General features: G+C 40.9%; 2 protein-coding genes across 11 annotated transcripts in view; one reads left to right on the top strand and one right to left on the bottom strand.

The window, feature by feature from the left end:
* Window positions 1-16,548, top strand: part of rapgef2b (Rap guanine nucleotide exchange factor 2b) — a 147,651-nt gene extending 131,103 nt beyond the window's left edge. For 6 of the 10 annotated variants that reach the window (XR_013964771.1, XR_013964773.1, XR_013964776.1 and 3 more), the window contains 12 exons: window positions 123-524; window positions 1,039-1,250; window positions 1,633-1,756; window positions 2,538-2,561; window positions 4,921-5,144; window positions 5,762-5,929; window positions 8,189-8,326; window positions 9,838-10,042; window positions 10,199-10,391; window positions 10,519-10,882; window positions 11,439-11,992; window positions 13,783-16,548. Coding sequence is in view for 1 of the 10 variants with exons in the window: in XM_080774447.1 (XP_080630573.1) it covers window positions 123-524; window positions 1,039-1,250; window positions 1,633-1,756; window positions 2,538-2,561; window positions 4,921-5,144; window positions 5,762-5,929; window positions 8,189-8,326; window positions 9,838-10,042; window positions 10,199-10,391; window positions 10,519-10,882; window positions 11,439-11,822; window positions 13,783-13,808 (2,464 nt within the window). In the remaining 9 variants the exon portion in view is untranslated. The remainder of the gene's footprint in view (window positions 1-122; window positions 525-1,038; window positions 1,251-1,632; window positions 1,757-2,537; window positions 2,562-4,920; window positions 5,145-5,761; window positions 5,930-8,188; window positions 8,327-9,837; window positions 10,043-10,198; window positions 10,392-10,518; window positions 10,883-11,438; window positions 11,993-13,782) is intronic. The other 4 variants (XR_013964772.1, XR_013964775.1, XM_080774447.1 and 1 more) reach the window with 3 other exon arrangements.
* An 83,379-nt stretch (window positions 16,549-99,927) lies between these two features.
* On the bottom strand, window positions 99,928-233,225 carry fstl5 (follistatin-like 5). The gene is made up of 15 exons (XM_080773268.1): window positions 233,100-233,225; window positions 221,714-221,744; window positions 193,834-194,085; window positions 169,511-169,710; window positions 164,425-164,545; window positions 150,268-150,434; window positions 144,171-144,291; window positions 137,685-137,846; window positions 136,945-137,079; window positions 128,474-128,500; window positions 127,844-127,962; window positions 122,759-122,908; window positions 118,066-118,173; window positions 116,652-116,776; window positions 99,928-103,151 (listed from the first exon to the last, which is right to left on the bottom strand). The coding sequence occupies exons 1-15, from the start codon at window positions 233,139-233,141 to the stop codon at window positions 102,440-102,442; spliced, it is 2,472 nt and encodes an 823-aa protein (XP_080629394.1). The 5' UTR covers window positions 233,142-233,225; the 3' UTR covers window positions 99,928-102,439.
* Between the last annotated feature and the right edge of the window lie 55,133 nt (window positions 233,226-288,358).

Here is a 288,358-nt window from a genome sequence, read left to right as displayed (position 1 = left end):
GACTAATGACTGGTCTAACCAATGACTAGTCTAAACCAAAAACTGTTTAAACTAAGTACTGCACCCCAAAATTTTTACTTTTTCTTCCACCACCCGTCCCTCCTCCTCCTCCTCGCCAACAGATACTACCTGAAGAGCAACATGGAGACGGAGACGCTGTGTTCGGACGAGGACGCCCAGGACCTCCTCCGCGAGGGCCAGATCGCCCTGCTCCAGCTCAGCACGGTGGAGGTGTCCACGCAGCTGTCCATGCGCGCCTTCGAGCTCTTCTGCGCCATCGAGCCCACGGAGTACATCGACGACCTGTTCAAGCTGCGCGGCGGCGCCTCCAAGGCGCCGGGCCAGTCCACGGCCAGCCTGAAGCGCTTCGAGGAGGCCATCAACCGCGAGACCTTCTGGGTGGCCACGGAGGTGGTGCGCGAGCCCAACCAGCTGCGCCGCATGAAGAACATCAAGCACTTCATCAAGATCGCCCTGCACTGCCGCGAGTGCAAGAACTTCAACTCCATGTTCGCCATCATCAGGTGAGAGACCGCTGGTGGAAAGTAGCAGTTAGTGCAGTACTTAAGTACTGCACTAAAGTATAATTTCGAGGTATTTGTATTTCCAATACTTTTACTTCTACTCGTATAGTTTCTTTGATTATTATTACAAAACATACATTAAAACACTTCAGCCCTGTACATTTCAGCCCATTTGAAAAGAGCCAATCTACAAGCTCGACAATGCGGCGTGATGCGACACATTGTGTGCTTGTAGATCAGTGCTATTTTCTAAATATTGTTATACGTTTGTTATACATTTGAACACTTGAAATGGGACATTCTGCATCATGTAGTACTGTCTACTTTTGGTACTATAAGAACATTTGGATGCCAGTGCTTTTGTACTTTTACTCAAGTACATTTTGAATTCCGGACTTACTTTCTACATGGCAGTGTTGATGCTTTTACTTAAGTAAAACATGTGAGTACTCTCTTCCACCACTGAGCAGAACTATCAACATATCATCATGAACGTGTTCCCTCCCTCCTCCAGCGGCCTGAATCTGGCTCCGGTCTCCAGGCTGAGGGGAACCTGGGAGAAGCTGCCCAGCAAGTATGAGAAGCTGTTCGGAGACCTCCAGGACCTGTTCGACCCGTCCAGGAACATGGCCAAGTACCGCAACGTCCTCAACAACCAGAACCTTCAGCCTCCCATCATCCCCCTGTTCCCCGTCATCAAGAAGGACCTTACCTTCCTACACGAAGGTATGTATGGGGGCACGATACATTTTTGGCGTTTAGCAGACGCTCTTAATTCAGAGCGATTTACAGTAAGCAAGAACAACACATGAGAGCCTAACATCCGTCCAACAGTAGAATATCTGTACAATGAAACTATGAGTGTACACTATGTTTACATAAAATGCTATCAAAATTACATAATTTTTGCCTTTGCATTCGCCTGCAAGGTCGTCGAGGCTTGCACACGTGCTACGGCAAGTGCTACTGGGGGTTTTCTGGGGTTCAGGTGTCTAAAAAACTGATCATTTTGGCGTTTCACCAACGTCAGGATTGAGATGATCTGCTGGCGGATCCATAACATTAATCTTCTCCCCATCACGTATATTTTCTCTCCCTCTCGCCTCAGGTAACGACTCTAAAGTGGACGGCCTGGTGAACTTTGAGAAGTTGAGGATGATCGCCAAAGAGATCCGCCATGTTGGCCGCATGGCGTCTGTCAACATGGACCCGGCACTCATGTTCCGGACCAGGTACGTAGGACTGGAACCACAGAGAAACCGGGTCTGGACTGATGCTGCGTTCACACAGCTAGGCGGATGCAAAGATGCAGTCTACCACTGATTTGATAATGGAAGCCAGCGACATGAAGATGCAAAGATGCATCTGACGTTTGTAGCTGCTGCAAACGCTACAAAGCTACAAATGGAAGCAGATGCAACGCTACAACTGTAGCTGCAATGACTCACGTCCGTGTGAGCAACAGATTTTACAAAGCGACAAAATGTGCTGTCATCTTTGCCATCTATTGCATCTGCCCGTGTGACCTCAGCATTTACGTTCACTGTTCCTTCCTCCGGCTCTGACCACCGGCTGGTCCACTGACTAACCGGACACTGCCTGCAGGGGTTTTCGCTCATGTAGACTTTTGGAAGGGAATTTCCAATGAGCCCTCTTTTCAACTGGTCCCCCAAATGTTTCCCCGTATCACTGCACAGACACCTTGTCGGCCTCATTTGAGCACTTAGAACGCTCCCCTGTCGGTGTCCTTTTGATGTTGTAATCATGTGAAGGGTCTGTCCTCTTGTCTGTCTCTCTCGCGGTGGGTGTCCTCTGGTGAAGAAAATATGCTTTGTCTGTCCTGTGGTGATTTCTTATGGTGATCTTTTTGTGATCTGTGGTGATCTTTCCTGTCCTAAGCTTATGTCTCCTTTCTCTCTTTGTTTTTTTTATCTCTATTCATCCACCCTTTGCTGCCCTCCCTCCCCCCCACCCACACGCTTCTCTGTTCATGGCAACCCCTCCCCCCTGTAGGAAGAAGAAATGGAGAAGTTTAGGGTAAGTTTGGTGACCCTATATGAACTTTTTTTGCCTTGCATAACACGCACCATATTAACCCTTTAACGGTTGCTCTCTCTTGCCTGAGTGTTCTTTTATTTCTTCCTCTCTGATTCCGTGTGTTCATTAACACATTGAGTACGCCAACGTGCATCAAAATAAAGGCCGCTATAGTGCCAGAGTAGTCTGATCGCTTTTACTCTGAAAGCCATGAACCGGAAATACTTTCTTAAAAAAATTGACTTGACAAAGTGAGCTCATAATCCCCGATCATCTTAATATATTTATATAAACTCCAAAAAGCGTTCATATTTTGCGGGAGAGACGGATGAGGAGCAGAAATGCAGCGCCAGCATATCGATCCATTCATCACCACGGAGAGCGCCCTGGATGAGGAGATACGAGTCATTCTTTCCGCCGCGCTAACATGGGAGTCAATGACAAGCTAATATTTGCACAGAGCGTTAGCATACGGCAAGCGAAAAGCGAAATGCCAAAAAAAAAAGAAGGAATAATTCTGAATATTATTATCTCGCCCCGCGTCGTTTGGACGTCGCTAGGACGTCCACAGACGTCTAAGGTATTACTCGTTTCTGATCCTTATGACGTTTCCAGACGTGTTTTGTACAGAATGTGTTAACAGCTTTGAGTTGACCTCTAACCCCGCCTGCCTACACAAACCTACTGGGAAACTCACATCACTGTTGCTGATATCAGCTGACCCATTCACTTAAAAGTCTTTTATTTTAATATTAGAATCATTTTTATTTTGATAGTTTGGAATTGTAGACAAAATCTTATCTAACGACAACAAAATATTATTTCGTTTAGGGTCTGAGAGGCAAAATGTCATCAAATGGCTCAAAGTTAAAAATGTATAATGGGCCTTCAAATAAAATGGGTTGAAAAACACTGGCCTACTCGATGTAGAGTAGACCTGTTCAGTAGAGAGCAGAATGAGATGACATAGAATCACCATTACTACGTACACCACTGCTCCTGGTGGTGAAACTCCTCACCGTGGAGGAAAAATAAATGTCAACGTAACATGATAACGTTCCTCATATCTGAGTATGTTCGGATACTCGGAAATAGTTTTTAGTTAGGTTAGTTTTGTCCTTCAGTTACCAAACGTGAATAATACGCACATTCTAAACAGGCAATACTACAGTAAGTGTTAGCGATATGTGTTAGCAAATGTGGTCATTTGATGGCATATTTGACTTTACTAAGAAGCATGCTGTTTTGAGTTCCTTTCTTGGTCTTTTTTTTTAAGGTTTTATGACATTCATTTTCATTTATTATTTTTCTTTTTTCTTTTGGGTTTTATGCTTTAATTACACCCTCACAACCTGAACTTTGAACAGTCATTTTCTGTGGGCTGGGGTTTTCTCTGTGTTCTGAAGCCTGTTGAATGTTAAAAGTTCTGTTATTTTGGGTGCAATTGACCTCAGAAAACCTAAAAAGAATAAGGAAAAATTACAAAAACATTATTTTGTTATGTCACAATCCCTTTAAGTTTGTTTCTGGACGCCAATCCTCCACACTAGCAAAGGGCTTCGATGTGGACTCATTCTGATAACAAATTGACTGTTATCAATTATCTTCATACTTTACATTCATGTCGGTCGCCTGGGGTTGTGCTTTGTCGTGTGGTTGGTCCTCAAACTTTTTACATTTCAACAAAATAATGGAAGCAAAAGGTCTATTTCGGACACTCTAAAGATTTGGTTCCCAACTATCAATCAATCAATCAATCAATCAATCAATCAATCCCCCATGAGGTCACTTTGAGCATCACTTCTCTAACACAGGGTTTTGAACACCCTAAATGTGGCCGGGAAAAAAGTGTCTGTTTAGTCACTAGCAACTCCTCCTGCAGTGTCTCCTTCATTAAGATTTCAAGCCACGTGCAAACAATCCTCTTTCTACTACTACAAAACCAACCCTGAGTCAGACCCCAGAAATGTCAACTATAGGACCATGTGACCGTGTGTACCCCCTCCCACTCCCACCCCACTCCTGTCCCTCCTTCCACTGCCTGGAATGGAATGTGTGGAATGTTGTGGAGTGGGAGAGGAATGCCTAAAGCTGCTCTCTCTCTCTCTCTCTCTCTCTCTGCATGACTTGAGTTCAAACAAACCTCCCTCTCTCTACTTACTACAACAAGGCAGCGGTAATACAGTGCCACGCCTATGTGTACGCCAAAATGTGTGCACGCGCTGCCTCGCGCACACACACACACACACACACACACACACACACACACACACACACACACACACACACACACACACACCTGAAACAACAGTCTAATGGCATCTCTCGCTCTCCCCCTTCCTTGCGTGTGTGAGCGCAGGTCTCTCAGCCAGGGCAGTGCCAACGCAGCGGTGCTGGACGTGACTCAGACGGGAGGCCACAAGAAGCGCGTCCGGCGGAGTTCCTTCCTCAACGCCAAGAAGCTGTACGAGGACGCCCAGATGGCGCGCAAGGTCAAGCAGTACCTGTCCAACCTGAGCCTGGAGACCAACGAGGAGAGCCTGCAGACGCTGTCCATTCAGTGCGAACCCTCCATCAGCACATGTGAGCACACGATAAAGTGCCCTTTTACGGCAAAACAAACTTTGGTTCTAGAACCGGTTCCATTCTGGATTCTTAGAACCGTGGGTGCTTTCATGGAACCGGCCATGGCAGCCATTTTTTGGTTCCAGTTCTGAACCAACTTTTAGGGTCCTGAAATAATTCATTTTCAGTGGAAACACTTTGGACTGGTTCCAATATTAGGCTGGAAAAAACGAACGTAACCGGTTCAACCCTGGTGGAAACGGGGCCTAGGAGTTAATGCATTTAATCATTATATAACGTTTTTTATCAATTTATAGTAATTGTTAATCAGGATGTCCGCACGCACGCATGCCGCGCGCGCACACACACACACACACACACACACACACACACACACACACACACACACACACACACACACACACACACACACAGTACAGTATATGCATGAATGCTAATAATGTTGGTGTGAACTAGCAGGTATACTTTGACTTGCAAGAATGCTAATTCTTTTCGGCGGGTGCAACCAGAATGTCTGATCTTATCATCTCTTCTTACCTCTCACTTATCCACTCACAGCTAACGGCTTCTCATATCTCTGTTATCTTCTCTCTTCTTCTTCTTATCCCACTCAGTGCCCAAGAACGCCGGAGGCAAGAGGCCCGACACGTCTCCGGTGGTGTCCAGAGCGGCCAGCCAGCACAAGGGCCAGATCGCCAAGGCCAATCAGGCCCTGCAGGTCCCGGCCGTGGCCCTCTACCCCTCCAGGAAGAAGGTCCCTGTTAAAGACCTGCCACCCTTCGGTAAGGGGTTTCGACATACATGTCAGATCTACAAGCTCATAGCGCGCCACCGAGGTGCACACTATGAGCTTGTAGGTCTGCTATTTTTGAAAAATCGTTAAAATGTGGCGCAAATCATTGAATATATATTTCAGAGCGAACATTTCTAACTAAAATATTTGCTTCTGGGAGGTCCCTGGAAATACATATTTTGAGATGGGGGTCTGTGGCCCAATAGAGATAATTCTGGGGGTCCTTGACATGAAAAAGGTCGAGCACCACTGACATAGAAACATGGGTTTTTCAGAATTTCTTTAGGATTTAGAAGCATTTTTCTTCTATCAGACCTCAGTCCAAAATGGGTTTCTCCATTGTCTACCTGGTGGTTGTAAATGTAAATGTATCTTTTGTTCAAGGCAGTTCATTCATATGTTCTCCTAAAGACCAAGCCAATGGTAGTGGTGACAGGAAATGGAACCACAGCATTTGATACCTACTGATCGATGAGTTTCTATTTTCACTTCCTGTACAAACAAAGCCAATAGAAAGCAGCGCTGGATTCCGATAATGGACAGTCTTGTAATATATGGAGGGAAACGAAAAGAAGCCTTTTTTAATATTTTAACTCATTCCTTTGCTCTAGTCTCTCCACATAAATGTTGTCTCATCACACACGCACACAGTTAAGAACAGTTAAGAAAAATCTTAACTAGGTACAGACTCAGTGAGCACAGTCTCGCGATCGAGAAAGGCCGTCATAGGCAGACCTGTATCCCGAGAGAAGACAGACTATGCACCCACTGCACACTAAACGAAGTGGAAACCGAGCTACACTTCCTAACCATCTGTCCATTGTACCAAGACATCAGAGACACATACTTCCCACAGATTACAACCACACACGGAGATTTTGAAAACATGACCAATGACAAAAAACTCCCATATCTGCTGGGCGAAGTACAACAATGTGCAAACACAGCAGCAAGATTTGTGAGTTGCTGTGATAGGAGAAGGATATCAAATGGAACACAACCACCCTAAAGACTAATCATTGTGTATATTCCTGCACTATACCTGCATCGAGTTATCTTGGTACACAGAAGTTGATCTATTGAAGATTCTGACCTTCAAAGTACATAATTTTTGTTTTGATTGTATTGCTGTATTGTTGTTTTGTTCTTTCTGCTTTGGCAATGTAAACGTATGTTTTCTCATGCCAATAAAGCCCTTTGAATTGAAATTGAATTGACACTCCCTGCCCCTGCTTCTCTGGAGCTCTGTCTCCACCTGCAGGCTGTCTAGCCAAACTGCATCCACTCCTAGCGCCATAGGAAAAACACAGACAATGGTGTGGCCTTGCAACTCAGTATCCCACAGAAGAATTAGGCCTCGCCTCAATGCTAACATCTTGAACCACAGCATCCATAATTTGGGCCAAACATTAGCCAAAAGAAATTGCAGATCTACAAGCTCCAGCATCCATTATTTTTGAGCCAAACATTAGCCAAAATATAGCATACTTTCAAGCTCACAACGCATGCATTGTGAACTTGTAGATTGGCAAAAAAGTACAGAGCCAACTCAGCAGTGGTGTAAAGTAACTAAGTACTGTACTTAAGTACAGTTTTGAGGTATTTGTAACTTTTACTACTTGAGTATTTCCAATTTCCAATACCTTTACTTACTCCACTACATCTCAGATCCAAATATTGTACTTTTATTCCACTACATGTATTTGAAACTTTAGTTACTATTTTTGTCCGACGTACTCATGGAACATTCTGCACAATGAGCACTTTTACTTTTGGTACTTTATTTTCATGCCAATTTTGATTACTTCCATTCAAGTAAATGTTGAATTCCGGTCATTTACTTGTAACAGGGCATTTCTACATTGCAGTATTGATACGTTTACTACTGTACTGATTACTGCAATTACTTAAGTAAGAAATGTTAGTGTAGTTTTTCCACCACTGCAACTCAGGTCCATACTTTATCTATTGAATTGAAAAATCGTAAAAATGTGGCACAAATCTTCGAATATATATTCTTTCAGAGCAAACGTTTTTAACTAAAATCTTTGCTTCTGGGGGGTCCCTGGAACAACATATTTTCAGATGGGGGTCGGCGGCCAATTACTTATCATTTTTGGAGTCCTTGGCATGAAATAGTTTGAGAACCACTGACATAGAAAGAAATGTTCAGATTTAGAAGACATCTTGTAGAATCGTCCTCGAGGGTTTTAGTGGTTAACACTAACAGGACTGTTGTATTCTGCAGGCACCAGCTCTCCACAGTCTCTGAAGAAGATCCTGTCCTTGTCGGAGGAGGGGAACGAGAGACACCGGCGACAGCCAGAGGACACGGTGTCCAACGCCTCCTCGCCCCCCACCTCCCCCCAGAGCTCCCCCAAGAAGGGTACGTTGATCCTCTCCTCTCCTCTCCTCTCCTCTCCTCTCCTCTCCTCTCCTCTCCTCTCCTCTCCTCTCGTTCTTCAGGCGGTGTGCTGGTGTCACCATCTGGTGGTTGCTGAGATGCACTGCACTGTAGTTTGACCCTCATTCAGACTAAGGAAATGCTTTTATTTATCAGCGTACCGTTGCTGTTGGGTGACAAGATCCCTCTCTCTACTCAAATCTTCACCACGTATCTTTGGTCCGACGTACTAACAGTCCGACATGCAATAGTCTGACACCCTAACCGCACACGGAAGCCACGGGAGAGTCTCTCTTAACCAGTCACGCATGTCGGACCACTGGTATGTCGGCAGCTTGTCTTGTGACGTCTGTGCCTTGCTCACAGGACTGTGGACTCTGTCAGGTCTCAGAGTGAAGAACGTGGCCGTCACTCATACAACCACAGCAGCCTCAGGTAAACGCTAGTCCACCAGGCTGTGTAGACTGAGGTAAACGCTAGTCCACCAGGCTGTGTAGACTGAGGTAAACGCTAGTCCACCAGGCTGTGTAGACTGAGATAAACGCTAGTCCACCAGGCTGTGTAGAGCAGTGGTTTTCAACCTTTTTAAGGCCCATTACCTATTCAGGATTTTAGCCACGGACCACCATTTGATGAGGTTTAGCCTCTCTGAATCAGAACTAAAGAATATTGTGTCTTCGTTGGATTAGATTTTGTCCACAATTATCCCTTCACTAAGTCCCTCCCCAACCCATCCTTGTCCAATAGGCACGTTAGCAGCGAAGAAAGCTTAGCAACCATCGCTCAACTATTTTTGGGATGGGATTTAGTGAAGGGCTAATTACATGCTGTATTGATGTGGTACCATAAGAGAAACAACAGGCCCCGGACCACTGGTGGTCCCCGGATCACTGGTTGAAAACCACTGGTGTAGAGTATAGACCAACCCTGCTGCTAGCTTGGACCGCTACTGTTTTTCATCCTATGCCACTAACCAGCTGGTAGAATTTAAATCTAGCAGTAGTACTGGGTTCCAGGACCAGTTGAGAACATTACACTCACTGGTCCAGTTGCATAGCCTAGCAGCCGCGCCACGCTCTGTAATCATTTGGTGTTTTATCTACAAATGACCAAGTGATGGCAACTAATTTAACAGAGATCCCGTTCGATACTTCTCAGCTCTACCGATCTATCCCTCGTCTAAATGGTGCATTTATATAGCCTTTATCCAAGGCACTTTACAGAGACATTACATTCACCCATTCACACACCGATGCCGGTGGAAACCATGCAAGGCACCAACCTGCACATTGAGAGCAATTAGGGGTTCAGAGTCTTGCTCAAGGACACTTCAACACCAACTCTGGGGGAGCCCGGGTTCGAACTGGGAACCTTGCGGTTCCCATCCAGTCACTCTACCCCTGAGCCACTGCTGCGTGTACATCCGTACCTTTTCAAAATGCACCTTTCCTTCTCGACTGGATTTAAACGAATGGTTTCTCCTCTCTCTGCAGGCTACACCAGGATGGGCGACATCTACTCGGACTCGGGTCACAGTGAGATCTCGTCGCGCTCCAGCCTGGTCAGCAACTCCTCCTTTGACATGGCCCAGGACGAGAGGAGGCTCCGCCACTCGGGGGGGGTCGGGGACCCCCACATGGGCGGGGGCCCTCGACTGGAGAGACGGGCCACCACGGACCCTGACCAGTATAGCCTGGGGTAAGAACGAGCTCCTTGTCTCGTCTCGTGTGTTTTATTTTGCTGCACAGATTGGTATTCATCATCATTATATTATTTTAACCCATTTAAACCTGTGTAATTTTAGAGTTTTGTGTTGGCTGCAACATGTAAACTGTGTCTCCCCCTCCCCCCCAGCTCCTACTCCTCCATGCAGGACTGCCGGGCGGTGTACGCGGGGGGCTGCCCCACCGTGCTCTCCTCCCCCAGCAGCGAGGAGCTGACGCAGGACGGGGGCGACCGCGTCTCGCTGGACGCCGCCGACAGCGGCCGCGGCTCCTGGACGTCCTGCTCCTCGGGCTCGCACGACAACATCCAGACCATGCAGCAGGTGAGACCCCCCCCACACACACACACACACACACACCCGTAACGGTCTGAATTGGAGTTGTGTGTGCTTCCTTGATTTAAAGACCCGACACACCCCCGTAACGGTCTGTTCATGCTGCTGACCTCAGCAACATTTTCCATTCTCCATCCAGGGACGCAGCTGGGAGACGCTAGCCTTCGGCGGCGGAGGAGGAGGAGGAGGCTTGCCTCCCCCGGGGGGCCCCGGGGACGGGACCCTGCTGATGGGGGGCCCGGCCGCGGGGCTCTGGGCCGCCGCCCAGGCCCGGGGGAGCTGGGCGTCGGCCGGCTCGGCGTCCTCGGCGGCGTACTGGGGCGAAGACTCCGAGGGAGACACCGGGACCATCAAGAGGAGAGGAGGCAAGGACGTCAGCGCCGACCCGGAGACCAGCAGCATCACCTCCACCGGCTCGGCAGAGGAGAAGCAGCCCCGACCGTCCCCCTCCCCCATCACCGCCGGGGGCAAAGGACTCTGTGAGTCGCCACTACAAGCTTTAACCCATTCTGACCTGGGAACGATTCTATAAATGTCTTCTACATCCTGACAGTTTTCTGAAAAAGCTATGTTTCTATGGCGGTCGCTCTTCAATTTTTCTAAAATAGCAGACCTATAAGCTGGTAGAGCTTCTAGATCTGCTATTTTTCAATAGCTAAAGCATAACATAATGCTAACACCAAAAGGGGTTAAGTGGACGATTGATTGTCATGCAAATTATTGCATTATATGAAACGTTTTGAGCACCAGTGTACTGTAGAGAACAGTACAACTTCTTGCAGGTGTAAACTGAGACACAAACATGTTTTTTTTATAATTTTTTTGTGGCTTCCGCCTTTATTTTATACCTTTTCTATGGAGGGATAGACAGTAGGCTGACAGGAACTGGGGAGAGAGATGGGGGAAGACATGCAGTAAAGGCCGTCGGGATCGGGAGTCGAACCCGCGGCACACTGCCAGACTGGACCACTGAGCCACGGCCCTGACTAAAATGGATTTTTGATGCCAATGTCATCTCTCTCTCTCTCTCCGTAGCGAGGAAAGAGGGGCGTTACCGCGAGCCCCCGCCGACCCCGCCCGGCTACACGGCTCTGACCATCTCCGACCTGGCCGAGGGGGGCCAGCAGCAGCAGCACACGGGGCCCCCGACCGCCCCCACCTCCACGCCGGCGCCGGCCGTCGGGGCCGGGGGCCACCACTCGGGTCGGCGGCCCCCCGACTACACCACGGCCCTCCAGCGGTCCCGCATGGTCACCCAGTCCCCGGACTCCCACCTGCACCACCACCAGGCCCAGCAGGGGGGCTCCTCCAAACACAGGCGCGGCGCGGGGGGCGGGGGAGGAGGCCCCCACCGCACGCGCTCGCCGGCGGATGACGACCCGGAAGGCTCGGCCGTGGCGACGGATGAGGAAGAGGAGGGTGAGTCCGCCTTGTCCCCCAAACTAGTCGCTGCTGTGAGGAGACCAAAGCCAGGGGCACCCCAGACCCGCCCCGCGCAGCCCTGAGAGTGTCTGTGTGTTGTAACAAACGGGGTGGGGGTGGGTGGGGGGGGCTCCTTCCTCCTCTACACCCACCCCGCCCACAGGCAGGTAAAAAAAACTGATTTATCAGGTGGTTTGCCCCCCCTCCCCCCTTTCTCCCCCCTCTTCTCCGCTCTGCTCCCCAACAACCTGCATGTCCTGATGAGGAGCACCAAGGTTGACCAACCGTTCACTCCTTCACCGCTCTGACGTCATCACCTGGGCTCCGCTCCGACGTACAGCTTTATCTTAAATCATAATTAATAATACATTGTTATTATTATTATTATTATTTGTAAATTTGAGATTCGGAACGGAGCCCTTTTTCTTTACACCTCCTTGACTCACAACATGTCATCATGCATGAGTCATCCTGACTTGGGCCAGACCATCACCACTACTGCCGCTCTCTCTCTGTCTGTCTCTCTCTCTCTCTCTCTCTCTCTCTCTTCCCCCCCCATCGGTCAGTCAATGCTTGATTTCATATGTCTCCATTCCTGCAGGAGCTAATATCTTGACACGTCACCTTTACTCTGACTCTGGCCTGTGGCCCTTCTTCCTGTCACAGCGGCACTGGTCACACACAGTTTTCCCAGGAATGCACAGAATGATGTGAATGTGTGTAGATTATGTACTGTTTACAGTAGGCTCAATGCACAGCAGCCATTTTGTGAATAACTCTTCCTACTTCTGGGCCCTTTCCATACTTCCTTCACAGGTGTTACTGATGATACTAATGAAGGCTGTTCCATTCTGGTCAGACAGAGTCAGGGTGCTGCTACTGTGCATGTTGACTCACTGGAAACACTCTCAAAGTGTCCTTGAGTGTGTTCCAAACTGTCCCGTACGGGTGTGTAACGGAACCATCCATTTGTAAACTCTCATGGGGGGGTCCTTGAAATTAAAAGGTTTGAGAACCACTGTACACTAAATGGAACAGAGCCTTCATTAGTGTCACATCGGTAACACCTGTGAAGGAAGGGGCCCGGAAGTACGAAGAGTTATTCCCTAAATGGTGCATAGAGCTTATTGTCAGTGGAATGTTTTCTTATTGACGATTCCTTAACCACTTGAACTCCGATAATGCCCCCTGTTCTGGTGTGAACGTTTGTCAGAAATAGACAATGTTCACATGGTGAGCTTGTAGATGTGCTATTTCAGATTTGCCATATAAGGAAACAAGACCATACCCGAGTACAACTGTAACTCGAGTCTGTTTCACGAATAAATAGTTTAAGTGGTTAAAGTATCTACCTTTTCACTGTTTGTTTAATAAACACAATTGAATTTGGATCAGAGTTATGTACGGGGACCGATTTTGACAACCCCCACCCGCCCGTCAATCAGTAGACCGACCCGTCACCTGTGATTATATCAAAATACAAACCAGACCCATCATTGTCTGCCCCGTTACCCGTGATTACATGCAGTAAATAGCTTACAATAAATAGCTTTTAACAATACTAGCGATACATTCAAAGGTCAGGTTCATTCAGAAATCTACACGTCAAGTGAAGAAGCTTTCCATATATAGCCACGTGCGAGAACACACAGGCACGCAGTACGCACGTGTCGTTTACATTGTCAGATGATTTTAATTTGAAGGTTGTACAGGATGTTTATTAATGTGATGTGTTTGCGGTGGAAACAGTGCTGATTTTCACAATAAAATGTTACGCCCCCGTGAACTGTGAACTTATAAAAGTATATCTTTCACACGTTTTTACCCGTCAAAAGCAGGTACCCGTCTGATATCCGTGGGTACCCATCTGATACCCGGCCCGTTACAGGACTCTGATTTGGTCGCGTCTGTATGAGCATAAAGAGGTATTGACTGTTCTGTCTCTCTCTGTTCACAGAGGATGAACAGGTTTCTGCGGTGTGACAACCCAGCTGAACGTCCTCCGGTAGGAACTCCAAAGGTCCTCCCTCATTGGAGGAGGAGGGAGGAGGGGCGGGACATAAAGAGGCTGACCGACGGACGGACGGACGGATGGATCGACAAATAGAGACTCATCATCTATGACGTTAACGTGCCTGCCTCCTCCAACTTCTCTCCTGATTGGTGGATTGATCGAATCCTCCTCCGTTCATCTCTCTCCCTGCCTTAAAGCGCCATGGGGGTTGAATGACCCTGCATGCAAAAAACAAAACAAACAAAAGATAAAAACATACTGTGAAGAAAAAAAGGAGATGGATTGATGGTAAGGAGGAGCGAAGGACGATGACAAAATGCCTGGCACTTTGGACAAATGAACTGAAATATTAAACGGTTTCAGCCAGTGACCTGCCGTGTGACAAACATACACACAGAACTGCGTCGGTATTGCTGATAGCCAACGGGGCAACACACTCGAAACAGGCGAGATCCCCACCCCGGACCCCCCAAAGAACACCCCAAAATCAGTCTGTGACACAACATGACGTGTTGATCTTTGTCTGCACTTTTTCCATTTTTTTTAATTTTATTTCTACGAGACAAGAACAAACGGACTGTTTTCGAAAAGAAAAAGACAATGGACAGAGAGAAAGAAAACTGAGAAAGAGGGAGACAAAGGTCAACTTTGACTATTCATTTTCAACTTCCCACTAGAAGTTTTTTTTTTTGTGATGTTGTGGTTGCTGGGAGGGGTTGTTTTGTTTCCTTTAATGATTGCACTCTGGGAGGGAGAGGTGAAAAGAGAAACGTACTTTAAAACAGACACTGTTGAGTGTTTTCTGACTTTGTAAAGCAGTATTATCTCCAGTTTTGACATGTGAAACATTCTCCTGTAGCACACACACACACACACACACACACACACACACACACACACACACACACACACACACACACACACGATGTCCTAACACATAAGCAAACTTTGTTTCTATAAATGGCACTTTTCAGCACAATCTTCTGTCTCCAGATCTTTGTGGTTCCATTTGGTCTGAGAGATCAACCTGAAAAAGCAGTTTTTATCATATCTCACATGTATGTCTTCTGACACAGGGGTTTGTCCACTTTCTAACTCTTCTCGCCAGAGTCTGTCGACAAATCAGACGTCAGCAATGGCTTCCCGTTGTGTTGTTTATTTCAGTTTTTACACAAGAGAAGAAGCACAGAAGTGACTGATCGTCAGTCATCCTGCACTGCAGGAGAAGCCTCCAGTCTTTACATTTCATCTCGTATTGTCTTTCTCGCGTGACATCTACGAAAACAAACTGCAGTGTCTCCCGCCACACCAACGGGCTGAGATATGTATACCACTTGTTTCCTAAATGACTTGACAGTCATGAATTCCAAGGACTTTTATCGAAGCAAGTCACAGAATCTAGCTGCACCTGATGACTCTGGTATCTCGGACCACCGATTTTTGAGATTAAGATGAGAAGAGAAGATTAAAATGTGTCAGATGCATCCTCTGTGTTACTAATGAGGCTGAATAATACACAGCGTGGTTTTCATTCAACCGAAGAAAAGCTTTGGTTTTATGGTCCTAGGTTGATTTTTTCTTTTTAATATTTGCTCCGGTGGGGAAGTTGATATATAATAATAAAAAATAAATAAATAAAAAGACTTGACTTTTTCAAGGCTGCCAATCCATCAAATTGTGGAAAACTATCACTTTTTGGTTAATTGTTTGTTCTTTTTCGTTTAGCTTTTCTCTGAGCGGAGCTGATCACATTGATCAGCGGGTCACAAACTACAGACTGATGAAATCAAAGAGGAGTGCAGTGTTTTTTTCCCCACTGTGTTCTGTCTGTAACACTTTTTTTCTTTTCTTGTTTTGTTCATTTTATGTTTTTTTGTAACGGCTGCAGATAGTTTGTCGATAACGACATTTGTAGTAACCGGTGAATCATGCATCGTTCACTTTTTCTTTAGTTTTTGCCCCAAAATGTCTTCAGAGAATCATGTGCATATTAATTAAAGTGCGGGCGGGGCCGCCGCCGAAAAAAAAAAAAAAAAAAAGTTGCACAAACTGTCCAAGCATAATGGTGTGTGTAGTGGGTAGTTCTCCTGCTGCGTATGGTGTGTGTAGTGGGTAGTTCATCCTGCTGCGTATGGTGTGTGTAGTGGGTAGTTCATCCTGCTGCGTATGGTGTGTGTAGTGGGTAGTTCATCCTGCTGCGTATGGTGTGTGTAGTGGGTAGTTCATCCTGCTGCGTATGGTGTGTGTAGTGGGTAGTTCTTCCTGCTGCGTATGGTGTGATGTTGGTAGCTGGTGACGACCACCTTCTTATTTTCTCCCCTCATTCTCTCGTTACGACTTTGACCTGTATGTCTTTTAAAAAGACAATTGGTGGAGTGCGTACCGCTCGTTCTGTTTTGTATTTTTAATACAATAATTGTAAATATTGGTTATATTTTTGTTCAAAATGTACTGTTTAATGCCTCAACACCCAGTTTGTATAAGCTGGGGCATCAATAAATTCTGCATAAAGAATCCACGCCTAGGTTTAAATGCTATTTCTTTTTGTCTTTTGTTGTTGTTTTCTTTCTTTCCAGACTTCATCCTTTCAGAGATCTGTGTTGTCCTACTCAGACACCATTCAGTGTTTGCACAAGTTATGGAAGCAACTTGAAATGTGTAACTCATAACTTTTTCTATCTGACAACCCTGTCAGAATTAATAAAACAAAATGTCTATAAGTCCCCACTTGCTTTTATTTACTTGATGAACTGTACATATTGGAGTATGAATTAAAGTGATGTCTTATGGAAGTGTAGGTTTATACATCGCCAATCCGACATTGGTGACGAGGGCTTTGTCAGAGTTACCCGTCGTGTCCCTTTTGTGCCCATAATGGAGATCCATGTCGGGATCCGATGGAAATTCCGACGGAGCATTAGTCCGACATGCGGGAACATCGGTCGGACTAGAGCTTGAACATGCGCTGCTCCCGTGCTTGCGGTTAGGGTTTGTAATAATAATAGTGTCGGAACTAAAGCCTGTTCCCTCTCTGTCTACCTGTGTCCCTGTTATGTCCATATATGGAGATCCATGATGTCATTACTATATGCCCACACCCTGTATGTGGGCATATTGATTGAATTGGCAGCCGCCAATTCAACAAGAGGATATTGCGGGCACCGCACTCCCTCGAGTCCTCGCCGATGCACGTGTGAAGTCGGTCGGCTCCTCATGCACATGACCATCAATGTATACTGTATGTATCTATGCCTATTATATATGGCAATATCGGGTTTGTCTATGGTTATGTCTGAGTCATAGTGACATGCCTATTATATTATGGGCATACCGGGTGTGTTTATGGTTGAGTCAGAGTGACCTAGCTGTGGTTCTGCTTAAGGAACTTGGTCTTGCCTATAGTACTATAGGGCATGCATGGGGTTTGATTAAGGTTATGTCTGAGTCAGTGACCTATAGCTGTAATACAGTCTATGGAGTTTGGAGTATTTAAGTTCTGAGTCAGTGACGTGGACCTTGTTAACAGATTGTTTTCGAGGGGTGATCAGCCAATCACAAGCCAATGTTTGAGACCAGCTTTCCCCGCAGGCACACTGTCGCGCACGTCCCCTGCTGAGCGCAGCTTAAAAAACGGGTTTTTAGACAGCTGGTGGATGGAAAAGAAGCTCCACCTCCACCTCCACGCGCTCTCCTCCGCGTCCGCCGGGCGCGGAGGTGGAGCTTCTTTTCCATCCACCAGCTGTCTTAAAAACCCGTTTTTTAAGCTGCTCGCAGCAGGGGACGTGCGCGTCCACGCGCGACAGTGTGCCTGCGGGGTTTGTGTGACTGTGAACACAAACATTGGCTTGTGATTGGCTGATCACCCCATAGCGATGATTTGATTGGCTGAGCAAAGTACGTATTGAAGACAAAAGTGAGGGCAGAAAAGAGAAGACGGAAAAGTGAGACGGAAATTGTGATTGGCCAGATGATAGATGATGATAAGAGCGCCCCTCACTTCACACGGGTGTGATTTTTAAATATGATCTACACACAGTTCAACATTACCCTGACATGAGCTTGGGTAAGACCACGTTTTTAGAGGTCTTACCTTATTATGGGCAAACTATTACATTCCATGAGTTATTTCGCTCCGTTGTGTTGTTTATTAGCAATTTAAGAAATAAAAAATAGGGTCCATTGACTTCCATTGTAGCGGGGAAACAGCTCTCAAAGTCACTCTTTTAGCACATAAACGAACGCAACAATTTGATTCTGACAGTTTATGACCTCAGGAAAAAATCATGCGGTTTTATTTTTAATAAAACATTTAAACTTTGTCTTGTTTTGTTTTGACTCATTTGTGTAGAAAGAAGATCCGGTAGGTATGCCTACGCCGACCGAATCACTGCTGTTCGCGTCTGATCTGATTGGACCAAAACTATGTACACCACTAACCACTTCCTTATTGGAAACGACGGGGTCGGGGCATAGGGGGTCGTGGATGTAAACAAATGGATTTGATCTCGTCCGCTAGACGCTAGTCACTAAAAACATACGCAATGGACGTGTTTGAGGGAGACACTTTGGAATTAGTGTGTAAAGTGTCTGTGTCTGTGATTGCTCATAATTATGCAAGGGTGCATCTTAAACAGCGTGGAGACTTCTGTTTACAAACGAAACCTCGAAAGACGGCCCGCGAGAGTTGGGAACGCCGTAGTACTGCTGCAGTCTATCTCCGACTAGTAAACTTTATAAATCTATCTTAAAGACGAAAATAAAACCGCATGCGTTTTCCTGATGTCATGATATACTGTCAGAAACTCAGCTTTTGTTGCGTTGGTTTATGTGCTAAAAGAGTGACTTTAAGAGCTGTTTCCCGTTACAATGGAAGTCAATGAGCGACTATTTCTATTTCTTAAATTGCTAATAAACAACACCACGGAGCGAAATAACTCATGGAATGGAATAGTTTGCCCATAATAAGGTAAGAAAACAACCCAAACCTCTCAAAAAGTGGTCTTACCCGCTCTCACCAAAAGTGTAAATGTATTCAATCCTCCGTCTACCTTACAGTACAGTTTAGAATTTGTGTTATTTAGTTTAGCAAAATAATAAATGTGGCTAATCAAGGGGCTTATGAGGAACTGTACCACTAGGTGGTGCCAGTAGACTGTTGTGAGCACGACGCAGCTATTGTTCCCGTTATTTCCTGGCTCCTTGTTTTCTACAATAATGCAGGCAGGCCGGCACACTACTATACTGTCAGTCTGTCTGTCCGGCTCACCTGAATATGAAAGACAATCAAGCTACATGTTGTTTATGTAGGGAGCGTGACAATGTACACATGGAAAAAGATAGGTCCGTACTCTTACAGACTGTACGTCTGATACCACTTGACAAAAGGAAAGATTGTATTTGTTTTACATCTCATACACCAGATCTACAAGCTCACAATTGATTGATTTTGCAACCCATATTTTCACCTAGTGTCAATTATCTAATGTAATCCTGGGCGCTACACTTCCTCTGCCAACCTGGGGAGGGCAGTGGACTGACCTCATGCTTTCTTCTATGCATGAGGAGTTTTCCCAGCCGGACATAGCACGTGGAAGGAACACGTTATTCTGACCAGTTCCTTTCCCCTCCATCAGGCTGGCCAGGGGGAGGTAGTTTAGAGACCAGGATTACTGCATGTTTTTTGTGAGCGTACCAACCCTTGGGGACACGGGGAGAACATGCAAACTCCACACAGAAAGGCCGTTTCGCCAACCCCGCCTCGCGTATGGGCACTGATGACACGGAGGAGAGAACACGCCCACAGTGTCCCCAGCGGGAATCGATTCGAACCCATGACCTTGGCCGGTAGCGGCGATTCGATGTTATGTGATGCGATCTGATATATAAATATTAATTCAATTATGTATGTATGTTTACATCAATTTGCATTTTTCACTTTCAATCAATCTGTAGGACTGCAGGGCTGCAGCCTACAGGCTATCAGAAATGACGGAGTTTGGACAGATGGAAAAAACACACACGTTGAAACAAGGTAGGTAAACATACCAAGAAGGAATGGACAGTGATGTCACTGTTGTGCAACACGGAAGTACCGGTAGTATGGACTTGAAGGCGAGGAGGGGATCTTCAGCGGATTCCGTCGTTCTTCCAGGTTCTTGGAAACGCCCCCAGCCACTGCGTTTAGTTTAACTGAGGTTAGGTTTAGGTATAGTTTACTGAGGTTAGGTTTAGGTATAGTTTTAATGAGGTGTGCTCGCACTTGAAGAACTTGAAGCCATAGACATGCGATGCGAGCATGGTTCCTTCCTCGGGTTGAGTACAGAGTGACGTAGAGGGTGCGCTGTGACTGGCCAGTTGCTCTGGTTGACAGCCTACACCTAAACCTAACCCTAACCTTAACCTCAGTAAAACTATACCTAAACCTAACCCTAACCCTAACCCTAACCTTAACCTCAGTAAGACTATACCTAAACCTAACCTTAACCTTAACCTCAGTAAAACTATACCTAAACCTAACCCTAACCTTAACCTCAGTAAAACTATACCTAAACCTAACCCTAACCTTTACCTTAACCTCAGTAAAACTATTACTGATTAGGTGCTAGTATACAGAACGACTAACGTTCCAACCTATGATGAAGCAGTAATATGTACATAGCCTACATGTCCTGTTTCCTCAAAAAAAGAGAGAAAAACAGCAGATGTCTCTTTGCAACCAATTGTCAAGTATTTCCAGTGTTGGGGAGTATTAAGCTACATGTAGCTGAGCTACGTAGCTTAGCTACATTTTGCTGTAGCTTGTAGTATTTTAGCTACATTCATATTTGTGTACCTCGTCAAGTAGCTCAGCTACTTTTTGGGTCATTTTTTGTAGCTTAGCTACTCAAGTTACAAGCTACAATTTTGGGTCTCCCAGAGGGGAGGAGGGGTCTCCCAGAGGGGAGCAGGGGTCTCCCAGAGGGGAGGAGGGGTCTCCCAGAAAGGAGCAGGGTGGGAGGAGGGGTCTCCCAGAGGGGAGCAGGGTGGGAGGGGTCTCCCAGAGGGGAGCAGGGTGGGAGGGGTCTCCTAGATGGGAGCAGGGGTCTCCCAGAGGGGAGGAGGGGTCTCCCAGAGGCGAGCAGGGTGGGAGGGGTCTCCCAGAGGGGAGCAGGGGGAGGAGGGGTCTCCCAGAGGGGAGCAGGGTGGGAGGAGTCTCCCAGAGGGGAGCAGGGGTCTCCCAGAGGGGAGCAGGGGTCTCCCAGAGGGGAGGAGGGGTCTCCCGCATGTACATTCTCAATTTAACGCTGAAAAATAAAAAGTAGCTGAGCTACTTTTCCTATGTAGCTGTAGCTTTACAAGCTACATTTCTCCAGGGGTAGCTATGTAGCTTGATCAAGCTACTGCCATGGTGAGCTACTTGTAGCTTTACAAGCTACGCTTTCAAAGTAACTTCCCCAACACTGAGTATTTCATGAGTCATGACTGAAAGGTTTCTTTTGGGGCTTTTGCTGTATGTAGCAGCATAGCAAGGTCAAGTAGTCTCCCACAAATCCTGACTGTATGTATTCAAACTTTAGCCCAATTTAAATCTGATTATATCTGCAAAATGTTACCATGGTATTTAACCCATTCTGAACGGGAACCCGTTTTGGTGTTGGCATCATGTTATGCTTTAGCTATTGAAAAATAGCAGATCTACAAGCTCATAGCGCGCCACCGAGTGGCGCGCTACGAGCTTGTAGGTCTGCTATTTTTTGAAAAATCGAAGAACGACTGACATTTTTAGAATCTGATCTCAGGCCAGAATGGGTTCATCAGACCAGTGTGTGTCCAGTGGAAACCTCGTATGAATCTGATCTCAGGTCAGAATGGGTTAATGCTCATTGCACCTCCATATCTATACAGTGAGATAAGCACTCACTAATTGGCTGTTTCTGCTTGCATGGATAAATGCCGCAGACCGCCTGCTACCTCCGGCTCCAGCGATAATAATGAGCTAATAAAGATAAGGGTGTTGGGAACATTGCAGATTGGGGGACCAGTCATATCTTATGCGGCCACGCGTTGTACGAGGCTCTGTTTTGAAGTAATCACAGAGATGCTAATCGGTTGTTTCTGCGGTTTTCTGAAAATGGACCAATGGCTTTTTGGACCATTTTTCAGGACCTCGGGCTGTGTAGCACCATGTGCAGAGATGTTAACTGCTGAGATAACACCCATTATTGTTATTCCTTTTCATTCTGAATATAATCAATTCAAATATAGGCTAGTTGAACCCATCCTGGACGGGAACTGCTTTTGGTGTTTTAAGCATTATGTCATACTATTGAAAAATAGCAGATCTACAAGTTCAAAGCGCAGCACCAATTGCCGCACTACGAGCTTGTAGATCTGCTATTTTTGAAAAATCGTGAAATGTATATTCTTTTTAACGTTTAACGTTTTTAACTCAAATCTTTGCTTCTGGAGGGAGCCCTGGAACAACATATTTTGAGATGGGGGTCTGCTGCGGCCAAATACATATTATCTTGTTTGAGAAGTACTAACATATAGAAACATAGATTTTTCAGAAAACTGTCATGATTGTGTATTGTATGTGGCATGCGCCTGCCCTGGACCACTAGGCCAGCGGGTGCCCTCCATCATACATTCTTCTGTGGGTTACAGACTTCTGCTGGATATAGATTTTTAAGGTTTTGACTTTCTGCTTTATTAGAAGGGACAGTTACAGAGTGGGGTGTTGCCTTTCCACGTGGGTTCCAATCTGGGTTTGAACTTGTGATGACTTTAGTATGTCTGTGCCTGTCTATATAGAGCGTCACAGTCCCACCCCCTTTCATGTCGACGCCAGGCCCAGGAAATTATTCCCAATGCATTTTTACCATAGACATTTCAAAAGGTATTTATTTAAAGACGGTTACACCGCGGACAAACTCATGACAACAAACACAATATTTTGGACCAACACCAAACAAATAATTACAAAGAAGAAAAACAACAAAAGAAGTGTTGTAACCTGCCGTTTTTTTCTTCTTTCTAATTATTTGTTTGTTGCAGGTGCATCAGATCGGTGAACCAATATGATTCACCACCTGTTTTCGACCAGCACCCGCTAATCATACAGGCTATGCAGTTTCCATCCTCCACACCATTTAATCTAGATTTTTCCTAAGTTATATACAGTGCTGCTTAAGTTGTAAAACACATGAATGCAATAAACCTAATTTCATATTCAATCATAATTATCTGTTTTTAATATGTTGTTTTGTGTACCTCAGCGAGTCTTTTACCTTAATGCATTCGTGAGGTGTAATTAAAGATTGATCGGTTGATTCAATGCATGACAGGTGATGCAGATGATTTATTATGAAATGATTACTCGTGGTGTAGGAATCAGTGGAGATAAACAGTGCTGCGTGTGAATTTGTGATATGCCGTGTACTTTTCACGACACGGCTCTGAAACCTTAGCCGACTATTAGAGGGTCTCTCTGTGTGTCCGGAGACACAGAGACAACTCCCGTTACAAGCTGTAGAGTTTAAGAATGCTAGGAATGTAAACAAAGACGCACCACCGGAAGTGGAGCAAGCGCTAAAGGAGAGTGAATGGCCGACATCCGGCCTCTACAAGTGGAACCGGGCGGTTCTCAGATTGGCAAACTGCTGGACTGGTGATGAGTGACAATTAAATGCCCTGTATGTGTACATTGTAGGCTCATGTAGAATCTCACATTTCTGTTCAAAAATAGCAAAAAGTAGTAGATTTACAAGCTCAAAACGCGCCGACATGCGTCGCATATCGAGCTTGTAGATCTGATACTTTTAATGCTTTCGCGTGACGCTGTAGTATGATTTAGGCGTTAATTTACGAAAGAAACACAAAGTTAAAATATGGTTTCTGCCCATCTTGTTTTTTGTATCTTGAATTCTTCGAACAATTTATTAGTCTTGTAAAATCACATCAGCGTCTGCTGTGGCCTGTGCATATTAAACGCCAGTTCTCATGATTTGCACATTCTCTATATACATTCCATTTGTGAAAACGAGCCACAATGTATCTTCCATAGCAATTTAAGTCCTTTAGAGCTTCTCTTGCTCTTTGAATCCATCGCCACATTTCACTGCAGATCAGTAGGATTGGCATTCGTTCCCATTCTGTCTTTCAGCTCTTCTTTCCAGGCTGCTTATTTCTACAGAGGTAATTACCATTCAGAGCTCTTTCAATCACGAACCAAGCCAGATTTAACTCCCAAATTCCCATACGTTGTAGGCAATAAAGACCATCCATTGATTTAGTGGCAACATTTTCTCCCTTTTTTTAGTTTTTGGCTCCGTTCCAACAGCCCTGGTGTTGGCTTCTACACCTGATTGATTGGAGATGATATTGATAATAGATGGACACTGAAAGAGGATAGCTCCATGGGGAAGTGGGTTCATTGCAGATAGTGTTACCGTAATGGGAAACTCTATACTGTTTAAGATAGTCATTACTTGGATGCCATTTTGTGACTTATTAATAAAGGAACAAACTTATTGAACTTAATAACAAACACTTTACTAACAATCATTTAGACCACTAAAAGAGCTGATTCTCTCTCTGCAGAAAACACAGTTCTAAGAATAAGCAATCACTTTCAATCAAGGCTGGTACATATTTCTCTTTCTAATATACACTTTCTCATTTCTCTTCTCTTTACTATCAAAAGGCAATGAGACTCTTTTATCAATCAATGCTAACTAATTTGATGGCGTTATTACGGATCTGCACTGAGCTGTTCTAACTGTAGGGAACAATGGAATCTCCTTTTCTCATCTCCTCTCTCCAGCTCCACTCTTCCAAACATTATTCAATACTACAAGGGTGCCCCAGTGGAGTGCAGATCTCTGCCAGGTGGCCCCACAGACACAATGATGGAAGGAGGGAGGGATCCCTCCTTCCATCATTGTGTCTGTGGGGTGCCATATTGTGCACGCACGCACATGTATTAAAAAGCATTGGATGGAAAGGCTATGATAAAGGATGCTGATCACCGATGCCAGACTGGGAACACAAATCAAGTCGATTCCAATAAATTGCAAAGTGTAGTTACACTGGACTGGTCATGGCTCCTAGCACGCCAGGTCCTGAGGAAAATGTGGAATGTGGTTCCAATAATATTTAATTTAAAACAACCATCATTGTTCTGCCCCCACAGTGTAGTGGTCATGTTTAGTTCAATAATGTGAAACAGCACCACCCTGTGGTATCCCAGGATTTCTTATTTTCGCCATTGCCTAACCTTAATGCCTTGTGCATGCAATTAGATACAACATATTACAACTGTGCTGCCTGCAGTCAGCTCCAGTGTACTGCTGTTTTGTCTATCTCTTGGGCTAAAAGCAATGATCTGTGAGTATATTTTCTGATAGCAGGTTATTATACGACATTTTATGCTGTTTGCATGTACAAATGTGTTTTACAAGCAACTAAAGTGATTGTGATGTGTCAGCTTAGCTCTGTTTGTCACATGCTTTCTGTATTGTAACAGTGATTTGGAAATGTCTGCATTAGTTTCACAAATTGACCAGTAAACTACTTCATGAAGACAATAACGCCTTCACTGTGGAGTTTGTTTGGAAATGTTTAGCTGGTGGGCTAGCTGGCATCCTCAGCTAGTGAGGCCAATCGTTGTTGCTGTCTCTGGCCCTGACTCCCATCCTGAAGAATTTACAGTATACTAATATAGAGAATGCTCACCAGTCGTATGTATAAACAAGCACCAGGCTATACCGTATATATATATATATCATGCATCTAATGGAAAGTGGGCGATGGAGTCGTATAGGAATGAAATTAATTAAGGTATCAATTTCATCTTCTGATCTTTGAAAGCTGAGCTGGTAAACATAATATTTTACACAACGTTTGAGAAAAGAAAGTTGAAGAAAATATGTGCCTCATAATTTAATTGCTTTTGCCAAGAGTTTGATGAAGCAGCTTTGTTATTTATCCTTGGTATCAAATATTACGTACTGAGTGGACAGAGAAATGAATGAATAAAGAACGTTGTGATTGTTATGGTTAGCATCAGTGGTGGAAAGTAACTACACATTTACTAAGTAGCTTAGTACAATTTTGAGGTATTTGTACTTTACTTGATTATTTCCAATTTCCAATACTTCATCTCAGAGGCAAATATTGTACTTTTACACTTATTACAAAACACATAACCACTGGATGATTTCCCTCTCCCGTCTCCCGATCTGTTTGGGAATAATCCTCCTCTGAGGCATTTCTCCAAATCGCTCTTTGCCTTCCTCGTAGATGATGTGTCCCATGATGTTCAGTTTGGAGGTTACGCTGCCTCTTAGCGTACTTTGGAGGGTGGTGCATAGATTCTCATCGAAGCTGCTCCAGGATTCTTTGTCATTGGCTTTTGGCCACTTGACTTTGGCTTTCCGGATTGGCTTCTCTGGTGCTCCTCTTGTGGGTTCGCTGCTTGGTGTTTCGTTGTGCTGTGGGCTGTGCTGTTGTTGCTGCACCTCCTGCTGGGAAGGCTGGTCCTCCTCTCTCTCACCAGTTGCAATGGTTGGATCAGTAGCTCTGTGGTGCTCAACCTGGCTATGATTCCTCCTTGTCTGATCTGCTTCTACAGTGTAAGCTTGCATCTGGTTGCGGCCGCCACTGCATTTTGCCTTCCCCTGATGAATTAGCAGGCCCCGGTAGGTTGTTTCCTTGGCCCAGTGGGCCCACCCACAGCCACATTCTCTGAGGATTTTCGTATCATTCGTCATTGTCATGTCGGTCGTTTCCGTGTTATACGCCCTGCTTGGTCCATCCCGCCTCTCGGTGGACCGCCAGGCTGTTTTTTCCCTTATGTTGCTTGTAGTTGAGTTAGGGAGTCCATGAATGGACACAGACATGTGGAAAGGGTAACTAGCCCCTCCACCCTTGGTGCAGTCTTTCCTGCTTTCCACTGGCAGAGCCTGACCAGAGCCTTTTGTGGTGGTTCTGGAGAACCGTGGGTCCGACAGACTCGATACACTCCCTGTGGGGGTGTGGAACGCGTGTGTGGAATTTGGGTCAAACGGTTCTCGAGTTACATGCATTACAACCGTTCACGCACGCACGCACGCACGTATGCACGCACGCACGTACGCACGCAGAGACGTGGTGTTTATAGTAGGATGGGACATTCTGCACAATGAGTACTTTTACTTTTGGTACATACATTTTTCAGGGGTTGTTACCCCTGCAAATGACCCTGCCGTAACTGTAACTTCCTCCATTGGAGGAGGGTGCGCTAAACTAAGCGCACACACACACACACACACACACACACACACACACACACACACACACACACACACACACACACACACACACACAAAAGAGTTTATGGAAAGACCTTGTTGTGAAACTGAGAGAGGCCAACACATCACTGCAGTCTCTCTCTCTCTCTCTGGCCTTCATTGTTGTTGCATCAGTTCCATTGGGTGCTCCAAGGTGCAGACAAACAATTCTTTAAAAAAAGTAATATGTTTCTCATCTGTAAGTTTGTTGCTGTTTGTTGCTGCAGAGTTTCGCTGCAAGTTTAAATGAGATCCAATGGTGCATCTCAGGCAAGTCAAATAAAAAAGCAGCAGTTGTGTGTGGATTGTGGAAGAGCGGTTTATGCATCTGGTTTGTAGGGTAGTGCATCTGTCAGTAGCCTGGATGAGTCTGGACAAGCACGGATCGATAACAAACAATAACATTTTTGAAGTTGTACTCGTGATAAAGATAAGACTGAATGTCATCGATATGTCAAATTCAGGCAATATGAAACATTTAATATGCAGTGGTTAGTTGTGTTTTTTGTTTGTCTCGTGGTGATGAGATTTGATCCAGTATGTCTTGTAAAGCCTGGTGTAATTACTGTGTTATCTGTTTTAATCAGTTTCACTGTTATCTGTGACGTCTGTAATCCTTGTGTATCGGCTAAAGGAGACATAGAAGGGCTGTAAACACACACAACTAAAAGCAATTAACCTGAATGTGTGGAGTGTTAGAGCTTATTGTTACATTCCAACAGCAAGGTATTTATTATTATCCATCATTACCGTTTTCAAACCTTGAATCTAAGTGGCCTGCTGTCTGTCTCTCTCTGTCTGTCTCCACTGTAAAGCAATGCTGATTACCAGACTTATTTCCCCTGTAGCGATAAAATATTTAACACGCAGTTTTATGGAAGGAAATTAAACTCCACCCTGTAAATCTTTTTGTGCTAATTTGATATGTGATCCTTTGACATGGTGGTGTGTATAGGCAGCACACATTTTGTTCATGTGAAGATTAAATATCTCTTTAATATATACTGAGTGTTTCACTTTGCATGAGCCATGACCCACTCCCCGCCACGCACACTCACACAATTCTAATACATTCACATACTACACACACACACACGCAGGCGTACAACACACAAACCCATTCCCCAGCGTGCTTCGCTATGCTTCTGTCCGCACGCAGATAAAAAAAAACAATTATAGTAAAGTATGAGGCCATTAGGCGGAAAACAATCGATGTGGTAGCATGACCAGATGCTATTGTCACCCCGACCCTGCACTGACACTGTACTGTATAGTTTCCTACATGCAGATATTGCTTTTATATCTGAGCTGATTGCTACCTATAGTTCTCTCCTCCCTCCATCTCAAATGGAACAATGTGCATTTATAGCAGGTTATTATAGCAGCGATTTCGCCCGCTAAAGGCCTCATAAAACTCTGAAAGCAGCAAAGTGCCAGGTATGAGTTATTGGTCTCCTACCAGGATACACCAGGTACACATTGTCATCAGTGGGGAGGTGGAAGTTTAAAGGTGAACTTCTCCCGAGGTAAACTGGAAGCTCTCTCTGAGGTTTGTCAATCCATTAAAACCGGTAAAGCATACGTGTCACTTTAGATTTTTTTCCCCCTTTTTTCTAAAGACTTGTTTTTGGGCTTTATGCCTTTATTGATAGGACAGTAGAGTAGACAGGAAATAAGGAGAAAGATGGGGAGTGACACGCATCAAATGTTGTCGGGATCGGGATTCGAACCCGCAACACGCTGTCAGGCTGGCATTGCAGCCACGCCGGTGGCTCGGGACAGATTTTAACCATTATTTTATTTTATTACAGCTCCAGCCTCCACCAGAGAGCTCCAGACTTCCCTCTCCAGAGCAACATTGGTGACTTCCTCCTGGGGGGATCCCGAGACGTTCCAAGGTAAGGTGAGTCGATGTGTTTCCTCCAACTGCGCCTTGGTCTGCCCTGAGGTCTCCTCCCAGTGGGACGTGATCCTTGGTCTGCCCTGAGGTCTCCTCCCAGTGGGACGTACCTCGAGGACCTCCCTAGGGAGACGCCCGATAGGCATCCTAACCAGATGCCCGAACCACCTATAAGCTGGCTCCTTTCCAGGTGAAGAAGCACTCCACTCTATAAAAACCCAAGCGTTTAGGTTATAAACTGTTTTAAACACATTATTTGTAACACATTTTAAACGTGTCACAGTGTTTAGATTATAAACAGAAGAACATGTTTAATCACCTGTAACACTTTTTAAACACATAAACGTGTTTACTTTTTACAATCAAAGTCAGTCATATAACATATGACTGACTGACTGACTTAGAATTTGAACACTAGGTGTTCTCGTGAGGTGTTTGAGTGAACTCGTGTTCTACTGTATTTTATGACCATTAATAAACATTTGGCATTTTATTATTACACACATGGTGTTTAGGTTTAAACGCATCACATGTTCCAGGGATTTACAGTGTACTCTAAGTCTCTCTCGCGTAACTGAACTTCTCACCCTATCACTAAGGGAGATGCCAGCCACCCGTCAAAGAAAAATAATTTAGGCCAATTGTATTCGTGATCTGTATTGTAGATCTGTATGTTATGTTATTTCTTTTTCAACACAAATATTTGCTTCTGGCCTTCTGGCGTTTTCTGTAACTAAATATTTTGAGATGGGGGGGGGGGGGTTCTGTGGCCAATTACGTATCATTTTTGGGGGTCCTTGACATGGAGAGGTTTGAGAACCACTGACATAGAACATTTCCGAAAACTGTTTTAGAATCGGGCCCCAGGTCTTAATGGGTCCATGCAGTCGTGACCTTCCTGTGTGTGTGTGTGTGTGTGTGTGTGTGTGTGTGTGTGTGTTAGATTTATGTCTTACTCACAGAACCTGGAGGACAGTCTTATATTTGTTGCGGGAGGGGAAGTTGACAAATAAACTGCAACTCTCTGCCCTCTGCACAAGGCCGCGCTGCCTGCCGTTTATTGATAGGGCTCCTAAAATTGCAGCGTTCCACCAACTGTGTCTACAGGAGGTAATCCATTCATGAAGGCTGCAACACGGACGGAATGAGATCAGTTGAGGAATGAGGATTCTGCACGAGTACTAGGAATATTTATAAGCTGGCTGTGTGTGTGTGTGTGTGTGCTCCGAGACGACATATTGAGAATGCACATCGTAAACGGAGTGCCTAAGGTCGTAGATGATAGAGTCCTTGGACCTTCAGGCATACAATTCATGTTAATAGAGCGGTGGTTTTCAACCCTTTTCATATCGAGGTCCATTTATTCTGCATTTGAGCCGTACGTGACGTCGGACCACCATTTCTGGAGATTTAGCCTCAATGTTTTGTCGTCAATTGGATAACATTTTGTCCACAATTCCATGCTGTATTGATGTTGTACCCAGCGGGGCAGTCAGACAGATATTTCGTGAAGCCACTAAGGAAATCGGGACTTCCTGAAAGTTCATATAATGGCCTGTTGTGGCGCTGTCATTGGGCCCAAAAAAAACCCATAGCTCCATAGAGGCCCATGTATTTGGGCCCAACTTCACCTAGACTGTATTACCTTAATAAACATGGTCATGAATACTTTCTCTTCCAGTCTCTAGTTTAGTGTCTTTAAAGTGTCTTTAAAGTCTCATTTCTCATGTCATAATATTCTTTTTGGAAAATGATGGTCCCATTTATTAAAATAATGACCATAAAGTTGCGTATGTTCTGAGGGGCGTGGCTACCGTTACAGTCTATGAACGGGAGCCACCCCCCGTTCAGTCAAAATAAAAACCAACGAAGAGTAAGGGGGGAAGTCCCGCCTCGTTGTCTGGGCCACCTTTTCAGACTCCATCATGGCCCATAGCACTTACCCTACCCCCTTAGATAGCATTTCTGTAGACTTAGATAGCATTTGATACAGACTTATAGCATGTTATGTAGACAGCACTAGAATTGCATTGTATATAGTCATAGCACGCCATAGTACATATGTATAGCATAGTAGTATATATATATGTATAGTTTATATGTATAGTTTCATTATATAGATATTCCACTGTTACTTTCTTAGCTTACGCATGTTTCATGATAAATGCTTTTATGTGATGTATTCCCATGCTTTTGTTCTTGCTTAATGTAAATCGCTCTGGATTATGCCTAAATTGTAAATTGTAAATTGTAGCCAATGGCCAGCTGGGCCCAAACGGAGCCAGCCAATGGCCAGCTGGGCCCAAACGGATCTAGAAATATGGCGATTTACAGTGGGGGTGTGTGTGCATCAATTGGATGTTTTTCCCCCAACTGCCTAGCTTCTAATACTGTGCTTCCATTAAGTAAGCTTTGATTGTATTCGTTCGTTAGTTATTCTACTCAATCTGACGATTGATGCACACTGCAAAAGATTGCATGCATAAAAACACTGCACATAAATGACTTGTGCATAAACATGGCGTCAATAGCACAATAAAATGTACTTGATTGACGATGCTAGTAAACACAGTCACCAGCGGACGATAGATTGACGTTACTGTCGAACACAATAGCTTTAATAGTCCCACGGAAAGTCCTCAAATGGCTCAGAACTCAGGATTACTCACTTGCCTTGCCATTTCGTGAAGATTGAAGTGTTCCACTCCGTGTTTTGGTTCATTTGCACTTTGTGCGGACATTAAATCTCAGTCAAGCATATGTGAATTCCACAGAAATATGGACTTCCTACATTTTAATCTTACAGCTATTCTTTTTAAACCATGATGAAGGAATGAGAAATGACTGCCTTGAGAGCCTTCGCCTATCTTTCTTCCATGCAGTCGCCACCTTGCCTTAATGATCAAGACTTGTCAGAAGCCATAACAATAAGCTATTGTAATCGTAATGCCATTCATTAAAATATGAGGGCAAGAAACGGCACAGGAAAATGGGCATTTGACAGATTTAATGAGACTGGCTAGCGAACAATGAGCTGGTACCCCACCATGGCAGGACCATTCACACTCACTCAATTTAATGAGGAATTAAATCCAACTGACAGACAAAATGTGTCTGGCTGAAGAAGTTTGTCACTCCCATCCCGCCTTCATGCACCGATAAAATACTGTAAACGTAGTTTTTGGAGTGACTGAATACGAGCACGGTATATGCATTGTTACGAGTGCGTTTAAATTAGTTTATCGTTATTGTCTTTCCGTCAGGGTATAAACTTATCTTCTGTGGGAGGATGTGGGTTGATGTGGGCCTGGGAGGAGGTGGGAGAATCATTATTATAGAAGTGGCTTCCCTTTCATCGATGTTAATTAGGTGTCATACATCATCTCACATGAGTCATCCTAGGAAATCTTTTTTTGTTACTTTAATAAAAGGGATTTTAAATATTAACTTCAAACCTAACCTCCATAGCAACCTCCAGTTTGATTTTTAATAACTTCACAAGTTCCGTTTTCATTAAAAAGTCAGTTGGTATGTCGCCAGTAATAAGTCATTTGCTTGTTACTTTTATTAAGAACAATATCCTCAGAGTCCCTGAGACTCCATAGCTGCAGACTCCCTCTCTTTGAGAGACTCTTTACCTGAGAGTCTGGGAGAGAGTGTCTTTGTAGGAGAGAGAGAGAGAGAGAGAGAGAGAGAGAGAGAGAGAGAGAGAGATTTGCTTGCAGGGAGGTAGCTGAGATGGATCGCTATGGTAATTAGAGATGACATTCTCCTCAGTCGGCTTTGAGCATCAACGATCTTCCTCTCCCCCACGCTGCTCATTCCCAGGGGAGGAGGTTAAGAGTCACCTGTGAGATCTGCACACTTTGTTCTACCTCTTCCTCCATGAAGAGGATGCTTTCTGACAGCTGCAACAACTGTGCTGTGGTGTGGCCACCCTGGCTGTCACCAGCGGTATGAGAGAAAGAGAGAGAGTGATGGTCAGAGAGAGAGTAGAGGAGGGTCAGGATGAGAGTGTCGGTGCCTGCCAGACCTCAGGCGGTCTCTCCTTTTGGTCTCGTAAGACTTGAATGAAGAGCTGCTGGTGGTCTAAAGCGGTTGGAGAAGTGGACCCGTGACCAGATGAGATGACCGCTAGTTTGAATTCTCACACAAGAAGTGAGAATCTCGGCGGAGAAAGTGAAGGAGGGCTATAGTACAGCTGTCTTCTTCCGTCAGTGATATGACCAAATGGATTTCTCTTCCCCCCAATTTAAAAAAAAATGCTCCGACGAAAGACTTATTCTGTCACTGGACACGATGCACATCTCAAACATCTGTCCAAAGCGGAAATGGTGGGGAAAAAAGTCTCAAATGTACTGCAATGTAGAAATACTCAGAGGACCCCCTGTTGAAGACCCCAACGTGCGCTGTACGTGCTACAGTATGGGCATGCATAAAGGCTGTTATTTTGTTATGGTTCACGTTTCATTTCAGAACAATGGTACACGCAACTATAATGTTTGTAGATCTGTGTGTAATTGCTATCTAAACACATTAAGTTATTTTGAATGCATGTTTAAACATTTTCCCATGCGTACCTTAAGCAAGCAGAGGCATATGGGGAGGGAACATTAAGTGGAATTAAGAATAACTCTGGTAGAATTCCCTCTAATGAAAGCAAAGCTCATGTAATTGTTGCTGTTAGTTACTGCATTAAGCAAGATTGATCTGTTTCATTGATTTGTGTGTGTGTGTGTGTGTGTGTGTGTGTGTGTGTGTGTGTGTGTGTGTGTGTGTGTGTGTGTGTGTGTGTGTGTGTGTGTGTGTGTGTGGGGGGGGGGGGGGGTTACTAAAGAGTCTGCAATTACATGGGCCTACATTCACTGAATAATTTAAACTCTTCCCCTTTTGTGTAAGAAAGAAAACTCCCAAAGCTCTAAGAGTTATGTAGGGAAGAGTCTAAAAATAATGACATATTCTGTATTAACTAATACCTGTCCTATACTCAACATAGAGTGACTTGGAGTATTATTATTTTTGCCTCATTTATTTGGTTTACTTGGAGGATAATTAAGGCTCAAAGTTTTATGTCCCACCTTCATTAACTTGAGACTTTGTGACCTAGTACTGGTACTTAATGTTGTCCCACTTTATTGGGATTTAAAAAGTTATTTTAGTAAAGATATGCAACAACCATGGGACTCACTAATCCGGTTTTAATGATATCTCCATTGAAAATAATCAAATTAGTGCTTCATGTGCCACATAAATGATTAATCTCCTTCTGAAGTTTTAGCCTTTTTGGAGGAACTGTTATTAAAACACGGAGTGAAAAGTTAGGAAATAATCAACCAAAAAAGTACCATCTGTGAATTATTGTATGAGAGAATTCCCAACGCAACTCTGCAAATGTGGAGCGTGACTCGGAGCATAGTCTGAGAGGAATGATGTATCAGACACTATTCAGAGACCACCACACATTGCCCTAATTAAATGATACAATGGTGGTAAATATGTTTTGGAGCCGCGATCCCTTTTTATCAAGCTTACAAAGCCATTAGATCTATTCATCTTCTCTTTCCAGAGGGGAAAGAAATAACATCCACATTCCAGGATATCATATTTTGCCTTTTCAAGCCACGGAATAAAAAAAAAACTCATCAACTACCGTATATAGCAGCATCTCTATATTATTTGCCACTTTATTCCCCCTGGTAGGAAAACAGCGTTTGTGGTTTATTTCGTGGATACTGAGGATGCAAATGTTTTTAATCTCACTTCATTTCTTTTTTCCCCCTAGTGTGTGTGTGTGTGTGTGTGTGTGTGTGTGTCTGTCTCTCTCTCTCTCTCTCTCTCTCTCTCTCTCTCTCTCTCTCTCTACCCTTTAACAGTATTGTTAAACATCTGCATTGCTTAATGTAGCCTAGTGGCAAATATGCCTGTAGTTCTACGCAAACTCCACCAGGTGGCACTGTCCCTTTTAGAGTGCCATGTTCTTGGGGTCAAGTGTCTTGAATGAAAAGAAGCAACGCATGTGGAGATTCTTTGAACAGATCTTGATGATGATAAACAAGAGTTAATTGGAAGCTGTGAACTAGTAGTTATTTCAACTTGGTTGATTTCTCTCTCCCCTTTGTAGGCTACTTGGAATGGGGTGAAGCTTATTAGGGGACCAGTGTTTGCTCAGTGTGTGAATTGACCATTCCTCATACACTGTGAACGATGGAGCCACTACCGTATTTTGTTTTGATTTATCTTATTTATGCTATATTGCATGCCATATTTGCCAAACTGTGGCTGTGGGTTTGACTTTTACCAAAAAGAAAATACAGACCAACTTCCTGGGAAATAAATAATGTCCTGTCCTGTGCCACTCCCTATTTGCCAGGTTACATTAACTTACAAGAAGTCAACACTTTGAGTCGACTCTTTAGAGAATGCAGAAGAATTGTTATTTTGATCGTTTGCCTGTTTATCTCCTATGGTACCACATCAAGACAGCATGGAGTTGTGGACAACATTTTACGTTAACAACAACAATAACTAAATGTTTTAAGTTTTGGCTCTGCAAGGCTAAATCTCATCAAATGGTGGTCCGTCTGTCATGGCTCAAATGCTGAATACATAATTAACTAGAACTGCACTCTGTCGAGTGCATTACTTGCTTGTTGCACACTAGTAGGCCATAAATCAAATGGCATAAATGGCCTACTAGTGTGCAAGCAGAGCGAGCAAGTACTTTTGACCGCTACAAACTGTCAGTAATGACTACTTGTGCCTGATATGGCAGTGGTGCCTTTAATCCTCCCAACACTAAAACATATCGTCATTACGTCACCATCGAAAACCAATTACACTCTGGCATTGGGTCCTTTAATCCACATATTTTTTACGTCAACATTGAGAGCTAGTTATACATATACACACGTAATCTGGCACCACTGCCGTATCAGGCACAATTTGCTGGGACGGTGCATACACATCAAAAGTGGCGGGACGGCTGGGACGGTGCATACGAGCTTGCGCAAGTAATGATTGAGCCTTGATATGAAAAGGGTTGAAAACCCCTACTGTGGGCTGGGGTATGGAGCTCAGCTCCCTGCTCTCTGTCTCCATGCTGTCACTCTGTAACCCTAACCAAAAGGTTTTCATTTCATCCATGTCTTAACCCTCCATTTTCATTTCTTCCCTCTAGGAATATGTTCTGCTTCCTGTGAACCTTTCATCGCACTGCTTTCCTCTCTTCCATGGCCGAATTAAGTGGAGACACATCCAGCAGAGCTTCCAGGGGTAAGTCACAGTTTCAATCATGGAATCAGATCCCCCATCTGTGAAAGCTTTGTGTATTGTTTTTAAAATAGTAACAGAAAAGCGCTGGGAACTTCTCCTTTGGTCCACCCATTGTTGGAGTAGTATGGGATTATTCTTTTGTACCGTCTATCACGAACACCTGTCTGTAACACCAGGAATGTGGGTGGGGAAACACACCTATACCTTCTATGATGTCCATCACAGCATCATGGAGTTATCCAAAGACCCACACACCTCAGACATCAGCAAAATTATGAAAATCACATAAACATGATTATTTGGGTGAAAATCACATACCGGTATGTGAGTTTTCCAAAGACATTTTCAATATATTCTCTAGCATTATTTACAATTTAAGGCTCTCTTTGACCCATCGCTTGACAATCTGCACACAGTTACATACGTGTGTAAGTTTTCCATATTCCAAAAAGTTTCAATACATTCATCTGGGGTCCGTCACACGGATTTTTCAATATTTCAACATATTTCCATTTGTTTTATGTCGTGAAGCATAACATTATGGTTATCAATGGATGTGCGCACTGCCACAGTACACCCTGGGGGGGCTCCATACCAGAGTTGGATATGTTCATTACTGTCAAAAAAAGAGGAAGTGCTTCTGGTTTGATAAACTGGTTTGATAACACCATTCTGTCAAATGCAAATACAGAGCTGTGGCAGCAGTTGGCCAGAAGGCATCCCACCACGTGTTGTGAGTTTCTCTATGCGTTGGCTCGTTGCCGTGGTATCATAATGACCACATGTAAGCATGACAAATGAGTCGTACAGAACAATCACTCTGCAGAATAAGAGGCACCCGGCGGTGACAGACATCTGCGTTCTGTCACTTGCATTTCCTTTGTGACGTCGTAAAGAATGGTCTAAGAGGCTGGTGGTGACAGTTGTATTGAATGTGCGTGCAGGTGAACACCTGGCAGATGTCTTCTAAGCAGTGGTTCTCAAAGTGGGGTCTGGCGACCACCAGGGCCCAGTGGGTGGTGGTACCGGGGGGGGGGGGGGGGGGGGGGGGGGGCGGTCCTGAGCATAATTAGTTAATCTAGAATCGCAATCGTTTTAAACACTTTAACCATGTTTTATAACAGATAAACAAGCTCATAGTGCTCAACCGTTGAGATCTGTGAACATTTTGTGCAAACCTTTTATTTATATATATATATATATATATATATATATATATATATAGATATTGACGTCACACTTAGGTGCTCTATTGATAGATTTAGGTACAGTAGGTTACTAGGTTGACAGGAAACGGAAAGAGAGATGTGGGGTGACACGCAGAAAAGGTCGTCAGGATCGGGACTCAAACCCGCGACACGCTGTCAGGCAGGATTAGCAGCCTATGTACAGTACAGTAGGTGCCCAGACAGCTATGCTAGCCGCTAAGAACATTAAATGTGACCAGATTCGACTGAGTGGCTGCCATTGTGCAGCCTACAGCTTTTCACCGAGGAGAAAAACTGAATAATTATTCTTTTAATCCAAAATGAGTTAATAGCACAGGCAGACTCTTCACATACTAGAACATGTCTGAAAGAAATACTAGAGCTGAAATCGACATGGAAATACATTCTTAAACATGTAGCTAGGTGTAATAGTCCACAGAAGTGAACCTTTCAAGCCTGTTTTCTCAACTCGCTGACTCGCTGACATTACTATAAGCCATATCTCCAAAACTGGTGGGTCAAACTGAGCAACAAGTCAATGTGAAGCTATGATTCCCTGCTTCCATATGACATGAAAAAAACAACAATTCAAAATAATCCAATGGCAGTGCCTCAGTCAAATTTAGTCACATTTTGTGCAAAGCTTTGATGTATTTTTTTAAGTGAACATTTTTAACTAAAACCTTTGCTGGAGGTCCCTGCCACCAAAATAAATTTCAGACAGATCCGCGACCAAATATCTATCATTTTGCGGATCCTCAAGAGCTTGCCAGCCAAATGATACCAATGATAACAGGAAAACACCTCAAAATGAGGGGGGAAAATCAATAGGGCATAGAATCATAACCATAATACCTTTGCTTCTGTGAACAAAATAAAATGAATACCACTAAATAAAGGGTATTTATTAATTGTAGTATAACCAGTAAGACAGACACCCTCGACCAGCTCGCCCGCACTGCTGGGCGAGCACTGGCGCTTTGGCATGGGGTCAGCATAATATGGAATTAATTCTGTACTGGCCATATATGGAGCGTGTCTTGAGTGTACAGGGTTTGATGAGGTCAGATCAACATATGGAATGTCAGAACAGCTCCGTATGGAGATCTAAGGGTCAGATGTAGAGTTGCTGGCCGGCTCCATATGCAGATCTAGGTGATGATCCAGTCTTCTCCATGTATGGTTATCCAGGGTTAGATGGGGTCAGTGATCTTCATATAAGGAGATGGCCATATATATGGTGGTGTGATGTGTCACGAGGCGTGATGTCACAAGGTGTGACCATATATGGAGGCATGATGTCATGAGGCGTGATCATATTTTGGAGGCGTGATGTCACACTGATGTCACGCGGCGTGACCATATATGGAGGTGTGATGTCACGAGGCGTGACCATATATGGTGACGGAGGGACGGACAGGAGATTCAGGTTTTCATAGTAAATGCGACCTACTGTCGCAATTAAATAATTAATTAATCAATAATTGATATATAAATATTTTTGTAAATCTCTAATGAATTGGAGATTTTTCAGTGGAACCAGAAACCCATTGCTATGCTATGCCCTACTCAGAGGTGACTTGATACTAAACCAGTGGTTCCCAAACCTTTCCATGTCAAGGACCCCTAAATTCACACCAATTAGCCCGTGGACCCCCATTTGAAAAGATATGCCAGGGACCCTCATAAGAGAAGATTCTTACGGCTCTAGCAGTGATTCTCAAGGACCTAGTCCATTAGTCTACGGGCCCCCATTTCATGGCATTTCTATCTCCGGGACCCTCAATTTATATTGTAAAATCAATGTTAATTTAACTTGTACAAACACTCTCAGAGTTACAGACCCATAAGGGTCCATTTGTTTCCAACCTATATCATGTAGCTGGGGGACCCCCTGGAACTCCCCCAAGGACCCGTGGGAGTCCATGGACCCCACTTTGGGAAGTTCCACTGTTCTAAACGTTCTCTGTCCTCTTTGTAACCTTGAGCGGACCGGTGTTTCCGTTACCATATGGCTCTCTCGTCTCCTCTCATTTACATGGCGTCTCTGGGAGTAGAAACCCACACTGCAATATTGCGTTCCAACACTAAATGGATTTCCAAGTGCCTTTGTGCACATTACCGGGTCTTGATGTGTTTTATACAGACAACAATATTGCTTCTGCGGAGTTGGGTTGTGCAGCAGCGTCGTTATTTATAGTCTGCTCTGTCAGTCTATGCCTGGGTAATGAAGTCAGCCCGTGCTTGAGTAATTTATTGACCCGTTTGTCACATAATTAAATGCCTAATTAAACCCCCACACTATTGTCTTGTTTTGGGGGCGAGCTACAGTTTTAAACCTGCATCAAGTGACACCTAACTTCTACCCTACTATAGAGGGTTTTGACTCATTTATCTTTGGCATCTTGCTAAAAACTTAATTTAGTTTAATTTGCCCCATAACTCATCTTCGTCTGCATGGGGTGATAACCCCATGCATAACAATTATGCAGCCTTATCATCAATAACACAGGACGAGAGTATAAAGATTTGTCACATATGGTAGAAGGGCAAGGCTGCTTTCTTTTTCTACATACAATTTATAAAGAAGCTTCAAACAGGTTCTCAATGGGAATTGTTGGTCATTAATTCCAGAGGTATCTCATTAGCTTTAATGAATGTGTTCATTGTGTTGATGGGTGAATGTTTTGCTCAGGTTGAGGTCAGTTAAGTATGTTTTTTGGAGAGTTGACTTTTGTTAGAGGGTTCTTCTGTGCTTGATGTAACTGGCCTGGATTTGTGTGTTAAAACCTTCTTTTTTCCTTGGTTAGAGGGTTCTTCTGTGCTTGATTTGACTGTGGACTGGATTTTTGTGTTAAAACCTTCTTTTTTCCTTGGTTAGAGGGTTCTTCTGTGATTGATTTGACTGTGGACTGGATTTTTGTGTTAAAACCTTCTTTTTTCCTTGGTTAGAGGGTTCTTCTGTGCTTGATTTGACTGTGGACTGGATTTGTGTGTTAAAACTTGCTAATTGAAAAGGCAGAGTGTGGGCAGTAAAGAAACAGTTCGTCCAGATTTGGTAAACTACTGTGTTGTTTATCGCTCATTAGATTAGCTGTTTACACAAACTCACCCAGAGGCATGTAGAGCTGTTCACTTCAATGGACCTTTTTCAGATCATGGAGCCTCAATAGTTAGTTCCCCCAAGTTACCTTCAAACACTATAGCAGTGCAGTACTACTTTAATGAATTAATACTGCACTTTATAGACACCTCACACACATGTATATTGCCCTGTATTGCCCACAGTAGATCTGCTTTTTGCAAAATAATTGTGAAAGCTTGTGAAATGACATTCTTCGGCATAATGAGTACTTTATGCTTTTGGTACTCTATGTACATTTTGATGCCAATAGTTTTGTACTTTTACTCAAGTACACTTTTGAATTCCGGACTTTTACTTGTAATGGAGTATTTATACATTGCAGTATTGATACTTTTACTTAACTAAAACATTTGAGTACTTTTTCCACCACTGGCATTCACCTATTGGTCATACATTCTATGCTTATATGCAATTAAAATATTGCTTGCAGCTTTCTCTGACAAGAATCGAATACCTCTTATTAACTATTGTGACAAAAGCCTTTTAAGTAATGCAGTCACACAGTCGTTGTTTTGCCAGCTGTCCTTTCTGCATTTGGCAGTTGCATTGTGTTGATTTTAGCCTGGATTATGTGTTTGAATCGTTTGTATTTGGCTAACATTATAGTTTACTCTTCATTTGTAGAATTGTTATTTCTGTCCATTGTGATTGCAGTCGCAGCCGGATGACAAAAAAAAAGAGTTCCTGTGTATATTGAATTTACTTCATAGTACAGGCCTTTGGTGTTCTCAACTCAACTCAATTCAATTCAATTCAATTCAAAGGGCTTTATTGGCATGGGAAAACATACGTTTACATTGCCAAAACAGAAAGAACAATACAACAATACAGCAATACAATCAAAACAAAAATTATGTACTTTGAAGGTCAGAATCTTCAATAGATCAACTTCTGTGTACCAAGATCACTCGATGCAGGTATAGTGCAGGAATATACACAATGTTTAGTCTTTAGGGTGGTTGTTTTCCATTTGATATCCTTCTCCTATCACAGCAACTCACAAATCTTGCTGCTGTGTTTGCACATTGTTGTACTTCGCCCAGCAGATATGGGAGTTTTTTGTCATTGGTCATGTTTTCAAAATCTCATGATGAGGGCAGAGGGATGTTATTATTGAATGCTCGGTTTCAATGGAGCGAGAAGCTAGCTAGCCTAGTTAGTAACCACTAAATGCAAGTGCGATTGAGTGATGTGTAAGTGTGATTTGAAATACATGTTACACCATTTTTAACTAAAGGGCGAACTGAAAAACATATTTTTCATATCAGGGTTGTCTTTAACGGATTTACCAACTTGAATGTTTTTTTGTTTTTTTTTTGGAAAGCCTAAAGCGCCAAAAAAGTATTTAATGTCTTTTGGGGATTTTTATTGGTTCAGTTTGAGATCGCTGTTCACCACGTTAATTAATAAAACATACTGTAGGCTCACTAGGCTGCTGCTGCTCACAGGTTACATATGGAAATATGAATACAGGTTTCTGTTCTCTGCAGAGGTGGACACTAAGTAAGTATTAACTGAGTAAATGTACTTGAGTACTGTACTTAAGTACATATTCTGAGGATCTGTACTTGACTTGAGTATTAGAGTACATTTTCCAAGACAAATATTTTACTCTTTTAAATTCCTAGGAATGTATCCGATGCGTCAGACTTCACGCACGTCTTTCCGTTTTGGACGACCACCAATCGCAACTGTGTGACCGGCTTTTATTTAGTCTGTCAGTAAGGAGGCCTGGAGGATTCCACAGGCAGAGGATAGACACTGCCGACACGCGCACACGAACGCACTTTCTCTTTTGTTTCAAGTATTTCACAGCTGTCATCTGCTAAATGTCATGTAAACCATTATGACAAAAGTCACGCTGTCATGCAGACAGATGTGCAGCAGCCAAAGAGACAAAGCAGCATAATGACATGTCGGATTGTTGAGTAGGCAGTGTGGGAGTCCTTCTGTTTATTACAGTGGCTTCACTTCTGATGTCTGTTCTGTGGTCTGTTTTAATAATTCTGCATTAGTGGAGTAGTTGAGTAGAGCTGGAGTAAGACTAGTGGTAAATATTATTTTAGGAGAAACAGCATTCCATGCTGGATAGCCCTTATTTGATTGATTGATTGATCCCCCCCCCCCCCGCGCGCGTGCGCGCGCGCGCACACACACCACCACCTCTGTGTTTTGAAATGGGCTGGGACTACCGTTTTACACCACCACCACCTCTGTGTTTTTAAATGGGAGGGACTACCGTTTTACACCACCACCACCTCTGTGTTTTTAAATGGGAGGGACTACCGTTTTTGGTGAGCCTGGGAGTCGATGGTCGCTGATGGGGCGCTTGTTTTACAGGTTAGGTTTCTGGTTTCAGAACTTCAATGTTTTGTACCATACTATTGTATTTGTACAGAATGTTTGCTTTCGCCATCTTTGTTGAAGTTAGGTTTATGCATATAGTTTTTGTGATGGTTAGACTTAGGCATAGTTTTTGTGATGTTATATTATAACCCTGCCCTACTAGTAGGACTCCCACGCCCGGCAAAAAAGAGAGTCCCGTTTTTAAACGCATTCCTCTCTGCTGTTCCAGAGTTTCCTTCCTGCTGCAGAGTGCAGACAAGCAATTAGTGGACAAAGGTACAGACAATTTCAGAGGCTGCACAGTAGCATCACTTCAAAGAGACAGGTCTTCAATCCTTAAAGGGCCCATGCTGCCAACTGGCATTACTAACCCATCCAATTCAATTCAAAGGAGCTATATTATTGGCATGAGAAAACACGTTTACATTGCCAAAGCAAGTGTCAAAATATAAAAACTGTTGAAAATGGGGAAAGTACTGTATATACAGCGAATTTACGATGCAATTGGCAATTGCATCCGTACAAAATGGAACAGGTCCATTTGGTTAATCTGAGTTAAACGCATGCAACATACGATCTCCAGTTAACCCCCCTGGGTAAACTCGCAAATTATGGCGATTATGGCGATTCGCAGACGATCACAGCGATTCGCAGACGATCACGGCGATTCACGAGGATTATGGCGATTTGCGAATTGAGACTATTCTAGCTTTATTTTGTGCTTATATTATCCTGCTGTTGACTGGGGTAATATATATAAATATATCTTAAATCATAACGGTCTGTTGACTTGACAGTGACACTGCAACCTTCAAACCAAAGAGCATCTTGGGTTATTTCCAAAGTTATTTCCTGCAGCCTCTGCAGAGAGATTGATTTACAAATCTATCACACAAATAAAAGGCTCTATAGTTTTCTCCCAGAAACATTTGACTCCAGTGAGTGAGTGAGGGAGGTAATGTTCTAAACCAGCCAGGCCAGATGATTATAAATTCACACAGCTGAATGGTGTTAGTGACCCATGTTAGATATGTTTTATATGCTGCTGCTGCTTAACAACTGTGTTTTACAATGCACAAAGTGCTTGCTGAAATGTGTATAAATTGAATGGAGCGTAGAGAATTAGTACACAGATCAATAGGAATAGATTGTATGGAGAGTCGTTGTTCACAGCCTCCTGTGTTATATTAGGTTAACTTCACCATAAAGATTACAACCTGAAGCTTTAACTGCTGGGACTGATGAACACTCAGATAATGACCATTCAACCTGGGCTCACACTTCAGGAGTTTTAAGATCCTGAACGATTTTGAAATTGGTTTTCATCACACACATAATGGATACACATGCAAATTCAATTACCTCTAAAAGTTTTCAGGTCGAGACCCAAAAGACATCATGGTGAAAATAGCAGATGTGCAATCGCACAGCGCGTCACTTCACGCCGCGTTGCGGGCTTGTAGATCGGTGTTACAGCCAGCCGTATTTTATTATTTATTTATTTCCATTATGTGAAGGTGTTTTGACTGTGAAGAGGGTGGCTGGCAACAGGCAGTGTTGCAGATTGACAGGTCCAGCCTCTGGACGACACATGATCACATGAACCCACTACCTGAAAAATCATGTTTTTTGTGTGGTTGTGTGGATTTTCTTTGTTTTCAGGCAGCTTACACATAAAACCCCTGGTGGTGGCCCCACATCTGGGGCCCAGTGATATGCCTGCATAATAGCCTAAACCTATACTAATAATTATAATATGCAAGTATGCATATACTACATATTGTGTTTTAAGTAAGAATCAAAAACATAATGATAATATTAAACTAACCACACAAAAAAACAAGATTTTCAACTGGATCTTAAAGATTGGATCTTGGAACACTTCAAACTGCAGGATAGTCTCAGCAGATAATCGGTTGGAACCCCAAATGTCCCCGATTCTCTTCTAGTGTGTTGGGCTGTGCAGTTGTGTAATGTTACATGACGTTGATGTTGCGCTGTCGTCGTGTGGTGTTTTGTTATTGCGTTGTGTTGTATAGTATAGTTTTGTAGTTATGCTGTGACTTGTAGTATCATGAACATGCACGTGTACACGCACACATGCACGCACACGTGTGCATGCACAGTGCGCACACACATTCTGTGTGTCTACTGGTTAATATAATCCAAAATCATAATTGTGGAGTGAACATCAGAGAAGGATCCTAGGGTGACAGTAATCAGAGTAAATTGCTGTGTTGTTAGCATTAGCATGGATGCCCTCCTCAGGCTTGATTGGATCATAAACATGCCAAGAAACACAACTCTATCTTTACTGTAATGATTCTCTCTCTCTCTCTCTCTCTCTCTCTCTCTCTCTCTCTCTCTCTCTCTCTGTGTGTGTGTGCACACAAGCGTGTGTGTGTGTGTGTGTGTTTCCATTATTCTTCTCACATCCTCTTCATAACTTGTCATAAAAACACTCACCAATCCGATGAGTGCGGCTGTTTGGACTTTGTCATCAATGTGCTCGGCAGAAAACACTGGAGCGCAAAATTACAGCTCCCCACGACCTGACACAGAGAGCTGTCGGCATTCTGATGAGAACCATTTTGTAGCAGTGGATGATAATGTCGTTTCCCTGACAATGTATGACTCATTTCAACCAGACACACGGTCTGAATTCTTAAACTAGTCCACCACAGTCATGACTCATTAAGTCAACTCATAGTCAGCATCATTAACATAGGTCAGTCAGATAACTCACCAATAGATTGGACAGATATTATTATAGAATGAGAATATAAGTGTGCATATAATAATTTATCTTGGCGTTCGGCTCTGCTACATTTTTCTCCCTGCTCGGCACAATTATACAACCATCATTAACCATTAAGAGCAGGGAGATGGATACAATACAATAACAAGGCGTGGATTGGGCACACAAAGGTGACAAATCAATACTTTATTTCACTGCTAACCAGTGAGCCAGAAGTGTGTGTGTGTGTGTGTGTGTGTGTGTGTGTGTGTGTGTGTGTGTGTGTGTGTGTGTGTGTGTGTGTGTGTGTGTGTGTGTGTGTGTGTGTGTGTGTGTGTGTGTGTGTGTGTGTGTGTGTGTGTGTGTGTGTGTGTGTGTGTGAGAGAGAGAGATCTGTGCATGATCTGTGCAGTCATCTGAGAAGGTTCCTAATGAAATGATCCCACTGTTTCCTGTGACCTCTAGGTTCATCATCTCTCGACAATCTCATCTTCAGTCAGAATCACTTGCTGTTAATAGACAGAGACATGACAGAACAGTCTCCTACCAAATTACACAGCTGAAGAGAAAGATGAAAATGGATTTCACGCCTGAGTTCTCGGCTGGATTGAAAATTATAATTTACATGGCTACCTCTTAAATTCCTAAAGCTTCAATTTAAAATATTCTACTTATTCTGCAAATGCCAGGCTCTAAACGAAATACAATACCCTGCTTACTCATTACAATGCAGGCAGACGCTTCTCATAATGCTGTGTACAACATGAAACATTCAATACTCCCCCTGCAGTACAGTATATCGTACAGTAATACAGAATTTTTACAGAATTCAAAGGCAAGTGGTCAAAATTCATGGCAAATTATCAGTATACATAAAATATGATTACTATTCATAGTATATCATATTACAGTATCTACACACAGTATATAGATTCAAGAATATCACTGAATGCAAGATGACCAATTTGCCAGGTTAGTAATTCATGAAACATGAGCGGAATGTACAAGCTTATTCATTATTTTTCAATAATTTACGCTCATCATTGCGCATTACCACACTAATATTACATACTCGGGTACATGAATGTGAAATTGAACGTGCAAGTTGCAACATGTACGTAGCTCAGAGAGCCTTTCTCTTCTCTCTCGTTCTCATTTTAGAGACTCTTTAAACCATTCACATTCATGTGCTGTCTTCAGGCATTACTCTCCCATGAATAGATAAGAGGTGAAGTAGACCGATCAGGGTCCTGCTGAAAGAAGGTACCTTTTTTTCCCCTCTCACGGTGGCACAGTCGGTAGCACTGTCGCCACACAGCTAGAAGGTCTTGGGTTTTTATTCGCATGTGTCCTCTCCTCCGTGTCATCAACGGCCATTGATTCCCTAGGTGGGGTTGCCAAAAGGACCTTTCTTTGTGGAGTAATAATCCTGGACTCTATACTAAAAAACGATGGGTTATAGCCCATGTTTTTTGAAATTTTGAAAAAAAAAGTTTACCTCGTTTCTCATCATTTTGGACCATGGGCTATAGCCTATATCGTACGGCATACTATAGCGCGCCGTTTTTCATAATTTTTGACGTTTTGACAAAAATGAAAAAATAAAAAAACGATGGGTTATAGCCCATGTTTTTTGAAATTTTGAAAAAAAAAGTTTACCTCGTTTCTCATCATTTTGGACCATGGGCTATAGCCTATATCGTACGGCATACTATAGCGCGCCGTTTTTCATAATTTTTGACGTTTTGACAAAAATGAAAAAATATAAAAACGATGGGTTATAGCCCATGTTTTTTGAAATTTTGAAAAAAAAAGTTTACCTCGTTTCTCATCATTTTGGACCATGGGCTATAGCCTATATCGTACGGCATACTATAGCGTGCCGTTTTTCATCATTTTTGATGATTTGACAAAAATGAAAAAATGAAAAAAACGATGGGTTATAGCCCATGTTTTTTGAAATTTTGAAAAAAAAAGTTTACCTCGTTTCTCATCATTTTGGACCATGGGCTATAGCCTATATCGTACGGCATACTATAGCGTGCCGTTTTTCATCATTTTTGATGATTTGACAAAAATGAAAAAAACGATGGGTTATAGCCCATGTTTTTTGAAATTTTGAAAAAAAAAGTTTACCTCGTTTCTCATCATTTTGGACCATGGGCTATAGCCTATATCGTACGGCATACTATAGCACGCCGTTTTTCATAATTTTTGACGTTTTGACAAAAATGAAAAAATAAAAAAAACGATGGGTTATAGCCCATGTTTTTTGAAATTTTGAAAAAAAAAGTTTACCTCGTTTCTCATCATTTTGGACCATGGGCTATAGCCTATATCGTACGGCATACTATAGCGTGCCGTTTTTCATCATTTTTGATGATTTGACAAAAATGAAAAAAACGATGGGTTATAGCCCATGTTTTTTGAAATTTTGAAAAAAAAAGTTTACCTCGTTTCTCATCATTTTGGACCATGGGCTATAGCCTATATCGTACGGCATACTATAGCGCACCGTTTTTCATAATTTTTGACGTTTTGACAAAAATGAAAAAATAAAAAAAACGATGGGTTATAGCCCATGTTTTTTGAAATTTTGAAAAAAAAAGTTTACCTCGTTTCTCATCATTTTGGACCATGGGCTATAGCCTATATCGTACGGCATACTATAGCGTGCCGTTTTTCATCATTTTTGATGATTTGACAAAAATGAAAAAATGAAAAAAACGATGGGTTATAGCCCATGTTTTTTGAAATTTTGAAAAAAAAAGTTTACCTCGTTTCTCATCATTTTGGACCATGGGCTATAGCCTATATCGTACGGCATAATATAGCGCGCCGTTTTTCATAATTTTTGACGTTTTGACAAAAATGAAAAAATAAAAAAAACGATGGGTTATAGCCCATGTTTTTTGAAATTTTGAAAAAAAAAAGTTTACCTCGTTTCTCATAATTTTGGACCATGGGCTATAGCCTATATCGTACTGCATACTATAGCGCGCCGTTTTTCATAATTTTTGACGTTTTGACAAAAATGAAAAAATAAAAAAAACGATGGGTTATAGCCCATGTTTTTTGAAATTTTGAAAAAAAAAGTTTACCTCGTTTCTCATCATTTTGGACCATGGGCTATAGCCTATATCGTACGGCATACTATAGCGTGCCGTTTTTCATCATTTTTGATGATTTGACAAAAATGAAAAAATGAAAAAAACGATGGGTTATAGCCCATGTTTTTTGAAATTAAAAAAAAAAAAAGTTTACCTCGTTTCTCATCATTTTGGACCATGGGCTATAGCCTATATCGTACGGCATAATATAGCGCGCCGTTTTTCATAATTTTTGACGTTTTGACAAAAATGAAAAAATAAAAAAAACGATGGGTTATAGCCCATGTTTTTTGAAATTTTGAAAAAAAAAGTTTACCTCGTTTCTCATAATTTTGGACCATGGGCTATATCCTATATCGTACGGCATACTATAGCGCGCCGTTTTTCATAATTTTTGACGTTTTGACAAAAATTAAAAAATTAAAAAAACGATGGGTTATAGCCCATGTTTTTTGAAATTTTGAAAAAAAAAGTTTACCTCGTTTCTCATCATTTTGGACCATGGGCTATAGCCTATATCGTACGGCATACTATAGCGTGCCGTTTTTCATAATTTTTGACGTTTTGACAAAAATGAAAAAAGAAAAAAAAACGATGGGTTATAGCCCATGTTTTTTGAAATTTTGAAAAAAAAAGTTTACCTCGTTTCTCATCATTTTGGACCATGGGCTATAGCCTATATCGTACGGCATACTATAGCGTGCCGTTTTTCATCATTTTTGATGATTTGACAAAAATTAAAAAAATTAAAAAAACGATGGGTTATAGCCCATGTTTTTTGAAATTTTGAAAAAAAAAGTTTACCTCGTTTCTCATCATTTTGGACCATGGGCTATAGCCTATATCGTACGGCATAATATAGCGCGCCGTTTTTCATAATTTTTGACGTTTTGACAAAAATGAAAAAATAAAAAAAACGATGGGTTATAGCCCATGTTTTTTGAATTTTGGAAAAAAAAGTTTACCTCGTTTCTCATAATTTTGGACCATGGGCTATAGCCTATATCGTACGGCATACTATAGCGCGCCGTTTTTCATAATTTTTGACGTTTTGACAAAAATGAAAAAATAAAAAAAACGATGGGTTATAGCCCATGTTTTTTGAAATTTTGAAAAAAAAAGTTTACCTCGTTTCTCATCATTTTGGACCATGGGCTATAGCCTATATCGTACGGCATACTATAGCGTGCCGTTTTTCATCATTTTTGATGATTTGACAAAAATGAAAAAATGAAAAAAACGATGGGTTATAGCCCATGTTTTTTGAAATTTTGAAAAAAAAAGTTTACCTCGTTTCTCATAATTTTGGACCATGGGCTATAGCCTATATCGTACGGCATACTATAGCGCGCCGTTTTTCATAATTTTTGACGTTTTGACAAAAATGAAAAAATAAAAAAAACGATGGGTTATAGCCCATGTTTTTTGAAATTTTGAAAAATAAAGTTTACCTCGTTTCTCATCATTTTGGACCATGGGCTATAGCCTATATCATACGGCATACTATAGCGTGCCGTTTTTCATCATTTTTGATGATTTGACAAAAATGAAAAAATGAAAAAAACGATGGGTTATAGCCCATGTTTTTTGAAATTTTGAAAAAAAAAGTTTACCTCGTTTCTCATCATTTTGGACCATGGGCTATAGCCTATATCGTACGGCATACTATAGCGTGCCGTTTTTCATCATTTTTGATGATTTGACAAAAATGAAAAAATGAAAAAAACGATGGGTTAAAGCCCATGTTTTTTGAAATTTTGAAAAAAAAAGTTTACCTCGTTTCTCATCATTTTGGACCATGGGCTATAGCCTATATCGTACGGCATACTATAGCGCGCCGTTTTTCATCATTTTTGAAGATTTGACAAAAATGACGAAATGACAAAAACGATGGGTTATAGCCCATGTTTTTTGAAATTTTGAAAAAAAAAGTTAGCCTCGTTTCTCATCATTTTGGACCGTGGGCTATAGCCCATATCGTACGGCATACTATAGCGCACCGTTTTTCATCCTTTTTGAGGATTTAAAAAAAATGACGAAATGACAAAAACGATGGGTTATAGCCCATGTTTTTTGAAATTTTGAAAAAAAAAGTTAGCCTCGTTTCTCATCATTTTGGACCGTGGGCTATAGCCCATATCGTACGGCATACTATAGCGCACCGTTTTTCATCCTTTTTGAGGATTTTAAAAAAATGACGAAATGACAAAAACGATGGGTTATAGCCCATGTTTTTTGAAATTTTGAAAAAAAAAGTTAGCCTCGTTTCTCATCATTTTGGACCGTGGGCTATAGCCCATATCGTACGGCATACTATAGCGCACAGTTTTTCATCCTTTTTGAGGATTTAAAAAAAATGACGAAATGACAAAAACGATGGGTTATAGCCCATGTTTTTTGAAATTTTGAAAAAAAAAGTTAGCCTCGTTTCTCATCATTTTGGACCGTGGGCTATAGCCCATATCGTACGGCATACTATAGCGCACCGTTTTTCATCCTTTTTGAGGATTTAAAAAAAAATGACGAAATGACAAAAACGATGGGTTATAGCCCATGTTTTTTGAAATTTTGAAAAAAAAAGTTAGCCTCGTTTCTCATCATTTTGGACCGTGGGCTATAGCCCATATCGTACGGCATACTATAGCGCACCGTTTTTCATCCTTTTTGAGGATTTTAAAAAAATGACGAAATGACAAAAACGATGGGTTATAGCCCATGTTTAAAAAAAAAAAAAAAAAAAAAGTTTACCTCGTTTCTCATCATTTTGGACCATGGGCTATAGCCTATATCGTACGGCATACTATAGCGCACCGTTTTTCATCCTTTTTGAGGATTTTAAAAAAATGACGAAATGACAAAAACGATGGGTTATAGCCCATGTTTTTTGAAATTTTGAAAAAAAAAGTTAGCCTCGTTTCTCATCATTTTGGACCGTGGGCTATAGCCCATATCGTACGGCATACTATAGCGCACCGTTTTTCATCCTTTTTGAGGATTTTAAAAAAATGACGAAATGACAAAAACGATGGGTTATATCCCATGTTTTTTGAAATTTTGAAAAAAAAAGTTAGCCTCGTTTCTCATCATTTTGGACCGTGGGCTATAGCCCATATCGTACGGCATACTATAGCGCACCGTTTTTCATCCTTTTTGAGGATTTAAAAAAAATGACGAAATGACAAAAACGATGGGTTATAGCCCATGTTTTTTGAAATTTTGAAAAAAAAAGTTAGCCTCGTTTCTCATCATTTTGGACCGTGGGCTATAGCCCATATCGTACGGCATACTATAGCGCACCGTTTTTCATCCTTTTTGAGGATTTAAAAAAAAATGACGAAATGACAAAAACGATGGGTTATAGCCCATGTTTTTTGAAATTTTGAAAAAAAAAGTTAGCCTCGTTTCTCATCATTTTGGACCGTGGGCTATAGCCCATATCGTACGGCATACTATAGCGCACCGTTTTTCATCCTTTTTGAGGATTTTAAAAAAATGACGAAATGACAAAAACGATGGGTTATAGCCCATGTTTAAAAAAAAAAAAAAAAAAAAAAAGTTAGCCTCGTTTCTCATCATTTTGGACCGTGGGCTATAGCCCATATCGTACGGCATACTATAGCGCACCGTTTTTCATCCTTTTTGAGGATTTAAAAAAAATGACGAAATGACAAAAACGATGGGTTATAGCCCATGTTTTTTGAAATTTTGAAAAAAAAAGTTAGCCTCGTTTCTCATGATTTTGGACCGTGGGCTATAGCCCATATCGTACGGCATACTATAGCGCACCGTTTTTCATCCTTTTTGAGGATTTAAAAAAAATGACGAAATGACAAAAACGATGGGTTTTGCACTGCATGCTCTGCAGTGATAGATTGGATGAAGATGCAAAGAGAAAAATGCTCATGTTGGGTTTAAACCTCAGTGTCTTGCTCAAGGACACTTCGACACCAACTCTGGGGAAGCCCGGGTTTGAGCTGGTTTGAGTTGTCATGTGACACATTTTTTAACCTATAACTTTCGGTTTATAAATCCTTGTCTTTATGTTTATGCCACAAAGGCATGTGAGATTCATGGTGCAGAGTTCTGTCTCCATGCCCCCAATTACCCAGGTCTAAGTAGTCACTGATTAGCCCCTCCCCTATAAAGCCTGGTGGCCATGCTGGGCTTTCCTGTTTGGTCTTTCTTTGTTTGCACTGACTGAGCAAAGTAGGAAACTGCTTGACTGCTTGTAATTGTTTTAGCCTAATGTTTCGCAGGCATCCCTTCTCTACACATCAGTGTTGATGACCAAATGTGCAGAAAGGTTGCCTTTGTGATCTGTACCTTCATATTGTGGTTCTAACAGAGTTCTACTTATAGGCTTGTCTACTCTTGCCATTGTGGAACACATCAACAGTGTGGTTACCTTAGCACTTTTAATGGATTCCCAAGATGGAATACCATCAAGTTGAATTCACTGAGCTGTTCTTACTCTGCCATGGTCACATGTATACAATTTCCATAGTGCTGTTCTTACCCCAAATTGTTGTTTGTTTTTGTATTTAATTGTTTGGTGTTTGTTGCAATAAATACATGAAATGGAATTTGTTGGATTCAATTTAAAAAACGTATCCTTGAGTCACTAGCTCAAAACAGAATGCAGTTCACAAGTATGGAGCTCAGCCTATAATTGATTTGATTGACATGCTGCATGCCATGAGTGTATAAAGTGGTATTTCTTTTTAAATGAAATAAGCTACTCTAAGATGAGCTGTGGTCATAACAGCACTGTTTGAGTTGAAAACTTTAAAGATGTTTAACAGTCTAAAGTGAGAACATATAAAAAATATATACTAATCACAAAACACTTTAGGTTTTGATAAACAGGCTATAGTGCATTTGTTCTCACTTTAAAGTAGTTTTTTTTCTTTTTTTTTTAAATTCAGCTTATCAAAGAAGTGCTGTGGTCACAGCACTGTTTGAGAAACTAGTTGAAAACTTTATATCCAACTTAATTGTTTAAATAATAATAAATGTATTAAACAAAACAATTATATTTCTGGTTGATTAAAAGTGCAAAGGTTTTGGTCATCTAAAACTAAGACTAAGAGATGACAATAACTGGTATGCAATGTAATTACATTATGGCAAACTAAACATCTTGTTTGCTCAAGGAAAGAGTAAATGTGGGAAACAGAGTAAAAAATTTCCCACAGATGGTTTTAAACAATAAGCTAAATCTCAGTTGAGTCGTCATGAACCCTGATCTCATATACCTTTAGAATAATCATTCTGGCAGGGGTAGAGGTGTCAGAAGTGGATTTTCATCCCTTGACCTGTCACCTCTGCCTTCAACCTTAAATACAACCTCCAAATTCTTATTAGTGTGAATTGCCTAGTGGTGCAAGAGGAAAGCATAGGTCTCACAAGCTGAAGGTGGTGGGTTTGAATCTTGCTCAGGGTAAACCTTCATTTTTGGGCTTTTTAAGGCAAAGAGTGCCGAAATCCGGCCTCCCTCCTCCCGCTCTCTTTTGACTCCGGTGGGAGGGGGAGGATCTTTTTTTGGAACCCGCATCTGGGGCGGGATTTTTTTATGAGCCTGCCTCCTGGGGGTGGAGCTTAAGAAATTTACATATTAAGCAAAGTGATTTTATTTAACTAATTGTATTGTCTTCTTCAGATTAATTTGATTGAAACATTTTATTATTTGTTTTTATTGAGATATTTGAGTTTTGTTTTTATTTGAGTTTTTTTATGACACTTTATTTGAGCTTTTTGGTTTCAGTTGATTTTTGTTTTTGTTTGACTTTTTGGTTGAGTATTAGTTTTGTTTGAGGTTTGAACCTATGACGTTAGGTTTATGAAGCCTAGTTTTTATCTATTGAGCCACACTGGCATGTAAGGTATAATCGGGAACTCATATTTAACCAGCCTTTTAGAATTTAGATGGACATTGAAAATGTTCTTCAGGAGACTTGAACACTGAATGTCCTGTTTATAAACCCACGGTTTATCACCTGCGCCACACTGGCATGTAAGGTACAATCGGGAACTCATATTTAACCATCCTTTTAGAATTTAGATGGACATTGAAAATGTTCTTTAGGGGACTTGAACCCTGAATGTCCTGTTTACAAACCCCTGGTTTATCACCTGCGCCACACTGGCATGTAAGGTACAATCGGGAACTCATATTTAACCAGCCTTTAAGAATTTAGATCATTGAAAATGTTCTTCAGGGGACTTGAACCCAGGGGACTTGAACCCTGAATGTCCTGTTTACAAACCCCCGGTTTATCATCTGCGCCACACTGGCATGTAAGGTACAATCGGGAACTTATATTTATACTAAACACTGCTCATTGAAATATTAAATGCGAGTGCAGAATAAAGTAGTTCCAACCTAAATCTCATTTGTTGTCATAATGAACCCTAATGATTAGAGATTGTATGACAAGTTTGCTTTGAAACGCATTTAGGTTAGGCATTTGTATTGTTGTGGTTGATGATTTTTGTTTATTGCTTTTGTTTTGTTATTTGACATGTTTTGTTGTTTCAGTTTTTATATTGACTCATTTTTGAGTTTTTTGTTGATTATTAGTTTTGTTTGAGTTTCTTTTAGTTTTGTTTGAGTTTTTTGTTGATTTTTAGTTTTGTTTGAGTTTCTTTTAGTTTTGTTTGAGTTTTTGGTTGATTATTAGTTTTGTTTGAGTTTTGAACCAGTAACCTTTGGATTGTAAACCTCGGATGTATCTTTTGAGCCACGATGGGCTGTAAGCTAAAATCGGGAATGTAATACTTAACCCACTTTCGAGAATTTTGATGGACAGTGAAAATGTTAGGTTTGAACCCTGTCCCTCTGGTTTCTAAGTTCCAGGTTTATCTTCTGCGCCACACTGACATGTCAGATCTATCGGCGAACGTCTTACTTAACCCACCTTTCAGAAATTAGATCAACTGAAAATGTTCTACAAGAGTACAAACTTGGAAAAAGGTCATCACTGTATTTGAACCAGGAACCTTCTGGTTGCAGGGCCAGTGTCCTAACCAGTTCACCACCATGACTCATGCAGAACTGATGCTATTGCACAGTCTACAGTGAAAGATTGGATAAAGATGCAAAGAGGAAAATGCCCGTGCTGGACTTGAACCCAGAACCTTCTGTTTGCAAGGTCTGAATTTTAACCATTGCACCACCATAGCTCATGCAGAAATGATGCTATTGCATGCTCTACAGTGAAAGATTGGATAAAGAGGCAAAGAGGAAAATGCCCATGTTTTTTGAAATTTTGAAAAAAAAAGTTAGCCTCGTTTCTCATCATTTTGGACCGTGGGCTATAGCCCATATCGTACGGCATACTATAGCGCGCCGTATTTCATCATTTTTGAGGATTTGAAAAAAATGACGAAATGACATAAAAAAAAAGTTAGCCTCGTTTCTCATCATTTTGGACCCATGGTCCAAAATGATGAGAAACGAGGCTAACTTTTTTTTTCAAAATTTCAAAAAACATGGGCTATAACCCATCGTTTTTGTCATTTCGTCATTTTTTTCAAATCCTCAAAAATGATGAAAAACGGCGCGCTATAGTATGCCGTACGATATGGGCTATAGCCCACGGTCCAAAATGATGAGAAACGAGGCTAACTTTTTTTTTCAAAATTTCAAAAAACATGGGCTATAACCCATCGTTTTTGTCATTTCATCATTTTTTTTAAAATCTTCAAAAACGATGAAAAACGGCGCGCTATAGTATGCCGTACGATATGGGCTATAGCCCATGGTCCAAAATGATAAGAAACGAGGCTAAGTTTTTTTTTCAAAATTTCAAAAAACATGGGCTATAACCTTTCGTTTTTGTCATTTCGTCATTTTTTTCAAATCTTCAAAAATGATGAAAACGGCGCGCTATAGTATGCCGTACGATATGGGCTATAGCCCATGGTCCAAAATGATGAGAAACGAGGCTAACTTTTTTTTTCAAAATTTCAAAAAACATGGGCTATAACCTTTCGTTTTTGTCATTTTGTCATTTTTTTCAAATCTTCAAAAATGATGAAAAACGGCGCGCTATAGTATGCCGTACGATATGGGCTATAGCCCACGGTCCAAAATGATGAGAAACGAGGCTAACTTTTTTTTTCAAAATTTCAAAAAACATGGGCTATAACCCATCGTTTTTATCATTTCGTCATTTTTTAAAAATCTTCAAAAACGATGAAAAACGGCGCGCTATAGTATGCCGTACGATATGGGCTATAGCCCATGGTCCAAAATGATAAGAAACGAGGCTAAGTTTTTTTTTCAAAATTTCAAAAAACATGGGCTATAACCTTTCGTTTTTGTCATTTCGTCATTTTTTTCAAATCTTCAAAAATGATGAAAACGGCGCGCTATAGTATGCCGTACGATATGGGCTATAGCCCATGGTCCAAAATGATGAGAAACGAGGCTAACTTTTTTTTTCAAAATTTCAAAAAACATGGGCTATAACCCATCGTTTTTGTCATTTCGTAATTTTTTTCAAATCTTTAAAAATGATGAAAACGGCGCGCTATAGTATGCCGTACGATATGGGCTTTAGCCCATGGTCCAAAATGATGAGAAACGAGGCTAACTTTTTTTTTCAAAATTTCAAAAAACATGGGCTATAACCCATCGTTTTTGTCATTTCGTAATTTTTTTCAAATCTTTAAAAATGATGAAAAACGGCGCGCTATAGTATGCCGTACGATATGGGCTATAGCCCATGGTCCAAAATGATGAGAAACGAGGCTAACTTTTTTTTTCAAAATTTCAAAAAACATGGGATATAACCTTTCGTTTTTGTCATTTTGTCATTTTTTTCAAATCTTCAAAAATGATGAAAAACGGCGCGCTATAGTATGCCGTACGATATGGGCTATAGCCCATGGTCCAAAATGATGAGAAACGAGGCTAACTTTTTTTTTCAAAATTTCAAAAAACATGGGCTATAACCCATCGTTTTTGTCATTTCGTCATTTTTTTAAAATCTTCAAAAACGATAAAAAACGGCGCGCTATAGTATGCCGTACGATATGGGCTATAGCCCATGGTCCAAAATGATGAGAAACGAGGCTAACTTTTTTTTTCAAAATTTCAAAAAACATGGGCTATAACCTTTCGTTTTTGTCATTTCGTCATTTTTTTCAAATCTTCAAAAATGATGAAAAACGGCGCGCTATAGTATGCCGTACGATATGGGCTATAGCCCATGGTCCAAAATGATGAGAAACGAGGCTAACTTTTTTTTTCAAAATTTCAAAAAACATGGGCTATAACCTTTCGTTTTTGTCATTTCGTAATTTTTTTCAAACCTTTAAAAATGATGAAAAACGGCGCGCTATAGAATGCCGTACGATATGGGCTATAGCCCATGGTCCAAAATGATGAGAAACGAGGCTAACTTTTTTTTTCAAAATTTCAAAAAACATGGGCTATAACCTTTCGTTTTTGTCATTTTGTCATTTTTTTCAAATCTTCAAAAATGATGAAAAACGGCGCGCTATAGTATGCCGTACGATATGGGCTATAGCCCATGGTCCAAAATGATGAGAAACGAGGCTAACTTTTTTTTTCAAAATTTCAAAAAACATGGGCTATAACCTTTCGTTTTTGTCATTTCGTCATTTTTTTCAAATCTTCAAAAATGATGAAAAACGGCGCGCTATAGTATGCCGTACGATATGGGCTATAGCCCATGGTCCAAAATGATGAGAAACGAGGCTAACGTTTTTTTTCAAAATTTCAAAAAACATGGGCTATAACCTTTCGTTTTTGTCATTTCGTCATTTTTTTCAAATCTTCAAAAATGATGAAAAACGGCGCGCTATAGTATGCCGTACGATATGGGCTATAGCCCATGGTCCAAAATGATGAGAAACGAGGCTAACTTTTTTTTTCAAAATTTCAAAAAACATGGGCTATAACCCATCGTTTTTGTCATTTCGTCATTTTTTTCAAATCTTCAAAAATGCTGAAAAACGGCGCGCTATAGTATGCCGTACGATATGGGCTATAGCCCATGGTCCAAAATGATGAGAAACGAGGCTAACCTTTTTTTTCAAAATTTCAAAAAACATGGGCTATAACCTTTCGTTTTTGTCATTTTGTAAATTTTTTCAAATCTTCAAAAATGATGAAAAACGGCGCGCTATAGTATGCCATACGATATGGGCTATAGCCCATGGTCCAAAATGATGAGAAACGAGGCTAACTTTTTTTTTCAAAATTTCAAAAAACATGGGCTATAACCTTTCGTTTTTGTCATTTCGTCATTTTTTTCAAATCTTCAAAAATGATGAAAAACGGCGCGCTATAGTATGCCGTACGATATGGGCTATAGCCCATGGTCCAAAATGATGAGAAACGAGGCTAACGTTTTTTTTCAAAATTTCAAAAAACATGGGCTATAACCTTTCGTTTTTGTCATTTCGTCATTTTTTTCAAATCTTCAAAAATGATGAAAAACGGCGCGCTATAGTATGCCGTACGATATGGGCTATAGCCCATGGTCCAAAATGATGAGAAACGAGGCTAACTTTTTTTTCAAAATTTCAAAAAACATGGGCTATAACCTTTCGTTTTTGTCATTTTGTAAATTTTTTCAAATCTTCAAAAATGATGAAAAACGGCGCGCTATAGTATGCCGTACGATATGGGCTATAGCCCATGGTCCAAAATGATGAGAAACGAGGCTAACTTTTTTTTTCAAAATTTCAAAAAACATGGGCTATAACCTTTCGTTTTTGTCATTTCGTCATTTTTTTCAAATCTTCAAAAATGATGAAAAACGGCGCGCTATAGTATGCCGTACGATATGGGCTATAGCCCACGGTCCAAAATGATGAGAAACGAGGCTAACTTTTTTTTTCAAAATTTCAAAAAACATGGGCTATAACCCATCGTTTTTATCATTTCGTCATTTTTTTAAAATCTTCAAAAACGATGAAAAACGGCGCGCTATAGTATGCCGTACGATATGGGCTATAGCCCATGGTCCAAAATGATAAGAAACGAGGCTAAGTTTTTTTTTCAAAATTTCAAAAAACATGGGCTATAACCTTTCGTTTTTGTCATTTCGTCATTTTTTTCAAATCTTCAAAAATGATGAAAACGGCGCGCTATAGTATGCCGTACGATATGGGCTATAGCCCATGGTCCAAAATGATGAGAAACGAGGCTAACTTTTTTTTTCAAAATTTCAAAAAACATGGGCTATAACCCATCGTTTTTGTCATTTCGTAATTTTTTTCAAATCTTTAAAAATGATGAAAACGGCGCGCTATAGTATGCCGTACGATATGGGCTATAGCCCATGGTCCAAAATGATGAGAAACGAGGCTAACTTTTTTTTTCAAAATTTCAAAAAACATGGGCTATAACCCATCGTTTTTGTCATTTCGTAATTTTTTTCAAATCTTTAAAAATGATGAAAAACGGCGCGCTATAGTATGCCGTACGATATGGGCTATAGCCCATGGTCCAAAATGATGAGAAACGAGGCTAACTTTTTTTTTCAAAATTTCAAAAAACATGGGCTATAACCTTTCGTTTTTGTCATTTTGTCATTTTTTTCAAATCTTCAAAAATGATGAAAAACGGCGCGCTATAGTATGCCGTACGATATGGGCTATAGCCCATGGTCCAAAATGATGAGAAACGAGGCTAACTTTTTTTTTCAAAATTTCAAAAAACATGGGCTATAACCCATCGTTTTTGTCATTTCGTCATTTTTTTAAAATCTTCAAAAACGATAAAAAACGGCGCGCTATAGTATGCCGTACGATATGGGCTATAGCCCATGGTCCAAAATGATGAGAAACGAGGCTAACTTTTTTTTTCAAAATTTCAAAAAACATGGGCTATAACCTTTCGTTTTTGTCATTTCGTCATTTTTTTCAAATCTTCAAAAATGATGAAAAACGGCGCGCTATAGTATGCCGTACGATATGGGCTATAGCCCATGGTCCAAAATGATGAGAAACGAGGCTAACCTTTTTTTTCAAAATTTCAAAAAACATGGGCTATAACCTTTCGTTTTTGTCATTTTGTAAATTTTTTCAAATCTTCAAAAATGATGAAAAACGGCGCGCTATAGTATGCCGTACGATATGGGCTATAGCCCATGGTCCAAAATGATGAGAAACGAGGCTAACTTTTTTTTTCAAAATTTCAAAAAACATGGGCTATAACCTTTCGTTTTTGTCATTTCGTCATTTTTTTCAAATCTTCAAAAATGATGAAAAACGGCGCGCTATAGTATGCCGTACGATATGGGCTATAGCCCATGGTCCAAAATGATGAGAAACGAGGCTAACGTTTTTTTTCAAAATTTCAAAAAACATGGGCTATAACCTTTCGTTTTTGTCATTTCGTCATTTTTTTCAAATCTTCAAAAATGATGAAAAACGGCGCGCTATAGTATGCCGTACGATATGGGCTATAGCCCATGGTCCAAAATGATGAGAAACGAGGCTAACCTTTTTTTTCAAAATTTCAAAAAACATGGGCTATAACCTTTCGTTTTTGTCATTTTGTAAATTTTTTCAAATCTTCAAAAATGATGAAAAACGGCGCGCTATAGTATGCCGTACGATATGGGCTATAGCCCATGGTCCAAAATGATGAGAAACGAGGCTAACTTTTTTTTTCAAAATTTCAAAAAACATGGGCTATAACCTTTCGTTTTTGTCATTTCGTCATTTTTTTCAAATCTTCAAAAATGATGAAAAACGGCGCGCTATAGTATGCCGTACGATATGGGCTATAGCCCACGGTCCAAAATGATGAGAAACGAGGCTAACTTTTTTTTTCAAAATTTCAAAAAACATGGGCTATAACCCATCGTTTTTATCATTTCGTCATTTTTTTAAAATCTTCAAAAACGATGAAAAACGGCGCGCTATAGTATGCCGTACGATATGGGCTATAGCCCATGGTCCAAAATGATAAGAAACGAGGCTAAGTTTTTTTTTCAAAATTTCAAAAAACATGGGCTATAACCTTTCGTTTTTGTCATTTCGTCATTTTTTTCAAATCTTCAAAAATGATGAAAACGGCGCGCTATAGTATGCCGTACGATATGGGCTATAGCCCATGGTCCAAAATGATGAGAAACGAGGCTAACCTTTTTTTTCAAAATTTCAAAAAACATGGGCTATAACCCATCGTTTTTGTCATTTCGTAATTTTTTTCAAATCTTTAAAAATGATGAAAACGGCGCGCTATAGTATGCCGTACGATATGGGCTATAGCCCATGGTCCAAAATGATGAGAAACGAGGCTAACTTTTTTTTTCAAAATTTCAAAAAACATGGGCTATAACCCATCGTTTTTGTCATTTCGTAATTTTTTTCAAATCTTTAAAAATGATGAAAAACGGCGCGCTATAGTATGCCGTACGATATGGGCTATAGCCCATGGTCCAAAATGATGAGAAACGAGGCTAACTTTTTTTTTCAAAATTTCAAAAAACATGGGCTATAACCTTTCGTTTTTGTCATTTTGTCATTTTTTTCAAATCTTCAAAAATGATGAAAAACGGCGCGCTATAGTATGCCGTACGATATGGGCTATAGCCCATGGTCCAAAATGATGAGAAACGAGGCTAACTTTTTTTTTCAAAATTTCAAAAAACATGGGCTATAACCCATCGTTTTTGTCATTTCGTCATTTTTTTAAAATCTTCAAAAACGATAAAAAACGGCGCGCTATAGTATGCCGTACGATATGGGCTATAGCCCATGGTCCAAAATGATGAGAAACGAGGCTAACTTTTTTTTTCAAAATTTCAAAAAACATGGGCTATAACCTTTCGTTTTTGTCATTTCGTCATTTTTTTCAAATCTTCAAAAATGATGAAAAACGGCGCGCTATAGTATGCCGTACGATATGGGCTATAGCCCATGGTCCAAAATGATGAGAAACGAGGCTAACTTTTTTTTTCAAAATTTCAAAAAACATGGGCTATAACCTTTCGTTTTTGTCATTTCGTAATTTTTTTCAAACCTTTAAAAATGATGAAAACGGCGCGCTATAGAATGCCGTACGATATGGGCTATAGCCCATGGTCCAAAATGATGAGAAACGAGGCTAACTTTTTTTTTCAAAATTTCAAAAAACATGGGCTATAACCTTTCGTTTTTGTCATTTTGTCATTTTTTTCAAATCTTCAAAAATGATGAAAAACGGCGCGCTATAGTATGCCGTACGATATGGGCTATAGCCCATGGTCCAAAATGATGAGAAACGAGGCTAACTTTTTTTTTCAAAATTTCAAAAAACATGGGCTATAACCTTTCGTTTTTGTCATTTCGTCATTTTTTTCAAATCTTCAAAAATGATGAAAAACGGCGCGCTATAGTATGCCGTACGATATGGGCTATAGCCCATGGTCCAAAATGATGAGAAACGAGGCTAACGTTTTTTTTCAAAATTTCAAAAAACATGGGCTATAACCTTTCGTTTTTGTCATTTCGTCATTTTTTTCAAATCTTCAAAAATGATGAAAAACGGCGCGCTATAGTATGCCGTACGATATGGGCTATAGCCCATGGTCCAAAATGATGAGAAACGAGGCTAACTTTTTTTTTCAAAATTTCAAAAAACATGGGCTATAACCCATCGTTTTTGTCATTTCGTCATTTTTTTCAAATCTTCAAAAATGCTGAAAAACGGCGCGCTATAGTATGCCGTACGATATGGGCTATAGCCCATGGTCCAAAATGATGAGAAACGAGGCTAACCTTTTTTTTCAAAATTTCAAAAAACATGGGCTATAACCTTTCGTTTTTGTCATTTTGTAAATTTTTTCAAATCTTCAAAAATGATGAAAAACGGCGCGCTATAGTATGCCGTACGATATGGGCTATAGCCCATGGTCCAAAATGATGAGAAACGAGGCTAACTTTTTTTTTCAAAATTTCAAAAAACATGGGCTATAACCTTTCGTTTTTGTCATTTCGTCATTTTTTTCAAATCTTCAAAAATGATGAAAAACGGCGCGCTATAGTATGCCGTACGATATGGGCTATAGCCCATGGTCCAAAATGATGAGAAACGAGGCTAACGTTTTTTTTCAAAATTTCAAAAAACATGGGCTATAACCTTTCGTTTTTGTCATTTCGTCATTTTTTTCAAATCTTCAAAAATGATGAAAAACGGCGCGCTATAGTATGCCGTACGATATGGGCTATAGCCCATGGTCCAAAATGATGAGAAACGAGGCTAACCTTTTTTTTCAAAATTTCAAAAAACATGGGCTATAACCTTTCGTTTTTGTCATTTTGTAAATTTTTTCAAATCTTCAAAAATGATGAAAAACGGCGCGCTATAGTATGCCGTACGATATGGGCTATAGCCCATGGTCCAAAATGATGAGAAACGAGGCTAACTTTTTTTTTCAAAATTTCAAAAAACATGGGCTATAACCTTTCGTTTTTGTCATTTCGTCATTTTTTTCAAATCTTCAAAAATGATGAAAAACGGCGCGCTATAGTATGCCGTACGATATGGGCTATAGCCCATGGTCCAAAATGATGAGAAACGAGGCTAACTTTTTTTTTCAAAATTTCAAAAAACATGGGATATAACCCATCGTTTTTGTCATTTCGTCATTTTTTTCAAATCTTCAAAAATTATGAAAAACGGCGCGCTATAGTATGCCGTACGATATGGGCTATAGCCCATGGTCCAAAATGATGAGAAACGAGGCTAACTTTTTTTTTCAAAATTTCAAAAAACATGGGCTATAACCCATCGTTTTTGTCATTTCGTAATTTTTTTCAAATCTTTAAAAATGATGAAAAACGGTGCGCTATAGTATGCCGTACGATATGGGCTATAGCCCATGGTCCAAAATGATGAGAAACGAGGCTAACTTTTTTTTTCAAAATTTCAAAAAACATGGGCTATAACCTTTCGTTTTTGTCATTTCGTCATTTTTTTCAAATCTTCAAAAATGATGAAAAACGGCGCGCTATAGTATGCCGTACGATATGGGCTATAGCCCATGGTCCAAAATGATGAGAAACGAGGCTAACTTTTTTTTTCAAAATTTCAAAAAACATGGGCTATAACCTTTCGTTTTTGTCATTTCGTCATTTTTTTCAAATCTTCAAAAATGATGAAAAACGGCGCGCTATAGTATGCCGTACGATATGGGCTATAGCCCATGGTCCAAAATGATGAGAAACGAGGCTAACGTTTTTTTTCAAAATTTCAAAAAACATGGGCTATAACCTTTCGTTTTTGTCATTTCGTCATTTTTTTCAAATCTTCAAAAATGATGAAAAACGGCGCGCTATAGTATGCCGTACGATATGGGCTATAGCCCATGGTCCAAAATGATGAGAAACGAGGCTAACCTTTTTTTTCAAAATTTCAAAAAACATGGGCTATAACCTTTCGTTTTTGTCATTTTGTAAATTTTTTCAAATCTTCAAAAATGATGAAAAACGGCGCGCTATAGTATGCCGTACGATATGGGCTATAGCCCATGGTCCAAAATGATGAGAAACGAGGCTAACTTTTTTTTTCAAAATTTCAAAAAACATGGGCTATAACCTTTCGTTTTTGTCATTTTGTCATTTTTTTCAAATCTTCAAAAATGATGAAAAACGGCGCGCTATAGTATGCCGTACGATATGGGCTATAGCCCATGGTCCAAAATGATGAGAAACGAGGCTAACTTTTTTTTTCAAAATTTCAAAAAACATGGGATATAACCCATCGTTTTTGTCATTTCGTCATTTTTTTCAAATCTTCAAAAATGATGAAAAACGGCGCGCTATAGTATGCCGTACGATATGGGCTATAGCCCATGGTCCAAAATGATGAGAAACGAGGCTAACTTTTTTTTTCAAAATTTCAAAAAACATGGGCTATAACCTTTCGTTTTTGTCATTTCGTCATTTTTTTCAAATCTTCAAAAATGATGAAAACGGCGCGCTATAGTATGCCGTACGATATGGGCTATAGCCCATGGTCCAAAATGATGAGAAACGAGGCTAACTTTTTTTTTCAAAATTTCAAAAAACATGGGCTATAACCTTTCGTTTTTGTCATTTTGTCATTTTTTTCAAATCTTCAAAAATGATGAAAAACGGCGCGCTATAGTATGCCGTACGATATGGGCTATAGCCCATGGTCCAAAATGATGAGAAACGAGGCTAACTTTTTTTTTCAAAATTTCAAAAAACATGGGCTATAACCCATCGTTTTTGTCATTTCGTCATTTTTTTCAAATCTTCAAAAATGATGAAAAACGGCGCGCTATAGTATGCCGTACGATATGGGCTATAGCCCATGGTCCAAAATGATGAGAAACGAGGCTAAGTTTTTTTTTCAAAATTTAAAAAAACATGGGCTATAACCTTTCGTTTTTGTCATTTTGTAAATTTTTTCAAATCTTCAAAAATGATGAAAAACGGCGCGCTATAGTATGCCGTACGATATGGGCTATAGCCCATGGTCCAAAATGATGAGAAACGAGGCTAACTTTTTTTTTCAAAATTTCAAAAAACATGGGCTATAACCTTTCGTTTTTGTCATTTTGTCATTTTTTTCAAATCTTCAAAAATGATGAAAAACGGCGCGCTATAGTATGCCGTACGATATGGGCTACAGCCCATGGTCCAAAATGATGAGAAACGAGGCTAACTTTTTTTTTCAAAATTTCAAAAAACATGGGCTATAACCCATCGTTTTTGTCATTTCGTCATTTTTTTAAAATCTTCAAAAACGATGAAAAACGGCGCGCTATAGTATGCCGTACGATATGGGCTATAGCCCATGGTCCAAAATGATGAGAAACGAGGCTAACTTTTTTTTTCAAAATTTCAAAAAACATGGGCTATAACCTTTCGTTTTTGTCATTTCGTCATTTTTTTCAAATCTTCAAAAATGATGAAAACGGCGCGCTATAGTATGCCGTACGATATGGGCTATAGCCCATGGTCCAAAATGATGAGAAACGAGGCTAACTTTTTTTTTCAAAATTTCAAAAAACATGGGCTATAACCTTTCGTTTTTGTCATTTTGTCATTTTTTTCAAATCTTCAAAAATGATGAAAAACGGCGCGCTATAGTATGCCGTACGATATGGGCTATAGCCCATGGTCCAAAATGATGAGAAACGAGGCTAACTTTTTTTTTCAAAATTTCAAAAAACATGGGCTATAACCCATCGTTTTTGTCATTTCGTCATTTTTTTCAAATCTTTAAAAATGATGAAAAACGGCGCGCTATAGTATGCCGTACGATATGGGCTATAGCCCATGGTCCAAAATGATGAGAAACGAGGCTAACTTTTTTTTTCAAAATTTCAAAAAACATGGGCTATAACCCATCGTTTTTGTCATTTCGTCATTTTTTTCAAATCTTCAAAAATGATGAAAAACGGCGCGCTATAGTATGCCGTACGATATGGGCTATAGCCCATGGTCCAAAATGATGAGAAACGAGGCTAAGTTTTTTTTTCAAAATTTAAAAAAACATGGGCTATAACCTTTCGTTTTTGTCATTTCGTCATTTTTTTCAAATCTTCAAAAATGATGAAAAACGGCGCGCTATAGTATGCCGTACGATATGGGCTATAGCCCATGGTCCAAAATGATGAGAAACGAGGCTAACTTTTTTTTTCAAAATTTCAAAAAACATGGGCTATAACCCATCGTTTTTGTCATTTCGTAATTTTTTTCAAATCTTTAAAAATGATGAAAAACGGCGCGCTATAGTATGCCGTACGATATGGGCTATAGCCCATGGTCCAAAATGATGAGAAACGAGGCTAACTTTTTTTTTCAAAATTTCAAAAAACATGGGCTATAACCCATCGTTTTTGTCATTTCGTAATTTTTTTCAAATCTTTAAAAATGATGAAAAACGGCGCGCTATAGTATGCCGTACGATATGGGCTATAGCCCATGGTCCAAAATGATGAGAAACGAGGCTAACTTTTTTTTTCAAAATTTCAAAAAACATGGGCTATAACCTTTCGTTTTTGTCATTTCGTCATTTTTTTCAAATCTTCAAAAATGATGAAAAACGGCGCGCTATAGTATGCCGTACGATATGGGCTATAGCCCATGGTCCAAAATGATGAGAAACGAGGCTAACTTTTTTTTTCAAAATTTCAAAAAACATGGGCTATAACCCATCGTTTTTGTCATTTCGTCATTTTTTTAAAATCTTCAAAAACGATGAAAAACGGCGCGCTATAGTATGCCGTACGATATGGGCTATAGCCCATGGTCCAAAATGATGAGAAACGAGGCTAACTTTTTTTTTCAAAATTTCAAAAAACATGGGCTATAACCTTTCGTTTTTGTCATTTTGTAATTTTTTTCAAATCTTCAAAAATGATGAAAAACGGCGCGCTATAGTATGCCGTACGATATGGGCTATAGCCCATGGTCCAAAATGATGAGAAACGAGGCTAACTTTTTTTTTCAAAATTTCAAAAAACATGGGCTATAACCCATCGTTTTTGTCATTTCGTAATTTTTTTCAAATCTTTAAAAATGATGAAAAACGGCGCGCTATAGTATGCCGTACGATATGGGCTATAGCCCATGGTCCAAAATGATGAGAAACGAGGCTAACTTTTTTTTTCAAAATTTCAAAAAACATGGGCTATAACCCATCGTTTTTGTCATTTCGTAATTTTTTTCAAATCTTTAAAAATGATGAAAAACGGCGCGCTATAGTATGCCGTACGATATGGGCTATAGCCCATGGTCCAAAATGATGAGAAACGAGGCTAACTTTTTTTTTCAAAATTTCAAAAAACATGGGCTATAACCTTTCGTTTTTGTCATTTCGTCATTTTTTTCAAATCTTCAAAAATGATGAAAAACGGCGCGCTATAGTATGCCGTACGATATGGGCTATAGCCCATGGTCCAAAATGATGAGAAACGAGGCTAACTTTTTTTTTCAAAATTTCAAAAAACATGGGCTATAACCCATCGTTTTTGTCATTTCGTCATTTTTTTAAAATCTTCAAAAACGATGAAAAACGGCGCGCTATAGTATGCCGTACGATATGGGCTATAGCCCATGGTCCAAAATGATGAGAAACGAGGCTAACTTTTTTTTTCAAAATTTCAAAAAACATGGGCTATAACCTTTCGTTTTTGTCATTTTGTAATTTTTTTCAAATCTTCAAAAATGATGAAAAACGGCGCGCTATAGTATGCCGTACGATATGGGCTATAGCCCATGGTCCAAAATGATGAGAAACGAGGCTAACTTTTTTTTTCAAAATTTCAAAAAACATGGGCTATAACCCATCGTTTTTGTCATTTCGTCATTTTTTTAAATCTTCAAAAATGATGAAAAACGGCGCGCTATAGTATGCCGTACGATATGGGCTATAGCCCATGGTCCAAAATGATGAGAAACGAGGCTAAGTTTTTTTTTCAAAATTTCAAAAAACATGGGCTATAACCTTTCGTTTTTGTCATTTCGTCATTTTTTTCAAATCTTCAAAAATGATGAAAAACGGCGCGCTATAGTATGCCGTACGATATGGGCTATAGCCCATGGTCCAAAATGATGAGAAACGAGGCTAACTTTTTTTTTCAAAATTTCAAAAAACATGGGCTATAACTTTTCGTTTTTGTCATTTCGTCATTTTTTTCAAATCTTCAAAAATGATGAAAAACGGCGCGCTATAGTATGCCGTACGATATGGGCTATAGCCCATGGTCCAAAATGATGAGAAACGAGGCTAACTTTTTTTTTCAAAATTTCAAAAAACATGGGCTATAACCCATCGTTTTTGTCATTTCGTCATTTTTTTCAAATCTTCAAAAATGATGAAAAACGGCGCGCTATAGTATGCCGTACGATATGGGCTATAGCCCATGGTCCAAAATGATGAGAAACGAGGCTAACTTTTTTTTTTCAAAATTTCAAAAAACATGGGCTATAACCCATCCTTTTTGTCATTTCGTAATTTTTTTCAAATCTTTAAAAATGATGAAAAACGGCGTGCCATAGTATGCCGTACGATATGGGCTATAGCCCATGGTCCAAAATGATGAGAAACGAGGCTAACTTTTTTTTTCAAAATTTCAAAAAACATGGGCTATAACCCATCCTTTTTGTCATTTCGTAATTTTTTTCAAATCTTTAAAAATGATGAAAAACGGCGCGCTATAGTATGCCGTACGATATGGGCTATAGCCCATGGTCCAAAATGATGAGAAACGAGGCTAACTTTTTTTTTCAAAATTTCAAAAAACATGGGCTATAACTTTTCGTTTTTGTCATTTCGTCATTTTTTTCAAAATCTTCAAAAATGATGAAAAACGGCGCGCTAAAGTATGCCGTACGATATGGGCTATAGCCCATGGTCCAAAATGATGAGAAACGAGGCTAACTTTTTTTTTCAAAATTTCAAAAAACATGGGCTATAACCCATCGTTTTTGTCATTTCGTCATTTTTTTCAAATCTTCAAAAATGATTAAAAACGGCGCGCTATAGTATGCCGTACGATATGGGCTATAGCCCATGGTCCAAAATGATGAGAAACGAGGCTAACTTTTTTTTTCAAAATTTCAAAAAACATGGGCTATAACCCATCCTTTTTGTAATTTCGTAATTTTTTTCAAATCTTTAAAAATGATGAAAAACGGCGCGCTATAGTATGCCGTACGATATGGGCTATAGCCCATGGTCCAAAATGATGAGAAACGAGGCTAACTTTTTTTTTCAAAATTTCAAAAAACATGGGCTATAACCTTTCGTTTTTGTCATTTCGTCATTTTTTTCAAATCTTCAAAAATGATGAAAAACGGCGCGCTATAGTATGCCGTACGATATGGGCTATAGCCCATGGTCCAAAATGATGAGAAACGAGGCTAACTTTTTTTTTCAAAATTTCAAAAAACATGGGCTATAACCTTTCGTTTTTGTCATTTTGTCATTTTTTCAAATCTTCAAAAATGATGAAAAACGGCGCGCTATAGTATGCCGTACGATATGGGCTATAGCCCATGGTCCAAAATGATGAGAAACGAGGCTAACTTTTTTTTTCAAAATTTCAAAAAACATGGGCTATAACCCATCGTTTTTGTCATTTCGTCATTTTTTTCACATCTTCAAAAATGATGAAAAACGGCGCGCTATAGTATGCCGTACGATATGGGCTATAGCCCATGGTCCAAAATGATGAGAAACGAGGCTAACTTTTTTTTTCAAAATTTCAAAAAACATGGGCTATAACCTTTCGTTTTTGTCATTTCGTCATTTTTTTCAAATCTTCAAAAATGATGAAAAACGGCGCGCTATAGAATGCCGTACGATATGGGCTATAGCCCATGGTCCAAAATGATGAGAAACGAGGCTAACTTTTTTTTTCAAAATTTCAAAAAACATGGGCTATAACCTTTCGTTTTTGTCATTTCGTCATTTTTTTCAAATCTTCAAAAATGATGAAAAACGGCGCGCTATAGTATGCCGTACGTTATGGGCTATAGCCCATGGTCCAAAATGATGAGAAACGAGGCTAACTTTTTTTTTCAAAATTTCAAAAAACATGGGCTATAACCTTTCGTTTTTGTCATTTCGTAATTTTTTTCAAATCTTTAAAAATGATGAAAAACGGCGCGCTATAGTATGCCGTACGATATGGGCTATAGCCCATGGTCCAAAATGATGAGAAACGAGGCTAACTTTTTTTTTCAAAATTTCAAAAAACATGGGCTATAACCCATCGTTTTTGTCATTTCGTAATTTTTTTCAAATCTTTAAAAATGATGAAAAACGGCGCGCTATAGTATGCCGTACGATATGGGCTATAGCCCATGGTCCAAAATGATGAGAAACGAGGCTAACTTTTTTTTTCAAAATTTCAAAAAACATGGGCTATAACCTTTCGTTTTTGTCATTTCGTCATTTTTTTCAAATCTTCAAAAATGATGAAAAACGGCGCGCTATAGTATGCCGTACGATATGGGCTATAGCCCATGGTCCAAAATGATGAGAAACGAGGCTAACTTTTTTTTTCAAAATTTCAAAAAACATGGGCTATAACCCATCGTTTTTGTCATTTCGTCATTTTTTTAAAATCTTCAAAAACGATGAAAAACGGCGCGCTATAGTATGCCGTACGATATGGGCTATAGCCCATGGTCCAAAATGATGAGAAACGAGGCTAACTTTTTTTTTCAAAATTTCAAAAAACATGGGCTATAACCTTTCGTTTTTGTCATTTTGTAATTTTTTTCAAATCTTCAAAAATGATGAAAAACGGCGCGCTATAGTATGCCGTACGATATGGGCTATAGCCCATGGTCCAAAATGATGAGAAACGAGGCTAACTTTTTTTTTCAAAATTTCAAAAAACATGGGCTATAACCCATCGTTTTTGTCATTTCGTCATTTTTTTTAAATCTTCAAAAATGATGAAAAACGGCGCGCTATAGTATGCCGTACGATATGGGCTATAGCCCATGGTCCAAAATGATGAGAAACGAGGCTAAGTTTTTTTTTCAAAATTTCAAAAAACATGGGCTATAACCTTTCGTTTTTGTCATTTCGTCATTTTTTTCAAATCTTCAAAAATGATGAAAAACGGCGCGCTATAGTATGCCGTACGATATGGGCTATAGCCCATGGTCCAAAATGATGAGAAACGAGGCTAACTTTTTTTTTCAAAATTTCAAAAAACATGGGCTATAACTTTTCGTTTTTGTCATTTCGTCATTTTTTTCAAATCTTCAAAAATGATGAAAAACGGCGCGCTATAGTATGCCGTACGATATGGGCTATAGCCCATGGTCCAAAATGATGAGAAACGAGGCTAACTTTTTTTTTCAAAATTTCAAAAAACATGGGCTATAACCCATCGTTTTTGTCATTTCGTCATTTTTTTCAAATCTTCAAAAATGATGAAAAACGGCGCGCTATAGTATGCCGTACGATATGGGCTATAGCCCATGGTCCAAAATGATGAGAAACGAGGCTAACTTTTTTTTTTCAAAATTTCAAAAAACATGGGCTATAACCCATCCTTTTTGTCATTTCGTAATTTTTTTCAAATCTTTAAAAATGATGAAAAACGGCGTGCCATAGTATGCCGTACGATATGGGCTATAGCCCATGGTCCAAAATGATGAGAAACGAGGCTAACTTTTTTTTTCAAAATTTCAAAAAACATGGGCTATAACCCATCCTTTTTGTCATTTCGTAATTTTTTTCAAATCTTTAAAAATGATGAAAAACGGCGCGCTATAGTATGCCGTACGATATGGGCTATAGCCCATGGTCCAAAATGATGAGAAACGAGGCTAACTTTTTTTTTCAAAATTTCAAAAAACATGGGCTATAACTTTTCGTTTTTGTCATTTCGTCATTTTTTTCAAAATCTTCAAAAATGATGAAAAACGGCGCGCTAAAGTATGCCGTACGATATGGGCTATAGCCCATGGTCCAAAATGATGAGAAACGAGGCTAACTTTTTTTTTCAAAATTTCAAAAAACATGGGCTATAACCCATCGTTTTTGTCATTTCGTCATTTTTTTCAAATCTTCAAAAATGATTAAAAACGGCGCGCTATAGTATGCCGTACGATATGGGCTATAGCCCATGGTCCAAAATGATGAGAAACGAGGCTAACTTTTTTTTTCAAAATTTCAAAAAACATGGGCTATAACCCATCCTTTTTGTAATTTCGTAATTTTTTTCAAATCTTTAAAAATGATGAAAAACGGCGCGCTATAGTATGCCGTACGATATGGGCTATAGCCCATGGTCCAAAATGATGAGAAACGAGGCTAACTTTTTTTTTCAAAATTTCAAAAAACATGGGCTATAACCTTTCGTTTTTGTCATTTCGTCATTTTTTTCAAATCTTCAAAAATGATGAAAAACGGCGCGCTATAGTATGCCGTACGATATGGGCTATAGCCCATGGTCCAAAATGATGAGAAACGAGGCTAACTTTTTTTTTCAAAATTTCAAAAAACATGGGCTATAACCTTTCGTTTTTGTCATTTTGTCATTTTTTCAAATCTTCAAAAATGATGAAAAACGGCGCGCTATAGTATGCCGTACGATATGGGCTATAGCCCATGGTCCAAAATGATGAGAAACGAGGCTAACTTTTTTTTTCAAAATTTCAAAAAACATGGGCTATAACCCATCGTTTTTGTCATTTCGTCATTTTTTTCACATCTTCAAAAATGATGAAAAACGGCGCGCTATAGTATGCCGTACGATATGGGCTATAGCCCATGGTCCAAAATGATGAGAAACGAGGCTAACTTTTTTTTTCAAAATTTCAAAAAACATGGGCTATAACCTTTCGTTTTTGTCATTTCGTCATTTTTTTCAAATCTTCAAAAATGATGAAAAACGGCGCGCTATAGAATGCCGTACGATATGGGCTATAGCCCATGGTCCAAAATGATGAGAAACGAGGCTAACTTTTTTTTTCAAAATTTCAAAAAACATGGGCTATAACCTTTCGTTTTTGTCATTTCGTCATTTTTTTCAAATCTTCAAAAATGATGAAAAACGGCGCGCTATAGTATGCCGTACGTTATGGGCTATAGCCCATGGTCCAAAATGATGAGAAACGAGGCTAACTTTTTTTTCAAAATTTCAAAAAACATGGGCTATAACCTTTCGTTTTTGTCATTTCGTAATTTTTTTCAAATCTTTAAAAATGATGAAAAACGGCGCGCTATAGAATGCCGTACGATATGGGCTATAGCCCATGGTCCAAAATGATGAGAAACGAGGCTAACTTTTTTTTCCAAAATTTCAAAAAACATGGGCTATAACCCATCGTTTTTGTCATTTCGTCATTTTTTTCAAATCTTCAAAAATGATGAAAAACGGCGCGCTATAGTATGCCGTACGATATGGGCTATAGCCCATGGTCCAAAATGATGAGAAACGAGGCTAACTTTTTTTTTCAAAATTTCAAAAAACATGGGCTATAACTTTTCGTTTTTGTCATTTCGTCATTTTTTTCAAATCTTTAAAAATGATGAAAAACGGCGCGCTATAGTATGCCGTACGATATGGGCTATAGCCCATGGTCCAAAATGATGAGAAACGAGGCTAACTTTTTTTTTCAAAATTTCAAAAAACATGGGCTATAACCTTTCGTTTTTGTCATTTCGTCATTTTTTTCAAATCTTCAAAAATGATGAAAAACGGCGCGCTATAGTATGCCGTACGATATGGGCTATAGCCCATGGTCCAAAATGATGAGAAACGAGGCTAACTTTTTTTTTCAAAATTTCAAAAAACATGGGCTATAACCTTTCGTTTTTGTCATTTTGTCATTTTTTCAAATCTTCAAAAATGATGAAAAACGGCGCGCTATAGTATGCCGTACGATATGGGCTATAGCCCATGGTCCAAAATGATGAGAAACGAGGCTAACTTTTTTTTTCAAAATTTCAAAAAACATGGGCTATAACCCATCGTTTTTGTCATTTCGTCATTTTTTTCACATCTTCAAAAATGATGAAAAACGGCGCGCTATAGTATGCCGTACGATATGGGCTATAGCCCATGGTCCAAAATGATGAGAAACGAGGCTAACTTTTTTTTTCAAAATTTCAAAAAACATGGGCTATAACCTTTCGTTTTTGTCATTTCGTCATTTTTTTCAAATCTTCAAAAATGATGAAAAACGGCGCGCTATAGAATGCCGTACGATATGGGCTATAGCCCATGGTCCAAAATGATGAGAAACGAGGCTAACTTTTTTTTTCAAAATTTCAAAAAACATGGGCTATAACCCATCGTTTTTGTCATTTCGTCATTTTTTTCAAATCTTCAAAAATGATGAAAAACAGCGCGCTATAGTATGCCGTACGATATGGGCTATAGCCCATGGTCCAAAATGATGAGAAACGAGGCTAACTTTTTTTTTCAAAATTTCAAAAAACATGGGCTATAACCTTTCGTTTTTGTCATTTCGTCATTTTTTTCAAATCTTCAAAAATGATGAAAAACGGCGTGCTATAGAATGCCGTACGATATGGGCTATAGCCCATGGTCCAAAATGATGAGAAACGAGGCTAACTTTTTTTTTCAAAATTTCAAAAAACATGGGCTATAACCTTTCGTTTTTGTCATTTCGTCATTTTTTTCAAATCTTCAAAAATGATGAAAAACGGCGCGCTATAGTATGCCGTACGGTATGGGCTATAGCCCATGGTCCAAAATGATGAGAAACGAGGCTAACTTTTTTTTTCAAAATTTCAAAAAACATGGGATATAACCTTTCGTTTTTGTCATTTCGTAATTTTTTTCAAATCTTTAAAAATGATGAAAAACGGCGCGCTATAGAATGCCGTACGATATGGGCTATAGCCCATGGTCCAAAATGATGAGAAACGAGGCTAACTTTTTTTTCCAAAATTTCAAAAAACATGGGCTATAACCCATCGTTTTTGTCATTTCGTCATTTTTTTCAAATCTTCAAAAATGATGAAAAACGGCGCGCTATAGTATGCCGTACGATATGGGCTATAGCCCATGGTCCAAAATGATGAGAAACGAGGCTAACTTTTTTTTTCAAAATTTCAAAAAACATGGGCTATAACTTTTCGTTTTTGTCATTTCGTCATTTTTTTCAAATCTTCAAAAATGATGAAAAACGGCGCGCTAAAGTATGCCGTACGATATGGGCTATAGCCCATGGTCCAAAATGATGAGAAACGAGGCTAACTTTTTTTTTCAAAATTTCAAAAAACATGGGCTATAACCCATCGTTTTTGTCATTTCGTCATTTTTTTCAAATCTTCAAAAATGATTAAAAACGGCGCGCTATAGTATGCCGTACGATATGGGCTATAGCCCATGGTCCAAAATGATGAGAAACGAGGCTAACTTTTTTTTTCAAAATTTCAAAAAACATGGGCTATAACCCATCCTTTTTGTCATTTCGTAATTTTTTTCAAATCTTTAAAAATGATGAAAAACGGCGCGCTATAGTATGCCGTACGATATGGGCTATAGCCCATGGTCCAAAATGATGAGAAACGAGGCTAACTTTTTTTTTCAAAATTTCAAAAAACATGGGCTATAACCCATCCTTTTTGTAATTTCGTAATTTTTTTCAAATCTTTAAAAATGATGAAAACGGCGCGCTATAGTATGCCGTACGATATGGGCTATAGCCCATGGTCCAAAATGATGAGAAACGAGGCTAACTTTTTTTTTCAAAATTTCAAAAAACATGGGCTATAACCTTTCGTTTTTGTCATTTCGTCATTTTTTTCAAATCTTCAAAAATGATGAAAAACGGCGCGCTATAGTATGCCGTACGATATGGGCTATAGCCCATGGTCCAAAATGATGAGAAACGAGGCTAACTTTTTTTTTCAAAATTTCAAAAAACATGGGCTATAACCTTTCGTTTTTGTCATTTTGTCATTTTTTCAAATCTTCAAAAATGATGAAAAACGGCGCGCTATAGTATGCCGTACGATATGGGCTATAGCCCATGGTCCAAAATGATGAGAAACGAGGCTAACTTTTTTTTTCAAAATTTCAAAAAACATGGGCTATAACCCATCGTTTTTGTCATTTCGTCATTTTTTTCAAATCTTCAAAAATGATGAAAAACGGCGCGCTATAGTATGCCGTACGATATGGGCTATAGCCCATGGTCCAAAATGATGAGAAACGAGGCTAACTTTTTTTTTCAAAATTTCAAAAAACATGGGCTATAACCTTTCGTTTTTGTCATTTCGTCATTTTTTTCAAATCTTCAAAAATGATGAAAAACGGCGCGCTATAGAATGCCGTACGATATGGGCTATAGCCCATGGTCCAAAATGATGAGAAACGAGGCTAACTTTTTTTTTCAAAATTTCAAAAAACATGGGCTATAACCTTTCGTTTTTGTCATTTCGTCATTTTTTTCAAATCTTCAAAAATGATGAAAAACGGCGCGCTATAGTATGCCGTACGGTATGGGCTATAGCCCATGGTCCAAAATGATGAGAAACGAGGCTAACTTTTTTTTTCAAAATTTCAAAAAACATGGGCTATAACCTTTCGTTTTTGTCATTTCGTAATTTTTTTCAAATCTTCAAAAATGATGAAAAACGGCGCGCTATAGTATGCCGTACGATATGGGCTATAGCCCATGGTCCAAAATGATGAGAAACGAGGCTAACTTTTTTTTTCAAAATTTCAAAAAACATGGGCTATAACTTTTCGTTTTTGTCATTTCGTCATTTTTTTCAAATCTTCAAAAATGATGAAAAACGGCGCGCTAAAGTATGCCGTACGATATGGGCTATAGCCCATGGTCCAAAATGATGAGAAACGAGGCTAACTTTTTTTTTCAAAATTTCAAAAAACATGGGCTATAACCCATCGTTTTTGTCATTTCGTCATTTTTTTCAAATCTTCAAAAATGATTAAAAACGGCGCGCTATAGTATGCCGTACGATATGGGCTATAGCCCATGGTCCAAAATGATGAGAAACGAGGCTAACTTTTTTTTTCAAAATTTCAAAAAACATGGGCTATAACCTTTCGTTTTTGTCATTTCGTCATTTTTTTCAAATCTTCAAAAATGATGAAAAACGGCGCGCTATAGTATGCCGTACGATATGGGCTATAGCCCATGGTCCAAAATGATGAGAAACGAGGCTAACTTTTTTTTTCAAAATTTCAAAAAACATGGGCTATAACCTTTCGTTTTTGTCATTTTGTCATTTTTTCAAATCTTCAAAAATGATGAAAAACGGCGCGCTATAGTATGCCGTACGATATGGGCTATAGCCCATGGTCCAAAATGATGAGAAACGAGGCTAACTTTTTTTTTCAAAATTTCAAAAAACATGGGCTATAACCCATCGTTTTTGTCATTTCGTCATTTTTTTCAAATCTTCAAAAATGATGAAAAACGGCGCGCTATAGTATGCCGTACGATATGGGCTATAGCCCATGGTCCAAAATGATGAGAAACGAGGCTAACTTTTTTTTTCAAAATTTCAAAAAACATGGGCTATAACCCATCGTTTTTGTCATTTCGTAATTTTTTTCAAATCTTTAAAAATGATGAAAAACGGCGCGCTATAGTATGCCGTACGATATGGGCTATAGCCCATGGTCCAAAATGATGAGAAACGAGGCTAACTTTTTTTTTCAAAATTTCAAAAAACATGGGCTATAACCCATCGTTTTTGTCATTATTTTCGTCATTTTTTCAAATCTTCAAAAATGATGAAAAACGGCGCGCTATAGTATGCCGTACGATATGGGCTATAGCCCATGGTCCAAAATGATGAGAAACGAGGCTAACTTTTTTTTTCAAAATTTCAAAAAAGATAACCCATCGTTTTTGTCATTTCGTAATTTTTTTCAAATCTTTAAAAATTATGAAAAACGGCGCGCTATAGTATGCCGTACGATATGGGCTATAGCCCATGGTCCAAAATGATGAGAAACGAGGCTAACTTTTTTTTTCAAAATTTCAAAAAACATGGGCTATAACCTTTCGTTTTTGTCATTTCGTCATTTTTTTCAAATCTTCAAAAATGATTAAAAACGGTGCGCTATAGTATGCCGTACGATATGGGCTATAGCCCATGGTCCAAAATGATGAGAAACGAGGCTAACTTTTTTTTTCAAAATTTCAAAAAACATGGGCTATAACCTTTCGTTTTTGTCATTTTGTCATTTTTTTCAAATCTTCAAAAATGATGAAAAACGGCGCGCTATAGTATGCCGTACGATATGGGCTATAGCCCATGGTCCAAAATGATAAGAAACGAGGCAAAGTTTTTTTTTCAAAATTTCAAAAAACATGGGCTATAACCTTTCGTTTTTGTCATTTCGTCATTTTTTTCAAATCTTCAAAAATGATGAAAAACGGCGCGCTATAGTATGCCGTACGATATGGGCTATAGCCCATGGTCCAAAATGATGAGAAACGAGGCTAACTTTTTTTTTCAAAATTAAAAAAAACATGGGCTATAACCCATCGTTTTTGTCATTTCGTAATTTTTTTCAAATCTTTAAAAATGATGAAAACGGCGCGCTATAGTATGCCGTACGATATGGGCTATAGCCCATGGTCCAAAATGATGAGAAACGAGGCTAACTTTTTTTTTCAAAATTTCAAAAAACATGGGCTATAACCCATCGTTTTTGTCATTTCGTAATTTTTTTCAAATCTTTAAAAATGATGAAAAACGGCGCGCTATAGTATGCCGTACGATATGGGCTATAGCCCATGGTCCAAAATGATGAGAAACGAGGCTAACTTTTTTTTTCAAAATTTCAAAAAACATGGGCTATAACCTTTCGTTTTTGTCATTTTGTCATTTTTTTCAAATCTTTAAAAATGATGAAAAACGGCGCGCTATAGTATGCCGTACGATATGGGCTATAGCCCATGGTCCAAAATGATGAGAAACGAGGCTAACTTTTTTTTTCAAAATTTCAAAAAACATGGGCTATAACCCATCGTTTTTGTCATTTCGTCATTTTTTTTAAATCTTCAAAAACGATGAAAAACGGCGCGCTATAGTATGCCGTACGATATGGGCTATAGCCCATGGTCCAAAATGATAAGAAACGAGGCTAAGTTTTTTTTTCAAAATTTCAAAAAACATGGGCTATAACCCATCGTTTTTGTCATTTTTTTCAAAATGATAAGAAACGAGGCTAAGTTTTTTTTTCAAAATTTCAAAAAACATGGGCTATAACCCATCGTTTTTGTCATTTTTTTCAAAATCTCAAAAAACATGGGCTATAACCTTTCGTTTTTGTCATTTCGTCATTTTTTTCAAATCTTCAAAAATGATGAAAAACGGCGCGCTATAGTATGCCGTACGATATGGGCTATAGCCCATGGTCCAAAATGATGAGAAACGAGGCTAACTTTTTTTTTCAAAATTTCAAAAAACATGGGCTATAACCCATCGTTTTTGTCATTTCGTAATTTTTTTCAAATCTTTAAAAATGATGAAAACGGCGCGCTATAGTATGCCGTACGATATGGGCTATAGCCCATGGTCCAAAATGATGAGAAACGAGGCTAACTTTTTTTTTCAAAATTTCAAAAAACATGGGCTATAACCCATCGTTTTTGTCATTTCGTAATTTTTTTCAAATCTTCAAAAATGATGAAAAACGGCGCGCTATAGTATGCCGTACGATATGGGCTATAGCCCATGGTCCAAAATGATGAGAAACGAGGCTAACTTTTTTTTTCAAAATTTCAAAAAACATGGGCTATAACCTTTCGTTTTTGTCATTTTGTCATTTTTTTCAAATCTTCAAAAATGATGAAAAACGGCGCGCTATAGTATGCCGTACGATATGGGCTATAGCCCATGGTCCAAAATGATGAGAAACGAGGCTAACTTTTTTTTTCAAAATTTCAAAAAACATGGGCTATAACCCATCGTTTTTGTCATTTCGTCATTTTTTTAAAATCTTCAAAAACGATGAAAAACGGCGCGCTATAGTATGCCGTACGATATGGGCTATAGCCCATGGTCCAAAATGATGAGAAACGAGGCTAAGTTTTTTTTTCAAAATTTCAAAAAACATGGGCTATAACCTTTCGTTTTTGTCATTTGGTCATTTTTTTAAAATCTTCAAAAATGATAAAAAACGGCGCGCTATAGTATGCCGTACGATATGGGCTATAGCCCATGGTCCAAAATGATGAGAAACGAGGCTAACTTTTTTTTTCAAAATTTCAAAAAACATGGGCTATAACCTTTCGTTTTTGTCATTTCGTCATTTTTTTCAAATCTTCAAAAATGATGAAAAACGGCGCGCTATAGTATGCCGTACGATATGGGCTATAGCCCATGGTCCAAAATGATGAGAAACGAGGCTAACTTTTTTTTTCAAAATTTCAAAAAACATGGGCTATAACCCATCGTTTTTGTCATTTCGTCATTTTTTTCAAATCTTCAAAAATGATGAAAAACGGCGCGCTATAGTATGCCGTACGATATGGGCTATAGCAGAGGCGCAACACTGACCGAACGCTAGGGGGGGATATAGAGCGGCGCCGCAACGCGGCGCCGCCGAAAAATCCGTCCCCCCCGTCCCCCCCACCACCCTAGGGGAGGGGGGGATGGGGGGGTCTAACCACCAAAACGTGGGGTTATGGTTAGGGTCGGATTACAGAGAGGTTGTTCCAGTGACTCAATGCACATACAAAACTGCTTTGGCACAGTTATTATTATTATGAATTACCTGGCTGTGATTCCTCCTCCCAAAACGTAAAAGTTTAACCACATTATCAGCAACGCCTAAAACAGGTCAAAACTCACTGACCTCATGTAAGTTAGCATATTCTATATAAAATGTACAACACCTGGGCAGTTTTCAGGAGAGGAGAGGGTTCGCATGTTTTAAATATGTAGTTGCACCATACCTGGTGTTGACAGTTGTGCTTTCATTAGTGGCTAATATAATAATATAAATCCCAAAGTGGGGTCCGGCCGTCCGCGGGCTAATACGTGTCCATTTGGGGGTCCTTGACACGAAAAGGTTTGGGAACCACTGTACTAGAGTAGAGGATAAAGTATATTCATTCATCTCCTATCGATCTAGTCAATACGCGTTACCAAAAGTTGTGCGTGACACCAAAAGTGCTGACCTATTGAATACTGTTCCTGTATTATTAGAATCATTACGCAATCACCACAGAGTGCAAAGCACATTGGGTCACTGATGGCGGTGTAACAACTTCCCGAAGGTAGATGGGCCAAACCATTTTGGGATTTAGACAGGGGTGGATCAAATATACCCTTCAAAATATATCGCGTTTATGAACGCAGGATTTCACAAGTATTACTCCTAAGATAACTTTGGAGCCAGGGGGGATAAAGGGGGGGACCCCCAAGCCAGAGGGGGACCCCCAAACTCATTTGGGGGGGACCAATGTGACGCTGGCAGGGGATTCGTCCCCTCCGTCCCCTAGCTTATTGCGCCCCTGGGCTATAGCCCATGGTCCAAAATGATGAGAAACGAGGCTAACTTTTTTTTTCAAAATTTCAAAAAACATGGGCTATAACCCATCGTTTTTGTCATTTCGTAATTTTTTTCAAATCTTCAAAAATGATGAAAAACGGCGCGCTATAGTATGCCGTACGATATGGGCTATAGCCCATGGTCCAAAATGATGAGAAACGAGGCTAACTTTTTTTTTCAAAATTTCAAAAAACATGGGCTATAACCCATCGTTTTTGTCATTTCGTAATTTTTTTCAAATCTTAAAAAATGATGAAAAACGGCGCACTATAGTATGCCGTACGATATGGGCTATAGCCCATGGTCCAAAATGATGAGAAACGAGGCTAACTTTTTTTTTCAAAATTTCAAAAAACATGGGCTATAACCTTTAGTTTTTGTCATTTCGTCATTTTTTTCAAATCTTCAAAAATGATGAAAAACGGCGCGCTATAGTATGCCGTACGATATGGGCTATAGTCCATGGTCCAAAATGATGACAAACGAGCCTAACTTTTTTTTTCAAAATTTCAAAAAACATGGGCTATAACCTTTCGTTTTTGTCATTTTGTCATTTTTTTCAAATCTTCAAAAATGATGAAAAACGGCGCGCTATAGTATGCCGTACGATATGGGCTATAGCCCATGGTCCAAAATGATGAGAAACGAGGCTAACTTTTTTTTTCAAATTTTCAAAAAACATGGGCTATAACCCATCGTTTTTGTCATTTCGTCATTTTTTTCAAATCTTCAAAAATGATGAAAAACGGCGCGCTATAGTATGCCGTACGATATGGGCTATAGCCCATGGTCCAAAATGATGAGAAACGAGGCTAACTTTTTTTTTCAAAATTTCAAAAAACATGGGCTATAACCTTTCGTTTTTGTCATTTCGTCATTTTTTTCAAATCTTCAAAAATGAAGAAAAACGGCGCGCTATAGTATGCCGTACGATATGGGCTATAGCCCATGGTCCAAAATGATGAGAAACGAGGCTAACTTTTTTTTTCAAAATTTCAAAAAACATGGGCTATAACCCATCGTTTTTGTCATTTCGTCATTTTTTTCAAATCTTCAAAAATGCTGAAAAACGGCGCGCTATAGTATGCCGTACGATATGGGCTATAGCCCATGGTCCAAAATGATGAGAAACGAGGCTAACCTTTTTTTTCAAAATTTCAAAAAACATGGGCTATAACCTTTCGTTTTTGTCATTTCGTCATTTTTTTCAAATCTTCAAAAATGATGAAAAACGGCGCGCTATAGTATGCCGTACGATATGGGCTATAGCCCATGGTCCAAAATGATGAGAAACGAGGCTAACTTTTTTTTTCAAAATTTCAAAAAACATGGGATATAACCCATCGTTTTTGTCATTTCGTCATTTTTTTCAAATCTTCAAAAATGATGAAAAACGGCGCGCTATAGTATGCCGTACGATATGGGCTATAGCCCATGGTCCAAAATGATGAGAAACGAGGCTAACTTTTTTTTTCAAAATTTCAAAAAACATGGGCTATAACCCATCGTTTTTGTCATTTCGTAATTTTTTTCAAATCTTTAAAAATGATGAAAAACGGTGCGCTATAGTATGCCGTACGATATGGGCTATAGCCCATGGTCCAAAATGATGAGAAACGAGGCTAACTTTTTTTTTCAAAATTTCAAAAAACATGGGCTATAACCTTTCGTTTTTGTCATTTCGTCATTTTTTTCAAATCTTCAAAAATGATGAAAAACGGCGCGCTATAGTATGCCGTACGATATGGGCTATAGCCCATGGTCCAAAATGATGAGAAACGAGGCTAACTTTTTTTTTCAAAATTTCAAAAAACATGGGCTATAACCTTTCGTTTTTGTCATTTCGTCATTTTTTTCAAATCTTCAAAAATGATGAAAAACGGCGCGCTATAGTATGCCGTACGATATGGGCTATAGCCCATGGTCCAAAATGATGAGAAACGAGGCTAACGTTTTTTTTCAAAATTTCAAAAAACATGGGCTATAACCTTTCGTTTTTGTCATTTCGTCATTTTTTTCAAATCTTCAAAAATGATGAAAAACGGCGCGCTATAGTATGCCGTACGATATGGGCTATAGCCCATGGTCCAAAATGATGAGAAACGAGGCTAACTTTTTTTTTCAAAATTTCAAAAAACATGGGCTATAACCCATCGTTTTTGTCATTTCGTCATTTTTTTCAAATCTTCAAAAATGCTGAAAAACGGCGCGCTATAGTATGCCGTACGATATGGGCTATAGCCCATGGTCCAAAATGATGAGAAACGAGGCTAACCTTTTTTTTCAAAATTTCAAAAAACATGGGCTATAACCTTTCGTTTTTGTCATTTTGTAAATTTTTTCAAATCTTCAAAAATGATGAAAAACGGCGCGCTATAGTATGCCGTACGATATGGGCTATAGCCCATGGTCCAAAATGATGAGAAACGAGGCTAACTTTTTTTTTCAAAATTTCAAAAAACATGGGATATAACCCATCGTTTTTGTCATTTCGTCATTTTTTTCAAATCTTCAAAAATGATGAAAAACGGCGCGCTATAGTATGCCGTACGATATGGGCTATAGCCCATGGTCCAAAATGATGAGAAACGAGGCTAACTTTTTTTTTCAAAATTTCAAAAAACATGGGCTATAACCCATCGTTTTTGTCATTTCGTAATTTTTTTCAAATCTTTAAAAATGATGAAAAACGGTGCGCTATAGTATGCCGTACGATATGGGCTATAGCCCATGGTCCAAAATGATGAGAAACGAGGCTAACTTTTTTTTTCAAAATTTCAAAAAACATGGGCTATAACCTTTCGTTTTTGTCATTTCGTCATTTTTTTCAAATCTTCAAAAATGATGAAAAACGGCGCGCTATAGTATGCCGTACGATATGGGCTATAGCCCATGGTCCAAAATGATGAGAAACGAGGCTAACTTTTTTTTTCAAAATTTCAAAAAACATGGGCTATAACCTTTCGTTTTTGTCATTTCGTCATTTTTTTCAAATCTTCAAAAATGATGAAAAACGGCGCGCTATAGTATGCCGTACGATATGGGCTATAGCCCATGGTCCAAAATGATGAGAAACGAGGCTAACGTTTTTTTTCAAAATTTCAAAAAACTTGGGCTATAACCTTTCGTTTTTGTCATTTCGTCATTTTTTTCAAATCTTCAAAAATGATGAAAAACGGCGCGCTATAGTATGCCGTACGATATGGGCTATAGCCCATGGTCCAAAATGATGAGAAACGAGGCTAACTTTTTTTTTCAAAATTTCAAAAAACATGGGCTATAACCCATCGTTTTTGTCATTTCGTCATTTTTTTCAAATCTTCAAAAATGCTGAAAAACGGCGCGCTATAGTATGCCGTACGATATGGGCTATAGCCCATGGTCCAAAATGATGAGAAACGAGGCTAACTTTTTTTTTCAAAATTTCAAAAAACATGGGCTATAACCTTTAGTTTTTGTCATTTCGTCATTTTTTTCAAATCTTCAAAAATGATGAAAAACGGCGCGCTATAGTATGCCGTACGATATGGGCTATAGTCCATGGTCCAAAATGATGACAAACGAGCCTAACTTTTTTTTTCAAAATTTCAAAAAACATGGGCTATAACCTTTCGTTTTTGTCATTTTGTCATTTTTTTCAAATCTTCAAAAATGATGAAAAACGGCGCGCTATAGTATGCCGTACGATATGGGCTATAGCCCATGGTCCAAAATGATGAGAAACGAGGCTAACTTTTTTTTTCAAATTTTCAAAAAACATGGGCTATAACCCATCGTTTTTGTCATTTCGTCATTTTTTTCAAATCTTCAAAAATGATGAAAAACGGCGCGCTATAGTATGCCGTACGATATGGGCTATAGCCCATGGTCCAAAATGATGAGAAACGAGGCTAACTTTTTTTTTCAAAATTTCAAAAAACATGGGCTATAACCTTTCGTTTTTGTCATTTCGTCATTTTTTTCAAATCTTCAAAAATGAAGAAAAACGGCGCGCTATAGTATGCCGTACGATATGGGCTATAGCCCATGGTCCAAAATGATGAGAAACGAGGCTAACTTTTTTTTTCAAAATTTCAAAAAACATGGGCTATAACCCATCGTTTTTGTCATTTCGTCATTTTTTTCAAATCTTCAAAAATGCTGAAAAACGGCGCGCTATAGTATGCCGTACGATATGGGCTATAGCCCATGGTCCAAAATGATGAGAAACGAGGCTAACCTTTTTTTTCAAAATTTCAAAAAACATGGGCTATAACCTTTCGTTTTTGTCATTTCGTCATTTTTTTCAAATCTTCAAAAATGATGAAAAACGGCGCGCTATAGTATGCCGTACGATATGGGCTATAGCCCATGGTCCAAAATGATGAGAAACGAGGCTAACTTTTTTTTTCAAAATTTCAAAAAACATGGGATATAACCCATCGTTTTTGTCATTTCGTCATTTTTTTCAAATCTTCAAAAATGATGAAAAACGGCGCGCTATAGTATGCCGTACGATATGGGCTATAGCCCATGGTCCAAAATGATGAGAAACGAGGCTAACTTTTTTTTCCAAAATTTCAAAAAACATGGGCTATAACCCATCGTTTTTGTCATTTCGTAATTTTTTTCAAATCTTTAAAAATGATGAAAAACGGTGCGCTATAGTATGCCGTACGATATGGGCTATAGCCCATGGTCCAAAATGATGAGAAACGAGGCTAACTTTTTTTTTCAAAATTTCAAAAAACATGGGCTATAACCTTTCGTTTTTGTCATTTCGTCATTTTTTTCAAATCTTCAAAAATGATGAAAAACGGCGCGCTATAGTATGCCGTACGATATGGGCTATAGCCCATGGTCCAAAATGATGAGAAACGAGGCTAACTTTTTTTTTCAAAATTTCAAAAAACATGGGCTATAACCTTTCGTTTTTGTCATTTCGTCATTTTTTTCAAATCTTCAAAAATGATGAAAAACGGCGCGCTATAGTATGCCGTACGATATGGGCTATAGCCCATGGTCCAAAATGATGAGAAACGAGGCTAACGTTTTTTTCAAAATTTCAAAAAACATGGGCTATAACCTTTCGTTTTTGTCATTTCGTCATTTTTTTCAAATCTTCAAAAATGATGAAAAACGGCGCGCTATAGTATGCCGTACGATATGGGCTATAGCCCATGGTCCAAAATGATGAGAAACGAGGCTAACTTTTTTTTTCAAAATTTCAAAAAACATGGGCTATAACCCATCGTTTTTGTCATTTCGTCATTTTTTTCAAATCTTCAAAAATGCTGAAAAACGGCGCGCTATAGTATGCCGTACGATATGGGCTATAGCCCATGGTCCAAAATGATGAGAAACGAGGCTAACCTTTTTTTTCAAAATTTCAAAAAACATGGGCTATAACCTTTCGTTTTTGTCATTTTGTAAATTTTTTCAAATCTTCAAAAATGATGAAAAACGGCGCGCTATAGTATGCCGTACGATATGGGCTATAGCCCATGGTCCAAAATGATGAGAAACGAGGCTAACTTTTTTTTTCAAAATTTCAAAAAACATGGGCTATAACCTTTCGTTTTTGTCATTTCGTCATTTTTTTCAAATCTTCAAAAATGATGAAAAACGGCGCGCTATAGTATGCCGTACGATATGGGCTATAGCCCATGGTCCAAAATGATGAGAAACGAGGCTAACTTTTTTTTTCAAAATTTCAAAAAACATGGGATATAACCCATCGTTTTTGTCATTTCGTCATTTTTTTCAAATCTTCAAAAATGATGAAAAACGGCGCGCTATAGTATGCCGTACGATATGGGCTATAGCCCATGGTCCAAAATGATGAGAAACGAGGCTAACTTTTTTTTTCAAAATTTCAAAAAACATGGGCTATAACCCATCGTTTTTGTCATTTCGTAATTTTTTTCAAATCTTTAAAAATGATGAAAAACGGTGCGCTATAGTATGCCGTACGATATGGGCTATAGCCCATGGTCCAAAATGATGAGAAACGAGGCTAACTTTTTTTTTCAAAATTTCAAAAAACATGGGCTATAACCTTTCGTTTTTGTCATTTCGTCATTTTTTTCAAATCTTCAAAAATGATGAAAAACGGCGCGCTATAGTATGCCGTAGGATATGGGCTATAGCCCATGGTCCAAAATGATGAGAAACGAGGCTAACTTTTTTTTTCAAAATTTCAAAAAACATGGGCTATAACCTTTCGTTTTTGTCATTTCGTCATTTTTTTCAAATCTTCAAAAATGATGAAAAACGGCGCGCTATAGTATGCCGTACGATATGGGCTATAGCCCATGGTCCAAAATGATGAGAAACGAGGCTAACGTTTTTTTTCAAAATTTCAAAAAACATGGGCTATAACCTTTCGTTTTTGTCATTTCGTCATTTTTTTCAAATCTTCAAAAATGATGAAAAACGGCGCGCTATAGTATGCCGTACGATATGGGCTATAGCCCATGGTCCAAAATGATGAGAAACGAGGCTAACTTTTTTTTTCAAAATTTCAAAAAACATGGGCTATAACCCATCGTTTTTGTCATTTCGTCATTTTTTTCAAATCTTCAAAAATGCTGAAAAACGGCGCGCTATAGTATGCCGTACGATATGGGCTATAGCCCATGGTCCAAAATGATGAGAAACGAGGCTAACCTTTTTTTTCAAAATTTCAAAAAACATGGGCTATAACCTTTCGTTTTTGTCATTTTGTAAATTTTTTCAAATCTTCAAAAATGATGAAAAACGGCGCGCTATAGTATGCCGTACGATATGGGCTATAGCCCATGGTCCAAAATGATGAGAAACGAGGCTAACTTTTTTTTTCAAAATTTCAAAAAACATGGGCTATAACCTTTCGTTTTTGTCATTTCGTCATTTTTTTCAAATCTTCAAAAATGATGAAAAACGGCGCGCTATAGTATGCCGTACGATATGGGCTATAGCCCATGGTCCAAAATGATGAGAAACGAGGCTAACTTTTTTTTTCAAAATTTCAAAAAACATGGGATATAACCCATCGTTTTTGTCATTTCGTCATTTTTTTCAAATCTTCAAAAATGATGAAAAACGGCGCGCTATAGTATGCCGTACGATATGGGCTATAGCCCATGGTCCAAAATGATGAGAAACGAGGCTAACTTTTTTTTTCAAAATTTCAAAAAACATGGGCTATAACCCATCGTTTTTGTCATTTCGTAATTTTTTTCAAATCTTTAAAAATGATGAAAAACGGTGCGCTATAGTATGCCGTACGATATGGGCTATAGCCCATGGTCCAAAATGATGAGAAACGAGGCTAACTTTTTTTTTCAAAATTTCAAAAAACATGGGCTATAACCTTTCGTTTTTGTCATTTCGTCATTTTTTTCAAATCTTCAAAAATGATGAAAACGGCGCGCTATAGTATGCCGTACGATATGGGCTATAGCCCATGGTCCAAAATGATGAGAAACGAGGCTAACTTTTTTTTTCAAAATTTCAAAAAACATGGGCTATAACCTTTCGTTTTTGTCATTTTGTCATTTTTTTCAAATCTTCAAAAATGATGAAAAACGGCGCGCTATAGTATGCCGTACGATATGGGCTATAGCCCATGGTCCAAAATGATGAGAAACGAGGCTAACTTTTTTTTTCAAAATTTCAAAAAACATGGGCTATAACCCATCGTTTTTGTCATTTCGTCATTTTTTTCAAATCTTCAAAAATGCTGAAAAACGGCGCGCTATAGTATGCCGTACGATATGGGCTATAGCCCATGGTCCAAAATGATGAGAAACGAGGCTAACTTTTTTTTTCAAAATTTCAAAAAACATGGGCTATAACCCATCGTTTTTGTCATTTCGTCATTTTTTTCAAATCTTCAAAAATGATGAAAAACGGCGCGCTATAGTATGCCGTACGATATGGGATATAGCCCATGGTCCAAAATGATGAGAAACGAGGCTAACTTTTTTTTTCAAAATTTCAAAAAACATGGCCTATAACCTTTCGTTTTTGTCATTTCGTCATTTTTTTCAAATCTTCAAAAATGATGAAAAACGGCGCACTATAGTATGCCGTACGATATGGGCTATAGCCCATGGTCCAAAATGATGAGAAACGAGGCTAACTTTTTTTTTCAAAATTTCAAAAAACATGGGCTATAACCCATCGTTTTTGTCATTTCGTCATTTTTTTCAAATCTTCAAAAATGATGAAAAACGGCGCGCTATAGTATGCCGTACGATATGGGATATAGCCCATGGTCCAAAATGATGAGAAACGAGGCTAACTTTTTTTTTCAAAATTTCAAAAAACATGGCCTATAACCTTTCGTTTTTGTCATTTCGTCATTTTTTTCAAATCTTCAAAAATGATGAAAAACGGCGCGCTATAGTATGCCGTACGATATGGGCTATAGCCCATGGTCCAAAATGATGAGAAACGAGGCTAACTTTTTTTTTCAAAATTTCAAAAAACATGGGCTATAACCCATCGTTTTTGTCATTTCGTCATTTTTTTCAAATCTTCAAAAATGATGAAAAACGGCGCGCTATAGTATGCCGTACGATATGGGATATAGCCCATGGTCCAAAATGATGAGAAACGAGGCTAACTTTTTTTTCAAAATTTCAAAAAACATGGCCTATAACCTTTCGTTTTTGTCATTTCGTCATTTATATAGTATGCCGTACGATATGGGCTATAGCCCATGGTCCAAAATGATGAGAAACGAGGCTAACTTTTTTTTTCAAAATTTCAAAAAACATGGGCTATAACCCATCGTTTTTGTCATTTCGTAATTTTTTTCAAATCTTTAAAAATGATGAAAAACGGCGCGCTATAGTATGCCGTACGATATGGGCTATAGCCCATGGTCCAAAATGATGAGAAACGAGGCTAACTTTTTTTTTCAAAATTTCAAAAAACATGGGCTATAACCTTTCGTTTTTGTCATTTCGTCATTTTTTTCAAATCTTCAAAAATGATTAAAAACGGCGCGCTATAGTATGCCGTACGATATGGGCTATAGCCCATGGTCCAAAATGATGAGAAACGAGGCTAACTTTTTTTTCCAAAATTTCAAAAAACATGGGCTATAACCCATCGTTTTTGTCATTTCGTCATTTTTTTCAAATCTTTAAAAATGATTAAAAACGGCGCGCTATAGTATGCCGTACGATATGGGCTATAGCCCATGGTCCAAAATGATGAGAAACGAGGCTAACTTTTTTTTTCAAAATTTCAAAAAACATGGGCTATAACCTTTCGTTTTTGTCATTTTGTCATTTTTTTCAAATCTTCAAAAATGATGAAAAACGGCGCGCTATAGTATGCCGTACGATATGGGCTATAGCCCATGGTCCAAAATGATGAGAAACGAGGCTAACTTTTTTTTTCAAAATTTCAAAAAACATGGGCTATAACCCATCGTTTTTGTCATTTCGTCATTTTTTTCAAATCTTCAAAAATGATGAAAAACGGCGCGCTATAGTATGCCGTACGATATGGGCTATAGCCCATGGTCCAAAATGATGAGAAACGAGGCTAAGTTTTTTTTTCAAAATTTCAAAAAACATGGGCTATAACCTTTCGTTTTTGTCATTTCGTCATTTTTTTCAAATCTTCAAAAATGATGAAAAACGGCGCGCTATAGTATGCCGTACGATATGGGCTATAGCCCATGGTCCAAAATGATGAGAAACGAGGCTAACTTTTTTTTTCAAAATTTCAAAAAACATGGGCTATAACCTTTCGTTTTTGTCATTTCGTCATTTTTTTCAAATCTTCAAAGATGATGAAAAACGGCGCGCTATAGTATGCCGTACGATATGGGCTATAGCCCATGGTCCAAAATGATGAGAAACGAGGCTAACGTTTTTTTTCAAAATTTCAAAAAACATGGGCTATAACCTTTCGTTTTTGTCATTTCGTAATTTTTTTCAAATCTTCAAAAATGATGAAAAACGGCGCGCTATAGTATGCCGTACGATATGGGCTATAGCCCATGGTCCAAAATGATGAGAAACGAGGCTAACTTTTTTTTTCAAAATTTCAAAAAACATGGGCTATAACCCATCGTTTTTGTCATTTCGTCATTTTTTTAAAATCTTCAAAAATGCTGAAAAACGGCGCGCTATAGTATGCCGTACGATATGGGCTATAGCCCATGGTCCAAAATGATGAGAAACGAGGCTAACGTTTTTTTTCAAAATTTCAAAAAACATGGGCTATAACCCATCGTTTTTGTCATTTCGTCATTTTTTTCAAATCTTCAAAAATGATGAAAAACGGCGCGCTATAGTATGCCGTACGATATGGGCTATAGCCCATGGTCCAAAATGATGAGAAACGAGGCTAACTTTTTTTTCCAAAATTTCAAAAAACATGGGCTATAACCTTTCGTTTTTGTCATTTCGTCATTTTTTTCAAATCTTCAAAAATGATGAAAAACGGCGCGCTATAGTATGCCGTACGATATGGGCTATAGCCCATGGTCCAAAATGATGAGAAACGAGGCTAACCTTTTTTTTCAAAATTTCAAAAAACATGGGCTATAACCCATCGTTTTTGTCATTTCGTAATTTTTTTCAAATCTTTAAAAATGATGAAAAACGGTGCGCTATAGTATGCCGTACGATATGGGCTATAGCCCATGGTCCAAAATGATGAGAAACGAGGCTAACTTTTTTTTTCAAAATTTAAAAAAACATGGGCTATAACCTTTCGTTTTTGTCATTTCGTCATTTTTTTCAAATCTTCAAAAATGATGAAAACGGCGCGCTATAGTATGCCGTACGATATGGGCTATAGCCCATGGTCCAAAATGATGAGAAACGAGGCTAACTTTTTTTTTCAAAATTTCAAAAAACATGGGCTATAACCTTTCGTTTTTGTCATTTTGTCATTTTTTTCAAATCTTCAAAAATGATGAAAAACGGCGCGCTATAGTATGCCGTACGATATGGGCTATAGCCCATGGTCCAAAATGATGAGAAACGAGGCTAACTTTTTTTTTCAAAATTTCAAAAAACATGGGCTATAACCTTTCGTTTTTGTCATTTCGTCATTTTTTTCAAATCTTCAAAAATGATGAAAAACGGCGCGCTATAGTATGCCGTACGATATGGGCTATAGCCCATGGTCCAAAATGATGAGAAACGAGGCTAACGTTTTTTTTCAAAATTTCAAAAAACATGGGCTATAACCTTTCGTTTTTGTCATTTCGTAATTTTTTTCAAATCTTCAAAAATGATGAAAAACGGCGCGCTATAGTATGCCGTACGATATGGGCTATAGCCCATGGTCCAAAATGATGAGAAACGAGGCTAACTTTTTTTTTCAAAATTTCAAAAAACATGGGCTATAACCCATCGTTTTTGTCATTTCGTCATTTTTTTCAAATCTTCAAAAATGCTGAAAAACGGCGCGCTATAGTATGCCGTACGATATGGGCTATAGCCCATGGTCCAAAATGATGAGAAACGAGGCTAACCTTTTTTTTCAAAATTTCAAAAAACATGGGCTATAACCTTTCGTTTTTGTCATTTTGTAATTTTTTTCAAATCTTCAAAAATGATGAAAAACGGCGCGCTATAGTATGCCGTACGATATGGGCTATAGCCCATGGTCCAAAATGATGAGAAACGAGGCTAACTTTTTTTTTCAAAATTTCAAAAAACATGGGCTATAACCTTTCGTTTTTGTCATTTCGTCATTTTTTTCAAATCTTCAAAAATGATGAAAAACGGCGCGCTATAGTATGCCGTACGATATGGGCTATAGCCCATGGTCCAAAATGATGAGAAACGAGGCTAACCTTTTTTTTCAAAATTTCAAAAAACATGGGCTATAACCCATCGTTTTTGTCATTTCGTAATTTTTTTCAAATCTTTAAAAATGATGAAAAACGGTGCGCTATAGTATGCCGTACGATATGGGCTATAGCCCATGGTCCAAAATGATGAGAAACGAGGCTAACTTTTTTTTTCAAAATTTCAAAAAACATGGGCTATAACCTTTCGTTTTTGTCATTTCGTCATTTTTTTCAAATCTTCAAAAATGATGAAAACGGCGCGCTATAGTATGCCGTACGATATGGGCTATAGCCCATGGTCCAAAATGATGAGAAACGAGGCTAACTTTTTTTTTCAAAATTTCAAAAAACATGGGCTATAACCTTTCGTTTTTGTCATTTTGTCATTTTTTTCAAATCTTCAAAAATGATGAAAAACGGCGCGCTATAGTATGCCGTACGATATGGGCTATAGCCCATGGTCCAAAATGATGAGAAACGAGGCTAACTTTTTTTTTCAAAATTTCAAAAAACATGGGCTATAACCCATCGTTTTTGTCATTTCGTCATTTTTTTCAAATCTTCAAAAATGCTGAAAAACGGCGCGCTATAGTATGCCGTACGATATGGGCTATAGCCCATGGTCCAAAATGATGAGAAACGAGGCTAACTTTTTTTTTCAAAATTTCAAAAAACATGGGCTATAACCTTTCGTTTTTGTCATTTTGTCATTTTTTTCAAATCTTCAAAAATGATGAAAAACGGCGCGCTATAGTATGCCGTACGATATGGGCTATAGCCCATGGTCCAAAATGATGAGAAACGAGGCTAACTCTTTTTTTCAAAATTTCAAAAAACATGGGCTATAACCCATCGTTTTTGTCATTTCGTCATTTTTTTCAAATCTTCAAAAATGATGAAAAACGGCGCGCTATAGTATGCCGTACGATATGGGCTATAGCCCATGGTCCAAAATGATGAGAAACGAGGCTAACTTTTTTTTTCAAAATTTCAAAAAACATGGGCTATAACCTTTCGTTTTTGTCATTTTGTCATTTTTTTCAAATCTTCAAAAATGATGAAAAACGGCGCGCTATAGTATGCCGTACGATATGGGCTACAGCCCATGGTCCAAAATGATGAGAAACGAGGCTAACTTTTTTTTTCAAAATTTCAAAAAACATGGGCTATAACCCATCGTTTTTGTCATTTCGTCATTTTTTTCAAATCTTCAAAAATGATGAAAAACGGCGCGCTATAGTATGCCGTACGATATGGGATATAGCCCATGGTCCAAAATGATGAGAAACGAGGCTAACTTTTTTTTTCAAAATTTCAAAAAACATGGGCTATAACCTTTCGTTTTTGTCATTTCGTCATTTTTTTCAAATCTTCAAAAATGATGAAAAACGGCGCGCTATAGTATGCCGTACGATATGGGCTATAGCCCATGGTCCAAAATGATGAGAAACGAGGCTAACTTTTTTTTTCAAAATTTCAAAAAACATGGGCTATAACCTTTCGTTTTTGTCATTTCGTCATTTTTTTCAAATCTTCAAAAATGATGAAAAACGGCGCGCTATAGTATGCCGTACGATATGGGCTATAGCCCATGGTCCAAAATGATGAGAAACGAGGCTAACTTTTTTTTTCAAAATTTCAAAAAACATGGGCTATAACCCATCGTTTTTGTCATTTCGTCATTTTTTTCAAATCTTCAAAAATGATGAAAAACGGCGCGCTATAGTATGCCGTACGATATGGGCTATAGCCCATGGTCCAAAATGATGAGAAACGAGGCTAACTTTTTTTTTCAAAATTTCAAAAAACATGGGCTATAACCTTTCGTTTTTGTCATTTTGTCATTTTTTTCAAATCTTCAAAAATGATGAAAAACGGCGCGCTATAGTATGCCGTACGATATGGGCTACAGCCCATGGTCCAAAATGATGAGAAACGAGGCTAACTTTTTTTTTCAAAATTTCAAAAAACATGGGCTATAACCCATCGTTTTTGTCATTTCGTCATTTTTTTCAAATCTTCAAAAATGATGAAAAACGGCGCGCTATAGTATGCCGTACGATATGGGATATAGCCCATGGTCCAAAATGATGAGAAACGAGGCTAACTTTTTTTTTCAAAATTTCAAAAAACATGGCCTATAACCTTTCGTTTTTGTCATTTCGTCATTTTTTTCAAATCTTCAAAAATGATGAAAAACGGCGCGCTATAGTATGCCGTACGATATGGGCTATAGCCCATGGTCCAAAATGATGAGAAACGAGGCTAACTTTTTTTTTCAAAATTTCAAAAAACATGGGCTATAACCCATCGTTTTTGTCATTTCGTCATTTTTTTCAAATCTTCAAAAATGATGAAAAACGGCGCGCTATAGTATGCCGTACGATATGGGCTATAGCCCATGGTCCAAAATGATGAGAAACGAGGCTAACTTTTTTTTTCAAAATTTCAAAAAACATGGGCTATAACCCATCGTTTTGGTCATTTCGTAATTTTTTTCAAATCTTTAAAAATGATGAAAAACGGTGCGCTATAGTATGCCGTACGATATGGGCTATAGCCCATGGTCCAAAATGATGAGAAACGAGGCTAACTTTTTTTTTCAAAATTTCAAAAAACATGGGCTATAACCTTTCGTTTTTGTCATTTCGTCATTTTTTTCAAATCTTCAAAAATGATGAAAACGGCGCGCTATAGTATGCCGTACGATATGGGCTATAGCCCATGGTCCAAAATGATGAGAAACGAGGCTAACTTTTTTTTTCAAAATTTCAAAAAACATGGGCTATAACCTTTCGTTTTTGTCATTTTGTCATTTTTTTCAAATCTTCAAAAATGATGAAAAACGGCGCGCTATAGTATGCCGTACGATATGGGCTATATGCCGTGGGCTATAGCCCATATCGTACGGCATACTATAGCGCACCGTTTTTCAACCTTTTTGAGGATTTAAAAAAAATGACGAAATGACAAAAACGATGGGTTATAGCCCATGTTTTTTGAAATTTTGAAAAAAAAAATTAGCCTCGTTTCTCATCATTTTGGACCGTGGGCTATAGCCCATATCGTACGGCATACTATAGCGCACCGTTTTTCATCATTTTTGAGGATTTAAAAAAAATGACGAAATGACAAAAACGATGGGTTATAGCCCATGTTTTTTGAAATTTTGAAAAAAAAAAGTTAGCCTCGTTTCTCATCATTTTGGACCGTGGGCTATATCCCATATCGTACGGCATACTATAGCGCGCCGTTTTTCATAATTTTTGAGGATTTGAAAAAAATGACGAAATGACAAAAACGATGGGTTATAGCCCATGTTTTTTGAAATTTTGGAAAAAAAAGTTATCCTCGTTTCTCATCATTTTGGACCGTGGGCTATAGCCCATATCGTACGACATACTATAGCGCACCGTTTTTCATCATTTTTGAGGATTTGAAAAAAATGACGAAATTACAAAAACGATGGGTTATAGCCCATGTTTTTTGAAATTTTGAAAAAAAAAGTTAGCCTCGTTTCTCATCATTTTGGACTGTGGGCTATAGCCCATATCGTACGGCATACTATAGCGCACCGTTTTTCATCCTTTTTGAGGATTTAAAAAAAATGACGAAATGACAAAAACGATGGGTTATAGCCCATGTTTTTTGAAATTTTGAAAAAAAAAGTTAGCCTCGTTTCTCATCATTTTGGACCGTGGGCTATAGCCCATATCGTACGGCATACTATAGCGCACCGTTTTTCATCCTTTTTGAGGATTTAAAAAAAATGACGAAATGACAAAAACGATGGGTTATAGCCCATGTTTTTTGAAATTTTGAAAAAAAAAGTTAGCCTCGTTTCTCATCATTTTGGACCGTGGGCTATAGCCCATATCGTACGGCATACTATAGCGCACCGTTTTTCATCCTTTTTGAGGATTTAAAAAAAATGACGAAATGACAAAAACGATGGGTTATAGCCCATGTTTAAAAAAAAAAAAAAAAAAAAGTTAGCCTCGTTTCTCATCATTTTGGACCGTGGGCTATAGCCCATATCGTACGGCATACTATAGCGCACCGTTTTTCATCCTTTTTGAGGATTTAAAAAAAATGACGAAATGACAAAAACGATGGGTTATAGCCCATGTTTTTTGAAATTTTGGAAAAAAAAATTAGCCTCGTTTCTCATCATTTTGGACCGTGGGCTATAGCCCATATCGTACGGCATACTATAGCGCACCGTTTTTCTTTATTTTTGAGGATTTAAAAAAAATGACGAAATGACAAAAACGATGGGTTATAGCCCATGTTTTTTGAAATTTTGGAAAAAAAAAGTTAGCCTCGTTTCTCATCATTTTGGACCGTGGGCTATATCCCATATCGTACGGCATACTATAGCGCGCCGTTTTTCATAATTTTTGAGGATTTGAAAAAAATGACGAAATGACAAAAACGATGGGTTATAGCCCATGTTTTTTGAAATTTTGAAAACAAAAGTTAGCCTCGTTTCTCATCATTTTGGACTGTGGGCTATAGCCCATATCGTACGGCATACTATAGCGCACCGTTTTTCATCCTTTTTGAGGATTTTTAAAAAATGACGAAATGACAAAAACGATGGGTTATAGCCCATGTTTTTTGAAATTTTGAAAAAAAAAGTTAGCCTCGTTTCTCATCATTTTGGACCATGGGCTATAGCCTATATCGTACGGCATACTATAGCGCGCCGTTTTTCATAATTTTTGACGATGTGACAAAAATGAAAAAAACGATGGGTTATAGCCCATGTTTTTTGAAATTTTGAAAAAAAAAGTTATCCTCGTTTCTCATCATTTTGGACCATGGGCTATAGCCCAAATCGTACGGCATACTATAGCACGCCGTTTTTCATCATTTTTGACGATTTGACAAAAATGAAAAAATAAAAAAAACGATGGGTTATAGCCCATGTTTTTTGAAATTTTGAAAAAAAAGTTATCCTCGTTTCTCATCATTTTGGACCATGGGCCTGTAAATGAACAACACAAAAACTAAGGCACTGGTGTCGGACTTCTTGTTTACCGGAACGGGGTTCAACTCCCTGCAGTGCCCTACTCAATGTGTTGTATTTACCGGAAAGGATGGGAAAAAATAGCAAATTGCGGAGGATGGGAAACATTAGAAAATTGCAGATTGTTATACGATGGGTTATAGCCATTGCGGAAATTGCAAATTGCGGAAATTGCGGAAATTGCGGAAATTGAAAATTGTCGACCAAACACTATACAAAGAAGAAGCATAGATTGGCCAGACTGATGGTATAGGTTTTATTGTTAAGGTAAAACGACAGGCGTGTTTGTTCTGCTCTATACGTAAATAACACTCACATGAAGACATACAGGATGCAGTGCAGGGTGATGACATCACAATGTGCTCGGTACAAGATTAAAACAAGAAAAAAAGGATGACCGACCATGGTGTGGTTTTCCATTGCTTACAAATTAGTAGCTAATAAGTAATTTAGTAATCTCTAAGTAATTACCAGTGGTGTTAAGTAATCATATAAAAAGCAAGTAAGTACATTTACTTAAGCACAATTTGGAGGTATTTTTTACTTTAATTGAGTATTTTCAATTTCCAATACTTTGTTTTGCTCCACTAGATCTTAGATCCAAATAGTGTACCTCTACGCCACTAAATTAATTTGAAACCTTTAGTTACTAGTTACTTTATAGATTTTAATTATTACAAAACATACATTAACGACTTCAGCCCTGTATAGATTTTGGCCAATTTGCAAATAGCCGATCTACAAGCTCGCCATTTTCCAAATATTTGTATATATTTTAGTACTTTCTACTTTTGGTGCTTCTAGTACATTTTTATACCAATACCTTTGTACTTTTACTCACGTACATTTTGAATTCAGGACCTTTACTTGTAACAGAGTACAGTAGCAGACTAGTGATACTTTTACTTGTATTTTTTTTTAAATGTATATATACCTAGTTCTTTCTCCACCACTGGTAATAGCGAGTAATAGTCAGGGGAAATTAACAGAACTGTTATAGAATAACAGATAATGTTGACAGTAAATTAATTAGCACACAACACAAGAGGAAAGGGGCAAAGGTCATTGGCAGGATGAACAATAAGTGGCTCCTGACAAAACAACAGGGCAGGGAAAAAAATCAGAAGAAAACTAAAAGAAAACACACACACACACACACACACACACACACACACACACACACACACACACACACACACACACACATCTTAGATCATCAGGATGAGTCTGTATATAATAAATAACAACATCAAAAAGTCCATATTAAATTAGAGATGGATTGAAATAAAAACAATTCCTTGCGGTGTTGGTCTCAGATTGCTGTGGTGCATAGAACGTTTCGGGCTATAGGATTGAGATAAAAAGGTTTGGTGGTGTGTCTGCAAGCTATCATGTACAACACATTCTGCTCATTCTGTGAGTCGTGTATTGTTGCATTCAAGAAAGAAACAGAGTCAGCATTTCCCAGTGTTCAAAGCTCATTCTCAAAGTGTGTCACTAAGCCCACTAGTGAGATAACTCTGCATTACATATCATTGTCAAACAGAACCGACTGGTTAGAGGTGAGCAGTACATTCTAGCTGCTTGTACGTTTGGTCCAGGCATATTGGAATTTATCTAACAGAATTTTCATCACACTCAAGTTTCCCTAGCATATGTTACCAAGGGACATATACAGTATATAATGGATTTTATAAATTAAACTGACATGGGAATTGATTTGAGCATGTTGTTGGATCACAGAAATCCCTCTGACATTCAACAATCTTGGACAATAGTTATAGTTTCAGATCAAAGGTTGCAAGCGTGCACAATCTCAATCTCTCCGTCTGCACTTCAAAAGGGACATTAGGTCACAGCGAGGGCTTGGTCTAATTAGACATCAGAGGCTGCAGTGTTGACAAAACGCAAAGATGAGAGATGGATAGATTTGTGTGGAACGTCTCTCACCGCTCAAGGAGGGTTGAGGGAAGAGATCGATGTCTCACCGGGAATATAGTTCTGCTAATTCCTCAGATGGAGGGTGTTTTCCTTGAAGGCACGGGAACCAGGAGGAATGGGGAAACTTGATGAACGAAGGATAGTGGTTCTGTTTTCCTGTGTTATAGATTATAATTTTGCAGTATTTCAAAGACTCGCTGATGCAGAGTTTGCAAGAAACCGGTTTAAAATGGCAAATCGTATATCATTCAATTTGCATTATTATCAATTACAGCACATAATGACCAAAACTATTTAGTGGTAAGTAGGACTAGGTATCACTGATAAATTATACTGGTTTCTGTATTTCAGATTTGAATACATTTCTAGATAAAAGGACCATTGTTTATTTAATGTATTAAATCTAAATGGTCATCATCAAATTATGTAACTCTTATAGAAATAATTGTGAAGCCTTTTCATATATTTTGACCTCTTTAACGGACACGGATAACAATACCAACAATTATCATGGTACCTACATACAGTATATCATATGTCTGATTCCCAGTCCTAATTGAAGTACATTTTATGTCGACTAAAAGCCGAACCCTACAGGTAAAAAAAAAGAAAGCTAATTAAAAATTGTGTCCCTTCTGTTTGGAATGATGGTCCCTCGTTCAATGGAATAACAAACAATTTGGTTTATAGAATCGCTGCCATGTTGTTACAACCCCCGAAATTAAAAGCCTGCAACGAAATTCAGTGCAGCAGTACCTTTTTTTTATAAGAAAAAAGATCGTAAGGGTCTTGAGAGGCGGCTGTGACCGCGACCTAGGACTCTCCGACCCACACCACCACGTTTCCCCTGAGCACGTCGGTGATCTCACAGTTCAGCTTGTTGAGCCGACCGTCCAGGATGAAGAGGGACTCGCGGGACGGCGTCATCAGGAACTGTCCGAACAGCCCGCTGGAGGCCATGGCGCGCCTCCCGGAGCCCCACGGCCAGTCGGACGGCGGCAACGCCTCCTTGAGGCTCTTGATCATCTTGACGTTGCCGGTGCTCAGCTCCACGAAGAGCGCGTCCGTCTGGCGCGAGGAGCTGCCGAAGACGTTGTACTGGTGCAGCTGGGTGAAGGAGCGCTGGAAGGCCAGCTCGGACAGGTGCAGGTTGGTGTGGATGTCGAACGGCGCGCCGACCTCGCCGCGCGGCGACACCGTCTGGATGCGCATCACGCCGTCGCGGTCGTCCACCGTGACCAGGTAGTGTCCATCCGGGGACGTGTGCGGGGCGCCGGTGACGTCGCCGTTGCGGCCGATCACGGTGTCCGTCACGGCGTCCACTATGAGCTGGGGCTGCGTGGCGGCGGCGCCCCCTGCTGGGTCGGGTCTGCAGTTGACAAAGTAGTAGCCGCCCAGGTGGGTGTAGGCCATGGACTTGGGCACGCAGTTGTACTCTCGCAGGCTGATGTTCTTCACGTACGACGTCGTCTCCAGGTTGATTTTGTGGAGAGCGGGCTCATTGCGATGGACTACCATCCCGAATCTGTGTGAGAACGAAAGGAACAAGAATGTTAGAATTAGGGATGTCCCGCTCACGTTTTCTTCGCTCCCGATCCGATCAATTGATCTGCCGATACCGATTTTTCCCCAACTGATATTTATATTTTTACAGAACACTTACTAGAGATGTCCGGATGACGTTTTTTTGCTCCCATCCGATCATTTGAAGAAAAGAAAATGCTGTGATCGGCTCCGGTTTCCGCGATCACGTGATCGGATCGGCACAACCATAATTGAACAGTATTCATTTTCAAAGCTCTTTAGAATCCAGTGACATTAGTTTATATTTGAGGGATTTAGCTGACAGTGTACGAGGCATTGCCCTTATTGATGGATGTTTACACCAAATGTCTGCAGCGTAATACGGTGCTTTGAAGGCTAAACTGACTTCACACGTGCTGTGAGATTTTATTTGCAGAATGCAGTTTTTTTCAGAGAAAGTCTGAATGCTGCGAAGCAATTAGTTCAACAATCAATTCAACAACTATGGCTCTGGTCCCAAAGCAGTGCTATTAGCATGTAATCGATCAAGAAAACACAGCTCATTAGAAAACCCTAAAGTGTGTGGCAACTCATTCAACCCAGGAATATCTGTCATTATATATATATATATATATATATATATATATATATATCAATGTAGGTTTATCAGAAAACACATTTAGAACAGTGGTTTACAACTCTGGTTCTCAAAAATAGATGATATACAAGCTCGCAGCACGTCAGTTTGTATCGTTCTGCGACCTTGTACGTATGATTCATGATGACTATTTTTCTATTCTTACTGTAAATCACTCTGGATTAAGTCTGCTAAATGCCTAAATTGTAAATTGTCTGCTATTTCTTTTCAACATTCTGGTCCACAGCCCGCAGCCAAACATCAATTTGGGGGTCCATTGTCAAGAAAAGGTTTGAGAACAAATTTACTGTAGAAGGCCTCGGGTCTTATTGGGGCAATTAAAGTCACATTGCCTTTGAATGTTCCAGACGGGGGGTGAATATTCGAGGGGCCGGGGGGGATCCGCTATTTTAAAAGTGAATGCCTGCCGATCGACGGTGTCCATTTGGAGACCAAATTATCTTTTCTTTATGCTGATGGTCTCTTCATGTTGGCCCGTAAATGGTTGTTTTGAAAACATTGTATAGTACGGTGTAGGGAGCCATTGATCCCATCTTGGGCTGTTGGGAGAGGCTGGCTCATAGAGAGGAGAGAGAGATGTGAGACAAGCTGTGGGGGGGTAGTAGTAGTGGAAAGTAACTACAGTATGTACATTTACTTAAGTATTTGTTTGTTATTTACTCCACTACATTTATTTGAAAAAAAGATTTTCATTATTATTACAAAACATGCATTACCCACTTCAGCCCTATACTAGACATTCTGAAAATAGCCGATCTGCTGCTATTTTCCAACAATCTTTATACGTTTTGAACTTGTGTAATGGGACATTCTGCATAATGTGCATTTTGACACCAATACTTTCATACTTTAACTCAAGTAAATTTGATTACCAGACTTTTACATGTAACGGAGTAGTTACATAGTTTATGAGTACTATTTTCCAGCACTGCAGTGAGGAGTTTCCAGGAGACAGTGTCACGCTATCTTCCCTCAGATAACCTCACTGCAGTCCAATCAGCAGGAGTCCCTAGTGTATGAAAAAGGATAGTGCTTTGCAATTGCGCAAAATGTTACATTTATCATGTTTGTTGGAGCAACTGGCCAAGCTCGAGGCATCGCTGCCAGGGATCGAACCTGTGTCTCTGCAGTGTGGACTAGGGTTTTACATAAATCATTGACCGCCACAATTGACTCCAGCGCTGCCACCCTGCAGCCTTTCTCGGCCCCACCCCTTTCCCACTGTTTATATTGTGTTTAGTTTCCAAGATGGCTGCAGCACCAGGGGGGGCACCCCCCCCCCCCCTTCATTTTAAACGTCATCAGAAACGTTAGTATTGTAACCGGTGAGGTAGCGATGATTTAGAAATCGTAGTTATGTTCAAACACATCAATCTGAATCTGTTTTAAGATCACGGTCATTACAGGAGTCTATGGAGTCTATGGTCTATGTATGCTGACCATAGTGGCCAGGGCACCTATAGGCAGAGCCAAGCGTAGCCTAGCTACGGGGACGCTGCTAGACATAGCTGCATATCAGCGAGACCATTGGGAATCAATACAACATATAAAAAGACGTCAAAGGCCAATCAACTCTGCAAAAAGTGCCGTTGATGGGTGGTAAGTTAACTGAACTAGTTTAGTAGTTTCTATACTCTTGAATCATTCCTGGCCTGGATACATTTCAGTATATTCAATGAAGCGAAGCTATAGAATAAAAGGAGTTATTTGTTCCCACTGGCAGATCTCACCTAAATGAGATTTTTAAAGTAGACTGCCTGCCAGAAATAGAACACTTCTGTCAGCGTTATAACCCATATTGGCAAAGCCTTGTGTGTCTCAGCAGCATGAATGCCTATACCAAATGGCTTTTGTGCAAATGGAAGAATTTACAGAACAATATAAAATGTGTGTGTGTGTGTGTGTGTGTGTGTGTGTGTGTGTGTGTGTGTGTGTGTGTGTGTGTCGAAAGTGAAACCAATCAGCAAAGGTAAATGGTGCATTTATATAGCGCCTTTATCCAAGACACTTTACAGAGATTGTGCATTACATTCACCCACACTGACGGCGGCGGAAACCATGCAAGGCACCAACCAGCACATCAGGAGCGATTAGGGGTTCAGTGTCTTGCTCAAGGACACTTCGACACTAACTCTGGGGGAGCCCGGGTTAGAACTGGCGACCTTGCGGTTACCATCCGGCCACTCTACCCCTGAGCCACCACCGACCATTGTGTTACAACAATGGCCAATGGGTTGTGCTACAAACAGACATTTCGTACTCTATACAGACGTACACACTCAGTCACTCATTGGAGCAGTGTACACCGCTCAACAATTAATGCGTTAGAGCAGGTGTTCCCAAACTTTTTCGGACCAGGTACCCCTTTTGGGGTAGATATTTTTCCAGGTACCCCCTCATCCTCGCAACACGGATAACAATATATTTACAACCACAAGCAGTGTTTCCTGCAGGAAAAAGTTTTGGCATGGTGCTGGGCACAGGCCATATCGTACGGCATACTATGGCACGCCGTTTTTCATCATTTTTGAGGATTTGAAAAAAATGAAAAAATGAAAAAACGATGGGTTATAGCCCATGTTTTTTGAAATTTTGAAAAAAAAAGTTAGCCTCGTTTCTCATCATTTTGGACCGTGGGCTATAGCCCATATCGTACGGCATACTATGGCACGCCGTTTTTCATCATTTTTGAGGATTTGAAAAAAATGAAAAAATAAAAAAAACGATGGGTTATAGCCCATGTTTTTTGAAATTTTGAAAAAAAAAAGTTAGCCTCGTTTCTCATCATTTTGGACCGTGGGCTATAGCCCATATCGTACGGCATACTATGGCACGCCGTTTTTCATCATTTTTGAGGATTTGAAAAAAATGAAAAAATGAAAAAACGATGGGTTATAGCCCATGTTTTTTGAAATTTTGAAAAAAAAAAGTTAGCCTCGTTTCTCATCATTTTGGACCGTGGGCTATAGCCCATATCGTACGGCATACTATGGCACGCCGTTTTTCATCATTTTTGAGGATTTGAAAAAAATGAAAAAATGAAAAAAACGATGGGTTATAGCCCATGTTTTTTGAAATTTTGAAAAAAAAAGTTAGCCTCGTTTCTCATCATTTTGGACCGTGGGCTATAGCCCATATCGTACGGCATACTATGGCACGCCGTTTTTCATCATTTTTGAGGATTTGAAAAAAATGAAAAAATGAAAAAACGATGGGTTATAGCCCATGTTTTTTGAAATTTTGAAAAAAAAAAGTTAGCCTCGTTTCTCATCATTTTGGACCGTGGGCTATAGCCCATATCGTACGGCATACTATGGCACGCCGTTTTTCATCATTTTTGAGGATTTGAAAAAAATGAAAAAATGAAAAAAACGATGGGTTATAGCCCATGTTTTTTGAAATTTTGGAAAAAAAAGTTAGCCTCGTTTCTCATCATTTTGGACCGTGGGCTATAGCCCATATCGTACGGCATACTATGGCACGCCGTTTTTCATCATTTTTGAGGATTTGAAAAAAATGAAAAAATGAAAAAAACGATGGGTTATAGCCCATGTTTTTTTAAATTTTGAAAAAAAAAGTTAGCCTCGTTTCTCATCATTTTGGACCGTGGGCTATAGCCCATATCGTACGGCATACTATAGCACGCCGTTTTTCATCATTTTTGAGGATTTGAAAAAAATAAAAAAATACAAAAAATGATGGGTTATAGCCCATGTTTTTTGAAATTTTGAAAAAAAAATTAGCCTCGTTTCTCATCATTTTGGACCGTGGGCTATAGCCCATATCGTACGGCATACTATGGCACGCCGTTTTTCATCATTTTTGAGGATTTAAAAAAAATGAAAAAATGAAAAAAAACGATGGGTTATAGCCCATGTTTTTTGAAATTTTGAAAAAAAAAGTTAGCCTCGTTTCTCATCATTTTGGACCGTGGGCTATAGCCCATATCGTACGGCATACTATGGCACGCCGTTTTTCATCATTTTTGAGGATTTAAAAAAAATGAAAAAATGAAAAAACGATGGGTTATAGGCCATGTTTTTTGAAATTTTGAAAAAAAAAGTTAGCCTCGTTTCTCATCATTTTGGACCGTGGGCTATAGCCCATATCGTACGGCATACTATGGCACGCCGTTTTTCATCATTTTTGAGGATTTAAAAAAAATGAAAAAATGAAAAAAACGATGGGTTATAGCCCATGTTTTTTGAAATTTTGAAAAAAAAAGTTAGCCTCGTTTCTCATCATTTTGGACCGTGGGCTATAACCCATATCGTACGGCATACTATGGCACGCCGTTTTTCATCATTTTTGAGGATTTGAAAAAAATGAAAAAATGAAAAAAACGATGGGTTATAGCCCATGTTTTTTGAAATTTTGATAAAAAAAGTTAGCCTCGTTTCTCATCATTTTGGACCGTGGGCAATAGCCCATATCGTACGGCATACTATGGCACGCCGTTTTTCATCATTTTTGAGGATTTGAAAAAAATGAAAAAATGAAAAAAACGATGGGTTATAGCCCATGTTTTTTGAAATTTTGAAAAAAAAAGTTAGCCTCGTTTCTCATCATTTTGGACCGTGGGCTATAGCCCATATCGTACGGCATACTATGGCACGCCGTTTTTCATCATTTTTGAGGATTTGAAAAAAATGAAAAAATGAAAAAAACGATGGGTTATAGCCCATGTTTTTTGAAATTTTGAAAAAAAAAGTTAGCCTCGTTTCTCATCATTTTGGACCGTGGGCTATAGCCCATATCGTACGGCATACTATGGCACGCCGTTTTTCATCATTTTTGAGGATTTGAAAAAAATGAAAAAATAAAAAAAATGGGTTATAGCCCATGTTTTTTGAAATTTTGAAAAAAAAAGTTAGCCTCGTTTCTCATCATTTTGGACCGTGGGCTATAGCCCATATCGTACGGCATACTATGGCACGCCGTTTTTCATCATTTTTGAGGATTTGAAAAAAATGAAAAAATGAAAAAAAACGATGGGTTATAGCCCATGTTTTTTGAAATTTTGAAAAAAAAAGTTAGCCTCGTTTCTCATCATTTTGGACCGTGGGCTATAGCCCATATCGTACGGCATACTATGGCACGCCGTTTTTCATCATTTTTGAGGATTTAAAAAAAATGAAAAAATGAAAAAACGATGGGTTATAGGCCATGTTTTTTGAAATTTTGAAAAAAAAAGTTAGCCTCGTTTCTCATCATTTTGGACCGTGGGCTATAGCCCATATCGTACGGCATACTATGGCACGCCGTTTTTCATCATTTTTGAGGATTTAAAAAAAATGAAAAAATGAAAAAAACGATGGGTTATAGCCCATGTTTTTTGAAATTTTGAAAAAAAAAGTTAGCCTCGTTTCTCATCATTTTGGACCGTGGGCTATAACCCATATCGTACGGCATACTATGGCACGCCGTTTTTCATCATTTTTGAGGATTTGAAAAAAATGAAAAAATGAAAAAAACGATGGGTTATAGCCCATGTTTTTTGAAATTTTGATAAAAAAAGTTAGCCTCGTTTCTCATCATTTTGGACCGTGGGCAATAGCCCATATCGTACGGCATACTATGGCACGCCGTTTTTCATCATTTTTGAGGATTTGAAAAAAATGAAAAAATGAAAAAAACGATGGGTTATAGCCCATGTTTTTTGAAATTTTGAAAAAAAAAGTTAGCCTCGTTTCTCATCATTTTGGACCGTGGGCTATAGCCCATATCGTACGGCATACTATGGCACGCCGTTTTTCATCATTTTTGAGGATTTGAAAAAAATGAAAAAATGAAAAAAACGATGGGTTATAGCCCATGTTTTTTGAAATTTTGAAAAAAAAAGTTAGCCTCGTTTCTCATCATTTTGGACCGTGGGCTATAGCCCATATCGTACGGCATACTATGGCACGCCGTTTTTCATCATTTTTGAGGATTTGAAAAAAATGAAAAAATAAAAAAAATGGGTTATAGCCCATGTTTTTTGAAATTTTGAAAAAAAAAGTTAGCCTCGTTTCTCATCATTTTGGACCGTGGGCTATAGCCCATATCGTACGGCATACTATGGCACGCCGTTTTTCATCATTTTTGAGGATTTGAAAAAAATGAAAAAATGAAAAAAACGATGGGTTATAGCCCATGTTTTTTGAAATTTTGAAAAAAAAAGTTAGCCTCGTTTCTCATCATTTTGGACCGTGGGCTATAGCCCATATCGTACGGCATACTATGGCACGCCGTTTTTCATCATTTTTGAGGATTTAAAAAAAATGAAAAAATGAAAAAACGATGGGTTATAGGCCATGTTTTTTGAAATTTTGAAAAAAAAAGTTAGCCTCGTTTCTCATCATTTTGGACCGTGGGCTATAGCCCATATCGTACGGCATACTATGGCACGCCGTTTTTCATCATTTTTGAGGATTTAAAAAAAATGAAAAAATGAAAAAAACGATGGGTTATAGCCCATGTTTTTTGAAATTTTGAAAAAAAAAGTTAGCCTCGTTTCTCATCATTTTGGACCGTGGGCTATAACCCATATCGTACGGCATACTATGGCACGCCGTTTTTCATCATTTTTGAGGATTTGAAAAAAATGAAAAAATGAAAAAAACGATGGGTTATAGCCCATGTTTTTTGAAATTTTGATAAAAAAAGTTAGCCTCGTTTCTCATCATTTTGGACCGTGGGCAATAGCCCATATCGTACGGCATACTATGGCACGCCGTTTTTCATCATTTTTGAGGATTTGAAAAAAATGAAAAAATGAAAAAAACGATGGGTTATAGCCCATGTTTTTTGAAATTTTGAAAAAAAAAGTTAGCCTCGTTTCTCATCATTTTGGACCGTGGGCTATAGCCCATATCGTACGGCATACTATGGCACGCCGTTTTTCATCATTTTTGAGGATTTGAAAAAAATGAAAAAATGAAAAAAACGATGGGTTATAGCCCATGTTTTTTGAAATTTTGGAAAAAAAAGTTAGCCTCGTTTCTCATCATTTTGGACCGTGGGCTATAGCCCATATCGTACGGCATACTATGGCACGCCGTTTTTCATCATTTTTGAGGATTTGAAAAAAATGAAAAAATAAAAAAAATGGGTTATAGCCCATGTTTTTTGAAATTTTGAAAAAAAAAGTTAGCCTCGTTTCTCATCATTTTGGACCGTGGGCTATAGCCCATATCGTACGGCATACTATGGCACGCCGTTTTTCATCATTTTTGAGGATTTGAAAAAAATGAAAAAATGAAAAAAACGATGGGTTATAGCCCATGTTTTTTGAAATTAAAAAAAAAAAAGTTAGCCTCGTTTCTCATCATTTTGGACCGTGGGCTATAGCCCATATCGTACGGCATACTATGGCACGCCGTTTTTCATCATTTTTGAGGATTTGAAAAAAATGAAAAAATGAAAAAAACGATGGGTTATAGCCCATGTTTTTTGAAATTTTGAAAAAAAAAGTTAGCCTCGTTTCTCATCATTTTGGACCGTGGGCTATAGCCCATATCGTACGGCATACTATGGCACGCCGTTTTTCATCATTTTTGAGGATTTGAAAAAAATGAAAAAATGAAAAAAACGATGGGTTATAGCCCATGTTTTTTGAAATTTTGAAAAAAAAAGTTAGCCTCGTTTCTCATCATTTTGGACCGTGGGCTATAGCCCATATCGTACGGCATACTATGGCACGCCGTTTTTCATCATTTTTGAGGATTTGAAAAAAATGAAAAAATAAAAAAATGATGGGTTATAGCCCATGTTTTTTGAAATTTTGAAAAAAAAAGTTAGCCTCGTTTCTCATCATTTTGGACCGTGGGCTATAGCCCATATCGTACGGCATACTATGGCACGCCGTTTTTCATCATTTTTGAGGATTTGAAAAAAATGAAAAAATGAAAAAAACGATGGGTTATAGCCCATGTTTTTTGAAATTTTGGAAAAAAAAGTTAGCCTCGTTTCTCATCATTTTGGACCGTGGGCTATAGCCCATATCGTACGGCATACTATGGCACGCCGTTTTTCATCATTTTTGAGGATTTGAAAAAAATGAAAAAATGAAAAAAACGATGGGTTATAGCCCATGTTTTTTGAAATTTTGAAAAAAAAAGTTAGCCTCGTTTCTCATCATTTTGGACCGTGGGCTATAGCCCATATCGTACGGCATACTATGGCACGCCGTTTTTCATCATTTTTGAGGATTTGAAAAAAATGAAAAAATAAAAAAATGATGGGTTATAGCCCATGTTTTTTGAAATTTTGAAAAAAAAAGTTAGCCTCGTTTCTCATCATTTTGGACCGTGGGCTATAGCCCATATCGTACGGCATACTATGGCACGCCGTTTTTCATCATTTTTGAGGATTTTGAAAAAATGAAAAAATGAAAAAAACGATGGGTTATAGCCCATGTTTTTTGAAATTTTGAAAAAAAAAGGTTAACCTCGTTTCTCATCATTTTGGACCGTGGGCTATAGCCCATATCGTACGGCATACTATGGCATGCCGTTTTTCATCATTTTTGAGGATTTGAAAAAAATGAAAAAACGATGGGTTATAGCCCATGTTTTTTGAAATTTTGAAAAAAAAAGTTAGCCTCGTTTCTCATCATTTTGGACCGTGGGCTATAGCCCATATCGTACGGCATACTATGGCACGCCGTTTTTAATCATTTTTGAGGATTTGAAAAAAATGAAAAAATGAAAAAAACGATGGGTTATAGCCCATGTTTTTTTGAAATTTTGGAAAAAAAAAGTTAGCCTCGTTTCTCATCATTTTGGACCGTGGGCTATAGCCCATATCGTACGGCATACTATGGCACGCCGTTTTTCATAATTTTTGAGGATTTGAAAAAAATGAAAAAATAAAAAAAATGATGGGTTATAACCCATGTTTTTTGAAATTTTGAAAAAAAAAGTTATCCTCGTTTCTCATCATTTTGGACCGTGGGCTATAGCCCATATCGTACGGCATACTATGGCACGCCGTTTTTCATAATTTTTGAGGATTTTAAAAAAATGAAAAAATGAAAAAAAACGATGGGTTATAGCCCATGTTTTTTGAAATTTTGAAAAAAAAAGTTAGCCTCGTTTCTCCTCATTTTGGACCGTGGGCTATAGCCCATATCGTACGGCATACTATGGCACGCCGTTTTTCATCATTTTTGAGGATTTGAAAAAAATGAAAAAATGAAAAAAACGATGGGTTATAGCCCATGTTTTTTGAAATTTTGAAAAAAAAAGTTAGCCTCGTTTCTCATCATTTTGGACCGTGGGCTATAGCCCATATCGTACGGCATACTATAGCACGCCGTTTTTCATCATTTTTCATCATAAATGTAAACGTCTAAATGTAGACGTCTAAATGTGTACGTCTAAATGTAGACGTCTAAATGTAGACGTCTAAATGTGTACGTCTTCTCTTATGGGGGACCCTGGCATATCTTTTCAAATGGGGGTCCACAGGCTAAGTAGTGTCAATTTGGGGGTCCTTGACATGAAAAAGTTTGGGAACCACTGCTTTAAACACTTTAGCACTTTATGAACATGAACAAAATAGATGGGTCCCCCCTGGAACTCCCTCAGGTACCCCTGGGGGTCCCCGGACCCCACTTTGGGAACCACTGCGTTAGAGTACTAGTACTAATAGTTACTGTTAAAAATAACGCTGTTACAGTTACTTTGTAGCACGTTAGTGCCAACAGTATGGGTCTTGCATAACACTGTATAGACTAGAGCAGTGGTAACCAACCTTTTCAAGCCCAAGAGCCCATTTTATTCCCAATTGTAAGCCAAGATCTACCACTAAAACGTGTTAGAAAAAACACTTGTTTTTTTGCTATTTCTGACAGGCTCAATGCATGTGCACACATCCACACAAAGACTAAAGCTTAAATTAGAATAAATACTTATAGTAAGTTTTTTATATTATCAATGTCAAATAATATTAAGACAAATTAGAAATAATTAGTATTAGAAATATTTTGTTTCTCATTTCAATGAATATTCACATGACAAATGACATAGGCATAACATGACCATATATATTTGCACAGATATGGTGACATACTCTCAGGGTCAGCCCACCTTTAATGAGACTGCTGTGTTATCTGCAAGCGTTTTGAAATCTGGTTCATATTTAGTGATTGCCAGTCTGAGGGTGTCATTAAGATGTGAGTCAGTCATACGAGTTCTAAACTTGGATTTTATTATTTTCATTTGTGAAAAGGCCATTTCACATAAGTACGTGGAACCAAAGTAGGCATGCAGCTTCAGTGCACACGACACAATCAGGGGATACTTCTCTGCTCACAAGAGACCAAAATTCCTTCTCTTTAGCTCTGACCTGCAGGTGACAGTCACTTACTAATCCAATAATCTCCATTTAAATATCTGAAGTTAATGCAAACACATCCTGCATTTTATCGGACAGCAGTTCAATGACAGTAGGCTCAGTAAATAGGATTTGATACAAAAGCAGCTACTTGACTCATGCGTTGTACTTCAACAAGTTTTCATATTTCATATTTATCATATTTTTTGCTCTATGTGTGCGTGTGTACAGAATTCAAACTGTAGCATTGATTATTGTCACGGACAGAAGTCATTCTTTATTTCTTTCCCTTTGCATATGCCCTGGAGTGCACTCGCCTATTAGTTTGCATTGCAGACTGGTATATTCAGTATATTTGTCTCATTTTTATATTTTTGTTGTTGCTGCGCAGCAGTTGAGGAGAACGCAACTATGCATTCCTTTAAGCAACACAACTTCTGCAGCTGCATCCATACGTTTAGAATTTGCATCAATGATCAAATCCCAATAATAAAAAATATTATAACAACGAACAACGAAAACTGAAGGAGCAGCGGCGCTATCGGCTAGTAGTCCCAACTCGAAGTGTCTGCAGCCTGTCACGAGCCCCGTGAGCACGTTGTTCCGTATTTTAATGTCGGGTCGGAGAATAAATACAGTATGAATGACGGCGGGATTTATTTGACAACTCTGTCCTGCTTTCTTCACGAGAAGAGAAGAGCGCTCACAGCTGCTAATATGGTAGCAGCCGTGTGGCTGTCAGTTCTCTTTACGGCATGACGTATTGGGAACCTGGGTCTGGGAAGCTCAGAGCTGCAGCCATTGGCTCATGATACGAGCACACGACCAATGGGACAGATCATTCAGTGTTGCTAAGATACCACCCCCCCACCACACACACGCACGCACACACACACACACACACCCTTGGACGATGGGGTCTATTCTCAAACTCAGAGCCACAGCGCTCTGCTCAAAATTAATTTGCATGTGACGAGCGGCACTGACATTATTCCAATGGGTCTGACACTTCGCGATCGACTCGAAAGGTTCCCGCGAGCTACTGGTAGCTCGCGAACCCCAGGTTGGTTACCCCTGGACTAGAGTCTATACAGTGTTATGCAAGACCCAACACGCTGCATTACTATGTGGGTCTATACTATAGACCCACATAGTAATGCAGCGTGTTCTTTTTTTTAAGCAATGCTACACTATATCGTCCAATGTAAAAACTATATGTACAGACTCTACATAAAGTATAACTATCTGATACGCATCATCTTACAGAACAAAAGATATTCATCTTATGCTCATTCTTAAATTACTTTTTTCATCTTCAGGCTCACAACATGTCACATTGTGACTGACTGATTGATTGATTTAATGATTGATTGATTGATTGATTGAAGAATGTATTAACACTTTTGGAGAATTACAGTACATTTCAAGCACAACAAGACTGTTACACTTGTTTACAATAGGGTCCACCATGTTCAATTCATCATAACATGACACGTTGTGACAAACATTTTGATAGGGCTGAAATGTTTAAAACACTCACTCCTTTTGGGGACCTGGAACCCCAGGGGACCTGGAACCCCTGCCCGGACCCCACTTTCACAATAAATGTGTTACAACCAACAGCAAACTATATTTACAACAAAGCCGTTGTGATTAACCTCCCACATCGCAATAACATGAACCCATCAGCTGCATTCTCTCCCTGAAGGCTGCCATCCACTGATTAGACTTCTCTGAAAAAGCAGAGACTGGGGGAAAATAAGAAATAACTTTATTCTTATTTTTGCTGACTTGTACAATTGCTTGACTGGAAGTCAATGGTTTTAGATTAACAAATGTGAGGCTTCGACCCCCCCTTTATGCTTTGACAGAAAAAAATGAATTCTCCATCATTAACCATTTTCAGGGAATTGCAGAACGTGCATTAAAAGGGTATTTACTGTTCCGTGAGGGGAAATTAGTTTTCTGCATTTGACCCAGCAGTGTGCCGCTCAGGTTAAAGCCTGACTACCCAAATGGCAGCTATTAACCCATTCTGACCGGGAACCTGTTTTGGTGGTAGCATCATGTTATGCTTTAGCTATTGAAAAATAGCAGATCTACAAGCTCATAGCGCGCCACCGAGTGGCGTGCTACGAGCTTGTAGGTCTGCTATTTTTGAAAAATCGAAGAACGACTGACATTTTTAGAATCTGATCTCAGGTCAGAATGGGTTCATCAGACCAGTGTGTTGTCCAGTGGAAACCTCGTATGAATCTGATCTCAGGTCAGAATGGGTTAAACACAGAGAGATGTTTTTGGGTACGCGGTCAAGCGCCTATACCCCCGCGGCGTGACGTCATGTTGTAGTTTTCGGTGGTCACCTTATCACCTAAAACTGGAGTCTGAATATGCCTATAGGGGTGGCGTCTTGTCCAGGGAGTGGGACGCGTCGACACGAAGCTCGGAGAGCAGTCGAGGACGCACGCACACATGCGCACGCCCGCCTCTCCCTTTCTCATTTGAACATCCACCATTCAGTACCTGATGTGGTTGACAATGAGGCTGGACGCAGGGATGAAGAAGTCGTCGACTCGGTCAAATCGCCGGCCGACTGGCTGTGTGTGGACAGTGTGGTGGGATACGCGACCACTAGCCTGGTTGATCACCTGGTACATGCCAGAGGAAACACTGAGTCAGGGAATATCAACAGAGAGGACCAGTGGTAGAAAGAATACTCAAATGTTTAGCTGATAAGTAAAAGTATCAAGAAATACCCCAGAGTAAAAGTACAATCGTAAGTATCAGCAAAAAAAATTACTTAAAGTACCAAAGGTTCAAAGTACTCATTATGCAAAATGTCCCATTTCAAGTTTTCGAATGTATAAACAATCTTTTGAAAATAGCAGATCTACAAACTGCAGGTCAATATTTGACCAGGATTGTCTATACTTTAAGTAAAGTACTGGGGCTGAGCACCAGCTTGTCCATCACTGCATGGGACACGGGATTGAGAGTGGTTCCGAGTGTGTGAGCAGGGTTGCCTTTGATTACACCACAATGCTGAAAACGGACACTGCCGCTAGCCGTGTGTAATGTAAACCTGTGCATTCAAATGGCAAGCAGCAATTCAGCTGACCTTTTGGCAACATTATTTGATAGAACTAGAAGTGACAGGGCTGAAGATGGCTCTCAGAACATGCCAATAATTCAGCTCACAAAAAGCAGACATTCCCTCCCCCTCCCCCATTTTCATCCAATTTCATTTTAGTTTACAGGATCCGAATCCAAAAGTATTTGCAACACAACAGTCGCACATCAGTGACTGTTAATTGTCTCCATTGGGATGAAACGCAAACACACCAATGAGGAGAGAAAAATAATAACTGCTTTCAATTGTATAGTGTTCTACTTCCAATTATATTTTTTATTTCATCATTTCCAATTCCACTTCTTTATCCTGAAATGTATGCATTCTCTCTCCAGATTGGATAAAATAGGTATTTAGGTAAATAGGTTTTCTGAAAAATGATGTTTCTACATCAGTGGTGCTCAAACTTTTTCATGTAAAGCACTACCCAAAAAAATCTGTATTCGGCCAACCAACCCACAATAATTGAGAATGTTCGCTATAAGAAAGATTAAATATTCAAAGATTTCGCGATTGTTTTCCAAAAATAGCAGATCTACAAGCTTGCAACTATGAGCTTGTAGATCTGCTATTTTTCAATATCTAAAGTTTAAAATAATAGTTAAAGTGGTTAAAAGCTATAAGGTGACACAGATGCGTCCTCGGGTCTAAATGGATTAACATTAACATCAGATTAAGGTAAGAAAACAGCCGATACGGAATTCTCCTTTAACACTGGAGGTTATACCGGGCTCAGCGAATATCGACGCGACGGTGCGACATTTCAATGTAACCGGTGGCAATATGAGACGTGATTTGCTGAGTTACCTGCAGAGTAGGGAAGTTCTTCTCCATGTCTCCCCAGCTGAGGAGCCACACCTGGTCATGGGATTTATCGTAGTGAAGTTTCACAGGATACGGGTCGGTGCTGACCGTCTGGAGGAAACAGGCAGGCACAAAAAAAAAAGGTATACCCAAACTGTGAGGCGATAATCCACACACCGATGCTTTGAAGACATTATGTCAGACTGCAGATGGATAGATAATTCTTTCAACCAGGCAAGAAAGAGAGAGAAGAGAAGAGAAAAGAGAGAGAGGTGTGTGTGCGTGCGTGCGTGCGCCTGTTTAACATAAGAGAGACAATCTCTTTTTTTTATTCCACAGCAAGGTAATTGCTTTCAATGTGTTTCCATTCCTCATCACCTGGTACCTGATATTCTCCCGTCTGAACAATATTAGGTGACGTATACGAGTGACAAGGCCTTCTGACACATCGTTACATCCACCTGAATGCACTGAAAGTTAGCGGCCGTTATTGGTGAATAAGGGATCGTTTATTTTGAGCCAATTGTGTCCTTTCAGGGTGATTGTCGCCATCCAGAATACCTAAATCAGAAAGCATGATTTTCTACAATGACATGTTTGCTCGGGTACCAAATCAAATGGCAGTGGTGGAAAATGGAAAGTTTAGTAATAATCAAAATCTTTTGTGTAACTAGTAAACTGAAGTATTGGAGTAAAAGTACAATATTTGGAGCTGAGATGTAGTGGAGTAGAAGTAAAAGTACTGCAAATTGGATATACCCCAGCAAAAAGCAATAACCTCTAAATTGGACTTAGAGGTCAGACTTAATCTACAGTTGATTGTGTCGACTAATGTATTTTGGCAGACCTTGGTGGCATAAGGCGTTATAATGGCAGGATTTACACTTCGTTGCATTCAGAAAATGAGACCAGCTGTGACTCTGTCCATGGTGCTGACTTCATGTTGTAGCATTGAGACTAGCTGTGACTCTGTCCATGGTGCTGACGTCATGTTGTAGCATTGAGACTAGCTGTGACTCTGTCCATGGTGCTGACTTCATGTTGTAGCATTGAGACTAGCTGTGACTCTGTCCATGGTGCTGACTTCATGTTGTAGCATTGAGACTAGCTGTGACTCTGTCCATGGTGCTGACTTCATGGTGTAGCATTGAGACTAGCTGTGACTCTGTCCATGGTGCTGACTTCATGGTGTAGCATTGAGACTAGCTGTGACTCTGTCCATGGTGCTGACTTCATGTTGTAGCATTGAGACTAGCTGTGACTCTGTCCATGGTGCTGACTTCATGTTGTAGCATTGAGACTAGCTGTGACTCTGTCCATGGTGCTGACTTCATGTTGTAGCATTGAGACTAGCTGTGACTCTGTCCATGGTGCTGACTTCATGTTGTAGCATTGAGACTAGCTGTGACTCTGTCCATGGTGCTGAATTCATGTTGTAGCATTGAGACTAGCTGTGACTCTGTCCATGGTGCTGACTTCATGTTGTAGCATTGAGACTAGCTGTGACTCTGTCCATGGTGCTGACGTCATGTTGTAGCATTGAGACTAGCTGTGACTCTGTCCATGGTGCTGACTTCATGTTGTAGCATTGAGACTAGCTGTGACTCTGTCCATGGTGCTGAATTAATGTTGTAGCATTGAGACTAGCTGTGACTCTGTCCATGGTGCTGAATTCATGTTGTAGCATTGAGACTAGCTGTGACTCTCTCTGTCCATGGTGCTGAATTCACTCATGTACTAAGTACATGTACTCAAGTACTGTACTTACTACTTATATGTAGAATAATTGTTTGTTTGATCAAACATTGATCAATGTTTGATCAAGGTTTGCCTGTTATCTCTCCTATGTGCTACTTGGTACCAACATCAATACAGTATGAAATTGTGGTCTGATAGGCTAAATCTCATCAACTGGTATTGGTGGTCCGTGCCTCAAATGGGCCTTGATACGAAAAGGGTTGAAAACCACTGGTCTAACTAACTTGGCAGTGAAGAAGAAGTGAAGAAGGCAAATCAGCAGTAAAGCTGCCAGGCAGGTTCGTGTGACTAATTAGCAGTTGATAATAGAGCGCAATGAACCTAAACCTCCAGGTGATGGAATAACGAGCATGTGAATGACTCCGTGACAACAGCCTGCACGCTCACCAGTGGGACCTTGAGAGCTCAGCCAAGCGGTAAACATCCACGATGGTGTCAGGGACACTTCGCAGGGATCTCAGACACCCCTAGAAACAGTCTGCTGATGCATACAATCAGATGGTTTGTGTTTCTATGTTGTGCTGTGTGTGCGTGTGCGTGTGCGTGTGTGTGTGTGTGTGTGTGTGTGTGTGTGTGTGTGTGTGTGTGTGTGTGTGTGTGTGTGTGTGTGTGTGTGTGTGTGTGTGTGTGTGTGTGTGTGTGTGTGTGCGTGCGTGCATGCGTGCGTGCGAGGCAGTATAGAGACTTTAGGATTACAATGTTTTTTGTGAGGATACCTATACCCTAGGATATCGTACGGCATACTATGGCACGCCGTTTTTCATCATTTTTGAGGATTTGAAAAAAATGAAAAAAAACGATGGGTTATAGCCCATGTTTTTTGAAATTTTGAAAAAAAAAGTTAGCCTCGTTTCTCATCATTTTGGACCGTGGGCAAAAAAATGAAAAAATGAAAAAAACGATGGGTTATAGCCCATGTTTTTTGAAATTTTGAAAAAAAAAGTTAGCCTCGTTTCTCATCATTTTGGACCGTGGGCTATAGCCCATATCGTACGGCATACTATGGCACGCCGTTTTTCATCATTTTTCATCATAAATGTAGACGTCTAAATGTAGACGTCTAAATGTGTACGTCTAAATGTAGACGTCTAAATGTAGACGTCTAAATGTGTACGTCTTCTCTTATGGGGGTCCCTGGCATATCTTTTCAAATGGGGGTCCACGGGCTAAGTAGTGTCAATTTGGGGGTCCTTGACATGAAAAAGTTTGGGAACCACTGCTTTAAACACTTTAGCACTTTATGAACATGAACAAAATAGATGGGTCCCCCCTGGAACTCCCTCAGGTACCCCTGGGGGTCCCCGGGACCCCACTTTGGGAAACACTGCCCTAGGGGACACGGGGAGAACATGCAAACTTCACAAGGAAAGGCCCTTTTGCCAACCCCACCTAAGGTATGGGTGCTGATGACGTGGAGGAGAGAACACGCCCCCAGCATCCCCGGCAGGAATCGAACCCGGGACCTTCTAGCTGTGAGGCGGCAGCACAACCTCCTGCGCCACCGTGCCCCAAAAAGTAAATATGTTATACTGTGTAAGACAAGATTTGGCTCATAGCAGCATCCTGTGTCAAAACAATGATGTGATCGCTGATTGAAATTTGAGTAAAATTGATGTAAGTGAGGCTTTAAATGAGGCTTTACACAGTAATAATTAGGCCAGTGATAATGTTTTTTGGCACACTTACAGTACAGTACAGCTGGCGTTATACGGGCTAAAATTGTGGGCCTGATGAAAAGGGGCAACCCAAGAAATCTGGCTTTGACTGCATTTTGAATTGACAATATAAATGGGAATATTCTTTTGTTTGCCAGTAATATGTAAGTCATTAATCAATGGGAGACCTCCCACCTGCATGAGACACTGGGTTTTTTTATTGCCTGAATGCGCCAGTTTATTACCTTCAAACTAGAGGCCTATGTATATATTTATACACTCATTCCCATTCTGGCCTTGTAAACTTCAGTTCCCTCTGGATAATAAATTACGCTGTGTCAAACCTTTAGATGAAACCTGACTAGCCAATGTCAGGAAGTCAGACAGTGTCTCAGCCTTAGACAGACAGAATGATAGATACAGTATGAGACCATCCCACTTTCAAGACTCATTAAAGTACAACCCACAGAATCAAACAGCACAGCTAGGGCAGGACTTGGTCTGAAAGAGCCAAGCAATCGATCGCGATCAGACACATTTTCATTTTCCTACGTCCTGCTGTAACTCTAGCTCAGAAAGTGCAGAGAAATTGGTTTCTCTACAGTATCACAAGTATAATGTTTGAGGGTGTGTACATACAGTATTCAACACGCTATATCAAAAGTCGTTGCCATTTTTTGCATTTTTGCTTTAAAGATGGAGTGCCATGATTGTTGTACTTTTTCTGTTTTGTATGTGTCTATGGCGTTAACATTACTCTAATAGACCCCCAGGTTAGGTTAGAATATTGAAATATGTCTTTCCTGTGTCTTCCTGAAAGCTCAAAGCCTTTGAGTCAAAAGGCCGAATCAAAATAAACTTATTTTTGACATGTTTAATGTTGAAAATGTGTGGTATTCCCCTGCAAGAATTGAGTTTGATATTCCATCCTTAGTCGGTTGGGGCCTCACATTTCACCCAAAGACACAAAGGCATTATATTAGTATTTTTCTGCTAGGGTTTGGAACTGTTAAGTCTCTCATATTATATTATACCACTTAAGCCCTAGTCATAAAATAAGTACAACCTGTGTTGTGAGCTTGTACAGGTCAGATATTTTGAAGGGTTTTAAAAATAATGTATTTTCACCTCGGAATGCCAGGATTAACTGATCTATAATAGGCCACGTTCCTGTTTTTGAGCTACAAATATATATATACTGTAGCTCACAATGTGCCAGTACAAAGCCCTGAGGGACTCCGGTCAACCATATATGAGTTTAATAAATCGAGGCTGAACTTTACCTGGATGACCTTCTGTGACTGGATGTCAACTATGAGCAGACGGCTCAAGGTCGGCTGGGATGCATAAATGAACTTGTCCTTGACGTTCACCGCTGATGCCCAAACACACCTCTGTACCGCCTCCCCTGCTGAGCTGGGACACACCTCCTCCTGGGAAGCACGCACGCACACACACACACACACACGCACGCACACACACACGCACACGCACACGCACACACACACACACACACACACACACACACACACACACACACACACACACACACAGACACACAGACAAACAAAAACAAACAAACAAACAGGATCATTAATCAAATGACAATCATTTATCTCATAATGGTGAAATATGTCTCATTAGAAAGCAATTATCTCTCCCACTCTATTCTTCTTCTTGTTGTCATCAGATATCTTGGTCTTTCTAGCTCACGTTTTGAAAAAAAAACAAAAAACAAAAATGTTGTTGTTGAAAACCTTTTAACAAGTAAACTTCACCTGCCTTGACAACAACTCACAGAGTGTAAACCTTGGCAGACCAACACATGTGCTCTGCCAGGGTTTGCTGCAAAATCTCCATAATGGCTCCCATTTTGTCCGTGCATAATCCTCACGCAAAGCCTGCTGACAATCCCTCGCTCTTTTAGCCTCTGGTCCTGGCAGCTCTCAGCACCCAAGGGGGGGGGGGGGGGGGGGGGGAGGGCAGACATAGCCTCTGGTCCTGACATCTCTCCATCCACATCCCTCCCACTTCTTCCATCCCTCTCTTGTCTGCCCTCCTCTCCTCTGCCCTTAAAGCCGTCCGGATCAGCCCCAGACACTCGGTCCCGCTCTGTGGGACCGGAGGATTTAGGGTAGCTGTGGGTCTAGTCCAGGATGAATTGAGATGAGCTGAGAGTTGCAGCAGGTTGGATGATCTCTGCCCTCCCTGAGTCCCTCACGTTCCTCCAGACAGAGTTCCCTCCAGACCGTCTACCAGCAGCACACAGGGGGGTAGAGGGAGGGGGGGTGGCTCTTGCCAAACCCAAGTTGTTCTGACATCCAGAGGAGAGCATAAGAGGTCATAACTCTCCCCTCAGACTTTTGTGTGTGTGTGTGTGTGTGTGTGTGTGTGTGTGTGTGTGTGTGTGTGCGTGTGTGTGTGAATGTGCACTGTGTGCAGGCATACAGACTGTTTAAAGGTTCGACAGCATTCAGTATACTCAGTCTGTGACCCTGTGGAAGAGATACTGTCGAAACGTTAAATCTATTATTTATTTTGCATCGTGGCTACTATACGAGCTGTGAGGCCTCCTCTTCATTTGGGCGGTGGTCATCACCTCCTCGATACCGGTGTGCGCCCCTTCTCCAGTGTTTGATTTTTGGTCATGGTCATGGAAGTTACTCCAATACTCCATCATGTTTTTGTCACTTGATACGTTTTGAAATGTGGGCTGTGAATGGGCTTTGTAGATCAGCTATTATTGTAGATAGCCTTCGGTAGGCTTTTGTAGATCGGCGTTACAATTATACTATACCTGTATATATAATTGAAACATCACAGAACTTCACAGGTTCTGGAATGTTTCAGGTTATGGAAGGTTCTAGGTTACCCTTCATAGTGAAAAGAGTCATTAGTGTGTGACGGCCAGAACACAGCCTTCATCTAAAACAAAGGGGAGCTGTTTCTCTCCTGGAAATCCAGGTATTTAAATGCTATGAATTCTTGCCAAGAGATGACTGAGCACAAAAGACCTTTTGTAATTTTTTGATTACTATGCATGTTCCAAAACAATAGAGAAACAATAGCAGCTGTACATGTTTTACAGTTTCAGACTGGCGATCATAATGGGAATCAGATCAAATCCCAAATCAGATTATCTTTGAATATATTTTCATAAATTTAGGATTCTAATTAAATGGCGGTGGTGCAAATGCACCATAATTCATTTGTTGGGTAAAGTATTAACTAAACATGTTGCTTGAAGCATACTTTTTCCCCAAAGATGTAAAAAGAGAGAGTGCAGTGATACTTAAAAACTTAAAGTTTTCAATAATTTCAATAAACCTGATCAATCTGAACAAGTGATACCTCATTTTGTAGCAGCTCCAATCCTACTTTCATATGAAAATAAATAATAAAAAAAGCAAACCTGTTCAATGATTCAACCTTTACTGCATTTGGTCACGTGTTAAACAAATGCAACGTAAATAAACAGAGGTCATTAATTAACAGGAAATTGTTCTGTTCGGTTTATGTACAGTACGCTATACTGTATTATAGAAGCTGTGAATAAACAAGTTATGTTTTGATACTGGTTGCCAGCTGTGACGGGATATTGTCCATGCCCGTTTATGGAAAGGAAAACAACTCTTGAACCAACATCTGTATAACGACAAAGCACTGCTATATGTTGATACATGGTTGGGTTGGAAAGTGCTGAGTCAGGGTGGACATGAGGACACAGATGTCAGAGATGATTCCGTGATTCCCTCCTTGTAGAAAAGGACCTCCAACTACCTGAAAAACGACAAAGGGCTCCTACGTTGATAAATGACGGGGTTGAAAAGTGCTGAGTCAGGGACACGGATGTTCAATATATTGTATCCCTTGTGATTCTCCCTCCTTGTGGAAAAGGTCCTCCAAACACAAACACTGCAACATCGTCTTTCGTTTCCACCTTGTCTAGTCCTCAAACTATTAATCTTAAACCTGGAGAGGATGCTGCTTTTAAAATTGTCCTTGGATCAAGTTTGGAAGCTTAAGCAGAAAAAAAAGATGCTCTGAGCGTGTGGTAGCATCCATGCCTGTGTTTTTGCCGATATTGTGGCGTTATCACAGTCACACTATAACACTCTATAATGTCGTTAAGAATAATGAATTGGCCGTGGGTCATTACCATAAACGAATCAATCACAGCTCATCTGCAGTGGAGGGAACGTGAGCTCCACTTTACATCCCAGCGCCAGTGCTCTCTGGCTGTGTGTAATTGATGTCCTAATACAAACGCACCTCTCAGGGAACAGCGGTGGGGTCGTTCGTGGCGTTTTCTTCATGTGCAATGGTGGAACGCAAGCTCATTCCAATTTCCATCACTTTTACTTCTACTCCACTACATCTCAGAGGCAAATATTGTACTTTTACTCAACTACAATTATTTGAAAACTTTGGTTACTATAATTACTTTGTAGATTTTGATTAGAAATCAAATTCGATTCGATTTGTTTAGAAATTAGATACTAATTATAATTGTATAGTATTTTTTTAATTCCGGACCTTTACTTATAACAGAGTAGGCTATTTCTATATGTGCAGTATCTAGCAGTTCTTTTTTTTATATATATATATATATATATATATATTTTTTTTTATCAGACGATTTCGCAACCCATTTTTTTTATCTAATATAATCCTGGGCGCTACTCCCTCACACTTCCTCTGCCAACCTGGGTGGTTACTCCTTTCCTTACCCCTCCATCAGCGCCCTGACTGGCCATGGGGAGGTAGACCAGGATTACTGCATGTTTTTTGTGAGGGTACCTACCCTCGGGGACACAGGGAGAACATGCCCCCAGCGCCCACAGCCTCCCCAGCGGGAATCGAACCCAGGACCTTCTAGCTTGTGAGGCGACAGCACTACAGACTGTGCCACCGTGCCCCTTATATTATTGATACTTTACTCAAGTACAAAATGAGAGTACTTTCTCCACCACTGGCGTTTGCTTCATGTGGCACAGTCATCCAATCAGTGCAGCCTCCTCCTAAATGAAAGCTTCCATTGAAGAACATGTGCGTGTCAATCTAACACGCAAGTTCCCCAGAAAGCCTCATTTGAGAAATGTAGGGATCTCCACCCCCCCACCCCCGTATGAATTTTACAATCTCCTGTATGTTTCGGTTATATAAATAAATAATAGGCCAATAGTAAAGCTCTTGTGAGCATGTGTGTGTTGTTTCACACATACCGGTAACCATTTCCGATTACTTGTCTAATAAACGTAAGTGTCTATTGTCGTCTTTCAGGTGGACAGGAGGAGCCGGGATTCGAACCGCCGACCCAGGGATCGTTGTTTGTCGTCTCAAACTAAATATTCCCTGTATGAATTGAAATATATTTAAACATAGGCGGGTGCATTCATGCATGGGCATGCAATACAGTACCCTCCCATCCCCCTACCCCGGAAAACAGGGCTCCCCGAGTCCCCGCACTCCACGCTGTAAATTCAAACACTGCTGGCAAGCCTGCTGCCCTGCTTTGAATAAATGTCTCTCACTTGAAGGCTTTTCTGATGAACAGCAATCGGGTGAGGAACCCACTTCTAAAGAATCCTCCCGGATGCATAAAGACCTGCCCTGATCTGCCCTGGAAAGCAAATGCTCATACTGTATGTGTTCCCTCAGGCATTGCTCTCTTAAAGGAACACTTCACCTCATTCACAACCAGATCTTATTTTAATGATGTTTGGGAGACAAGAAACGCTTTCCTGTGTTTTTAGATATTTATATTTCAGTATTTCAAATTGTCATGCAGGACACTATAGACACTATGTAGTCCAGGAAGTAAGTGAACCCAGTGTCCATGACATCATGGACACTTTGAAATACTAAAATATCTAAAAACACACATAAAACCCCAGGAAAGTGTTTCTTGTATCCCAAACATCATTAAAATAAGATCTGGTTGCAAAAGGGGTGAAGTGTCCCTTTAAGCTAGATATATGTGTGTCAACAGATTTTGATTTGGTCCTTTATTTACCCAGGGGAAGTTGCTATATACGTAGGCACAGATGCTCATTTTCAGCAGTTCCCTGCACACTAAGACACAGACATAAACATTATTCAAACCTTGGAAGATGACCAGTACAAGTGGATCACCGCCCATCACCACCCACCAGGCAAACCAGCTAGCCTACTGTATGTTTGTACACTCTGAGAGTGTACAAATAGACCCATGAGGGTCTATTTGGTTACAAACTATCATTTAGCTGGGGACCCCCTGGAACTCCCTCAAGGACCCCTGTGGGGTCCCCGGACCCCACTTTGGGACCTTCTTCAGTAGACAACGTCGTGGCAGATATAATGGATATCTGAAATTGAATGTGTCTCACCTGTAGACCCAACAGCTTCTCGCTGGGCTTAATGTGTCTCTGGATCTCACAGGCCACCGGCTGGATGACTTTGATACCGTCCTCGTAGAAAACGTAGAACATGTTGCCGATTCCAAGACCTGGAGAGCAGAAGGCAGGTTTATTTGTAGGGCACAGCACATTTCAACAACGAGGCAAGTCAAAGTGCCACACAAAAAACATGAAGAGCAACGCAAAAGAAACACGTTATAAAAGGTCATTTGAATACAACTAAAATAGTTATTAAAAAGCTAAGAGAACAGAAAATGAGCTAAAGTAAAAAAGTATAAATGTAGAGTGCACAAGAAATTAATCAATATTAACCTCAATAGCCCAGCAGCAAACTACAAAGTCAGCTTTGATTAAAAAGAACAGAGCTGCAGATAAAGAGAAAGCATGGTTCTAATATTGACAGAGGCATTGAGGCAACCAGCGAAAACAACTGCAGTTCAAATGCTCACGCAGGGAATGACACGGCAGTTACCTTCAAAACACCAAATGATATTACCAATGATTGGAACATCAGAGCTCCGTGATCAGAGTTCAGAAAATGCAATTAACGTTGTTTAATCGATTTTGTACTATAGTGTAGCAGAGCTGGTTCACACTCACCTTCCTCTCGCCACAGAATGTTTGCCACTGTGGAGGAGAGAGAGAAAAAAAGAACAGGGTTGAAGATGAAGACAAATGCAGGATTCAACGGTGTCCCTTAATAGAAACTACCCCCCTCCGCGACACTTACACCTCGTAAGACAAAGAGGAAAGCAAAATATGTGACTGTTTTATGGACGCTGGCTCTCTGACACCCAGTGCAACAAGCAATCAATAACCAACCAATCAACAAAGCTTGGAAACCGTTTTATATCAAAACTCTGGAGAGTAGAAGAACGAGTCTGAACAAGGCAACAACAGTGGGTTATTTTTGTTTTGTTTTTAATGTTTTTTTAACAGAATGTACTACAGACCAGGAGTAGAATACGTCATGCTACGAACCGTATGTCCCATGACGTGATGAAGATATGTACCCTTAGCAGCATATGATATAACATCATATGCTGGCACAAGACATACGGAAGCAGACCGTGCAGGTATGTTTTCCGTCATGCTACAAAAAGCAAGGTACGTAGCAAATAGCTAAACCTAATAATTCAATATTGCAAACGTTCTTTCACAAAGAGGCTGAGATTTGAAGGTTTGTAGCGGTCTACAGTACTTGCACGCTCTGCTTGTGCAATAGTAGGCCATTTATGGCCTACTTGTGTGCAACAAGCAAGCAGGCACTCGGCAGAGTGCATTTCTAGTTTTATTAAAGGGCTGGAGACATGGAGACCCCTGTTACTGAACTCTATAGCAATGATTACTATCATAATATAGTGATTTAACCTTTCAACAAAACACTTTGTTTTAAACAAAACATATCACTTACCCTACCATTAAATTAAACCAAACTAGTATATCATTACAAAAAAAGAATACCTCTTCAGTGTCTCTCAGACTCTGATAGCTGATATGAAAACCAATTATTCAAATTACCTTCGGAGAGGCTGCTGCTATAATTCAGTGAACTTGAACTTTAAACCGGCATACAATGACTATCCACAGAAGCGGTGTCCTCTTAAGTTGTTATATTATGGATTACAGTGAATAAGAACCATGTCTTCCCATCCTGCCCTATATGAGCAACACGCAGCTCTCCCGTTCAGACTCCTATCATAAGTCATTAAGAAGGATTCAACCTCGCACTATAACTGATTTAGCCAACTTCCCCTAACATTCACTTAGAGGTGACCAGAGCCATCTAATAGAAGAGTTGCGATGTTGAGGGGGCGGAAACTGAGCGCTTGAGCGCTGTTTGTTCATGCAGCCTGAACTGGTGGAGTTGGAAATACATTATTTTCAACGAAGGCGGCGCAAATAAGAGCTATTTTAAGCGTGTGTGCAACATGACAACAACTGTTTTAAAGTATTGTACAGTAACAACTAAAGTCTCTTCAATGTTTGTGTTGTTTGTGTTGTACAAAACAATCTAAAATAAAGGGATTTAAGATCATTAAAGCTGGGCTGTTGCCTGAGTCCAATGCATTTCTGCCTACTGCCGGTCCAGGACTTGTCCCAGTTGGTTGTCCCCATTCTCAATAGAAGTCTATGTAGGAGACTTGGACATTGTAGGACATTGGAATGGCCCCATGCAATGAACACAGTTTGCGTAACTCTGTCTATAAGGCTCTGGAGGTGACTAATGACACGGAATTCGAAATGACAACCATTCAATAATGGTTTCAGAGTGCGCTTTCAATAGGTGACCTAAATGTGACCCTGTGGGGACTGCTCTCCAATCAGCCACGAAACACAGGAGAAAAAGGGACGGACTCCGGCAGGAAGATGAGGCTGATTGTCTGCAACACAAAAAGAGTACGGAAAAACCCAGAGCCACGGGACAGAAATTGAATTGGCTCTGCATGCAAATAACAGACGTCAAATGTTCGCTATTCAAACTGTCCTTATCCCCCTAAACCCCCTTAGCTGTGACCTTCATTCCTATTGTTCACAGCTGCTTCTGTTCTGCCTCCAGTTTTCTATTTTCAAGCCTGCAAACCAATCTCTAGTCCAAGTCACATCCGATTCTAATCTCGCCTCTCTACCGAGAAGCTCATTCCCTCAGCCTCCTCCGCCGAGTGGATGCAGATAGAAAGACAGAAAAGAGAAGAGAAAACACCACTAGACATTTCTCTTAGTCAGCCTTAATGTTCCAGGAGAAGTCGTGTCCTTACCAGTGCACTTTAGCAGACATTCCAATCTATTCTACAGTAGAGCGACGTAGTATTGCGAGATCAGACTGAATGGCAAGAACCCATATAGTCACTCAACGAACAACAGGGTAAATTGTCACATTAAAAATAAATAATACTAATACTAATAATAAAAAGTGCACTTTGTTTGAGAAGTGGCCAAAGAGCAGGACAATGACGAAAGGCAAAGATGGTGAGATGAGATGTTTGGGGACCTAGTCCTTTCCAATATTGGTGCTATTCATCACTGGCCTGAAAGAGCCAGACTGTTCGGCCCATTCCAGAGACCCATACATCAACTTCGTCATCCATATAACAAAACACAAGATGCGTGTCACTTTCTGTGGGGAGTCCACTTCCTCTCTCTGGACACTAATAAACTGCGTTTACAGGAGACTCGCCAAACATCAGGAGCCTATAGCAGCACATCTGCAGACCGACCAGGCAGTGTGGTTGCCTTCAGCAAGGTTACATAAACTCCATTTGTTTACAACCGTTGGGACAGATCGAGTGATCCAAAACGGCCTGTGGTGCTGAACATATTGGCATGGAGGAAGATTAAATATATACAGTAGCTGGACTCAGACTGGACTGTAATTGGGTGACAGCAGAGGTAATAGTGACTAAGGGCCGCTGTCAGTGTGGACGACCTGCTCTGCAGCGGTCACTCACCTGGCAGCACTGCTACAGTGTACCGTTTGTAATGGGCTTTAGTTATAGCTGCTGTGGTTCATCACCGCTGGAGGCTATTACAGTGTGTAACAGTAAAAACAGTCTTTCTTTCTTTAGTTTTATTTTCACTTTAATTTACATTTCTCCAAAGCCATTAAAACGTTAACAATTTTACCAGAATAACGGAGTCAATGGTGGGTAAACATAATTCATTCACTCATGGTTAGTTCAGCACAATTTGTAAAGCAAACTTTTCTACAAGGGAGAATTCTCAGCCAGGCTGTTCAAGTTTTCCTTTAACGTCAACACACGCAGAAATCAGAACTTCCGGGGACAAAGCAATCGTCCCACAACGAATGGGCACGTTCTGAGTGGCAGGTGCATACTAACAGTCCGGGCAGGCAATACTTTGGTCCAACGTCCTACCCCAAACCCTAACAGAGTCTTAACCGGCCACGCATGTGTCTTAACTGGCCACACATGTCAGAGCCACGGGTGAGTCTTAACCGGCCACTCATATGTGTCTTAACCGGCCACGCATGTGTCTTGATGCCTGAGGCCGAATCTGGGAACGCCTTCTAGGGCCTGACCTAAGGTTTCTGAAAACCTTCAAATTCTGATATTTTTTTAAATAGTTATGTTGCTACATGTATAGCAATATAAGACACAGAGAGCGCGCCGGCATCAAGGGTAGAACAACGTATACGTTGCACCAGGCGTCAATGGGTTAACCGGCCACGCATGTCGGAGCCACGAGTGAGTCTTAGCCGGCCACTGATGTGTCGTAACCGGCCACTCATGTGTCTTTTTTTTTCTTTTTTCGGCTTACGCCTTTTATTGGTTTTTTGAAGGGACAGACAGTAGGCTGACAGGAAACGGGGGGCTCGGCACACTGCGACTGGATTACCACAGGACTAGACATAGCAGGAACAGCCTCTGCAGACACAATGGTCCTGTGGTGTGAAGCAGATATTTATGCCAGTTTAGCAGCAGTCTGTCAGAGATGGATGGTTGCACAGGCTGCTGTCGACACCCTCTCTTTAAAAGACCTCAGCATTATCGTCGGCTCAGGTTAGGTTCAAAAACACAAAACAACAAAATGCTCGGGTGAATTTGAGAGAGAAAAAAAAACTCATTTTAGTGCTGACCTTCAAGTTGCCAGGTGGCAGATTTGTCTGAAGGAGCTCAGTAATCGTATTGCTGCTGCTCACTTCCATCCATTTCTTAATAATGTATTCAGTCCTCTGTCAACAGCCTTAGACCGTCATTCTGCCTCTTGCAGTGCGTTGAGTGTAAGAAAATAGAAAGCCCATTTGCTCTGCGAGGCATAAATGTGATACTTACAGGCATGAGCACAGTATAATTCTGTTTAATCTCCTCTGCTGAACAGATAGAGTTGTACTAATCCACAATGGGTTCCACAGCAGACATAACAGTATAAGGTTGTCTGCTGTGCCACAGTGCCAGCTCTATAAGAAACATTAAAAAAAAGAAACATTTAACATACCAATGCCGAATAGGACGGGTGCTGCTGGATCAAAACATAATACTAGACTTGAATAGAAAGATCGACACACCAAATAGCTCCCGTTCAAACATTTTCTTTTTGTATTTTCTGCTGAGAGAGACTCTCAGCAGACTCTGAGAAAGAGCCTTGTGCTCCAAACATCACAGCAGGGAAATAAATCCTTACTGTTCCGCAGTGACAGATTTGGGCCACCAGCGCTCAGTGGACATTTCCATTATGTTTGGTTTGTCCATTGTTGTGTAGAAGATAATGTGAAAAATACAATTGATGATTTCTACTTAACCCATTCTGGGCGGGAACCCCTTTTGGTGTTCTAAACCTTCTGGATGGGAACCCCTCTTGGGGTTCTTTACAGTATGTACAGTATTCAAAAATGAATAAACTTTGATGCTTTTTTTTATTAAGTTTTTCAGAAAGCTTAGGTCAGGATTTAGAGGGCTTTTTAGAATCGTCCTCAGTCCTTGTTCGTGGCGATGAACGTAGGCGGACTATGCCAAATTCTGCACACCAAATACAACTGCAGTCACAACTTCAGTACAGTCCAATCCACATTTTTTGAGATTCAGAGGCACTAATTACTTCATGCAACCTCATCCCATGACTTTGTACATTTTAACCTTCTACTCCCAAATATACAGTAATGTACTTATAGCTCTCTTTGCTGAATAGTACACATAATGCGTTTCTAGCATGTGTTTTTGTGCATGTGTTTTTACAGTATGGGCTATATGCTTGTGTTTAGCCATTGTAGGTGTGTGCCCGTGACGTGTGTGTGTGTGTGTGTGTGTGTTTCTGCATGGTTATTTGTGTTTTCGTGATCCTGACATCTGCAATGCCACAATAACAATCTCCCTGCTGACTGACAGTGATTGCCTGGGGAGAGGGTTGGCTCCTGCAAGCAGTCGATACATGTGAATAGCTTTCAGATGAAAGTTAGCACCGCGCTCTAGCTGGCTTGCCAGCTGTGTGCACATGCATGCGTGTGTGTGTGTGTGCGTGCGTGTGTGCGCGTGCGTTTTTGTGTTTGTGTACAAGCCTCACAGTCTCTGTAAACAGGGAGATGGTTAGATGGAGGTAAAAAGAATGATGGAGAGGGGGAGAGAAAGTGACATCCAGGAATATAGCAGTGCCGGTTCGGCCGTGCCTCAAGTCGCCGTGGTGCCGTTAACTGTGACAAAGGAGGCCATTGCCGGCTCTAAGCTAATTCCTTATCAGGAGAAAAACAGCAATCAAGTTCTCTGCTACACTTTTTCTCCGTTAGACAGATTTTATAATCCAGGGAGATACACAAGTGCGCTGTGCAGGAACAGGAACTCTGGTGGGATTCAATCTCACAGGACTCCCTCTTTCCCAGGTGTTTCGCCCTGATTGCGTCTAAACGCTAACATTTAACCTATTCTGGACGGGAACCCCTTTTGGTGGTTTAAGCATTATGTTATACTTTAGCTATTGAAAAATAGCAGATCTACAAGCTCATAGCGCGGCACAGAGTGCCACGCCATGCACAACATATTTTCAGATGGGGGTCGGCAGCCAATTACATATATTTATGGGGGTCCTTGACATGAAAATGAACGACTGACATAGAAACATGGGTTTTTCAGAAAACTGTCATGATTTAGAAGACATTTGTAGAATCGTCTTCAAGTCAAACTAAACCTACCCCTAATAACCCTAATCCTTACCTCACAGAAATTATGAAAAAAAAGCCTGTCCGCCTGGGCGTAACACCTGGGAAAGAGGGAGTACCTCGATTCACGGCATCTCAGGGCATGCAATTTTGAAGGTGACCATTGTAAGCTTCACTCAATATGAGACACTCCATTCAATATCCTATTTTAAAATTTTGCAAAGACCACTCGCACGCGCAAATCGTGCAATTCTTTAAAACTTACATACAGTATTCACTATTCATTTTTTACCGACAGCAGCTTCTTCTTAAAATAACAATAATAAATGATTGACTGAGGTGGTGAGCTGGTCACGCCAGTCCTGGTCTAATATAATCTACACAGTATGGCGTCATGACTGAAAAAAGTAAGTCTTGGGGTAGGGTGATCATATACTTTCCCGCTATTCTAAAGACCCCTCAGGTACATTTTTAAACTATTTCCAGTATCGGGATAATATCTTTTTTTGGTGGGTAGATCTCATTGAGCTGGTCATTTTGAAAGTAGCTCTCAAGTTAAAAAAAAAGTGTGGGCACCCCTGTGTTACATTGAGTTAGCACTAGTCTAGGTTGACTGCTCTGTCTGTAGCATCATTTGCATAATGCACGTTTGCTGCCATCCTTTGTCTTTCCTTGTTAATTCGCCTCAAATGTGATGCATTTCCAAACAGCACTCTGGCAGTTCTGAACAAAAGTCAAGCCAAATCACACTAGGGAGACAATGTAAAAACAAAGCAATCACTGTACTTTTGTCCACTTTGCCATCAATAACACTTGTCTGTGACAGATATTTTCAAGTGGAACAAACAAAGCGAGAGATGTGAGTGAGAGGTGTGTGTGTGTGTGTGTGTGTGTGTGCGTGCGTGCGTGCGTCAGTGTTTGTCGACTAAAACTAAGACAATTTTTTTTCGTGGACTACCTTTTTTCACTGACGAAAACTAAATGGAAACTAAGCTATGATGACAAAAAGTAAGACTAAATATACTGACAATTTCGTCAACAGATTTTATAAACACCTGTGTTTGTTTACGTGCTAGTAGCGCTCTTTGACTGTGTTTGTTTGCTTAGCAACCGGGTTAGCCACATTGACAACGACGTCATCTGCCTTTCTACTATTTTAATTGGCTGGTGTCAAGTGTCAACCAATCGCCGAAGACTGCCGCTTAGGCAACAGCCATCCCAGAAACTGCTGCCATGGGAAGGGCTTTCAGTCTGAATAATGAAGTGAAACTATACTACGCACATATACTTAGAAGGCCACAATCTTTTGAGTAAATTAATATGGGTCAAATATGTCTTCAGGTTTATTATTCCAGTCATATCAAAAAGGCAGAGCTGCGGCCTTATCAATGCTGCCGTTTCTTTGAACCGTACTGCCGTCACAACCAGTGGAGGTCACGTCACGTCATCAATGTGCAGACAGCTTCAGAAGCTTCAAAGAAAACCACTGACTTCTGACCTATACCAGAACGTTATTGTGTGACGCTAGACTGGCCGCATGGAATACACCACAATCTGCTGACTGTATATAGCAGGGGCACAGGGCCGTGCACGGACACGCACACAATGTGTGACTGAAATGCTGTGCGAGTGCACTTCTTTAAGCACAATTACCCACAGAGAATTAGACTCAAAGATCATTCCTCACATAAAAAACTGATCTTGACATTTCCGAAAGGCTAGATTTAACCCATTAGGACAGGCTGAATGTAGGCTATAATATACTGTAGATACTAGATAGCAACAAGAACCCAAAAATGGATTCCCGTCCTGAATGGGTTGGGAAAGGATCCATGGGAGAGCATAGAAAGAGGACACGAATCTAAACAAACACATCTAAGATGATTCCACAAATACAACAATTATAATAAATAAGAAGTAGTGTCCCCTATGGTAGGTATACCCTCACAAAAAACATGCAGTAATCTCCCACTTGGCCAGCCGGGGCGCCTGATGGACGGGAAAGGAACAGTCGTAATAACGTGTTCCTTCCACGTGCTATACGTCCGGCCGGGGAAACTCTCCCCTGTCAGGTGAAAAGAAGCAGCTTGGACTACTCATGCATAGAGGGGGGCATTAGGTCAGTCCGCTGCCCCCCTCAGGCTGGCAGAGGAAGTGTAGCGCCCAGGATTACATTAGATAATTGACACTGGGTGAAAAAATTGACCCAATGAGCTATAAGTCCCCTCACCTGTAGAATTATCAGCCTCTGCCTCAGCTAATAGATTGCCATGGCAAGCCCACACCTGACATTTGATTACTTAACCACTCGGGTGCTATGAAAACAGGTATTGCATACTAGGTATAGGTTCCCAACTTGAATGGTTCCCAAGTAGGCCGGTGGCCGACAGGCACAGGTCCAGTTTAAATAAATATGAAGAGAAAGAAGACGGAAAGACTCTGTAGAAGCATAAGATACACATACGGGTTTTGCGTGCAGAGTCCTCCACGAACAAAGACGAGATGTCTTCATCCACGCCAGCGTCGTTTTTGGCGATGCACGTGTACGCTCCAGTGTCCTCAAAGTGCACGTTGCTGATGTGAACCTCGCTTCCATTAGCTTTGAGAAAAAGCCATGTATGCACACGCATGCGAGCACGCACACGCACACACACACACACACACACACACACACACAGTCACACACACACACACACACACACACACACACTTAAGTCAAACACATTTCATGCAAAGGGAATTTCAAAGTGCTTCATATACAGAGAGGTCCTAGTGATATTTTTTTGTGTGACATATTGATCTGTTGTTTTGACCCAGGGACCACATACTGTATACTGTATAAAGGCAATACCTGATGTAGAATTCTATATCATACTGTATATGGAAAAGTTGAAGTTAGATGTCCTTGTTTTTCTTTTGCTATTTTTAAAAGTTTTTTTTAGCTGACCTCATATTGGAAGAAGGCCTATATGCACCTGCTTTATCTAATATTTGGTTTTCCTTTTTTATGTTTTACTTTGTGTATATGCAAATCATTGTTGTAAATGTACGATGATGATAGTGACGATATTGTATATGATGGTGATGATGATGGTGGTGATGGTGATGGTGATGATGATGGTGGTGGTGGTGGTGGTGGTGGTGGTGGTGGTGGTGACATCACTGATATGGTGATGGAGTGATGACTGTAGAGATTCATTCTACCTTGCAGAGTGAGCTGTTTGGACAGCTTGGTGGCGATGTCCATGCCGTTCTTCAACCACGCCAGCTGTGGATTGGGGATGCCCTCAGCGTGACATCGGAGGCTGGCAGTAACTCCTGGCTCCCTGGCCTGGCTCTCTGGATACACCCTGATGACGGGAGGAACTGAGAGAGAGAGAGAGAGAGAGAGAGGAGACAGGAGAGGTGAATAAATGTGGCTTTCCTGTGGGAATAACTGCTGAGGTGACCTTATCCAACAAGAAGTTTTCTCTTACAGAGAATGTCGCGAGCAATGAGCTTGAACATTGCCAGCAATCAGGACAGGAGTGCCTTTCAGCATACGCTGAATTGCCTTTAAATTTATGCTACCATGTTCTGTTGAAGCCAAACAGATCAGCTACATAAATAACAAAGAGACCCTCCGTTCAGAGGCTATTGATTTCACCTATAGTGGCCATTGATTTTGTGTAACCTTGGTCAGCATGGGAGATAAGAGAATCAGAGAAAACAACATGAATAGAAAGGAGCCTGTTGACTTATAGCCGTCGTCTGTTCTGCAGAATTTCCCTTGACTTTTTGTTTGTCGTTCTGGAGAATATTTTCATGCCTTTTCTGTTCCTGCAGAAAAGCGATTTGTACGACAGAATGCGTTTGTATCAACAGACATGGCCTCGGGTGTTCATGGGTCATGCAGGACAATAATATTTGGAATGCGCGTGCTCTGACTTCATAAACCTTTGTAAACAATCCTTCAAACAAACATCGGCAAAATATTTACCCAGTTCATACAGTACAACATTAAAAAAGAGAAAAACAGAGTAGCCTCGGCAACGCTCCGCTCTGGAACAATGGCCGCTTAAGATGCTAATGCGTTGACCGGCCTTGCTCCATCCTACATCTCGAACCTACTCGACCCCTATGAGCCTGCCCGTGAGCTGAGATCCTCAGGCAAGGCTCTACTTACCATAAAAACTATAGGCGACCGGGCCTTTGAAGTCTGTGCACCCTTACTGTGGAATGCCCTGCCCATAGAAATCAGAATTGCCGACTCGGTTCCCCGTTTTAAGTCACTCCTGAAGACCCATTTTTATAAAGCTGCTTTTAATCCTTTATAGTTGTGAATGTTACGTATTTTCCTATGGTATTTTCCTTCTGTTATCCAATGTTTTGCTATTATTATTGTGTTCTTTATTGTGTTCCGTTTGTTGTTAAGCACTTTGTGACCTTGTTCTTGAAAGGTGCTATATAAATAAAGCTTTATTATTATTATTATTATAGTATCTTGCTTAATAAAAGGGAATTTGTAGTGAACCCCAAGGGGAAATTACTTATCTGAATTGACCCACCAAACTTGCTCAGAGTGAGCATATAAGGGAGCAGTTGGAGGTTAAAGTGTGTGTGTGTGTGTCTTATCTTCTTGTTTTCATGCACTCCCTCTCTCCCTCGCTGGCCCAGTTTGCCGTCCTAAATTTCCTGTCTCTAAAATAGACTCCAGAGGTCGGCGGTGGTGGCAGGTCAGGAGAAAAAGATGGAGGCTCCTGTCTGTGTTTGTTTGGCAGAGGATGACTGAGACGAAGGCCTCTGCTGTGGAGAGCTGCTTTCTGTGACCCTCTGGGTTTGGAGGAATGGAGACGATGGAGAAGGGAGTCTACAGCCATCTGGTCACAGTGATGCTCTGCAGCCTGGAGGCCTGTGTCAGTCTGACTGCCAACTGTCAAGAGCCACAGAGAACTGTGGTGGCAGCCAGGTTACTGTAGCCATACTAAAGGAGTCATTGTAGTGACAGATGGCTCCCTTTGCAGTGGCAGGATAGGATGACATGTAGGCATGGAGACAACAATAGCACCTATCTCTCACACACACACGCACGCACGACGCACGCATGCACGCACGCACACGTCAGTGTGGATAACTTTCTAAGAAGTCCTTCTTGTAGCATTTCAGTTCACTGCTATGGAGCAATCAAAATAAAATCCATTCAAATGATCTACATCAACCATCCAGTTGAACAACATTACAACTATTCCTAATAGATGTATAAATATAAATATGGAAATACAGCTGTGTGTGCGTGCATGCCACGAGAGAGAGAGAGAGAGAGAGAGAGAGAGAGAGAGAGAGAGAGAGAGAGAGAGAGAGAGACAGCTATGCATTGACAAACTCAGTCTGCAGTTTTACAAAAGTAATATATCTGCTCGATAAGATGGCAGGCTGTATATATATATACTTTCTGTAAAACCTCTACTTCCTCTCCCAGCTAACATTTTATTCACATTATCAGAGTATTGGTATTATAGCTCATTAGCCAACAATCCATTGAGAAATAGTGAAACACATTCTCCTGCAGGACATTACATTACACTACTTCAAGGTCAAGGTATACATTTCCTGTCTCTTTCTGACACCATATGCACATCCTATGTGTACAGTACCTTCATGTGTATACACAAAGGACATCAACAGACTTCTAGAACAGTGGTTCTCAAACTTTTTCATTTCAAGGACCCCCGAATTGACACTTATTAGCCAGCGGCCTCCCATCAGAAAATATATATCAAGGACCCTCATATATGAGAATGCATTTGGCTACGGACCCACATTCAATGGCATTTCTATCTCTGGGGCCCTGATGTAAATCAATGTTAATTTAACTCTGAGAGTGTACAAATGGAACTCTCATGGTTTACAGACCAATAAGGGTTCATTTGGGTTCCTAAATATCATTCATCTGGGGACCTCCTGTAACTCCCTCAAGGACCCCTAGGGGTCCCCGGACCCCACTTTGGGAACCACTGTTCTAGAACATACAACTGGCGTCCCGGGGACCACATGTGGCCCCCACCTTCACTTAATGTGGCCCTCAGGTTAATATCATGATACTGATATATTATTGATTTGCAAACATGACCCGCTTTAATTACTTAATAATTCAGGATTTCAATTTCAAGCAAAAAAATATTAAAACGTTGTTTTTGGTTCATGTTTCAGTTTGTTTTAGAGAGAAGGGAGATCCCGCACAATGTCTTCACATATACAGTAGCAGCAGTTTATTAAGATGAGTTACAACATTTCGATCTCATGTGACCTTCATCAGGTATCTCTTGTTGTTATTGGTTGTTATTAGAGAAAGTAAAATATGAGTGTTAAACCTTTTCCATTTGCTGATTTCTTAAATTTTAACGATGTTGAACAAGTGGCTAAAAATGTGTTGTTTTTCTTTTACAAGATTTTACGGCGATTTCTTTATTATTATTTAACGCACGCACGCACGCACTAGTGCTAGTCCCTTCCTAACATGTGGTATAGTTTTTATTTGTTGACAAAATTAGTCAACGAACATTTTTCGTCATAGTTTTAGTCAACGAAATCAACACTGGGAAACCACAGCTACATCTACATCTATAGTCTTAAACAAATCTGTTTCCTACTTTAGCTACCGGCGTTTAGTACAGTGCTGTTAATCGTGCTTGTTCTCAGAAATAGTCTGTTTATTTTGAGAAGTAGTTAGCAATTGGTCACCGAAACAGATTAATAAATTAAATATGAAAGTGAAGTATTGGGCTCTGGTTCCAATGATTGGAGACATAACGAACGACTGTATGTTTGGGAACAATTACGTCTACTCTCTGTTCATTAATTCCACCATATCTAACAAACCCTGAGGCCGTATAGCAGGTTCATAACACATTAGAGACACTTTAACCCATTCTGACCGGGCACCCGTTTTGGTGTTTAGCATCATGTCGTGCTTTAGCTATTGAAAAATAGCAGATCTACAAGCTCATAGCGCGCCACCGAGTGGCGCGCTACGAGCTTGTAGGTCTGCTATTTTTGAAAAATCGAAGAGCGACTGACATTTTTTTTAAATCTGATCTCAGGTCAGAATGGGTTAATCAGACCAGGGTGTGTCCAGTGGAAACCTTGTATATGAATCTGATCTCAGGTCAGAATGGGTTAAGAGTCTTGAGAGATTAATGGACTCCAATAATGGGAGAGCATAAAGACGAGAGAGTTACAGCAACAAGCACTTCGAGAACTCCTTTTTAATTATGTTCACTTTAAATTGCATGCTTCTACAGTATACACAGAAGCCTGTGAGCGCACACACACACACACACACACACACACACACACACACACACACACACACACACACACACACACACACACACACACACACACACACACACACACACACGTTTCTGTCTGTATAATAATGAAGACATCTTCAACAGCTTGTTAGTTTATAATTGAGACATTTTTCTTTCTCTTTTCCTCAACTGATGTTCTCTTATGCATCTATTTGGTACACATGAGGTTGAATAAATCTACAGACTCAACTAAGAGAAAGTTGTCCGTGTTTCATTTCAATTTAATATATTTTACTGTCCATAACTCTCAGTTGTCTTTTTTTTCTTCCTCGCTTAATTGAAATAAATGCCAACTGTGGCTGAGGCTTCAGTCTAAAATAGACTTCTTTACATAAACAAAAGTCTAACCTGATCAGACAGTAATCTTATTCCAGCCATTACACTATCGGCCTCGCCCAATCCACTCCAACTCTGTTTGCATACCGTACGATGCATTAATGAGTGCTATCAGCGTTGAAGCCTGGACCTCGTACCTCCCGCGAGCATGGGATCCTCTTGGTGTTTGGACACTGGCACTTGTGCAAGGACACGCTGTGATTGGCTAGTGCACTTGTGCGAGGACACGCTGTGATTGGCCAGTATCCACTTTGAGTGGCAGTCGGGGCATACTCTCTCGCCCGAACATGCTTTACTATTCCGTCCGTATCGCATTGCAACTCGAACAGCCAAGGGAACTTTGCAACCTTCGACAGGGCAACCCGAGCGCTTTAGCGCACTCTGTGGTGTATTTTGTGGCTCAAGTTTGCTTGTGACGCCGCCCCTCCGTCGAGGTCTAAAACTGTACTTTATCCCCTAAAGGGCGTGACCATTTACTCATTTACACGAAGAGGATTACATGCTAGTGTAACTCCCAGGTATGGTAATGGTTATGATAATGTATGCACAAAACGTCAGTATATGAAACGCATGTTGCTGATGTGTTTTGTTTCCTTCTAAACACTACATAATTTAGATGAAATGTTTTCCGATTGCCATTCAGTCAGTGCTCTGACTTTGCAACGGCGTCCCGACTCCCTGCCTGAGGGGATATGGGATTGTTGCGTGAGTGGCAGATAAAAAGAGAAAAATGTCCATGCAGGCGTAGTGCCGGAGAACATTAAGCACTGGAGTTTTTTCATGAGGCACTGCATAATCAATGCAATATTGTGGAAAAATAATATGGTGATACTCAGCTGTGTCTAATTTTGTTGCACAGTCTTTCATCACATTGACAAACTGACAGCTCACAGGCATGTTGACTACTGTATAGTGTGACAGACTGTCTCCTTTGAACAAAATTTGATAGTTACCTTTATGCACCAATTGGGGCAAAATGCTTCAAAGGAATGTTGGTGTAACTAAGAGACTAAGAGAAAAACTAAGTTATCAAAGAATATCAACTATGATCCATTTCTCAACATGAGTTCTACATGACTTTCACGCCTGTGTGTGAACACTGAACAGTGATATTCAACATGTGGGCTGGGGTCCACTGGTGGGCCCTGACAAAGAATTGGAAAATCACTAAGATTTTTAGTTGTATTAGTATTATAGAAAAAAAACATGTTTTCGTTGGGATGTACACATGCTCTGAAAATGCACGCTTCCCACCCATTTTAAGTCTGACCTGATCCAGGAAAGGTTTCACACACCGACCCCTAGCTGTCAAAACCCGTTATTAAAAGAGAGAGAAAAGTGCTGCTATATTTTGACTGCATACAGTACATCACAGTACACATACACAATAGCCTGTACAAAAAGCACAATGTGGAAGACCACCAATGTGGGAAAACCATCAGGACTGATCAGTTTTATTTTACCCGACAATGCCAATGATGCTAAACCAACATGCATGAAAATATGCATACAGACTTTAGGTTTAGGTTTATTTATTTAGCACGTAGTACAAGATAGACTGTATAGCTATCTGCAAAGACCTGACTCAAAGCCAATCTAAGAAGGCGTTTCGTTGGTGCTACAGGTTAATGAAAAAGTGTAGCCATTGATATGGTTCATGAAGTTTTAACTCACGATGAGAAGAGCAGTGGTGGAGCTTTTAAATCAGGTCCATTGTTGGATAACACATGCAACATGCAAAAAAAATAATTGGAGGGTAGAAGTTTATCATGGGATCTTTAATTACAATCTACTGACTTGTTTGAAGTCTACTGTCTCTGTCCCTCTCAGTGTGCGTGTGTGTGTGTGTGTGTGTGTGTGTGTGTGCGTGTGTGTGTGTGTGTGTGTGTGTGTCTTGTGTGTGTGTGTGTGTGTGTGTGTGTGTGTGTGTGTGTGTGTGTGTGTGTGTGTGTGTGTGTGTGTGTGTGTGTGCACGCGCGCGTGCACTTGTGTGGTCACTTACCGTTCACCTGCAATGTGTGCATCTGTGAAAGTTGTTCGTATCCGTCGGCATAGCAACTATAGTTGCCCATGTGAGTGGTGGTCACCTTGGTGATATACAATGAACCATCATCTCCAAAATCCTATGAGAGAAAAACAGAGGTGGGTCGAGGGAGGGGGAGAGAGAGAGAGAGAGAGAGAGAGAAATGTCAGAATGACTTGTGTATTACAATTGTCCGTACATACAGTAAGCAGAGGTGATGGATTCACATTGAGCTGAATAATGCATAGTGCGGATGTGAATAATGAGCAAGTGAGGGAAACAGCTCAGGTAATGAAAGGACTTTGGGCATGCTCTGAAAAGAATTTAATAAAAAAGAAAAAACACAACTATAGTTTAATCTAAATAAAAAGGTGAATCGTTTATGCGCCAAAGGGGAAATATATTGCAGTGGAAACTTAATGAAAAACCGAATGCAAAGGAACAGTATGAGGTTAAAAAGGCCCAATGCTATAGCTACCAGTACAACAAAACATCAGGGCAGCAACCAACATTCCTGAACCCAAAGTGTATACAGTGTGATACAGTAAAATATACACTTAGATACAGTGTGATAGACCTTATAGATGGAGGACAGCTAAGCATTCAAATAATTATCATGTGTACTTTTTAGAGCAAAAAACATAAGAGGCAAACAAAGAAAGCTGAACAGATTTGTGACGTGAGTGAAGAGCAAATGTATAAGCTCACAATTCATTCATGTCATATTCATTAAACAAATAAACACACTAAAATGAGTGCTTAACAAAAAAGAAAAGAGAGAGAAAAAAAAAGAACACAACAACAACAAAATCATCGATAGAAGCCACAAAGCTAATGAGTCTGCAGACATATTGTTGTATTGCCAAATAGTTTGGCCGAACAATGCCTTGTTAAATAGTAAACCTATTGTTAACCTCTCTACTGAATGCACTCCACGTTAAGTGCATTAGGCTGTGTCAACAAGGACCATGTGACCTTTCACATGCAGAGAGCATGCAGCACTCAGGAAATTAAATGATTGTCCCTGCACCGTATTTTTTTTTGACATCTTCCAACATCCACAGTTCCCACAGATTCAACTGATTAACTGCAACATCCTGAGTGGTAATTTAACTGGAGAGTTATGGACCGTAAGGGTCCACCTTTGCAAGGAGTTAACAGTCTTGCAAAATGGAAGGATTTTATTTTAGAATGGATTTTTGAACATATCGTGTCTTTATTTTACAGAGTGTAACAGTTTTCTTTCTTTATCGGTTTTTGCTTTTAGTGGTGCCATCATGGTTCTTTGTTATGGAGCGTTCCTCTCGGGTGCATTGACTCTGACAGTTGCAAGAGTCAGCTGTCAAAACCATCTCTTCTAAGTGTTTAGGTCACAGGGAAGAAAATACACTGTTGCCTGAGACAGAGAAGCTCTTTGAGAGACTAAAACTGGAGGGAGCCTTTTTATTATCAAACAGCTTTTAGCAGTCAAACCATGTGTTTACTGCTCAGGCCATGGGCCTTTCTTCTCTCAGATAAACTATTGTGTGTTCAGCTAGTCTTGTGTGTGCATGTTGTTTTTCTGTGGTGGGGGTGGTAGTGGTGGCGGGGAGCAGGGGCTGGGGGTTCGATGGTGTATTCATTCCCTCAGGGCTGGGAGCATATTGTGTCACATTTTAAATGAAACATGAAGGCGGGGTAGAAATTAAACTTGCTGGGCAGAACGAACTGCTGCATACACTGTCAACGAGCATCTCAACACGTACGCAGTACGCACACACGCACATGCATGCACACGCACACAGGCAGCAGGTGGTAAGGGCATATTTAGAGATATAAAATGTGTTTAGGTACACGCACACAGGCAGCAGGTGGTAAGGGCATATTTAGAGATATAAAATGTGTTTAGGTACACGCACACAGGCAGCAGGTGGTAAGGGCAGATTTAAAGATATAAAATGTGTTTAGGTATTTAAAGATACCTGTAGAAGATAAAGACCAAATCTCATGTGTTCTAATTTAATGACATACTCGTACGTACCTACATACCTATATATTATATGTGTCTATCTGTCCACTGTACTGTATGTGGGTCTCAGTAGCTTTGCGGTGCATTTCTGGTGGTGAATGTTAACAAGACAACACAGTGAAACAACAGTCAAGTCTGCTGAGCGACAGTAAGCCTACCTGAGACGGGATCTGTAGAGAAGAAAACAGTGAAACCACACATTATACAAAGCATTGTTTAGGTCTTCCAAAATTAATTTCAAGCACGTTTTTTTTTTTGTTTTTTTTGCGGCTTACGCCTTTTATTGTTTTTTTTTTTAAGGGACAGACAGTAGGCTGACAGGAAACGGGAGAGAGATGGGGGAAGACATGCAGTAAAGGCCGTGTCGGGCTCAGGAGTCGAACCCGCGGCACACTGCGACTGGATTACCAGTCGGGTGCCCAGACGGTTACGCCACCGCCTGGGCTCAAGCACGTTTCTATCATTTTCCCAGCACATTGCTAATTCACCAAGTCGACCACCAAGCAGTGCCGGCCCTGAGCAATTTGATGCCCTACAGGATTCTTGCCGGTGGCCAAAAAGAGGATCAGTGGCTGGTGAAAGTGAAAGTGTTACTGGACTAAACCAAAAAATCAGTCAGAGGGGTGTGTTGTGATGCCCCAAACTTAGATTTGCCAAAACTTTCAAATTTGAAGGAGCTTTTTCAATTAATTATAATACAAATATATATATTTATCAGTTAAAAAAAAGAAGAAAAAAAGCATGCTTGGTGGGTGCATGCCCCCCTCACCTCATGGCGCCCTAGGTAACTGCCTGCTCTGCCTATAGGAAGGTCCGGCCCTGCCACCAAGTCACCACTGTCCAATAGTGTCCATTTAATAACTACCATTAAATGCATTCAAGCAATTCCTTTGAAAACTAGCTGTGCTTTATAACACCAACTGCATTCCGAAGAAAGTATATAATACCGCAGAGTGTACTTCTGAGGCAAGAGATAGATTTTAAGTACCAAGCTCGAACTTCTATTGCTGTACCATTGAGAGTGTTCTGAGTTCTGACAGGCTATATCACAGTGAGGTCTGACAGGCTGTGCATCACAGTGCGGTTTGGCAACGTGACTGTTCAGAAGAACTGCAGCCGGCTACAAAGAAATGGCACATTGGCACAGAATTACCATAACTTTATAGCATTTACACCGCTGTCTCACTCGCACACACATGCGCACGCACATTCACACACAGTCACACACACACACACAGTCACACAGTCACACACACACACACAGTCACACACACACACACACACACACACACACACACACACACACACACACACACACACACACACACACACACACACACACACACAAAGGGAGAGTCTGTCTGTCTGTCTTTCTGAGGCAAGAGATAGATTTTGAGTAGCAATGGTCTTGTGAACTTCTATTGCTGTATACCATTGAGAGTGTTCTGACAGGCTGTATCACAGGGTGGTTTGGCAACCTGACTGCTCAGAATAACTGCAGACGGCTACAAAGACCTGGCACATCATTGGTCCAGAATTACCATAGCTTTATAGCATTTACACTGCACACACAGTCTGTCTGTCTGTCTGTCTGTCTGTCTGTCTAAACAGCTTGACATAATGATGATGATGCAACACCCAGGTAACAGTCAAACCGCTGGGATTATGCTAAGCTGCTTTGTGAGGATTTAGACGGCAGCTCCACTCTTCTATTATATTAGACATCAGAAAAGCAGTGCAGTGGTGTACTGTATGTATTTCAGGCTGAAATGCTATAATGTATGTATTGTATTAATAATCAAAATCTACAAAGTGTCTATTAACTAAAGCTTTCAAATAAATGTATAGTGGAGTAAAATATTTGTATCCGAGATGTATAGTGGAGTAGAAGTATTAAAAGTATTACAAATACCTCAAAATTGTACTTAAGTACAATACTTAAGTAAATGTACTTACATAGTTACTTTACCACCACTGGCAGTCTCACTGGCAGTCTCACTGACAACAACTGACAACAAACACAATATTTTGGACCAAACAAATAATTACAAAGAAGAAAAACTTTCTTCTTTCTAATTATTTGTTCGGCCCAAAATATTCGGTTTGTTGTCATGATTTGTCACGACAAGAGTTGGCTTTGTCCGCGGTGTAAACGACTTTAAATAAATAGTTTTTGAAATGTCTATGAGGAAAATGCGACGCTCTATACACCTGATGACTCAACAGGGAGGGGCTGCGGTCATCAGTGATGAACCAGCCCCTCCCTGTATACACCTGCTGACAGGGATTCAACTCCAATTATGGCTCCGTGCACGTGTGTTTTTGCTGCTGTTGTCCAAGTAGATCTCAGGGTTGACCTGCAGTCACAATATCCACATGACTGCCACCAAACCGAAAGTCTAATTTAAAGCCCACAGACCCGAACATCGACAGAACAGCCAGTCCACAGTGCACGGTGTTACTTGGGAGAGGCGATGCAGGAAGATCCATTTATAGTTTTTGTTCCTAAAGATGCAACAGCATGCAATGATTTCCTTTGATGGTTGGTTATGATTATGAATTTGGTATTGCATATATTGGAAGGGCTCCTTTGGGCCAAAAACAGCCCAATGACTTGACCGCACACATCCCCACGTAAAGACTATAACTAAACAAACAACTAATGAAACAACGCATGTAAACACAGCACATACTACTGTAATCCAAACGCACACTTTTGGTGCTCATATCCCTGTGTATACAGAATAGTCCTAGACTATAAAGTCATAGACTATAAAGAGTCCTATTTTCGCCAATGCACCCCTTATCAAAATAGGGCCCTAAATGTACAGGAATACTAGTGCAGTAGACACGATGGAGAGCACAGGCCGTGTTTTTAAAGGGGGAGAGTGGTTAGACCTCAACCCTTTGTGTTTTATTGTGTCAAGATAGTGGAAAGCTATGGGTAGCACAGCTCAGAAATTGCTTTAAAAGTCAAGTATATGGTTATTATTTCCATGCCATCTATGTACTTTTGTCTACTTTCTGCTTCACATTCTTCACTTTCTATATTGCTTTGCATTAAAGACAATCAGAGCCAGTGAAAAATAATTGTCCTATTGACATCATCCACCAGTCATTATAACAATTATCTCTTAAAAAGTGTCTTGCAATTATATTCTGATTTGATGTCAATAACGAGGTGTTGAATGATAGCAGGGTAAACTACAACATGGACCGCTAAAGTATAATTTAGTGGCTTTAATGGATCTCCCTTCATCTTCTGCAACACTGTGGGCTTAATTATGCATCGCACGCTCCACTTCATCAGCAATGCCACAGTGAGGTGACCAGAGGTGACCGGAGGTGAGACACGGTTTGGAGTGTATAATCTCTCCGATGTTTTGATTTCTAGTTCCTTTGATCTGGCTGGCTCTGTCTGGGGGCATCACCACAAGCACACTCATGGACACATGTGTATGCGCACGCCACGCCACGTACGCACGCACGCACGCACCGTTGAAAAACTATGTCCTTTGGTTCAACACCTCATCTGTATTCTGTCTCCATCGGTGTGTTGTCCCCAGTTGACACGCAGACAATCTGTACTACTGTCACACAACACTACAGGCAACAAGCCCTTCTATCCGATAACAACACAGACACACAACACTACAGACTACATGGTCCTCCTCTCTGATAACAGCACAGGGTCAACAGCCTCTTGGATCCATCAATGCACCAATACAAAACAATAATGCGATTCTATTTAAAAAAAATAAAAACAGCAAATAAATCATTACATTTTTAAAGCTCTTGCAGAAAAGTGAAGTTGAATGAACCTTTGCCATTGACACGGCAAGAAGATATTCTGACCGGAAGGTTATGAAGGATATTACGGACTCTCAGAGAGCAGACACTGATTATTCTGTCCACTTTTCCCTGAAGCAGCAAGATAACTCTCTGCCACTCACAGACAGATATCTATAGGACTATGACCCAAACACACTGGCAATATCTATCCATCCATTATAGACCACAACATCAACGCATCAGACACAAAGCAAGGTAATCAAAGCGTTGCCTTACATTAATGTCTTCCAGGTCCAGGCCATTGAGGAGCTGCTGGTTGCGTTTCCAACGTATGGGAGGTCTCTGCTCTCCCTGGACGGCACAGGTCAGGACGGCACTCTGACCCACGGTCACTGTGGTGACACTAAACCTCTGGTCCTCTGGAAGGGTCAGCTTGAACACTTCTGTTGAGGAGACGAAAACCAACAGAAAATACATTAAAGACATTTAAGCTTCAGTTTTTTTTTCATTTAATATGAAAAAAAAAGAAAAAAAAAAGATCTGGTTATTTCAGAACGAAAGAAAGAGATTAACTGCTGAGAGTCCAAGAGACTTCGATGATCTCGTTCTGCATGGATTCTCCTGGCGTACTGGGAACCAAGTCAACCAAGCCTTTTATTTTAGGCTGAACAGTGGACAGCGGTTCACTGTTGTGTTTTGCTGTATATTACTCAAAACTTTTAGAGCACTTTGTAAAATAACGAGAAGCCGAGAAGGAATGAGGTGCAGTGTTGAAGTAAATAGCTCAGGTATAATTAATCAAACGATGCTCCGGCAATTCATGTTTATTGCCGGAAGGAGGATGTTTTATCCCTGCTGTCTGATAAGACTGCCTGATAATTATGCTTCTTAATATCACAATTTAACAATGGTTTCAATTCAAAAAGACGATCGAGGCTCACAATGCTCATGCTGCATTGTGACCCCCCCCCCCCCCCCCACACACACACACACACACATATTTTCACTGTTTTCTTTACAAATGACTAAATATTGATCCCGGCATGTGTGAAACATCATCTGCTGAAATACTTTTGACTTCTAGTACCCCATGCACACTCTGGGTTGGGTGTTAAAAGCTTGCTAGCACTTCTGTTGATTTCCCATTGGAAGTAACACCAAGTAGAAAGCCAGCACTGTGAAGAGAGACTGTTATCCCTGTGGGGACTTGGCTAAGGTCAAATACAGTTTAAGATTAAATAAATAAATAAATAAATACATATACTATGTATACAGGTTTATTATAGGATTAGATGAAACACGTAAATTGTAAATGCATTTATATAGTGCCTTTATCCAAGGCACTTTACATAGACTGTATATTACGTTCGCCCATTCACACACCCAGTCATACACCGATGGCAGAGGAAACCATGCCAGACACCAACCTGCACATGAGGAGAAATTGGGGGTTCAGTCTTCCTCAAAGACACTTCGACACTAACTCAAACTGGGAACCTTCTGGTTGCCAAGCGGCCACTCTACCGCTGAACCACTGATGCCCCACGTATTACGTAAGTTCCAAACTGTATGGACCAGTGTGGCAGAACACGTATTACGTAAGTTCCAAACCGTATGGACCAGTGTGGCAGAACACGTATTACGTAAGTTCCAAACCGTATGGACCAGTGTGGCAGAACACATATTATGTAAGTTCCAAACCGTATGGACCAGTGTGGCAGAACACGTATTATGTAAGTTCCAAACCGTATGGACCAGTGTGGCAGAACACACAATTCATTCAAATAAAAGCACCCAGAAAAGGATACAGTAGGCCTATCTACTGTCTACCCCTCCTGCTGAAACCATCAGTTTGTTGTTCTGTTGTTCAAGTTCATCAATGTGTTGCTTATGAAAGGACGCCATTGGAGAAAAGTGCCCTCTCCAATCTGTCATTTCACAATTTTCGACCACACAAACTTTCTGACTGACAGGAATGCAATCATGTGATCCTTAATATTAATAACATGCAGCAAAGCAAGCAACTGCTCATTTTACTTTGATAACCAGTAATTTGGGCTACAGGGCAGACTGGTTGGGTCATTTCCTAGTGTTTAATATTAGATATTCCTCTAAATCTGGGTAGAAATGTAAAAGAAAAGGTGCCTTTACAAATTCCAGCCCCTGCCCTTCAAATTCCCTCTGCAAGTCCCTGCCCCCTCCCTCCCCTCTCTCTCTCTCTCTCTCTCTCTCTCTAAAGCAATTGAATGGACTGGACTTGCTGGATCGTTAGACTACTTTTTGTTTTCGCAGGCCGCGGGGTGTGCGGGTCGTTGATTAATATATTGTTTTGCAGGGGCGGGTTGGTGCGCGCTGGCTCCCGTGGCGGGGCGGGACGGGCAGGTTATGAAAAAAAGCTGGCCCGCGCATCACTGCTATCTACAGTATTGTGGGAGGAAAAGAACATGATTGATGACCCTATCTCTGGGCAGTTGTGGGGGGACACGAACCAAAATAATGAACAATGAAAACCGCGCGCACACGCACACACACACACACACACACACACACACACACACACAGACACACCGCAAGACTGATTAGAACCCTGCTGTATCACTGTGCTCTGCAATAACATGGAGAACAATACATTATTCACTCGTGAATGATAACTGCACTTCACCTCCAAGGGGCGCAGTAGAGTAATGTGTGAACTGATCGGCACACGAGAAGAAAACTTAGGACAGTGTGAAGTGGGCGGCCCTCGTATCTACATACATCATCATACATTATACATACATGCATCACATTCCGTGCTCAACCAATCAAATCATCACAAAAGTCATTCCGGCCAATCACGTTTGGCGTCTTCACTTTTCTGCCCTCACTTTAATCTTCAATATGTACTGCTCAGCCAATCAAATCATCGCTATGGGGTGATCAGCCAATCACCAGCCAATGTTTGTGTTCACACAGACACACAAAACTGGGCATAGGAGGGTCTAGTGCCCTTCAAAAATGTAGACGAGATATTATGCATCAGAAAATGTATTTATTTTTTACCGCACCTAAAACGTTAATTATTATAGAGGACAAAACTGAGACCATAACTCAAACCTCGCAAAGGACGCATCGTATGTGTGCTACATTTTTGTCTGTGGTTGAATCTGCAGCCTGGCATCAAACTCTCCCCATATAAGGAGCGACTAATCAGTCTTCAGGTGGGACGTGTCTACACAGAGACCAGTGACCAGGGGGTCAGCTCGGTGCTAATGTACCTACATGCAACCTTGAGATGTGGGTCAGATGTTCTCATAGGATGCGCCCGCCTGGAGACTGGATTTGATGTAGTGTGACTAAAGAGATTATTGTGTTTAGCCGTACGCCAGCAGGAAAACATTCAGCCAGAATGCCCACAACAGTGTGCGTGTGTGTGTGTGTGTGTGTGTGTGTGTGTGTGTGTGTGTGTGTGTGCACATGCACATACAGCAGGTTAAAGGGGTGGACAATAACGCTTCCCATGCAGCGTGATGTTATGCAACGTTCCTGTGTGAGAGTGCTTTTTAATCTCCCTCTTGGGGTAATGAGCAGCGGTGCAAAAGGAAGCCTCAATTTGTTCTGCTCCTGGGGGCATGAAATACAAAAACCTAATGAAAACGGAGGGCCAGCAAATGGCCATAGCTCCCAGCAGCCCGGAGAATCTCCCCGGCACGAAGAAGGGCTTCAATTACCTTGCACCTCTGGCGGTCCTTTTCGTGGAAGCATGTGAGGAGAATGCATGTTAACCTTCCCATTGGATTGAATGTGTCCCCTATGATGTTGACTGTCTTTGAACTGTGAACGTGGCTAACACAGCATGGTTTCTTCTGGCATTCACAGTCACACATGTAGGAGTGAAAGACTGAAATATCTAAACCCGGAAGGAAGGTTTAATCTCTGGCTTAACAGGTTGCTCTAATGAACACGATTGAAGCTGTCAAGGGAGTGAGTCGTTATAGCTGCACGGCACCATATAGGTCGAGCCGAGGCGGGATGTCATGGGGAGATAGCATCCGTCTGAACAGGACCTGAAGGTCCAGACAGAGGGCACTTACCCGGAATGAACTGCATGGGATAAATCAAGTGTGGATATCTGACATGAGGAGAGCATGGATCATGGAGATCAGATCAGAAGATCAGATAGAGAGAGAAGGATGAAGCTGGCAGGGCACTGCATCAGGCACCCGGAAACTGGCTGCGAGAACACTGTAGGAGCCAACCCAAGGTGCAGCTATAGGAGGGGAAAGAGGCGCACCACCTACTTTCATGGGATTAAACTTTCATGGGATTAAATAGATACACGAAACATAATCATAACCAATTCCAAGGCAATTTGAAATCCCCTGGGACTGAGATCTGTTGGATCAATAAATAATGTTACATAACGTGGTATGTGTGCATGTGACTAAGGCCTGACTCACACCTTCACAACAGATTGATGTATAGCTGATGCATGAGACTTGTTTACTGATGCAAGCTCGCAATGCATTTCCAATGGGAGTCACACATGGTTTGACACAACATTTGTGTTGTATGAGGGGGAGGGGGGGCAGTCGAAACACAGCCGAAAGCCGTACAACAAAAATGTTGTGTCAAACCATGTGACTTCCATTGGAAATGCATTGGGGCGGCCATGACACTTACCTCTACAGTAGCATCCAACACTGTTGTATGCTAGATGCGAAGGGGTGAGTGAGGCCAAAGACACCGTAACAACAGTCAGACTGCACAGGGACGTTAGAGGGGCATGGGCTGAAATCCCATAAGAGGGCACTTTTGGACAAAAATAGCAGATCTACAAGCTCACAAGAGAGAGCTAGTAGATCAGCTATTTTCGGGCGCACTCTTTAGCTAGTGGAGATGCGGTGTAACGACATGGATTTCTAAACAAATTTGTTCAACACAAAATACTGTATTCAAGTTCCTGAAAGCTGCCTTCCAGTATATGGCATGGAAAGGAGTGGCATTTGCATTTCTTTTGTGGTCTGGAAAGGTCAGGGGCTGAAGCCCCCTTTGATGTCTATGTGTACGTCCCTGAGACAGCATGTGCTGTACTGTCCTTGAAGAGAAGAGCGTACATTGCACCCTGTGGAATCACAGAGATATGTGGAATAACAGAGAACACTATAGGCTCTCTGCTTCTGCGGAGCCTCGTTGAAACTTAATTAAAACTATTGCGTTTGCAACACATTTCCCTCTTTATTTTGTGGAAAGGGGAACTTGGTTATGTTGAAAATAATCTTCCTCATGCATGTATGAGTGATTGGCTCATCATTCACTTCAGTGAAATGAAGCAATTAAGAGCAAGGCTTTCATGAAGCATATTAAGGGTTGGGAGTTGAGATGAACTAGTGCAGAATGCAGATATCGTCGCTGTCTAGCAGAAACCAGCTAATTCAATTGTTCATGTTTTTTCCCCCTTTTTTCATTAATAAACACTTTTGAACCCCTTTTACGTCTGTGTGTTGGTTAAAAACACTAATTCCGGGGGAGCCCGGTGATCGAACATCCAGCCACTGTGTGTTACCCCTCCCTAGGGAGGTTTTCCAGGTATGCCCAGATAGGAAGAGGCCACGGGCTGACAAAGGATCAGTGGGATGAACATTATGTCCCTGCTGGCCTTGAAACGCCTCAGGATCCACCAGTTAGTTTAGCCACTGTGGCTGCAGGGAAAGGTCTGGGATTCTCAATTGCGACTGCTGCGTCCACAACTCGACTCCGGATAAATGAAAAAAGATGGATGGATGAACACAACGCTTTCCAAAAAGTGCAAACGAAAGCTGTGTGGCTGCAGTGTCAATGTCATGATGAGCAGTGAAGCTTCAACTCATTTTTAAGCCATCGTCGTGGGACTGTGACTCAATAAAACATCCCTCCCGGGAGGTGACATTTCCTAACAACAATGACAGTCCTACTCTAACTCAATTATTATTCCTCTAACATCCAAGGTGCTCAACATATATCTCACAGTGCATAGCGACGCAGGATGCCGTGTATCGGCCGATACGTCTTCCGACACTTATAACATTGGCGCAACCATGCAGTGGCTCACGGCTTGGTGAGACTGAGGTGGTGGAGGTGGTGGCGTTGGGTCGGGGAGACATGTTGACTGAAAAAACTCCTGCAATAATGGTCTCGCTCTAAACTGTTCAATTACAGCCTCCATTTATCTTAATGTGTTGCAGGGAATATACGCTCCCAACAGTGATCTCTATTTTCTGCGAATCTGTGTGTGTGTGTGTGTGTGTGTGTGTGTGTGTGTGTGTGTGTGTGTGTGTGTGTGTGTGTGTGTGTGTGTGTGTGTGTGTGTGTGTGTGTGTGTGTGCGCGTGCGAGTGCGTGCACGTGTTTGGGAAGGGGGGTTTGGAGGATAAGCAGAGTGATACAGAGAAGGTAGTATAGGAAGACATACAGGCCCTGACAGAGAGACAGTTAGGAAAAACAGACAGGGAGATAAAAGGCAAGTAGATGCTTGCCATGGAATGTTATTTACCTGTTAGATAGGATGTTGTTTAGACAGATGGTATATCTGGTATATCTTAGTTACACATAGCCTCGCATAGCGACTGATATTAGTCTCGCCCCTCTCAGGATTAGATTTTCTTCTGCAATGTCCCGCCCCATATTTGCATACTGCAAGCCCTGGTTAGTTATAGCCTGGTTCCAGACGAATCTGGTTGGCTCGTCACCACTTCGGTCGTGAAGTCATCCCACAATTGAGAGGTGCCAGACTTAATCTGCTTGGGGAAATATGCATTGCAAAGGCAGATGAAGGCTGGCTACGCGAGGCTATAGTATCGCTTCATTGTTTTCTTTGCGCTCTATTTACAGTAATTGGCCATTTAACTAGTCGTTTGTTGACTGAGTTGATGACATTTACACCAATCTCGCATGTTATGCATGTCAAGTCACTCTGGATAACAGTGTCTGCTAAATGCCTGAATCTGGGCTGATTATTACTATATTTCCAAACTTTTCCCTGTTTGATTTAACTGTTTTTAGATTCTGGGGTCTATTTTCGTCCATGCTACCCCTTATCCCTGTACTGTACTTACTGTACCATACTGTATGGTACGGTACCATAACTTCTTTGCCTTGCTACAGGTTCACAATGTGTCGATGTAGATCGGCTAGTTGTACTATTCAAAAAAAATCTAAATAGTAAGACAAAAAGGCAAATAAGTTTAGGGATAAGGGGTTTAGCAATTAACATGGACGAAAATAGAGCCCAGAACTCTGGAATTCCTATCTAGAAGCTCCTGAATTTCAAGCTCATGTGCTGTGTTGTGAGTTTACGTAGATTTTCATTATCGTTCATTTCATTATTATGTACAAAAAAATAAATGACATTACATGTGGCTGGATAAGGGGTTACCCCATTAAATCTGCGTCATTTTAGATTTTAGTATTGGCTATTTAAAAATAGATTAGTGCCACGCTGCGAGCTTGTACATCTGCTATTTTTGAAAACATTTCTGAAAAGTCTTGAAAGTATGCCATGCATTTTTTGGGGTGAACAAGTCCTTTAAGCGTTTCTTAGTTGAAGACCAGCAAAGAGTTGGTGCCGCTCTGCAGTTCTCCTGGCTGAGAGCAGCTGCTGGCAAGACATAAAAAACTGGTTCGAGATTATATATTAGGCACCGGCTCTGAACTGGCCCTGAAACTGCTTTGGTGGAAATGGAGTGTGAGGATTAGGAAGTGGTCTTGGCTCTGATTTGGGGGTCATGTGGTTCCAAGACCCCCTTTGGGAGGGATCAATCATCTCCGTCTACTCAGTAATTAGTGATTAACGGTGGACAAAGACCTTTACTCTCTCAGAGCTGCCAGCAGCAGAAAGTTGGTCAGAGCCACAGTAAATCACTGAGGGCTAGAAAATAGGAGTGTATACACTTGTGTGCACATGTGCGTTTGCATTGGGGTCTTTCTTCTAGCATGAAGACAAATGACACAGGGGTTAGCTTAGCCAACTACACAAACCTCTGACACTCTGTTCTCTATCATTCTCCCCCCCAACACCTCTCTATATCTTGTGTGTCACGCAGCACGCACACACAGTTCAGTATTACTGAGCTGGAAATGGTTGCACGGTCCAATGGCTTTGCGGCTGACATTTTGCAGTATAGAGATAAGAGTGTTCCAGAATGTGAGGTGCATGTTCAGCAGCTCAGCTATAGTCAGACTGATAGAGCTTCACGCTGAGAGGACAGAATAGGTGATGTAATAGCTCTACCTTCTCCTGTGATGCTCTTACAGGTCTGACGATACGTTTAAACATTCCTGTTGAAGTAGACCGACGTCTGACTCGGCTGTTAGAAGGAAACAACCATACTGTTTATCTGAAGCTCCAGGGACAGCTTCACACACTGCCGAATGCTTGTGTTCTCTTCGTCTTTGTAATGGTCCTGGAAATGTTTGTTTTTGCATACTGTGGACATTTTGACAATCCATTTGAATGTATTATAATGTTGGTATTAAATAAGACTCTAAATGGTGTAAACGAACACGTCAGGACATTACATTTTCATTTTGAGGGATCAAACAGGATGTACAGATCAAATAGACCTCAGTAACACATACAGGTAGGTGAATCCTTTAATTAACCCATTCTGACCGGGCACCCGTTTTGGTGTTGGCATCATGTTATGCTTTACCTATTGAAAAATAGCAGATCTACAAGCTCATATCGCGCCACCGAGTGGCGCGATACGAGCTTGTAGGTCTGCTATTTTTGAAAAATTCGAAGAACGACTGACATTTTTTTAATCTGATCTCAGGTCAGAATGGGTTAATCAGACCAGTGTGTGTCCCGTGGAAACCTTGTATGAATCTGATCTCAGGTCAGAATGGGTTAATTAAAGGTACCTAACCAGAAGAAATCAACAGCAATGGGAATTATCCTCCCCACAAAGTATAGCTCTATAGGCTACCCACCATCACATAAAAAGTTTTACTTCTAGCCTCACATGAATGATGAAAGTCAACGTGAGTAATGCAAATAAACTCCCTCACAGTGCCGAGACAATAATAAAATAAAACATGAGAGGTATACCTCCAGCATGGAAGCAGACAGAGCAGCTGTCGGGAGTCACCCCGAGGGACGCCTGATCCTCTGCATTAGTATGCAAGGCAGTCTGAGTTGAAACCTAATTGGGCTAATTTTTTGTCATGGCCACCTTGTGGAAAAACAACTAATGAAAAATCCCCTATCTCACTGCAATGAGTAAATAATGGAGGCACTTATGCTGCAGCGTGCAGGGGGCCGTGAATCTCTTACAATCTCTGAATCTCTTGTGTGGGCACGTGCACACACACACGCACTAGTAATACATGTTTATTGAAGCTAATTTAGTTTTTTTGTGATATCTGTTTTGTACTTAGTTGTGTGGCAGAGTCAGACACTAAAGTATAGCAAATCTACAAGCTCACAATTGGTTATATGGCACCACGTTGTGAGCTTTCAGATCACCTATTGTGTGCGACACCCATGTGCAATAACTATACGTCAGGGTTGAGGAGTTGTTATGTTTACTACGTGCGTAGGTAGTACGTGACGGTGTGACCATGCTGAAACGAATCGACTGTACCCAGGGACGTGTGGAGAGTGCTACAGACAGTACAGAGGCTGAAATTCATAAGAGGGCAATTTTGGAAGAAAATAGCCGTTCTGAAAGCTCTCAACGCACCGCGCTGCAACGCATTGAGGGCTTGTAGATCTGCTATTTTTCAGTCGCAAAAAACCTTTGTGGCTACTGGAGATGCAGCGATAACATCGATTTCTAAACAAATCCTTTCAATGCAAAATGTTGCGTTCAAGATCAAGAGAGTTCCGAAAAAAGCAATTATGGGTGACGGGGTGGAGGTAGAGCTATTACATCACCTTGACGAGGTGATGTAATAACACACACACACACACACACACACACACACCAACAGGAGCATGAAAGAGGGAGAGTGGTGGTTTATTTTCCGAGGGGCACAGGCTAAAACAAAAGGATGTTGCTGGCGATATATTGACAATTTTTGTGATACTGATATTATGCATGTTCATACCTTGATAACGATGCGATGACGATATATTGTGTAGCCTTACTGCGTAGCACTTGCCCTAGCCTCAATGACCTTGCAGGTGTATGCAAAGGTTAAAATATGTACTATATTATGTAGACATAGCATTCTATAGTCAGTATACTTATAGATTCATTGTACAGATATTCTACTTTTAGTCGGATGTTAGGTTGTTAAGCCGCAAAAAAATATCTTAAAAAAGAAAAAGAGTGTCTGCTAAATGCCTAAATTGTAAATTGTATCGAGTACATGTAGATCCATTTGAGCGTAAGTAAGCAAACTATTATAAGGATTTTGGAGCACAGTATCCTCAAACTATAACGCAGTGAGTTTACACTAATATTTTACTGTGAACAATGAACGCAGGCAGGTGGACATTATTACTTCTTTGAACAAGTCTTAAGTGAACGAGTTAGATACCCAGGACACAATCTGGGAAATGATAAAAATCTGCAACCCAGAACTTATTTGAATGAATGAAATGCTATTTAATTAGTATTAGTAATTGTAGCAAAGCATTCAAAGTGCCTTCTGTTCACAAGATATTTATGCTAATAATGTATAGTGTGGGCTCAGCACGGTGCTTGCAAATGTATGCACCCTTGACTGCAGTAGGCCTACTGTACATAGTGGCAGACTCATTAGTGCATATACATCACATAGATACAAATATGTGCCTGCTATGCTACAGTTTGTATTTGCTCAAATTTAATGAGGTCTCTGGTGAGTTTTCCATTTATTTCTATGCGGAAAGAAATAAACCTTTGTGATTAACGCACACTAAAGAGAGTTTTATGTTAAGGTCTGCATGACATAAATCATAATCTTTAGTTTTTATCTGCTTAATAAATCTTCCATAAAGTGTGTGTACGTGGTTCAGAAAACATTAAAAAGTGCATTGATTTGTGGAGCCGAGCTTGTTGAACAAAACCTTGTAATATCATAAGCCTTTCAAAGCAATTTCACCCCCTCTAATTTATCTAAATGTATCTATATATCCATGTAGAGTGCTATTTCTGTACATAAGTATAGCTATTATTCTAGAAAACAAAGGGAGGAGGTCTTTGGGGTACGTCCAGCTGGGGATAGGCCACGGGGCAGACAAAGGATCAGAAGTAGAGGTCTTCGGATGAACCCGAGATCCTTAAATACCCGGGCTCCGACCTGGCTCCGAGTCCGGGTCGGAACCTCTATAGTATATGTCTCGGGTCTCGGAGCTCCGACACTCCGACTGTGAAATGACGGTTTCACAAATACCCAAGTGGACCCGGCGATTGGCTGTCACACTCACAGCTGTCAATCACCACCATGTTTCTCCTCCGGCCAGTGGGAGGCGAGCTACCTGTGTGCCTTGCGTCATGTGACTTTACTAAGGAAGTAGCAGTGCTACTGTGTAGAGACAACAACAACAACAAGACTTTCGGGTCCTCGGGTCCACGATCTCTCGGTACTGCGTCAGAACTCATATTTGAAATGATACCGCATTCGCGGGGCCGTTCGGCTCCGGTTCCGACATCTCTCTGTACTTTTTCGGGTTCGGAACTCAGGATTCTAATAACAGCCGGGTACATTCGGTTCTTTTTCACAGCTCTATTTGGTTACAGGTCTGTGCTTCACTGAGTGCGCTTCACTGAGTGCAATGTGTCAGCCAGGCTGGTTTGCCTACCCAGGGCAGCCATAGCCAATTGGAATGGAATCTGACAAATCTCTTGACAGATATATCATGAATCATGATGACATGGCTCCAGAGATAATGTGTACGAATTTGTACACACACGTGTGTGTGTGTGTGTGTGTGTGTGTGTGTGTGTGTGTGTGTGTGTGTGTGTGTGTGTGTGTGTGCATCCGCGTGTGTGCGTGCGTGCGTGCATGCATGCATGCATGCATTACAGTACACTAGTAGAGTAGTACTGTAGTAATTAATTTACTTCAGTACTTGTAAGGGGTTACAATGAATTATAGCCGATATGTAATACCCACAATATGTCCACTTTCATAGTGTTGACATTTAATATTTGAGCGGTGAAGTCTAAGACATAGGCTATACTGTCCATAAGCAGTGTGACAGTACAGTGTGTACTGTGTGCACTCCTGTTCTGCAGTGCTTTCAGGCGATTGGGGTGCAGGGCTAAGGGGTTACGGCACATTTTTATCTGTCTACTCTACCCACAATGCACTGGGCCAAACAACGTTCACCAAACTATTCAAGGCTGCCAGCAGGCTGCCTATCTGTGGTGTGGCAGCCATCACTCATATCTGTAACATCATCTAATTAAAAGACATCAGTCCTACCAGACAGCTCTCTCACTGCTGTTTCAGGCAAATTGATTCTACCTCCCTCCTCTAAATGTATGCAAGGCAGGGGTGAATGAATAATGCATGTCCATTACAACTCTTATCTCCTGCGGTGACAAACAATGTGTCGCATACGACGCTTTGAATATTCCACTAAAGATACCAGAGAGCTCCTTATTAATAAAGTGGCACGACAGGTGTTTTGGTTTTCACAGGGATCCATTTTGCTGCTGTTCTTTGCAAATACTGACACCGTATTCCAGGAATTCCCGGATCAGTATAGGATCTACTTTGTGATAGTTTACTTTACACGAGTGATCATATTATTTGCATAGACATCTGCAGGCACCCATTTCAGATTATTATGGCCACTATAAAGTTCTTAACCTCGAAATGAAGCTGAAAGTCTTCATGGTTATTCAAGTGTCATTATTAGGAAAAGATGCTGGATTCTGTGTGGTACCCAAGCCCACAGAAGGGCTGGCCAACGTCGAAGCGCTCGGCCCTACTGGTCAGAGCTGGGACTGCAGGCGGGAAACACTGTGGAGCTGGGGTTTAACCCCATTATCCATTGAAATGAATAGCAGTCCGCCCGAGCTCTAACAGAATTATTAATTTCTAACTTTAATCGAATTTGATTTCATTACATTTCATTGTACTATACCATATTATATATTATTTATACTATACTATAGCCCACTATACCAATATCACTGATTTCTGTCACATAATATCAAATTTCGGCGGAATATATAACTTTGCTCTGTGATTGTCCAATACCAAACTTCCTTCTAAGATCAACACACCTTTACACGCAACGTCTGCGCTAGATTTGCTACAGACATGAGGATTCATGTTTGGGTACGTGCCCGTGGGCTTGTTCACTTTCACTTCATTATTTAGGCATTCTTCGTTGTTTTGAGAGTGTAAGTTACTTTCTCATTCTCGCACAGTGTGCATCCCATCACTAATGCTGTTGGAATGGATGCTATCTCAACATTTATTTAATCCCAGGTGTTGTCAGACACAGACTCCTAGAAGCTCATGTTTATTCATTCAGCAAACTGAACTTTATAGAACATACTGTACGCATACTTCAGCTGCCAACAGATGTGAGTTTGCCAGTCAATAAACCTTTGGCCAAATATCAAATAGTTTACCATACTCTTAACCTAACAACCTGTTCCTTAAAGTAGCAGGCTGTAACAATTTGAGAGTTCATAATGTTAAGGATGCGTGGGCTGCTACTGTATATGTGCTGCAGTGCACAGTAAGCAAGCTAAACTTAATTAGGCAGCATATTGGCTTTTATCATGTAGCCCAAAAGGTTCTTACAATTATGGCACACATGACAAAAAATGTTATTGTAGTGAGATGGAAGAGATGTGAAACAGAATAATGAGTACAATGCATGTTAATAAATAACTGTCATGCTGGAAGAGCTTTGAATTCACACACACACACACACACACACACACACACACACACACACACACACACACACACACACACACACACACACACACACACACACACACACACACACACACACACACACACACACACACACACACACACACACACACACACACACACAATATATATCGTAGTCACAATACCAACCTTTACGAGGCAGTATTGCCTTGTTTTTTTAATATATTATATGGTGTTCCGACAGCAGAGCTATCTATTTTGAGTTGATTCATTATGCTCACATTGTTATGGTATAGATGTGCCTGAGTGGGGGCGTATCAGCAGAGAAAGTAAAAAGCCTTATATAGTGCATGGAAATGAGGAATGCATAGCCAAAACATAGTTTTAGGTTAATTTGGTAACATTTTAATCTACTGGGTACGCATTTAGTCATCTAAAAAGTCTTTAAACCTTCCGAGGCACTGGACTGCTGAATTGAACTTAATTCTTTATCATCAATGTAGGTAAAAGTAAAGCTAATAGAAACTTCAGGTTTCTATTCCTGTGAGGACCAATTAGGCAGATCTTTGCAGCAACATGAAGGTTTCCGTTTTGTGTTTTTTTTGTTGTTGCAAGGACTCACCGAAGGCAGAGTAGAATTCCTCCTTCGTCAGATGCTCATCATCGTTCGCATCGTTGTACTTCAACAGGTCGAACAGACTGCACTCCGTCAAGTCCTTGGACAAACCCTCCTGCTTCATGACCTTCAACACAGAAGCACATTTATGGTGAAGTCAAGTCACTCTTTTGCAGACACAAATGTGTCCCTTTTTATGCGTTCATATCATAATAACAATGTATGGGAAAACCAAGGTGTCACTTCTATTTAATATTCGAGTGTACTACTTGTACACCAATGTCAGCTGCCATAGATGGCTCCATTTGGTTCCATTTGTAAACTCTCAGAGTTATGGTTTGAGAAGTTTGAGAACCACTGTACACTAAATGGAACAGAGCCTATTTTTAGTATCATCGGTAACACCTGTGAAGGGGCCCGGAAGTAGGAAGAGTTATTCTGTGTGCATAGAGCCCATTGTGGAATGTGGAGACAAAAAAAAAAGAAAACTCATGTCTCATGCGTCACACGTCTGAAATGGGATTTGTCTCAGTGCCTCACTGCTGGTACATCATCCATCAATGTCGATCATCTGTCACATGAGATGGCTGACCGCTTCAGACTGCTTTTGATTAATCCTCAGTGTCCCCTACCCTGGATCAATCAGTACAGTGCATTTCCTCTCCTTGATGACATGTCCAAATTTACAACGAACAATCATCATGAACATAAAACATAATTGTTATGTGTTGTATTTAATTTCCAATCGGTTTATTTTGAAAACGACAAAAGTGGGGGTGTGGAGATGTGACGTTTGTTCCAGAATGTTTTGGAGAATACATGAGAAACACTATGGGCTAGATCAGTGGTTCTCAACCTTTTCAGGCCGCGGCCACCCAAAAAAGGCAGCATTCAGGAGAATAGTCTCCTTAACTAATTTGTTTCAAAATCCATGTCACCGCATCTCTAGTAGATAAAGAGTGCAGGGTTGCGACCCGAAAATAGCTGATCTATAAGCTCTCAACGCGTCACAGCGTGACGCGTTGTGAGCTTGTAGAACTGCTATTTTTATTCATTTAGTTTGTCTGTTCCACGTATAATAAAAATAATAAAATGTTGTGAAGCGTTGTGAGCTTGTAGATCTGCTATTTTCACATTTCCTGTCTCTTTATTATTTATTATGTCACCTGGGGACCCTCCAGAATCATGTTGGTCACCCTCCTGAGGGTCCCAAACTCACAGGTTGAGAACCACCAAGCTATACGTATGTTTGGTTTGGGTTAGCGTATTGGATTACAGCAACATCTTCAAGGTCTGCATTTGAAGATGGGTTATTTTGTTCAGTAGTGTTTAGAATAACTGCACTCATACACTGCACATCATCTGCTATAGTGCTCCATTATGTCATGGGACTGCAGTGTCTCCTGAGAATAGTGTATGCGCAGTAGGCTTACAGAAGCCCTCAGTCAACCCAAACACAAACTGAAATAACTAGAACAGGAAGATGATGGAGCAGGATACACATCAGGACATAGAAGCGTGTTTTCGGTTAAGTCCATCCATCTGATCTGATGCTTTTTGTTTCTACTGTATGTTGATTTATTATACATACAATTCCCATTCATATGACTTTAGCACCATAGTGGCTAGGAAGTGTTTCCAGTAGAAGTAGACCTACAGTATATGCCTGCGTATACTGTAGGTCTACATTTATCATTTTAGTTATGGAAAGTTAGCCAAAATTTGTTACCAATCTGCGAAATAGATGCTTACCAATAGCTTTCTTCACAAATGTATTCACTCTCAATTTGTTCCAAGCCTTGGGAAACTTTGTGTTGGGGTACCATTAACAACCTATATGCAGGCAAATTTTTCATTTTGCTGGTTTTTCATGATTCTAAATATACATTGCAACTATTTGTTTTGCAATTTGCTGGGCTAAAAACAGCAATAGTTACTTTTTCCAAAATGTGATGACTCAGTCATCACAAAGGTAGCCGGGGTCCACCTATGCTTTCTATGGCATATAGGCAGCTCCCAGCAGGATCCGCCGGGAGAATTTAGACGCAGCTGCGCGACATGAGACTAATTAATTAGAGCGACAGATATAGAGAGGTGTGTGTGTGTGTGTGTGTGTGTGTGTGTGTGTGTGAGTGTGTGTGTGTGTGTGTGTATGTGTGTGTGTGCATTTAACAAAGGTCAGAAATCAGCAGAGAGTGATCGACGTTTGCACTACTCTATGCCGAATTGAAGTGGTCTCTGTCTTTTCTTTCTCCCTGGAAATAAAAAAACGTCTGGGTTTCCGAGGCTATCACAAAGGTGATAGTAGACACCTTTATGAACACATTTGTGAAGTAAGCAATTCATTCACAGATTTGTCACAAATTTGGCTAACGTTCCCTAACTATTAATTACAATTTCACCTTGAGGTGAGGTGCGTTACAGTATATGAGACCCTTTGGACGTTTCTCATTTGTTTTCTCCCCGTTTTCTCTCTCTCCCTCGGCTGTTTTATCATTTATATGGACAACTTAATGGAAGTAGAACTATAATCTGCCCTTCCATCTGGACTCGCTGGCCCAGTCTTACAAAGAAAGTGCTGAGGTTGTGTTTGTGCAAACCTGACTTTGAAATAACTTTGTATCAGTATCAGAATGGCAAATTGCATTTGCTCAGTCAGGTGTGCATGCGTGCGTGCGTGTTTTGTGGTTTGAGCGATAGTTTACTTTAAACGCCAAGTATTGAATCTAAACTTTATCCCCTTGATGTGATTTTCACAGGGAAATAAATTATCCAAAATCATTGGTGGCCTCCCAGAAATTCATGAGTGAGCACTCTTGGAATCACTGACTTTTGATCCCTCAACTCTCTCAGAAATGTTTCATGACACGATCTCAATCAGCACACGTAGTAGAGTTGTTGTGTGCCGCTGGTTACGGTAGAAAGCGGATATTATAGTGATTAGAAAGATGGCCATGGACAGACACACCAGCTGTTTAACCAGACAGACCCCTTTGAGCTAAATGAACTGAGACATATCGCTGATGGAAAAAAAAAGGTCTGTTAATGTATGTTTAGATTTAGAAAGTAGCTTCTGACGGTGCCAAATTATCACTCCATCTGAAAGGTAATGGACCATTAGCCAGTCAGTCACACGGAAACCATCTTTTACAATTAACAGTTGCCGTACAATGTTGAGTATTTTCTCAACATTTGTAGATTTTTGAGTGGTGCAACCACTCCTACAACCAGCAATGTCCATGCGTATCTATGTAGCCTGTGTGCTTATCTATGTATCACTGGTCATAAGCATGAGTATATGACTTATTAGTACCAGTAGGGGGAGCCAGAAACAGAGAGAGATAGTGCTGTGCTGCTGCCTGCTAATGAGAGAGAGAGAGAGAGAGAGAGAGAGAGAGGTGGGGGGGGGCGGGGGATTGCACCACTCAGTTCACACAGGTGTGATTTTTTACTAATGAAAGACTGAACGTACAGTATGGGTTTTCCACTCTGGTTGTGTTCACAGCTCAGGTACAGGCCTGGGGTCAGGTCGGGTTCAGATAGCAGATGCTATTAGCAATACAATTATGAACAAGTAAAGTATCCGCAATTTAATACAAGTACTACTTTTCATGCTTTAGTTAGAAATCATCAAATCATTCAAATATCTTATAAAGGTGCACACAGTGGAGAGCTAATCTCAGGATCGAGGTATATCAACATGCACCCCCCTCCCCCCATGCTATATACAACATTAATTCACATTAGTTCATGCCAATTCAGGTGGGCTTATTATAGTAAGTTGTAGCCATTTCTTTGTCCTAGCTGCACTTGAACCTGATTTGGTTGGATTTGCACGCCAGTTCACATTCATTCATTACATTTTCCCGGACATACGTCTCACTATAAAGTTAAATTATTTTTAGGTGAAACATTTGTACTGTGATTACTTTATGCAAGTCTGTCTGACTGGTATTAAAGTTTCAGTGTGAAACATTTAAAACAAACTCATTTGAGTCAGGGCTTTAGACAGGAGAAGAGGAATTAGGGAATATACTGTAGGCGTTTCAACTTTTAGTCATTGAAAAGAGAGTTCTCTCTCTCTCTCTCTCTCTCCTCCTCCTCCTCCTCCTCTCCCTCTCTCTCTCAAACTACAAAGGCCTTTCTAGCATTCGAATTAATTCTATACGTAAGCCATCTTCAGATTGATTTGTTATGCATAAAATGTAATGTAATGTAAAATGTCAGCCAGCAGCCACAGGCATTCTCTTATTTTATCATGCTGTCTACTGTCAGCAGCCTTGGTCAAAGTTCCCAACCTCCTATAAGCACCAGGTTACTCAGTTGACTCTCGAGACATTCAATAAGTGGCCTTTAGCCCCCATCTACCACACAGAAGAACAAGAGGCTGGGCACAGCGACAGGAAGACAGCAGATGTCAAGACGGGTACATTTAAAACACAACTACATAAATCATTATGTTTATTTGGCCCAGATGATGGATAGATACTAAAATAAAATGGCAATATCTCACAGTAGCAGTAGTAGTCTACATGAAGGATGAAAAATATTTTTTATATTTTAGACTTATATTGAATGGCTATGACTATTGAAAGATAAACTTGTTTTACTTAAAGCTTTAATTATGAGTATATATTATCATAACGATGATGATGATGATGTCTCCCACAGATGGCAACACCGGACAGTGATGATGTCACTCTCCGGGCTGATCTCAAATGTAAAATGGGTGGCCAACCAAGATCAATTGAGTTATGGACCTATCAAACGGATGAAAGCAGGCGTTGTTGCCTGGATCAACGACAGGTCTGCTCCAGGTCTGCTCAAGAGGGGCCGCAAGCAACAACAACAAAAAAGCGAAACAGAATCCAGGTATGGTGAGTCACGGGCGTGTGCACGAACGGAGCACGCGTGCGACAATTTCACGGGACGGCGCCCACGTAAATACGCTTGCATTGTTGTTGCCCCTCGACTTCTCTGCACGTACAGAAAAGAAACACAGGTTTCATTGAAAATTAACTATAAGGCGAGTTAAATCACTGCCCCATGCTATAGCTTTGGGCGAAGCCTCAAGTACACCAGTGTTCCTCACCTGTGAGAGCTCGCTGCTGTCGATGCGACCGCTGCTGTCTGCGTCGAAGCGTTTGAACATCACGTCCACCAGCTGCTTCCTGGCGGCCATGTTGTCCTTGTGGCCGCCGTAGGCATCGGCCCCCTGCAGGTACCTTCTGTCGTGGAGCTCTAGGACCTTGGCTTTGAGTCTCTGGTAGTCGCTCAGCCTACAGTTATCATCTGCAAGAAACAACAACAGAGGCACAATTCTTCTTTACATGATTGCGTGGAGCTGATTCTAGGTGTGTGAAATCAAATCAAAACCAGTTCTCTTATACCAGTGGTTCTCAACCAGTGGTCTGGGTGCCGCCAGTGTTCCGTGAGGGGGTTCCAGGTGGTCCCCATGCAGCTAAATGACGGAGGGTTGGTTACCAAATGGACCCTAGTTCTTTAACTGATTGATTGATTGATTGAAATATGTATTAACATTAAAGACTGTTAACTGTGAGTGGACAACCCAATTAAGCATTACACTTATTTACAAGAGGGTCCACCATGGTCCACCTTGTCCACTCTGGACACTCAAAATTAGTCTCATCAAATGGTGGTCCGTGGCGCAAATGCAGAATTAATAATGGATATGAAAAAGTTGAAAATCACTGTCTTGTACTTTTTCCATCAGTGAGAATCTATTTGTATAAAAACAAAGAGTGTATATAAAAAAGGGAAAGCCTATAGAAAACTAGAATCTAGAGTGTATAGAAAATTCACACCTGTGTGAACTGAGTGGTGCAACTCCCCTCTCCCCTGCCTCTCTCTCTCTCTCTGTAATTAGCACTAGGCAACAGTGCAACACTATCTCTCTCTCTCTGTTTCTGGCACAACAGCGCCCCTACTAGTACTCATAGTCACATAGCCACACACATAGCCACATAGTCACATAGGTTAACACAGTACACAGACATTGCTGTTCAATGGAGTGGTTGCACCACTCAAAAAGGGTATAGAAAACCTGAATCTAGAGAGCATCCAGTGCAGTATTATCAGCGGCTAAATAAGACCCTTGCAGGTGATGTTCCCGAAAGCTATACAGAGAAACAACCATCTCTATCCTCATGTCAACCTCCTGTCAAACACGACGCAATCAACAATCAAAATGTGTCCCTGCCAAAGTCGAGCACACAGCCCTGATAGGAGACCACAGACACAATGATGGTAGGTGCAATCAATGCTCCATCACAGCCTCCACACATCAAAGCAGACAATGGAACGACATGGAACGTTTTTGTGGGAGTGAGACAGAGTAAAACAAGGCAACATAATGACTAGATGCACTAGTGGGGTTTACACATGCGTGGTTGTTAGGATGTCAAAGTGTTTCTATTCCAACAAGTCCGACAGACGGACGGGGAGAAAGGTGACAACACCGCAACGTTAAATGATACCATTACCTTGCGAAATGGAAGGAAATAAATTGTGTTTTGAATCTCTCTGCCAGACAATTTCAACTTTGTTAAATAGACATCTACTGTAAGAATCGAATGCCACAGTGCAGCCGCGGCACAGTAATGAGCCGTTGAGATCATATCCTTGTCTCATTTCAATGAAAATGACAGCATTCCCAGTAGTGGGATGCACAGTTCAAGAAAAATACTAATTTCTACCAGTCAAGATGATTGGATAGGAAGGCATTTGATACACTGGCATTGCCTTTCCTGCGATATGATTCTCAAAGAGAAGTTACAGACCTCGCGAAATAAATTGAGACTTAAACTACTTAAACCTTACACTTACACACATCTTCTTCCATCTCATTTTATCAGCCTCAGATGGCAGAAAGAGTTCTGCAGATTGAACTGTCTAGTTAAAGAGGAGTTATCCCTAACTGTGCAACTATACTTTAAGGTTGAATGGAGAGCCATAATTACGCTACAAGGAGACCAGCCGCCCAAATATTCACCTGTTTCGTCAGGAAGGTACTGGGGCTCCTTGTGTGTGTGCTTCACTTCCTTCAGTGTTGCCATGTCTGCTTATTATAAGCGACCTTTGGCTTGTTTTTCTGTAAAGTCAATTGTAAATAAATTATTGGTAGTTTCTGGTTGTGGGTTTTTTTGGGCTTGTTTCTAAAGAGTATACAGTGTAGTTGCTTATTTGGGCTTGCTTCCTAATATTATTTAAACCAGTGGTTCCCACATTTCTTCACAACAAGGAACCCCAGATTAATATGTAATTGTCCACGGACATCCATCTAAAAATTGTGCCATTTTTGTTTAAATGTTTTAAAATTCTTCAAAATATTTCAATTTATTCCCAATATATATTTTTTGAATACAGATGCACAACCTCCCAATGTGTCGCTATAAGAAAACAAGCACAGATATAGCAGATCTCATAGCGACACATTGGGAGGTTGTGCATCTGTATTAAAAATAAATGGGAATAAATTGAAATATTTTGAAGAATTTTAAAACATTTAAACAAAAATGGCACAATTTTTAGATGGATGTCCGTGGACAATTACATATTAATCTGGGGTTCCTTGTCCATGGCCAGTTGTTTCTCTTGCAAAACTGGCAACACAGCAAGAGGAAGAGGAAGTTATGTACACACAAAATGCAAAGATTTATGGGTTATAGAAAACAATAGACATCAGCGCAAATTGGCGCCGTTTGAGAACGGTTCCTGTAGTGAGTGATAGAGAAAGAGAGGCGAAGCGAGGGAGTAGGGAGAGAGAGAGAGAGAGAGAGAGAGAGAGAGAGAGAGGGGGCGGGTGGGATCAAAGGAGGGCCTATTTCATCAATAAAATAACCTAGAACATGGCATGCTGATTTAAATGTTGTGCATGTACTGTAGTCAGAAAAAAAACCTTGGCAATGTCGGGCGAGCTGATAACGCTGACAAATGCCTGTGTCACTTGTGGGTTGTGGGCCTTGCACGCACGTGTCTGCTCACAATCAGCAAAATGAGTGTAATATAGATGACTCGGGGGATACGAAGGTCAGCCGTAAAAAGAACGTGAGTGTGTGTGCGCGCGCACACACACACACACACACACACACACACACGCACACACGCACACACGCACACACACGCACACGCACATTAGTGAAAAGAAAATAATACATGCATAATATGATTGTGAAATATCATGAATAATTACCGGGTTGCAAATTATTGTTTTTGTTTATCTCTGCAAGCTGACAGCTTTTACCCATTGCTTCTGTCTTTATACTTGGACAGCCAACGCATGTTACATTGCTGCAAACTGCAGTCTGCCTTACACTGTAGGCGTTATTCAGGGAAATAAATAATAATCTCATACAGAGGTATGTGTGGATGTGTTGTGTGTATCTAGTCAGTCACTGCACAGTTACTTCACCAGACTGAGTGCCACAGACCTTGTACCTTGCCTACTCAAAAGCTGCAAGGACTGGTTTTTGAGTGGCGCAACCACTCCTATAGACAGACTATGTGTGTCCCTGCCTGGCTGTGTCCCTGGCTGTGTCCGAGCACGAAAATAGTGTTCGGATGGGTTTCACCATCAGTGTCACGCGTGCGCAGCCTAGCGCATGCACGCACGCACATTATCTGTATGGGATGATTTTTGGTGTAACAGTACAGTACAGTACAGTACAGTACAGTACAGTACAGTACAGTACAGTACAGTACAGTACAGTACAGTACAGTACAGTACAGTACAGTGACCCCCTGGGGACCTCCACACGGAGTTGCAACACTCACTTTTTATATTCTGCAGTCATGCGTCGAAAATCTCACAAAAATGTCTAAAACCATTGCTATTTTATATACTGTAAATAGCTTCAGCTTGACCTTTTTTTTGGTCATAACTATTATGCCATATTCAAAATGAATAGTATACACTTGGAATGTACCGTCGCATGGTGAACTGATGACCAAAATAAAACATTGAAAAGTGAAAGTGTGTAATGGGTCACCTGCAAGCCTTAATGTACTGTATGTCAATTAGCTCTATTGTGAATGTGAAGTCCACCATAAAGAGCTGGCTGAATAGCAGCTGGATCAATACATTGGGTTGCCACAATCCATTCAGAGTGCCCATGTTTAGGTGTTTAGGTGTCTATACTATTATTGATTGGATTTTTCATGTCTCTGCAATCAATAAATCCTCTTCTGCCACGTCCTGTCCTGGTGCTCTCATCTTTCCTATCGTCTGTTTCAACAAAAGAACATATAATACTACACGAAAAGGGCTGTCCGCTCTCTGTAAATGGCTGTGTGTGTCGTCAACAGGTCTAATCCAGTGTTGAATTTCGTCGACTGTCTAAAACTATGACGACTACCTTTTTCACAGACGAAAACTAGACAAATACTAATGAGCATCGCGCCTGTCACAGACATGCGCAGAGCAAGTTCAGTCAGGAAACCTCAGTGCAGTTGCTCATGCCGCCTCAGCATCACGTTCTCACTCACACGGTTCACTCAGGCAATCACACACTCACTCCATCTTCATACCGGCTATTTCAACTGGAAGGGTTTGCACTCCTCCACCTCCTGCTTGCTTGCTTGCTGCTGCCGATTCTGCTGCGCTGCCGTATGCTAAAGTTTTGCTGCTCACCCTCCTCTGCTCACCCCAGCTAGCGGCCTACAACCTGTCATTTTATATATGACATTTTATAATATATTGCTCATTTTATATATTCAATAAATATATATTCCATCCATTCTTGAGTTGTCCTGACTGAACTGTAAATTGAAACAAAGCTACTAAATATATTGACAATTTAGTTTACAAATAAAAGCTACACAAAAATGTTAGGCAGTCACTTTATGTTTGGTTGCGCTCGGTGAGTCGGTGTGTTGAGCTCTGAAAATAGATCTATAAGCTGACAACGCATCACACTCGTAGATCTGCTATCTTCTGCTATCTGCCATCAGGGCACAAAATGCATTTTTTGTCGACATAACTGTAGATTTAGTCGACTAATATCGTTCGACATAGGCTATTATAAAACTAGACTAACCCTACAACATTTCAGATGACAAAAATACGAAAACTAAATTTAATTTCATTCAAAAGACTATGACTAAAACTAAAATCAAAATGTGCTGTCAAAATCAACACTGCTCTGATCCTTCTAGAAGTACGTACATGACATCTCTGAGTATTATAAATAATTAAACCATCAGCAACTGGAGGCAGGAAGATTTGATGACATGTGTTGTTTTACGACAGGAAGCACGCACATCTCCAGAAATTCTACAGGTGCTGGTCAAAAATTCGTACAATGAAAAAGGAAGGGATGTCCGCACACTGATTTGTAGCTCCCAGGAAAATCTTTATTTGTAACAATGTTTCGACCACTGTGGATCTTCATCAGGTATTCGTCATACCCACAGAGGTCGAAACGTTGTTACAAATAAAGATTTTCCTGGGAGCTACAAATCAGTGTGCGGACATCCCTTCCTTTTTCATGTGTTGTAATTGTCCCTGTAAACAATATGTGGTCACATCTCAACTTGGGATGTGAGCTTGTAGGCTATTTTTAAATGGGTGAAATGTACTGTACAGTACATAGGGATGAAGTGGTACTGGTTAATGTATGTGTTACAATAAATCTACAAAGTAACTAGTAAACTAAATGTAGTGGAGTAAAAGTACAATATTTGGATCCGAGATATAGTACAAATACTTAAGTACAGCACTTAAGTAAATGTACTTAGTTACTTTCCACCACTGGAAATGTCACCAGCCACCGGGCAAATTCTGCCCAGCTTGGAACTGGTTGGTTGCCTGGCGGGTCACCATGCTATTTGGGGAGGATCTATTCTATTTTTATGTGATGTATTCCCATGCTTTTTTGTTCTTGCTTAATGTAAATTGCTCTGGATTAAGAGCGTCTGCTAAATGCCTAAATTGTAAATTGTATACTATACAACTATAGTTTGGTCGGTCCAATTGTGGAAAAATCTACGTGGTTTGTGTCATTTTGTGGATAAGCCGGGCGCTGCGGCCAGTTGGCACAATGAGTTAGTTTCCTGCAGGGGAAACGTCATTAGGAGAGAGACGGACATGTGGGCTGCAACGTGACACTCATCATCAGTTAGTGGTATCTTGACAAGGCTTGGTGCCCGGCCTGCTGCCTGCTCACATACAATCAGCACAATGAATGAAAGATAAATGACTAAGAGGGGACATAAAAGGTCAGGTATATACGCGAGAAGGCTTTCCGGGAATTCAAAGTTTATATGGATTGTACAAATGCACGTCCGCCGATACACTCTCTGCCTTATAGGTTGTGAGCGACCGCGCTTTTCTCTTCGCAGACGAGTAAGGCTGGGACCGAGGCTAGGGAGGAAGTGAGTTTGTAAAGATGGTAAAGATTATGGAAGGGCACTGCGTATACAAAGGAAGAGTACAAAGTACACTGTTCAATACTGGACACTCAAACTTTGTCTGTGGCTGATGGAGTAGACAGACATAGAAACAGCACCAGAAAACATTCAGCAGGCTTGGCTTGCGGTGTAGGTTGATTTCCTAGAGGGGTGAGATTATATGGGTGAGGGTGGGGGTGAAAGGGGGGGTGGCTGTCGCAGTTTGTTTTCACCATCTGGGGTTTGACTGCATGCCGACCTTGTTTATGACAAATGGTTCCGGCAGACCCTGGAGATGCTAAGTGCCTGGCTGGGGTCCATAGCGAATCAGAGACCCACACGTTGCCTGTTATTAATCGTCATGAGAGAGAGAGAGTGGAATCATTTGCAGGTCAAATCCTTGCCAGGAGTGGAAATGCATGGCAGATCAGGACCAGCCTACAGTATATGAGCTGTATTGATCCGAGAACAAGTGATGGAGTATACGTTGGAGTCCATTTCTCTAAAGAGGGCGACGGCGGGTCGGAGGTAGGCTGTTAATGCGAGTGGACCATCAGACAGAGTTCAACGACAATATTCATCATTGGATTTAATCATATTTGACACGTCATTAAAGGGACATTTCACCACTGGAAGAAACTGCAGTCACTCAATGTTTAGAACAGTAGCACAATTTGAAATGTGCGCCGTATGGCCAGAAAAATAATGAAGTCTGTGTGTTTGACTAGGGTTTGACTGGATTGCTGAATTCCTACAATGCCCATAATGCTTTAGAACACTTCCTCTCCTTGTGGAAGTGGGGGAGGTTGCATGGAGGTGTGACTTTGTAGTCCAGGAAGAAAGTGAGACCATATTTTCATGGCAGGGTTTTGGTCATGGACATGGCGTCATGACTAAAATATACAAAAAACAAACATATTACACACATACAAACCCTACAGGAAAGTGTTTCTCGTGTCCTAAACATCATTAAAATAGACTCTGGTTGCAAAAGGGGTGAAGTGGCCCTTTAATTAAAAAAAGGAAAATGGCGCAAAATGGAAAACAAAATTCGTATTCATGAATACCACCATAGGAAAAGGTCATCCTTATACAATTTATTGTAACCGTCAGCAGCTTGACATTTATGTCCTTGTGCATCTGGAGACCTTTTCTTGACATGAAATCAGCCAAATACGCTCGACGGTGCCACAGGTTGCCATTTTTTACTACTTTTTTACTACTTTTAAAATAGTTCAACAGTTCTACATCGAGACATTGTGAGCTTGTAGATCGGCTATTTGAACTATTTTAAAGGGTTTTCTTAAATAGTAAAAAACTGCAAATTAGTTTAGGGATAATTAAGGGTTAAGGGTTGGCGCAAGATATAGACTCAGAAATGCGTCTCATGGTCGCAGGCAACGTATTTCCTGTAGGCGGAGACGACATATTCCCCGCATCTCCTCCTCATACTTTAATGCTTAGTATGAGGTATAAAGTACAGCAGCCTTGTGTTCCTAAAACAGAAAGATTGGGTATTGGGTAAGACTGACGTTATGTATCTTTCAGGACCTTTCACTGCTTTGTCTCAACAATTACTATATGGCTCTGGTCTCAGCCACCGCAGTAGATATTTTTTTATTTTTTATTTTTTTAATGTTGCCACTTGGAACAGCCATACACTACACAGGTTCATCCCAATGTTCTGGGCATCATTGTAATGTTAGTGTTAGTAAAAAAGCAGGTAAAAGAGGCAACGTTTGAGGCAGACTAACATCAGTCACTTTTCCATTCACTGTAGTAGAAGGAGGTGCGGGGAAACCTCAGATATGTCGTCTCCGCCTACAGGAAATAAGTTGCCTGCGACCATGAGACCCATTTCTGAATCCGTCTATAGCCCAACATCCTTAAAGCTATACCACTAAATACTTATCCCTATCCCCCTGACCTGACACACATGCAAGCAAGGCATGATGGGAGTTGTATTCAACCTCAGGCTCTCACAACGCAACGATGGATGGAGGGACAGACGGACTGATGCACGGATGCACAGACGGATCGATCGATACCTTTATTATCCCGTGGGGGGAAATCATTCGGCTGAAGGCGGCACAGCAGTTAAGGTTACTACTTACAGGTAAGAGTATGAAAAGATAAGGTAGCCTACTAATAAATACGAGTGTCCATTACCGTCAGTCAGTGGCAGAACGCCATAACTGTATCTCTATCTGTATCTCATCAACAAAAGAAATAAAAATGAACAGTGCAATAGCAAAAAAGACAGTGTCCTTTGGTCAGTGCAAAAGCATGAGCTTATTATGAGCAGCATAATTGCATTCACTGAGCCACGGACCATTTGATGAGATTTAGCCTCTCAGACCCAAGACCAAATTATATTTTGTTGTCATTGGATAAGATGTTGTCCACAATTCCATGGCAAACAATCTAAATAACAATTCTTCTACATTCTGTAATTGTGTAGACTTCTTATGGATTAAGTAATGCATATGTTTAACAATAATTTAACTCTTGATAGCATACAATGAAACCAAATGGACCCGTAAGGGTCCATTTGGTTTCATTTTATGCTCTCAAGAGTTAAAGATCTACAATAAGGGTCCATTAGGACCTAATGATTAGGTTACCAACTCTTCCATCATTTAACTGCACCACCTGGAACCCCCTTTAAGGACCACTGGTGGTCCCCGGTCCCGGACCACTGTTTTCTGTCCTCCTTTCATCCTCTTGTTTGCTTCCCCCCGGTAGTTTTTCCACTCTCCTCTCCTCTCTCCCGTTGCCAGGTATTGCCACGACAGCCATACATCAAGACAGCAGAGTGTGACAAGCCGGCTTACCCAAATCAGAGGTCACTGATTGCAATCTTAAAGAGCGACTAGAGGTGTCAGAAGCTTGCACACCTGACTAGAGCTGAAATGAATCTCTGGGAGTAAAGACTTGCAGCTTCTCTGATCCCGGGACAATACTATGATGTCACTGCAGTAAGAGCCCCAGACTAAAGGACTTACTGCAGAGACCAGAGCAGCGATTCCTACTCATGTACTGTACAGCAGGGGTTAGTGTAGTACTAGTATAGTGTTGTCGTGTTAATAATTCATCACAAATCACAGTGAGTACACCGTCTCTAAGTCTGATGTATCGAACAATCAACTTTAACGACCACCCGACAGGAGTTTTCATGTAATGCACGGTAAGCCTAGGGTCATTAGTATTATTGTCATCACCTGGGTGGCTCAGTCGTGTAACATTCTCGACATTAAGCTGTGTACACATGTGTTCAACAACACAGCCATGCAAAATAACATTGACAGCTGGTGTCGAAAGCTTGCCATCCTTAGCAACGGTTGAAAAACTATTTGGATTGGCATTAGACAATCACATTTGGGGTGGGGTTAGCGAAGGGCCAATTCAATTCAATTAAATTCAATTCAATCCGTATTTCAGACTGCAGGGGAATCCATATCACAATACAAACGCAACATAATGACAACCTTTTTTTCACTGACGAAAACTAAATTAAAACTATTAAAGCTATGACGACTAAAACTATGACTAAATATACTGACAATTTTGTGAACAAAAACTAGACTCAAATGTTAAGGAGGGACTAGTGGAGAAGATATCCTGCAGTATAGTAGAATTGACAAGTCATTTTAAGCTTGGTTGCATGCAGGTGTCTAGTTCCGAAAATAGTAGATCTACTATTTTTTGGCATGCAGCTAAAGTACTGTACATCAAGAGTTCCTGCCAAAATCAACTGGTGTACATAAACTGATCTCAGCTTCCCTGCTGTCCGTCTCTCCTAAACTGTTCCCCTCTCAGCTTTATTACCCTATGTCTCTCCCACATGGATTGTATGGATTTCTTACTGCGACGGAGAACATGGCAGCTTGGGATGAAACGAACAGGTTCACAAATACAACATGACAACTTCACTGTATAATGTTGTGGCTGAATCTGTGCCCGGAGCTCAAATCCCCCACGAGGAGTGACTAGAACGGTCCACGATACTCAGATTGACTGCACACACACGCGCGCGCCACAGAGGAGAATACGTTAAGAATAAACTTAAATCACACCAATATTTTACTATATTTTTAATAAATAGAGGGTACTGTATATGCGTCTGACATGATGCGAGAACGCCTACTGAGTGGCAAAACAAATGCTTTCTGGCCTTGACAGACCATACGTCCATGATTACATTAAACCATGTTAAACTATGTTAAACTCACTTTTCTACTCGATTTGCCACTCACTTTATGCATGTGTATACGCTCTATAGAAGTAGAACTCTAATCGAATGACCTGACACAAGATGCTGGTCGGTCAGAGAAACATGACTTCCATTTTCTATTAAGAATTGAAGAACGTCTTTGACTCGTCAAATAAAGTGGCTCCTGGGGCACCCCGGTGGCTCACTTAGCCTCATAAAGAATGCTATAATCCTTCACGCAGCTGGCCTTGGTTCAACCCCCATCCCCAGGCTCTTTGCTGCATGTCATCCCCTCTCTCGCCGGAAGAATTATCTGTACACAAATTGAAGTGGTTTCTAAGTATGTGCAAATGGCCGGGGAGAATATCCATTTCATTTCCTTGCTATACTCAACACCGCAGCCGCGCAGCGTCATCGTGAAAACCCATGCGGTTCCGGCTGGGTTTTTATTTCGTTTGATTTAATAACTTTTATCTGTTTTTAATCCTGTGGAAATAAGAATTGAAGATCTAATCTAAGAGAGCATATGCACATGCACTGGGACACACAAATTCTCCTCTCCGAACAACTACAGATAATGTAGTTCATCAAAAAGTACAGACAATAACATTGTCCTATTACCGACCTACTGTAACAAGTTCTGTAACAACTCTCCCCACTATCCTAACAACTACACACAGCGTACTGTATATTTCCCTCTCTTGAAAAACTCAAGGTAAGGCTAGTGGAAGAGAATCAGACGGGAAAATAATATGGCACAAATATAAATATGACTTGACAGAAAGCATTGTCCTAGTTAAAAGATGTACCAGCCCTGATTCATATATATATCTTACTGTATACTGTATTTCATGAATATACTGTATCAATATTCATGATATTCTAAATATTCTATACAGTATTAATGCATTAATATGACACTTCATGTATATGCGTCTTGTTATAATATGGAATGATATTATTTGAAACATGTTATATTACCTTAAGGCAACACAAAATGTTATTGCTGTATTGTATTTGAGAGAGAGAGAGAGAGAGAGAGAGAGAGAGAGAGAGAGAGAATTCCCCAGTAAATGGCTTATCGGAGGGAGAGCATTTTCATCAGTATTTTAATGGAATGCTTCTGGTTTCCAACTTTCCATCTCAGTAAATAGCAAAACAGGGTTGACTAATAGTATGGCTTCCCTATGAAACCTGTAGCAATATATAGCAAGATAGGTGGAAATCTTCATTTCTGCGCACACGCACACACACACACACACACACACACACACACACACACACACACACACACACACACACACACACACACACACACACACACACACACACACACACACACACACACACAGCTAATCGTCTAAATAGTTGTGAATGTTTAGAACCTGCAGCCCTCATTACTTTGAAGGAATAATTGCCCATTTTAATCAGATAATGCAAATGAGAATACCTCTTTCGAGCCCACGCGCTGCTGCAAACCCATTGATCAAACACATGATGTCACTGTCAGAGTTTCTGGAATTTTCCATGTGGATTCAACAGCACACTGCTGAAACAACCAGTTTGGAAGACATGAGTTTCCATCAGCAAAGTAGGCCTATCTGGTTAGTATGGCGGCGGTGGCTCAGGGGTAGAGTGCCTGGATGGGAACCGCAAGGTTGCCAGTTCGAACCCGGGCTCCCCCAGAGTTACTGTCGAAGTGTCCTTGAGCAAGACACTGAACCCCTAATTGCTCCCGATGTGCTAGTTGGTGCCTTGCATGGTTTCCGCTGCCATCGGTGTATGAATGGGTGAATGTAATGCACAATCTATGTAAAGCGCCTTGGATAAAGGCGCTATATAAATGCACCATTTACCATTTACCATTTATCTGAATAGTATCTACATGTATGTGTTTAGTAAATGACTAGTATCTGGTTAGTATCCACGTTTCACTTTCATTTTTAGAATAGACTAAACTACATATACAGGCTTTGCTCTGAAAGTTTAGCCGATGATGATACAACTGCAGTATAGGAAACCACAGGACTGTTGAACTTTATTTAGATGCTGTTCCCCTTAGTGTATTGAGAGCACAGTTATTTCATATAAATAGACATCTCACAACAGTTATAACTATGTGGATAACTGTGAACAGTGTACATTAGAGCATGTATAGTTGGCTGAACACATGAAAGGTTCTGTTGGCGGTCGGTCGTCACCCTTGGTTGGTATACGCATGCAGCCATTCTGTGAACTGGCAGGTGGCAGCTTTTCTGCTCTGTGTTTTGGTGCCTTTGTGCCTGGATGAATTCCAGTGTCTCCTCAGCTGAGAATTCTACTAAATGCCCGCCAACAAACATGTCTGATGGCACCTAGTTTCATCCATGTTGGACATGGAAAGTTCATTAAGTAGCAAGGTCCATTATAGCCCCTAGGGGAGATACGGTAGCTGACCAATGAGCCAGCGAATGGTGGGGTGCGTGTGTGTGTGTGCGCGTGTGCGTGTGTGTGTGTGTGTGTCACAACTCAAGTGCTATTCCGTGATCTGTGTGTTGAGGCCGGAGTGAAATGAAAAATATATATATCTGATATGATCTGCTCTCTGACCCGTGCAGGCAGGACACAGACCGAAAATGCTTCACGAAACGTGAAATATTATTCTCAAACTCGCCTCGCGGGAGCGTTTATAGTAGTTTCGAATTTTACACTGTGGGATGATGTCTTTTGCCGCGTGCTCAGATTAACATTTCAACCTCATTAATCTGCCCAATTCCCTGTTTAATTTCACGGTTGTATTGCGCTGATGTGGCTAATAATAATTGTCCCACCTTTCCCTTCCTGGATCCATCTTTAGCTGAGAACTGTATGGAGGCCGGCAGTGGTGTGAAGTACATTTTACTTATGTACAGTACACGTTTTCTGCGGCTGACATATATATGTTTTTAATAGTGATTTATTGTCTGCGCTTGATGTATATATACTGTGTATATACTTGTTGTCCCTGTTCCCAGTTACAGATCGAGTCAAGGGTGTCGTATTTCATTCTTAGGGGTCAATCACACCAAGATGTGTCATTGGAAAAAGCTTTGTTTTCCTATTGTTTCCACACAACAGAAACCGGGTGCATGTGTTTGGCTCGACGTACTAACAGTATACAGTCATGAGTCCGACACCCGGCCTACAGTACCCAAAACCCAACCCTAAAGCTAACCTGCCACGCATGTCGGGGGCTACGGGTTATAGTTATAATCCGCCAAGGGTTAGTTGTAACCGGCAGCGCATGTCGGGAGTGACACTGTTGTCAAACGAATGCCTGTCAGACTGTATTGTCTGACAAACGTACAGTATGTACCACACAGAAACCAATGACTAACATTCCGAAACCCGCTGTTCTGACGCATCGCCATTCCAACTCGCCGCATTACTACCCCTGTCTGTCCCTAAACCTAACCTCACAAGGAAGTCACGTAGTCGGAATGGCGTTGCGTCGGTATGCCATTCTGTCCCTGTTTTCCCACACGTTTACATTTCGGGTTCCAGTGTAACCTTCAAAAGAACAACCGACCCCTGTTCTCCAACAAAATTGCATGTACTGTATGTAATGGAATCCAATGTCAAAACTAAACCACCACTATAGCATTCTAAATCCATCCTTCCCATTAGTGCAAAGTAACAGACTCCGTTTTCAGCAAGTGATTTGCACTGAAAACAACCTTTACTGCCTAACAATGCCGGCGAGTGTTGGAAACGGAGTTCTAATGATGCAGTAGAGTGTTGGAAACGGAGTTCTAATGATGCAGTAGAGTAGAACTTCACTTCAGAGCCGTCGGGTGTGAGGAGGAGAGCTGCATGCAGCCGATAGCTAGATCACTCGTCCTTGAAAACTTAATGATCCACAGATCCAGTTTTAATGAGGCACCGCAGACAGTGACAATGCAGGGGTCTCCGAGTGAGGTCCCCCATTAACGGTTAAAAGAATTAACCCTTTCTGACCTGAGATCAGATTCTAAAAATGTCTGTTTGAAAATGACAGTTTTCTGAAAAAGCTATGTTTCTATGTCAATCGTTCTTCGATTTTTCAAAAATAGCAGACCTTACAAGCTCGTAGCGCGCCACTCGGTGGCGCGCTATGAGCTTGTAGATCTGCTATTTTTCAATAGCTAAAGCATAACCAAATGCTAACACCAAAAGGGGTTCCCGCCTAAAATGGGTTAAAGTCAGGCCGAACACTCGAGGGACATGAGGCTGGCGGAGGCTCAGTAACAAAGGCTGAACTCACCACAGTATGGCCTCAGTATCAATGATATGAGTATCAGTTAATTAAAAAGTGCAGCCATCCTTAAACCAGAGCTGTTTTGTAATTAGTTAGTATACTGTATATAGTGAGACGGAAAAGGAGAGGTGACAGGTGTTCAGTCAGCCTCATATGCACATTAATTGATCTTTCATAATTCATGAACAATATCAGATGGGATGTTTTGGTCCTGACTGAGGATTCAATTGTTTAGTGGCATTAATCAGTACGGCAGTGACATTGTCCCCAGGAAAGACACTAGATCAATCTTTCATCGAGAGTCTTCTGAGCTTGCCTTTCATCTGCTGGTGTCATAGCCTTGCGGTAAAATATAGAAACATGCATAAAATACCATTGTGGAAAGCAGATTTTCAGAGCGAAACAAAGAGGCATGAGTTCTTTCTCCAACAGACAGCTCCTGAAAAAGCTTGAAGAACTTGTTTTAACTTTTAACAGGTGATATGTCTCTGTTGGCGGGCATTGTTATATTTGACCCATTTGGAAAATGAACCACGTTAAAGGGCCACTTCACCTCTTTTGCAACCAGATCTTATTTTAATGATGTTTGGGAGACAAGAAACACTTCCCTGGGGGCTTTTATGTGGGTAATTTGTGTTTTTAGATATTTCAGTATTTCAAAGTGTCCATGGGCTCCATGATGTCATGGACTCACTTACTTCCTGGACTACATGTTATCTCAGTAAGACAGCCATCCCCCTATCCACAAGGAGGAGCAGTGGACCAAAGCATTATGGGGATTGTAGTCCAGGAAGGAGGTGTCCATGACATCATGGAGTCCATGGACACTTTGAAATACTGAAATATCTAAAAACACCAAATTACCCACATAAAAACCCCAGGAAAGTGTTTCTTGTCTCCCAAACATCATTAAAATAAGATCTGGTTGCAAAAGTGGTGAAGTGGCCCTTTAATACGACCTGAAAATGCTATGCTTGAAATGGTTGCGGATGCCTGAAGAAGGTCTTTGACTGAAACGTTGCCTATAATAAAAGTGTTGATATTACAAGGGCAGATGCTGTAGCGGGTCTTTGTGAACTTTAACATTTAACCCATTCTGACCTGAGATCAGATTCATACGAGGTTTCCACTGGACACACACTGGTCTGATGGACCCATTCTGACCTGAGATCAGATTCTAAAAAATGTCAGTATAGTTTCTTCGATTTTTCAAAAATAGCAGACCTAGAAGCTCGTAGCGCGCCACTCGGTGGCGCGCTATGAGCTTGTAGATCTGCTATTTTTCAATAGCTAAAGCATGACATGATGCTAACACCAAAAGGGGTTCCCGTTCAGAATGGGTTAAAGCAAAACAAGCAAACAAAATTAAAATGGCATTTTAAGCATTTAAAGTTTAAATGCTTAAAATGCCATTTTTATTTTACAATGTTACCACTGGGAATGTTTAAAATCATTTTATGTTGTTGTGGTTGTGGTGTGTTACTGTGTTTCTCTGCAAAAAAAATCTGCTCCAAATCCTCTTCCCCTAGTGGAATGAATATAGTTTACTGTTCATGGTTCCAGGACAAACACACATGAATCATTAGGAAGCATCATCTCCAGGGGTTGGGAGTCACGCTGCCATGCAACTGTGTTTTTATTCCTGGAATCCAGAGAGACACGGCCCGACAATAGCAAGCTGCGTGTGTGACTGTGTGTGTGTGTGTGTGTGTGTGTGTGTGTGTGTGTGTGTGTGTGTGTGTGTGTGTGTGTGTGTGTGTGTGTGTGTGTGTGTGTGTGTGCGCGCGCGTGTGTGTGTGTGTGTGTGTGTGTGTGTGTGTGTGTGTGTGTGCATGCTGCGCTGGTATTAGAACCTTGTAGAACTACAAAACTACTACTCATCAGAGAGCAGATCTCTGCCAGGCCTGGTTGCCTACCCAGGGCTGTGTCCGTTGTGCAGTCATCATGGCAAGAGGAAGCTGCTGCGTTACGTTTAGTTTGTGCAACAGGCGGTGCAACTATTAATGTTTGTGGTGCCCGTCTAAGTCAAAGTGGTTTCGGTGTGCTTTACAGAGGCCCGTCAAAGCGATGTCCCGATTTGGGTGTGATTGAATGCCACTCTGTTCCCGATTTCCCACATACGGTTTACGTTTTGGATTCCCGCGGAACCTTCAAAATAAGGTTTTCACTGAAAAATGCTAGTCGTTAAGTGAGAATTCATGAATTAACCCGGGAGTGAGTGTGTTAATTAACACAATATTGCTCTATTAACAGCTTTATTGCCGGATTAAACATTATAAGAAGTTACGGTCACTGCCAATGTTTACAGTTACCTTTGAAGTGTCAATGCATCGTAATTCTACCTCTCCTTATGATGAAAATCCGGCAGAAAATAGTGAATCGACACATCCGATCAACAACAAAGAGCCTATATAGCCAGCCAAGATTGTCCCTTGTCCCCTCGTTCACTTTGCATTGGACTCAGTTTCCCAGAAGCCCTGAAGTTGCAAGCCAATTATAGTTCGATTTCCAGTTACGTCATCATAACACGTCAACCTCGTCACGATGTCCGCGACAAAGCCGGATTTTCATAAAAAGTCATTCAAAAACGGTGAATTAAACATATAAAACAAATAATATCGGGTTTAGCGTGTATACGCAGTGAAAGACAATGGAATAAAACGCAGTGAAAGACAATGGAATAAAAGGCGTGTTTAGCAGGTTATTCAGTAAAGCTGTTAAATGACTTCCTTGTCCCTGGCTGTGACCCGGTCACAAAATCTTGCAACCGACCCTTGTGCTCCATGCAACAAAACTGCATGTACAGTACAGTACTATAATGGAATCCAATGTCGACACTAACAACCACAACTACATAGGATTCTAAATCCATCCTTCCCATTAGTGCAGCAGCTGCAAAGTAACATATACTCTTCTACAGTATGTTGTGAAGAAGTGGAGCAAATAATGAACTGAACATACAGTTTCCAGTTTGTGTAGACATTCCTGGAAGTCAAATGCAAGAGATGCTTTTAAAAGCAGCTCTGCCACGTAATTGGAAGTGTTGAATGCTTTGAAACAGTTCACACGGCGAACCCAAGCCGTAACCTTAATTGTCTGTGCTTGGCGCGCACACACACACACACACACACACACACACACACTCACACACACACACACACACACACACACTGTGCACCACTTAAGTCAGATGTGAGAAGAGGAGAGGAGTGGAGAGATGCAGGGTCATTTCTTCTCCCTATAGTGCTTAATGGAACACCTTTCCCGGCACATGGCTGTCATTTCTCATCCTGTCCTCGGATGGAGGATAAGAGGCAGGGATGAGGAGGTCTATCTGACAGGATTCTCTGTCCATCACCCCAAATCTAAGACAGAGACCTCATCCTCGTCCAGCTTACTCCTCTTTACAGATGTCAACATCGAAACCATCATCACTCCAAAGTACGCCATATCGCCCAGGGAGAATAGTTGTCTGTCTATAGAGAAAAATGAATCTGGCGCATTCACTGAAATGGGTCGAGCCCTGCAAGAGCAGTGGAGAAAACACAGAGTATATCGTATCCAAAAAGTAAAGATATGTCCTGAAAGATACAGATATACATCATCATACTCTCTTGAGCAACTGAATTTATGTGATTGGTTGGTTAAATTTACGTCATATTTGGCGGACATTTTACCTAATTTCTCCTTCCATTGTCAATGGCTAATATTGAGACGTGTGGGAACAAAAGCTGTATATAGGAGGGGCTAGCACCCCTCAAAAGTCACACCCGTGTGAAGTGAGGGGCGCTCTTACCATCGTACATTATTGTGACGTAACATGTCTATTTGCTCCTCCACATAATGACGTAAAATTCATTGTCAATGGGAATTTAATGTTTGTGTAAGACGAAAATCTACACTATAGCTGAATAAAGTGAATATAGGAGGGGTTAGCGCTCCTCAAAAATGTTGGAGTGGGGTGAATCAACCGCTTAAGCTTAAATAGCTTATTTAGTCAGCCTGTGGCCAATCAACCCCCGTCCACAGGAACGTGCTTCCGTAAGATTGCATTGGGAAAACAATAAAACATATGCATGGCTGACTTCATATACTATAGCTTTGTAAGTGGTTGTTTCACCCCGCTCCAAATGTTTTACTTTACACTCCTAATTCTATCATCTGTAGCTCTCAGGAAATACCTTTACTTTTTTAATAAGATACTGCGAAAAGGGTTTTCTCCACTGCTCTGGGAGGGCTCAACGTACATTTTTGACCTATGCTGGGTTAGCCTGACACAGAACCTCTTCTCGGAGCTAATAGCGGAGGGTCAGGTTCCAAACGGGGCTACATTCAGGCTAGCTCAACAGTTCAGAACACTCAATTTTGGTTGGGAGTGGATCAGTAGTTATTTTTGGCCGGTATAGGAGTGGCTGGACACGTACAGTATATGCGATTCCCATTTCATATCAGAAAATTCTGAGTCGTTCTCACAATCTCAGCGGTCCAGGCACCTTGGCCGGTAGTCCGAGCCTGGCAGTGTGCCGCAGGCTCGACTCCCGATCCCAACGGCCTTCACTGCATGTCACTCCCCCATCTCTCTCCCCCATTTCCTGTCAGCCTACTGTGTGTCTCTCTATAAAAAATATAAAATAAAGGCCAAAGCCACAAAAATAACGATTGAAACTTCATATCTCAACACCGAGTTTTCCTTACTCAAAATTGTGAATTTATTACCATCTCCCAACTGTCCACGGCTGCAATGAGGGAGGAGGACATCAAAGAGTGGCTGGTGAAGCCTGCCCGACCTCATTAAAGGAGGAGGGAGCAGTGACAGCCACTGCCAAGGGATTGATACCGAGGCCCAAGACACTGTTTCCACCAGACCATTAAGGAGGGGGACAACGACAATAATGTGAACTCTCTCCCTCCTCTGTGGATGAGCAGAGGGGGCACCTAATTCGCATCTGGGAATAATCATTCAACATTGGTCTTGTGTGACCATGGGGGCTACCGTGCCATGGTCACTCACAGCACAGGCATTAGTCTGCTGATCAACCGGGAGTAGAAAGGGTTGGCCCTTTTTCCCCCATGAAATTACAAAAAAATAAAAAAGGATAAGAAGTGGAACTATTCCATGTGACAGAGGGGTCAAAGTTGAACAAAAGATGCACTATATGGTTGAAATAGGTCAACAATACAAATGACGCTAGTTTTGTGGATTCATTTATTTTTTAATGAGTGGCCCCAGGGCCCAGACGCCCACCAAACTACAGTATATTCACCAAAACCAGACCAGAACTCCCACCATGGAACTCAGGGAATTGAATAAATGAATACCTTTGCAACCACTATAACAATTGCAAGTATTTCTTACAGCTTTAAGTCCAAAAATCTGAACCAACCCTCTAAGTACAAGCTGAGTCACGCGATACGCTCGTATGGTGTTGCTGGATGACTGCCTGAGCTTCAAAAAACCTAAAACAAGCAGTGAAACCAATCCCCAGCAGTGGAGCTCTTTACTTAAATGGCAAAGAGGATTAAATTGTTGTTGCATTCTTGTATTTCTTTCAAAAACTCTTTGCTCTATAGTTACACTTCTTATTAGACCATTCCAATAAGAAGTCTTGCTGCCTGCTCAGATAAAAAAAGAAGAAAGAAACAAAAGAATCACATGAGTGATCACATGCATGTGCCGTATATACTCATATACAAATAAATATTCACATCATCCGTCAGGTGCGAACATTCCCCATAAATATGGAATGGGCAGAAATCTATTTTACAATTTAGGCATTTAGCAGACGCTCTTAATCCAGAGCGATTTGCAGTGAGCAAGAACAACACGCATGGTGATCCATCAAATACATAACATAGTTAGTAAATGAATGCTCTACTTCATCGTACTACAGTGTTACATAAAATTAGCCAAAAATGTGTTGATCTACAGTTACAAGCACACCAGTGCCGCCTAGTGCTGGCGCTTTGGCATGGGGAGATCAATGTGGAATTTATTATTATTATTTATTTTTTTGCTTTTTCTGCCTTCATTTGGTTGAAAATAGACCGACAGGAAATTGGGAGAGAGATGGGGGGGAACAAAGGCCGATCAGGAGTCAAACCCGCGGCACACCGTCAGGCTGGCTCAGCAGCCTATAGTTGCCCAGACGGTTGAGCTAACTGTCCGGGCATTGTGGAATGAATTCTGTACTGGTTTTGATGAGGTCAGTGTCATGGTCTTCATATATGGAGACGGCCATATATGGTGGCAGGTTTTCATAGTAAACTGCAACCAATAGTCGCAATAATAACTCTACACATGATGATCCACATGCATGAAGAAATCTTTTCCATTTCCTGATAAGTCAGTGTTTTGGACATAATCATGGGTTTCCACCTTGTACTGTAGGTTTCCACCCAAAAGTGACGATATGCAGCTGCGAAGAGATATTCTCAATAAAATAGAGGTTATATCACTCACGCACGCACGCATGTGCGTGTGCACACACACACACACACACACACGCACGCCCGCACGCCCGCACGCACACCCGCTAGCAGTTACACGAGCGTAAACCAACAACATTAATCACAACAGACACATAAATCCCCCCCCCCCCCCCCCCAACACAGTCTCAGAGGCAAATTATAGCACAGTAACACAATAACAGTACAATGACTAACACAGAAGGGCCCTGAAGCATGCTGGGATAAATCCCTCCTCAGCCAAGTAACACAGCCCTGGGATACTACACAGCCTCCACACGAGATGTTTACTATATCCCAGTAAGCCTCACACCCCAGCACAGACGTCCCAGAGGTGCTGTGGCGGGCAACCCTTTCGCTTCCCAAGGCTTGGAGCCTATACAGTGTCCCCTGGGGAGGGACCAGTGGTGAAAATGAACTAAGAATGACTTTTCTTGTGACGACACGCATTCTGACTTCTGTTGCGCGATATCCACTGAAAATATCATGAAACACAAAGGTAATGGATCACAAAGTGGCAGGAGTAAATGTATTTATTTTCTACATAAGAACCGAGAGACAGACATTTCGGCTATACACTGAGGAAGGCTGGATAGCTGAAACGTCTGTCTCAAGATTTTTTTTTTTTATGAGTTTTTTCTTTGTTTTAATTTTAATTTTTCATTAAACGGATGGGTCACATTGGGCATCACAGTACCTATCGTAATTGTTACAAGTCTTTTGTTACATTTCTTGTCTTTAACTTTCACAGTGTAACGGGTCTTTACAGTTCCAGGAGAGTAAGGGAACTGTCTCAAGATTCTAATGGTTTGTGGACTGCAGCAGACACTGGTGGTTATTGGTTAATTCAGCTGAGTTCATATTGGACAGAATACTGTGTTATTTAACATACCACTGGGTCCATTTAAAGGAATGAAAGTTAGTCTGCTATTCTACCGCAGGTAACCAACCGTTTGGAAGTCCTGTTCCTTTAAAAACGTATAGAACATATAGAGGTTTCATGTTTTGGTACAGTATAGAAGCATCTCCCCTGGTCTGTGGCTAATGATTTCGTTTCCAGTCCTGAACTTAGGTGTGAGGTAAGAAGTGTCTGTAGAGACAGGAGCAGGTGGTGGAACTGTAGAGCTCAGATTTCCCGAGAGAAACCCATCAAAAACAGCCCAATTAAACCTCCTGCATTGTCCCCTGAAAGAAACATGCCATCCGATCCCTTGAGCTACAACACATGTCAGGAAAAACACCACCCCACACACAGCCTTTCCTTTCTACACATACTAGTTTAACGGTGGCAAGCTATTGATCTGGCTCCCACTCTCTGCATCGAAGTATATCCGAGCTTAATTGTGTTTGTGAATAGAATGAAAATGGAGTTATTTGTGTACTCTTCTTCCTAATCTTTACAAGATTTCCCATTGATTTGTGTTCCTCGAAAGTTTTTCTTTATTGACAAGGAAGGAGTCGGCATACTAAGGAGACAAAGAGTCAACATACTGTAGTGGAAGGAATGGAGAGAAGGGGTTATCAATGTGAATGGAAATGGGTCACGGCTCTGGTGTATCGTATATGTCCAGTAATTGATAAACACCCATGTTTGTTCCACCGTTGAGATGTTCAAGAAACGAGCCGAAGATATTGGATTTAATCACATCAATCAAAAAGCATTCCTTCATAGCTTCCCTCGGGTGAATTAAGATCAGCCAGAGCAGACCGTACGTTATTGGCCCATTGTTATCCAGAAGCAATCATTGAAAGCTATTGTCTTTCATCCCTATATCAGATCAATACTCGTGACTCTGATGGTTGACATTCTAATCAGTAGAGGCTATACTTTCTCTCTCATGTCAGCCTTGACTTTCACCCCCCCACCCCAACCCCAAACTCCGCCGTCTGCAAATCAAGACGGAGACGCAGCCCCACCCCTGTCACATTCTAACAGACAGTGCTGAGAAACCAGTGTCAGTCAAATCGATATCAGATCAGCTGGAGGTTCCATGAAAAAAATAAAAAGAACAGAGAAAGCCCTTCTTCCCTTCTCATGTCTCCCCTCGCTTCATCTAGGTCTATTTGATCTTTGATCGATTCCTAATCAATGTCTTTATTGCATGTGAGCGAGTGCCAGAGGGGGAGTGTTCAAGAGCCTGTCTGAAATGTTAGAGTCCTGCATGCTGAAAGTGTTATACTTCTATGGATTGTGTAAACACTTGGTTGTTGCTGCTGTTCAGCAGCCTGTGGATCGCACTTGGATGTTTACAACATTCATCTTGTCTCTGCATTTACAAACGGAGGTGTTTGGTCATTGTTGGAGAAAGGCTGCAGAGCTTTTGTCCAATGCAGAGCATACAGAGCAGAGAGCAGAGTAGTCACACTGGCAACACTATAATGGTCCTAGATGAGTTAGGACGTGTTAAAAGTGTTATTTCATTTATTTTCTTTTGGGCTATGGTTTCGGTCAGAGCTCATTATCATAGTGTTAGTCTCATAAAGGATGTGGAGCATTTCAATATACTTTTGAATTATTGATCTGCTGACAGAATTTCATCAACTGAGCCTGTTTCTCTATAAGGCTGTAGGGTTCCTAACCTAATAAAGACTATACTAACAAAATGAAGGCACTCAGGCAGCTAGAGCAACACTAATATGTTGTGAAATAATGAAATTACACAGACAATAGCCCGCAAATGTTGCAGTGGCAAAAGAGCCAGTAACATTGCCATTCCTCCATGGGCACAGCCTGCGCACTCGCACGGAATTGGCCAGTTGGCAACAATCAGACAAAGCACTGTAATGCAAACTCAACCAGCTGTACCGAAGGTTAGGCCAGATCAGGGGAGGTCCATAGCTGGGTTCAATTCCACAACCAGAGGTCCATACAGCATGGGTTCAATTCCACAACCAGATCACCGGACGTCCATACAGCTGAGTTCAATTCCACAACCAGAGGTCCATACAGCAGGGTTCAATTCCACAACACATTATTTTGAGAATTCAGAAAAGACCTCTTTGCAAATCACTATCATTATAGATAGATAGATAGATAGATAGATAGATAGATAGATAGATAGATAAAAACTGGTACCTTTGTAGAAACACTCCTCGCTGTGCATGATGGTGACCCTGCGTCCGGACAGGCAGGAGGTTCTGTGCAGCTCACAGTGGTTGTGGTAGAGCTTGCCGTCGGAACCACAGACGGGCTTATAGTGTGGTTTGCAGCGGTCCAAACACTGGCACTCTCCCTGGCCCGTCTCGCGGTCCACCGCGCAGTGACGACCCAGGCCGCAGTACTTGTGCTCACAGGATCCTCCAGGGTGCACATCGTGACCCATAAAACCTAAGAGGGTATAAACAAAACGAGACAGAGGATATATAAATATCAGCCGGCGATAGACATGAATCATTTTGTGAGACGGATTGTCCCGGGTTTCATTTCTCGTCGTTCTGTCCTCTGACTGTTAAATATGTGTCATGTGTAAGAGTTTTACTTCTGTGCTGCCAGGCACTTTGTAAGTAACAGTAAAAAGTTATACATGCAGTGTTTCATTTCCAACTGTCACCATTCATTTGTACATTCAGAGCCTGAGGGAGTCTGAAAACCACTCAAGACAGCCGAACAAACACCTTCTAAAAATGCTGAGTTGATTTAATTTTTTTGTCGAGCGGAGCATTCCCAAAAAGTTTATTTCATTATTTATTTGTCTGCCAATGTTGTGGAGCGCTTTTGTCCTCTTTGACATGGTGGTATAGGCTCCAAATAACATTCCACACTTTGAGTGTCACTTCTTTCGAGCGGTGGTGAATAACATTTTCTTGCAAAACACTTGTGTAACTATGGGTGAAATCTCGTTACTTGTCAAAGATTTGACTAGAGCAGATGTTCTATCTATAATTCTGCGTTCACACAGGCAGAAGCTAGCGACATGAAGATGCAAAGATGCATCCGACGTTTGTAGCTGCTGCAAAAGCTCAACAAAAACGTTGAGCTGGTTTCAACTTCAACAAAGATACAAAGATACAAATATGCTGTATGGCTTTGCATCTTTTGCATCTGCCCGTGTGAACGCAGAATAATAAGGCATCAGATCATCTGGGTATTGACATGTCTGAAGAGACAGGTGGGGGTGCTGGCCTGCCGGTCCATCAACCTGTCTCGATGCCAAGTTCTGCCAATGACAGGTCAGAGTGTAGCCCTTACGATAAACCTCCTGAACCACATCAAATATACTGTCTCCGTAACATCAGCCCACTCGCTGACATTCAATCATCATTTAGCATTTTACTAACATAATACAAGACCTTATGGAGGAGAGCACTTTTCAGCAGGAGTTTTGTCCACAAGGCCATTGCATCAAGCCTGACTGACAATGTTGTGTGCTGGAATGTATGGCTGCATTCATGAAGAGTCTATGCATTTTCTTTATCTGAATGCTGCATGCCGTGTTTATATACAGGCGAAGAGTTGCTAGTTGACCTGCTATTTCAAAGCCCCTTATAGAATACAATATAGATAATAGAAGCTCATCTCCTGCGGTTAATAGAATGCACACACTGTGTGCAATGCATGTGCATGTGTGCACAAGCAAGCGTGCACACATGCATGATTGCTGGCATAAAAAAGGGAAAACAAGACAGACATAAGAACCTTGCAGCCTGATCGCATGTCAGTCTTTACTAAAAAGTCTTTACTAAAAAATATAATTCACAATTTGTTTGTGAATGAGGCCAAATGTATTTTCAGAGAAAAGACAGTGAGGTTGGGATCTCGTCAGCTCGACTTCTCGACTTCTCGTCAGCAACATTGTAAATTATGAGATTGATTCAAACTGTTTTCTTTGAGACGTGAGATGCAATTTTACTGATTTCCTGACAAACCAAGTAGCTTCTGTAACTGAGGAAGTGTTTTTGTCCTTAGCTTTGATTCCATTCAGACTCAGAGTCATCTAATATTGGGTATCCGCACACAGTCTTGTGATGCAGTGAAAGAAATGAGCTTTCATTGTGGGGCTGCACATTTTACAGGGGAGAGCATATATATGTCAGATCATTGCTAAATGTGTGTATATCTAGTATGAAATAAAGCAATTATTGGGAAGACTCACAAAGGATGTGTAGACTGATACAGTAGCTAGGTACTGTAGTTCAGGTGGATATACAGGGCAGGCGCGTCCTACAGTGTATAGGTGACTCAGGAGGCCGCCTAGGGCACTATTTAGACTAGCGATTCTGACGCTCGTCAGTCGCACACACACACACACACACACACACACACACACACACACACACACACACACACCTTCACTTTTCTGCCCTCACTTTTATCTACTTTGCTCAGCCAATCAAATTATCGCTATGGGGCGATCAGCCAATCACAAGCCAATGTTTGTGTTTGTGTCACAAACCCAGAAAGCTGAGCATAGGAGGGGCTAGCGCCCCTCAACAAATGAAGTAACTTCTGAACTTCTGAACGTTAGTACACAACATCAGTGAACTGCTACATGGAGATCAAATTACTATACCAGTAAGACGCCTGAAGGCGAGAAGCGACCTCGCCCTGAAGGGCGTGCACTGGCCATACGTATATGTCGCAAAGCTTGTCGACATTCGAATGTACAACTGCATGTACAAGGCGTGTCCCAGTGCAGACTGTAACAAGAAAGTCGAGGAACTGGAGAGTAGAAAATACTTCTGTTCAGACATGCAAACACCGCAGCGCGGATAGGAGCGCCTGATAACAACGGCTAATGTTATGAGCAAACTGGAGAGTCACCTGGCAAATATGGCTATGTAATATTTCTTGTTTTTCCTTTAGCTTTGATTCCATTCAGACTCTAAATCATCTAATATAGGATATCCACACACAGTTTCAATCCAATTTTAAATTACCTTGATTTGCACAGTCCATGGAAGATAGGCTCTAGCAACTGGCACATTAAAAATAAATAGCCTGAGAGAAATGAGCTTTCATTGTGGTGCTGAACATTTTTGTCATAAAAAATGTGTGTGTATCTAGTATAAAATAAAGCAATTATTGGGAAGACGCACAAATGACATATAGACTGATAGTAGGTAGTTCAGGTGGATATACAGGGCAGGCCTTCATTACAGTGTGTAGGTGACTCAGGTCTCAGGAGGCCGCCTAGGGCACTATACTATCTGAATGATGACACTTTTTGCGATATTCTATCGCTCGTTTGCAAGCCACATGGATAAACTAGAACTTGCTTGTTGCACACTAGCAGGCCATAAATGGCCAACTAGTGCGCAAGCAGAGCGCGCAAGTACTTTCGACCGCTGTAAACCGTCACATCTCAGTATCTCTGTGAAGGAACGTTTGAAATGTATAATCATTAGGTGTAACTATTTGCTACTAGTGCGCAATTTGATGCGTATGCAAAAAAAACAGCAAATCTGTTTCTGGTTTGCTGGGACCAGATTACACAAATGACCATATTTCTTACGTCATCATTGAGAGCTAGTCATACATATACACACCACGTACTCTGGTCCCAGCAGATCAGGCACAATTTGCTATTTTATTTTTACTGATTATGTATATAGTATACATATGATTATATACTATATAGAGTATGAAGTTGTAATTTGATTAGCAGTATACTGTGGTTACTTTGTGAGTTTGTGCCAAAACGTGACAGCCGTCAACCATTTGATGGGTATGCAAGAAAAACAGCAAATCTGTGCCTGGTTTGCTGGGACCAGATTACACAAATTACCATTTTTCTTACGTCATCATTGAGAGCTAGTCATACATATACACACCACGTACTCTGGTCCCAGCAGATCAGGCACAATTTGCTATTTTATTTTTACTGATTATGTATATAGTATACATATTTAGCTATTTTATTTTTGAGAGCTACCACGTACTCTGGTCCCGTACTCTGGTCCATTGACTCTCAGCGAGTCAATGGAGACCCAATTGGTCTCCGGTTCCAACTCCGATGTTACGGATTTACCCCCTTTACTCCGCTGGGGTTAAGAGGTTTTAAAGTGGTCGCACAACACAGATGAAGTAAAATCAGACAGAAGTAGAATGTGCTTAAATTCATATTTAGAAAATGTTTCAGATGTCAAAAAGAGAGAGAGATGATGGAATGGTGATGGTTGATGATGGTCATGGAAGGGGAACCTTCTGAAAGCTTCATGGGCAAAGATAATCTACTTTAAAATCTAAAAGAAACGGTCAAAATGACCTCTCAGACATGCTAGTGTTAAATGCCGATTCACACCGGGGACGCTGTGGGCGAAGGAAGCATGAGCTCAGTTTGGGGCTCTCCCCAGGTTGGCAAAGGGAGAGTAGCGCACAAGATTACAACTTAGGCAATTAGCACCGGGTGAATAATGGGTTACAAATTGGGCAAACCCTAAGCTCAGTCTTAACCGGCCACGTAGGTTGCTCTCACACACACACACACACACACGCACACACACACACACACACACACACACACACACACACACACACACACACACACAGTAGCCAATCAATCAGCTCGGTCATTAATTAATTCCCTGTGGTGCATTGTCATAGTGATTACTGTATTGGAATCAGCGAGGAGCTGTGGAGAAGCAGGCCATTGAAGCACAGAGAGGTTTGTTATCAGCATGCCCATCATGCCGCTCCACTCATCAACTGACGTGCAGACAAATGAGGAATTCAACCCAGACCTTCAATTATTGATTAATGGCTTTGCGTTCAAAGAGGACAATAGCTAAAGGGATATGTGCACATGGTCAATAGAGCGCTGTCAGGATTACACATTGAAGTTGACAATTAATTGTCACCCAAATAATTGCGATTAACCATTTTATTGTGTTTTTGGCATTTTGGCAAAATTATTCACACAGGTATGATTTTTTCCCCGACAATAGAACGACTCATACTTATTATACAATCAGGATATTAATATGTTTTACGTGTAACCCATGTTGACACCCGTGTGAAGTGATCGAGGGCCGCTAAAATATTAAAGTCTATCTCATGTTGATTGGGTGATGTAAAACAAACGGTGCCAACACAATAAAGAGACAATATGACGTAAATGACACATTACGACGTACGACGAAAAAAAATCCCATTGTCAATGCGTTTACAAAACAAACGTGTATATGAACATCTTTCAATGTGGAAACCATTATGATTATGATAAAATAATTGCGATTAGAAATAGAATAATAATTGTGTAATAATTGTCACAACCCTAACGGTCAACACACTTAAATCAGCTGCAGGACGGCTGTCCATCCCTCCCCTCAAACACCCTGGCCAACGCTCCCAGCATCCTAGACACAATACTGTTGTCCATCCCTTCCCTCAAACACCCTGGCCAACGCTCCCAGCATCCTAGACACCTTAACGGCTGTCCATCCCTTCCCTCAAACACCCTGGCCAACGCTCCCAGCATCCTAGACACAGGACTGTTGTCCATCCCTTCCCTCAAACACCCTGGCCAACCCTCCCAGCATCCTAGACACAGGACTGTTGTCCATCCCCTTCCCTCAAACACCCTGGCCAACGCTCCCAGCATCCTAGACACTTCTCTCTGTTTGGCTCCCAAGCTGTGGAATGACCGCAAATGCCGACAGTATGCCATTTAGACAGCATGTTATTTAAACTGATGTTAATTTTGATGGCGTGCATGGCATCCTATAATAAGTAAACATTGGCAGAGCAGGGTTGTTTTTGCAGCAGGAGCTATGCGGCAAATCCTCTGTGTTGAGTTTTGGACGCCAACATTTATTTCTGTGTTGTATTCAAGGTCGTAACGTAATGGAGTTTGTAAAATAAACAAAATGGCAACTCACATTTTTTTACTTAAGTAAAAGTAGCAATAAAGCAGTATAGAAATAGTCTGTTACAAAAAACATTGGCATAAAATGTACTTATTGTACCAAGAGTACTCGTTATGCAGAATGTCCTATTTCAACATTTCAAAATGTGTAAAAAATGATTAGATCTGTGTTTTGAAAATAGCAGATCTACAAGCTCACAATGTGTCGCATTGCGATGCATTGTGAGTAAATGCATAGTTACTTCCCACCACTCCATACATTTCTTCTTTCCTCTTATACTGGGCCTAAACAAAAGGTTATTTTGAGCCATCAGTGGTAGTTTCAGTTGTTTTCCCTACTCTTATACTGAGAAATGTATATCCTGGGGTCACACTGTTAGTTGACAAATGGCATAGCATGGAGCTCAAAAAGCACAATCATCCTCTGCCCAGGCAGGCTCTCTGTAGAAAAAATGTCCGTCCTCACGCGGGGAGACTTAAATAATAACAGACACGGCTAGGATGGCAGCAAAGGGCCGGCACTTAAAAAAAACCTCATTTGCACAGTCCTCTGAAAGTAAAAATTACACAGATGGTTTCCTTCATGGATACAATATCCAGCAGCTTCCATGCGATGCATCACAGCCAATCTAAAATAAGTGCTGACACTGACATTGGACATCTCAACGCCGGCTTCCTTCCCTCCCACATAAACATCTTTCTTCTCTCCATTCTCCTCTATCTCCTTCAACTGTAAGAGTATTGTTTGGCCTGCTGCTTATCTCATGTTTTCCATTACAACATCTTCAGAGACAGAGGAGAGAGAGAGAGAGAGAGAGAGAGAGAGAGACCGAGAGGGAGAGATAAAACATGTTTGCCCACTTGCGGCGCACTCTATCAACTCCTTTCACAAACAACAGATTTCACAAAAAGCAGACAAAGACTGTATCCAAGACATTGGAGCGGATCAGCTCAAAGACGGATCAAATTGGAATGGTGGTGTGGTTCCCTTATGCACAGAGAATAGTAGCAGAATACCTGAGCACTGCAACTGATCTAAGACCAAGGACAAATGTACTGACTCAGTGAGCACAGCCTCACCCCAGCGAGAGATTGAAGCCGCCACAGGCAGGCATACTTGGCTCCCAGGACTGTGACATTAAAAGTAGAGAGAGTGAGCGAGCAAGGAGAGAGAGAGAGAGAGAGAGAGAGAGAGAGAGAGTGTGTGTGTCTGTGTTAACTGTTAAGCTGTTTAATCGCTTTGACTGAGAAGAATTTAATGTAAATGGGAAATAAACAACGACCAAAACAATGTTGAAACTTTTACAACATGTATAAACAACCGTGCATTCCCCTCACTGTCTCACACCACACAACTTAATGTCCTTGAATGTCTCAATAGACATCAAGAGAAAGTACTACGGCAAATCTGAAATACCGGTATGTACACCGGTATGTGTATTGTGTGTGTGTGTGTGTGTGTGTGTGCGTGTGTTCGCTCCTGCAGATGAATTAACATAAGCATAAACACAACTTAAACGGCAGCATAGAAACATCAGTGAGTGTATTTAGTAGTCAAATTGCAATGAAATGTTTAATGTATTCTCAGCTGAAGGTTAAATAAAAATCAGCCGTCACACCGCTCCTAAAGATTAATTATCCCTCGACTAAATTAAACTGTGCATGACCCCAGGAACGGCAGCTTCTAAAAGGTCAAGCGCCAGGAGACTCTGAAATCATTTGGCACTTGGCAATGAACTTGTTTTTGCACAAGGACTTCATCTTACGGCGCTTAAGGAGCTGTTTAATTTGAAAAAGTTACCCGTGTGAAGTGAGGGGCGCTTTACCAACTGTAACGGCGAGCCGTTTATTATTATTGTTATTTCTGGTATTGTTATTTATTTCATGGTTATGGTTGGATAAATATATATACTTGTCACTTTTCCATATATTTATACTAACAAACTATTGGTCGTATACAGTCATGGAGCTAAGGTCATTGTATCCATATATTGCCTGCTGGTAGTCTTGTTTACGCTGCACTGGCCATGAGGCGCCACTATGGCCAGTGTTGCTGTTGTGTTTACTGTGCTTATCCCAGCATCAGACTAAAGATGTCCCTTCTCGCTTGCCATCTCTCGCGAGAACCGGTAGAAGCTGCGTGAGGGCCTGATCACCCTCATTGGCCAAGCCGATCATGTGACGCACTGGAGGCCACAGTGCGTCCGCTATAAAAGACAGTCTTTGCCTGGACTCCGACGAGACAACATTGCTTATCTAACTCCAGCTGTTCGTTACTATCTTGTTAGTTAACGTTTGCTTATTCTTTGGTTTATTTGTAGCTCCCTTCGGGAAGGAGTGTTATAGGCCTAAGTTATAGTTTTGACCCTTCGTTATTGGTTAGGGTTTTTGTTTTGTTTGTCTCCTTTTCTTTTGGGTCCTCGACCGTTCTGCTTTAATATCTTTCTCTATAACTAATTCTGCCTATTAGTTATCTCTATTATAAATTATAGCCAATGTACTTGAAAGTCGATTAACTTCCATCATGTATTTATTGAGCCATTTACTGACTCACTTTTGTAACTGTAACTTTTATCTTTAAGTGCAAGTAAAAGCATTTTCGAATTTGCAGTGGGTTTCCGGTACATTTTATATGTTATGCATACCTTTACCCCTAGACTAATTGGTCCGTAACACAAACCCTTATCATCATTATCATCGTAAAATCATAACAATAACATATGCCGATTTGCTCAGTGACAGACAAAACAAACATTACACTCTGTTCATTGTTAATGGCATTTAATGTTTGTCTAGACAAGACAAACATTAAACCTGTATATAGGAGGGGCTTGCGCTCCTCAAAAATTAAATTGTTAAATTGTAAGTAGTACCAATAAGACACCCCGAGGGCGAGGTCGCGTGCACGCATCCGTCTGGGTGACGGCAGACGGCAGACTGCTGGGCAAGCACTTGCGCTTTGGCATGGGGGGTCAGATCAACATTTGGAATGAATTCTGTACTGGCCATAATATGGAGTGTGTCTTGAGTGTACAGGGTTTGATGAGGTCAGAACAACATTATGTTATTTCAGAACAGGAAGGACGGGTGGGGAGGGATCAACATATGGAAGGTCAGAACAGGTCAGCTTCACAGACAGATACAGTTCATTCACCCATCTATGGCATAGTCCACCATAGATAGGTGAATGAACTGTATCTGTCTGTGGGCAGGCATATGCTGTGCCTGTGTGTGAGTGAGTGTGTGCGGCTGTATGAGTTGAGGATTAGAGGTTTTTTTATTACGCTGTAACATTTGACTCACTGCTGTCGTTTAGCATCAGTGCAATTTGAAATATAAAATAAATGAAATGTACCATTTTGTAATGTAATATAATGTATTTAGTTATGTTTTAATTTATTTCTGGACTCTTGGAAGATTAGCCGAAAGGCTAAAAGAGATCCAAATAAAAATCTAAAAATCATATATGGAGAGCTAAGGGTTTGAGGTCAGATGTATAGTTGATGGCTGGCTCCCTATATGCAGATCTAGGTGATGATCCAGTCATCTCCATGTATGGTTTTCCAGGGTTAGATGAGGTCAGTGTCGTATTCTTCATAATGGAGATGGCCATATACAGTATGTGGCGTGACATGTCACGAGGTGAGATATGTCACGAGGTGTGAACATATATGGAGGTGTGATGTCACGAGGCGAGACCATATATGGAGACGTGATGTCATGAAGTGTGACCATATTTGGAGGCATTGATGTCACAAGCCGTGACCATATATGGCGTGGGTGACTAACTAACTAACCGACGGGAGATGCAGGTTTTCATATAGAAAATGCGGTCTACGGTCTCAAAAATCACGATATTCATTTAATTTCATGCACTCGATTATAAAAGTTACTAATTTTATCTGCAGCAAAAGCACCTTGCCTGCCAAGCGCTGGTCTCCTCTGGTTCTGAGACACCCCCAGTGGAGAACACCTCCCCCCCCTCCTTCCTCCACAAACGTAGCTTGAGCTACTTTATTTTTCTAAGTAGTTTTAGTTAACGAAACTAGATTTTTCCCTAGGGTATAGCTTTGCTAAAGTTCAACATCTCCAAAGCGTGAAGTAAATGGTATAGTTGCCAAAGCTGTGTTTTCAAAGTAGCTTCCACAACATAACACTGTCCCATGGGCTCTGATTTGAGCATTAATCCTCTGGTTTCTGGCTTTGAGATACTTGTTCCTGTTAATACATATACTGTAGACAGGACTTAATTCTATAAATTGCATGAAATTAAGCAATATCTTCCTATATGCCTTGAGGCGTTATGTTTATCCTCAGTTCTTTTGAAGCATTCAATCCACTTCAATTCTGATAAGTTGTGCGTGCGTGCGTGCGTGCGTGCGTGCGTGCCTGCCTGCCTGCCTGCCTGCGTGTGTACGTGCGGGTTAGATCAACAGTATTGCTGTTTTACATTTAGCTACAGGCTGTAGAACGTTCCTGGGACATTGTTCCCGTAATGTCTGTAAAAACAACTCCTGATTGGACCTCTATGTATGGAGTGTGAGGTTCATTGATAGTCATCAGCGGTCCACATCACAGACCTCTGGTACTTAAAGTTAATAACTACGACTCGAGGCCTCTTCCTCTCTGAAGGTCAGCACAGTAATATAGTCAGAACATGATTCTGAAGGACAGCTCCAACATCCACCATTAGTATTTGTGCAAAAACGGTTGGAAAAAGTACTCACATGTTTTACTCAAGTGAAAGTATGTAGAACTGTACATGTACAGTACAAGTCTGCATGGAATTCAAAGTGTATAGTGAGTAGTAGTTAAAGTACAAAAGCATTGGCAATCAAAATGTACTTAAAGTAACAAAAGTTACTTAATGAGCATAATGAGTACAAAAGTACTCATTATGCAGAAGGTCCCATTTCACAGGTCTTCAAATGTATAAAATATTTTAAAAATAGCAGATTGCGATGCGACGCATTGTGAGCCTGTAGATTGGCTATTTTGAAATGGCCGAAATGTATAGGGCTGAATTGGTTATTGTATGTTTTGAAATAATAATCATCAAAATCTACAAAGGAACTATAGTAACTAAAGCCAATATTTGCCTCTGAGATGTACTGTAGTGGACAAAGTAAACTAAATTGAAGTAAGTATAAGTATAAGTAAAGTACAAATACCTCAAAATTGTACTTAAGTAAACGTTACTTTACACCACTGACTTTGCAGCAGGTCCACACAGGACTGGAGTTGAAGGTTATATATTTAATGCATTTCACGGACTAGTTTACAATCCGAAACACCAGCTATGTTGTGTTCAGTGCGTCGACTGGAATACAAAGCTGCTCTTCTCAAGGTACCTTTTTTTTATAGCCTACACGGCTCTGACCAACAGCAAACACAAAGTCAAAGGATAACAGAACTGTTGAAGAAACACACGGTTTCTATATCCGCAGAGCTCACAGCCCCACTCTCCGATAGCTTGACATCAATCATCAAAAGTAGACCTTTCTGGTCTAGACTAGAGGGGCGGTTGTTGGTCGATAACAGGCGGTGTATTGTATTGGTGCACCGATCTGAGCACCCGCCCCCCATCCTCCCCTCCAATCCCCTCCCTGGTAGAAAACAGCGGAGAACACTGACGTCACAAAATTTGGAGCGACGTCACGCGCCTCTGCACTGTTATTATTGGTTATCAAAATTCACGGAAGTGGGCTTCCTACGCCAAATCCTCCAAAGGGTTTCCCCAGGCTTTTATTTTTGTGCCGAATGCGAACGGAAATAAAAGCCTGGGTACCGAGGCTATCTTAGAGGTTACACAACAGCATTATAACCCAATTAAATCATCGAATGCCAGAATTAAAACATCGTCTGTAGCTGCCCTTGCCATGCACGTATGCTGTGATCATAGAATATTATTCTTTATTTTTTATTAGTATGACATAAAAGAATGGTTAAAAAAATGGCACAGATGGTTAATCTGTAAAATGGAGAGTCTGAGTTGAGTTTATATGAGATGTTAACATATCTTACTATAGTTGACATGATCATGTTCTTACCTACAAGACATTCTCATTTAAAACCCTCAGTTATGTGAATGAACACATTTATTTTGCCAGTTCGGTATCTGAACAGTGGATCATAGAAAGGGCAAAGGCTCAAACATTATTTATGTTGGCTGTGCTCTGACACTTTACCTTTTTCTGTCCGGGACCGGGAGCGAAAGTTTTTATGATATGGATTTAAGTCTGAGTAGCTGCAGTGATATTGACTTTTGTCCTTAGTGCACACATTAGGGAAGCCATTCAGACCGCTGTGATAGCCGCCATAAAGAAAATAATATAAACCTCAGATGTTATAAGATAATTGGTTCTATAAAGTTTCCAAATGCATTTATAGTACCCTACTCTTTTATAACCTCTATAATCTAAATGCCAACCTTTATTTTCTTTGTTCCTTTACAAAAGTAATCAACCATAATGACCTCTATCGACTGTAACCCATGCCTTTTCAGAGCAACACTGCTGGATAAGCCTTAATAATTATTATAGTCAAAGTACCGGTATATATTTTTTTATTGCACATTCCATGCAAGTGCAAAATCAATGGGCTTTACGTTAAAATATAACAATAGTGAAATACAAGTAGTAAACATGTACAGCAGGGGTGGGAAACTTGGATGATGGAGAGGGCCACTATATTTCCACACTCACTCCAGAGGGCCACTTTGCATAATACTGTCGGGCAGAAACCTCTTATGTCCATATTTTAACTTTTTTCGTAAATTAATACCCTACTTCATCATTCCATGTCACACAAAAGTAGCCGCTCTCAAGGTCAAAATGTTTGATTTAAATTAGAACCATGAAAGATTTTTGGCTATTTTTGAATAATCCTGAAAAGTAACTCATTTCAAATGCATTTAGTTATACTTATGTTAACTCTATGCCACCATTTGCCCATACCAAGCAAGGAGGGTATTACAGTAAGAAGCTCTCCTCTCCTCTCCATCCATGATGAGACCCAGTCATTTTGATCAGCTCACTGGGTGTACTCCTGCCTCTGACTCTTAGCACCTACAGTAGTACACACTACACATACTGTACAGCAGGCTACTACAAGGATCTCAGTCTTGTCTTTATTTAGTTGTAGAGTGTAGTGTCATGATCCATATCATTGGAAAATATTATTCCCATGGAATAATAATGATCATTACTGTATCAATTGCTCAAAATCCCACTAATCTCTGCAACCAAATGATTTTGCCATCTAATATTTAACACCTGTGACCTCATTAAATAGTTTGCCGTTATGGATAATTTAGTGCAAGATGCTGTGTCTAAAATAACCAGAGAGGCTGTTGTCAGAGTAACTTTAAAGATCTCAGAAGACAAAGAAAACATGATGAGAAAAACAAACGAGCTGAACATTTTGTTGACAAAGTGATATCCTGGAACCCAGACCGACTTGCTCGTTCTGCTTCTCAGCCTGGGCAACATACACTTCTGATTGGTCTGTGGTGTGGGGCCAAGTACAGTTTTAGACCGCGATGGAGGGGCGCCATCTCAAGCGAACTTGAGACACGAGAGACACCCCTGAGCACACTAAGTTGCTGTGTCGAAGTAAATCGTGTTGTGGCGAGATCGTTTGCCCTGACTGCCACTCAGAGTGGTTACTGACCAATCACAGCGTGTCTTTATGCAAATCCATGCCCATTTTCATGGTCGTTTTGGAAATACAGCTCAAACAGGATAATAGCCAAACTGAGAACCAAAGTGGGAAAAAATAACCTCTGAACAAACACCTCTGTCCGGATTCCAGGCTAATAAAGTGATGATTTTTTGCAACCTGGGTGGACGTAGGTCAGGTTGGTGGCAAAATATTGCAGATAATTGCATCGCCTGCTGGCAGTTGCGCAATTCCTGTTCCCCAAACAGGAGAAGTAATGTTGGGTTTCACCGCGAATCACTTATATCCATCTGTCAAAGATCTTGTCAAAGCATAATCTGCTATAATATCATAAGGCCACAGTTCCCAAAGTGGGGTCCTGTGAAATTACTTTGATTGAAAAATGCTTACAAATAGTTCCAATGGCATCTAAATGTATAGGTTGCAAGTATATGTGTTGCGAGGATGAGGGGGTACTTGGAAATATTTCTCCCCTCCAAGGGGTACCTGGGCCAAAACAGTTCGAGAACCCCTGGTATACAGTTACATCTAGCTGAGTCACCAAGTGTGTCATCTACCAAAAATAGGTCTCTCTAAGACCCTGAAAACCCCACCAGTCACTAGATATCGTCTGGTAGAGTACTATGCATTGCAATAGTTTGCAATCAAAGTTGTCCTCCAAATAATCAAAAAAATGAAAAACTTTCCTTGTTCGTCTAAAGATGAGTTATGGCTTTAATCGTGTTATTCTATACTTTCCTGGCCTGCCATCAGAAGAGCTGCAGTGTCTTGTGTCACAATGGGACATCTCATTGCAGACTGTTCATATTCATTTTGTCTGTCTGCACTTTTTCGCTGATAGCTGACGGTCACGGCTGTGATATCCGTTTCAGACTCCTCAAAAGTCAACCACTGTCCTATTTTCCATGACACTTCATTTTTCCTCGTCAAGACCGATGGGGCCCCATGGAGTTTAAATGTAATATTTCTCCATAGACTGAACAGCAAGGCCTCAGTCTACTTTTTATTTTATTTTCGACACAGCACAAAGGAGAGACAGACATGAGACAGACATTAGGAAAGTTGAATAGCTCCCCAAACTGTAGAACAAACTCCCTACTGAAGTCAGAACTGTAGTAATACATTTTGTTCTTGTTCTTGCTTGTATTGACCACAATTTTAAGAATATAATTTAGATAGCATGTTTATTTAAACAGATGCTATATGTTCATTGTTTACCTGGTATTCTATAGTTTCAGTGTACTGATTATTTTGATACTATATAATGTTTAGACTGATGGTGGCTATTGGTGTACCTGTGATCCTATAGTTTCCTGAGGCAGTGCATATGAATGTGATTACCTTGCTTATTGTAAGTTACTTTTAAATCGGGATAACTAATACGCAAAAAAACAAAATACTAGTTGCAAGGTGGCATGACAACAACAATAAGTTCACATTAGTTACAAAGGGGGGGAAAAAAACGTATTCATAATTACAATTCCTGTATGCATAGACATGAACTGGCTGCACAGCAGCAGTGTTGAATAAAGCCATGACGAACCTGGAATTAGCTATAGTGCACCACATGTAGCCTTGCCTTGTGTGTGTGTGTGTGTGTGTGTGTGTGTGTGTGTGTGTGTGTTGATAATGACACATCGCACATTCATTTGCACATGCATTGCAGCTATAGATTTGTCATCCATGTCATCTGGCTCATCATATTTTAAAATGCAAAATGGAGAATATTTTATTTCTGACACATACAAACAACGTAAAAATAAAAAAAAACAAGCGCTTTGAACGGCCCCCTCATCTGTGGATTCAGTGGTGCTGGCAGAAATCTGAGCAACCTCATTGGCAAAGCTAAATGTTTTTTTTTCAAAGTCAGCTATAATTCCAGGTGTGATCTGTTTTCCAGTTCAGTGCCAAGAGGTTTAGACTGGCAGGCAGAGTGAGTGGGATGATTTCGCTTAGCATTTCATATATCCAGTTTTGAGTGGATGCAGAAACAACTGTAATGTACATGCATGTGTATGGATAGTGCCAGATGCAATAGACAGACTGTCTCTAACCTAGATATTTCTGAGAACTTGGCAATAAATATACACAAGGCAGGAATGAGAATACCAGCACTGAGAACGGCTGCTCCTCTAAATCTTCGTTTTGATATGCATACCTCTCCCCTACCTACAGTATGCTAATCAAGACGAACATACACCCATATCTAATTTAGGAACAATGGGCATTCATCATCTGATGAACCCGTGGCACGAAATGGAAATATTCCAACATAATTATTTTATGAATCCCACATTTCTCTTTTCTCAAGAGCAAGTTGAACGAAAAAGTTTTGTTAATGAGGCCCATTAATTTAAACGTTGACAGTTAATTATATTATGTATTGTATTTATTTTCAGAATGTGCAAGGTGCACATTTAAACACACAGTAGGTCCTGACTCCTGAGACAAAATACCATGGACACTTTGAGACCCCGCAGCCTTCAGCAGTCTCTGTAAGGAACCGTTTCAATATTTTTTAAAGCTGTAATCCAGGCCCAGGCGGTGGCGTAACCGTCTGGGCACCCGACTGGTAATCCAGTCGCAGTGTGCCGCGGGTTCGACTCCCGAGCCCGACATGGCCTTTACTGCATGTCTTCCCCCATCTCTCTCCCGTTTCCTATCAGCCTACTGTCTGTCCCTTCAAAAAACCAATAAAAGGCGTAAGCCGCAAAAAATATCTTAAAAAAAAAAGAAAAGCTGCAATCCATAGGCTAACCCACCTGAGTTTTGAAACCCGAGCCTCCCGAGCGATCACCAATATTTCCACTGTTGAGCTATAATTGGAGAGCACATTTGAGAATGGGAGTAGTTTCTATTTGAGTTTCATGCAATGCCTCTTGTCCACCAGTAGGTGGTCTTTCCCAGGCCAGGACTTCTACAACCACCTCCGTTATGTTCATTATTGTATTACCGCACAGTACCCTATCATTCAGAATGCTTGAATCATGTGTTACTAACCAAAACATGTCATGTTTAAAAATAAATATGTCATGTATTGAAAGGTTGAGACATTGAAAGCTGAGACATTGAACACATTCTTTATCAGAGAAACCTATATTTATAGGTTGCTCTGATAAAGACCTGTATTAAAAATGTGACTTGAGTAACAATACATAAACTATTGGCATCAAAATATACTTTTACTTAAAGTAAAAGTACTAAATATCGATTTAAAAAACTTTCACAGAATATATTATTTAATGTAGGCTAGAGTGAAATAAAAATAAATGTCTTATTTCAAGTTTTCGCGATGCAACGCACTGTGAGCTTGTAGATCGGCTATTTTCAAAAGGCTGAAATGTATATTGGGCTGAAGTGGCTAACGTTTTTTTTTATGTAGTGGAGTAAAAATACAATATTTGCCTCTGAACTGTAGTGGAGTACAGATCGTTACACACTATCTCTATAGTCATGTGTTCAAGACGGATCTGTCCGATATTTCATATTCCATCCTAATTGGCTAACATTGGCTTTCAAAGTTTGCAGGATTGGCCCGTTTTGAACAAAAAGCCTCAAATCATGAACGCAGCGTGCAATTTACATGAAATCTTTCACAGACTTGGCTGAGGAGTATATCCCACCCTACCTATTAAAAAATAGCAGATATACTTAAGCTCTAAAGCGCCACACCGAGTGCTGCGCTATGAGCTGATCTTTGAATATATATATATATTTTAAGCGAACATTTGCAATTAAAATCTTTGCTTCTGGGGGTCCCTGGAACAAAATATTTTGAGATGGGGTTGGCGGCCAATTACATATAAGGTAATTGTGGGGCTCCTTGACATGAAAATGTTTGAGAACCAATAATACAGAAAACCGTTACCATAGGAAGAACAAGATGAAGTCCATCTAAATCACACTGCTGACAATGAATATAACCAGTTATCAGACGGACGATAAAACATGGCACTGCTCACTGTTTGCAGTGGACCAGGCAGACCGTTGACTGCACTGTACATCAGTATTGGGAGGGTCTGAGAGGCTTAGCCTACAATTAGATGCAGGCCTTATGTGACAAATGGGCTCGTTTATCCCGAGGTTCCCACAGAGCTGCATTCTGATATGGACAAAATGAAAGAGAAGCCAAGGAGACTCATTTAATCATCACCCCCCACAGACTGAAACATGCTATTTAGAGTGGGGGTTAATGCATTTTGGTTTACATTCAGTTGGGTTTGTGGGGATGGGGGCTTAGTGGGTCTGGATTTTCGGTGGTGAGGTGACCACCGAACTACAACATGACGTCACGAGCCGTGGTGAAGAGCAAACCACCGCCACCGCCCCAGGCCTTCTCTCTGTTTTTACTCACCACCGCTCAACGTTATTTCAGCTCTGGTGGTCACCTCACCACCGGAGCGGTGCTAACGGACCGTACTTATTATTTTCATTTTCATGGGGAATAAAACAAATCTCGGGATGCCGGTCATGGCATCCATTGCAAAGGTGAATTATTCTTGTTTTCTCGGGGTCGGTGCAGAACCAGTTAATATCTGACTGAACTTCCCATGGTGAGCAAAATGTCTCCATGTTAAATTAAACAACAGTAAGCTGTCTTTCTATTTGACAGGATCACAACAGCTAGGCCAGCCCTATAAACGTGACTGACAGGGTACAGTGATTGTGATTGATGGAGTTACGCCATTGGTCGGCCAAGCGAGTGTTGATTTCCCAATTGGCCGTTGCTCTTTCAAAACGATTCTGCGCGTTTTCTGTTATGCCATCAGGGGCCGTTAACAGCGGCTCCACGGTCTTCAATTATGCCCGCAGGCGTCTTCAATCATGTCCTCATCATCCTTATAAAGTTATCTTGAAATGAAAAGCCCTCTAGCAGGGTTAGCATACATGGTCCAGACAAATACTAGAGTTTCCTAGGGATTTTAACACAGACTAAGTTACAGAGGGTCTTATGTGTGTGTTTTTGCTTTTATCTTTTAGTCTTTAGTCAGTTTTTTTACTGAGTGTACAGTACATTGGTTCAACGTTGTTTTAAAAGGGCTCTATAAAAAATAGATTGGATTGGATATAGGTTTTGACCTAAGAATAGAAGAACAGAGTCATCGAGGTGGAAGGGGAAATCATCAATGTTTCAAACGATGCAGCAGAGAGTTCTAGCGGGGGACTGCATGGGTTTTATGCCGGAAATAGTTCCTTCATAAAATGTTCATGACGTGTACTGTTTACGCCCCGCAGGACAAGTCAAAAAGCGTTGCGGTGTCACAGTTTAGCAATTAGGAGGCACAGGAGGTGGAGTGGGGCCGGCGTGGGGGTTGCTGGAGGAAAAGCATGTTCCAGCTGGTGTTCACTCAGCTCTATCAGTAGCACTCTGCTAGCTGGGCAACAAATGACTCCACAGCTTGAGTGGACAGATGGATTTATCTGAAGCTCGGGCAGAGTCAAAATAACCTCGGTACTGAGGCACAGAGATGTTTTCCAGTGAATTAGTGAGAGAGCCCTCGTACAGGAAGTGATAAAAGCCCACATGCTAGCATGGCCCAGACAGACAGGTGCCCTGTAAAAGAACATTCTGACTGTGAGGTTAAATTGGCGATGTCCCTCTTTGCGTGGGACAGTGCCTCATTTCCAAGACTTTTCAGGCAGACGTCCCACAAATCGAGACCCTGTCCCACATTGTGACTGGCAGGCATCAGTGTTTAAAAGCCCAAGAGTTAGTCTCCTAATAGTTGGCCTTCTGCACTGTCGTCTGGACACAGGCTGGGGCGCTAACCCATACTGCTCACCCGGGTGCCCTCTACATTCCGGCTGTCACCCGTCTCTCTGGTGGTCACCAGACTATACCTGGTTGTCTATTCCTATGAGTCACTATAAATAGAAGAACTATAACAAAAAAGCATCACATGGATGCACCTGGGATGTATCCTCTCGAACATCATACCCCTCACTCAATTAATGCAATCAATTTTAGTCTGTCTTTTTTGTTGCTGGGGCTAATTGGGTTAATTTCATAACAGACATTTTGACAGGACAGGTCAACATTGCTGAAGGTCAACATTAAATGTGGGTGTGTTTAATTTAGGTGTACCGTGTTACCAGCATGGTTCGACCTCACATTATGTCAACCACGTACATTTGCACACTGCCGCCGCCGAATATTTCGTCTGTATAACGTTTTTTTTTTTTTTTACCAGAGTCTATTTTATCCGTTTTCCGCAGCTGTAGCTTGGGGTCTAGTGGGGACTGGGGTGTTGGTGAAACATCCCGTGCACCAGTGGACAATGGACTTTTTCACAAAGCCACCTGTCATTACAGCAAGGTTGGCAGGCCGCTGGTGATGATGAATATTCAGCTAATGCAAATATTGGCTTAATTCTCTCTAACACAGCAGGTTTCCAACGATTGCAAAGGAAGGCAGAAAACTTTTCTCTTCCTCAGCACTATTCCATCTCTATATTTCAAATAAAATCTCCCGCTTGAAGTGACGGAAGTAACCGGATCCTGTAACTATCAGGGGACTTTGGAATTGTTCTATACGGGACATAAAAAGTGCTTATAATCCATTATCAGAATTAGACTTATTTTCCATTAAAACAAGGCAACTTAACCACCTAAAACCCTCTATACTGTAACTGGACATGAGTTATATTACCTCTGTACTTCATTCATTCTTTTTTAACCTCCACAAAATCAAACTATAGAGAGAGAGAGCAGGGGAGTGACACGCATCAAAAGCCGCCGGGATCGGGACTCACATTCAGGCTACATATAATTGGGAGCCTATAGGTGCCCGGTCCGGTCCAGTCTGATCCGGTCCGGGCCTACACCAAATCTCTTTGCAGATAATAGCCAATTTACTAGCGGCTATCTTTTGGCAGATATTTGTGGCAGAGTTGTGCACTCCAATTAACTGGACACAGAGCAACTTAAATTGCTACCCACACAGATTGCTGCAGGGAAGCCACAGGGCTAATAATGGTATTAGCCCAAGTCTTGTTTATTTTGAACAGTAGTGGAAACAAGCACTCACATTTTTTACTTAAGTAAAAGTACCAATACTGCAATATACTGTATACTACAAACAAACAAAAAAAGCATGCAAAAAATTTACTTGAGTAAAAGTGAAAATGTATTGTATAAAAATGTACTTAATCCATTTTGGGCGGGAACCCCTTTTGGTGTTAGCATTATGTTATGCTTTAGCTATTGAAAAATAGCAGATCTACAAGAGCATAGCACGCCACCGAGTGGTGCGCTATGAGCTTGTAGATCTGCTATTGTAGGTCTGCTATTTTTGAAAAATCGGCTGACATAGAAGGATGTAGAAGACATTTTTAGAATCTGACCTGCATTGTGAGCACGTAGATCAGCTAGTTTCAAATGACCTAAATTAAGCCGTTAATGTATGTTTTAATAATAATCAAAATCAAATAAAGTTTTCAAATAAATAATAAGTGAAAGTACAATATTCGGATCTGAGATGCAGTGGAGTAGAAGTAAAAGTATTGAACATTGGAAAATATAGTTAAGTAAAGTACAAACACCTCAAAATTGTTCTTAAGTTCAGTACCCTGGATTCGAACTCCAGCTTGAAAGTCCAAAATCTTAACCACTGGACCAAAGGGATATCCCTCTGGACCAGGGGAGATATTAGAGTTTTGAGGCCATCAGGCAGAGGCTCTGAGCCACTCTGCTACACTACCTTACACCTACAGTATACAGTATAGGTGCAGTATATATATGTACAATCCTATTTAGGTCACAGCCACTCGTTGTACCCTGAAGGATTAGTGGGTCGGAGAGATCATGAGCCGACTGAGCGCCCAGAGCTCATACAGGAACCCAGAGGGCCAGCACAACTCTTTACTTCCATTGACCTTGGCCCAGAGGATTGAGCTCTGTCTGTTCTAGGCTAGCCTGTGGAAGACTGTGTAAGCAGTGCTGTAAAGTAACTAAGACATTTTAGTGCAGTACATTTAGTGCAGTACATTAAGTGCTGTACTCTAAGTACAATGTTGAGGTATTTGTTGTACTTGAGTATTTCCAATTTCCGATACCTTTACTTTACTACTAATCTAGGAGGCAAATATTGTATACTTACTTTTTGTAAATTTGGATTATTATTACAAAACATACATTAACCCATTCTGACCTGAGATCAGATTCATACGAGGTTTCCACTGGGACACACACTGGTCTGATGAACCCATTCTGACCTGAGATCAGATTCTAAAAATGTCAGTCGTTCTTCGAATTTTTCAAAAATAGCAGACCTACAAGCTCGTATCGCGCCACTCGGTGGCGCGATATGAGCTTGTAGATCTGCTATTTTTCAATAGCTAAAGCATGACATGATGCTAAACACCAAAACGGGTTCCCGGTCAGAATGGGTTAACCACTTTTATATACCGGTACATTTCGGCCATTTGAAAATATCCGATTTACAAGCTCACAGTGTGCCGCGACACATTGATTGTACAACACCTAATAAAATGCTCAAAATGTCCGTGTTGATCCAGTGTCCTCTCCTCCTTCTCATTATTATTTTGAAAACTTGAAATGGGACATTCTGCATAATGAGTACTTTAAGTACATTTTGACACCAAAAGTACATTTTGAATTCTGGACTACTTGTAACAGATTATTTATTTCTATATTGACGTATTGATTTGACTTAAGTAAAAACATGCGAGTCTTTTTCCACCACTGACTGGAGGAGAATGGAGGGCAAGGATTACAATGACACGTGTGTTCATCACACACAAGGGACAAAGGGCTCTATTTACGTCCATGCTAAACCCCTTATCCCTAAACTTATTTGCCTTTTTTTTTTTTTTTTTTACTATTTTGAAAAACATTTTTGAATAGATCAAATAATTAATTAATTATCTGCCTTTATTTTCTTCTTTCAAATTATTTGATCGGCACAAAATATTGTGTTTGATTTGTCACGATCCGAGTTCGGCTTTGTCTGCGGTGTAACAGTCTTTATATAAATACTTTTTGAAAAGCCTATGGAGAAAATTTCATTTCCTAGGCCACTCGTCGTTCTGAAAGGGGGTGGGACTGCGACGCTCTATACACCAATAGAATAGTATTGTACAATACGATGTGGCATGCACATGGTATTCATTTGTTGTAAAATAATGTATCAAATATTATACTGCTCTTCCTCCCACGTTGGCCACGTTTTACTTTATAAGATTAGCACCATATTTATAAGTGTATACCATAAAGTAAAAGTATACATAATAACGTCTATTTATGTATCATCACCTATGAGGTAAAGCACCAAATCAGTTTATTGGTACAAGGTATAGGTGGATAGACATTTTTAGGTCACTTGTCTTTGGATCCACCTCTTCAGCTTTATTCAATGGCAAACAGGCAGTTTCTTTCCTCTTTTTTTCCTTTTTTATTTTACAGTAACTGTAAAAAGAATATTTTTATATATTATATGTTAACAATAAAGCCCTCTCATTGCTACGCAGTGCATTCTTAAAATAAAATATACATAAAATGAATAAATGCAATGCTTCCCTCCTTGGCCGACTACAGACCGCACCCTGAATCCCAGGTAACTTGATTTAATTGTATAAAAGATATTACAGATGAAAAATTGGCAAAGACAAAGAGAGGAGGCTGGATGAAACAACAGGGAGTCTGTTGTATATGAAAAATGCTGTGCTCCACATTGTTCAGCGCCAAGCTCTTCTAATACCACTGAGCAGTTATTAAAAGTGTAACCAGGGACCCAGGGGCACAGTGTGTAATTTTAGAATTAATATACAATTTAGGGCTCGCCGTTCGCAGCCCCTGAATTATTCAAATGTACGTCTGCTGTGCGAGTTTGGGTCTGTTGGGGGGCACGAGAGTTGCTGTGCATACAAATTAATAAATTATGTCATCCTAAGACATAATTTATGCCTTAGGATGACACAGGCAGAGGCAACCAGTGGTGGAAAAGGTACTCACATGTTTTACTTAAGTAAAAGTATCAATATTGCAATATTGGAAATACTCTGTTACAAGTCCGACCGAACCTACCAGGATTCTTGGAAAGGTTTGCGTTCATCCCCACGAACGCTCCTAACTGGTCCTGGCCCATGCAGGAGCTAACTATTTACATAGACAATGCCTTGGTCACTTCGGTTCCAACAACCTTGGTTCCTCAGCTCTCATTCAAAGCACACATTACAGCGGTCACTCGATCCTGTATAGGTTTACACTCTATAACATTTGACGAATTAGACCCTTCCTCAGTCCTCACCCAGGAGTCAGCCCAGCTCCGTATCACTATCCAGACATCAGTCATATCAAAACTTGACTACTGTAACTCTCTCCTTACTGGCCTACCGGCATGCACACTTAAGCCTCTCCAAGATGCTACCGTATGCTACTGTTGGGAGTAACATACAGTAGTTCAAAAATGGTGGTTTGCACTTTGCAGCCATGAAAAGCCGCTGAGAGGAGGAACATTCAGTGTACGGTACATCCAATTACAGGTGTGTGCGTGCGTGCAAGTTCTCTGAAACCCAAATCTGTTCTATTCCAGTCTGTGTAGTGGAGTTCATAAAAGAAAGGGCACAATAAGTTTGTGCAAGGTGAGGTGAGGTCCATAAAATGTCAGTCTCTGGGGTGGCGTAGGAGCTCAGCTCATACTGTAGGAACCACCACAGCCTGGATTTCATAATGTTTCTACCACTGAACAAGTAATAAGTTTGGGGGGACTATGAAAAATCCCATCATGTATTTCATTTGGTAAAATTACTCCACACTCACAGTTTTTATTTATTTGCTCACAACCTAGGCCTATATAAAAGAACAGTTGGTGCTCGGTGTGGCAGGATTGTTTTGGAATTCCAATTACAGTGCATTCTGGGAAGCGGACAGCACTATTTATGTCTGTTTTTGTCTCATTCATGCTGACATTCCATTTTTGTTTGGTTCATAGGCGGCAGCATTCCATCGGACTGTAATTGTTTTTTGGGGTTCCAATCCGCTGCCTAAATGCGTACATCAACGACAGAAAATGCAGCCCACACCAGAACACAAAACAAGACACTGTGGCAGCCGGCAGGGTAGAGAAGCTCTGTCCTTAAGCAAAATACTGTTACAACTGTACTGTATTACACTTAGGAGCCTGCTGCAATTAGACTGTACAACTCCTACCCTGGCTGACTTCATCAGCCTGTATGGGGGAATGAGGGGATGTTAAAAAAAATCAATCGACTGGACTATTTCCTAGATGTCAGTTTTATTTATTTTATGATACCCTTTAGTAATGCATGTGTTTTTTTAGATTGCTTCTTTGTTGTTTTGACGATGAGAGCTGCTGTGATGCCTTAATTTCCCCTCTGGGAATAAAGCACCATACACAACTACCAACCCTTTCCTCGAGACTGGAACATAAATTACTACATGGCCTGTGAACTGGCTAGGATAACTGCTTCATGATATTGTTATATCATTGACAAACTAAATTTGTTTTGACTCTTGCTAAGGAAATTAAGACAGTCCGCATTTCAAAGTTGGACATATTTCAAAAGGTAAAATAAATATTCAGGAAGCTTCCAATCCAAGGAAAGGGCTTGAATTATTTATGTTTTCTCTCTGCAGTTTGCTCCTCGTCTCATTAATATCCTGGCTTGGGCAATGAGTTTGCTGAAAAGTGGCCAGAGTGAGATGACTCCTCTCTCTCTCTCTCTCTCTCTCTCTCTCTCTCGCTCTCCTCGGCTTACGAACACGCCACATTAAAGTGAATCACAGCAGACAGCTGCAGAACGCCCTCTATGATAATGCCTCCTCTACAATTTCAGCTTTGACCTTCCCACGTGGAGAAAGACAGGAAGACATCCACTTAGCATCCCCTTTCAAACACTTAGTGGTCGACAGGTTAGGCTGTAGGGGCCCACCTTTCACCTGACACTGTCTTTTATCTAGAGGAAGGGAGCTAGGGGGGTATCAGACAGGAGCCAGACAGACGAGATGCATCTCTCAGACAGAGAGAGGAAAACCTGCTGCCGCTGCCTCACACCACCTTGTTAGGTATACGTAGAGTGATTGGGGTTAATGTTGCGCAGGCAGATTCACTATCACTGTGTGCACCACTGGCAGTTTAGTTGTCTCTGAAGAAGTTCAACATCGGCCACTGGTTTAAAATTAACTGCTATAGTGTTGTCTGAACACAAACATTAAATGCCATTGACAATGAATGGAGAATTTACGTCATGTGCCTGAGCAAATCGGCATATGTATGTCGGTGGGGACCCTTGGCCAATAAGGGACCACCATTCTTGATGATGATGATGTATGATGATGTACAATGATTTGAGCGCCCCTCACTTCACACGGGTGTGATTGTTTTTATCCCACGATTGTTTTGTAACCCATTTTTTGCGCCCAGTGTAAATTTTTAAATGCGCTACACTCCCTGGGAGAGCAACAGACTGACCTCAATGCATGAGGAGTCCAAGCCGCTTCTTTTCACCTGACAGGGGGGAGTTTCCCGGTTGGGCGTAGCGCGTGGAGGGAACACGTTATTCCAACCAGTTCCTTTCCCCTCCATCAGGCGCCCCGGCTGGCCTTGAGTAGAGCAACGATGGCCTCCCAAGACTTCGCCCCGACACTGAGTCTCGCCCCAACCTTGGCTTCCTCAAACCGTTTCACATTCATCTCATTACGTTTCAAATAAAACTTACGTAGAGGTGTGGTCTCTTAGTGAAGTAGTCAATTAATCTAGTGCTACGAAATGTGACTTAGGCCTATATTTTATCTATTATCTACGTCCTAGAAATTATTATCATTCCAATAATATGGCATATGTATTTCAGCCAATAAGTAATGGCTGAGGTAATTGCTACAGTGTTATTACATTCTATCATAAAGCATACAGGTTTTATTAAGCTTTTCAGAAGCACATAAAAATGAATTGAACAAATATGAATTGCGAACGGCATACAAAATGAAACAGCAAATGAAGGATACTGCCAGAGGATCCTGCCAAAGGATGCTGGCGTCTCCCTGCCGTAACTGGATGCATGCACTAAATCTATGTGTGAATTGAATGGATGAAGTCTCTATTCAAAGCTCCTTGCAGCTAATTCTCTTTTTTCAAGCCGACATTTTATTGTACTGACGGAGGAAGTGCTTTCTCTGCTGCTATATATTTCTCCCGTCTCCGCCATTACACTCCAACCCACCCCACCCTCCAGCATTTTGGTCGATACGCCATTGAAGATTCTCATTTTCCATGCCGTATCGATGCACTGATGAAGACACTTGAAATGAAACTCAGCTTTCTATAGCTACAGTAATGCACAAGATTGGGCCATGCCCATGACACCTCTATTACAAAAGAACAGCCTATGGATAGATAGAAAGATATCATACCACAATGCAGGGATCGTTCTGAAATGTCTGTTTTCAAGCCACAACCTGAATGTCGCATTGACCATGAAATCAGGACCCAAGGTCCAATAAACTACAACATAATGCTCACATCTCTATCAGAAGAAACTCATGTTTTGCTCCTGCCACTGGTTAAGAAACAATGCTCTATATACTGTATTGATAATATAACCAGGGGAGAAAAAAAATCTATTTCCAACGGATTGCAAAACTTTTACCAGCCAAAATGTGGCTTCCGTGTGTTCAGAATTGGACAGATCTGCTGCGACTGATAGAAAAGACAGAGGGAAAGGCCCACAGTCATTCAACAATTCCATCTGGTGGAATTAATTGCTTAATTCTTCAGTTTTTCACTATTCGTTCATTTTTGCTTGACCTCCGGCGTAGTTTTCCCTTCTTTGTTATGTCCCTGGAGCCAGGCCATAACTGCTAACAATAACAAGTGGATGGAGTTCATTTCTCGCTGTGGCTGTGTGCATCAGTGTTGATTTCGTCGACTAATACTAAGACGAAAAATGTTCATCGAATACCTTTTTTCACTGACGAAAACTAAATGGAAACTAAATGAAAACTAAGCTATGGTGACTAAAACTAAGAATAAATATAAGGACAATTTAGTCAACAAATAAAAACTAGACAAAAATGTTAGGAAGGGACTAGTGGACAAGAGATCCAGTACAAGTCATTTTACACTTGGTTGCATGCTGAAAATGGCCAGTCTACAAGCTCACAACACGTCGCAGCGCGGCACGTTGTGTAAAGTGTAAGTGTAAAATCTGTCATTACAGCGGCATCAAGACCCGCCAAAATACATTTTAAAATGTATTTTGACACTTAGTCGCCTAAAACTAGACTAACACTAAAACATTCCAGGTGACCAAAATATGACTAAAACTAAATGAAGTTTCAGTCCAAAGATTATGACAAAACAAAAAAATGGAAATGTTCTGCCAAAAACAACACTGCTGTGCATGTTGTGCTGGATAATTCTGCTTTATGGAGCAAACAACCGGCTAAGCTCTGTTCAGAAATGAAAGACAAGAAAAGAAAGATTGCAAAACCTACCCTTTATTCTCTGGCTCTCTGGGACGCCATCCTGCAGAAACAAACAAACAAACAGACAAAATGGAATCGATTAAACAAAGCCATGACAGATAAAAAAAACAAACACACATTTTTAATTCAGCTGAACATAACTCAGTGTGTTAACCCATTCTGACCTGAGATCAGATTCATACGAGGTTTCAACTGGACACACACTGGTCTGATTAACCCATTCTGACCTGAGATCAGATTCTAAAAATGTCAGTCGTTCTTCGATTAAAAAAAAATAGCAGACCTACAAGCTCGTAGCGCGCCACTCGGTGGCGCGCTATGAGCTTGTAGATCTGCTATTTTTCAATAGCTAAAGCACAACATGATGCTAAAACCAAAATGGGTTCCCGATCAAAATGGGTTAAAGGACGACTGCACCCATTTTCAACCCATCTTCATATAATTGGTCCTCACTAATGGTCATGATAAATTGGTACATTTGGTTCTGTGTCTCATAGGAGGGCTGTGGTGGACACTTAATTTTTTTCTTTAGGAACGTAAGAAGAACAATTTCTTCCATTATAGCTCACTGTTTCCAACGAAAGAAAGCCTGCAGTTTCTACAGTATAAGCTTGGATTCCCGATCGATGATGTCACTGGTAGAGCGGGTTTGTGAACTGTCCACAGCCCTCCTCTGAGACACAGTAGATGCGGTAGACAAAAATGGTACCTATTATAATGAGCATTACATGAAGATAGGTTGAAAATGGGTGAAGTTGCCCTTTAATAAAATGTCACATGGTGTTTACACTTTACATGCATGTTTATATTTTATTTAACCTTTAACCAGTAAAAAACACATTGAGACTGAAGTCTCTTTTACAAGTGTGAACTGGCCAAGAGAAGAGGCAAAATAAGTGACACAGCTCTGCCAGTAACAATAAATACAACACAATAACAGGACAAACATGTAAGACTCATAAATACAGTACCCACTACCGAAGAAGCTCCAAGGTAGAACAGGAAGGTCCAACACAACCAATGTCACGGGCCAAGGCTAAACTAAGCAACGGAATGTGCTAATAAACTACAAAGCAAGAGAACCAACATTTGCTATACATCAAAGCAGGAGCAATGTTTGGGAAGTGTGCCCATGGCAATCCTTTTAAAGCTCACTAGGGGAATCACAGAAGCCAGTTTGAGTCTGGTCTGTAGGTCATTCCAAGACCAGGGTCAAAAAAGAAATCAAGGCTTTTATTTCCAGCCTCAGATTTTGTTTGGGGCACGACATAGCGCAGCCAAGCATTTGATCTGAGGTTGAGAGAGTTTTGGACAAGTTCAAATTTAGAGCAAATTGTAAAGTGGGAGATTAGCCTACTGGCTTTAAATAAGTGAGAATATATATATAATGTAGCAACCAAGTTTCATGTTTTAGTTCGTTATTAGAGAAAGTAAAAGATGTTTCTTCTTTATTTGCTGCTTTCTTTCGTTTTAGGGATTTTAGCTGTTTTTGACAGGGGGGCGGGGGCATTCTAGCATGGGGCTAAAAATGAATTGTTCTATAATAATATAATATAATTACATCTGGCCACAAAAGATCACGGGATCTATTGAAATCTCTGTAAAAAAGAGAAGGCCCTGTCGCTGTTATTTTTGCTCTTTCTTTGAAGCACTTTGAACTGCACTCGTTGTCTGAAATGTGCTATATAAATAAAGATTGATTGATTGATTGATTGATTGATAACCAGCTTTTTGCGAGAAGCATTAGAAAAGCAGGACTTCATTCTGTAGCAGAAACTCAGCGTGAACTTGAGCTTTTTTGCCAAGGCATCAATGTGGTGTTTGAAGTCCAACCAAATCCCAAGTTATATACAAATCAATCAACCCATTCAATGCATTCAATGCATATTCAATGCATACAATGCATATTCAATGCATACAATGCATATTCAATGCATACAATACATCCAGAGTGGTGATGCTTGAGGGAACATTGACTAGGCTATTTGGATAAAATAGCATGACCTTGGTTTTGCTATTTAGAAATTCATGCTGCAATAGACAAAGTCAGAGGCCACGTTTGACACCACATGTTAATCCATGTGTTAATGCCATCCTAGTCAGGTTCCAAGGATTCCATTTGTAAATGTGCAAATTGACCAAGGCTGCACAATCCTTTGGCACTGCAGTAGTTTATAATTCAACTCCAGTGCTTCTTGGGTTAGAATCTGCTAATAACACAGCATCATTTATAAACAGCACTCATACTCATCATGAATTATAATAATAACCATAACACATTATGAAGCATTTTATAATGACAATCAATCAATATACTTTTGATAATAAGCATCTAAAGGGGATCCTGCACCTGACCTCATCAGCAGGATTTCACAGCTAATTTCCAAAACAATGACAGAGAATGATGAGTATAAGTGCATGTGACCGGCCAGTTGTGACAGCCAAATTGAATAAGGATATCTTACGAGGGTCTTGCTGACCCTGTTAACCTTGTCATGCAACGTCCTTCAGAGCCCATGGCCACAGACAAAGCATCAGCACTGCTGCGATATGTGTTATTGTGCTAGAGTTTGGCCCTTTTTAAACATCACACATTTCAACCCTTCTGTCTCAACATACTGTAGCCAACTTGACTATGTGTGATTAAATTAGGTTTCAGAGATTTTCGTGTAATTAACCATGCATTGTTCCATTGTGTAAAATATCTGTGAGTATCTTGTACAAAAGGTGTAATTTCACCCACTCTTTCATACACCGGTGAACTTGAGACGTTCGTTGGCTGATTGCCTGAAATGGATACAACTCCCACAACTGCTGGTATTCTAACCATTCTTAAATGGTCTCAACACTCCCCTTTCGTTTAAAAGAAAGTAATTATGAGTTTACTTTTCTCTGTTTTCTTTCTCTTTGCTTCTCTCTTTATTTCCTTATTTTCCTGTCTTGGGGAAAGACATGCCTATTGCAGTGATGCTACAGCATCAGCAGTCACGCAACTCTATTAGATGCATTATTAGTTCATCTTTTTATGTCACCATTCCTGACCTTTTCCTGACCTTCAAATATGTATTCAAAGATTACAAAAAAATCATGCTGCTATACTGTACAGGGGTTCCTGTCCTAAATGGGTTAAAAGCCTGGTTCCGTTCAGTAGTAATGCACACACACACACACACACACACACACACACACACACACACACACACACACATTTTAATCATTTATTTATGTCCACATAAGAGATACAAATACAAGGACACAAATATTTACAAGGTGCCGTACAGAATGCAGTCAGCAAATCCCGAACAAATACCCACACACCCTTCAGGGGTACAGGTAACAGCGTCTTCGCCATATTTGGCGGCTACCGATAGTGGAAGATATTGCACAGAATTTCGCAAGCCGTTTGGCTGCTTTTTTGGCACACACACACACACACACACACACACACACACACACACACACACACACACACACACACACACAGTGAAAGCCGCCACAGAGAGCTACTAGCCATTTATTATTTCATACAAAATCCAGCCTCTCAACTGATGTATAGTGCATTCATATGATTGGTGCTTGACAGGACACAGACCTTAAAGGACATACATGCCTTTAAAAAGGTCAGGAGAAGCATAAAGGAGATGGGAAAATATACTACTGCAACTGTAGTTACAGTACAGCCCATACCCATTACACTCTGAGTTACAGTACAACCCATACCCATTACACTCCTTTGGAATCTAATTCAGAAAGAGCTTGCCGTGTATAAAGTGTCTCTAAATCATCTGGATTTTGACCACCACCGTGCCAGAACAGCGTTACAGTTCCATTAACAAGAGTGCCATACAGCCTTGCACCTGTAAAAGTATCAATATTGCATTGTAGAACTATACTCCATTACAAGTAAAAGTGCAAAATGTACAAAAGTATTGGCATCAACATGTACTTGTCTTAAAGTATACCAAAAGTAGAAAGTACTCACTATGCAGAATGTCCCATTTTAAAATGTATTGAAAATAGCCGCTCTACAAGTTCATAATGCCTCCTATACCACGACACATTGTAAGCTTGTAGATCGGCTATTTTCAAATGGCCTTAATGTATATATAGGGCTGAAATGGTTTAATGTATATGTTTTGTAATAAGTACATGGAGTAAAATTACAATATTTGCCTCTGAGATGTAGTGGAGTAGAAGAAGTATTGGATATTGTTGGAAATACTCAAGTAAAGTACAAATCCCTCAAAACTGTACTTAAGTACAGTACTTAAGTGAATGTACTTGGTTACTTTCCACCACTGCTCACTACAAACATTGAATATGAAAGAAAGACCATACATTATTGATTCCTGAACTGAAAAGCCTGGCTTTTGCCTGCTTATGCCTCTCTTCTTTTTTTCTTTTGATTGCGAATTCCGTCCTTTCTAGGCCCGTTTCAGTAGGGCAGTGTGTAGGGATGCATTATGCAACAGGTCTACAGTCAATAAGGAGCGAAGTGCTCCCTGACAACCTGCTGAAAATAGCTGGCAAACACGTAACCCCTGTATACGGCTTCACATACAGTATGCACACATTTAGATTTAACCTGTCGAAGCGCATCTGGGTTTCATCAGCAGCTGTGTGACATGCCATTTCAAACAGTTTAAAAGGGTGTTAACAGTATAGGTTAGAGGCCAGCAAAACTATAACTCGTTGTGGTTGCTGCCTGTCAATCACAATAACTTCATAGTGTGATTTGGAGAAGGCTATTTGAATATAGAAATAGAAACGGTTTAAAGTGTATGTGCTAGACAGACAATAATTTTGATTCAGCTTCAGGCTTTGTCCACATATAGCTGAAATGGTTAGCCCTAGAACATGTGATTTTCATAATGTTGCTGATGTCTGAAGTGGGTGCAGGGTCCTTGGGTACTTTCATGATGCTCAGTGTAGCTATAGTATAGTGTATAGTGTAGCAGTGTGTTGCCCTGACCACATCCCTGTTTTTTATACAGGCAGGTGTTCGGGTGAATTTCACTCGCGTTTAGTGATATTGTAAAAAAATATAATCCATACTCCCACAATGGTCTTTTTTCTTCTCTTTTTTTCACTGGACCATTCATTCTCACATGTCCCATGAATGGGTGTACCAAAGGAGAAGGTCCCAGATCCTATTCTATTTTTACGGAATATTTTTTGACCCGAGATCAGATTCTAAAAATGTCTTCTACATCCTGACAGTTTTCTGAAAAAGCTATGTTTCTATGTCAGCTGTTCTTCGATCTTTCCAAAATAGCAGACCTACAAGCTCGTAGCGCGCCACTCGGTGGCGCGCTATGAGCTTGTAGGTCTGCTATTTTTCAATAGCTAAAGCATAACATAATGCTAACACCAAAGGGGTTAAACTAATACACAGATTTTTCCCCAGATTTTGTGCTGCATATATAGCAGAGCATTGTGCTGCATAGCACAGCTAGTCCACATCTCAACATCTCAGCCTATAAGAGCCCTGGGGGGCTTGTGTGACCCTCTTATTATGATTTGTACTAATGCTAGCCTAGTTGCTGCATAGTATGGAGGCTGACTGCTGCATCAGGAAGACAGTGAGGTTCATTTATTTGGTCAAGAGTGATTTCCCGCGGGTGTGCTGCCACTCTGCCAGGCCATGAGCCTCCACTGCTGCTCAACATCTCCAGGGAGCAGAGAGAGAGAGAAGCACCCAACTGTACAACTGCCCTCCTATACGTCTGGCTCTGTAGAAATCAATCAGTGGTGGAAAAAGTACTCACATTTCTTACCACTTTTGTTACACGTAAAAGTCCGGAATTCAAATGTAGTAAAAGTAGAACAGCATTGGTATCAAAAATGTACCAAATGTTGGATGCACTCATTATGCAGAATGTCCCAATTTCACAACAACGTTTTCAAATGTGTAAAAGATTTTTGAAAAGAGCAGATCTACAAGTTGATCGGCTAATTTCAAATGGCCAAAATGTATAGGGCTGAAGTGGTTGATGTCGTTTTGTGGTAATAATCAAAATCTACAAGGTAACTAGCCTGAGCTAACGTGTTAAGTTTCTGGTCTGTAGGGGTGGGTCGCGGCTGAGATTTGCGCACGCCCTGATTGGATCTCACCGATCTGTCCGTCAGCCCTGGCCACTCCTCACCTAGTGTAGCGCTACATCACATCATTTGGAGCGACACCCACCCGGAAGCGTTGACTCCTACTTCTAGACCAAGGCAGCCAATGCGTTCCTCCAGGCTTTCATTTTTCGCGCAGACGAAATGAAAGCCTGGGTATCGAGGCTACAAGGTAACTAGTAAGTGCAGAAAATTGATAAATACTCAAAATTGTACTTAAGCAGCCTAATGTACTTAGTTACTTTAAACCAGGGGTGGGCCACTTTGAAGATGGAGAGGACCACTATATTTCCACCGAATAGCCGATCTACAAGGTCAAAACATGTCACACTGAGACACGTTTTGAGCTTTCATATCCGCTGCTTTTGCTATAATCATTTGAATTGAAATCCTGAATAATGTGTTTCTATTTTTGAATTGGAATCCTGAAAAGTAACCTTTTTAATTTAACTTCAAATGCATTTAGTTATAGTTATGTTAACTTCATGAACTAAATACAAATACATTGGACCAAAAAGTCACGAGACATGCATGGTCCCCAGCCCAGTACGTTGAGAACCCCTGCTTTACACCACTAAATAGAGCTGGCTGGATTACCACGTTTCACTTCTGTTCACCCCCCATCCCCCCGCGCACACACACACACACAAACACACTCTGTTGTTAATCTAGATTTGCCATGTGTCCAGGCGGGCCACCAGGGACAGACACCACCCAGCTGTCTTTCTGTCACATTGACGTCAGTGACACAAACTCACACACAATTTATTTATTTGTTTGTACGTTGTGGCTCAGAGAGAGAGAGAGAGAGAGAGAGAGAGAGAGAGAGAGAGAGAGAGAGACAGGGCGGGGGAGGTACAGTATCTACTGAAAAGTCTGAGTGAGTGTGTGTGTGTGTGTGACTGTGTGTGTTCCGTCTGGTCCTACTAATCTCCAAAGCCACCTGATAGCGACGACAAATTTATTTTCTCGTGACACTGCCAATAGGTCAAGTATCTCCACAATTGATTTTCTTTTTTAAATATTTAAGTAAATTGGGCTCTCAACTGGCTGAACCCTTCCTTGCCAACATTTTTAGTCATACAGTATGTTATGGACCAATGGTTCCCACATTTTTTAGCTCAAGACCCTAAAGAGAAATTCTACATTTGCCTGGGACCCAAATTAGTGAAAATAGCAGATCTACAAGATCTACAATGTCCACATGCTAGATGTCAGTGCATGGTTTCCAAAAACGTATAATGGTAACGATTCTTCTCTGGCAATTGGGTGGAGGTAATGTAACAAAAAAATGCCAGTAGACTTTAATTACAAATGGTAGTGTCTCTCTCTCTCTCTCTCTCTCTCTCTCTCTCTCTCTCTCACCTGCAATGCATTACCGCTGTTGAGTGGTAATTTAACTGTGTTGAGACAGTATCAGTTTCCTGCACCTGACCTCATCAGCAGGATTTCACAGCTAATTTGCAAAACAATGCCACAAAGAATTATGAGCAGAGTGTACTGTACGTGACCGGCGGCCAGTGACAGTCCAATTCCTTCCGTGTGAGCGAAACGTGAATAATCTTACGAGGGTCTTGCTGATCCTGTTAACCTCGTCATGCAATGTCCTTCAGGGACAAAGCATTAGCACTGCTACTGCCATGCCACGGCTGCCTGCCATGCACTGTACATTGGCAAAAGCTTGTCTTACTTACTTTTTAGCAATGACAAATGAATGACTTCTCTTTTAGACCAGTAAGACGCGCAAACGCGGGAAGCGAACGCAGCTGAGACCCTGCAGATCATGTCTGTTTGTCTGTCCCGCTGTTACTGTATATGTGGACCTGGCCCCTTTTGTGCCCATATATGGAGCTGATGATGCAACACACTCCATATTTGGACGTATAGCGGGACAGACAGACAGACAGACAGACAGACAGACAGACACACACACAGACAGACATGATCTTCTAGGTCTCATAGTAAGTGCTCACTGCGTTCGCAATCATTTACTCCAATGAATGTAATGATTGTTGGCATGACTCCGGTCTCTAGTCAGCCCGTTCAACTCAACTGCATAACCACAATCAGCCATAAAAAGCTCAGCTGTGGTTGGGATCTGGAAGGATACTGAAGGTCAAAACAAAATGGTTTATAGTCATTCATCAAACATATCCAGTGAGCACTTCTTTCAATCCTATCACAATAGAAATGCCTCAACGCACAGACTGGTTTGCCGTATATTGACATTTACCCTTCCAAGAGTGGACCTATAAATTGAGATAGAAATACGAGAAGCCTTAACCCATTGACGCCTGGTGTAACGTATACGTTGTTCTACCCTTGATGCCGGCCGTGCTCTCTGTGTCTCATCAGCTATTGCTATACATGTAGCAACATAACTATTTAAAAAGAAAAACATCAGAATTTGAAGGTTTTCAGAAACCTTACGTCAGGCCCTAGAAGGCGTTCCCAGATTTGGCCTCAGGCATCAATGGGTTAAGCGCTTTATATCTGTAGTTTAATGCTTATTCTTTCATCCGATTCTTAGATTTTCTTGCCGGTGCTCCGATAAAGGACAGACAGAGACATTTTGTGTAAATATTGTGTCATTTTTTGAGAGACAAATAAATGAGCCGTTTTCCTTTCTTCTCCCAGAAGACATAACTTATAATAGTATGCAGATGCTGTGATGACATTCCCCCACACGATTTAATCAAAACGGCAGGCACATTCATTTCATCGGAGTTGAGGATTAAAGCCCATGCATCATTTAGTTTTATTTGTTGTAGCTTCTGCGGTCTGATTCCATTTTGTGTATGTGGGTGTATACTGCTTTATTTATAAAAGATAATAGCTAAACAGTAATCGAAATGTATCCGTAGGTTTTCTCTTTTTCGTTTTTTTTTCCTTTTTGTATCAACTAAAATCCAACAAGGTATTTTTGTCTTCGTAATTATAAGGCCAACAAGCAAAGACTAATTTGTTGCCCCTGTTAGTGTGCGTGTGTGTGTGTGCGTGCGCCGTTACGGTTTGATTTCATGTTACGCTCCAAAGACTGAGTTAAATTATTGTTAAACATCTGCATTACGTAATTTACAAGAAGTCTTCACAATTAAGAGAATGTAGAATAAATAGAAAATGTTATCAATGTTTGCCTGTCATCTCTCATATATGGTACCAACATCATCATTGTGGGCAAAATATTATCCAATGATAATCAAAAAGTTGAGTCTGAGAGGCAAAATCTCATCAAATGGTGGTCTGTGTGGCTCAAATGCCCAATAAATAATGGACCTTGATATGAAAAGGATTGAAAACCACTGCTGTTAACAAACTTGTCGCTAGAAGGTCCTGGGTGACTGACAAAGGGAACGATTCAAGTGCCTAATGTTTTCTTGAATTAGCCTCGTTTTAAAAGTCACTTATTTTGTGCTGCTAACTTTGTCAAGCAGTTCTGCTGCTTCAAGCAGCCTAGGCTCAAAGACAGCCACTTTCCCCAGGCATCCATGTTTAATTTAATTGACTCTAGTCTGGAGGACTGTTGGCTGTCTGCCTACGCCTACCCCCCCCCCCCCACACACACACACACACACACACACACAGTCACACACACACACAGTACCGTCCGTCTGTATATTGGCATATCTGCACTGAAGTCAGGCATGTCCAGTCAACATGGGCAAAACATGCTGTTTTGTGCGAATTTGAATAACGTGAAGATCGGCTGCTTAATGTGCTGATTCTGCTGAAGTCAGGCATGCATGGCGTGTTATCAGTCTGCCTGTCGTTGCCAGGGTTTATTGTGCTGACAACGTGTACATGCAAATGTCCAGCTCATCCTGGGCATAACCCGTCTGCCCTCTACCGCCCCATGCACTTGAACTTATACTCGGGTATGAGACGTAACACTCATGTTGAAACATGTTGAGCCCATGCTGTCCAAATGCAGCAGCTTTCCACTCTGTCCAAACGTCTCCAGTCTCTCCTACAGTAATCTTGAGATTCTGTGCTGTACCGAATCTGTCAGCAGGGCCATTCAGAACATGTTTACATTGTTGAAACATATAGGCAGACCACAGGAAATGGAGGGCTGACGGCGTGCAAAACAGGCCAACATCCTGTTATCCCCAGAGGCAAATTCAAAGGAAACAACCAGCAGAGGGCGCTCCCCCCCCCCCCCTTTTTGCAGATGGGTTCCCAGATTGCTTCTACAGTGCCAATCACAGTAAAAGTATCAATACTGCAATTTCACAAGTAAAAGTACGAAATTCAAAATGTACTTAAAGTACCAAAAGCAAAAATGCTCATTATGAAAAAAGTGCGTGGCCTGTTATGGTTGAGACTGAGGTTAGGGGACTTACGTGGCTGGTAAAAACGTATGAGGTTATGGGACTTGGCCGGTTAAAACTGATATGAGGTTACAACTTTTATAAAGTTACGGGACTTACATACTGTAACTGGTAAAAACTAATATGAGGTTATAGAGGTGTCGAAACTATGCTATAACGTGAGGCTTTTTCACACCTACAGGCGACGGGTGCATAGAAGAACAGCCAAGTGCCCGACATACTGAAAATGAAGGGACTCCCGCACACTGTCTTCAAATGCAGTGAGAAACTGCTAAAATATTATGAAAATAGCAGATCTATTGTTATCAAAATGTACTTAAAGTCGCAAAAGTAATCATTGTGCAGAATGTCACAGTTCAAGTTTTCAAATGTATAATGATTTTTTTTTTTTAAATAGCCACTAGAAATGTGCAAATAAAGGGCCAGAATGTATCCTAACTATAATGCCTATCGACATTAACATTCTTTTAAAATCCTACTTCCTGCCAAATCGGCCTCTGTCATTTATCTTATCACCAATATTCTGGTTCCCCAGAGTCACAAAAAGGGAAGAAAATTAAGTTTACAGCTTGCTCATGGGATTTGCCTTGGATCTTATAGTCAGTAAATGAAAATCTACTTGTTTAATGTTTTAAGGGGCAATGAGTATTCTAATCCACACCTACAAAGCTTTGCGTTCCTCTCTTGCCAGCTTCGGCTAGCATTAATTTGACATTATCTTTTGAAAGATGACGTCCCTAGGCACAGGACGGGAGGGAATGAATCAGCACTCTCTTTTTCTTCCGTATTATTCAGATTTAATATGCAGACATCCCCAAAATACACAGCATCTCCCTGTGCCTCCTTCCAGAAGTCTGTTCTAGCCAGCCTCAAAATTGGCAGAAATGCAGAGACCCCTTATCGTTGCAGACAGCAAATGAAACGGAACAAAGTCAATAGCCTACCTTGTGTCGGAACCTCACGACGGGTCGATATTCAGCCGGCATGAAGCCCTCCTTGTCGCTGGGCCTCCCGTCCGCACGAGGTGCCGCAGCCAGCCCCAGCAGGAAGAGGGTTGCCACCCACCACTGTGACGTCCTCATCTGTCCTCCCCTGCCAAAAACCCAAAGCGGAAAGGTTAGCTGTGCTCTCGCCTCCACCAAGCCTAGCGGGGAGGTTCGATTCCGGCCACACAGATCGAGGCAATACATACAATTGTACGCCTTTCAGATCTGCTATTTTCAAATGGCCGAAATGCATACTGTAGGGTTGAAGTGGTTAATGCATAATAATACACATGTACAAAATAGTAACTGAAGTTTTCAAATTATTGTAGTGGAGTAAAAGTACAATATTTGGATCCGAGATGTAGTGTAGTAGAAGTAAAAATACCGGAAATTGGAAATACTCAAGTAAACTACAAATACCTAAAAATTGCAGTACAGTACTTAACCCATTCTGACCGGGAACCCATTTTGGTGTTCAGCATCATGTTATGCTTTAGCTATTGAAAAATAGCAGATCTACAAGCTCATAGCGCGCCACCGAGTGGCGCGCTACGAGCTTGTAGGTCTGCTATTTTTTGAAAAATCGAAGAACGACTGGCATTTTTAGAATCTGATCTCAGGTCAGAATGGCTTAATCAGACCAGTGTGTGTCCAGTGGAAACCTCGTATGAATCTGATCTCAGGTCAGAATGGGTTAAGTAAATGTACTTTCCACCACTGGTAATTAGTCTAGATAAATCTGTCGTTGGTTTTATCTAATGCTATCAATAAGTGACTGTGCACTCAGCAGGGAGATTAAATCTCCTTTTAAATCAATTAAGAGAAAATGGGCGTCGTGAGGACATCGAGATAGAGCATATACAACGAGCCAATATATTAAGATAATTACAGTGACGGCTGAACATTCATTAGGCTGTGTGGCAACTGAAGCGATGCGATGTAGAGGGCACATTGAGACTGAATGCAAACAGTTTCTTTCCACATTCAGAGGTTCAAAACAGAGCCGAAACACAATGTGTGTGTGAGCGGACTGCGGAAATGCATGCTTTAATGAATGTTCACTGTGTCTGTGTAAAGAATAATAATAATGAAAATGGTAAATGGTACATTTATATAGCGCCTTTATCCAAGGAGCTTTACATAGATTGTTCATTACATTCACCCATTCACACACACATTCATAAACTGATGGTGGAGGAAACCATGCAAGGCACCAACCAGCACATCAGGAGCAATTCAGTGACAGGGTAGGGGTCGAAGGTTATGAGGTGATGTTCTTCCTCTTTTGCACTAGGTATGTTGGTGTGTGGTTTCTTAATGTTGTACGGGTCACTGTGTGCTTTTGTTGTCTTGTATTGTGTATTGTTTTGCAGGGCGGGTCCTTGGGGTCCGAGACAAATTTCTCCCTTGGGAGACAAAATAAAGAAACCTTGAACCTTGAGTGTCTTGCTCAACGACACTTCAACACTAACTCTGGGGGAGCCCGGGTTCGAACTGGCAACCTTGCGGTTACCATCCAGCCACTCTACCCCTGATCCACCGCCGCCCTAATATAGTCCAAAGTTGTAGGATTTAACCTATTTTGGTGGGCTTTGAACGAGCAAATACTACAAGTTGAACTGAAAGCACGTTCACCAGAAGCGTAGTGTCCATTGATCAAGCCCAGAGATCTTGCTCTGGTGAAAGACGGGCGAAAACACCAAGAAAAACATCACCTTGGAGGCAACATTGGCAGCCCCTCCCCTGTGCATGCCCCTCATTAGCTCTGGTCCATAACTCTAATGCGTTTAATTTAGAGCTATGATACTCTCAACTTCCGCCGCTCACATGAATGCAGACCAGCCTCTTCTCTTTAGCGTAAATAAAAAGAACGTTTTTGCTACTGGGATTTCTGTTGGAGTGGGATGGGACGGGATTGAAAATCCACTCCCGTGTATAGTGCACTGTGCACAGCAGCACTCTAGCCAACATGGAGAGTGAGGTTTAACGTGATCCCTCTCTACAAGACAAGGACATTCTCCTGGAAGTCATCAACAGTGGAGTATGTCTGCACTCCATCTGGCTCCAATACCTGCAGGCTATCTTCACACTCCACTAATCTCCGTCAATAAAAAATAAATGAAGGAAAGAAAACGTGTAGGTGAAGCCTCCTCAACTCTGTGCGTGCATGCGTGCGTGTGTGTGTGTGTGTGTGTGTGCGTGCATGCGTGCGTGTGTGCTGCAGTGCTTTGCCATTTCTGATGTGTGACACAAAATGCTTTTTTTCAGCTATGACGACAATTATGTGAAGTGAACAAACCTCAAACAATCTCACTCAACCTAAACCTTTCTACTTGCTTTGCTGTCCTCTTCAGACAGCATTGAATTGTCAAAACAACGTCTAGCAGCTTCAGCAGAGCTCTACTCGGGTCACCCGGATTGACACGACAGAACAGCCAAGGGATCTGTAGCGATGGCGTCTCCACTTCACTGGCTTTGTCATCCAGCCAAACGTGACAAGAATGACAGGAAGTACCGTGACCTTGCTTTGTTTCTCCTCTCCGCGGTGGCGAGTCTCAAGTCAGACAACACAGCGAGGCGTCGTTCGTGACTCTGCCATGTGCCCACGACCACGTGGCATCGCAAGAGGTCAACGATCGGTATTGGTGGTTTATCTTTCCTTGCTCACAGCCCCAGCATGCTTCTCTAGTACAAAAAACAACAAAAAACACTGATGCCGGCCTACAAAGCCATAGATATGAAAGCTAGATGGCTCACCCATGCTCTGGCCAATGGAGAGCAACGTTGCTACATGGTGGCCATCTTACCAAGGGGCAGCATAACATTGTGTCTCTGGGCATGTACTATTTAAATAACCATAACTTGCTCAATTTTCAACCGATTTTCAAACGGTTTGGTTTGTTAGAAACGTCAGAGATGTCCGCATACATACATGATGATTCATACAACGTTTGTATAAAAAACTAAATTAAACAGATAAGCGTCCCGAATCATAGCCACGTTGCTAACGTTTGTAATAAACCAACCTGTTTGTAAATCTGTCAAGATTTGAGGGAGTTTGAGGGAGACAGCAAGATGGCCGCCGGGTGAACTACGTCAGAGACTCTGCCTTGAGCCATCTAGCCTTTATATATGTACAAAGCAACCAAAGGTATGGAACCCTGATATCTTCAAAGTCCGATCGAACCTTACAACCTGCCCCACCCCCCCCGGTTGCTCAGATCAGCCAAGATATTCTACTGTTAGACGAATGTTAAGTTCTTAGCCCGCTTATGATTCTTGATGACTATTTCTATGTATTTGATGTGTTGCCATGTGTTGTTCTTGCTTACTGTAAATCACTCTGGATGAAGAGCGTCTACTAAATGCCTACATTATAAAATTGTATAGTTTTTTTTTTTCATTTTCCTGAGCAGATGTGAAGACTTTGGTCCCTGTGTCCGGAAATATATGAGCCTTTCTGTAGCTGAAGATTCACAAAACATATCACAACATGTCAAATACCAGTGGCTCTATAACTGTACAATATCAACATGCATCCAGAACGAGCAGATATACTTTCTAAACTCTCCAACAATTAATATTAGTTATTTCATACGTTAGTATAAGTTAAGTATCTTTTCCTACATTCCCATACAGTACATTCCTAGGAACACTCCCTGCTTGCTTGCTGCTGCTTTGCCAACAGTCTTCCAGCCAGCAGGATTAACATGTCAGCAAGAGTAATCAATCATCTTCCTCCTCGAGTCTCAGCATTAAACGGTTTATTAATGGGCCAGAGAGACAGTACGTGCCTTATGCACTGTTCCACACATACTGAGCCCATATGTACTGTAGGTCCCATATATACTGGTCCCATATGTACTGGTCTCATGTGTACTGGTCCCATAGTGCTGGGCCCATATTCTATGTACTGCATGGTCCTATGTGTACTGGTAAACATGCACCAAGTGAGATCGTTAGAACAAAATAATGATCTTAGTGTGCAGCTGATTGTTGCTTCTACTACTCGATGGAAAAACAGACTGACAGACAGAAAGACATACGGCAACACACAAAATATGTACAGTATATCAGAGCTCATGTTCAAACCGCACGCTCGCTCTCTCTCACACACACACACACACACACACACACACACACACACACACACACACACACACACACACACAAAATTACTTTTAGCAAATGCAGGTTCCACACAGAACGCAGTGATATCAGTCTGACCATGCCAGGCTAATACAGGCAGGACTACGGCAAGATGTTATATTCTCTTAAAAACAGTAATGTCTGCATGACTGTTAGTGTGTGTGGGCGTGTGAATTCGTACATTGGGGAGAGGAGATGAGAAAATAAAAAGTACTTTCAGGAACCCCAGAGGAGGTTCCTCAGAACTATCAAATCGCATGGGACCTGAACAGAGCACACACAACAGGCCCCTTTAACACTGGGGTACGTTGAACCGGTTTGGTTATTTGGTTTTTTTTCCTGGCAAATTTGGACCAGTTCAGAATGTTTCCACAGAAATATAATAGATTATTCAGCAGCATTGATACTTTAACTCAGGTAAAACATGCGAGTACTTTTTCCACTACTGGTCATTACCATAGAAATGCATGACCGAAAGGCGTTGGCAGCAAAAAAACTAAAACTAAATTTCACAAAATCTAGACACATTCTAGAGAATCTAGACATTGATCTATGGTCGGAGTTATCCCATTGAGATAGAATGAGCACTTCCGCATCCATTGTTACAATGGGAGTCAACGCTAGTATCGTCACTCTCATACTATTTCACTCGGACAAAAAACCCACCTCTCATACGAAAAATGCCCCATCAAACTTTCAGATGCTGTTTTTCTTCCAGTGTGGAGGAAGAATGATTAGTATTTGTATTGTTATCTCACCCCTGAAATATATACAGTAATCAATTGGTTTCTGTTGTGTGTTAACAATAATAGCAATTCAAAGCAGTTGTCCTGTTGAGCCCGTTTGTGCATGGCTGCACGCGCAGCTGCAGGCCATTAAGTATAATTTATGCTTTGTCCCGCGATGGTGTCGCGCGCGCAGACCTCTACGCTCACAACAGTCGCATCTGCGATGCGATGTGAGCTTGTATATCAGCTGTTCTCTGCGTGCAATACTGTTGCGCACTGAAGTATAAATGTCTCCTAGGGTGCACCTCACTAGCCAACACACAAGAAGAGGTTCAATGGACTGAACTGAAACTAGCGCTCCACAAAACAGGTTTGGAGATCTATTGGGAATTGATTACATGAAACAGTCACCCGTACGACCGACCAGTCTCGATGTTTGTAAACAAATAATTGGTCTATTTGCATTATTGTGTGGCCAGTCACCACAGTAGGATTTTTAGTAGGCAGCCGTGACTAGGCCAAGGCACATGCACAGAGCATGCATGCGTGAAAACTCCAAGGAAAAACTGGCTAGGGAAAACACTGACATGAAAGGCTGGTTTCAAAAAGTGGAGGTGCAAAACTTTCAACAGATGCTTCTCCTAACATAACAACCACTTTGTCTCGCAGATATCTGCGGTGTATCACGGGAGCATCTGCTGTGTGTTGGCCTCTGGAAGCACCGCAGCTAGGCCACCGTGACTTATATTTGGAGTTATTGTTGCCTCGCTTCTATCACTTCTACAGTATCCATCTATGAATTAATCCAGTGGTGGAAAAAGTATTCACAGAAGTATCAATACTGCAATGTAGAGCTACTCTAATACAGGTACTCAAAATTGACTTAAGTAAAAGTACCAACGTATTGGCATCAAAATGTACTTAAAGTAATAAAAGTAGAAAGTATACTCGTTATTATGCAGAATATTATTATTATTCGTTATTCAGAGCTGAAGGAAGTAATGTATGTTTTGTAATAATAATCTAAATCTACTGCACAAAGTAAGTGGTAACTAACATTTTCATAAGTAAAAGTAAAATATTTGGATCCAAGATGTATTGAAGTAGAAGTAAAATCTGGACATTGGAAATACTCCAGTACAAATACCGCAAAAATGGTCTTAAGTAGAGTACAAATCCACTATAAAGTCATAAAAGGACAGTAAAAAAACAGCACTCATCTTCTCCCTAGCTGAAAGACTCAGGCCTGCAGCGTGAAGGTGGTTATAAGCTGGCACACTCAGCCGACCAGCAGTGTTTTCTCTGAGTTCTGAAATCTCCCATCAGTGGTGCAGGGATTTAAAGTATTGAGCGCTAACCTCGTGTCACCAGGCTTTCCACCTCGGAGGAAAGCCTGGGTCTGTGTTTCTAAATTGCTGTGTGATCCGGTCTAGACCGGATGATCACAGTGTGATTCCTGGCTTTTTCGCTTGTTTTGGCCAGAGTAAACTAGTAAGAGAGTGGTGACACGCTTTGATCTTGCCGCAAAGCTGGTACTTATGGGCGATAGTTCCAAACATTGCTCCTATGGCTGGAACTATTCCATTGAGATAGAATGAGCACTTCCGCATTCCATTGTTACAATGAGAGTCAACGGGAGTGTCATTACTCTCTTACTCCATTACTCTGGTTTTGGCCCTTCCTGTTTGTTTTTAGTCTCGCCAGTCACTATGAGTTGGAATTAAAGACAAAACAAACTATTCCAAGACGTACTTGAAGAAATGTGCCAGATTCATACGAAGACTTTCATTGGGTAGTCTCAAATTATGATGCCCTTGATCACATTGTGGTTTGGTTTCCTGCCTGATGACTGCAAATCAGTGACTACAACATGGCCACAACAGTTACCATCTGCTCCCGACCGGTTCATAAACCCCAAAAGGAATACTTCTCAGGCTAATTGACTGCTGAAACGTTGCTGTGGATGTGATGACGTTCCTGGTGTGGGTGTGTCAGCAATATTCTGCTGATGTGTATATAATTAATTATTCAGTGTAATCATGCTGAAAAAATATTATGCTGATGAAGCCTCTGCCAAAACACTTCCATATACTGCACTGCCCCTGCCAGAATAAAATAAAATGACCTAAAAGGATATTACCCACTAAACCCATTACTTAGGCCTCCGAGGCTATATCCTCTAAAATTTCGCTCTACAAAAAAAAGTCTGCAAGCTAAAAACACGTAGCTTTTAGATGAGCAATTTAATATGAATGTTTGACCCCTGCAGAATGCTTGGTTTCAAGTGTTAAGTGGTTTCAAATACTTAAGTTAGAGGGCTGGTGATCTTTTTGCTTTATTACAACTAACTATAGTCCTGACTCCTTACCCGTTGTGAGAAATTGCCCCCCAGAAATATGAATTACCATTCATTTTAACTTGTACACACACACACACACACACACACACACACACACGCACGCGTTGCTAAAATAGCTACACGCACACACACACACACACACACACACGTGCGTTGCGAAAGTAGCTACAAACACAGACACAAACACATACACCCACGTGCGTTGCGAAAGTACACGCACACGCACTCAAATGCACACACACACACACACACACACACACACACACACACACACACACACACACACACACACACACAAGTGCGTTGCGAAAGTACACACACACGCACACAAATGCACACACACACACACACACGTGCGTTGCGAAAGTAGCTGGAAGGAATTGTTTACCTGGGCTGGCGGAAGGAAACGTTCAAACGTGTCAAAGCTGTGGCTCCGTCACTGTGTGTATGGACCATAGACTGTAAAAAAAAATGGACAAAGCGTTCCCCGGGTCTAACGTGAACGTAAAATGAAGCCTGAAATCCCTTGCACTGTAAGTCGCCATCTTTTGAGCCCAGTTTGGCCATTGGCTGGCCCAGACAACGAGGCGGGACTTCCCCCCTTCTTCTTCGTTGGTTTTTATTTTGACTCGAGTGGGTGGGGAATCCCGTTCATGAACTGTAACGGTAGCCACGCCCCTCAGAACATGCGCGACTTTATGGTCATTTATTTTATAAATGGAGCCATCATTTTGCTACAGATGCCACTGTTTGTTGTGTGGCAGCGTCTAGTGTGTGTGTGTGTGTGTGTGTGTGTGTGTGTGTGTGTGTGTGTGTGTGTGTCAGTGTGCGTGCCGTGGCCAAATTGTATAGGGCACTCTTTGTTGTGTTGCAGCAGTAGCTCGAGGAAGCATGCCAGTGGGGTAACAGTGAGAACGGTGGCTTGTTCTGCAGGTGTCGCTAAGGGGCGGAAGTGTGAGGGTGCGAGGTTGCGCGTTTTAAGTCGGCGTTTTAATTCACTAATAAAAGTAATTATGAATTTGTCATTTGTTAAAAGGGAAAAGAGGCTTCGTTAAGACCTCCATATTATTATGGTCAATTATGTGTGAAAAGTGGGAGTGATTTGGTGCAGGCAGTGTGGAGCTATGATAATTTGACCCATTCAGACACACATTCAGACATTCAGAAATTGGCTTAATTATAGTTTGATTTGATAATACTAACATACCGGTATACGTATATGTTTTTGCTACAAGAGATTGCTTTTATTCACCTTAATTGTGTCCAGAGAAAAAACATGGAGGTGGTTTCCTGTCAAACAAACTGTACACATAAACTGGCCAGGTTGGCTACAGGTCCTCTCAGCTCCAGGTACAGCCCTACAATGACTCCACCTGGGCAGTGGCAGCCTGGCAGGTTTCCTGCTTATAAAGGCCAGGCCCCTCCCACTAGACCAAACCATCCCTGCTTGAAACTTACAAGTTACAATCCAGTTTAGCCCATGTCCAAAGACAATATATAATTCCCATAATGGTATAAACATCTTGCAGTCTATTGACCATATTACTCAAACGAGTGTTCATATAATAACTCTTCTGTTTAAACAAAACCCACAGATGGTATGGTCCACTCATGGACCAATGACGATCTCCCACTCCCACCCCACTCTCCCACTCCTCTGGTGCTTTGCCTCTGCCCAGAAGTCAGGGAATATACTGTGGTAAAACAAGAAACAAAAGTCATAACCTTGATACATACAATGGTAAATAATAAAGAAAAAATAACAATACATTTGGAAAACAGCACAGGAACAATGTTAATACCGGGTTTAGTGTGTGCACCCACCAAACTAATGAACAAGGCCCCTGGCTATTGTGTCATGCATGGTGTATTGTAGTGGAGTGTTATGAGTGTGATGTGCTGTTAGTGGCAGGGTGAACTGCCACAGAGACTAAGGGGTTTAAGTCAAGCACTTTGATGTTGGCTGTTTAAAGCCACAGTAGTTCTGTACAGTAGAATCGTGTGAGAATTGTGATCTCAATTTCATTTCTTTAATACATTTTCCATTTCATTTTTAAGAAAAAAGTGAAAGGTACAGGCATACAGAAAATGCAATACATTTGCCAACTACAGTAAGTGGCTTTCCCCCTTGCCTCATTTTTTTTAATCCTACACCCAGACCCCAGCACCAACCACCATTGACAAAAAAAAGGGAGAAATAGTAATAATAATGTGATCTCAATAACGTGTGGATAAAAATAGAGATTCACATTTGAACAAGAATCGTGCAGTACTACCCAGAATATACAACATCCCTTCATGTCGGTGGGCGGATAGAGAAGAACACTGATGAAGGAGGTTATTGATGATTAATCTCATCTGACAGAGCAACAGATGTGTTTGCGAGAAGAAAGACAGGGACGTTATTGTCCTTCTTTTCTCTGCAGATGTGCTGCGCTCTCACTATACTGATCCCCAGCTGGGCTTACAGCTGTGTTTGCTGACAGCGTGGATTATGCCTCGTATGCAGACTTTAAGGACACTGCTAGATGGCTGTGTCCGGGTATAGCTCAGTCGGTAGAGCTCTTGCCTTTGACCCACACGTTCATGGGCGCCAACTCAGTGTATGAGTATAGCACAGCTGGGGTGTGGCATGTTATGTGGGATGTACTGGGAGCTGGTGGTGTAGGTGTGGTGGGGCCCACCCATTAGTCCGAAGGACCGTTGTTCCGAAGTACCGATGTTAGTTACCGATGTACCAATTATAACAACTCTCCGTTGTGAATCCTGCCAATATCAACAACCAATATTTATTTTTTGGTATGCGAGGGGCTCTTTGTTGAGCTGCCATTCAGCACCCTGGAGAGCGCTCATTGTCATCTTCGGATCAATGGCCCTTCGGAACATCGGTACTTCGGAACATCGGTACTTCGGAACATCGGTGCTTCGGAACATCGGCGCTTCGGAACAACGGTACTTCGGAACAATGGCATGGCAAATGTATTCTTAGGATGGTCAGGGCGAGGGAGTGCTCTCTCATGCTATAGGAACTCAAATATCGCCTGGCTCTGCACCAATGTAATAAACAGAATCGACGTGAGCCGACATGAGTCATGTCATTTTTACCATAGATATTAAAAAATCACACCTGTGTGAACTGAGTGGTGCAACTCCCCTCTCCCCTCCCACTCAAGTGATTACTGGCCAGTGGCCAATCACAGTGCATCTTTTCCGGGACTTCATCAGACCCGAACAAGCGACGCACGATCATGCTTCCAGGGTGCTTCGCAAGGAATCTCGGAAAAGTTTTGCCCTCCCTTGAGCAAATACGCTCCAGAGCCGGAAAGGGCGTCTACCTTTATATGTCTACTGTATGTCTATGATTTTTACAACCAGTGCTGTCACTTCCTTCCTGGACTAAACAGTTCCCATAATGCTTTGGTGCACTGCTTCTCCTTGTGGATAGGGGGAGGGCTGTCTTACTGAGACAACATGTAGCCCAGGAAGTAAGTGAGCCCAGTGTCCATGACATCATGGACACTTTGAAATACAAAAATATCTAAAAACACATATTACCCACATAAAAACCCCAGGAAAGTGTTTCTTGTTTCCCAAACATCATTAAAATAATATCGCAAAACATTTAAAGAAAGACATTACATTACTTTACGGCAAGACCCTCAGAAAGACAATCCAGTCCAAAGAAAATGCCATATTGAAATAATTCATCAATGAGCTGATATGTGAGATAATACAGTTGTTGAATACAGTACATTCTTTGTGATTTGAAATCAAGCACAATCCTTTTAGTAACCTCTATTCTATTCAGGTCAATAACTTCACTTAAATAATTATAGTATGCAGCATCTGTAGTTTCCCCACTTTGGAAGAGTGAGGATAACCAGCATTAACCACCGTGTCTGTCACAGTGAGTAAGGAAACAACAAAGAGAGTTTGTGAATGATAATGAGAGCCAGACATTTCATTCGTTGTTTAATCGGATCTCCACTGCATGCCGCTCCTTTCTAACCTTTAGGCAAGTGGCATTCCAATATCCCCACCTCATTACAGGAGGGAGGAACAGATTCAAAATGCCAAGCAGATAACAGCCGGCTGAACCCCCAGCTTCCCCTGATAGTAGACGATGAGGAAGATAGCTCCTTGTGTACATGTGTTGTCTCCATGTTGCCATGGATGGCACACGTATATAGCCTCAAGGCTTTACGTGGCTGTTATCTGTGTCATTGTGATTTCTATCTCAATGATGACACTGGGCTTTGAAATTAGACACGGCCACGGGGCCCCTGAGAAGAACTGCACATTATTACACGTGAAGGAAGGATGACAGAAACATCTAGTGAGTGTGTGTGTGTGCGTGTGTGTGTGTGTGTGTGTGTGTGTGTGTGTGTGTGTGTGTGTGTGCGCGCGCACGCTCAAAGTTTAGATGGTGAGATCAGACACACAGCAGATTGTCTCCAATATCCTTTTCATGACTGTCAATTCATTATTACAACCAGTGCTCATATCAAATAATCAATCATGAATGCATGCCTGCCTGCCTGCGTGCGTGCATGCACACGTGCATGCGTGCACTCATGCGTGCATGCATGCGTGCGCACCTGCTCAACGTTTAGAGGGTGAACAACACACGCACAGCAGTTAATTTGTCTCCAATATCCTTTCCATGACTGTCAATTCATTTTCACGACCAGTGCTCAAATCAAATAAGATATCACTTTTTTTCCCTTTTTTTTTTACAGTTACAGTTGTCATCACATGAGCCAATAGCAGGTCCCTTTTCATCATTTACTCATTATGCCTCCAAATAACTGAACCATTACTTTGTACTGTATAACAGCCAAATGTTGCATATTGGTGATTTGGTTTTGTTGGCATGGCTGTCTACTCTACCAGCCAGGTATCCACTCAGTGTTCAGAGCAGTGTTGTTTTTGTTGTTGTTGTAGACCTGTACGTGCCCGTTGGCCACCGGCCTACTTGAGAGCGATGCAACTTGGGAACCTAATGAACTGGTTCAGAGAGCCTCTCTGTTGGAAAACTAATTTGAGGCTCGCAGACGTAACAAAAACACACGGGTGAATTTAATTGGCAGTGGTGGGAAAGGTACTCAAATGTTTTACTTAAGTAAAAGTATCAATACTATATAGAAATACTCCGGTAATCAAAATGTACTTGAGTAAAAGTGCAAAGGTAATGGCAATAATAGACTGTAGACCGGCTATTCTCAAATGGCCGATATGTGTGTATATATAATGGGCTGTAGTATGGGTAATGTATGTTTTGTAATAATAATCCAAATCTACAAAGTAACTAGTAACTAAAGCCGTCTTATAAATGTAGTTGAATATAAGTACAATATTTGGATCCGAGATGTATAGTGGAGTAGAAGTATTTGCAATTGGAACAGTACAGTACTTGAGTAAATGTACTTGTTTACTTTCCAGCAGTGGTTTCCTGCCCTGGTATGACACACTGACTGAAGGCACCAGCCTTTTATGTTCATTCTCCTAAACTAAAGTAACATAATAAACAGAACACTGATCTGAGAAATAAATGCCTAAATAAATAAACAGAAATACGTTTTGATGTCAGTATATTTGAAGTCAGTGTTTTGATGTTGGGCTCGCCAGAGTTCTAAACTGCACAACCACACCAACAACAATAACAAACCGCAGCAACAGTGACTGAAGAAACAAGCCATGCAGCAGTGATTTTACAGCAAAAAAAACCCAACTCAATTCAGTGAAAGAGTCCAGGATATTATGTAGAGCTACTGAGAGATGCTGTGGAGACTGATCATCTAAAGCAGGGTTGTCCAAACCTTTTTCAAAGGGGGCCATATTAGAAAATATATGAAAACACCCTAGATCCAACTACATAAGGGTGTACACTATTATTTTGGGCTAGTTCTCAAAGGAGCACCTGCCCATGTAGTTTGGTGTGCACAGCCGGGGGGAGGGAGGGGGTACAGACGTTCGTATGCTGCCACAACGATAATGCTGCCTGCTGGTTCCATGTTTAATTCCAGCGTGTGTAACCAAGTGAAACAGACTTTCTGTGCAGAAACTGCCTCATCAACATAAGAACCACTTGTAATGATTAGTCAACACTAGTTTTATTTCTAAGTCTACTTACAGGACGTTAACGTCTCATTTGAGTTCCTTTTGAATGCCTGTCAGCCATTCTCTAAATCCCTGTCTCTCAGCTGGTGCGCAAATGCGCCTCCATGCCTTTGATCTACCGCGCACCAAACGTTTTGACGACGCTGTCTGTCTGTCTGTCTGGATTTGTGTTTTTGTTTTTGTGGGAGGACTTGGAGCCTTCATCCTACTCCTCCCGCCTAACACTCCCCGCTGATGGGTGCCGTCCCAGCCCGACCGTAGAAGTACGTGCATTATCACCCTCCACCCCGGCCGACTTCCCTCCCCCGAAAACGGGCCAATCTGTTTCTATAGACGTGCGACAGATACACAAAATATACAATATGAGTGCTGTGATTTACTGTACAGTTACTGTATACAGATATATTTGTCACATCAGAACTTACTTTTGTGTGCACGCTCCACCATTTTGTATAGGCCTATTCCGTGGGAAGAGATGATGTTGGTATAGTGTTGACTGTTACGCATTTCCAAATTTCCAATACTTTTATACTTCTACTCCACTACATCTCAGATCCAAATGTTGTACTTTTACTCCACTATTTATTTGAAAACGTTTGTTACAAGTTACTTTGTATCACACCCATATAGACCGATTCCGTAGCGGTTTCATGGTCGCAGCCTACGTATTTCCTGTAGACGGACTCGACGTAGCTGCGGGGATAAACCCTCACCAGGCGCATCTCTTCCACTACAGTGAACGGCAGAGTGACTGATGTTAGTTTGCCTCAAACTTTACTCTTTTACCTGCTTTTTTACTAACACTAACATTACAAAGAGGTCCAGAACATCGAGATGAACCTGTGTAGTTTATGGCTGCTCCAACAGTAGTGGCAACATAAAAAATAAATAAATACGGAATGTCAAAATATCCACCGCGGTGGCTGAGACCAGAGCCATTGAGTAATGGTTACTAACATCAGTCACTCTGCCGTTCACTGTAGTGGAAGAGGTGCGCCTGGTGAGGGTTTAAACCCCGCAGCTACGTCGAGTCCGCCTACAGGAAATACGTAGGCTGCGACCATGAGACCCGCTACGGAATCGGTCTATAGCACACCCATGCTCCATTCCCATACACTGGCTTCCCGTTCCCTTCAGGATAGAATACACGGTCTGCCTCCTCACCCATCAGTGCATCCACAGCAACGCCCCTTCCTACTTAAAGGAACTCATTGCAGCCCCAACCTCCACCCACTCCCTCCACTCTGGTAATTCAAACACTCTCAAAGGAAAAAATCAATCTCCGCACTATGGGGGACCGGGCCTTTTGCTCAGCTGCTCCTTGGCTGTGGAATGCCCTCCCAGACCACCTGAGAGTTATGCTTTGACTCAAATCAATTCTTAATTCCGACTTTTACTTGTAATGGAGACTGAGTATCTCTGCATTGCAGTATTGATACTTTTACCTGAGTAACAACATTTGAGCGCTTTTTTCCCCCATCGCTGCCAGTTTGTTTTTATATTGATAACCTAGAGATTGAACTGAAATGTTTTTAATCGTACCAGCAGGAGATAAAAGAACAGCGTGAGATTGACGGTATCACATTGACGTCTTTGATCCACGCAGGCAGTCCTCTCTGTGCAACGATGGAACTCATGCTGTGGGCAGAGCCTCAACTGGCAGTTATCTGCCATATGAAAAAAACAAAACTAATTTATGCTGAGAGAGAACTCACATTATTAATCGTGGCACTGAGCAACCACCCACAGAGAAAATGAAGAAATTATACTCCACCGAGTTTCCTTCGTGTGCAGAATGCACAGAAGAACCCTCACGGATTCTGATCTGAGAATTACAAATGACCCTGCTGTGTGTATTAGTTTGTTGATATCTCCCTTTAATTTCTAAGTTCATATTCACCCCAAGGTTTCAATTACCAACAATTGTGTTTTTTTAATTTAACCCATGTTGGGCGGGAACCCCTTTTGGTGTTAGCATATATGTTATGCTTTAGCTATTGAAAATAGCAGACCTACAAGTTCATAGCACGCCACTCGGTGGCGCGCTATGAGCTAGATCTGCTATTTTTAAAAAATCGTGAAAAATCTTTGAATATATATTCTTTGAGTTTCGGTTTTTTTAAAGTCAAATCTTTGCTTCTGGAGGGTACCGGGAACAACATATTTTCAGATGGGGGTCGGCGGCCAATTACATATAATTTGTTTGGGGTCAGAAAGATGAGCTCTTTCAGAAGAAAATACATTTTAAAAAGATTTTTTTTTAATTTCGACGTCAGGCCTAAATGGTTTAATACAATTCTTCTCGTCGTTTCTCATGGATGTACTGGAGGCCTTCATGATGCAATGACTTGATATGAATGTTTACTGCATGGGTGTCCAAAGGGGGCCACATTAGAAAACATGAAAAATATACCCAAAGGCCAACTAACTACAAAACACAAATAACTGTAGCCAACTATAGGATTCTCAAATGCTGCCAGAAAAAAAGTGATTTTAATGGCAGTTTTTAAGATGTTTTGACCATTATCTCTGGAACAGAAGGTCCAATCTGCTCAGTTTAAAGCATGTATAGGATGTGTGACTTTGAAGACATTAAGCACATTGATTTGTATGTATGTATGTATTTGGTTAAAATGGGTAGGGTTTAAAAAAAGGCAAGAGTTTGCTCTGGTGCACTGGCCTAAAAGTGGGTCCTTAAAAACTGCTAAAACTTCTGAAATGTATATGTAGATATGTATGTATGTATGTATACAATATAAACAAATACCATCACCTAAAACACAATCACAGCTATATTCTCATGAAGAGCGCTCATGTGTAATTCATGCAAAATGCATTATTATTGTTTTATTATGTAATGTTGGAATGAGTTAATTAAACATTGCAGAGACAATCTCAAGCTCAGTTGGAGCAGGGAAATGAGTACAGCGATCAGTGGAGAAGTATTGGCATCAACATGAGTTATACCAAAGGTAGATACTGAAGTATTCACTACGCAGAATGTCCCATTTCAAGTGTTGTGTGACAGCCTCTGATCTAGCCAACAGTAATCTATCATATCTCTGCTGTCGGGAAGAAACCACCTAACTCCAGAATGTTCATTTTCCAGGAAATTAAGAAAACCTTGGTGTTGGTGTTGTGAGTTTATATATTGTCAATACTTTCACGAGAAGGGGAGAGGTGGTGGAGATAGTTGCTTTAGCAGACAGTTTGAGGGTCCAATGGAGTTAAGAGGTTTTGTCCAAAGCGTTTTTTTTTTACTACTTTCCATTGGTTCAATATTTCTGAAACAACACACAGACATAAAGGGTGTTCAATAGCACTGATTTATGCAACAAAAAAAAAACACTTCAAAAATGGAGTTAGGAGGTTTCCTCCCGACAGCAACGATATACGAAACCTGTAGGAAAAACACAAACCTTGCTGGCTCCAAAATTAAGCTAGAAAGATTTCCAACACTGGAAGTGGAGAAAGGGATATCCCCATCTGGAAGCTACTCACTGTAGGGCCGTGCTTAGACGTCATCCTTGGGCTATACTCACACATTCGTGTGCAGCATGCGTCTGCCCCACACACACTGGGGGCCAGTGGGGGGCAAGAAATGAATGGCTGTGTAATGCGTGTGGGGCGGATGCGTGCTGCACGCGAATATGTGAGGTCCAGCCTTGCACAAATCTAAACTCGGCGCACTTAGCGGGACAAAACTGGTAGTTACTGGTGGAATAGTTAAAATGCTCCAATAAAGCTACCATCCGTCTGCCAACCTGGGACCTTCTAGCTGTGAGGTGACTGTTCCACCGTGCCCCCGTGACTATACTAAAAGCTATACCTATATTACAGGTATATCTGCCAGTTCTGCCAGTATGTACCAATACAGCGATGCCAGTTTCAAAGTGATACAAATATTTTCTTAGGGTATAGAATTTGCCTTTGTATGAGGAATTGAGTGCAAACACAATTATGATATAGTAAATTAAGATATAATTGAATTACCTTTTGCATAGTTATATTGCTCACAGTTTGGACTGTTATAGACTACCTCAGGGATGTGAGAAAGAAAGAAAGAAAGAAAGAAAGAAAGAAAGAAAGAAAGAAAGAAAGAAAGAAGACCAGTTTGAAAATAATTGGTTGGAGCTGCCACAAGGTTCTGCGAAAGAGCTGAGGAGGACGACTTTGATGCTAAAGACTCCAAATAGATCTGCTCTTCTGGATGACAGAACCATTATCCAAACCACACATCACTGGACTGTCAGATCTTCTCAACCCCCCTCCTCGCATGTACACACACACACACACACACACACACACACACACACACACACACACACACACACACACACACACACACACACACACACACACACACACACACACACACACGTATTAGCGTGTGCGCCTATTTACACCCCCTCACACACAAACTCATATACGCCATACTGAGCTCTCAGCTTCAACAATGTCTTCACTATAACGACCCTGTCAGCCCACACCTATGCCCGACACACACGCACGCACGTGCATTCGCACACAGACACACATTGCCAAAGCAGAAAGCATAATACAACAATACAATCAAAACAAGATTTTTTTATTGTATTCTTCAGATAGCATTCTAGTTTACGCTGCTTTTGTGTTGCTTCTTTCCAATGTGTCAGATAGTTTTCCTTTTGCTGTTTTATAATTTGGTTTAGTCCAATGGGTTTTCTATCTCGTGGCTCTGCACACGCACACGCGCGCACACACACACACACACACACACACACACACACACACACACACACACACACACACACACACACACACACACACACACACACACACACACACACACACACACACACACACACACACACACACACACACACACGACAGGGGAATGGGAATGAAGGCAGGATGGGAAGAAAGGAGAGAGGTAGAGAGGTACAAAGAGGGAGCTTGGAATGGAGGTGATGAAGATGAAGTGTATGTCTCGGTTTGGTGTGTGAGACGACAGGTTGACTTAGATCGATCACTTGATCGATCTTGATTTATAGATAGATATTCAGATGCCATGGCAGCACTGCATTAGGCATGAGACACACATAGGTAAGTATAAGTACATAGGCAGTTAGGCAGTATAGGCAAAACTAAACTGTAAAGTGTAATAAAGAACTGACCTATATCTGCACTTGGATTGACTGCAGGGTTGTATACATTATTAATATTATAGGCATATGTTTCTCTTATTTAACATCATGCGATATAGTAGTCTTATACATCTTTTTATGTATTCATTCCATAACATTCTCAGTTATTCCATCTACAGTAGGCTATCCATCCATCCATGAATCCATCCATCCATTTGCTGTCTTATTTATCTTTAGCTATTTATGTAATTCTCTCTCTCTCTCTCTCTCTCTCTCTCTCTCTCTCTCTCTCTCTCTCTCTCTCTCTCTCTCTCTCTCTCTCTCTCTCATATAACACATGACCTGCAGCTAGAGTATAAATGTTGCATGCTGTCCCTCATGACATGACATCAATGCAAAGTTCAAACACATCCATCCAGAGAGGAAGCTAGAATATTCTCTGAATAGAAGAGAACAAACCTTGTAGGCTACAAACTTCACTTATTCATACAACAAACCATTAGTGTTGCAAAGTCCACCTAGAGCGAGTCCAAATCCAGATCAAGTCCGAGGGGAGGCGATTCCCAGTCAGATCGAGTGACAGACGGGAGGTGAGACTGAGCGCTTATAGACAGCTTATTTTCTTTTTTCTCATTTGATATACAGTATAGTTACAGAAAACACTGCAAGAGCAGGCAGTGTTTTCTGTAAAAAGAAAAATAAGCTATCTATAAGCGCCGGACAGCTCTCTTATAATGTCAATGTGAATGGGCTCCTCATAATATGGGTATAATATGTTTATTTGCATTGCATTGCATTGTAGTGACTCGTGACTCCCTTAGTCCGAGACCGGTAAAGACCGAGTCAAATTATGTGTGAGACCGAGGCGAGACCGAGTAAATGAAAATATGATCTGCGAGGCTAAATCAAATCAAATGGTGGTCCGTGGATCAAATGCCAAAAAAATAATGGGCTATACTAATAAAACATGAAATGGGTTGAAAACCCCTGTCCTAAATGATGAAAAACAGCCTTCAGAGGATCTTCCTCTATCTAGAGGTGGCCGTCTCTCCATCAAATATTAAAACCTATATAAACTACACAAGCTGTTAGTTCAATTCAACACGTTTTCTTGTCTCTTGTCAGTACAGTGTATAGTACGGCAGGGGTTCTGAACCTGGGGGCATTTTGGGGGGTCGCCAAATTATTTTCAAGAAAATAATGAATGGCTGGAAAATGGAAATGTAGAGTTTACATAGTGCACATAGTGCATGCATAAACTTTCCTTAATGGTTATATCTGGTTATTTATGATGTATTCATTGAGGTTATTGTAGCGGTCAATTTGTATTGGGGCTGGGGCGGGGGCAGGGGTCGCGAGACATGGCCAAAGCATTTTTGGGGGTCCCCAGCCAAAATCGTTGAGAACCCCTGTAGTATAATACAGGTGATCCGTGATGACGCTTCGTACAAGGAACCTCTGTGCATTCCCCTGCTGACCTCTCTCCCATGCAGGGTTCATATATATCTCACACTTGCGCGTTACTCGATGATGATGTATTGACCCACATGACGTCACAAGAGGCAGATAAAAAAAATGGGCATTTAGACTAGAAATAACATAGTGGGCTTGCTTCTCGAGCCCACAAAAATAACTATACAAAGGTGCAATTCTGGGAAAGTGTGGTTGCAATTTCTCTGAACTCTGTAATTTTCCAACTCAGTTAAAAATTGCCTACCTAGGTTCCATCCTGGAGGCACATTTTTCCTGTGATAAAATGGCTACCAATGTAATGAAAAAGGTCAACCAAACTACAGGATCTCCTCACTGGTCAACAAAAAAAAATACTTTGAAGACCCTAACAGGAGCTCTCATGTATAGTGTTTCACGCCAAGCTGGGATTGAACCCCAGTCTCCAAACCAACGCACAACCTACTGTGTCAATAGAGCTGAGCCCGAATGGCAGAGTTGTTGTGGCCCAGGTCTTGTCTGGGGCACTACATCTATACCCCTTGAGTTTTTGGGAGCACGTCCTCACGCTTCACACTATTACGTTACACCGTTCACGATACACACTCAACGAGACACGTCTTTTCATGTCCTTCGCGTGAAAACCTTCTCCATGTCCTGCCGACTATGCCAGATGTAATGATTCACACCGAGCTGGGATCTAACCCCAGTCTCCCACTCGCCAAACCCAACACACAACCTACTGTGCAAATAGACCCGAGACCTATATTGGTTATATAGTTGTTGTGACCGGGTCTTGTGTAGGGCACTACACATGCACCTCATGGTAGCACAGCACCTCAAAGGCCCTAAAAACAAGGCTCCAGACATCCCAAAACAAAGTGGTCAGGCTACTTGCAGGCCTTACTCCCAGATCCCACCTCACCCTCACTCATTGTAATAGGTTATAGGGTTGACGACAGTACAGAAACTTGCAATGGGCCTGGTTTAAAATATTTGCTACACTAAGATACCCTATACCTGTATGTACCAAAATATTTCCGTAATGTCAACGAAGACAACGATCACAGCACCAGAGGTATATGCCACGGAAATGTGGAATGCCCTACCAAAGAAATGTGAATCCCTAGACTCCTTCAAAACCACTCTCAAAGAGCACTTACGGGTAGCTGCAATTTGAAACTGGGCCCTGTAAAAAAGTTAAAGTAATCAATCACTCGAGCAGCTCGCACAGTACACTATGACGATGATATTGACGTGATTCAACGCACATGATGTCACAACAAGTTTATATGGAATGTGAATGTGTGAATGTGTGAATCTATCTTGAGATATGGAATCTCCAGCTGGTATGGTAACCTGACTGTGAAATATAAAGCTCAAGTTGCAAGAGTTGCGAAAATGGCTGGGAAGATCATGGGCCTGTCTTCCCCCCCGTTGACTCCCCAAGCCATTTTTGAACAGACTGTAAGGCAAGCTAAGAATATAACCTCTGACCCCTCACATGTTCTGTATTCCGAATATGAATTAATGAGATCAGGAAGAAGGTACAGGATGCCACAGTGCAAGTACAACAGATATAAACACTCTTTCATTCCTCTCTCTATAAAAATGTTGAATGGGTAATTGGTACCTTAATGGGGTGTACGCACCAGGGGTGTATTTGTTTTGTTTTGTTGTAATGTCTCTGTCTATGTGATTATATGTATGCAGCTGTGGTCCTGTCTCCAAGACAAATTTCTCCCAAGGGAGACGAAATAAAGACAACCTTGAACCTTGAACCTTGAACCTTTATCTGTAAAAAGTCGGCAATATAGTTGCTTACCGCAACCGCACAAAAATATATGAGAGATGCAATCCTACATGGGGAATTGCAAGCGTGGTTGTCTATCTCTAGGAATACGGTCCAATTATAAGAGGACAGGACATATACACATAGCTAAGGTCGTGATCAACATCCAGAGTAGAGAACAAAAAATGTGCAACAACACTTCTATAATAATAATAATAATAATACATTTTCAAACTTATGATAATGAGGAACACTTCACCTGTCCTATACAACAAAGCTGCAGCAGGAGGCTTCATGAACCTTAAGTCAGCGAGGAAGCTCTAGAATTGAATTGAAATTTAGACTACAAATTCACTGAGGGGGTTGGTGGTGAATGGTGGTGGTGGTGGCGGGGGGGGGAGGGGGGGATCCGATGGCAAGCGATAATAAGGACGAGACAATTAACACCCTCCTTCCCTCCCTCCGGTGAAATTGGGAGATGCCAAATGAGTCAGCGCATGCGAAACATGCATGGGATGACAACAACGGTCTAATCTGTAATCCTTCCTCTGCTGCCTGTTAACGGTGTCACGGGGGGATTATAGAGAGTAAAATGCATCACGCTAAGCACGCACCGCACATGAGTTTATGAGGAGTGAGGACAAATAGATACATACAAATGCTCCGTGACACAATTGTGCGTCCCATGGTGCTGCCAAAAATATTGACTTAATTTCAGTTACTTGGACTTCCTCCACTGCATCGCTGCTGTGATTATAGACAGTCCTATACCCAACTTTAGACATTGATCAGATGATTCAGATCTGGACTATTCCACATATTGAAACGTACTGGCAGACAGTTGTCAGTCACGCATGGAAGAGATCTATGCAGAAAGAAACAGAAGATATTCCCAGCTAGATTAAAAGGGGAGTGACCCCATTGATTAGGAAAGAGTGACTCGTTAATCCTACATGCTGTTTGGTGGCACTCAGACAGTGCAGCAGCCTTTCCTTTTCAGCTTAATCATTTATAACAGAGCTTTCCTTACTGAACGAAAACGTACAGGAGCTACAATCAAACTACTATAAATCGTGTTTTGTTTTTTAGTTTTTTACCTGTGTGTCCACGCGTAAACCATCCAGGAAGATTATCAACCCCACACCACGATACGGTGTAGAAAAGGAGAAGAAACACAATACTTCTCTCAAGAAACTCTTCTTCTTATCAAGCAGGGTCCGGTCAAATCCAAACGAACGAGAGTGTCATGTCCAAGCTAAAACAAAAACAATATGTCCTCGGCAGAAGTTTGTAATCCTTTCCCGAAAATAACCAGAGCAGAAAAACCAGGGTGAAATATCTCCAGTTCAGCACCACGGCGGAGCGGACAGCTCCGGTCTAAGCTCTGTGGGCTGTCGCGTACGTCTCTCCTCTCCACTCACCAGTCACCGCCGTTGTACCAAAACTGGTGACCTATCGAATTAAGTCGACTGCAGAGGTCGCTGTTTTGCAAGGTACCGTCCAAAAGGATCCAACGTTGTTCCCTTCATATGAAGAGAATTGAATCTTGTCAACAACACCTCCGATGTGTCTCCTTCCTTCATGCATGTCTGCACTGTCTAATAGCCTACAATTGACTTCGTCAGCATTGTGTATGGTCCATTAATTACATGCTGCTTTAGTGCTTTCTGACCACATGGACAGTTAACTGTATGTTTGTCCTCGTTCATATGATGTATTATATTTAGAGTTTAATGTGTTGTTTATTCAGTTGTTTATTCATAATTATTTGTTATTCTGTTTTATTTTCATGTAAATAATGATTTTAGCACTCCTGTTTGAAATGTGTTTTGTCATACACAAAATGTTCCTTATACTGGCAATTTGTCTGGAAAACAGCTAGTATTCAAGAAAAAAGAAGATTACTCTATATACAGTTCCCTGACCGCAAGATTAACCAATGACAACAAAGCAGCAAAACCATGACGTGGACTATATCTGTCAAACTATGTCCTCAACTCATATCATATACATAAATACCACATCACTGTTGTATGCCTCCACACCAGACCCAGTGCCGAATCAACCCCTACGAGGGCCCTGGAGCTACACCAAATCAAAAGGCCCCACAAACGTGTGCTTCGCGTGTGCATAACACAATCAAGGACGGCACTTTTTTTGCGTTTGCACGTCCGGCCCACTGAATGAACGCGCGTGCGTTGCCTGTCAACTACCAACATCAATACAGCATGGAATTGTGGAACAAGATTTTATCCAACAAATAACAACATTCTTTAGACTTGGGTCTGCGAGGATAAATCTCATCAAATATTGGTCCTTGGCTCAAATGCCGAATACATAATGGACCTTGATATGAAAAGCATTGAAAAGCACTGGTATAGGTGGACGTTTGTGCCAATTAAATGTCCTGAAAGACCCTCAAGGCATTCCTGGGATAGAATGTTCACAAGGTTGGGACAGATGGAAACATAATGCTTCCAGCCACGCGGCTGCTGCCATGTGAAGGCATGATAATCTCAGTGGTGGAAAAGGTACTCACAACAAAACCCATTTACACCTGAGGACGATTCTACAGTTTTCTGAAAAACCCTATGTTTCTATGTCAGTCGTTCTCAAACATTTTCATGTCAAGGACCCCCAAAAATATATGTAATTGAAAATTGAAAATATGTTGTTCCAGGGGACTCCCCAGAAGCAAAGATTTGAGTTAAAAACGTTCGCTCTGAAAGAATATATTCAATGATTTGCGCCACATTTTCACAATTAAAAAAAAATAGCAGAACTACAAGTTCATAGTTCAACTCGGTGCCGTGCTATGAGCTTGTAGATCTGCTATTTTTCAAAAGCTAAAGCACTAAAGCATAACATAATGCTTAAAACACCAAAAGGGGTTCCCCCTTAAAATGGGTTAAGTAAAAGTATCGATACTGCAATGTAGAACTACTCTGTTACAAGTAAAAGTACGGTAATCAAAATGTACTTGAGTAAAAGTATTAAAGTATTGGTGGTATCAAAATGTACTTAAAGTACCAAAAGTAAAAAGTACGCAATATGCAGAATGTCCCATATCACAAGTGCAGATTCAGATTCAGATAGCCATTGTGTACTGTGTACACACATAAGAATTTGTCTCTGCATTATCGTGTGTGCATTCAATTATTTTTCAATTCATAATGTAGGCTATATACAAATCTTAAAAAAATAGCCTATCTACAAGCTCACAATGCGTCACATCACGACCCATTGTGAGCTTGTATAGATTGGCTATTTTCAAATAGCCGAAATGTATAGGCTGAATTATTTTAAATAAATACAAAATCTAAAGTAACTAAAGCTGTCAAATAAATGTAGTAGAGTAAAAGTACAATATTTTGATCTGAGATATAGTGGAGTATAAGTAAAAGTATACTACAGTAAAAACTTTTAAATACTCCAGTAAAGTAAATATACCTCAAAATTGTACTTAAGTACAGTAACTGTTACTTTACACCACTGCAAAAAAATATATTATTGGACAGTAAATGGACAAAACAAACCCACCTGTATCACCATGGCAATGCTACCAACGCTTAATTGCCAAAATATATTAACACAATTACTGCTTTCAGCAAATGTCCTCAGGGGGAAACGGTACACGGAGTCCCCTGGGCAAATAAGGACATTGTTTAAATTGTTTGCCCCCCCGTTGCTAAATATCAAAATCACTGAGGACAGACTTTGCCACGACAGAAAGAAGCATTTTATATTTATGCAAGCGTCAACCCCCCACCATCTGGTGACCTGGTGTTACTTTTTTATTGTTTTAATGTGTATTTTAATAAATGTGTTTTAATGTGTCCTGTCTGCGTGCGATAGCTTTTTATGTTTTGTTTTTAATGGGTTTTTTTTTAATAGCAGAGAGAGAGAGAGAGAGAGAGAGAGAGAGAGAGAGAGAGACTCTCATATTGTGCATCTGGAAACATTACACATTACTGCATTTGTTGTGGTCCATTCAGCAATCAGCACATGCCATATTGCAAAATTAATGTTGCTATGCTGTGGTTTATCAAAGCCAGCATGATGAAGTCCTCTCATCATGATGCATTTACACAGCTGTGCTTATTATCTGTGTGTCTCTATGGCTCATAAAGGTATTAACTGGCTGAGAGGACATGACACAATGGGACGAATGGGAATAGTCTGGATAGATCAGTAGTTTTCAACCAGTGGTCCAGGGACCACCGGTGGTCCGTGAAGGGATTCCAGGTAGTCACTGCATGAAAAGAGGAGTCAACGGGCAATTATGGGCACTAGATGTCCCCGTAAACCTAGCCACAGCTTGACGAGGCGTGCAAGGTCGAGCAGGGGGACACCGTCGTCACCGGTATGACTGGTGGATCCACGGCAGGAGGCGCAGAAGGTCCGAACGCAGAAGGTCCGAACGCCATTTAGGGCGAGAACGCTTCTTGCCCTTAGGCGTCTTACTGGTATTAGTATGGCCAAGCCAGGCTACCCGCGTCCATTTGGTTTCATTTTATGCTCTCAAGAGTTAAATTATTACTTAATTCACAAGATGTATATACACAATTAGATTAGAATCGTTATTTTTCTAACTCAGGAGGACCTTATAGCTGTGAGGTGACAGCACTACCGAATGTGCCACCATCGCTCCAATATAGACAAGCATAACTTTTGAAGGAAACAACCTATACTGAGACAAATTAACCTATTTTTCTATACAATTTGGACCCAAGGAATTAATTAAAGTGGTTAATATTAAGATTCAAGCTCATCTTGACTTCTATTGCAGGACTATATATATATATATATATAGAGCTAGTCAGCTATTTATCAGCAACCACGTCGTACGACAAAAATAGAGATCAAGTACTCAGCAGTGGCTCAGGGGGGAAGCAGCTGCCTCTGAGCCGGAAACGTTCCTGGGTTCGATCTGTGATTTGATCCCTGGCTCCCGTCTGGCTTTGTGTAGCTTTGTGTGTCCTTGAGCAAGAGACTGAATCCCTAACTGCTTCTGATCAGCAGGTTCAGTCACTGAACCTGTTGATCAGAAGCTTTGTGTAGCTTTGTGTGTCCTTGAGCAAGAGACTGAATCCCTTAACCGCTTCTGATCAGCAGGTTCAGTCACTGAACCTGTTGATCAGAAGCTTTGTGTAGCGGTGTCCTTGAGCAAGAGACTGAATCCCTAACCACTTCTGATCAGCAGGTTCAGTGCCTTACTTACACGGTTGCTTCTGTGTGTCGCATAATGTGTAACAGTCTTGCGCCGTAGTGGCAGTAGTGGAAAAAAATGGGCCTAATATTGCATTGTAGAATACTCTGTCCGGAATTGAAAGTATTGGCATAAAAAATTACTTAAATTGAAATGTCCATTTCAAGTTTTCAAATACTTTGTAGATCTGCTATTTTGAAATGGCCGAAATTTCTCCAAAAAAATGTAGTAGTAAAAGTAGTAAAAGTACAATATTTGCATCTGTGATGTAAGTGGAGTAGAGGTAAAAGTATAGAGAAAGAGAAATTTGAAATACTCCAGTAAAGTAAGTACATTATACTCACTGGTACTGTAAGTAAACATACAATACTAAGTTACTTTCCATCACTAGAGGTGTGTGTGAAAGGTCGTGAAGGACATTTTAAAGAGCATTAGAGTGGTTGGACAGACGGGAAAGAGCATTACTTAAATCATAAATCCAGTCCAGGAGGCCGTGATCTCATTTGATCTTTCTGCATTAGGACCGAAAGATAAGAGCTTTAACCCTAGAACATTAAACCTGTGTGATTTTCACTCTGACAATTATATTCTTTTTGTAATTTTCATAAAGTTGCTGATTTGGGTGGGTCTTTCAGAACATCCATGATGCTCAGTGACATCATAGAAGGTAGGTTTGTTTCCTCAGTGATAGAGAAAATCCCATACACCCACAATGGGCTTTCCCCCCCCTTTCTGTTCCTTTCACTGGACCATTCTCACATGTCCCAGGAATGGGTGGACAAAAGTTCTCAACTCCGTTTTTCATCGTTCCCCCACCCAACACCCCCCCATTAAAATATACCCTTGTTGGCCTGGGCCATGGCTCAGTGGTCCAGGCACCTTGGCTGGTAATCCAGTTTGGCAGTGTGCCGCGGGTTCGACTCCCGATCCCGACGGCCTTTACTGCATGTCTTCCCCCCCATCTCTCTCCCCATTTCCTGTCAGCCTACTGTCTGTCCCTCCATAAAATATATAAAATAACGGCGAAAGCCGCAAAAAAAACATATATATAAAAAATATATACCCGTGTTTAGTGATGGTTTAAGAGTTAAGTTGAGTGTTCTAGGGTTAATTAGTATCATCATCGTTAACACCAGTGAACAAAGTCGGAAGAGGCCGGGAAGTAAGAACAGTTATTTCCAAAATGACTGCTGTGCAAGTAGAGCAATTCTTTATTTAGGAAGATAGCAGGAAGCATACTGTATGTTAAGCCGTATAGCTTTTATAGCAATACTTTTACTGTACTGGACAGGTACGTTTTAATATTGAATTTAAGTGTTTAAAAGTAGAACTCTTCACACAGCCATCTGTGTGTAGTGCAACCTGACTGTGTTATTGCACTTAAAAAATATATATTTGCACTTTTGACAAGCCGTCGTGAGTGATTTGCATAATTCACTGCATAAATATTGCCGTGCTCCCAGGCTGTTTAATTGGCTGAGGAGCGATTTCCAAGCACACACACATCTGTGTCTGTTACGTTTTAATGTGCTTATTATGTAGTTATTATGCGCAAGGGAATATGTTCATTGGGTTTAACGTGCTAATGTGTTATAGTATGTGTTATTATAAATGTATAAATTGTTGCGTCACTGACTCACTGTGACAGAGAGGGGTATAGTTGGTGGGGTGACATTTATGGGAGCAATATTAATTAAATAAATTCCAATTGCCCTCTAGAGGTTGATGGCGCCGATTCATTCCACGGGTCATTAATAGCAGCATGAGGATATTCTGTCAGCGTGGCTCTGAAGGAGGCTATAGCCGTCAATAAGAGTCTATAATTGCAAACTACAGCACTGATGAGCATCAAAGTGTTCACACTAATGCTTTCTATCCCTTTTATGCCCATACATGGAGATATCTGTATCCGTCAGTCCTTGTTGGTTGGATCCGCGTTTCTGGACAACAGGACCTTCCGGACTACTTGACAGTGTGCACTGCACTCCCTGGAGTCCCTTTGAAGCCGCTCGGCCCAATGCAGGTGTCAACCCGATATCAGGTTGACACCTGCCAACCTGCTGTCACAGACTGGCAACATGAAGTTCTGAGATCAACATTGTATTTTTCCCCCCACCAAGTAAATAGCCGATACAAACAGGAATTAGAATAGACATTGACAAATGCAATAATGCTGTTGCCAACACACACATTAGTACAGCGGACAAGAGCACCTACAGTATATACAGTACAGTGTGAGTTTTAATAATATTAATAATATGCGATGTGCGATTCTGGCACTGCCAAGAAGACATTATCAGGCCTCTAAGTCCTGTGTGTTTCTACCAATGCCTAACTGGAATCAGTGGAATGCAAAAAGCAAGCCTCGGGGATGACTGGCTTTATGTTAATAGGGGACTGTACTAATTCATTCATGAATGGTGCAACAGATACTGCAAAAGCTTTAGATTGGAAGTCCAGGAATCACTTTCACTTATAGGTTTCATATAATGTTAACCGCTTAAGCCCCACGTGTAAAGTTCACTGTATGGCAAATTGTGAAAATAGCCGATCTACAGGCTCACAATATATCGCTATTTATAATTACACATGCCAAAATAGGGAAGCCAGTGGTTAAGTAAACTGTTTACCTACTGTTTACTGATAGTGGTTGGCATGTGACAGATGTCCTTGAATCTATACCTACAGTAAATGGTGGAGCTAGCTGGTATGGCAACCTAGCCAAACATCCTATATTTTATAATAGGCCAAACAGCTTTTGTGCATTTCTCCTCCTCTCCTTCCCTGCTTTATATATATATAGGGTAGGCCTACCTGGAGGCGTGGACCTTCTTTCTGGTACATTTTGTGTTGGACAGTTTAAGTTTTAATTGTTTGTTTTGTATAGCGTATATAGCTCGGCTGATTTTATTAACTGCATTATTACCATTATTAATTCTTAATATGGTGAGAATCACCGTTTGTCCTATAGGGAGATATTGGGCTGATGAGCTTTAGGCAGTCAACTGGTAGGTGTCCTTCCCAACACCAGGGTCAAAATGTTGCTCCCGGTGCAAGAGTATAGGGAGAGCAGATCCACGACAGTTATATTGCATTTATACGTATAATCTACCAAACAGCTAAACTACAACATCAAATTCATGAAAACCACATGAACATTCCTATTCTGGGCGTGTCACAATACCATACAACGCAGGCAAACATTCAGCAAAAATATAGGCAATAGCGGGCAAATATATAGCAGACCTACATTCTTGTAGATTGGCTATTTTTGCACTGACAAAAACAGTATAAAATTATACTAGAGAAGACATCCAGCACTTGAACTATACAGTCATTTTATGTTTGGTTGCGCTCTGACAATAGTAAATCTATACAACCTCACAATGCGTCTTGCTGCGACACATTGTGAGCTTGTAGATTAGCTATTTTGAGCATGCAACCAAGTGTAAAAACAAGCATTATATGCCAAAATCTACAATACTGTAGATTTAGTCCAATAAAACTACACTAAAACTAAAACATTTCAGATGCTAAAACGAAATGAAATTTTATTCAAAAGACTGACTAAAACAAACAAAATAAATAAATAAATGTCTGTCAAAATTAACACTGCTACACTAGTCTAGACACAATAAAGTGACACAAAAACCCAGAGAAGTTCTGCAGAAGTTGGTTGAATTACAATTCACCTCCTGCTGTCTGGAACAGAGAGCCTGGGATTTGTAAACAGAGGCTGGTGTTAAGAGGAGGAGGAGAGGGAGGAGGTGGAACGCCTGTTAGATGTCTGCTGGAGTGCTGGATGTGGACCAAAAGCTCTGACAGGAAGAGATGGAGGGCTGTGCGTGTGTGTGTGTGTGTGTGTGTGTGTGTGTGTGTGTGTGTGTGTGCGCGCGCGCGTGCGTGCACCTACGTGTCAAGAGTCCATCTCTTATACTTTACTAACTTCACTTTTTCTTCTCTCCAAGCTGGCCTCACACTAATAGGGCAGATATTGCGGGGGGGGGGGGGGGGGGGGGGGGTGGTCAGAACAGATTATCTGCCCAGATTGTCCTGTAGTGTGAGGGGTTCACTCACACAGCCAATCTTAAAGCTCCCGACACGCATCAAGGCTGTCCTTTTTATCTGGACGATCACATATACCACTGTAGCCGAGTGCGACAGCGAGAGAAACGTGAGAGAGACAAGTCTACAGTGGTCAGGGGTAGAGTGACCGGATGGAAACCGCAAGGTTCCCAGTTCGAACCGAGCCCCGATACTCTGAACCCCTAATTGCTCCCAATGTGCAGGTTGGTGCCTTGCATCATGGTTTCCTCCAGGCATCAGTGTGTGAATGTGTGTGTGTGTGTGTGTGTGTGTGTGTGTGTGTGTGTGTGTGTGTGTGTGTGTGTGTGTGTGTGTGTGTGTGTGTGTGTGTGTGTGTGTGTGTGTGTGTGTGTAATGCACAATCTCTGTAAAGCGCCTTGGATAAAGGCGCTATATTAATGCACCTTTTACAAGGAGACCAATCTGGGAACCCATCGGCCAAAAAACAAAAATCCTTCTAGTTTGCCTCTTGGGCGTCTTTGTTTTCAATCCACTGACAACAAACTACACATTGTAACAGCAGTTGTCCAAGCTTGTTAAGGCAAGAACATGATGTCTATATAGCATTGTCTTCCCAGACATATCACAACCGTTCATCCGTTACCATAGCAAGGGATGACTCATACTGTATGACACGGCGGTATTTGTTGAAAAATAATGACTATACCACCGCGTCACACATTATCCTGCTTATTTCACGGATACCAAAATAATACATAACCCAAATGTAACAACAAAACGAGGTATTTCCTTACTTATTGCAGTACAGTCGCCTCGGAAAACAAGGAAGTGAATTGATCAAAGAGAATCAATTTTCGGTTACTGGATCGTCTATTTCTCACTTTAAATGTTTTCAAAAACATTCTTGAGAGCATTGTTTAGTTGGTGTGTGGTGTGTTTACATGGCTGTACATTCTTGAGAGCATTGTTTAGTTGGTGTGTGGTGTGTTTACATGGCTGTACATTCTTGAGAGCATTGTTTAGTTGGTGTGTGGTGTGTTTACATGGCTGTACAAGCAGCACAGCCAGGTGTTCTGAAGCTTTGATCAGACAGCGGCCTGTTATAGAGCGGAGAGGTCATTATCAATAAATAACACACCGCTGAATTCAGCGTTTGACCAATCAGAATCAAGCATTCAACCAAGTTGTGTAATAAGCATGTTTAACCACAGGCAACACAACGCCATTTTATGTATTGGGCCAGATTTAACTTCAGCTAATTTCTATCTGTACTAGTCCCTGAATGAACTCCATTTAGCAAACATTCCCTTAACCAGCCAAACAGCCGACAGGAAGGAGTAGTGAAGAAAAAAAGACAAGCGCTATTCACACATGGTCAGCTGTGATAATGATCACTTTGATCAAAGGGATTTTATAATCATTGATGTTACAATGCAACAGGATTTCAAACACGCACACCACACTGCTCTGTAATTATTCAAGCCAATAAGAAGAGAAAGACACACGCACGCATGTATGCACGTACGCACTAACACAAATCCACAGTGAGAATAATAAAATAATTGGAACTCTGTATGTGGTGTTGTGTTTAATTACAATTGCTAGCACCGTCATTAACAACCTTCACAACACCACCTGCTGCACAGTACCTCTCAAAAGACTAATATTTCTAAAGCCTTAATTATCCTATACTGTCTGTGACAGAGACTTGAGTTGAGCCAGAACTGGCTTTAGTTAAACCTTCTCTTTCCATCTTTATTCAAGCAGGCTATGATTCAATTTGCACTCGTGAGTCCAACGTTTAACGTCTTATTTTATCAAGATAATTTTACATAGAGTTTTAGATCAGTCCTCATGTGACTGGAGCTGCGGCGGCAGTGGGGTAGAGTGGTCGGATGGTAACCGCAAGGTTGCCAGTTCGAACCCCCAGAGTTAGTGTCGAAGTGTCCTTGAGCAAGACACTGAACCCCTAATTGCTTCTGATGTGCTGTGGTTGTTGCCTTGCATGGTTTCCGCTGCCATCGGTGTATGAATGTGTGTGTGAATTGGATGTCTTATGCTAAAGGATAAAGGTGTTATGTTCCACAATAACTTGGCTCGTGTCATTGGACAGTAAAATAAGCAATACGTTCTCATTACCATGTAAAAATGAAAAGGGCCACGGGTGTTGGCCAGGAAAAGGACACTTTGAGGCAAAAGGGCAGGTGCACAAGCCCCAAAAGCCTGCCCTTCCCTTGCATGTGCCCGCCCGTCTGTACAGTATATATATCCAGCAAAAATGTCAAGATAGGTTAAGCCGCCATATGCTCCTCATCATCAGCAACACTAATGAATGCCAAATGCCTTCAACGAAAAGAAGAATTTACCCGCTAGCGAAACCTTTTCTCACAGTCTCCATATGGATGAAATACTACTCTAATCAACATAGTGTGGAAAACCGAGTAAAGGTTGTAAATACTTAATGATGTCGACCTCTCTGACTGTAAATGTCAAACCTTCTGCAAAAAATAGGCTTATATTTGACTTCCCTGAAATGAGAAAACGAGAGAGAAACTTGTTCTGGCAGTTCCATTAAAAGCAGCTCTTAAACTTTCTTTCCCAATTATTTGTAATTCAGGTTGATTACTTGCAGTAATAATGTTATGTAAACCTCTTTCTTTCGCAAAATATAGCTTGTGAAAATTCAAAAGTCAAAGGAATGCCACCCGGCCCACCCGTCCGCTTTAACCAGGGGGGCAGTCAGACGGATATTTTGTGAAGCCACTAAGGAAATGAAAGTTCATATAATGGCCTGTTGTGGCGCTGTCACTGGACCCAGAAAAACCCATAGCCCCATAGAAGTCCATGTATTTGGGCCCAACTTCACCTAGACTGTATTACCTTAATAAACATGGTCATGAATACTTTTTGCTTCAAGTCACTAGTTTAAAGTCTCATTTCTAATGCCATAATATTCTTTTTGGAAAATGATGGTCCCATTTATTAAAAAAATGACCATAAAGTCGTGCATGTTCTGAGGGGCGTGGCTACCGTTACAGTCTATGAACGAGATCCCCCACCCACTCGAGTCAAAATAAAAACCAACGAAGAAGAAGGGGGAAGTCCCGCCTCGTTGTCTGGGCCAGCTGGCCTGAACTGGGCCAAAACGGATCTAGAAAGATGGCGACTTCCATTGCAAGGACTGACAGGCTTCATTTTACGTTCACGTTAGACCCGCGGAACACTTTGTCCATATTTTTTACAGTCTATGGCTTTAACTCTACTATCCTTGTTTCATTTCCGGGTTATTCAGTGAGGTGGGGGCTCTTGTTGTGAGCACAGTGATCAGTTGCATTAGCTCGGACCCCTTAGCTATCATTACAAACCGTTACATTTGCTCAGCGATGCGGTACAAACTCCACAAATGATTTACGATCGTCGGATGCACGACGGATCACCATGGACAGCGCTCGAACCATTTTGAGATACAGAGCTTTGAAAATCCTGTCATAATGGAGGCTCAATGGAGCTGGATTTAAAAATCCCATAGCTGGTGAGGACGGAGGCTCTCCATAGTAACCGGAGCAATGCTAAAAGGAAAATTGATGGTCGCCGCTTTCATATTTCATATATGGAGTATACGGTTGTCTACGAACATACACACCTTTAGCACCTTTAGGTACCAATAGCCTAGCTACGTTTATAAACGCAGCGAAAAACGCAGTAGTAGAAGGAGGATCTCTGAACAACTGGCCACAGAAGAGGAACTGTATAATAGCGTCCTTAACTATTACACTCTCCAAGTCATTGTGACTTCACCATTAGATAATGTTGAGTATCAGGAATTAATGATAGGTTCATGATAAATTCATGATGAATTCATGTATGAGTTCATCATTAATTCAGCGGCAATTATGTGGATTAATTAGCATTCTCAAGTAAAGTGAGACCAACATTTTAGATTAAGTGTTGTGATCAACTGCTATTAGAGCAAGGCAAGAATTACAGAGTGGCTTACACTTTTTCCTCACTGAAGCCTAGAACAGTAAAATGAAACATGCAGTTCAATGCAAGTATGGTTGGCTATAACTGGGCTCAACCGAACATAACAGTATAAGTATAACAGACTAGGCATTTTCTGATGAGAATTATCGTATCCATCCATCCATCCATGCTCCATCGATCTGCAGGCTGGCAGAGATCAGATTCTAAAAACGTCTTCTACATCCTGACAGTTTTCTGAAAAAGCTATGTTGATTTTTCAAAAATAGCAGACCTACAAGTTTCTAGCTTGTAGTGAGCTTGTAGATCTGCTATTTTCCAATAGCTAAAGCATAACATAATGCTAACACCAAAAGGGGTTCCCGCCCAAAATGGGTTAATCCACTGAAATAAAAAAAAGGAGGGGATGATTTTCTGCTGAGGAAACGGCAGTGAAAGCGTCAAGCGACCAATTCCAGATTAATATTTTGTTCTCATTAGCTCATTAAATATTCTATCATCTATACTGTATAGAGGCCTATCATTATCACAGGGACGCAGAGGTTAAATATTCTATCATCTATACTGTATATAGGCCTATCATTATCACAGGGACACAAAGATTAAATATTCTATCATCTATACTGTATATAGGCCTATCATTATCACAGGGACGCAGATATTAAATATTCTATCATATATACTGTATATAGGCCTATCATTATCACAGGGACACAGACGTTAACAGAGCTGCTCCTGCGGCCTAAAACCTCCTCATTCCTCATCAACTCAATTGTTCTTTTTAAGAACAATTGTTTAAGTTGGACTAGTTGCATATTTAGGCCTTAGTTGGAAAACTGTCACAATCAGTGTTCAACTGTTGAACAAGAAAAAATAAAACGAATACACACTTTTTCATTTGCAAGCAACATCATGCTGCCGCTGCCAGTAAGGCAGTACAGTGACATTAGTCACCTCACCTATACATTACACTCAATTAAATGTTATATTTGATTAACATGATTATAGGCTATTATTATATAGGCTATTCAGGTTCATAATTTAGGTTCAAAGAGATGTGACAGTCCATTACAGTGCACTGTGCAATTAGGCCATGACCATAACCATGGATAATTGTGTTGATCGGTAGGCACTTTTTGTGGAGGAATAGTGTGTCCTGGAATGGTTGAGTTGACACTAATCTCTGTTTTCTCTCTCTCTCTCTGTCTCCACATCTACATATATCCTTTTCCTGGGGCAACTTTTGTCATTAAGAAAAAGAAAATAGCCGCTATAATGGTCTGCCACCTTTCAGATACCGGTAGTTGTGTAAACCGCATCCTACCTGCCATTATTACTGTTCACTTGTGTAACCGTATTACTATCATTAGTAATCTGTCTAGTCCTGGTCCACTGCCAGGGGAAACGGAAATAATAGCTTTTCAGTTTTCACACAAGCGGTTTGGCCTAATTTTGTCTCAAAACTGCATGCCATGGAAAGAAGGCTTTATACTGTCATGGCCCTTTCAGGAGTATGTCGTATAATTTCTATATATATTAACCAAAGATTTGCTATTTTCACTAAATCAGTAAATGTTAAAGCTAGTCAGGGTTTAAAATTGTGCTGATGTGTTCTGATTGGAAGAACCGACCGGCTGTGCGCCCCGAGAGAGGGAGGGTCTAATCTCTGACTAGGCTTATTTAAGATGTCTAGACACATTGGAGGGGGTCTGGTTCCGGTGTTCATAATATTGGACCAAGAGCGCTGTGTGTTTTTAACCAGACCGTAGCATGGTTTTTTGTGCCGATTTGTAACGACCTTTGACTCTGTACTTGACGAAAATAAATACCGAGTTTGTTTGAAGCTATTTCCATCACCAGACGTCTCCTTTTCTTCCTCAAATTGTGTGCTTGCAACGCTGCTGAATTCTTCAGACCGGAAAGTGGAAACGTCAAGTATATTCAATTGGGGGTTTTCTTTGAGTCTCTTTTCGCTTGTGAGACACCTTTTGAGAAAGCTTTCTCACAAAGAAAAGAAAAGATGGCCATTGCTGAATAGGAGAGGGATTGCTTGATAGGACGTATTCATGTTGAAAATAGTTGACACTCAGGATGCCACATTGGCCACGATTGACCAAAATGACTACTTGAGTCATTTTCAACACAGGTAATCTTACTTTTACTTGAGTAAAAGTGTCACTGTTGAGCAGCCCACACACACACACACACACACACACACACACACACACACACACACACACACACACAATGAAAGCAATGCTGCAATGTGCTCCTTAACCAACTTAAAACTGTAGCAGTTAAAACCATGTACGCATTCATTCAGCAGCATTTCAAGCAACAAGCATGTAAATAAAAAACTATTTAACTGACCATTGGCGTCTCTGGATTGAAACTGCAAGTAGATCTTGAAGCTTATTCTCTCTGGTGTCTGTTTGACTGAATGTTTTCAGGTGCTCCCATAGACCGTAAACATTAAGGGTGCTCCTAACAAGCAGCAGCCATTTTGCTGCTGCACGCTGGGAACTCTGGGAAGTGTAGTTATTTGAGGTGTATTGTTGACAATATATGGCAGATACTTGGAAATAATGCTCTATTCCTGAGTTTTGACTCAACAGTTTCCAAGAACATACTCTCCAATAAATATAATAAAATCACACCTATGTGAAGTGAGGGGCCAATTCCGACCATTCCGGCCAATCACAATTTGTGTACACACTTTTGTCTTCAAAAACACTCAAAGCTGGGAATAGGAGGGGCTAGCGACCCTCAAAATGTTGTACCTCAGGGTTACAAAACCACCCAAGACGGCTCGGTTCAATATTACACTTACAAATGATGGCAGTTGTCCGTGTCCCATGGAAGAGTACAGACTTCCAATTGGCTCCAGCCGATCACGTGACATGCCCGTTGCATGCTGGGAAGCCAAGTTTTTCTTATGTTTCCGTGTTCCCTGCTTCCAAATGGCTACGGCCGGGCCGATCACAAGACACGGTGTCGACACACGGCTGAGGTCACGAGTCTCGGCGCTCGATACAGTACAGTACAGTACAGTACAGTACAGTACAGTACAGTACAGTACAGTACAGTACAGTACAGTACAGGACAAGTGTTCGCGTTCACGTTCACGTTCACGTGCCATGCTCCATACGTGAACGCTATATTTCATACGTGAACAGGTGCAATGATATTCAACGACCCAGCACGTTCACGTATGGCCCCTAAGCAATCCCAGAATGCACTGTTTCCAACCCGGAAGAACGCCTTGCATGTGCTGGGTGAGCAACTCAATGCAAGTGGATGAGAGGAGAAATCCGGTGACGTCTCTATTATATTATATACTCTATGGTTTAAATCTGTTTAAATCTGTCTGACTCCTTTGTGTCCATTTAAACTTTAAATAGACACAAAGGAGTCAGCCAGATGGTGTCTTTTTGGAGCAATTAGTGCTCCACTCAGTAGTGGAGCACAGTGGAGGATTGTCAATTTGGAGAACTGTCCTTCATGAGAACACAACAAATGTAACAGATCATAACGTAACAACAAACACATACTGCACAGTCATATAACTGTTATGGATCCCAACTTTTAATATTATGCAGTAGAAATTGATTGTCTTCATTGTTTATAATCTTCTGGCTTGACTGCATCCTTTTGTTATCAAACATTTGCACAGCTCTGTCTGTCTGTCTGTCTGTCTGTCTGTCTGTCTGTCTGTCTGTCTGTCTGTCCATTTGAGCACGAAATGTGCCCAGCTAATTGGGTGTGATGTAAAATGACACATTATTTTTATGTTATATGCACTGGTTGCACGTTGTTTGTTCTCCATTAATAAGGAGATGCACAGGACAGGAATCAGGATACAAGAGAAGTGGGCCCCTCAATGTAAAATCGGATATTAATCACACTCACGGGGAGTGAGGGGCGCCCACTGTGGGGCGATGAGTTTTTTTTAATAGAAAATGAAACGTCATTTTCACTTTTAGAAGCCTGCACATATGGCAGAGTCACTTTCATTCATTGCAGATGCACTGCCACTATATGTTATGAAGGCTGTGTGTTATTATATTGGCCACAATCTCTGTAAAGCACTCCGTAAAGCGCCTTGGATAAAGGCGCTATATAAGTGCCCCATTTACCTGATGAATTCTATACTTAAAGTTAATACTGTTTTTCAAATGTCTTAAATGTCTTATAACAGCCATCACCCACCCTATACAGTCTGCTTTTGTTGGATTGATATTGGTGATATTGGTGAGTCAGCTGCACGCACGCACGCACGCACGCACGCACGCACGCACGCACGTACACACACACACACACACACACACGCGCGCGCACATGCACGCGCAGACGCACACACACACACACACACACACACACACACACACACACACACACACACACACACACACACACACACACACACACACACATGCTAATCACTTATAAGACAGTGGTTTCCTAGTGGTCCTTGAGGGGGTTCCAGGTGGTCCCCAGCTAAATGATGGAATAGCCAATTCCATTTCTAATGCCGGACTTTCACTTGTAACAGAGTATTTGCAGAGTATGCAGCACTTAAAAGTAAAATAAATAAATCTGAGTACTTTTCCCTCTGAACGAATGAGTCAATGAGTGAATTTGAGCCAGCTGTCCATGCAACCATTTTCATTTTCTCTCATTTTACTTATACTTGGAATTCTCTGACAGCTACGAAGACAATTCTCCATCTTTCTCCCTCAGCTTCATCCAATTTTCCATGAAAGGGAACCAGACAGTCCCATAATACAGCCCTGCAGCCAGCTCCATTGAGCACGCTCAGCAACACGAGGGTTGTGCAGCTTCACACACATACCCAGCTGTCTATCTACAGAAGAACACTGGCTGGCTGCTTCCTCTTGATAAGACCTCCAGTCGCCCCCAGAGAGAGAGACAGACAGAGAGAGAGACAGACAGACAGACAGAGAGAGAGAAAGCCATGGCTCACACCATTAAAGTCAGGAAGTCAGGAAGTATGCCTATATAAACAGGAAGTAGGCTATTCAAAATCTGTCAGACCACAGAATAATTATGTTATTACCCACCCAGCCTAATTAGAATGATAAAAAAAGACCCTGCACCTGCAAATGCAGCTCATGGTTTTGATCATTATTAGCTGTTGTATTTGTCATCTGCATTTTTCTCTGGGGAAAATAGAAATAGATACCCTGAAGAAGGCAGTTGCATCTGCCGAAACGTTGGTTTCTCACTCTGCGCACTTTGGCTATCAGTGAGTACTCTTGTCTTTTTAAGACTTAACTTTTTTAGAAAATAGAATATGACTATGGGGACATTATTTACAGGATTTCTGCTCCATCCATTTTAAAGCACCTTGACATGGTGTAACATTCTGCCCTAAGATAAGTTACTGGTGACAGTTATGGTATACACATCATCAATGTACAATATGAGAACACAGGCCTATAATGAGAGGCGTACGTGATAAGCACTGGTATATGTTTATTTTCAAAGCCATCTCTATTTTTTAATCCAACATTTGCTCTATGTCGGATCAGAATCCTGGTGCCTATCAGACCCGGTCGAGTGACTTCTTGCACCTCAAGGTTCCTTTTGCTAACACAAAATGGGGCAAGGCAGCATTCTCTGTCAGTGCTCTATTTTATTGGAAAATGAGGGCCTGCCCCTCAATTGTACTTAAACGTTATGATGATGATGATGATGATGATGATGAGATTAGAAACAGCCACTGCAAACACTGAAGAGAGAGAGAGAGAGAGAGAGAGAGAGAGACAGAGAGAGAGAGAGAGAGAGAGAGCGCAGAGAGAGTGAGTGAGTGAGTGAGTGAGTGAGTGAGTGAGTGAGTGAGTGAGTGAGTGAGTGAGTGAGTGAGTGCACGTGTGCATGTGATGCGTGTGCACTTGTGTGTAATGCACAATCTATTTATTTGGATAATATAAATGTACCATTTGTGTGATATGGATGAGATATTAACCCTGGTTTAGGGTTATTGTCATGGGAGAGAGGTTGGACAGCGTTTGAACCAAGCAAGGGACAAGAAAACATATTGAATTGAACCTCCAGCTTGTGTAGTTTATAGATGTTATAATAATAACTAATAATTAATATTTGACGGAGAGACAGCCACGTCTAATTACTGCCAGAGGAAAGTCCTCTGAAGTCTCTTATTTCATCATTTCTAGGAGATGACAGATGACATTCTAGCTTTCATCATATTCTCAGAGATTTACAGAATAGAGATAGTTCAAATATTTAATATGGTTTGTTATCATATGAATAAGATAAGTGTTGTACAAGGTTTGTTCTCTTCTATTTACCATCTTCTCTTCCATGGGTGGATGGATGTGTTTGAACTTTGCATTGTTTGTCATGAGAGATACATCATAGAGAGAGAGAGAGAGAGAGAGAGAGAGAGAGAGAGAGAGAGAGAGAGAGAGAAGGATGTCAAATGGAATACAAGCACCTTAAGTGTACACTGTTTATCAAAAGTATAAAGCTAACGTCTCCAATATGGATATTGTATAACTATCTCCGACAGAAAATGCTGTTTACACATATTTAATTCCTATTTATATCCAATATGTATTTGTAAATACAAAATACATATTTTGATTGTCTTGTTCCACTTCTGCTTTGGCAATGTATAAACGTACGTTTTCTCATGCCAATAAAGCTCCATTGAATTGAATTGAGAGAGAGAGAGAGATAGAGAGAGAGATAGAGAGAGAGAGAGAGAGTGAGAGAGAGAGAGAGAGAGAGCTACACCAACACATGGATGACAAGACAGACAAAAAAGGGAAAGGATGGATGATGGATTATAGCCTAGTAAGCCTACCATTATACTGTTAAATAAGAGGAAAATGGAGATGTCATCCTGTCCTCTTACACCTCTCACGCCAACGACACACGTCTCTCATCTCGATTCTATACTCCATCATGCTTTCATTTACCCGTTCTCTTTTCTTCCCATCCTGCCCATTAAGCCCTTTGGTGTTATAATGAAAAACATTGTTGAAGCTATTCCGGCCATGATTGGACTCAGGATAGTATGGTATGTGTGTGCGTGTGTGCGTGTGTGTGTGTGCGGGTGTGTGTGTGTGTGTGTGTGTGTGTGTGTGTGTGTGCGTGTGTGCGTGCGGGGTTGAGTAGATGTGTGGTTTGGATAATGGCTCTGTCTGTCATCCATTCTGGCAGTAGATATTTTCAGTCTATTTTCAATGTGAGTCATTGAGGAGTCATCCTCATCTCTTTAAAGGCGTAGTGAAATGAAAAATATGTTTTTCACACTTTTAGACCACATCCGTGGTCATCATATGAGCATACCTAACAATGGATGCCATAAAACTAGGTACATTTTCATTTTTGTGCTTTTTTTGCTAGAATAATTAATATAGCCAATATACAAGCTCACAATGTGTTGATGTAGGCTAGATCAGCTAGTTGATCTATTCAAAACTTATTTTCAAAATAATAAGTTTGGGGATAAGGGTTTAGCATCGAGCCCAATGTGTAGCGATTTGTTTGATGTTTGGACAAAATATGTAGTGGGTTAACATCATCATAAAATCGGCCTGCTGGTCGCAAGAGACTTGGAGACTTTGGCACGGACAGACTGAAACAATTCTGACAACCCCTCTATATCATTCAGTGGTATACTCGAAAAAGGACATTCCCATGCAAGTTTCCCCCAGAAGTTGTTACACTTACAAGATTTGTTAAGCTGAAATCACTGTGGACATATAGTGTGTGATTTGTCAGAAATTCATATACCATATATACTTACAGTGACATTTCACAAATTCCTTGCACCCAAATCATGTTTGGGAGTGTGTTTTCTGTTCCTTTGAACATGATTTCCAAGTTTGACATCCGACTTGAATGTCAGTTATTTGTAGACTACAACAGGCCACAACCAGTGTTTCCTAGTTCCAGCTTTTGTTATTCCTTTAGTTAATTTATGCATTAACAAATGGAATGTTTTGCAGTCAAAGAAAAACCCTATTTGCCCCAACACTTCACAGAAAATCATAATTTTCAAACCAGTGCATGAAGGCACCCAGCAGTGCTCTCATCACATCCCTGACAAAACTCCCATCTGTGCAATATCAATAGAGACATCACTGCAACATTTCTGATACTGTTTTCCCGACATTGTTGATAATTGAAATCTTTGGATGAATATGAAGTTACAATTGAAGGCAACGTACACGCTAATACATGCAGCAGGGTCTGAATAAGAAACAGAAGCTGCGCATCAGCAATGGTTTTCAGCATGGGTCATAAGTCATTTGTAATTCTTGGATCGCTTCTGTGGATTCTGCAAGAGGAAATGGGGCGGGTATAATATCTTCATTTTCTCTGTGGGTGGTTGCATAGATTGCATTTTTTTTGTGATACTGTTTAGCTACTCTGTGCATAATTGTTGATAATTGAAGCCTTTGGATTATGGAGTTACAAAGGTATAGATAATACACAGCAGGGTCATTTGTAATTCTCGGATCAGAAGCTGAGGTTCTTTGAACGCACGAGGAGACGGGTTGCGTATAATTTCTTCATTTTCTCCATGGGTGGTTGTTCAGTGCCATGAGAGGACTCTCATGTGTTGCAATTTTCATAATATGGCAGCAACTACCAGTGAATTCTCTGTGTTCATGTCAAGGTGCAGGTTTGTCCATATGTGTTCAAATTTAATGTCCATTTTATTTGCCAGAAAAACACAGTAGGCTATTTATATATCCATAATAATACACGTTTTTCTTAAAAAACCTGCTACCGGTCGGCGGTATATCCACACAGATGTCATGTCTTTGCTAAATAGTTACTGTGTCAATTTCAAATCATTGAATCGTATCGTATCGCCATAATGAAACAATATCCTAGTAGCTACTGTAAGATACAGGCACACATCAAAGACTCATTAGATGATCAATCTCAGTAGCTACTAGCTCCACACATCCTAGGACTGTTTCATCTCAGATCATGGGACTTATTGTCGTTATTGAGTTGTTTTTGTCAGTGCAATGACATCACTGGCTTGTTTTTTCTGTCACGGTTGTCGTTGCTGTGGTGGAACTCTGACAAGGCAGTCAGTGGCACACTGAGGCCAGCATCAAAACATTGACTTCAAACGCTCACTTCAAAACGCTCTCTTTTCCAGATCAGTGCTTATTTGAAGGGGAGAGAATTAAAAAAATAGGTTGGCACCTGCAGGGACTCTGTAGTGTCACATCAGGGCTAGAAAAATAACTTTTTTCACCTATAGCCTTAGCCTCTGGGGCCAATAAATGTTTGTGTTTGTTTGTGAGCCAAAAATGATGTTACAACAGAGACACTGAGGACGACATAGAGAGAGAGAGAGAGAGAGAGAGAGAGAGAGAGAGATAGAGAGAGAGAGAGAGAGCTCTCTAAACACTGAGTGAGTGGATACCTGGATGGTAGAGAAGAAATCCATGCCAAACAAATCCACATAACAAATGTGTAGCATTTGGCTGTTAAAGTAATGGCTCAAATTCGTTCAATAATTCAGAGCCATAATGAGTAAACAAAGTACAATGACTTGATATTGGCTCATGTGATGACAAGTAGACCTATAATGTTGTATGCTGTGTGTTTTTACACACGGGCATGCACGCTCTCGCACACACGCACGCACGCATTGCACGCACGCACACAGGTTTCTGTCGTCCTTTCTTCACACATATAATGTGCAGTTCTCAGGGGCTTCGCATGGCTATTATAATTTCAAAGCTCAGTGTAATCATGTCAGGATAGAAATCATAATGAAACAGATAACAGCCACATAGAAAGGATTAGACTAATGGATTATGCCATGGCAGCATGCAGACAACAAATGTACACAAGCTAGGAGCTATCTTCCTTCTCATCTGTGAGATCAGGGGAAGCTGGTTTTCAGTTGGCTGTTGTCCGCTTGGCATTTTGGGCATCATTACAGTTACTCCTGTAATGATGAGTTGCGGCCACTTGCCTAAAGGTTTGGTTAGTATATCATGTCAGTACTCAGTATCAGAATCCAATTATTTTCCATGTGTCACGTTCTGGTGGGTATAATAACTTAAAGATGGAGTGCCACATGATCATCAGGTATTATTATAATATAAGGAGGAAGAACTTTTCCCAAAAAGTGTACAGTATTTGTTAAAATAATGCTTTTATGTGGACACGCCCACCAGTTCATTAAGTATGCCTGGTTTACCTGGTGGGTGGTGATGGGTGGTGATCCACCTGAAATGAAGCCGCACCCACAGCTGTAGTTGTATGATAAAGGGGGAGGGGTTAGGGGAGCGGCTGATAGTGTGATGTCACTATATTACTGTTTATTTCATTGGCCCGTTTGACTGCCAAGGGTTCACTCTCCAGGAAGAAACCCTAAATACAAAGTTAATACACCATTGCACATAAAAAACGACTCCAGGGTGTCTAATGAAGTACTGTCACCTCATAGACACATGAAAAACTGGAAAAATACAAAAATTGTGGCACTCCGTCTTTAAATACCGCATGGTTGATCCCACAAGCAAACCATGTCCAACAGCAGCCCTATAATAATAATAATAATAATAATAAACTTTATTTGTATAGCACCTTTCATACATAAATGTAGCGCAAAGTGCTTCACAGGGCAAAAATAGAATACAATAAAACATAAGTAGTAAAAATGATAAAACTATGTCATGCATGTGTCCTTGAGTGACAATGAAGGTCTGTGATGTTCTGCTTCATTGGTAGTTGGCCTGTCAGCAAAACACCTCACATGTAAATTCCTCCTCAACTCTTCTAGACTGCTGACAAACTTACAGTCTGCATACGAGGCAGAATCCAGATTCCACGCTGTCAGCAAGCACAGCTGTACGCCCAACTGGGGGTCAGCATAGTGAGCGCACATCTGCAGAGAAACGGACAATTCCCCTGTCTATCTTAATCTCAATGAAACATCTGCTGCTCTGTCATGTCATATTAATCGTCAATAATATTTCAGCAGGATTCTCTGCACCTGCTGACTTGAAGAACCACGTTCTATTCTGGGTGGATTACAGCAGGTCTAGGTGTTTCATTGTCTCATGTAAGAAAGCTGTTAATTGGTGTTGAGATATGTGTCCAATAAACACCCTATAAAAATAGTCATACTTTGTACCTGTAAAGAGTGTTTACCAGCATGTGACCTGATTCATAGCCATAAGTTTTTGTGTTTGTTTTTGTTCTGCTCACCGCACCACTGTATTATATTGTCACCATGTGTGAACGTGTGTGATATGTTCCTTGTTCAGCACCTTCTAACTTTGTTTCGAAAGGTGCTTTATAAATAAAATGTACTTACTTACTTACATATCAAACTCTCATTACGCAGCTGTGTGTATGTACGTATGTATGTATGTGTACGTGTAGAGTAGAGTACAGTGGAGTACAGCACAGCGTAAAGTGGCACAAAGTACACTACAGTGCGAGTACGAGCCCAGGGCACGTTCGTTTCCGGGGGGCAGGGACCCCCTGGAGGACCTTCACACGGTGGGGGTCTGGATGTTTCAAAGACCTTTTTTTCCTTACTTCAATGCTGCCAGCAGCCAATGATGATGATGAGGATGGGTTCAGAATCTTTTCATTTTTTTTTAAATTAATAATTAGAATTAGATTGTGATTCAAGTCATGTCAGATCGTTACAAAGTTGAAGACCCTGCATGTGCTCTACTAGTAGGAGCCATGTCTCATGCTTGTGATTGCCTTCAACTCTGTCCCATATTTTTCCATCTGTGGAGATGTTATTATAGGCCAATGTGAAAAGGTGGCATTTCTTCATCTGCTTATAGTGGGAATGTGCGTGCAAAGTTTCACGGTAATCATATGCAATAATTTGCAAAAACTTTAGAGGCCAATCTTAGCCAATCAAGATGAAATATGAACAATCGGTTTTAATGTCTGATTCTCACCGTAGCAGTTAATGCATGTTAACCTCCGACTATAAAAGTACCCGTATACCGTATACTGCATTGCTTGTTTGAGTTTGTAAACCTGGGGAGTGGAGTTTGTAAACCTGGGGAGTGGAGAGAATGGAAATCACAGCTCCCTCACTGCAATTGAGCAAGGTACTTAACTCTCACAAACAGTCAGGATTGTGTTATTGTTATACTGTTCCGTGCTCAGTGAAGTAGAAAATTGTGGTTCTACTAGAAAGATCTCAGTGGACAAAAGTAAAATACTTATTTTATCCACAATGTGGAAAATTTATATGGGCTTTTCACTGCCTGCCTTCCAACAGTGTATTGCAATGTGACAATAAAACCCTTGAAAGCTTGGGGACAGTTTTACTGAGCTAGTGAGATGGGACCTTATACAGTAGCTATCGCCTAGCAACCCAGAGCTATCCTTAATGGTGGTGAGGAGCGCGATCAGGCTTGATCAATAAAAACATTAAAGGATAGGAGGAGGTTCACAGTGTAATCCAGCCTAAGAACGTACTACTGTTCTAGACAGGAGATACAGTATACTCAATCACTTATTTACATGTTATTTTTGACCCTGTCAGTGTTAAAGTGCAGTATTTGACCGCCAGTCTGTGACCAGATAGAGATTCTGGGTGTTTTTCCTAAATGTCATGTGAACAGGACACTCTGGTGAGTGGTGACATACAGTACTCCAGTCCTTGTGTGTCTCCATGGGGATCAAACCAGTGACCTTTGCCAGGCTGGTTGACCACAGGGACATTCGTTCTGCCTCTAAATATCTCCCCAGCTGGAAACTGCTGAATGCCATGGAAAGTGATGGCCCCATGTGTGTGTGTGTGTGTGTGTGTGTGTGTGTGTGTGTGTGTGTGTGTGTGTGTGTGTGTGTGTGTGTGTGTGTGTGTGTGTGTGTGTCATTGACAATGACTTGAATAATTAATTTAAAGTCAGTAGCAGATGTTAGACATCAGGATCACAATAAACTTCACATAATCACAATTGCAGCTGTGAAAGAGGTCAAATACTATCAAATACTGTCTATACTAAGTCCAATATACAAAAAGTGCATGATTAAAACATTCTCATGAGGTTATTTACCAGACAAATAACTGGATTATTTATTTTACTCTTTAAATTTTCTTCTCTTTTCAACACAGTAGCAAAAATAATGGCTAAAAACTATTTTTTTTAATCAATTCTCTTACAAATATCCTGTATTTTCTTTGTGATTTAATCGCAATTTAAATAGAGCGCCGAAGTCCTGGTGTCACTCGCTCATCCCCTGATGAGAGACAGCGAGATCAATTCGTGGCGGTGACGACTCGCCACGACGTATTTTTTTACGCCATGACGTATTCTTCATTATCCGCCATGGCAGAACAAAATCCGCCGTGGCGAGTACAGAATCCGCCATGGCGACGACTCGCCACGACCTATTTTTTTACGCCATGACGTATTCTTCATTATCCGCCGTGGCGAGTACAGAATCCGCCATTGTTTATTTTTTTTTTGCGTGCCGTGGTGCAGGTTTTATTGTCCTAGTAATACTATTCTCGGAATTATTTCATCCTCTTGTAGCGTAACGGTTAGCGCTCTCGCCCCTATAGTCAAGGCACTGTGCCGGGCCAGGTTCGATTCTTGCAAAAAACAAACTTTTTTTTTTTAAAGTTATTTTTTTACCCGTACATACAGTGTGTGTGCGTGCGTGCGTATACAGTGTGCGTGCGTGTATGCGTGCGTGCGTATACAGTGTGTGTGTGTGTGTGTGTGTGTGCGTGCGTGCTTCATCGTATTTATTATTATTATTATTATTATTATTAATATGCAGGTAATAATAATAAATACGATGAAGCACGCACGCACGCATATACAGTGTGTGTGCGTGCGTGCGTATACAGTGTGCGTGCGTGTATGCGTGCGTATACAGTGTGTGTGTGCGTGCGTGCGTGCGTGCGTGCTTCATCGTATTTATTATTATTACCTGCATATTAATAATAATAATAATAATAATAAATACGATGAAGCACGCACGCACGCATATACAGTGTGTGTGCGTGCGTGCGTATACAGTGTGCGTGCGTGTATGCGTGCGTATACAGTGTGTGCGTGCGTGCGTGCGTGCGTGCTTCATCGTATTTATTATTATTACCTGCATATTAATAATAATAATAATAATAATAAATACGATGAAGCACGCACGCACACACACTGTATACGCACGCACGCATACACGCACGCACACTGTATACGCACGCACGCACACACACTGTATGTACGGGTAAAAAAATAACTTTAAAAAAAAAAAGTTTGTTTTTTGCAAGAATCGAACCTGGCCCGGCACAGTGCCTTGACTATAGGGGCGAGAGCGCTAACCGTTACGCTACAAGAGGATGAAATAATTCCGAGAATAGTATTACTAGGACAATAAAACCTGCACCACGGCACGCAAAAAAAAATTAAACAATGGCGGATTCTGTACTCGCCACGGCGGATAATGAAGAATACGTCATGGCGTAAAAAAATAGGTCGTGGCGAGTCGTCGCCATGGCGGATTCTGTACTCGCCACGGCGGATTTTGTTCTGCCATGGCGGATAATGAAGATTACGTCATGGCGTAAAAAAATAGGTCGTGGCGAGTCGTCGCCGCCACGAATTGATCTCGCTCCACCTGCCCCTGATAACATAGGGTGATGGGGTTATCTTAAAATTTTCTCATATAAGAATTGTGGTCCAAAAATAAACAAACTGTCTTGGCGATATTGTCGGGGAGGTGTCTCTGTATCAGTCAGTCAGTCAGTCAGTCATATATGATACAGTCTGTTTCTAGCAAAAATGTAACTAATTCAGTAGCAGTATACAGTATTCTCTCAGTCAGTTGATTCTTCCTATATCCATATGAGTGAAACGGCCTGGATGATTTGTTTATTTTTCAAACACAGTTCTTATATGAGGCGATCGAAAAGTACATGCCCGTGGTTACTGGATTACTGCCCATAAAACTAATCTCGTTAAATGACAAATTACCTTCTGAGAAAAGTAATTTAATAGATTATCTTTGTTATTTTCCGTTACCCGACAATTTTTTGAATGCTTGCACGAGTTGGTTACATTGTATTACTGCCTACCGTTATTGCACCGCATACATATTATTTAACCTATGGTTAAAAACAAGAATGATACACTATACTGACTCCCCTTTACAGCTCTCTCTTCATTAACAAATATAATTCACCACAAACGCCAGCCTATAGCCTATACACGTAGGACTGGACAGAAAATCAAGAGTGCAAAGAGTGCAGACAATAATGCCATACTAATGAGGCTGTTGCACTGCGCTCCAACCAGCCAGCGCGCATGATACCCTCTCCACGCCATGCACGCATGAACAAATACAACATAAACAACAAACAACTCCACCGTGGACCCACAACCCACGTATGAAGTAGAAAGTTCATAAGAAATGGCACGGCGGCAATCCTTGCAGGCTGTGACAGTAACAGAGAATCCTGTAACCAGTTCATGTTATTATTTTTTTTGGGGGGGGGGGGGGGGGCCATCAACAGCCTGTTGTTGATGATGAATGATACTATAGCGTGAAACTTACAGGATGTAGGAAATGTACAGGATGTTGTAGACGCAGGATGTATAGTATACACATTAAGGTGAGGAGAGGAGGAGAAATAGACTTAATCTGGCCAACAAAATGAACAGGGACACATTATAGTAACGGGATTACTTTTTTGGAAACGTAACTAAGTAACTAACTACTAAATTGCAAAACTAACTCGTTATTTATTCCGTTACCAATAAAAGTAGTCTCGTTATATAACGCCGTTATTAAGGCAGTATACTCTATACTGAAAAGTACATGTCAGTATTGTTGTATTCTGATGCATATATTTAATTTTGTTATTTGTTTTTTGCTGATTTTGTGATTTTGTGTTTCTGTATTCGGGTACATTGAAATTGAGGGCCTGCTTTGAAAATTAAATAACCCATGCAGGTCTTATTCGGGTCTAATAATACAATGTAACAGAGCATAATACCAGCACATATGAGACCAGTACAGTACATATAGAATAGTAAACACAGGACCAGTTTGTGTGGACCAGTACATATGGGACCAGTAGGTACATACAGTATGTTGGACCAGTACAATTATGGGCTCTGTATGTGTGGAACAGTACATATGGGCTCAGTATGTGTTGAACAGTACATAAAGCACTGGCTCTCTGGCCCATTAATAAACCATTTAATGCTGAGATTCGAGGAGGAAGATGATTGATTATACTCTTGCTGACATGTTAATCCTGCTGGCTGGAAGACTGCAAAGCAGCAGCAAGCAAGCAAGCAGGGAGTGTTCCTAGGAATGTAGGGGAACATAATACTTAACTTATACTAAGGTATGACATAACTAATTAAATTAATTGTTGGAGGGTCTGGAAAACTATAGTAGCTGCTTATAGATGCTGCGGTTGAAATTGTGTATTGTGCTACTGGTATTTATTTGACATGTTGTGATATATTTTAGTGACTCTTCAGCTACATAAAGGGCAGGGCATCCATGAAAAAAATGACATGCTCTGATGCATGCGTGCACGGTGAACCACAAACAATGGACCACATCATGAGATGTAGCTCTGCTCCACAATGTACTGGAGATCACCTGGCCGAACCGAGTGCCGCTGCACTCGCCTGTGCCAACCACTGGAAAGACGTGATATAGAGGATGGCCGGACACGAAGAAGAAGAGCTACAGAAATTGTCACATATTTCCCAACTAGTATTTAGGCACAAGAACCAAAGTCTACACATCTGCTCAGGAAAAAATAGTTATATATATAAAGATAGACCACCAATACTCTACATTCACAGTGTTTCCTTGGCGACAGTCGAGCATGTGACAAAGGCACTCTGCCAAAGATAACCTTTGACCCTTTGCGAATGGCACATGGCAGAGTCCCGAACGATGCTCCGCTGTGTTGTCTGACTTGAGACTCACCACCACGAGAGGAGAAATGAAGCAAGGTCACGGTACCTCCTGTCAGTCATCAGAGAAGTATACAGATGCCTTGCTGTTCTGTTAATAACAAAAATAGCAGTGGTGGAAAAAGTATACTCACATTTTTTTTACCTAAATAAAAGTATCAATAGTCAATAGGCCTACTGCAAAGTTACAAGTAAAAGTCTTGAAATCAAAATTGACTTGAGTGCACTCGCTCTTTCTCCATATTAGGCCCCACACAAACCTGCTTTCATAACCTGTGCTGTGGCTGAGCAGTGAAAATATGTGCCTCTACTTTGAATGTGAGCTTTATTTTAATTTGTAGAAACGGTTTGCATTCAGTCTGTCTTGTGACATCATATTGCTTGACTTAAGATGCCACACAGCCTATAATGAATGTTCAGCCTTCACTGTAATTATCTTATTATATTGGCTCTTTTTCTGCTCTATCTTGATGTCCCCATGACGCCCATTTTCTCTTAATTGATTTGAAAGGAGATCTAATCTCCCTGCTGAGTGCACAGTCGCTTATTGATAGCATTAGATAAAACCAACGACAGATTTGTCTAGACTAATTACAGCCGACTTGATGTATTGCCTCGACCTATGCGGCCGGAATCGAACCTCCCCGCTAGGCTTGGTGGAGGCGAGAGCACAGCTAACCTTTCCGCTTTGGGTTTTTGGCAGGGGAGGACAGATGAGGACGTCACAGTGGTGGGTGGCAACCCTCTTCCTGCTGGGGCTGGCTGCGGCACCTTGTGCGGACGGGAGGTTCAGGTTCAGGTTCAGGTTCAGGTTTATTTGTCATTTGTATAAATACAGAGTATACATACAATGAAATTTGTTTTGCTCAGAGCACTCTCAATCTTACATACACAGGACATAAAACAAAAAGACAAAAAACAGGAAAAGAAAAGTGCAAGTGAAATGAAGTGCAATACAGTTCGAGGTCAGCTGTTCAGCAGCCTGACTGCCTGGGGGTAAAAACTGTTACTGAGACGGGTGGTACGAGATTTGATGCTCTGGTAGCGTTTTTTGGAAGGGAGTAGTTTGAACAGGGTATTTGCGGGGTGGCTGGTGTCTTCCATGATGTTATGGGCCCAGCGACAAGGAGGGCTTCATGTCGGCTGAATATCGACCTGTCCTGAGGTTCCGACACACCGCATCGATTTGGTTTAATTTCATTCGCTGTCTGCAACAAGGGGACACTTCTGCCAATTATTAAGCTAATTAGAGTAGAGGTCTGGAAGGATCGAGGCACAGGGAGATTTTGTTTTGTCGAAAGAAAGAAAAATGCTGATTCATTCCCCTCTTGTGCTGTGCCTATACTGTACTAGGGACGTTGTCTTTGAAAGATAATGTAAGATGAAGCTGGCAAGAGAACGGTATAGGTGTGGATTTAAACTTGTATTCACTGCCATTTAAAAGATATTTAAAAATAAATCACACCTGTGAAGTCATACATCATTATACATCACATTCCGTGCTCAACCAATCAAATCATCACAAATGCCATTCCGGCCAATCACAACTTGCGCCTTCCCTTTTCCGTCCTCACTTTTGTCTTCAATGTTTGTGTTTACACAAACACGAAAAGCTGGGCATATACTGTAGGATGGGCTAAAAATAGATAAACATTTACTGACTCAAATGGAAAATTCCGAGAGCATAGATTCTGTCTAAACATTCCTTCTGTTTTAGATTCCGGGGAAGCAGGATATTGGCGATGAGATACATTACAAAATATAGGCCGGTTAGGCAGAAAGTGGGATTTATAGAAGAACACTGTTAAGGTCAATATCATTATCCACGGTACATTTTGGCCCTTCAGTACATAATGTTCTATAGGAACCCTGCTTCCCTGCGCCAGGGAATGTGCTGCTCTTCTTCAGCAACCCCCTGCACACCAGGGACGTGCAGAGACTGTTAGAGAGGCAGTGACTGAAATTCCCTAAAGGGCACTCTTGGCAAAGACTAGCGAAAACATCGGATCTACATTATGCTTTGAGAGCTTGTAGATCAGCTAGTTTCGGAAGGTTACGCCGCACTCTTTAGCTACTGAAGATGCGGCGTACAAACGTGGGTTTTCTACACAGAGGACAAATTATTTCAATGCAAAACGATGCTGTGTATAAATTCAGGATAGTTTGGAAAAAAGGCATTTCTCCTGAATGCTGCCTTCGGGGATGGCATGGAAAGCGATAATCTGCATTTGGCTTTTAGACCATAGTAAATGCTGCATTCATGGTCTATATACTCTGGGCAGAGAGAGAGAGAGAGAGAGAGAGAGAGAGAGAGAGAGATTCCCACAGATTACAATCGGATTACACAGATTACAATCACCCAAGGAGAGTTTGAAAACATGACTAATGACAAAAAACTTAAGCACCTTAAGGAATACAAATCATTGTGTGTACACTGTTTAGACCCTTCACTGCTCACAGCAAATTACCTCATTATATATAAATTCTGTTATATAAACAGAGCAACTAACTTTAATTCAATTACATTTGAATAAATTGCTGCTTCTTGTCGCAAAGGTTTTTTATACTACTGTAAGTGAATGCAAAAACATTGAAATACTGTTGTCAACTTTCAAAAGTATAAAGCTAACGTCTGCTATATGGAAGGATAACTATCTCTGACAGAAAATACACAATCTTTATATAGTTTCACAAGATAGTATTACCCAAAGTGTTAATGTAATACAGCTCTGTTTACACCTTTATTTAATTCCTATATATTTATTTGTACATACATTGTTTTATTTTGATTGTCTTGTTCCACTTTTGCTTTGGCAATGTAAGCGTACGTTTTCTCATGCCAATAAAGCTCCTTTAAATTGAAAATTGAATTGAATTGACAGAGGGAGGGTCATTGGGAGAACCATCTAAACTAAGAGAGCAGATGGCATCAGAGAGGTTGGACAGTGTGTGTCTGGAGGTTGTGGATAGCTGCAGCATGCATACTGGACAGCAGGTCAACAATCACTGACTTCTAAAATCAGGCAAACTCAGCGCAAAGCTTGGGGCATTTAAACAGGCCTTCTGACAGTCATCCAGGTCCCCACTAGCTAAAGACTTGTTATAGGCAGAAGGGAGGAGGCGTTTGAGGTTATAACTGGATAAGAAAAAACACAATATACCCCCAAGATATATAGTGATGAGCCAAAAACAAAAGTCTGAACAATATGTTTGTTGTTGTTGTTTAGTTTGTTGAGAACGTGCCATGGCAGCAGCTGAGCTAGGATTCAAAATAGAACTCAACAATGCATTTTAAAACA

This window comes from Protomyctophum bolini (assembly GCF_963924005.1).
Source record: "Protomyctophum bolini genome assembly, chromosome: 10".
In the NCBI taxonomy this organism is placed as follows: Eukaryota; Metazoa; Chordata; class Actinopteri; order Myctophiformes; family Myctophidae; genus Protomyctophum; species Protomyctophum bolini.
Note: the sequence above shows the minus strand (reverse complement) of the source record. Positions and strands in the feature narration are given on the sequence as shown.

Coding starts and splice junctions, on each gene's coding strand:
- fstl5 (XM_080773268.1), bottom strand. CDS start 233,141: ATGCCGGCTGAATATCGACCCGTCGTGAGGTTCCGACACAAG. Junction 137,080..137,684: donor CAAACAGCTCACTCTGCAAG/GTAGAATGAATC, acceptor TTTTTCTCAAAG/CTAATGGAAGCGAGGTTCAC. Junction 122,909..127,843: donor AGAAGCTGTTGGGTCTACAG/GTGAGACACATT, acceptor CGTGCTTCCCAG/GAGGAGGTGTGTCCCAGCTC.